This window comes from Pelobates fuscus, chromosome 5, assembly GCF_036172605.1.
Source record: "Pelobates fuscus isolate aPelFus1 chromosome 5, aPelFus1.pri, whole genome shotgun sequence".
In the NCBI taxonomy this organism is placed as follows: domain Eukaryota; kingdom Metazoa; phylum Chordata; class Amphibia; order Anura; family Pelobatidae; genus Pelobates; species Pelobates fuscus.
Genome location: NC_086321.1, coordinates 224066726 through 224347887, shown reverse-complemented (window position 1 = coordinate 224347887; position 281162 = coordinate 224066726). Strand labels below are relative to the sequence as shown.

The 281162-nt window shown below is 41.4% G+C and overlaps 1 protein-coding gene across 2 annotated transcripts; it reads left to right on the top strand.

Moving 5' to 3' along the window:
- The first annotated feature begins 75095 nt into the window (after window positions 1-75095).
- On the top strand, window positions 75096-235162 carry PIP5K1B (phosphatidylinositol-4-phosphate 5-kinase type 1 beta). 2 transcript variants are annotated; one of them, XM_063455066.1, is made up of 14 exons: window positions 75096-75453; window positions 147366-147444; window positions 148615-148686; window positions 185540-185670; window positions 192711-192828; window positions 199740-199892; window positions 201320-201619; window positions 213667-213872; window positions 214284-214367; window positions 214469-214517; window positions 216553-216637; window positions 217968-218123; window positions 219566-219710; window positions 234898-235162. In XM_063455066.1, exons 3-14 carry the CDS (start codon window positions 148615-148617, stop codon window positions 235145-235147), a joined length of 1749 nt encoding a protein of 582 aa, XP_063311136.1. In that variant the 5' UTR covers window positions 75096-75453; window positions 147366-147444; the 3' UTR covers window positions 235148-235162. The 2 variants fall into 2 exon arrangements, with proteins under 2 accessions (XP_063311136.1, XP_063311137.1); XM_063455067.1 differs by having other exon boundaries at window positions 75097-75453; window positions 217968-218114.
- Window positions 235163-281162: the final 46000 nt, after the last annotated feature.

Here is a 281162-nt window from a genome sequence, read left to right as displayed (position 1 = left end):
AAATGGTTTAACCCCAAAGGCTTCCTCCAGCTCCAGATCTCCAGGTTGCTCAGTGGTATTCGGCTTCTGAAACGGAGTGTCAGGAAGTGCAGATTGACATCAGGCATAGGTGCTGCAGATTGGCTAGAGTGGTCAGTTGACACTCTAAGCCAATCGCTAGTTCCCGGTTCATAAAAATGTTTTACTTTTTTATGAATGGGGAGCTACTGATTGGCTTAGAGTGCCAGCTGACCACTCTAGCAAATCAGAGACACCCTACCCAGCGGCACTCAGTAAATAAAAGTGAACACATTAACACTGATATTTTTTTTTTACCTGGGGAGATGAGAAGGTCCAAAGTTTCCCTGCCAGGCCCATGTACCAAAGCCTTATGATGTGGTATCCAGAATAAAATGGAGGGTTCACTTTACTTGTCCTTCCTGCTCCAATCTCCTTTTCTTCTCCTTCATTTGACAAAGTCTTCTTTTTCTTCTGACACTGTCTTCTCTCCTCCTTAGCTCCTTCTGCTCCTTTACCTTTCTGCTACTTTCTGCTTATTTTGCGCCGTTTTGCTCCTTTCTCTTTCTGATCCTTTTCCGCTCCTTAAAGACTCTTTCTGCTCCTTCTCCTACTTTATCGTTGTGCTCATTTCTACCCTTTTCTGCTCCTTCTCCTACTTTAACTTTGTGCTCCTTATGATTCTTTCTGCTCCTTTACCTTTGTGATCCTTCTGTCCTTCTCTTTGCAGACCCTTCCTGCTCATTGCTGCCCCTTGCAGACCCTTCCTGCTCCTTGCGACCCTTCATGCTCTTTGCTGACCCTTCCTGTTAATTACTGCGCCTTCTCCTACTTTACATTTGTGCTCCTTCTGCCCCTTCCAGCTCATTGCTGACCCTTTCTGCTCCTTGATGTCCCTCCTTGCTCATTTCTATTCCTTCTCCTACTTTACCTTTGTGCTCTTTCTGTCCCTTCCTGCTCCTTGCTGCCCGTATCAGCTCCATGCTGACCCTTTCTGTTACTTTCTGCTACTTCTACTTTACCTTTACCTTCCAGCTCCTTGCTGACCCTTCCTGCTCCTAACTGACTCTTCCTTTTCCTTGCTGACCATTCCTTCTCCTTGCTGCTTCTTCCTGCCCCTTTCTGCTCATTTCTGTTCCTTTGTGCTCCTTCTCCTACTTTACCTTTGTGCTCCTTGCTGTCCCTTCCAGCTCCTTGCTGCCCCTTTCTGCTACTTGATGTCCCTTCCTGCTCATTTCTGCTCCTTCTCCTTTCTGCTCCTTCTCTTACTTTACCTTCCTGCTCCTTGCTGACCCTTCCTGTAGGCGGTCTCCCCTATCCATCACTTACCTGATCGATAGGCTCTCTCCCCCCCATCCCTTACTTACCTGATCTGTAGGTGGATCCCCCATCTCTAACTTACCTGATCTGTATGCTGCACCCCCCATCTCTCACTTACCTGATCTATAGGCTGTCTCTCTCCCCCATCCTTCACTTACCTGATCTAGAGGCTGTCTCTCCCCCCATCCCTCACTTACCTGATCTATAGGCTCTCTCCCCCCCATCCCTTACTTACCTGATCTGTAGGTGGATCCCCCATCTCTAACTTACCTGATCTGTATGCTGCACCCCCCATCTCTCACTTACCTGATCTATAGGCTGTCTCTCTCCCTCATCCTTCACTTACCTGATCTAGAGGCTGTCTCTCTCCCCCATCCTTCACTTACCTGATCTAGAGGCTGTCTCTCCCCCCATCCCTCACTTTCCTGATCTATAGGCTATCCCCCCTCCCCCCCCCCCCCCCCCCCATGCCTCACTTACTTGATCTGTAGGCTGTCTCTGCAGTTTGGAAGTTGCTGGCTTCAGTCAGGAGAGAGAAGCAGGGATAAGATATAGCTTCCTATCCCTGTCTCTCTCCATACACGGCGCTGGTATTGCACTGTATTTTCAATCTCACACGAAAAATAGCAGAACAAGCTGAAAAACACAGGGGGCCCCCCTTCTCCCCTGTGGAAGCCCATGTCCTCTAAGATCCCTCCCTGGCTTTTGAAAACAATTTAGGCAAGACAGCTTTGGGAGTCTTTATAAAATATGCCAAGACCCTTAAAGGTGAAAGAACTGCTGTAGAGGAACACTCCAAGCACCATAACCAAGCATTCCGAGCAGCATAACTGTTATTGGTTGACTTCTTACAATTAGAAGCATCAGTTCAAGAACGGAGGTGGTTTGGTGGAGCCATCTTTCAAAGATTTGGTTTAAACCAGTCGCTTATGATTTAACCCCTTAACCCCTTAATGACACAACTTCTGGAATAAAAGGGAATCATGACGGAATATATCCGTCGTCTGTCCTTAAGGGGTTAAAGTAATACATCACTTGGACCTCCTAGCACAATAACAACTTTAATGCGATTAAGTTGTTTTGATGACAGAGGGATCCTGTTATGGAGCCAGGAGTGTGTGGGTGCCTCTTTACTAGTTTACAACAATATGCAGAATGTTGGGGCTCCAGCGTTCAACAGAGATGTCTCCAAGCTTCCCTCCTTTCTGCACTGTATTATGAGTAAGAGTTAGCTGAGCTGATGCTCCCAGCCTATAATTAGCCACACAAGTGAGATAAATAGTAAAAAGTATTTATTTAAATCCAACTGCAGGGTTAAACCATTGAGGTGTAACTTTTTGTAAATTATTTTGAAATTATTTTTTAAAGCTAAGTTATCACATCAGGAAACTATGTTCAGATATAAAATAAGGTGTATAAAATCTGTTTCCTGTTGCACTCCATAATGATTACTTGACTTTCAAATATCCTAGTAAATGGACAAAACTGTCTTAATGTTTGTTTGCATGGAATTCAGAAATATAGTAGGTCTCCCTTTAAATACTCACACTTTCTACATCAAATACAAAATGTAAAAAAATTGGTACAGAAGGATTTAATATGGTGCAAATATATGTAAAAGATTGTGAAGGCAGATAATATATAAATAAGCCTCACAGCAGAGCAAAAACAGAAGACATAGCCAACATCAAAGTGAAAAACTAAAATTATGAGAATATCTGTGGTTTACTTGGAGACCATTGATTTGACAATTGGACTCTAAAATACCTAATAGCTTTACGTACCCATCATCCAGCTCAACTACTAAATTACAACATGTGGGCAGTATTAGAGGGGTGAACACAATTTGTGCTTCCCAGAGGTGGTTCTGTTATCTCCTCTCTTGGATATACTGCAGGTCAGATTTTAGGTTATAGATATAACACAAGTTGTGTTAGTTATGCTAGATACCTTCTCCAAGAGAAGAATGAATATGTCTTGGTAAAGAGAATGTTGACAACACATGTCAAGAAAGTTAAATATATAGGAATAGAATAGCGACTATGCCAAAATGACATCATGGTTAGGCTAGTCATCTCTTCTGTTTGGAGACAAACAATTTAACCTGGGATTTTGTTCTAAGACCTGGATTCTCTGAACTATAACCAATAGTTCACAATTCAACTCACCCCAGAGACTGAAATATTCAGCACTGTTTCAAGAAAAAGTGACCCTACAGTGAGGGAAAAAAGTATTTGATCCCCTGCTGATTTTGATTGTTTGCCCACTGACAAAGAAATGATCAGTCTATCATTTTAATGGTATGTGTATTTTAAAAGTGAGTGGTAGAATAACAAAAAAAATAAAAAAATTCAGGAAAACGCATGTCAAAAAAGTTATACATCGATTTGCATGTCAATGAGTGACCGAATTTCGGAAGTGCGAACCGAATTGCCGAAGTGCTTTGGATTTCTAAAAAGTGGCAAAACAGGAGAGGGAGGGAAAATTAAGGGAATGATGACAGTAATCTAACCCTACCCCAAACCCTAGCCCTAAACCTACCCCTGCTAGGTTTAGGGGTAGGGTTAGGTTTAGGGGTAGGGTTAGAGTTAGGGTTATGGGTAGAGTTAGGGTTAGAGTTAGGGGTAGTGTTATCGGTAGGATTAAGGTTGGTAGAGAAGGATTTAATATGGTGCAAATATATGTAAAAGATTGCGAAGGCAGATAATATATAAATAAGCATCACAGCAGACACCCTCACCTCTCTCCCCCTCCTTCCTTGCCTGCACAGCCCCACTCCCTCCTTCCTTGCACTCGCACAGACCCCCTCCCTCCCTGCACAGACCCCCTCTTTCGCTTCTCTCTCACAGACCCCTTCCTGCATAGACTCCCTCTCTCCCTGCACTCACAGATCCCTTCTCTCCTTGCACTAAGTGCAAATAGAAAATCTTTTCCCAGACATTGCTCACAGATGTTAATTCCCTGCTCAATAGACCCAGCCAACAGTGAACTTTCCAAACTGGAGCCTCTTGTAGAAATCTACAAACTCTCAGATACATAGCCAATTATACATAGCCACTTTATTGGTGAAACTGACAATTTTATCACATGACAGGAGGCTTCATATTTTGCTTTACTCTCTTTACTAAAACTCCATAGCAGTAAAGAAAGTGAATAAACGTTTTAACCAATCAAAATGCAAATAGGGAGTATATTATTTCAGTCAACAGGCTCCTCCCCCTCTTTCTTTACTGCTCCATCGCAGACAGGTCAGAGTTTTTGGCTCTTCCCTATTTTACCTCATGTGAATGTTTTATTTACCTTTTTTCCTCATATATACTATTTTATTATCTAACTTTTTCATTATCTATATAGTTCTGCTATTTTCTGTAGTCTCTAAACCGTTTTTATCCTACTATCTATCCTAATGTTTAGTACCACCGGGGTTACTTCACCCTAGTGGTAGTTTACCTCTCTCCTTTCTGCTCGGGTTTTTCCCTGCATCCTTCTTTTTTCCCCACCTTGCCGCCGCTCGGAGGCTATTTTCCGCCGCGTTTTCCGCGGCCCTATTTCAGCCGCGGCTTCCTTCTCGCGGCGGCCATTTTTAATCCCGCGTCTCGCGAGATTACGGCCGCCATTTTAGGACCGCAGCAAATTGCCGCGAAACCTCAGAACGGCAAGTTCAACGGACACTGCAAGCCTTTCTACAGTCTGCTACAAGAGGTCAGTCACTCAAGCTGTTTAAAGGCACATCAGGTATTAACCTGTGCCTGACTGGGGTGCTGCCCTATATATTGTGCTGCTAAGGAGGTCGCTTTGTGGCCACCTCTGTCATACTGGGTGAGGCCCAGAATACATTTAAAATCCCAACAAGTGGTCTATTTGCCCTGCTGGGGCCTAGTGGTTACATTGGACATTATACACTCTGCTGGGGTGATTATATAAATCGGATTACTATCCTGCTGGAGCTTAATCTCCAACATACCACTACTCATACCCTGCTGGGGTATCATTTTATTACAACCCTGCTGGGGTTATCTGGCTTACATTTGACCAGTTACTATACCGTCTAGACCCTGCTGGGGTACTCGGTTTTATTATTATTATTATTATTTATTCCAATAACCCTGCTGGGGTCCCGATTGTACTACTATACAAAATTTACGTTATTGCACCCTGCTGGGGTATTGCATAGCGATATTACTACAGTCTATATCAACTAAAATACAGCAGACTGACCTCTACCACGCCCTGTGCCAATCATATACCCAGACACCATGGAGACCTCTCAAACCACAGATCTCCAAAATATGGTGAACGAGGCCGTTTCTGCCTCAATGGAGAAAGTCCTCTCCAAGATGATGGCCTCTGGCTCCGACAAGAGGAAACCATCTAAAGCCCACCCATCCCGCCATGACTCCGATTCTGATGCACAAGAATCTCACAAAAGCCCTGAAACTCTCACGGGCAAACGCCAGTGGAAAGGCGAAAAAGACCACTCACATAAAAGTAAAAACCCCGCTAAACGCGCTAAACCCCTTTCTGCCACCATCACGAATCCCCAACACGACTACTCTTCGGATGAAGAACAGTCCCAAACTAAACCCATGGCCATTTTAGATGAATGGCAAGCGGACGACTCAGACTCTAATGAAGGTGGTTGGGGTTCAGACTCCGGATCCCAATCATTTTTTCCGCAACACACATTCATGGGAGAACCCCAAGACCAAGATAATGCGGATAACCCGCAAGAGGATGAAGACACCATCCTTGACCCACTGGGACAAAAACTTTTTGACCCAAGAAAAATTAGACACCCTCGCTCAAGCGATTGGACACCTCCTGACCACCTAGCGAGGTTTATGCACCTCTGGCTACGAAAGTCCATGGACAAAACGGTCCGCAACCGTTTGAGGTCAGAATGCCCAAGGCCTTTTCTACCCGACCACGTGGCGGACACGCCAGAATTTGACCAAGTGATGACAACTTTTATGTCACGAGGTGGCCGTGACCCACGAAAAGGCGTGGAAAAAGGGTTTAGAGGGGTTCAAGATAAACTTCTGGACTCGGTGGGACCACTATCCAGAATTATGTACTTGGCTGATGATGCTCTAGCCAAAGCCGATCAATTTGACCCTACTATGGTGCGCGAATGGGCGCATGACGTGCGGGAATGGGCACAAAGGTGCTTTTGTTTTGTGGGTAATGCCAATGTCGCCTTATCATCTGAGCGACGCAAAGCAGCACTTCTCCGCATTGACGGGAAATTGGTGGAGTTGGGCACCAAGGAGTTAGGTCCTATGGCACAGGGCAAGCTTTTCGGAGAACAATTTCTCAAAGAATTAAGCAGACATGTTAACGTATACACATCCCTGAACAAGGCTCAATCATCAATGAGAAGAGTCTTTAGACAAAACCCCTCTAGGGGTGTTTTTGGACGGGCTGGCCGCCAAAGGGGCCGTGCTGCCAGCCGCTTCTGGCCCTCAGGCCCCAGAGCTACAAGACCACAGCCCTTTTACCCAGAGATGGGATACCGACCATCTTCCTACACACGAGGCGCAGACAGAGGTCGCGGACCACGCACTCGAGGCAGAGCACGTTTCTCCGCAGGTAAGCAACCAATTCACTCATGTTTCCCTTCCAATGCATACAGCAGGTCGCATATCTCTTTTCTTCCAGGAATGGACTTCAATATCCGCGGACGCATGGATCCTACAGACAGTACGAGGCTACGTCATAGACTTCGTAGACCAACCCCGACAGACGGAAATACCACGTCCCATCAACTGCTCAAGAACAGACAAATCTCTCATCAACGAAGAACTACAAACCCTATACTCAAAAGGCGCGATAGAACCCGCGTCCGAACCTCGAGGTTTCTTCAGCAACATCTTCTTAGTCAAGAAGAAAACGGGCGATCTACGACCAGTCATAAACCTACGACAACTCAACCAATACGTCACTTACAACCATTTCAAGATGGAAGGCATACATCTGTTAAGAGACCTCCTACAAGACAAGGATTGGTTCACGAGACTGGATCTCAAGGACGCGTATCTATCAGTACCCGTCCATCAATCCTGCAGACAATACCTTCGTTTCCATTGGCAAGGCCGTCCCTGGCAATTCACGTGCCTCCCCTTCGGCCTCAGTTCGGCCCCTTGGTGTTTCACCAAACTGCTGAAACCCGTGGTCGCACATCTTCGAGCTCAAGGCATTCGTTGCATTATATACCTGGATGACCTCCTTCTATTCTGCTCAGACAGACTCAGACTGATACAACACACACGCTACACCACGGATCTCCTATCATCCCTGGGCTTCACAGTGAACTTTCAAAAATCAGCTATCTCCCCATCACAAACAGTTCAATTTCTGGGATTCGAGATAGATTCCACCTCCAGCACTCTACGGCTACCGACGGCAAAAATCTCAGCCATTCGCAAGGAATTACGCAGGGCCATCCGCTCCCACACCATTCCACTCCGCACCCTCGCACGCATCGTAGGGCTTCTCTCGGCCTCCATTCAAGCTATATTTCCAGGTCCACTTCACTACAGGGCAATGCAACGCCTCAAAGCTTCCTTTCTCAGGGAAAACCCCTCATACGATCAGCCGGTCCCGATGACAGAGGAAGTCAGAGAAGAACTCAGATGGTGGCTGGACAGCATGGAAGCATGGAACGGCCGAGCCATCTTCGGGAAAGCTCCCGACATGATATTAGAATCAGACGCCAGCCTCTGGGGATGGGGAGCGACGAGCGAAAATATATCGACAGGAGGTGCTTGGACATCCCAAGACCTCAACTTACATATAAACTGCCTAGAACTCCTAGCCGGGTCTTTCGCGATCCGAAGCCTAGCAAAGGACAAGTCGGACTGTTGCATCCTACTCCGGATGGACAACATTTCCGCAGTCCGTTACATCAACCGCCTAGGAGGAGCCCGCTCACGTCTCCTATCAGAAATAACAAAAGAAATTTTCGACTTTTGCCTACCCCGCAACATCTCCCTCACGGCGGAATACCTCCCAGGAGAGACAAACCTCACGGCGGATTGGTTCTCACGCCACTGGCGGGACACCAGCGACTGGAAACTAGATCCACAAATCTTCAGCTGCATTGCGGAACGCCTAGGTCCACTCCACTTGGACCTGTTTGCGTCCCGCAACAACAGACAAACGAAATTATACTTCAGCTGGCTCCCGGACCCGGAGAGCGCAGCAGTGGATGCATTCCTACAACCTTGGCCGATCACAGGAGCCTACGCCTTCCCTCCCTTCGCCATGATAGCGAGGACCATACACTATCTGAAGAATCAGCAAACCTCACTAGTACTCATCACTCCACTATGGAGGGGACAACCATGGTTCCCAGATCTCCTAGCTCTATCATGCCACGATCCCCTTCTACTACCTCATCATCAATACATTCTAACAGATCCAAAAGGCAACCCTCATCCACTAATCCTAGACAACCATCTCCATCTGGTGGTTTGGACGCTTTCAGGGGCTCCTGGCAAGTCGGCGAACTATCGCAGGCTGCTAAAGAACTGCTATGGGACTCATGGGCACCCGGAACCAGAAGATGCTATCTATCCGCCTGGAATTCCTGGTCCACTTGGTGTCTGGAACGGAACTTCGATCCATTTACGGCCCCTGTTTCAGCCATTTTGAACTTCCTATCTCACCTTTTCTCATTAGGACGTTCTTACAGATCACTTAATGTAATTCGCTCAGCTTTTTCAGCAGCCCACGTCCCCATACAAGGGATTCCAGTTGGCAAAGAACCACTTGTATGCCGACTCCTGAGAGGCATTCGATTACAACATCCCCCAGGGCCCAAATACTCTCAATTCTGGGACGTCGACGTAATCCTCCGATTCCTGAAAGACTGGCCAACTAACGACAGACTCTCCCTCCGTCAATTATCAGCAAAACTCACAGTCTTGCTCTGCCTGGTCTCCTTCCGCAGAGTGTCAGACATACGAGCACTGGACATAGACGCTTTTTCAATCTCTCCAGAAGGAGTTACATTCCGGATATCTCGCCGCACTAAGACGGACTCCACATCTGTGTTTTATCCTTTCTTCCCTACAGAACCGCAACTCTGCGTTGTCTCCACACTACAACAGTACGTGGAAACCACCCTACCTCTTCGGTCTACACCATCAGGTCAACTCCTAGTATCATACGTCAGACCACATGTCCCCATCACTTCCACCACCCTAGCAAGATGGGTTCGATGGTTACTATCGCTAGCCGGTGTGGACACTACATTCGGAGCCCACTCAGTACGCGGAGCAGCAGCATCCTCAGCCTTCATGGCGGGTGCCTCCTTAACGGATATCCTACGCTCCGCTGATTGGTCCAGGGAATCGACATTCCGCACCTTCTATTTCCGTCCGAATTCCAGTGCTGCCATGTCTCTGATTCTACAGCGTTAAAAATGCAAAATATGAAGCCTCCTGTCATGTGATAAAATTGAAGATTATGCTAGCGCTAGTGTACTTATAATCTTAATTTTAATAATGACAGGAGGCGAGTATTTTCCCACCCTTCCCACCCGGGAGGAGGGGAACTACTCTATTCATACTCTAATCATACTTCTCTACATTTCTTCATTCTTCTGTTTTCTTCATAACTCCTTGAATCTTATGTTCATAAGGTAGTCACTGTTGTCATTAGCCTATTTAACTACTAGTAGTCTATACACTGAATATACAAATTAAATTATTGCAATGTAATCCGATGGATCACTGTCATGACTACAAACAGTTTCAAGACCGGTGCCTAACCTTTCTCATATTCTCTTTTCAGTTTAAGTGTGAAAGAAGTTGGAACATCTACGGCATGACCATAACGATATTTCTCATCATATAAAGACCAAGCATCGGAAGTTCTCCGGTTGGTGCCTGTTTTTTCTTCCTAATCAACCCAAGAAGTTCATCATTCCCGTTGGATTCCATTACGGATGTTCGTTACAGACTTTATGACTATTTTCTTCCCTGTTCCGATGTTCGCTTCCGAAAGAGGGGGAGGAGCCTGTTGACTGAAATAATATACTCCCTATTTGCATTTTGATTGGTTAAAACGTTTATTCACTTTCTTTACTGCTATGGAGTTTTAGTAAAGAGAGTAAAGCAAAATACTCGCCTCCTGTCATTATTAAAATTAAGATTATAAGTACACTAGCGCTAGCATAATCTTCAATTGTATTGCAACTTATTTAATGATTACATTTGTGATGGAAAAGATTTTGTATTTGGGTCGAGATAGGGGCGGCAAACTCAGGGACAGCCCCGGGCGGCAAAAGCTCTAGCTACGCCACTGTGATGAAGCCTTAATATGTCTTCTAATCTTATGAAGGTTTGCACTATAACACACTTGTTTTTAATTATATCTGAGAGTTTGTAGATTTCTACAAGAGGCTCCAGTTTGGAAAGTTCACTGTTGGCTGGGTCTATTGAGCAGGGAATTAACATCTGTGAGCAATGCACCTCTCTTCACTTTTTGCCTCTTTTTACCACAGAACGAAAGCTTCACCCTTACAGCTGTGTGACATAACATTTTATTTGGGGATAGAACTGCTCAAAAAAAAAAAAAGCAACATGGGCATCCTGCAAGGTTTACACTTTCATACCTGCTATAATGCTTAGTTCAGAGTTTCACAGGAAACAGATTTTGGCATAGAACCATGTTACATTTTATACTTGGATACACTTTCCTGTTGTGATAACTTGGTATTAAAGGACCAGGATAATAATTTATTTCCGAGCTCAGATTTTTTTATTTTTTTTTTTAGATTTTATGCTGTGTTGTTTATTTTATACAATTTGCACATTTATTCTTTTTAATTTAAATGTTATTAAAAAATTGTATTTTATCTATCTATCTCTATCTGTCTGTCTGTCTATCTATCTATCTATCTCTGTCTATTTCTCTCTCTGTGTCCATATCTCTCTCTCTCTCTGTCTCTCTTTGTCTCTCTCTCTCTCTATCATGTTATTGGTTTCTACAACCTAGTTAGTGTATTTATCTACTCATAATTCAGGATCATGGGATGTGGAGCATTTGCCCCTGTTAGCAGACAGGGAAACAGGGAGTATGTAGAAATATGTCACATTCTGGTGACATGCTGCCACTATTTTTTTTTTTCTCTCAAGCATGAGGAGATAAGAGGACACTTTCTAATTGATGTTTATGAGGCTTGATTTAGATATTTTTTGCAAATGGCGAGTGTTGATCTATTTTAAATTGACCAAGGACAGCTGCGAAATGTAAGGGGATGTTTTTCTTTATTTTTATCCCAACTTAGATCGCACATAGCACGAGCTTTTCTTATTTCCACTCCAAATGTTTTCTAAGTTGAAATGTTTAGTGTGCATGTGATTTTCCAGTAGTTATGTTGCTGTAGGTAGAAATGAATGCTAGAACGACTAGAAATTACTGCAGGACTTTTTGCAATGTTCGAGCTAGACTCCGAAATTTACATTTTGATATTAGAGAAAAATGTGCATTAATATATTTCACCACTAGAGGGAGCTATGTATAAAGTCCAATGCCGACAGTTTCTTTGAGATGTTATTCTAAGTATATTAAAGTGTACAGACTTACTTTAGTAATAAAAATTGATACATTCATAAGAAGCAACAGGATGCACTGCCTCAGAAATAGTATCTGCTAGTATACTGCTTAACACTGGAGCACCATGACCCTATAAAATCTGTAACTCTGATCCAAACAAAGAAACAGGATACACTCATATTGTATCAGACCCAGCAAAGCACAGAGATGATGCAAGTCTGGAAGAAGTCACAATGTGTGTAAAAACACTCACAAAAAATTACTACCCAAAAGTTTGACAAAGGCTGGTGGTAGAATTCAGTGCATGAAAAGTGTTAAAATACCACTATATAAAATACCCTGGGTTGTCTACTTTTCAAAAATATATGGTTAGATGGAGGTAAAATATATTGTCCGGCTTCATTAAGGGTAAGAACAGCTGCATTTGCACTTTTTGCAGTCTCCACTCGATCACTTTTATCACATTTGTATTTTTATCTGTGTGTGGGTATAGGGGTATTCCCACATTTGAGTGTTTTGAGCTGCTATTCACTTTAAAACTTTAGGCGCTTAATTAAAGTACACTTTAAAGTTAAACTTTATGGCCAGTGACCGATCTACTGAAATACAACCATGAGAAACTTTTAAGGGACATAACCGAAACACTAAAGGGGTGGGAATCTAAATTCGTAACCTGGCTTGGCAGGATAGCTGCAGTGAAAATGTCCATCCTCCCTAAACTCCAATACCTGCTCAGAACGCTTCAAATATCTATCACCAAGACCTATTTAGAAAAATTCCAGGCCATGCTAATCCGATTTGTATGGAAAAACCGAAAGATCCGAGTCTCCTCTAAACTACTATACAAACCCCTAGACCACGGCGGACTTGGACTGCCCAACATTAAAGAGTACTACAGGACCACATTGCTAGCCTCAGTTATAGCTTCCCACGCAGCGACCCTCCCCCCGCAATGGATTGAACTTGAGTTGCATTGGTCTTGCCCAAAGGGCCTGCACCTTCTCTTCTGGATACCCAAACATAAACACCCGAACATGCCAAAAATGTTGCGGACTACTGACCTGCTCCTCCATACATGAGACAGGCTAAAACAAACCATGGGCGAGAAACATATGTGGCTTCCAGATGCCCCTATATCTTGCGTGCATGCTATTAATCCATCCTTTGACTACAGGCCTTGGCAGAAGGGAGGCTGTGCCTCCATCGGCCGATTGTTTGGAGACAATGGAATAATACCATTCCCAGACCTCCAACATAAATAAACATAAATTCAAACTACTGACGAGGGCGCTGTTCTCATACCTCCAACTAAAAGCGCTCCTCACACACAACCCCCCATTTGCACGCTCACCGACCATTGCCTTTTTGCCCCTATCACACCAAAAAAGTTACTAGCCTCTATATACAGTCCCGGCAACATGCAGCTATGAAAAATGTATGCTTGACTGGCACAGCGACTTAAACCAAACATTCGACATTACACACGGGAAAAAAGCAATGTTAGCTCATAAGGGAAAGACAAGCTGCGCGTCACACCTAGAACTGATGAGAAGAATCCAGTATCGCTGGTATATGGTACCAGACAGGCAGTGGCATACATACTGGGGTTGCAGTATGCAGTATCCACCAGGGGATCCGGCTGCCCTGCGACCCGGTATGTACCCACTGTGGCCAGCCTCTTCTCCTTGGTGGCCCAGGAGCCGGCCACCTCAGGGCCCCCCCCCCCCCAGGCTGGCCCTGGTGTCACCCGGCGGGCTGGCCATCATCTTCTGGCTCCGGTATCAGTACCGGAGCGCAAGGGAGCTGAACAGGGAGCACACAGGGGAGAGTGCTCCCTCGCGTGCCATCCAGCCAGCCCGCCTGGTGACACCACTGGACCCCAGGGAATCCCCTCAGCTCTCCCAAAGGTAGGGAGGCTGGGGGGGATTAATTTTTTTTAAAAACGTGTGTGTGTGAGTGTGTGTGTGTGTTAGAGTGTGTGTGTGTTAGAGTGTGTGGTAGTGTGTGAGTGTGTGTGTGCGTGTGTTAGTGTGTGTGTGTGTGTTAGAGTGTGAGTGTGTGTGTGTGTTAGTGTGTGTGTGTTAGAGAGTGTGTGTGTGTTAGTGTTAGAGTGTGTCAGTGAGTGTGTATGTATGTCTGTCACTGAGTGTGTGTCTGTCAGTAAATGTGTTTGTCTGTTAGCTAGTGTGTATGCGTCTGTTCATGAGAGTGTGTGTGTGTGTCTTAAGCACTTACCTTTCTCCAGCGCTGGACTCCCTTGGCGCTGGGGATCTCTCCACCCTGATCCGCCTCTCAGCTCCGAATGCGCATGCGTGGCAAGAGCCGCGCGCGCATTCAAACCTCCCATAGGAAAGCATTACTCAATGCTTTCCTATGGACGTTCAGCGTCTTCTCACTGTGATTTTCACAGTGAGAATCGCAGAAGCTCCTCTAGCGGCTGTCAATGAGACAGCCACTAGAGGCTGGATTAACCCCAGGGCCGGAATGGCCCACCGGGATACCGGGAAGTTTCCCGGTGGGCCGCGGCACCTGGGGGGCTGGAGATGGAGAGGGAGCCCTGCTCCACATATTTTAATAATATTGCGGCCGCTGGCCACATGTCGGTGCTGCCGGGTGGCCGGTCCGGCGGCACACTCTGAGGTGATTACTCACCTTGCGGCCGGCGTCCCCATCTCCTGTGCTGACAGCTATGCTGCTGTCAGTATCAGCGAGTGTGCCGGGCAGCCGCCTAACCGGTCCGGCGGCACACTCACTGATTATGACAGCCGTGCAGCTGTCAGCACAGGAGAACTGAGGGAGGGGGCGGAGCTAACTACCAAGCTCCCTCGCGGTTCCCATAATTCCCAGCATCTACACATCATAGAGTAGGGATTACCCTATGATGTGTAGATGCTGGGAATTATGGGAACCGCGAGGGAGCATGGTAGTTAGCTCCGCCCCCCAGGGCCGGACTGGGGATACAAAGCAGCCCTGGAAAAAAAAATCTATGCCAGCCCCATAAGTCATTGCACCATATATTGTCGCAATATATATATATATATATATATATATATATATATATATATATATTGCTTTTTCTAATATAATATATTGGTCCTTTCAGAGTAAAACATTTAATTATACAGTAAGCATACTCACATGCAGACACAGACAATCTCACTGACACACACAAGCTCATTGATACACAGCCTCATAGACAAACAATTTCACTAATATACATAAGCTCATTGACATAAAAACACAAGCTCACTCACTAGCAGGCACACACACACACACACACACATACACATGCAAGCAAGCTCACTAGCAGGCGCACACACACACAGCTTAATGTAGTGGTTCTGGTGTCTATAGCCTGTCCCTGTAGGCTTTTGAATGTAAACACTGACTTTGCAGAGAAAAGGCAGTGTTTACATTGCTTCCTAGTGACACCTCTAGTGACAGACACTCAGACGGTCACTAGAGGCGCTTCCTGTGTCAGTGCGGATTGGCTATCTATCTATCAGTCATAGAGGCAGAGACCAGCACGACGTTGGAAAAAAAAAAGATGAGTAAAACACTATTTTTAAAAACACACACAGACACCACGACTGACACACACACCACGACTGACACACACACACACCATGACAGACAAAGACACACACACACACCATGACAGACACACACCATGATACAGACACACAGCATGACACATACAGACACACACACACAGCGTAACACAGACAGACACACACAGCGTAACACAGACACACACACAGCGTAACACAGACAGACAGACACATAGCTTGACACAGACAGACACACAGCATGACACAGACAGACACACACACAGCATGACACAGACAGAAACACACACAGCATGACACAGACAGACACACAGCATGACACAGACAGACACACAGCATGACACAGACAGACACACACACACAGCATGACACAGACAGACACACACACACTGCATGACACAGACAGACACACAGCATGACACAGACAGACACACACACACTGCATGACACAGACAGATACACAGCATGACACAGACACACACACACCGCATGACACAGACAGACACACACACACACCGCATGACACAGACACACACACAGCATGACACAGACAGACACACCATGACAGACACACACCATGATACAGACACAGCATGACACAGACAGACACACAGCATGATACAGACACACACACACCGCATGACACAGACACACAAACAGCATGACACAGACAGACACACACACCATGACAGACATACACACACACCATGACAGACACACACCATGATACAGACACAGCATGATACAGACACACACACACAGCATGACACAGACAGATACACAGCATGACACAGGCAGATACACAGCATGACACAGGCATAAACACAGCATGATACAGACACACACAGCATGACACAGACACACACACACAGCATGACGCAGACACACACACACACAGCATGACGCAGACACACACAGCATGACGCAGACACACACAGCATGACACAGACAGACAGACAGACACACACACACAGCATGATACAGACACACACACACACACACAGCATGACACAGACACATACACACACACCATGACAGACAGACACAAACACACACAGCATGACACACACACACACACTTCCACTGACATACATATTTTTTTGTACCTGTGGGCAGGGGCGTACCTAGAGCATTTGGCACCCGGGGCGGACCCTGAGTGTGGCAACCCCCCCCCCCCCCCCCCCTAATAAAAATGTAAGAAAACACCCACATATTTTTTCAATGTTTTCAATAATATTTAGTTTTGTAGAAGGGGGAAGACCAGTGCTTTTGTAGAAAGGGGCTGGTGAGAACCTTCTAGAAAACTCCTGCCCTGCCCCTTTCTAACAAAGCCCCTTGTCTCGCCCTTCATATAAAAACCCTGCACCCCGATCACATAAATTTCAGACACTCCCTACACATAAAAACCCTGCACCCCGATCGCATAAATTTCATTCACTCCCTACACATAAAAATCCTGCACACCCCCTTAATAAAAAACCCTGCACACCCCCTTAATAAAAAACAAAAACGTGCACAACCCCTCTTAATAACAAAAAACCTGCACACCCCCTTATAAAAACCCTGCACACCCCCTTAACAAAAAACAAAAATCTGCAGTGCACATCCTCCCTTAATAAATAGAATACTGCAACCCCCTTAATCAAAAAAAACCCTGTACCCCATTATGTAAACCTCCCTCTTTAATTCTTTAATCCACAGCCCCCTTTAATTAATCCACACACCCCTTAATTAATACACCCCCCTTAATAAATCCTCACCCCCCCTTAATTAATACACCCCCCTTAATTAATCCTCACTCCCCCTTAATTAATACACCCCCTTAATTAATCAACACACCCCTTAATTAATACACCCCCCTTAATTAATCCACACACCCCTTAATTATTACACCCCCTTAATTAATCCTCACTCCCCCTTAATACACCCCCCTTAATTAATCCACACCCCCCTTAATTAATCCACACCCCCTTAATTAATACATCCCCCTTAATTAATCCACTCACCCCTTAATTAATCCACTCACCCCTTAATTAATCCTCACTCCCCCTTAATACACCCCCCTTAATTAATAGACCCCCTTAATTAACCCACACCCCCATTAATACACCCCCCTTAATTAATACATCCCCCTTAATTAATCCACTCACCCCTTAATACACCACACTTAATTAATACTCACTCCCCCCTTAATTAATACACCCCCTTAATTAATCCACACCCCCCTTAATTAATACACCCCCTTAATACAACCCCCTTAATTAATCCACACCCCCTTAATTAATACTCACTCCCGCCTTAATTAATCAATACACCCCCTTAATTAATACACCCCCCTTAATTAATACACCCCCTTAATTAATACACCCCCTTAATTAATACACCCCCCTTAATTAATACTCACTCCCCCCTTAATTAATGCACCTCCTTAATTAATACACCCCCCTTAATACTCACTCCCCCTTAATTAATACACCCACTTAATGAATACACCCCCCTTAATTAACACACCCTTAATTAATACACCCCCCTTAATTAATCCACACGCCCCTTAATTAATACACCCCCCTTAATTAACACACCCCCCTTAATTAATACACCCCCTTAATTAATACTCACTCCCCCCTTAATTAATACACCCCCTTAATTAATACACCCCCCTTAATTAATACTCACTCCCCCTTAATTAATACACCCACTTAATGAATACACCCCCTTAATTAACACACCCTTAATTAATACACCCCCCTAAATTAATACTCACTCCCCCCTAAATTAATACTCACTCCCCCCTTAATTAATCCACACACCCCTTAATTAATACACCCCCCTTAATTAATACTCACTCCCTCCTTAATTAATACACCCCCTTAATTAATACACCCCCTTTAATTAATACTCACTCCCCCTTAATTAATACACCCCCTTAATTAATACACCCCCTTAATTAATACACCCCTTTAATTAATCAATACATCCCCCTTAATTAATACACCCACTTAATTAATACACCCCCCTTAATTAATACACCCCCCTTAATTAATACACCCCCTTAATTAATACTCACTCCCCCCTTAATTAATACACCCTCCTTAATTAATACACCCCCCTTAATTAATACACCCCCTTAATTAATACTCACTCCCCCCTTAATTAATACACCCCCATAATTAATACACCCCCTTAATTAATACTCCCCCTTAATTAATACACCCCCTTAATTAATACACCCCCTTAATTAATCCACTCACCCCTTAATTAATCCTCACTCCCCCTTAATACACCCCCCTTAATTAATAGACCCCCCTTAATTAACCCACACCCCCATTAATACACCCCCCTTAATTAATACATCCCCCTTAATTAATCCACTCACCCCTTAATACACCACACTTAAAAAATACTCACTCCCCCCTTAATTAATACACCCCCCTTAATTAATCCACACCCCCTTAATTAATACACCCCCTTAATACAACCCCCTTAATTAATCCACACCCCCTTAATTAATACTCACTCCCGCCTTAATTAATCAATACACCCCCTTAATTAATACACCCCCTTAATTAATACACCCCCCTTAATTAATACTCACTCCCCCCTTAATTAATACACCCCCTTAATTAATACACCCCCCTTAATACTCACTCCCCCTTAATTAATACACCCACTTAATGAATACACCCCCCTTAATTAACACACCCTTAATTAATCCTCACTCCCCCCTTAATTAATACACCCCCTTAATTAAGACACCCCCCTTAATTAATACCCACTCCCCCTTAATTAATACACCCCCTTAATTAATACACCCCCCTTAATTAATACACCCCCTTAATTAATCAATACACCCCCCTTAATTAATACACCCACTTAATTAATACACCCCCTTAATTAATACACCCCCTTAATTAATACTCACTCCCCCCTTAATTAATACACCCTCCTTAATTAATACACCCCCCTTAATTAATACTCACTCCCCCCTTAATTAATACACCCCCTTAATTAATACTCACTCCCCCCTTAATTAATACACCCCTTAATTAATACACCCCATTAATTAATACACCCCCTTAATTAATACACCCCCCTTAATTAATCCACTCACCCCTTAATTAATCCTCACTCCCCCTTAATACACCCCCCCTTAATTAATAGACCCCCCTTAATTAACCCACACCCCCATTAATACACCCCCCTTAATTAATACATCCCCCTTAATTAATCCACTCACCCCTTAATACACCACACTTAATTAATACTCACTCCCCCCTTAATTAATACACCCCCCTTAATTAATCCACACCCCCCTTAATTAATACACCCCCTTAATACAACCCCCTTAATTAATCCACACCCCCTTAATTAATACTCACTCCCGCCTTAATTAATCAATACACCCCCTTAATTAATACACCACCTTAATTAATACACCCCCCTTAATTAATACTCACTCCCCCCTTAATTAATACACCCCCTTAATTAATACACCCCCCTTAATACTCACTCCCCCTTAATTAATACACCCACTTAATGAATACACCCCCCTTAATTAACACACCCTTAATTAATACACCCCCTTAATTAATACTCACTCCCCCCTTAATTAATCCACACCCCCCTTAATTAATCCACACCCCCCTTAATTAATACTCACTCCCCCCTTAATTAATATACCCCCCTTAATTAATACACCCCCTTAATTAATACACCCCCTTAATTAATACATCCCCTTAATTAATACACCCCCCTTAATTAATACTCACTCCCCCCTTAATTAATACACCCCCTTAATTAATACACCCCCCTTAATTAATACTCACTCCCCCTTAATTAATACACCCACTTAATGAATACACCCCCTTAATTAACACACCCTTAATTAATACACCCCCTTAATTAATACTCACTCCCCCCTTAATTAATCCACACACCCCTTAATTAATACTCACTCCCCCCTTAATTAATACACCCCCCTTAATTAACACACCCCCCTTAATTAATACACCCCCCTTAATTAATACTCACTCCCCCCTTAATTAATACACCCCCTTAATTAATACTCACTCCCCCCCTTAATTAATACACCCCCTTAATTAATACACCCCCCCTAAATTAATACTCACTCCCCCTTAATTAATACACCCCCTTAATTAATACACCCCCCTTAATTAATACACCCACTTAATTAATACACACCCTTAATTAATACACCCCCTTAATTAATCAATACACCCCCCTTAATTAATACACCCACTTAATTAATACAACCCCCTTAATTAATACACCCCCTTAATTAATACTCACTCCCCCCTTAATTAATACTCACTCCCCCTTAATTAATACACCCCCTTAATTAATACACCCCCCTTAATTAATACACCCACTTAATTAATACACCCCCTTAATTAATCAATACACCCCGCTTAATTAATACACCCCCCTTAATTAATACACCCTCCTTAATAATACACCCCCCTTAATTAATACTCACTCCCCCCTTAATTAATACACCCCCTTAATTAATACTCACTCCCCCCTTAATTAATACACCCCCTTAATTAATACTCCCCCTTAATTAATACACCCCCCTTAATTAATACACCCCCTTAATTAATACTCACTCCCCCCTTAATTAATACACCCCCCTTAATTAATACACCCCCCCTTAATTAAACCTCCCTCCCCTTTAATTCTTTAATTAATCCATTATCCACCCCCCCCCCCCCCTTTAATTAATTTAGCCCCATCACATAAAATGACTACTTACATTTTATTGAAGTAGTACGCCACTGCCTGTGGGTGGGCAGACTGGTAGCTGTGCTGGCGGCTGCAGGAAGAACTTGAAAGGCGGCCGCATGGGAAGCTTTTCATGAGGCCGGGAGCAGGCTCTTCTGGGGGAGCAGGCTGTTCTGTCTCTGCTCCCCCTCCCTCGCGCGCTAGAAAGACCGGGGCCGGAATATGACGTCATATTCCGGCTCCGGTCTCATTAAGCTGCGCGCGAGGGAGGGGGAGCAGAGACAGAACAGCCTGCTCCCCCAGAAGAGCCTGCTCCCGGCCTCATGAAAAGCTTCCCCTGCGGCCGCCTTTCAAGTTCTCCCTGCGGCCGCAGGTCACCCCGGCCCCAGTTGCCGACGGCCCACCGGAAAATTTCCCGGTATCCCGGTGGGCCAGTCCGGCCCTGCCTCCCTCAGTCCTCCTGTAAAAAGGTCAGAAGGGACACGAAAGGGGAAGGGGGGGGAGACAAATAGAGGGGAAGGGGGGGGAATAGAGGGGAAGGGGGGGACAAATAGAGGGGAATGGGGGGGACAAATGGAGGGGAGGGGGGCAAATAAAAGGGATGGGGGGGCAAATAGAGGGGAAGGGGGGCAAATAGAGGGGAAAGGTGGAGGGAAATAGAGGGGAAGGGGGGGGACAAATAGAGGGGAAGGGGTGGACAAATAGAGGGGAAGGGGCAAATAGAGGGGAAGGGGGGAAAATAGAGGGGATGGGGGGAGACAAATAGAGTGGGAGGGGGAGAGACAAATAGAGGGGAAGGGGGGAGACAAATAGAGGGGAAGGGGGGCAAATAGAGGGGAAGGGGGAGACAAATAGAGGGGAAGGGGGGAGAGACAAATAGAGGGGAAGTGGGGGCAAATAGAGGGGAAGAGGGGAACAAATAGAAGGGAAGGGGGGCAAATAGAGGGGAAGGGGGAAACAAATAGAGGGGAAGGGGGGAGACAAATAGAGGGGAAGGGGGAGACAAATAGAGGGGAAGGAGGGAGAGAAATAGAGGGGAAGGGGAGAGACAAATAGAGGGGTAATAGAAACACAGGGGAAGGGGGACACAGAGACTGAGGGGTAATAGAAAGACACCAGGTTGGGAAACGAAGACAAAGAGACAGAGGGGTAATAGAGAGACAGGGGATGGGGGGACAAAGAGGGGTAATAGAGACAGAGGGGTAATAGAGATACATAGGGGTTGGGAGGACAAAGAGAGGGGTATTAGAGAGACACAGGAGAAGGAGGGACACAGAGACAAATGGGGTAATAGAGAGACACAGGGGATGGGGGTACAAAGAGACAGATGGGTAAGAGAGAGACACAGGGAGGAGATGGGGAACAGAGACACAGGGAGGAGAGATGGGGAAGAGAGACACACTGAAGGTTTGTTGGGGGGACAAAGAGACATACAGTAGGGAAGGGGAACAAAGTGACACAAGATTTGTGGGAGGCAACGCTGGGCTGGGGAAAAAGAGACAGAGAGTGGCTGGGAGAAGAGAAAGAGGCACACAGAGTCTGGAGTTAGAAAGAGACACACAGATGAAATTTGGAAGGGGAGAAAGAGACAAAGTGGCTGGGGCTAAGAACAACACAAAAGGGGCTGGGGGAAAGAGAAATACAGAGGCTGGAGAAGGGTAAAAAGAAACACACAGGGACTGGGATGAAGTAAAAGATGCACAAGGGTTGTTGTAAGAGGGAAAAAAGGAGACAATTGGAGACAAGATACACTAAACAAGGTAAAGGTAATAGACGTAAATTGATGTGATCCTTACAGTAATACACATATATATATATATATATATATATATATATATATATATGCATGCATATTGATGTGTGTATTAGTAACATATAATTATGCCTATAATATTTACACATATAGTAATATACATTTATATATGCATAATACACACATAAATGTCATATATATATATATATATATATATATATTTGTGTGAAGGGCTCATGATGGTACAGAGTAATACAACATTAATAAGTGTAGCATGGTATAAAAGTAGCAAGTCGGTTGTGGTGTGCCGGAACCGACGATGAGGTAGGCCTGTAAATAAAGAGGGCCCACCAAGAAGAAATGTAAGAAAAAGGAGTTGATAATGAGGAGTGGGTGGGAGGGTGATGCAACGCTGACCTCGAGGGTATGGAGCCAGGTAAGGGGTGTCCCTTAAGTAGGGAAGGGGTGTGTCATACGCCCCTCCCACAAACACAGGCCAAAAGGCCTTACTACTTGTGTGAAGAGCTCATGATGGTACAGAGTAATAAAACATTAATAAGTGTAGGATGGTATAAAAGTAGCAAGTCAGTTGTGGTGTGCCGGAACCGACGATGAGGTAGGCCTGTAAATAAAGAGGGCAAAAATAGAAATTTCAATATTTAATACATACCACCAAGATACATACCTTTAACAAGACATGTTCTGAAAAGCATTTCTTACTTCTTGTACAGGGTTAGGAATGTATCGTGTGTAAGCGGATGATTTCCAGCGCCCCAGTGTCTTGATAACATGAACCGGTATGTTTACACTGGAGGCTGTGGAGGCCGCTCCTATGCGGAAGGAGTGGCCTGAATAGTTAGCTGGCTTGAGTCCCAGCTGTGTTAGTAATGACCTGACGTGGGTCATGAAGGTGGTAGTAGTGAGTACTGAACCTTGTAGAACAAAAAGTGGTTGTGATGGCGGTGCCTTGTTATTCTGTGTATAAGAGTCCAGTATTTGGACGGGGCACCATCTGTTGTGAGTCGGATAGTACTTAACCACTACTGGTGGTGCATGTTGATTGTTTTTGGAATGAGATAGTGTCAGGATATAATAGTCCATATGTTTGATTAAGTGTGAATGAAGCAGGAGGTGAGTGGACTGTGTTGTATTGATGGCGGTAAATTCTCTAGGTCTCAAAAACCCACAAAAAGCCACATAAATTGCTGTTTTGATGACTAGATTTGTGCTGATGGAAAAGGATTTTAGATCTAGTAGGTGTGATAATTCTTTGAAGATATGAAAATCTATAGGTAGCCTCTGTGCTGTATGCAGGGGTTCGGATCTTTGTATACCCCTAAGGATGTTCCTAATTTGGTACGATGACATACAACTTGAGTTGTTGGGTTGTAACGTTAGCATGTGATGTTGGATGCCTGTTAGATATAGTTTGATTGTGTTGTAAGAAAGTTTGAGTTTGATGTGGCAAAAAGAGGCAAAACCTAAAAATTATGTCATGATGAACGGTTGTAATATGTTGTGTTCCGAATCTTTTAAATAAAATGAAAGCTCTGTCATAAGTTTTCCGGGTATTTGTAGATAGTGCTAGTTGGGACAACGTTCTGCTATGTTGCATGATAGCGTCTAGTCCATTACTAGATGATGGAACAGTGGAGTGGCCGTGGCTGTGAGCGCGGCTGACGGGAGAAGTTGATGAAAGGCCTGGAATTTAAAACGAGACAAATTATCAGCTGCCTCGTTACATACACCTGGAATATGAACACAATACAAGAAGAAATTATGACATGCTGCCAACCAAGTGAGTTTCCTCATAAATCTCATGATAGTAAGGGATTTGGAGCGACCTTTGTTAATAATGTGACAGGTTGCTTGGTTGTCTGAGTAACACCTTACTGATGAACCTGTCCATAAATGTCCCCATGCCACGGCAGCCGCCACGATGGGATATATCTCAAAAAGAGCTGAGGTAGAGGAAAAACCCTCCAGGTCCTGAACCTCTGAAGGCCAGCTGCCCCAAAGCCATTCGTTCCTGAATATTGCTGCAAAACCTGTGGTAGACGCCGCGTCTGACCAAATAGTAGGAGAGGTGTCAGACAATTGAGGAAGGAACATGCTTTTACCATTCCAGGTGGTTAAAAAGCCGTAGCTTGGGTATCTAGGGATAATCTGTGTGCATCATGTAGGAAAAGTGGGAACATGCTGAGGAGTCGTGAGATGAAAGCACGGCCTTGAGGTATAATACGCATGGCCAAATTGAGTGACCCCAGTAAAGATTGTAGTTCTTTGCGGTTACAAGTGCGTAGTTGTATGTAGAGATTGATGTTTGTAAGGATGTTTTCTACCTTGGTGCGTGGCAGGCTAGCTTGCATGTTGGCTGAGTCTAGCATGATGCCCAGGAATGTGATGATGGTATCTGGGCCTTCGGTCTTGGTAGGGGAGACTGGGACCCCCAACTGGTTGAATAGGCTGACGGTTTCTTTGAGGCTACTGGGAGGGGAAGAATTCTCCTCGACCAGTAGGAAATCGTCCAGATAATGTATGACTGTAGGGCATCTGGATATATTGAGTAATAACCAGCATAGGGTTGCGGCGAATTTGTCAAATATGGCTGGACTACTTTTAGAACCAAAAGTTAGGCGTGAGAAAAAGTAGTAGTTCCCTGCCCATTTGATGCCATGTAGGTGCCACAGTGTAGGGTGGATCGGTAGTAGTTTGAAGGCATTTGTTATGTCGGTCTTGCTGAGCCATGCACCAACTCCTGCCTGTATGATAGCCGTAATGGCATGATCTATAGTGGAATATTGCAGGGAAAATTCCTCCGATGGTATTAGGGAGTTAAGGCTAGGAGTGGTTGAGGTGTGTGGTGCCGATAAATCAATAATAAGTCTCTGCTTGTTGGAAGATTTCCCTGTGACAGTCCCGATGGGGTTTGTCCGCCATGTGGTGAAAGGAGGGGTTTGAAAAGGTCCCAATAAGAAACCCTCTGTGACTTCTTTAGCTATGAGTGTGTCAACAGCTGTAGGGTTGTGCTGGGCGGATTGTAAATTTGGACATTCCAGGATTCCAGAAGGCATATGTATGATACCCGTGTGGAATCCTTCTGATAGACCAGAGATTATGAAATCTACCAAATGTGTAGATGGATGATGTGACAGAAATGTCGAAAGTAGGGATATGTTTATAGACGTTAGGTATTGTTTAGGATACATTTTATTGGGACACATGATTTTAGCATGTGCCCTGAAACATTTAGAACATATATGCAATAAACGACATCCGCTGTAATTACATGTTCCAACATTCAAATTATTACATATCTGGGATTTGCCCAGAAACTTGATAGGCCTTCCCAGTTTGTCTTTGGATATTTTCTCCATAGGACCAGCAGAGCTAGGTCCTTGCAAGTGGGTATGCTTGTTAGCAGTGGTGGGACAAAAATTTGCCGAATGAGACATGGAGGAGCAGTATGCACAAGCCTTAGACCTGCAAAGTGTCTGCAGAAAATCACCGTGTCTATCTTGCTCCAGTTGGACCTTGTCCCGTACTGGGAGAAGGCGCCTGACACTTTCGCAGAAAAAGATCTATGGTAATCGTAGAATGCCGATCCACCATATTTATTGCCCAGGTCCACCAGCTTGTGCATATACATATCAAATTCCTCACGCCTGTGTGGGTATACGGCACAAAGGCCAACACAAATTCCGGGATGGTGAGTTTCCTATTTAGGCGTGCATCCCTAGACTTGACCACCACAGAAATATCATCATACGCATACGTTTTATGCTCCACCACATCCTGGGAGGCAATTAGTAGTGAAGCTAAGTTGACATCTTTACCTTCCAGGATGTCTTTCTTAAGGTGCTCAGGTATCATATGGGCAGGGTTAACCTCCTGCTAATCAGAGGTGGTGGCTGGAGAAACTAGTGGCAACTCGACCAATGGCGGAGGGGTCGCGGTGGCCGACCCAGCCATGGTAAGGGCTGTGGTGACCGATTCCAGTCTCTCCAGCCTGGAGTTGACGTTGCCCATGGATGACATGAGGGATGTTAGCATGCCGTGTATATCTGCCAGGTTAGACTGGCTAGTCCCTTCCCCTGCGTCAGTGTTATCAGTTGAGGTGTGCAGTAACTTGTACAGTTTCGCTTTCCTGGCAGTAGCGGGGAAAGGAATTTGTCACCTCCTGAGTTCGCTGGTTATGCGAGGGATTGTCCATGACCTGAAAGATGCAGGACTAGCCATGTCTTCTTCCTGTGATGGAGTATTTGCTCTAGCCGGAGTGCTCGGGATGGAGAAATCCTCTACCCCTTCTTGAGACATACTAGATGAGAAAATATATCGTTAGTGTGTGGAACCCCAGGGGATGTACTGGCAGGCTAACTATGCCGGTTAAGGCGAAAAATTAATCTTGTTCTTTGGTGACAGGTGAGGCCCTGCTAGTAGCCAAGTGGCTATGAGAGGCTCTATCTATGCGTTGGCGCGAGGGGATATTAAGGCCACCCAACGTAGTGGCAGGAATTCGTAGGCCTCTCGGTGACAATAAAAGAAAACAGGGGAAGGGAGTGACAGGTGACGCCCTCTCTATAATTTGCGAGGCGGCTAACTCACGTCTGGCTCGAAGGGTTTTTGCCTCCGAAACGTTGAGGCGGGGTGTTGGCCTCGCGGACCGCTAAACTATAGGCAGTATGCCAAGAGGGGAGATACCTATTTGGGCCTATACCCCTGATTTTGCCAGTACTCTATGTCCTATGTAGAGATGGGACGTATGTAATACATGACGTGAGCAGGCTTACGTACCTGGTAGTATGTATAAGTATTTTGAGATGCGTCAGGTATAGAAAAACCTGGGTAAATCTAAATGGGTAGAAATAAGATATGATAGTATGAGAATTGGATCCTGTGATACCAATGTAGTCTAGATATGCTGTAGTTAAGTATCTAACTGTATGTGTTGGAGGGGAAAATGTTTAGGGTGTGTATAATGTGTCCACATGGTGACCAGAATTATATATAATATGGCCATGCTACTGTTTGTAGTATTTCATAGTGCAGGGAGTTTACCGTATATACTCGAGTATAAGCCGAGTTTTTCAGTACATTTTTTGTGCTAAAAAACCCCAACTCGGCTTATACTCGAGTCAATAGTCTGTATTATGGCAATTTGCATTGCCATAATACAGACTGGGGGAGAGGGGGGCTGGCAGAGCTGTAACTTACCTGTCCTGCAGCTCCTGTCAGCTCTCTCCTCCTCCGCGCCGTCCGTTCAGCACCTCGGTCAGCTCCCAGTGTAAGTCTCGCGAGAGCACTTACACTGGGAGCTGACAGAGGGATCTGCACGGACGGCGCGGAGGAGGAGAGAGCTGACAGGAGCTGCAGGAAAGGTAAGTTACAGCTCTGCCAGCTCCCCTCTCCCCCCCACTGAACTGCCAATGCCACTGGACCACCAGGGAAGGAGAGCCCCCCTCCCTGGCCAGCTAGCAAGCAGGGAGGGGGGACGAAAAAAAAATAATTAGTAATAATAATAAAAAATAATAATAATTAAATAATAAATAATAATACAAAAATAATAATAATTAAATTAAATAAAAAAATAATAATAAAACAAATTAAAATAATAAAAAATAATTTTAAAAAATGGCCCACCCCCCACCAAGGCTCTGCAACACACACACACACACACACACCACACACACACCACTCATACACACACACTGCATTCATACACACACTGCACTCATACACACACTGCACTCATACACACACACTGCACTCATACACACACACACTGCATTCACACACACACTGCATTCATACACACACACACTGCATTCATACACACACACACACTGCACTCATACACACACTGCCCTCCTACACACACGCTGCACTCATACACACACGCGCTGCACTCATACACACACACTGCATTCATTATACACACACTGTAAATAAATATTCAATTAATACATTTTTTTTAGGATCTAATTTTATTTAGAAATTTACCAGTAGCTGCTGCATTTCTCACCCTAGTCTTATACTCGAGTCAATAAGTTTTCCCAGGTTTTTTGGGTAAAATTAGGGGCCTCGGCTTATATTCGGGTCGGCTTATACTCGAGTATATACGGTATATGATTTATCCGGTAGGGAAATATCTGTGCCGTGATGTAAAATGAAAGATGTGGATGAGGTAGAAATTATGAGAAAATAACCATATGCAGAAATGTTGACGTATGAGTGGTTGAACCAAAACGTGTGATTCAACCCGAAAGTATTTGTGAAATTGGGACCGTGTTCTTGTATACTCGTTATGTCGTTTGAGTAGATAAAGAAAGGTCAGAAAATGAAACGTTCCATGTAATCGTGTGTACATGGTTGTGATAAAACGTAATATTCGGAAATAACTTTAGAGGTAAGCTATGACATGTATTATACATGAAATCCAAAAACATAAATTAATATGTGAGTCAATGAAACTTAAAACATGATGAGATAGAAAACCTAATACGTGGGTTTAAATAATATATATATAGACTGCACATGAAACAGGTAAATATACCGAACTTATTTTATAGAATATGCAGAAGGAAGGCTTGCACTCACGGTCTGTATGTTGATAAAATTTCTTCTTTATTCCAAAATTCTTAAAACATGATACATCACATCAACGTTTCAGCCATCCATTGTGGCTTTCATCAGGATCAGTTTAGCACAAAATACATATCATAGACATTGCGTTTATATAGCCAAACAGACTGGTAATTTAATCATTGAAAACACTCACCACCTGGAGCATTCCTCACCCGGCGTCTCACTAACAGCAATGCGCATGTGTGGGTATGCTGAAAACCGGAAGTAGCGACCTCGCGTCACCATCCGTTGCCAGGGTTACCCGAAATGATTACAAGCTCCCCGGCAACGAGATGCCTCTCCTGGGCGCCGGGGTGAAGGCCAGATGATCAAACACATTAAAACATAATAAAAAAAACTCATAATATGTGTCCTCAGTCCACAGAAGTAATAGCATGTCTACACAATACAATCATGCAAACAAAATTATCTGCTATACAGCTATATAACTCTACTCATAATACTATATATCCAACAAGTTAGAAAAACGGAGTTCAATCATACACATATAAATCCTGTAGGGGGCAACATTGATAAAAGCGCTTCTTAAAGTTACAGTACAATATATTACCATAATAGGTATATAGTTTGTAGTATTAAAGTGCGATGCAGTGTAATAAGTGTAATAAGTCAATTCCCTACTGTGAAGTGAGTTAGTGCTATTTATATATAGGCACTATATGCAAAAATATTAAAATATATAGAATAAAAATAATTCTTATCTATATTATATAAATGTGAATGTAGCCATAAAATGAAACTAATTGCTGTTATGTACAATAAAGAACTTATTAATAAAGTACAATAAAGAACTTATTTTATATATACATATACAAGCTGTATTTGCTGTATGAAAAGATATGAAACGAATTGCGATGTGAATGACATGAGCAAAACTGCCAAAAGCATATATCGCATGAATAACCAGATACTGTATGAAACAGACATAAGCGAAAGATATGTGTATAAGACATGACGAAACCGAACGCCAGTCAGTTTGAATGAGTACGAATGATTGTATGAGTAAACGAATTTAAACCAAGTGGGTACTTGGTGAATGAGTACCATTCATATAGAACCTAACGAAAGGATTTAACCGAATAAGTATGTGAGCTGGCCGTAAAGCGTTGGGCCGTTAAGCAAGGCCCGTTTAAAAGCGCGACGCCGTGGGAATGATCCAGGCGTCGAACTTACGATTTGGAAGTCACTAGGACGTAGTCAGCGTGGAGCTGGACAGGCGGAAAACCTGCAAGGAATCCTGGACACAGCTATACCAGACGAAATCGCGGGTTTTTTGAAAATCAAGATGGCGTCGTACGTGAACCGGAAGTGGATTCTCATGCAACGCTGACCTCGAGGGTATGGAGCCAGGTAAGGGGTGTCCCTTAAGTAGGGAAGGGGTGTGTCATACGCCCCTACCACAAACACAGGCCAAAAGGCCTTACTACATATATATATATATAATGAGCACTGGCCCAGTCTTGTTGCTAGTTGCATACTCATGCACAATAACATATTCAAAGTGAAGAGCGCACCCATAGAACTTCAAAATTAACCAGATCACTTCATTTTTTTTAGTTGTGCAACTGCAGACATTCAGTATTTCAGTACCATTACTAAAATGTCCTTAATAGGCCAAAGTAGTTGTACTGAAACATAGATTACATGCAAATGTACGTCTACTTAAAATAAAGGCTCTCTTTTGTTTATTTTGAAGCCCTATATGCGTTCCTTCGTTGGAGTAAGAGTTTTCAATTTTAAGTTATTTTTTCGCCCTCTATATCAGCACACTATGCTGGCGCGACGCATTATTGGGCTGGTATAGAATTTATTTCCAGGGCTGATTTTAGTTCCCAGTCCGGCCCTGATTAACCGTCAGTGAAACATAGCAGTTTCTCTGAAACTGCTATGTTTTCAGCTGCAGGGTTAAAACTAGAGGGACCTGGAACCCAGAACACTTCATTGAGCTGATGTGATCTGGGTGTCTGTAGTGGTCCTTTAAGTGTATGTGTATCTGCATACACTGGTGTACATACTGCGGTATGCCATGTGTTGCGGCCCCAGCCCGCGCAGAGTAAGAGCGCGTGGGGGGGGGGAGCCCACGGATCAGTTTTCGCACCGGGGCCCCATGGGTTGTGTGTACGCCACTGCGGACAGGCTAGCGCGAATCTGCCCAAACACTACCAGCTTCTGCTGGAGGTGTTTACAGGAAACAGGGACAATGTACCACATCTGGTGGACTTGTCCCAAGATCAAGGGATATTGGCAAATGGTGGGAGAAGTATTACCAGACGCACTGGGGACAGGCATCACACTTACACCTGGTTTATGCATCCTATTTATGCCATTGGAAAACATCCCGAAACCGGCCTCTACCCTACTCTTCCATGTCCTCATGGCAGCAAATTTGCTGATAGCCAGAGCATGGAAATCTACGGAAATTCCGGGTCGCACTGCCCTTACAGCACAGATCACCCTGAACCGGGATTACGAGTTAATGGCCCACAGATATATTAGCCAAAAACAAACAGATACAGGGAGCGGGAACCATATGGGACACCTACACTAACGCTCGAAAACACACAAAACATACCCACACCTCATGCGCGCTTGATTAAGAGGGAGAGACGAGGGAAGATGCAACAGCACACGGAAGTTACCTGTAGGGATCTTATTACGTTACTAATTAAACATGACACAAATCCTCTGGTACAGAGGTTTACCACTGGGGACAATGAAGAGAGCGAGACAAGGAGATAGATAAGTGGAGGGGATGGAAAGTTGGGATGGACTCGGAGCTCTCGGCCTAAGGTTCAGAATAGGCAACACAGCACACTCGGCAATGGCAATGAACAAAGGTACTGCGCGGCATCCGATTGAGGAGGCCTCACCCTTAAATGATGGGATCACCCTGACAAGAGTAGGAAGAAACTAGCCTACATTGTAAATAGTTACTCCACCCCCTCCCCCCGATACCTTTTCTTTCCTCCCCCCAACCCCCTCCTTGCTCAAAAAAGGAAAATGAGCCAAGCAGGCAGGCAGACTGAAGAGAGAAACAGGGGTACAGTAGAAACATCTGAATGCCACCTTTACCAGAGGGGCACAAGGGCATTTCCAATACTATACAAGCACACGCCCCCCCCCCCCCCCCCCCCCAAAAAAGGGAAAACCTACCACAGAGCACTGCCGGACTGCACAGCAGCCGGGACAAGGGAACGGATAAACGCTGCCTTAGATAGGCTACTATAGCCAGAGGCTCACTAGGCCTGCTAACAGATAGACCCCGCGCAGAAAACTGAAGTGGGCAGAGTGACTAGACAAGGCACAACGTAGACACCTTAAGTGGCATTAGGCCTGAGCCCAACCCACACATGGCACCACTCAAACAGACTAGCCATCCCATGTCCGGCCACCAGGCCCAGGACGATACGCACCCCATCAACTCTGTGTGCAGCATAGGATTGAACATATGTATACATTACTGAACAAATACTTGTCATGTATGTACCTATTGGTAATGTATTGTACCCAATGTATTGTGTCCACCGGGTTCTGGTATTCACCCTCTCTTCTTTTTGTACCCAACTGCCTCTTCACTGACTCAATAAAATTGTCAAATTAAAAAAAAATACTTCTACATTAGCCTGAGCAGTGATTGGCAGCAGTGATAGACTAAGAGCACCAGCTGGGAATGCTGCACTTCGTTGGTATTGATTGGAATGTCTAATGTGGAGTTACACTCCACCTTAGCCATATCTCCATTTAGAACCATGGCCACAAGCACTTAGAGATCCTTACTCAGTGGGTTAACACTGAACCTTTGGATGGTGCCAGGATATTATAACAGTTTGAATTGGATACAGTGGTTAGGATGCATAGAGTATCACTTTACGCTGCAGAGTTAAAAACATAATTCGATTCCTTACACGCACAGGTTTAACCTAGGGCAGCCATCTCAAACTTGCGGCCCACAACGAATATTTATGAGGCGAGGGAGCGCTGAGTGTAAGCTCTCTCTGCTCAGCTCCCCACAGTGATGCCGGGAGCCGGAATATGACGTCACTCCGGCACTCACTGCAGCACGCGAGGGAGCTGAGCAGGGAGAGCTTACATTTAGCGCTCCCTCACTGCCTGTCAGCTCCCCTGCCTGCCCAGCAGCCCCACTAGACCCCAGGTAAGAAACCAACCCAGTCTGGGTGTATGGCTGTGTGTGTGTGTGTGTGTGACTGTCTGTCTGTGTATTGCTGTGTATGTGTATGGCTGTGTGTGTTTATGACTGTCTGTGTTTATAGGTTTATGGCTGTGCATGTGTATGGCCTTTGTTTATAGGTGTATGGCTGTCTGTGTGTATAGGTGTATGGCTGTGTGTGTGTGTGTGTGTGTGTGTGTGAGTATGGCTTTCTTTGTGTATGGCGGACTGTATGTATGGCTCTGTGTGTGTATGGCTGTCTGTGTGTATAGGTGTATGGCTGTCTGTATGTATGGCTGTATATGTGTATGGCTGTGTATGTGTCTGGCTGTGTGTATAAGTGTATGACTGTCTGTATGACTGTCTATGTGTATGGCTATGTATGGCTGTGTGTGTGTGTGGCTGTGTGTATAAGTGTATGACTGTCTGTATGACTGTCTATGTGTATGGCTGTGTATGGCTATGTATGGCTGTGTCTGTGTGTCTGTGTGTATAGGTGTATGGCTGTCTGTGTTTATGGCTGTCTGCGTGCCTGGCTGGCTGTGTGTATGGCTGGCTGTGTGCGTGGCTATGTGTGTGTATGTGTGTGTTTGGCTGTCTGTAAGTGTGTGTGTCTGTCAGTGAGTATGTCTCAGTGAGTGTGTGTGAGGGTTTCAAGGAGTAATGGGAAGATCCACTTTTTTAAGGTGCGGATGGGGCCATTGGGGGTATGCCAGAGGCCGGACTCCGGACACTGTGTAACGGATCACCTGGCACCCCTGACTGGGTACCTCCATTGAAGGATGCTCCTAGCGCTTCCTGAGGACTCCAAGCACTGCAGCAGACACCACAACCACCGAACCGGAGAAACATATAAATTCTCTCAAGCATATGAATGCTGTATACAGCCGAATAGGACAAACCATGCAAATAGGTTTACACTCCTAGCAGTCAAACTGGAACAGCATACAATAAATCCTCCCCCAAAAATGAGACAACACTTCACTTTGAGGGTTAAGCAGGAACTACACTGTAATGGTCACACACTGGCTTTTATGCAAGTCCCCATGCAAGGGGACATCCCACAGGGTGGGACACAGTACAACCAATCATATTACAGGAGAACCGTAAAACACACCCAGCACAAACATACATCCCTCCCCTCTGCCTGTGATATAATTACTGAACACAATGGGTTAATGTAATTTATCACAGGCAGGAAAAATAAACTTTTTATACATACACTGTAACTTTATAAATATGCATCATATTGACATAAAACATACATATTCAGAATCAGCATACTTTAACTATAAACATAACCACAATTCATCCAATTCCATCCAGGGGTTAAAAAGTTAAGGGAAAGTCCTATTTGACCAAATGAAGCATGGCTTTTCTTCTATCCTGGAGATAATTGGGAAGTAATCCAATTATCTCAAAGGACAGAGGCAAAACTCCATTAGCCACATGGCAGACAAAGGACAATAAAATACATAAAAATACATACTGTTACATTTATCACATAGAACATACACATTCTACCTATGCCCAGATAGCTTAGATCTGAGCGCACATTATTACCGGATGGTGCTCAGATCACATACATACAGTTCAATCGCCATGGAGCCAAAGTCTTTCATACAGTCTTTCAGTATACGGCTGGGCTCCATGGCATAGCTATCTGGGGTAGCATGGCTTTAACAGTCCGCAGAAAGGCACGAATAAACCTTTCTGCAGGTAAAATAAAAATTTAAAATGCAGGTCCATAGTCTAAAGGGAGCAGGTGAGCAACCAGGCCTCTCCAGTGGACAGTGGCGAGGTTGGTTCCGCCACACACTGCTTGTTGGCTGTTTTTTTATTTATTTATTTATTAATTAATTTAAACAGGGACAGGGGTTTAGTAGATGAGGGGGGGGGGCTAGGATTTAGTAGATGAGGGGGGCGACTGGGATTTAGTAGACGAGGGGGGCAGGGGTTTAGTAGACGGGGTGAAAATTTATGTTTGTTTTCTTGCGGCCCACATAAACTTAAACCTTGTTTATTTGGCCCTTGCCAGCCCTTGAGTTTGACATGTTTGACCTAGGGTATTTGTCACCTCGAGCAGATTTGAGCTCAGGCACAACTCCCATAGAAACTCCAACCACCATAACCACAAAAAATTATTTAAGTGTTTATGGTTTAAGGAATTCTAATCCTTCTGCCCCCCCCCCCCCCCTTCATCTCTCGCTACTTTGTACCCATTTCACCTGTTCAAAATGAATGTAGCATACTAACTGAGAGGGGATGGTCCACGCTGAATGTTAGACAAAAAGGGGTACATGTGTAGAAAAAAGAAAAATTATAATATGATACTTTTGCATATGTATGTCTGTATATTTTTCTGGTAAAATAGGCCTGCCTATTCACATGTTCTTCTGTGTCATATGGAAAGAAATGTTACACAGTCAGGCTTTTGTTATGAAAACAGATTTGTTCTTCTTGCTTCGCAAACAGAGTCAGTTCTTACAGCGTCATTGATGTTAAAATGATCAAAAGCTGATGGTACATGCCTGACATTCAGCGTGTTAGGTGGAGACACCCAGCACTTGGTGTTCTCTGCGTCAGTATCTCATTGTCTGTGTCTTACATGTATAATACATTCTATATATGCACTAACAAAGTTTGCATGCAAGCATCATAAAGTCAATGCTATTGATACAATGTTCTTGTTGGCAATGTTAATGACCTTATAAGGTCATTCCAAGTTTCATGGACACTCAAAAATAGAAAAGACCTTGTCACACATATATTATCATCTGTTCGTGCCACTCTTGATCAACCATATAATGCACATTTGCAATAAATAGTATACTATACAACAGACAGCACCCTTCTCCTGGTTCAGCACTGCCTGGCACTGTAGTGCAGCCAAGTGGGTGTTTATGCTGCTCTGCCTGGTATGTCAGTACAGCTTGGTAGGTGAAGCAATCGAGGGCAGTATATGACGTTAAAGGGACACTGTAGGCAGTATAACCATTTCATTTCCTTGAATTGGCTATAGAGCCTGGAGTTCCCTGGCACAGTCCTTCCAATCAGCTTTAAACTGAGTTCAATAGTTTAAAGTTAAACTAAAGTCCCTGGCATCCCATCCCATGATTGAGCATTAGTCAGTGCAGCAGTGAGCAAACTGATTTGCCCAGAATATCATTTGACCTCCCTCAGCCTAACACAGCTACCCATTGTTGGTATGACTTGGTGTGGCTAGGGAAGTAATCTCCCCCTTAGCTATACTGGTTAAAATGTTAAAATGTAAATGTTACAATGCCTACAGTGTCCCTTTAAGTCTAATAGTTTTTTTCATTTAAAAACAAAAAGCACTTCAGATTCAAGTTTTTAGAAAATAAAACATAGTTAATCACCTTAACGATATTAACTAAAACCTAAAAATGTGCTGTTCACATGCATGCCATGTTCATACTTTCCTTTGAATGTCTCTACTATGATTGGTATAGCTATTGTGGCGTCCCAACCTTGTATGTTATCACATGCACAATAAAAATAAAGAATTTAAAAAAAAAACATAGTTAAATCTTTGACGACAGTTCCTTAACTTAACTTTCACTCAGGTATAATGTTGGTAGAACTTTAAACAAAGCTGACTTTTTCCCTTCTTGCAACTATATCTCACAGTTTCTTTTAGCTCTTATTAATTACATAGTTACATAGTTACATAGTTACATAGTTACATAGCTGAAAAGAGACTTGTGTCCATCAAGTTCAGCCTTCCTCACATATGTTTTTTGCTGTTGATCCAAAAGAAGGCAAAAAAAATAACCCAGTTTGAAGCACTTCCAATTTTGCAACAAGCTAGGAAAAAAATTCCTTCTTGACCCCAGAATGGCAATCAGATTTATCCTTGGATCAAGCCGTTATTACCCTACATTGAAAGATTATATCCTTGAATATTCTGTTTTTGCAAGTATGCATCTAGTAGCTGTTTGAACTGTATGGACTCTGATAAAACCACTTCTTCAGGCAGAGAATTCCACATCCTGATTGTTCTTACAGTGAAAAAACCTTTCCTTTGCCTTAGACGAAATCTTCTTTCTTCTAGTCTAAACGCATGACCTCGTGTCCTATGTAAAGTCCGGTTTGTGAATAGATTTCCACACAATGGTTTGTATTGGCCTCGAATATATTTGTATAATGTTATCATATCCCCTCTCAGGCGACGTTTTTCTAAACTAAATAGGTTTAAATTTGTTAACCTTATTAATGTTATTTTTATATTTTCCTTGTAGGGATTGTGTGCAATGTCTTCTAGCTTTTCTGAGTCATAACGAACACGTTTGGAAACGGGAATTTGATGACCTGTTCAGCCCAAATTTAGACAAATTGCAGTTTGGCAAAAAAAAAAAAAGAATTCCAAAGTCTAAATAACATTACCTTTCTATATGACATATATAAATTTATAATATACCTTCAAAAAGTCTTGGATCCATCAAAAAAGTTTCTAGTTTGCATTCCTGTTGTCACGATTCCGGGAACCAAACACGCTAACACACACACAGAAAAGGTGCAGTACCGGACCTTAGAGTGGCCGGGCTAAGCACACAGAGAATAGTCAGGAGACAAGCCGAGTAAGGGGAACCAGAAGACAGAATAACGAGAAACAAGCTGAGGTCAAAGGGTAGGAGAAAGTCACAAAGTTAGATAAACAAGCTCTATGTATTTCCAGCCCTGCATGGTAAGCCATACTAAAGATGACTTAGTATTAGTAAATTATGCCCCTACTCGCTATACAGAGAGTAGGGGCATGTCTAGTAAGCAGTGAGCAGCCTGTGGTTGCTCACTGTTAAAAAACAAAACAAAAGAAAACCTAATGTCCTCCCCCTGACCCTCACCCCTGAGCGGTGGGTGGGGGCCCTAAATACAAATTGGGGGGGACCTAATGTCCTCCCCCTGACCCCCCCCCCCCCGAGCGGTGGGTGGGGGCCCTAAATACAAATTGGGGGGGCCTAATGTTCTCCCCCCTGGCCTCCACCCCTGAGCGGTGGGTGGGGGCCCGAAACTAGATTGAGGAGGGGGGACCTAATGCCCTCCCCCTGACCCCCACCCCTGAGCGGTGGGTGGGGGCCCTAAATACAAATTGGGGGGGACCTAATGTCCTCCCCCCTGGCCCCAACCCCTGAGCGGGACCCCCAGGTGACTAGGGGTTCCCAAACCCCTAGTCAGCCCCTCCCCTCCCCAAAAACATACACCCCTACCTACCCCCCTCACCCTAAAAATAATGAGGGGGGACCTTTAACTAAGTACCTGTAAAAATAAACTTACCATTCGATGTTTTCTTTCTTCTAAAATCTCCCAAAAAGGCCAAATAAAAAACCGACACAATAAAAAAAAAAAAAGAAAACCTGAGCGCAAAAAATAATAATCCATCTTCACCCGGCGAGGGCTCTGCGCAGACTGAGCTCTGCAGGGCAGGGGAAGGTTTATAAAGCCTTGCCCTCGCCCTGCAATTAGGCTCAGAGCACTCTGATTGGTGGGTTTAAGCAGGGCCAGTGCAAGGATTTTTGCCGCCCTAGGCAAAAAAAATTTTGCCGCCCCCCCATATGTCCAGCCCACCATGTGACATCACAATGCCCCGCCCATATGCTCTGCCATATGGGCCAACGCCAGTCTTCACAAAGTGTCTTATCTGAAAAGACAGTGTGTTTACATTAAAAAGCCTACAGGCACAGGCTATAGACACCAGAACCACTACATTATGCTGTAGTGCTTCTGGTGACTATAGTATCCATTTAATGTGAGGTAAATTAGAGATTAGTGCCACGCATAATATATTGGATTGCCTACTTACCACCAGATGAGGACAAGAGGCTGATGATGGGCTCAGTCTGGCTCCACAGGTCTGGTGTAGAAGAGGCTCTCTGGAGACTGTTTTTAACAGTGCTCACAACAATTAACGAACAGGAAGCAGCTCCATTTTTAGGGCCCCTTACACAGCTCAAGGTCTGGGCCCCCAGGGGGCATACGCCTACAATGCCCACCCATAAATCCACCTACATGGCCCATCCATGAGTTGGGGATGTTTTATGTGTGCAATTTGTGTAAGGGATGTAGTGTGTTTATAGGGGATGTAGTGTGTGTTTGCGTGTAAGGAATGCATTGTATGTTTCTGTGTGTGTGTGTAAGGGGTGCAAGGTTTGTTTCTGTGTATGTAATTGAATGCAGTGTGTGTCTGTAAGGGGTGCATTAATTATGTAAGAGAACGTAAGGGATGAATTGTGTGTTTCGGGTGTGTCTGTGTGTGAGTAGGAATGCATTGTATGTTTCTGTGTGTGTGGGGGGGATGCATTGTGTATGTGTGTAGTGTAAAAGAGAGGGTTTGTGGGGTAGGATAGGGACTGAGATGGGAACAGCTTTCTTTTTTAAAAAAAATTCATAGTGCTCTCCCCTCAATTATTGATTTCCCCTTCCCTTGTGTTCTCCCCTTCTGTCACTTAGTGCTCTCCCTTGGCCCCCTGTCCCTCTGCAGTCCCCCTTGGTGGTCTTCTCACTCCCCCTCCCCCTTAGTGGTCCTCCCTCTCCCAAACCCCTTAGTAGACCTTCCCCTACTCCCCCCACCCCCTTAGTGGTAATCACCCTCCTCCCCTAGTGGTCCTTATCCCCCCCCCTAGTGGTCCTTATCCCCCCCAACCTCCCATAGTGGTCCTTATCCCCCCTCCCTCACCTAGTGGTCCTTATCCCCCCTCCCCTAGTGGTCCTTATCCCCCCTCCCCTAGTGGTCCTTATCCCCCCCCCCATCCCTCCCATAGTGGTCCTTATCCCCCCCCCTAGTGGTCCTTATCCCCCCCTCCCCTAGTGGTCCTTAACCCCCCTCCCCCCCTTTAGTGGTCCTTAACCCCCCTCCCCCCCCCTTAGTGGTCCTTACCCTCCCCTCCTGCCCATGTAGCGTGGCCGGGCGGCGCGGAACGCGGGACAGGAACCTTTGTTTCCTGTACCAGGCCGCCGGCGGAATGACAGGAAATGCTCACGATACATGAAGAGACCGGCAGGAGGGAGCGCTCTGCGCTTCCCTCCTGCCGGTCATAAACCCGGCCGCCCTCCATGCAGCAGTGTTGCGCCGCCTGGGGCTTGCTAAAGCGCTCAGGCGGCGCAGCATGAGGAGGCGTAGCGGGGACAGGGATCCGGCGCCCCCTGGTAAGTTGCGCCCTAGGCGGCTGCCTAGGTCGCCTTACAGGTGGCGCCGGCCCTGGGTTTAAGCCATCCAATCAGAGTGCTCTGACAGGTAAATGAAGAGACTGACAGGTAAGTCTCTACATTTACCTGTCATAGCATTCTGATTGGTTGGTTTGAAATCCACCAATCAGAGTGCTCTGTGTCATTTTACACACCGTGGGAAGGTTCTTTGGAATTTTGCCACGCTGTGTAATTTGACTCATAACTCTCTGATTGGTTACTTAATACACCAATCAGAGAGTTATGAGTCAAATTACACAGCGCGGGTAAATTCCAAAGAACTTTCCCACGCTGTGTAAAATGGCACAGAGCACTCTGATTGGTGGATTTCAAACCAACCAATCAGAGTGCTGTGACAGGTAAATGTAGAGACTTACCTGTCAGTATATGAAAGCCTACGCTAATGAGTAATGACTTCAGCAAAAGCTAATTAGAGTTGGAAACTGACAAATCTGGCTTGAGATCTAGAATTATCTCACTTTGAGATTTGGCCTTTTCCACCAGGAGGAAATCCAGCCAGGAGCCTTTCCTCCTGTTGCAAGCCAACTAGCGATGCTGAGATTCTCCAAAAGAAAGAACTGCAGCGGAGAAGTTAAAGCCACCTCAGATTCTTCCATAATTATCAGCCAAACAGTGAATAAAGTGGAGAATAGAACTGGCTAAACACAGCATTTTCATACACATTTTTGTTTAAACTGGAAACACATAGTGACCAAACACTGCCCATTGCACTTCCTCATTGTTCCATCTTTGCATCTTAAGATAGCTCATATTGCGCTCTTTGATACTTTTTGAGAGCTTTGCATCCTTGCCATTATTTTCAATGGTTGCCCTGATTATTTTAAAGGACCACTATAGTGCCAGGAAAACATACTCGTTTTCCTGGCACTGTAGTGCCCTGAGGGTGCCCCCACCCTCAGGGGCCCCCTCACATCGGGCTCTAGGGGGTTGAAGGGGTTAAATTGACCTCTTTCTCCAGCGCCGGGCGGGGAACTCTCCTCCTCCATATCGCCGTCACCGCGCGCGCATTCAGCCAGTCCATAGGAAAGCATTCTCAATGCTTTCCTATGGATGGCAGCATCTTCTCACTGTGAAAATCACAGTGAGAAGCGCGGAAACGCAATGAGACAGCCACTAGAGGCTGGATTAACCCTATTATAAACATAGCAGTTTCTCTGAAACTGCTATGTTTATAGAAGAAAGGATTAATCCTAGCTGGACCTGGCACCCAGACCACTTCATTAAGCTGAAGTGGTCTGGGTGTCTATAGTGGTCCTTTAAAGCACTCCCTAGGTTGCTCCCTCAAGTCCAGGGTTTCATGCAATAGGTCTCATTTATTCACCCCCTCAATGCAAGTTTGAAGCATTTTAATAACTGGGTTCAAGAGTGTCCCATCTTTTAGTTTCTACAAGCTTGCTACAATATCACTAGCCACAAAAAGTAGGGTGGTCCCGGAATCCCGGCTATATTTTAAAAACATCAGGGTGATCGGAGAATTAACCCCAAAATCTGTACAGATAAAGATTGTTGTGGAGGTTACCCTGAGGCCAGTGACATTGATACTTTGAAAAGAGTTTAGAGAAGGGCTACTAAACGGGTTCATGGATTGCAGGATAAAACTTACCATGAAAGGTTAAAGGATCTTAAAATGTGTAGTTTAGAGGAAAGATGAGACAAATTAGATATATGAGAGAAATATTTAAATTCTTAAAGGGAATCAACACAGTAAAGGAGGAGACTATATTTAAAAGAAGAAAAACTACCACAACAGGAGGACATAGTATTTAATTAGAGGGGCAAATGTTTAAAAATAATTTCAGAGAGGGTAGTGGATGCATGGAATAGCCTTTCATCTGAAGTGGTAGAGGTACATACAGTGAGGGAGTTTAAGCATGCGTGGGATAGACATAAGGCTATCCTAGACTTAAGAAACGGAAAGTGACTAATTAAAGTATTTAGAAAATTGGGCAGACTAGATGGGCCTAATAGTTCTTATCTGCCGTCACATTCTATGTTACTATGTTTCTTTGACACCTTTACCAAACGTGAAACTCGGGGTTAACATAAAAGCAGTATGAATGTCACACAGTAAACTAGGGCTGAATGTCCTATGAGCAGCATAACAGTTACAGTCTGTAATAAATTGCATTCAACTTATAGAGGGTTATTTGTGATCCTTCAATTCATAGAGTAAGAAAATAAAGACTGGATTTTTGGAGTTGGTAGTATTGCGTTAGAATAGAATTTACCTGAAATGCAAACTCATCTCTGTGGATGGAAGTATAGATGGATGCTTGGAGATTATTTTTAACAAACAATTCTTCTTAATGTAACTGTTTTATCTTTTCAATTGCAAAAGCAATGAAAGTGCAAAATTGTATGGCAAAGATTCAGTAACCTATGTCATGTTAGATGGATGTATTAAGCATATACTAATTTGTTTTACTCGCCATTGTTTATATATGCTGTAGGGTTTTGTTTGTTTTTTTTAAAAGCAGGACATGAAAAATATCAGGTTCACAACCTTAATCATCAATAAAACCCCTCCTACACACATCTGTCTTCATTGCTGATATTTCAAGGAAAAATCTGCCATTTACACTGAATTATGCTATCTCCATAGCTGTGTCATAGGGATCAGGGCTAGTGTATCTGTGAATTTAGGCGTTTTAATTTCCTGTCTTGAAACCTTGACTTCTGTCATGCCTTAACTATGGTATCCTCTTACTTCCTGGTTCCACGGAGCCTAGCCACACCCCTTTATGACACGGTCTGCCTATTTAATCTGACTGCACCAGCTGATCAGGGCTGGATTATTGAACTACGTTCCGTACTCACGAACCGGCTACAACTTCGTTGTGAAAACCTCTGTTACCAGACCGGACTGAAAGACTCTGCAAGTTCCCTTCACCTCTCCTCATCCACAACTAAAAGCTTAACACTCTCCATCCAGGATAAACGCCTCTGAGGAGATCTCGGGAACCAGTGTTCTATGTGCCGGAAGCTAAGTAAAACCTCTGTGATAAGCATTGCATCTCAAGCTGTTATTTCCTGTCTCCAAAATCCTTCGATAATACAAAACCGTTACAGCTAACTTCAACTCATACTTTATCTCAGTTAGCTGCATCTGTCTTGCTTCAGTTAAAGTCTATGGAACAGCTATTGTGACTGCTTATCACCTAAACCGTTGATTCTGTTATGGTACTTTTTAGCAGTAAACCAAAATGTTTAAATGTCTATCTGTTCCTGTCCGAATCAATAAAATAAATTGCGTATATACGCTTGAGTAATTAAGTCTGACACACAAGGTTCAGGTTAAAATAACTTCGAGAAAATTTATTGGCAAGTGATTAAAAAGCGGACGCGCAGGTCCTTTTAAGAGACATTTTACGTCATCATTGATTATTAGAATATCAGCAAATAAACATCATTAATTGGATTAATTGTTAAGTGTCGGGATTAGTGTCCTCCTATCAATATTATTAATTGGTTCAAAAACTAAGTGGTTAGTCCCGTGTCCACCCACCAAGAGGTGGGATTGTTCTGGACACGGGTGGGGGACAAGGGGTCTTGAGCGTCATTTTACACGGTCGGTGATCTCAGGCCTCGTGGCCAGGTGCAAGGTCTCTTATGAATAGAACATTTCATTACTACTGTGTTCTCATGGCCTTCAAACTATACTATGTTGCAAATCTTAAGGAAAAGTCAGCAATTCCTGTGTTAATCATGTCTTTATAGAAAATACAGTCTTTGTTCTATTGTATTAGATGTGCTGGGAAATTCTGTCATGTAAGGTAGTTTTAAAATGAACAAGTTAGGTTATGAGGACAAAATGGAGGATTGAAGAAGTCAGGTTAGGAGGACAAAATGGAGGATTGTCACAGTATAAAGTTAAAATGGAGTTAGTGCAATTATTGAATACAAGTACAATAAGGTTTTTTAAATAATCCCACATCAGTCCCCCCTATGAAATGTTAGATTCTAAGAGATAAAACTTTATTAAGTTAGTACCAGGAAGACGTGTTAACCCAAAGGCACAGAAACCCCGTGGCCGCTAGCTAGGTGTTAATGCAAAGTGCAAGACTGTCCCTAGATCTGACCCTAATAGGCTAACTCATCCGTCAGTATGGCTCTCGAACACTTCACACCCACGGGTATCCCATGGCAGCTAACCCACCACTTCTCCACACGGGGCCTTTACCATTCACTGACAGATGCTGTCCCTGAGCTAGTCCCTTCCTAGAATTCCTGCACTTTATCAACAAAAGGGATTGTTTGCAACGGCAGACAGGGTGAGTTGATGTCTTGGAAATCTTGGTCATCAACTTCGAGATGGGTGAAAGTGGGTGCCGCTTGGTCAACAGTCTTCATGAGGGATTTTCTCAAACATGGGAGGATACAACAAAAGAGAAGAGCAAAGATAAAAAGAAAAATTAGTATAGCCATACCAATATGCATTAAAGCCTTTTGCCATCCTGTCATCCAACCAAACCATCTTTCCCAGGGATCTTGTATCCCAGAATTCCTTTTCAACTCTATAGACAGGTCATTTAATTTCTCTATGGCTAATGTAACTTTACCATTAGGGCCTGTGTTTTCTGGGATATAGGTACAACATGTCAAGGTGTCGGGCAAAATTTTACAAACCCCTCCTTTTTCGGCTAAGATCATATCTAGGGCCATTCTATTCTGAAAAGCCATTTGGGATGTGGCCTGCAATTGTTCGGCCAATCCCTGGAGGGCGTCTCTGGTATAATTAACAAAACGCTGTTGATTATAATAAATGTAATTTATCCAATTTAAATTCTTGTTTGTGGTAACTATGGCAAAAAGTGATTCAAATCCTGCAGCAACTTCATCTCTTGCTTTAAATTCATTGGGCACCCCCCTAGGCACCCCAATAGCATCAATATAAACATGAGGATCAAAACTTCCTTTCACTGGGGCGTCACGCTTAACCTTAGTGTGCCTGGACTCATGGGTGACGAGGTGTGTGTCAGAGATGATATGTATAGGCATAATAGCTTTAGCCAAAGTACACTCCCCCCACCATTCCTTGTCCATTCTGGATCTCAGCTGTAAATCCCCACACAACCAGTAGATATCTCCTAATGACCTGGTGTGAAACTGCAACAAGTTCATAGAGACACTCCTGTAGGTAGCACAATACCCCTTAGAGAAGTTACCCAAGAATTTACCAATTCCATCATAATTAGCATAACAAGAGTAATTACCTTTATACACGGTAATACCATCTGGGGGTTTGACATCCTTGGTTAGGAGAGGATACTCCTTTGTCCATGCAATACATATGGACCTGTTAAAATCATAGTGATAGGCAAAAAGGCTTAAAACACATTCCTCTACATCTACTGGCAGGATTAGAGGTACAGTACCCAGGTGGGGCCGGGCACCACCACACACATAGCATGCAGTCTTATTATGCTTATTAGCATTATATTTCATCCATTCTAACCATAAATTTACATCATTAAAACCTGTTTCAGCGGCCATGGTATCTTCAAAGGTGGGGTTAGCAATGGCCATCATGTCTTGAAAGGTCTGGATATGAGGTTTTAATGGGTTAGGGACCATATGGGTGGCCCCTTGCCACTCAGAAGAGTTGCACATATCTTTTAAGAAGAAATGCCCTAATTTACGGTAGGAACCCTTTTTCCAATACATTCCCATCACATACTGGTCTGCATCCGTTGGGCTTGGATGCTCAATGTTAAGGATTAATTTCATTGGTGTACCTCCCCCAGGCTTTCTCAAAGTCATTCTCTGGAGAAGGGATCTACCTTGATCATCTACTTTAGATAAGGCACTTTTTGGTTTGTAACCCCAGGCAGGCCCGGCATTCCATCCCGCCGCCCCCCAATGGTTACAATTGTGCCCCCATTGCTTGTCAACTACACAAACATATGGATCTTTTGAATGAGGGATATCTCTGTAAATACTTTGGATTTGTGATGTGGGGCATTCTACAATATCACAATAGTCAAAGGTGTAAGTAGCCACATGGGTGCATGATGAATTGTACCAGAAGGTATACCCACTAATATCTTTGGTGATGGCTACTTGTTGGGCCTTTATGAGGCTAATTAAGGAGAAGGTGTACCAGAGGTACATGCTTGTGCGGTATCTGCTTCCTCGGGGGCTGGAGATTTCTTGCAGTGGGAAGCGTGGATCCAATTTGGCCTACCGGCCAGTTTGACGGAGGTTGCGGTAATCAGGAGAACTTGGAATGGACCGTCAAATCTTGGTTCCAGGGTATTTTTCCGCACAAACTTCTTGACCAGAACCCAATCTCCGGGAAGCAGGTTATGGGTACCTGTATCCAATTCGGGATCTGGAATTGAAGAGAAAACTTGGGCATGGATTTTGTTTAAGGCACTTGCAAGTTCAGTTACATAATCTACTAAAACATCTGATTGGAGCTGTAACTGCTGCGGATAATAACAACCTAGTCTGGGTGCTGTCCCAAATAGAATTTCATATGGGGACAGTGAATGCTTCCCTCTAGGTGTGTGCCTAACACTAAATAAAGCTATTGACAGGCTTTCTGGCCAGGGCATCTTTGTTTCTTGTGACATTTTTAACATTCTGGCTTTTAGAGTGCCATTCATGCGCTCTACTTTACCACTACTTTGTGGGTGGTAAGGGGTGTGGAAGGCTAGGGTCACCCCTAGAGCAGTCCAAATTTCTTTAGTCACTGTTGCTGTGAAGGCTGGGCCTTGATCACTTTCAATGACTTCTGGGAGTCCGAACCTACATACTATCTCTGTAAGTAGGCGTCTTGCGGTTGTTTTTGCAGTGATATTGGCCACTGGGTAGGCCTCTGGCCATCCTGAGAACATGTCCACTATGACTAGTGCATATTCATGGGGCCCACTCTTGGGCATTTGGATGTGGTCAATTTGAATTCGCTGGAAGGGGTACATGGGCTTTGCCAGGTGTTTTGCAGGCACCTTGATTGGTCTTCCTGGATTGCATTTTGCACAAATGACACAGGCCTTACAGAAGCTGCTGATCAATGTTGTGATTCCGGGTGCTTCATAATACTTCTGTATGAGGGCGGCCATCAATTCCTTTGACAGGTGTGCAGGCCCATGTGCCCACTGGACAACTGCCGGATATAAATTTTTTGGAAGACAAAATTTGAAGTTGTTGTAATATACTCCGTCCTTTTGGACGGCTCCTTTCTTTTTCCATTTCTGGATTTCTTCAGGAGTGACTGCAGCTTGCTGTTCTCGCAAAATTCGCAAATCAGTAGGAAGAGTTTGCAGAGCAAAAATAGGGACTTCTTCTTCTTCTTGTCCGGACACTTCTTCATCCACTTCCTGCAGATCCCTGGCTGCTAGCTTAGCAGCCTGATCAGCCAAATGGTTGCCCTTTGCTTCATCTGTATCCAATTTCCCATGGGCCTTTACCTTCAGAACGGCCACTTCTTCAGGGAGTAGGAGGGCATCCATTAGCTCCTTGATTGCAGTACTATGTTTGACTGGTGTACCGGCGGTGGTAAGAAATCCTCTTGTCTTCCAAATTAGGCCGAAGTCATGTGCCACACCCAGAGCATATCTTGAATCTGTATAGATGTTGGCACGTTTTCCTTCGGAAATTTTGCATGCTGAAGTCAGAGCCTGTAATTCAGCTTCTTGCGCAGACATTGCTGGCGGTAAGGATGATGATTTGATAACTTCGTCTGTTGTGGTTACGGCATATCCTGTATGATATCTTCCTTCTTCATCAGCATATCTTGAGCCGTCCACAAACAGGGTAAAATCTGGATCTTGTAATGGATTCTCATGCACAGTTGGTAGGTGCACTGTCTCCATTTTCATCTGTTCAAAACAGTCATGAGGTGTTTCGGGGTCATAATCATTCACTATGACCAGATCTTGAAATTCTTTTTCTAGGAAGTGGCGTGGCCACGCTTCCAGAAGGTCAGTTGTTGGGTATTTGACAATACCATTTTCCTGTAGCTGTTCTTCATCCATGGTGGCCCATAGCTTTGCCATGGGCCCAAGATCATTCCATGACCTTGTCTTCAATTTGGTAACAGGAATATGTGGGATAGCAGTATCCCAATGGCGGTAGAGGTAGTTAAGTTGTTGAGGTAGTTGGACCAAGACCATGCTATTGCCTTCAGAGTCACAATAGAAATCTTGAGCAGTGAGCTTCACATCAGTCCAGTGGTAAAGCTCATCTTCATAGCAAGGTTCGGGAGTAATGTCTGGTTTGTACCACATGGTACAGAAGGCGTAATCTGGGCCTTCACAGAGAGGCTTCTCATCTTCATAAAATGTCAAATGTGGATGCATGACTTTCTTGATACATCCACAAAGCAGGTAAATGTAGGTTTCATCTGTGATAAATCCATAATAGATACCCCCCTCAGGGAGTGGAAGAAGAGTGGATGGGTTAAGAACTTGACATCTTTGGATGGAAATGTTGTCGGGCAGGAGAAGATGGCACTGGAGGCGTAGGTGTCTGGCTGGAGACACGTGCTTGAGCTGGACTTGGTTGATGATGGCAGAAATGTCATGAGGGGCCAAAACAATCAGAGGGTGGCCAAGGACCAGGTCTGAGGTTCTTTCTATGAGCTCTCTTGCAGCAAAAACAGCCCTGAGACAGGAAGGAGTCCCTCTGGCCACAATGTCCAGTTGACATGAGAAATATCCAATAGGCCTCTGGCGGCCTCTTAAGTCATTAGTTTGGGTGAGAACTCCTGTTGCGTGGCCTTGTCTTTCAGAGACAAATAATTTAAAAGGTTTTGAGTAGTCAGGTAGGCCCAAGGCAGGAGCAGAAGCAATGGCACGTTTGAGAGCATTGAAATTGTCCAGAGCTTCATTAGGCAAACAGAAAGGGTCAGACTTAAGTGTGTCATAGAGAGGTTGCATGAGCAGGGAGGCTTCTGGGATCCATGCTCTGCAGTATGAAATGAGGCCTAGGAAGGCATGGAGAGATTTTGAAGTCCTTGGAGTTGGAATATCCAGTACAGCTCTCACCCGGTCCCGGGTAAGATGTCTGGTACCTTGAGATAGGCAATGTCCAAGGAAAATTACTGAGGGTTGGCAGAACTGTAGCTTGATGAGCGAAGCTTTGCATCCTTGTTCTGCCAAATAACAAAGCAGACTAATTGAGCACTTTTCAGTAGTGGGTATATCATCTCCACAGAGCAGCAAATCATCCACATACTGGAGCAGAACAACTTCTGGGTGCTCAGCTTGCCATGGGTCAAGGATGGTGGCCATGGCCTTTGCAAATTGACTTGGTGAATTTTGTGCCCCTTGGGGCATGACAGTCCAGGTATACTGTTGCATCTCATGGGTGAAAGCAAACAGGTATTGGCAGGATGGGTCCAGTGGGACACTGAAAAAAGCATTTGCTAGGTCGATGACTGTGAAAAATTTTGCAGATGGTGGGACTCCAGAGAGCAGAGTATGGGGATTTGGTACAAGAGGGGTGTCCAGGACGGTAGCTTCATTGACAGCACGAAGATCCTGAACCATCCGGTACTTCTCTGGCTCACCTTTAGGAGTTTTCTTTTTCACAGGGAATAATGGGGTGTTGCACTCAGATTTACATTTTACCAGGGCACCCTTCTCCAAGAGTGCCTTGATGTGGGTAGAAATGGCAGCAGCCTGTGCTGGTTTTAATGGATATTGTGGTTTTCTTGGTAATTTAGCTCCTGGAATCAGCTTTACCACCACAGGGGGAACATTTAGGTGACCTATGTCCTCTGGGCCTGAGGACCATAACTTGGCGGGCACCTGTGTTTTTAATGCCTCTGGGAAATTGGACCTTAATTCTGCTGCTTTCTCCCGGGGCTTTTCTAAATGCAGCATTAGAGGCAAGGAGCACAAGGCTGAGGTGTCTGATTCAGATAGAGGTGTGGACATTTCTACCTGTCCATCCGGGGTGAAGGTGATGGATGCTTGCAGGCGTGAGAGAACATCAGCACCTAACAGGTTAATTGGGCATGTGGAGGATACCACAAAACGAGCAAGCAGGCTAGAGCCAACTCGTAATGGAGTTGTTAAAGGGCTATTTCTTGGCTGGCCATCTACTCCAACACAAGAAACATCAATATTTGACAGAAATGATGGGTCTGGCAGGTCTTGTTCTCGCAGAACACTACGGGCTGCACCTGTGTCAACTAGAAAGGTGGTAGGGTGGCCTTCAATGGGCAAAGTCACTGTGGCAAGTGGCCCCCCCTTATCCCCTGTAGACACTGCCATTACAGGGGTTACAGACACAGGCTTGCCAATTTCCTAATCATCCGGTTCCTCAATTATCGGAACCTGTTTGGTGGCTTTGGGAGCCGGGGCAGGTTTGGAGGGCTTTCTGGGCTCCCTTGGCTCCTTTTTAGGTTCTGGACAGTCACTTCTAAAGTGCCCCTTGGCTCCACAATTAAAACAATGTCCCCCCTCCTCCGGTCTAGTACCTTTTGGGACTGGGGTGGAGCGGGATACCATGAGAGGAGCTGAAGTGGGTCTTCTTGGGGTCTGAGCGGATTCCAAACCTCTAGCAACTAAAAGTAGGGTGTCCAGGGGAACAACCTTATATTCAGGGCGTGCAGCAATGATTCCCTTGCGTATAGAGTCTTTAACACCTTGGACAAACGCACCTGACAGCATTTGTGAATGAATCTTGTCAGTAAGATCAAAACCCAAATCTGTAAACATTTGATACAGTCTTGCATGAAACCTTTCCACTGATTCTCCTTTATCTTGAATAACATCAGTAAGGCCAGCAGCCTGATCTGCAAGTTTGTCCTTAGCCCATTCTCTTAATTGGGTGCAAAAAGTTACTCCAGAGGGGTAGTCAACATCACTGTTGAGCAGATCTGTACTGAGGTGTCGGGCCATGCTTGGCCAATATGCATCCCCTGCTTTAATAGCACAAATGCTCAGTAGATCACGCCATGCGGCTGAATAAGTCTTTTGAATTTGAACTATCCCTCGGTAGAAGGGCATAGGCTGTTTTTCTGGGTCAGGGAGTGATTTCATCAGAGCACTAGCTTGAGTGGGGTTAAAAGCAACATACTTAGGAGGGGCCCGTTCTCCCCGACCCTTGTGGCCGAAGGGATCATCGATAGAACGATGAGTTGGGGCTCCCGCAGCAAGCTCCGATGAGACATGGGACACCCTGTCCTCCTCGTCATCATCGAATTCTATAATATTGGCTCTTCTACGCGGTGCAGGGCCCGCGTGAGGTGAAAGGATCGGTGGTTGGGAATGAGCCCCAGATGCAGGGGTGGCTAGCGAGTCATAACCTGGGGATAGGTAGTCACCGGGGATTACCGGCATCAGGGCTGAACTGGGGGCCGCCATATTGGAGGCGGGGAAAGGAGTTGCTTCAGGATTAAGGGAAGAAGCGGCGGCCATATTTGATATGGGCACTTCCGGGGCAGACTGGGCCGGATTGGGCATGACCGGAACCTGGGGAGTGGCTTGGGGAAAGGGAGGGTAACCGGGGTAGGGCAGGGCCATGGGATATGGGAAGGGGTAGGGCCAGGCAGGGGAGGGCAGGAGAGTAGGGTGGGTGGATACATTTAAGGAGGTAGGATATTGGACTGGGGCGGAACTGGTTATGGGAGGAGACTGGACGGGATTTGTAGGGATGGATGCAGAAAGAGGAGGGGTAGTTAGTTGGGCGGGTGCTGTCGGGAGGGGATTAGCCATGGAGAGGGATTGCAGGGAGGGAATGGCAGATGAGATGTTAGGATTAGGCATGGAAGGGAGCGTGGGGATGGCTGAGGATGATGGGACTGTTAGAGAAGGGGAAGGGGTAAAGAAAGATCCGTCAGAATTCAGGACCGGGCAGACAGGGGAGGTGGTGGGATAGGATTCGGGAGGGTCGGGAGTGGGGAACATAGTCAGCTGGCTATCACCTATTGCTGACTGAACCTTGGGGATAGACATCCCCTGGGCGCCATTTTGGGGCGCTGGCTGAGGGAAAACCCCAGCAACACAATTTTTATGATACACAAACAATTTCACACCTTTGTGATTTATCTCTTCTTCAACCCAACCTTCTAACTGAATAGCCTTCGCTACTCTGTACCATGCTTCGGCAGTCTTTAATAAACCATTATCTGTAAGCTTGCCTTTCATTTCTGCTAGTAACTTGCGCCAACTTTCTGGTTGCAATCTTCCACATGTCGGTACAGCAATTTTACATACTTTTGCAATCTTTTCAACACCTTTAACCATTTCTTCACCCTCTCTGTTCTCTACTAAATCACATGCTAACCAGCCCTTGCTGGGCTTATCTAAATCCTGTCCCATAGTCCCTTTACCCCTATACCAGCGTCCTAGATATAGAGAGAGAGAGAGAAGGAAAGTGGAACAGGAACGTCTACAATGCTCGACTGCCACCCGAGAATCGTGGGACTTTCTCAGGTGCGTCTTCCCAAAACGTAGACTAGTCACTGAATCCGCCTACCCGGGGTGGTAGACACGGATTGGAGCGAGGTGAGAAGTGTGTGACCAATCACTTCTCTTTTAAGAGGAATGGGAGTGGATAGTATAATTATATAGGAAGTGTAGAAAAGATGAAAGGCAAGGAAAAATCCTTAGAGACAGACACAGGAGTTCATGAGACTCCTCATTAAACAAACAAGACAACAATACAGTTGAAATACAGTGCATGCATCACAGTTCAGATAAAATCAACAGTAATTCCTTTCCTTTACTCGTGTGCTTACTCCAAAGTCACCTCCCTCAACCCCGTAGTGTCTCCGCTCGGAGAATGACTTTCATAAGTCTCACTACCAGCGGCCACGGAAAACAACTGACACCGGTCCGAGTTCCGTCAGCCTCCCTCTGCACAGCAGTCCACAAGAATGTGGCCACCTCTATCCTCACTCCCGTAGTGCCCCTATAAAACCCACTTATAAGTCTCACTACCACGTGATGCGGAAAACAAGCAATGCCTACTTGAATCCCCCCCGGAAACAGAGTCCCCTGCCACAAGACTAAGTCCCCTACCACAAATAAACAGAAAACTGGAATTCCACCAGCCCCAGCGCTCAGGGCTGTGGTTACCAAAAGAAAACTGGAATCCCCCCAGCCGAAGCTGAGGTTTACCAAAACTGGAATCCCCCCAGCCTCGGCACTCGGGACAGTGGTTACCAAACTTGGAATTCCACTAGCCCCAGTACTCGAAACTGTGGGTTACCACGTGCACAATGAGGCTAGCTGGGCTCTCAAAGTGTCACCAGAAGGATCACAGGAGATTATGAGTCTACACAAAATCCACAGTTCCAACAATCCCCTTTTTCCTTACAGCCACAGCCACGAGGCTCCTAAAAGAGGTAAACAGGCAAAGAAGACCCCCAGGAACGCATCCACAGGTCCACCCCCCCCCTTTATCCCAAAAGGGGTAAAATACAAACAGATAAACAGACAAACCGAAGACCCAGGCAAGTCCCCTCAGGTCCACCCCCCTTTATCCCAAAAAGGGGAAAACAAGCAAGACAGAACCCCAGGCAAATCCCCTGCAGGTCCACCCCCCCTTTATCTCAAAATGGGGAAACAGGCAAACAATTCAAACACACCCAGGCAACAGATAGACTAAAAATGCAGGTAAACAAGTGAGTAACGAGGCACCGGGCAAGATATTACCTGTCTTTGATGTCCTCCCGGGAAGCAGTCACAGACACGTGGACGGGTCAATCAAAGGGGCCGGAACATACCGGTGGCTCTGCAGAAGTCTCTACCGTGTACCTGGAGGTGATCAGTCTCCTTTCCTTCCCCCTGGATTCCTCCGTCCACCCTTGTCTTCCTTAGGACGGCTCACCGGCCGGACATAGCCCGATGCCCCACGTTGGGCGCCAAGTTGTTATGGTACTTTTTAGCAGTAAACCAAAATGTTTAAATGTCTATCTGTTCCTGTCCGAATCAATAAAATAAATTGCGTATATACGCTGAAGTAATTAAGTCTGACACACAAGGTTCAGGTTAAAATAACTTCGAGAAAATTTATTGGCAAGTGATTAAAAAGCGGACGCGCAGGTCCTTTTAAGAGACATTTTACGTCATCATTGATTATTAGAATATCAGCAAATAAACATCATTAATTGGATTAATTGTTAAGTGTCGGGATTAGTGTCCTCCTATCAATATTATTAATTGGTTCAAAAACTAAGTGGTTAGTCCCGTGTCCACCCACCAAGAGGTGGGATTGTTCTGGACACGGGTGGGGGACAAGGGGTCTTGAGCGTCATTTTACACGGTCGGTGATCTCAGGCCTCGTGGCCAGGTGCAAGGTCTCTTATGAATAGAACATTTCATTACTACTGTGTTCTCATGGCCTTCAAACTATACTATGTTGCAAATCTTAAGGAAAAGTCAGCAATTCCTGTGTTAATCATGTCTTTATAGAAAATACAGTCTTTGTTCTATTGTATTAGATGTGCTGGGAAATTCTGTCATGTAAGGTAGTTTTAAAATGAACAAGTTAGGTTATGAGGACAAAATGGAGGATTGAAGAAGTCAGGTTAGGAGGACAAAATTGAGGATTGTCACAGTATAAAGTTAAAATGGAGTTAGTGCAATTATTGAATACAAGTACAATAAGGTTTTTTAAATAATCCCACATCAATTCTACTAAGAGACTCTTTATTGATTCAGTGTCTGCAATTTACTATCGTTTACTCCTTAAAGCTACAGTGCCTGTAATTGTGGACTTCAGTTATCATTTACTACTTAAAGCTACAGTGCTTATAATTGTGGACTTCAGTTATCGTTTATTACTTAAAACTACAGTACCTGTAAATTGGAATTAAAGTCAATACCTTTTACTTTTTATAATAAATATTCAAACTATACGAAATCTGCAGTTGTGTTCCTTCATAACAAATGTTTAGACGTGACAGAATAATCCAGCCATTGTAATGGATCCAGCAGATTTCGATTCTACTATAGCTACGCTGAATCAAAGAGTTAATGCACTAGCCCAAAGTGTGCAAGACCTGCAAGTTACTAATGAAAGACTTCTCACTTATATCAGAGATTTACAAACTCATACTCCTCATACTACTCTGCACTCGGCTAGTGATCCTGCTGTGTGTAACCCTGAAAAGTTCTATGGAGATCGTTCCAGATACAGGGAGTTCCTCAACTCTTGCAAACTTTTAATTGCTTTGAAACCTAGATCCTATCCTACAGAAAGAACTAAAGTTTGTTCGGTTATTTCCTTTCTAAGAGGTGAACCTATGTCATGGGCTCATTCCTTTCTGGAAAACGATGACCCCATTTTAGATTCACTGGATGAATTTTTTGAAGCCATGTCTCTTCTCTATGAAGATCCTAACAAACAAGCTACAGCTGATTTAACAATCAGAACACTACAGCAAAGAAATAGACCCGTTGAAGATTACATTGCTGAATTCAAAAGATGGGCTATAGAAACGCAATGGAATGACATCACATTGCGCAACCAATTTCGAATTGGTTTATCGGAAGCTGTAAAAGATGAATTATCTAGAACAGAACTCCCTACTAATTTGAACGCTCTAATTCGCCTATCAATCAGCATTGACAGAAGATTAAGAGAAAGAAATGCCGAAAAAGCCCTTTCACATTCAAAAGACCGCAAACCTTTCACTCCCTCAAAAGCTCCAGATAAGACTTCCATACCAAGTGAACCTATGGAAATAGGGGCTCCAAAGCCTCCTGACAACCCATCTGAACCAATCGAACCTATGGAAATAGGGATAATAAGAAGTCCCCTCACTCCTGAAGAGAAAAATCGAAGACGTCAATTAAACCTATGCATGTATTGTGCCTCTCAAGTTCATTTAGTCTCTGATTGTCCTTCATTGAAACGGATAAAAGGCAGAAGGCAGTCTCATGCCTCTTCCATCCTAAGTGTACTTCCCTCTACAGCAAATACTCAAATGTCCCCTATCGTTCTTGTATTACAGTGGGACAATAAAAGAATTATAACCAAGGCTGTTATCGATTCCGGTGCAAATGGAGTATTCATCGACTCAGCCTTTGTAATAAAGAATAAAATTCCTTGTGTTCGTAAAAGAACTTCTGTACCTGTTAAAGTGATTGACGGGTCCCTCATCTCATCGGGACCAATACTTAATGAATCCATCCCTCTAAAAGTAACCATCAATCATACTCATACGGAAAGTCTTATATTTGATGTCATCTCATCACCATTATTTCCTATTATATTAGGGATCAACTGGTTAAGGAACCACAACCCTCAAATCTCATGGTTTCCCTTCTCTCTTGCATTTGATTCTGATTATTGCAAGAAAACATGCTTGCAACGTATTCCAATTCTCCAGTCTACGAAAGAACCAGCTAAAACCTCATGTTGTTCTGACACCGAACTGGAGTCTCCTCCTCCTACAGTCATTGGAATCCTATCTTCTCTTATCGACGACGTTAAAGGTCTCAGTGAAGACGCTCTTGAACTTCCTAAATCAAGTAAATTATCCAAGAAAAACGGTCTCTACTATTTTAAAGACCGGATTTATGTACCTCCCTCTTTCAGAATTAAAGTACTTGAAATTATTCATGATTCTCCTCTGGCAGGTCATCCAGGTATAAAAAAGACTCTTGAATTGTCTAAAAGATACTATTGGTGGCCTCGTCAAGACCAAACTATTGAATCTTATGTCAATTCCTGTTCTGTATGCCAAAGATCCAAACATGTGTCCTTGCTAAAGCCTTATCATCCTGACCCTTTCCAAAGAAATGTCACTACTTCTCCTGATCCCATATTGGTCCAGGGTGAAGAAGAATACGAAATTCAAAGTATACTGGATTCAAGGATCCATCGTGGCTCCTTACAATACCTCATCAGATGGAAAGGATATGGAATTGATGAAGATACATGGGAAAACTCCTCTGTCGTTCATGCTGACAAATTGATTTCCAAATTTCACAAGCGTTACCCTTCTAAACCAAGTCAATAGCACCCAGAGGTTGCTCATTAAAGAGGGGGTACTGTCATGCCTTAACTATGGTATCCTCTTACTTCCTGGTTCCACGGAGCCTAGCCACACCCCTTTATGACACGGTCTGCCTATTTAATCTGACTGCACCAGCTGATCAGGGCTGGATTATTGAACTACGTTCCGTACTCACGAACCGGCTACAACTTCGTTGTGAAAACCTCTGTTACCAGACCGGACTGAAAGACTCTGCAAGTTCCCTTCACCTCTCCTCATCCACAACTAAAAGCTTAACACTCTCCATCCAGGATAAACGCCTCTGAGGAGATCTCGGGAACCAGTGTTCTATGTGCCGGAAGCTAAGTAAAACCTCTGTGATAAGCATTGCATCTCAAGCTGTTATTTCCTGTCTCCAAAATCCTTCGATAATACAAAACCGTTACAGCTAACTTCAACTCATACTTTATCTCAGTTAGCTGCATCTGTCTTGCTTCAGTTAAAGTCTATGGAACAGCTATTGTGACTGCTTATCACCTAAACCGTTGATTCTACTAAGAGACTCTTTATTGATTCAGTGTCTGCAATTTACTATCGTTTACTCCTTAAAGCTACAGTGCCTGTAATTGTGGACTTCAGTTATCATTTACTACTTAAAGCTACAGTGCTTATAATTGTGGACTTCAGTTATCGTTTATTACTTAAAACTACAGTACCTGTAAATTGGAATTAAAGTCAATACCTTTTACTTTTTATAATAAATATTCAAACTATACGAAATCTGCAGTTGTGTTCCTTCATAACAAATGTTTAGACGTGACAACTTCAAATGTAAATACCATAAAAATGTATGCAGTTGTGTGGTCTTTTTTTTGACTAGTGCCTTCTTAAATCATATCTTTTGATCTCTTTGCTCTGTCAGATGCTGTTTCTGAGGACTTGCAAGGTTAATTAGTTATTAAAAGAGCACTCCCACCCCCATAAATACATTAGCTCATATACAGGGGCAGGACATAGTATGTGAACCCTTTAGAAGTGACTTTATTTATGTATACATTTATCTTAAGGGGGCACTATAAGCACACAGACCACTTCAGATTACTGAATTGGTCTGTGTGCAGTGACCCCTTCCCTTAACTGTGCAATATAATTATTGCAGTTTCTGAGAAACTGCAGTATTTACCTTGCAGGATTAAGACTGCCTTTAGTGGCTGTCAGTCAGACAGCCACTAGAGGCACTTCCTTGGGGTTAGGCGACTTTTGATAGCCTAAATGACGCTGGACATCCTCATGCTCTCATGATTCCTAGCACCAGGGCCTCCATCAGGGGTTGACAACCATGACGGTTGTCACGGGCCCGGCGGTCCTGGGGGGCCCGGACTGCTTTGGCAGTCCCAGGCCCCACATTCACTCTCTGCACACATTTATAGCGAATATCACCCAGAAAGAGCCCTGTGGGCCCAGACCTTGAGCTTTGTTAGAGGCCCCAAAATGTCTGATGGCAGCCCTGCCTAGCACTATAGTATCCCTTTAAAATCTTTGGTTTGATGTTCTTCTAAGTTACAGTAATCAACATATACAATCTGTTTTAACTAATAACACACAAATTATAGTATTGTTCTTGTACATATTTAATATATCATTCAAATATTCACAGTGCAGGTTGTAAAAAAAAAGTATATGAAAGCCTAAGCTAATTACTTCAGCAAAAGCTAATTAGAGTTGGAAATTGGCAAACGTCCAACTCTACCACCACCTCTGGTGTCCAAGTTAATGAAACAAGATTGGAGGTGTGGGTTTGAGCTACTTTGACTTATACGTTGCATAAAGCTGGAAAGGGTTGAAAGAGGTTCTCAAAGAGCATAGATACAGTTGCAAGAAAAAGTATGTGAACCCTTTGGAATGATATGGATTTCTACACAAATTGGTCATAAAATGTGATCTGATCATCATCTAAGTCACAACAATAGACAATCACAGTCTGCTTAACACCTTAAGGACACATGACATGTGTGACATGTCATGATTCCCTTTTATTCCATAAGTTTGGTCCTTAAGGGGTTAAACTTATAACACACAAAGAATTAAATGTTGCCATGTTTTTATTGAACACACCATGTAAACATTCACAGTGCAGGTGGAAAAAGTATGTGAACCCTTGGATTTAATAACTGGTTGAACCTCATTTGGCAGCAATAACTTCAACCAAACATTTCCTGTAGTTGCAGATCAGACGTGCACAACGGTCAGGAGTAATTCTTGACCATTCCTCTTTACAGAACTGTTTCAGTTCAACAATATTCTTGGGATGTCTGGTGTGAATCGCTTTCTTGAGGTCATGCCACAGCATCTCAATCGGGTTGAGGTCAGGACTCTGACTGGGCCACTTCAGAAGGCGTATTTCTTCTGTTTAAGCCATTCTGTTGTTGATTTACTTCTATGCTTTGTGTCATTGCCCTGTTGCAACACCCATCTTCTGTTGAGCTTCAGCTGGTAGACAGATGGCCTTAAGTTCTCCTGCAAAATGTCTTGATAAACTTGGGAATTCATATATCCTTCGATGATAGCAATCCGTCCAGGCCCTGACGCAGCAAAGCAGCCCCAAACCATGATGCCCCCACCACCATACTTCACAGTTGGGATGAGGTTTTGATGTTGGTGTGCTTTGCCTCTTTTTCGCCACACATAGTGTTGTATGTTTCTTCCAAACAACTCAACTTTGGTTTCATCTGTCCACAGAATATTTTGCCAGTACTGCTGTGGAACATCCAGGTGCTCTTGTGCAAACTGTAAACGTGCAGCAATGTTTTGTTTGGACAGCAGTGGCTTCCTCTGTGGTATCCTCCCATGAAATCCATTCTTGTTTAGTGTTTTACGTATTGTAGATTCGCTAACAGGGATGTTAGCATTTGCCAGTGACTTTTGTAAGTCTTTAGCTGACACTCTAGGATTCTTCTTCACTTCATTGAGCAGTCTGCGCTATGCTCTTGCAGTCATCTTTACAGGACGGCAACTCCTAGGGAGAGTAGCAGCAGTGCTGAACTTTCTCCATTTATAGACAATTTGTCTTACCGTGGACTGATGAACAGCAAGGCTTTTGGAGATACTTTTATAACCTTTTCCAGCTTTATGCAAGTCAACAATTCTTAATCGTAGGTCTTCTGAGAGGTCTTTTGTGCGAGGCATCATTCACATCAGGCAATGCTTCTTGTGAAAAGCAAACCCAGAACTGGTGTGTGTTTTTTCTATAGGGCAGGGCAGCTGTAACCAACACCTCCAATCTCATCTCATTGATTGGACTCCAGTTGGCTGACATCTCACTCCAATTAGCTCTTGGAGATGTCATTAGTCTAGGGGTTCACATACTTTTTCCACCTGCACTGTAAATGTTTACATGGTGTGTTCAATAAAAACATGGCAACATTTAATTCTTTGTGTGTTATTAGTTTAAGCAGACTGTAATTGTCTATTGTTGTGACTTAGATGATGATCAGATCACATTTTATGATCAATTTGTGCAGAAATCCATATCATTCCAAAGGGTTCACATACTTTTTCTTGCAACTGTATTCATCTGTCCACTGTTAGACAAATTGTCTATAAATGGCTAGAGATGACTTAATACTGTGCCTACTCTCCTTACTGGATGTCCAGCCAAGGTGACTCAAAGGGCACACTGCACAATTTTCAATGAGGTAAAAAAGAACCCTAGAGTGACAGCTAAAGACTTGAGGAAATCATTGGAACTGGTTAACATCTTTTTCATGGGTTTACTATAAGGAAAAAATAAACAAGCATGGTGTCCATGGCAAGACACCACAAATAAAGTTGCTTCTTTCCAAAAAAACATTGATGTGCATCTGATGTTTTCCAAAGTACACCTTGACACTCCACAGGCTACTGGGAAAATGTTTTGTGGACTGATAAAACTAAGGTTGAGTTGTTTGGGAAGGACATTGAGCACTATTGTTTGGATACAAATGGCACCACAGATCAACATGAAAACATCACCCAATGGTTAGATATACACAAAGCTGTACTCCTAACAATATAATGTTCCTATGCCCACCCTCTCACGCTCCCCCCACGTGGCAATTAAATGGTTAAAAACCTTCCTTCGATGTCAGCAGCGAATGGGAGCCTAATGCACATATTCGACAATCACCTGTACATTATGCTTTTTCCATAGGGAACTTAACTCAATGCTTTCCTGTGAAGGTTTTGATGATGATGGATGTATTCATGCACAGCCTGAAGATGTCGTGTCACGGAGTTAAACTCTGTGAAACATCAGGCAGCGCCTCTAGTGACTGTCTGGTAGACAGGCACTAGAGGCAGGCTTAACCCTGCAATATAAACATCAATGTTTTACATTGCAGAGTTAAGTAGACATGACAGCTCACCCAGACCACTTCAATTAGATAAACTGGTCTGGGTGCCTATGGGTTCCCTTTAAGTATTGTGAAGGGAGCATAATGATTTGGGACTGCTTTGCTGCTTCTGGACCTGGAACACTTGCCATCATTGAGGGATAAACTAATTACCAAGTTTATGAAGATATTCTACAGGATAATATCAGGGTAAATGTGCATCAGCTGAAGGAGTTGGGTAGTACAGCAGGACAATGATCCTACACACTGAAGCAAATCCACTACAGAATGTCTTGAGAAAAAGAAAATCCACTTTTTGGAGTGACCTAGTCAGAGGCTAAATCTTAACTCCGTAGAGATACGTTACATTGATCGCAAGAGAGCTGTTCACACCAGACATCCTATGAACATAGATGAGCTGAAGCAGCTCTAAGGAAGAGTGGTCTAAAATTCCTCCTGAATGTTGTGCAGGTCTAATCCCCATCTACTGGAAATGCTAGTTTGAGGTTATTACTGCTAAAGGAGGATCAACTAGCTAGTAAATCCAAGTATTCACTTACTTTTCCACAGCAGTTTGAGTGTTTAATGGGATGAGTTCAATAAAGACATGAAAGATTATAATTGTGTGTTGTTAGCTTAAGCACATTGTGTTTGTCTACACTTGTGACTTCACTAATGATGCTGACCAACTGATGCAGTTACCAACTAATTCCAAAGGGTTCACATACTTTTTATTACCAGTGTACGTTCTTATGGGGGTAAGAGTTTCTGAGAGGCCATCTTACTTTTAGAGGTTAAACCGTTTTGCAACAATTTAAGAGTCCCTGCTCTCTGCTCCCTGACTTCCTTCTTTTCTATGCTGAAAGCAATAGCTGACTCTTTCAGTCTATCAGTGGCCTCCCATTGACAGAAATATTACATACATTATGTATGCTCAGCTTATGCTCTCAGTCTATTACCGGAGTCCCCCTAAAAAGCTGCTATGTTGAAGCCTAGGGTCAGTGGCGTACACACAATCCATGGGGCACCTGTGCGAAACTGATCCGTGGACCCCCCCTAAACCCGCACTCCTCCCCGACAGACACACACACACACATACATACATAGAGACACACACACACACACACATAGACACAGACAGACAGATACATACAGACAGACACACACACATATACATAAAAACAGACACACACACACACACATAGACACATACATACAGACCGACACACACATAGACACAGACAGACATACAGACAGATATACACACACATACAGGCACACAGACAGACACATACACACATACAGACACAGACAGACACACACACACACAAGACACACATACATACAAAGACACATACATACATACATACAAACAGACAGGCACACACACATACACACAGGCAGACAAACAGACACATACATACATACAGACACACACACAAGACACATGCATACATATATACAAACAGACAAGCGCACACGCATACATACAGACACATACATACAGACAGACACACACACACAAACAACACACACATAAATACAAATACATACATACATACAAGCAAACAGACACACATAATTACAGGCACACACAGACAGACACACACATACAGACAGACATACAAACACACACACAAAATGTTTAATTCACCCTCCTGTTTCCTACATTTTAGGAGCAGGAGGGTGACTTTCCCTGGGGTGCAGTGGTGGCTCAGGTGGATGGGAGTCCCCACTCTGACTCCCTGGTCTTCCTCCCGCATGGGCTCTCAGTGATTGCTGCGAGGAGTGACGTGCAGTCACTTCCTCCCAGCGTCTGACGTCATCACAGGGGGCCAGGTCCCGCTGTTAAAGCGGCCAGCGCTGACCGGGCCCCCTGACAATCCATATCCATCGGGTGGCCCTGACAGCATGGACCCCTTGGACGGCGGCCCTGGCGGTTTGCCGCGCAGGCAGGGGCCGTAAAAGACGATGGCGGGTACTTGGTCCGCAGGGAGGCTGGGCCCCTTGGAGTGACGGGCCCGGTCGCAGCTGCGACCCCTGCGACTGTGGTATGTATGCCAGTGCCTAGGGTGTAGGAAGAGATGGATACTCCTGCCACCAAAGTCATTACAGCACAATGTAAATGAGCAAAGCTTATTTGACTTATGCTCAATATTTCCTATCAAAGTATATTTTGTTGAACAGACATGTCAAAATTGCTTGTTGCCTTCAGTTAGTTATCTGCCTTTATGTGTTGCCGAAAATCTTGGCACTTGTATAGTTAATTCATTGTCTAGATTCTGCTAAATTAGCACCAGGCCCATTATATGGGTGCCTATGTGGGTAGTGGGGTGTTTCCAACATGTTATAATCTCTGCTAGTTAGTGTAGTGCTGTTATCACTGCCTCGGGACTGGGAAACCCAGGTTTGAATCCTGGCCAAACCATCTTATCAGTATGTGTCCTTATTTATTTATTTATTTATTATTGCCATTTATATAGCGCCAACAGATTCCGTAGCGCTTTACAATATTATGAGAGGGGGATTTAACTATAAATAGGACAGTTACAAATAAACTTACAGGAACAATAGGTTGAAGAGGACCCTGCTCAAACGAGCTTACATTCTATAGGAGGTGGGGTGTAAAACACATTAGGACAGGAATTTACAATCAAATAAGGTGGGCTGCCCTTTCGGAGAGGGCAAGAGACAGGTATGTGAGGTAAGGGTTAGTCTTGGAGGCCATAAGCTTTCCTAAAGAGATGGGTTTTAAGGCACTTCTTAAAAGATGCAAGACTAGGGGAGAGTCTGATGGCGGTAGGCAGGCTATTCCATAGGAAGGGAGCCGCCCGCGAGAAGTCCTGCAAGCGCGAGTTGGCCGTACGAGTGCGGACAACGGACAGGAGGTGGTCACGGGCAGAACGGAGAGACCGAGAAGGGACATACCTATGGATCTGTGAGGAGATATAAGAGGGGCTAGAGTTGTTCAGTGCTTTATAGGTGTGAGTTAGTACCTTGAATTGACTCCTATAGCATACAGGAAGCCAATGTAAGGACTGGCAGAGGGGTGAGGTGTGAGAGAAACGACTAGAGAGGAAAATCAATCTAGCAGCAGCATTCATTACGGACTGTAAGGGTGCAGTACGGCTATTGGGGAGACCAATCAGGAGAGGGTTACAATAATCCATGCGGGAAATTACTAGAGCATGGACAAGCTCCTTGGTAGTATCTGGTGCAAGAAAGGGGCGGATGCGGGCTATGTTTTTAAGATGGAATCTACAGGATTTGGCAACATGCTGGATGTGAGGCTCAAATCTTCCAGAGATGATACCTCTGCTCTGAAGATTCAGCAGGACTTGGTTGCTTGGGAGTGCTGGGTGTTAATGCTGTTTTAAGGGGCCCAGTCTCTGCTCTGAAGATTCAGCAGGACTTGGTTGCTTGGGAGTGCTGGGTGTTAATGCTGTTTTAAGGGGCCCAGTCTCTGCTCTGAAGATTCAGCAGGACTTGGTTGCTTGGGAGTGCTGGGTGTTAATGCTGTTTTAAGGGGCCCAGTCTCTGCTCTGAAGATTCAGCAGGACTTGGTTGCTTGGGAGTGCTGGGTGTTAATGCTGTTTTAAGGGGCCCAGTCTCTGCTCTGAAGATTCAGCAGGACTTGGTTGCTTGGGAGTGCTGGGTGTTAATGCTGTTTTAAGGGGCCCAGTCTCTGCTCTGAAGATTCAGCAGGACTTGGTTGCTTGGGAGTGCTGGGTGTTAATGCTGTTTTAAGGGGCCCAGTCTCTGCTCTGAAGATTCAGCAGGACTTGGTTGCTTGGGAGTGCTGGGTGTTAATGCTGTTTTAAGGGGCCCAGTCTCTGCTCTGAAGATTCAGCAGGACTTGGTTGCTTGGGAGTGCTGGGTGTTAATGCTGTTTTAAGGGGCCCAGTCTCTGCTCTGAAGATTCAGCAGGACTTGGTTGCTTGGGAGTGCTGGGTGTTAATGCTGTTTTAAGGGGCCCAGTCTCTGCTCTGAAGATTCAGCAGGACTTGGTTGCTTGGGAGTGCTGGGTGTTAATGCTGTTTTAAGGGGCCCAGTCTCTGCTCTGAAGATTCAGCAGGACTTGGTTGCTTGGGAGTGCTGGGTGTTAATGCTGTTTTAAGGGGCCCAGTCTCTGCTCTGAAGATTCAGCAGGACTTGGTTGCTTGGGAGTGCTGGGTGTTAATGCTGTTTTAAGGGGCCCAGTCTCTGCTCTGAAGATTCAGCAGGACTTGGTTGCTTGGGAGTGCTGGGTGTTAATGCTGTTTTAAGGGGCCCAGTCTCTGCTCTGAAGATTCAGCAGGACTTGGTTGCTTGGGAGTGCTGGGTGTTAATGCTGTTTTAAGGGGCCCAGTCTCTGCTCTGAAGATTCAGCAGGACTTGGTTGCTTGGGAGTGCTGGGTGTTAATGCTGTTTTAAGGGGCCCAGTCTCTGCTCTGAAGATTCAGCAGGACTTGGTTGCTTGGGAGTGCTGGGTGTTAATGCTGTTTTAAGGGGCCCAGTCTCTGCTCTGAAGATTCAGCAGGACTTGGTTGCTTGGGAGTGCTGGGTGTTAATGCTGTTTTAAGGGGCCCAGTCTCTGCTCTGAAGATTCAGCAGGACTTGGTTGCTTGGGAGTGCTGGGTGTTAATGCTGTTTTAAGGGGCCCAGTCTCTGCTCTGAAGATTCAGCAGGACTTGGTTGCTTGGGAGTGCTGGGTGTTAATGCTGTTTTAAGGGGCCCAGTCTCTGCTCTGAAGATTCAGCAGGACTTGGTTGCTTGGGAGTGCTGGGTGTTAATGCTGTTTTAAGGGGCCCAGTCTCTGCTCTGAAGATTCAGCAGGACTTGGTTGCTTGGGAGTGCTGGGTGTTAATGCTGTTTTAAGGGGCCCAGTCTCTGCTCTGAAGATTCAGCAGGACTTGGTTGCTTGGGAGTGCTGGGTGTTAATGCTGTTTTAAGGGGCCCAGTCTCTGCTCTGAAGATTCAGCAGGACTTGGTTGCTTGGGAGTGCTGGGTGTTAATGCTGTTTTAAGGGGCCCAGTCTCTGCTCTGAAGATTCAGCAGGACTTGGTTGCTTGGGAGTGCTGGGTGTTAATGCTGTTTTAAGGGGCCCAGTCTCTGCTCTGAAGATTCAGCAGGACTTGGTTGCTTGGGAGTGCTGGGTGTTAATGCTGTTTTAAGGGGCCCAGTCTCTGCTCTGAAGATTCAGCAGGACTTGGTTGCTTGGGAGTGCTGGGTGTTAATGCTGTTTTAAGGGGCCCAGTCTCTGCTCTGAAGATTCAGCAGGACTTGGTTGCTTGGGAGTGCTGGGTGTTAATGCTGTTTTAAGGGGCCCAGTCTCTGCTCTGAAGATTCAGCAGGACTTGGTTGCTTGGGAGTGCTGGGTGTTAATGCTGTTTTAAGGGGCCCAGTCTCTGCTCTGAAGATTCAGCAGGACTTGGTTGCTTGGGAGTGCTGGGTGTTAATGCTGTTTTAAGGGGCCCAGTCTCTGCTCTGAAGATTCAGCAGGACTTGGTTGCTTGGGAGTGCTGGGTGTTAATGCTGTTTTAAGGGGCCCAGTCTCTGCTCTGAAGATTCAGCAGGACTTGGTTGCTTGGGAGTGCTGGGTGTTAATGCTGTTTTAAGGGGCCCAGTCTCTGCTCTGAAGATTCAGCAGGACTTGGTTGCTTGGGAGTGCTGGGTGTTAATGCTGTTTTAAGGGGCCCAGTCTCTGCTCTGAAGATTCAGCAGGACTTGGTTGCTTGGGAGTGCTGGGTGTTAATGCTGTTTTAAGGGGCCCAGTCTCTGCTCTGAAGATTCAGCAGGACTTGGTTGCTTGGGAGTGCTGGGTGTTAATGCTGTTTTAAGGGGCCCAGTCTCTGCTCTGAAGATTCAGCAGGACTTGGTTGCTTGGGAGTGCTGGGTGTTAATGCTGTTTTAAGGGGCCCAGTCTCTGCTCTGAAGATTCAGCAGGACTTGGTTGCTTGGGAGTGCTGGGTGTTAATGCTGTTTTAAGGGGCCCAGTCTCTGCTCTGAAGATTCAGCAGGACTTGGTTGCTTGGGAGTGCTGGGTGTTAATGCTGTTTTAAGGGGCCCAGTCTCTGCTCTGAAGATTCAGCAGGACTTGGTTGCTTGGGAGTGCTGGGTGTTAATGCTGTTTTAAGGGGCCCAGTCTCTGCTCTGAAGATTCAGCAGGACTTGGTTGCTTGGGAGTGCTGGGTGTTAATGCTGTTTTAAGGGGCCCAGTCTCTGCTCTGAAGATTCAGCAGGACTTGGTTGCTTGGGAGTGCTGGGTGTTAATGCTGTTTTAAGGGGCCCAGTCTCTGCTCTGAAGATTCAGCAGGACTTGGTTGCTTGGGAGTGCTGGGTGTTAATGCTGTTTTAAGGGGCCCAGTCTCTGCTCTGAAGATTCAGCAGGACTTGGTTGCTTGGGAGTGCTGGGTGTTAATGCTGTTTTAAGGGGCCCAGTCTCTGCTCTGAAGATTCAGCAGGACTTGGTTGCTTGGGAGTGCTGGGTGTTAATGCTGTTTTAAGGGGCCCAGTCTCTGCTCTGAAGATTCAGCAGGACTTGGTTGCTTGGGAGTGCTGGGTGTTAATGCTGTTTTAAGGGGCCCAGTCTCTGCTCTGAAGATTCAGCAGGACTTGGTTGCTTGGGAGTGCTGGGTGTTAATGCTGTTTTAAGGGGCCCAGTCTCTGCTCTGAAGATTCAGCAGGACTTGGTTGCTTGGGAGTGCTGGGTGTTAATGCTGTTTTAAGGGGCCCAGTCTCTGCTCTGAAGATTCAGCAGGACTTGGTTGCTTGGGAGTGCTGGGTGTTAATGCTGTTTTAAGGGGCCCAGTCTCTGCTCTGAAGATTCAGCAGGACTTGGTTGCTTGGGAGTGCTGGGTGTTAATGCTGTTTTAAGGGGCCCAGTCTCTGCTCTGAAGATTCAGCAGGACTTGGTTGCTTGGGAGTGCTGGGTGTTAATGCTGTTTTAAGGGGCCCAGTCTCTGCTCTGAAGATTCAGCAGGACTTGGTTGCTTGGGAGTGCTGGGTGTTAATGCTGTTTTAAGGGGCCCAGTCTCTGCTCTGAAGATTCAGCAGGACTTGGTTGCTTGGGAGTGCTGGGTGTTAATGCTGTTTTAAGGGGCCCAGTCTCTGCTCTGAAGATTCAGCAGGACTTGGTTGCTTGGGAGTGCTGGGTGTTAATGCTGTTTTAAGGGGCCCAGTCTCTGCTCTGAAGATTCAGCAGGACTTGGTTGCTTGGGAGTGCTGGGTGTTAATGCTGTTTTAAGGGGCCCAGTCTCTGCTCTGAAGATTCAGCAGGACTTGGTTGCTTGGGAGTGCTGGGTGTTAATGCTGTTTTAAGGGGCCCAGTCTCTGCTCTGAAGATTCAGCAGGACTTGGTTGCTTGGGAGTGCTGGGTGTTAATGCTGTTTTAAGGGGCCCAGTCTCTGCTCTGAAGATTCAGCAGGACTTGGTTGCTTGGGAGTGCTGGGTGTTAATGCTGTTTTAAGGGGCCCAGTCTCTGCTCTGAAGATTCAGCAGGACTTGGTTGCTTGGGAGTGCTGGGTGTTAATGCTGTTTTAAGGGGCCCAGTCTCTGCTCTGAAGATTCAGCAGGACTTGGTTGCTTGGGAGTGCTGGGTGTTAATGCTGTTTTAAGGGGCCCAGTCTCTGCTCTGAAGATTCAGCAGGACTTGGTTGCTTGGGAGTGCTGGGTGTTAATGCTGTTTTAAGGGGCCCAGTCTCTGCTCTGAAGATTCAGCAGGACTTGGTTGCTTGGGAGTGCTGGGTGTTAATGCTGTTTTAAGGGGCCCAGTCTCTGCTCTGAAGATTCAGCAGGACTTGGTTGCTTGGGAGTGCTGGGTGTTAATGCTGTTTTAAGGGGCCCAGTCTCTGCTCTGAAGATTCAGCAGGACTTGGTTGCTTGGGAGTGCTGGGTGTTAATGCTGTTTTAAGGGGCCCAGTCTCTGCTCTGAAGATTCAGCAGGACTTGGTTGCTTGGGAGTGCTGGGTGTTAATGCTGTTTTAAGGGGCCCAGTCTCTGCTCTGAAGATTCAGCAGGACTTGGTTGCTTGGGAGTGCTGGGTGTTAATGCTGTTTTAAGGGGCCCAGTCTCTGCTCTGAAGATTCAGCAGGACTTGGTTGCTTGGGAGTGCTGGGTGTTAATGCTGTTTTAAGGGGCCCAGTCTCTGCTCTGAAGATTCAGCAGGACTTGGTTGCTTGGGAGTGCTGGGTGTTAATGCTGTTTTAAGGGGCCCAGTCTCTGCTCTGAAGATTCAGCAGGACTTGGTTGCTTGGGAGTGCTGGGTGTTAATGCTGTTTTAAGGGGCCCAGTCTCTGCTCTGAAGATTCAGCAGGACTTGGTTGCTTGGGAGTGCTGGGTGTTAATGCTGTTTTAAGGGGCCCAGTCTCTGCTCTGAAGATTCAGCAGGACTTGGTTGCTTGGGAGTGCTGGGTGTTAATGCTGTTTTAAGGGGCCCAGTCTCTGCTCTGAAGATTCAGCAGGACTTGGTTGCTTGGGAGTGCTGGGTGTTAATGCTGTTTTAAGGGGCCCAGTCTCTGCTCTGAAGATTCAGCAGGACTTGGTTGCTTGGGAGTGCTGGGTGTTAATGCTGTTTTAAGGGGCCCAGTCTCTGCTCTGAAGATTCAGCAGGACTTGGTTGCTTGGGAGTGCTGGGTGTTAATGCTGTTTTAAGGGGCCCAGTCTCTGCTCTGAAGATTCAGCAGGACTTGGTTGCTTGGGAGTGCTGGGTGTTAATGCTGTTTTAAGGGGCCCAGTCTCTGCTCTGAAGATTCAGCAGGACTTGGTTGCTTGGGAGTGCTGGGTGTTAATGCTGTTTTAAGGGGCCCAGTCTCTGCTCTGAAGATTCAGCAGGACTTGGTTGCTTGGGAGTGCTGGGTGTTAATGCTGTTTTAAGGGGCCCAGTCTCTGCTCTGAAGATTCAGCAGGACTTGGTTGCTTGGGAGTGCTGGGTGTTAATGCTGTTTTAAGGGGCCCAGTCTCTGCTCTGAAGATTCAGCAGGACTTGGTTGCTTGGGAGTGCTGGGTGTTAATGCTGTTTTAAGGGGCCCAGTCTCTGCTCTGAAGATTCAGCAGGACTTGGTTGCTTGGGAGTGCTGGGTGTTAATGCTGTTTTAAGGGGCCCAGTCTCTGCTCTGAAGATTCAGCAGGACTTGGTTGCTTGGGAGTGCTGGGTGTTAATGCTGTTTTAAGGGGCCCAGTCTCTGCTCTGAAGATTCAGCAGGACTTGGTTGCTTGGGAGTGCTGGGTGTTAATGCTGTTTTAAGGGGCCCAGTCTCTGCTCTGAAGATTCAGCAGGACTTGGTTGCTTGGGAGTGCTGGGTGTTAATGCTGTTTTAAGGGGCCCAGTCTCTGCTCTGAAGATTCAGCAGGACTTGGTTGCTTGGGAGTGCTGGGTGTTAATGCTGTTTTAAGGGGCCCAGTCTCTGCTCTGAAGATTCAGCAGGACTTGGTTGCTTGGGAGTGCTGGGTGTTAATGCTGTTTTAAGGGGCCCAGTCTCTGCTCTGAAGATTCAGCAGGACTTGGTTGCTTGGGAGTGCTGGGTGTTAATGCTGTTTTAAGGGGCCCAGTCTCTGCTCTGAAGATTCAGCAGGACTTGGTTGCTTGGGAGTGCTGGGTGTTAATGCTGTTTTAAGGGGCCCAGTCTCTGCTCTGAAGATTCAGCAGGACTTGGTTGCTTGGGAGTGCTGGGTGTTAATGCTGTTTTAAGGGGCCCAGTCTCTGCTCTGAAGATTCAGCAGGACTTGGTTGCTTGGGAGTGCTGGGTGTTAATGCTGTTTTAAGGGGCCCAGTCTCTGCTCTGAAGATTCAGCAGGACTTGGTTGCTTGGGAGTGCTGGGTGTTAATGCTGTTTTAAGGGGCCCAGTCTCTGCTCTGAAGATTCAGCAGGACTTGGTTGCTTGGGAGTGCTGGGTGTTAATGCTGTTTTAAGGGGCCCAGTCTCTGCTCTGAAGATTCAGCAGGACTTGGTTGCTTGGGAGTGCTGGGTGTTAATGCTGTTTTAAGGGGCCCAGTCTCTGCTCTGAAGATTCAGCAGGACTTGGTTGCTTGGGAGTGCTGGGTGTTAATGCTGTTTTAAGGGGCCCAGTCTCTGCTCTGAAGATTCAGCAGGACTTGGTTGCTTGGGAGTGCTGGGTGTTAATGCTGTTTTAAGGGGCCCAGTCTCTGCTCTGAAGATTCAGCAGGACTTGGTTGCTTGGGAGTGCTGGGTGTTAATGCTGTTTTAAGGGGCCCAGTCTCTGCTCTGAAGATTCAGCAGGACTTGGTTGCTTGGGAGTGCTGGGTGTTAATGCTGTTTTAAGGGGCCCAGTCTCTGCTCTGAAGATTCAGCAGGACTTGGTTGCTTGGGAGTGCTGGGTGTTAATGCTGTTTTAAGGGGCCCAGTCTCTGCTCTGAAGATTCAGCAGGACTTGGTTGCTTGGGAGTGCTGGGTGTTAATGCTGTTTTAAGGGGCCCAGTCTCTGCTCTGAAGATTCAGCAGGACTTGGTTGCTTGGGAGTGCTGGGTGTTAATGCTGTTTTAAGGGGCCCAGTCTCTGCTCTGAAGATTCAGCAGGACTTGGTTGCTTGGGAGTGCTGGGTGTCCTTCAGTAAGACAGCTAATGATGTACATCCACCTACCTTGATCCAGAATATGTTGGTGCTATATAAATGATAATAATATTTTGGGGCTGAGAGCTATTCATCCTACAAAAAGAGGGCTTTAACGACGCAGGGCAGCATAGCATACCCTAACAATTCGGTCCTCCCTAGGCCCAGATATTCAATAGGAGCCATTTGGAGGCTTCATTACATGTGAGTACAATTCCATTTATTTATTGATCTAGCCTATTTCATCCTGATATACAACACTGTAGGTATCTACTCTGTTTTATATCCTATACACCTTGCATCACCCATTTTGGATCAAGAGATACACCTCACATGCTTAAGCGGGGATTGTACCGATCAAGCACACAGAAGTAGAGCTAATTGATAGCTCAACAAATTGTAAGTACAGTACATCTCTTCTTCTACATACTGCTGTGTAAATATACTACACTATATGCTTTCCCATTGTCCCTCCCTCTCGTTCCATATGACTAACATCTGAGGATACTTCAAGGCGTTACTCTCACCTCTTCCAAGAACACATCTTTGACTAGAAAAGAGAGACTCCAGTTCGGGTTGTTGTGTCGCGTATCTCTATCCCACCAGTATTCTTCTAGCGCTAAACGTTTTGTCGTTGTTTTTTTTAAACTAATGTATACACCCTGTGTTTCCTTGCTGATGATACAACAGAATTTTGTATTTGAGCATTACAACATGACATCTCTCAGCCTGAGCAGTAACATAATGAATAGAGTGCAGGGTCACACTTCGTATCCCTAGTGACACTGGCAAGACATGGCAGTCATGATATAGCCAGATGTTCTTAGCATTAGTAGGAACATAGCTGCCCACATACAAAAACATTCAAGATTACTGTATTACACTTTAAAATGAAAACGTACACACAAAGAAAAATAGCTCAAAAGTTGGAAGGTGCAACACACAATTTTGACCTGTAGGTGGATGCAGACTGCAGCATAGTATTAAAAGAGCTTTCACGAGAACAAGATGTATTGCTTACATGCTGTGCCCTCCTGACTGTCTTTGTATGACTCTTTTCATAACAGCTGTACTACAGATACAGGTACAGTCTGCACAGTTTGTATTGTGAATGAGACCGCTGCCACTTTTTCCTGGATATGTACTAATATTTTTTTACTGAAGCACACTTTCTGTTAGGGTAAAACAAGTGAAATAACAAATATGGACACCCACATAAATGTCTACAATGGGGGGGCAAATTTGTGATAACAGCCATCCCTTGCCTACCAGAGGATTATGTGTCAACTGACTCAGAACTCTATAGCAGGGCTGCCCATTCTGTAGATCCCCAGATGTCGTATGAATTCAACTCCTTTGATGGTTCGCATGCCTTTAGAATGACAAAGCATCATGGGAGTTTTAGTTATACAACATCTGGGAATCTACCTATTGGGCAGCCCTGCTCTATAGTGTGCTGTCCTGTGCAAATTAATAATAATAATAATAATAAAAAAAAAAAAAAAAAAAAGTACCAGGATATTATGTCACAGTTTTGCTTTATTATGGTGCCCAAACGCAGAGACAGAGCACATTATAAAGCATTCGGGGTCACAATAAGGCTTCCCTTAAGCCAGCACATGTGCATTTTGCTCACAGCAGCATGGCAGAGACAGGGTTTAAAGTGAGCATACATACATGGCCTTATACAGGTTACTCTAGTTAGAGCAGATTCTAATCAAACTGGATCACAGGCACCCCAGGCACTCCATACTACACACCTAGCTCTCTAAACTTGAGACTCGCGTCCTGGTAGCCACAAGTCTCTTGGTAGGACTCTTTCCTGGCTTTGAATGCTATTTGGTGGATTAATGTATGTTTTATGTTTTTCTTGTACACGGCTGAGATTGTTGTTTTCTCAACCCCTTCGTGTCTGGCTGTGCTAGATATTTTATGGTTTGACTATTATTATTAATATTATGTAGTCTATGACTGGACTTTTCTCCCCATTTTATCTTTAGTAGTAAGTCAGCTAGTTACTGACTAATGTCCCCTCACTGACCCTGAAATCAGTGGTTTATGTGATACTTGTATTTATACTCTCTTGTACTTGCTGCACTGCTTCATCAATACAGTAACGATAATAAGAAATAATATACATTTAAAAAAAACAACAACAACAAGTATATGTAAAATGACAACTTCTTCAGCCCGGTAGATACGTTCCACCTGCCTGCATCAATAAAGAGGAAATACCATATAACACAGTGCACACAGCACAGGGCAGCCCCTTTCCTGTATGATGTGTGCTGTCCAGTAATAAATAGAGCGATGCTGTGCTGGCTGTATGGGAATGTGAGTGTGAGTGGGCACACCGACTTAAGGAGAGCGGGGAGGGGAGCTCGGCCCAGCCAGGCGGGGCCTGTTCTACTATCAGAGCGCTGTGTGCAGGCTGCCAGCTCGGAGTGCTAGGCTGCAGCCAGGCGGGGGCGGCCCGGGTGAACGATCAGCCTCACTGCGCCGGCCGGCCGGGGAGAAGGCTCTGCTGTCCCTATAAGGGAGCTGTCTGCTGGGGAGCTTGCCGCATGGTTACAGCTGTCTGCGGGAAGAACGATGTTCACACTGGCATGTTGACAGGATTCCATTGCCCAGCGGATTAGAACGGTCAGGAGGTGAGTGCCAACTTAGTGTGGCAGCATCTGGGCACCAGGGGGTCTCCACTGATAAGGAGATACTTGTACCAGTGGGTACATTTAGACATACATCTAATTACACATTGCCTTTACCTATGATGATGTGGTGATGAGATATTATCCTGATGCATTTTCTGGAGTGAATATAATGTTTGTACCTGCTTGCCCACTCTCAGTATGCTGCTGCACGTTATCCCCCATGCCAGTCTGTGTAAAGGGATACCTGGCTGATTATGTTTTGGATGCAGTGTGATATAACGTAACATCATGAATATTATTTATATAATCCCTTCCTGTGCACAGACACTGCCAGCGTTGCAGGATCTGGGTATGATTGCAAGCTATCTGCTATCCATCTCCAGAACACTGCAATGTTTCATTTTTCACATTTTATTTTTTTTTTGCTTCCCCTTTCCTGTTTACCTTCTCACTTCAAAAAGTGAGGGCTTTTACCAGTATGCATGCTGCTGCACCTACATCAACCAATGTCTTCTTCAATCTGGAATCTGCCTCCCTTTGCCCACTCTCATCGTGATAATTATTTGCTCAATGTCAGGGTTGGTTCATGGGCATTTTTCTTGTGATCTTGATATGTATCATGTAGGGTGCCAGGCAGATTATACCAATTGCTAATGTGTGACTGTGCTGGGGGTTGCCATGTTCTGAAAAAGCTACAGGCTCTGAAATTCACACTGAAAATGATTGGTTGCAAATAGGCACCTTGTGCATATTATTTGACTCTCACTAGGCTAGGATAAACTAATGGTTTACATAAATTTTAATTTGAATGGTGCATAGAGAGATCACTTCATGTTCCTATACCAATATACACATAAATCCAAATTAAAAGTAATTGGGCCAGGGGTAAAATAAGGTATGTATTTGTATAGCTACTGTGCTATTATGCATTCTTTATTGATATAAAAATATAGATCTAAAGGAGTATATAGCCAGTTTTAAAAAAATATAACCTTTAAAAACATGATGACATATCTTGAAAATGACAAACACAAGAACATTATAATATAATTGCAAATTGCATCTACCCTTATAATAACTGCAGTGATTATTGGTGTGTTGTAAATAATGGGCAATACATTATAATAAAGGCAGTTGTTTCATATGTGGTGTAGTAGCTGACAGGAAAAACAAAGTGTTTCATATAAATGATTCTCTCTCATAGGGAATATTTCAGTATGGAGGAGAAAGCACTAATCAAAAAATATATAAACAAACTCTGGGCCACATTTGCCAAGCTGTGTACATTCGTGTTTGCCTGTTAAAGAATGGTGCATGTTTATTACACTTTATATCAAATAGCATACAAGCCTGGGATATATTGTGTATTATAATAAATTGTTTATGTTGTGGTATAATGAACCATGGGTATGAGGTAGAATATTACCCATAGCTTATTTTTGTAACTGTGTAGTAAATATACTGTCTGTAGTTTCTTTTAGTTGATACATGCACATCTGTTACATGAATGTGTTTAAACCATGTTGAACTATTCAACTATAGCAGAACATGTTTGTAATACATGTAATGCACAATAGTATTGCTGTTTGAGCTAGACTGGGATTAGTTTGTTACTGGACCTTTTCCCCAGGTGATATAAAACATATCTAATAGTCACCTATCTCAGCTCTGAGTCATGATTGGTCATATGAACACTGAAAAAACATGGTGTCATTTATTTTTAAGATTTTAACAATTTATGTGAGATAGGTTGGATTCATGCTAGCTGCTAGTGCAATGCATTGTCATAGATATGTGATCTTCAATGTTAAACATTGCATAGCTACTGTGTGTGAGAGATTAATTATAATGTAGATACCTTGCCAGCCGTTAAAGTCATCAAAATCTATTTCACTGAAATTCCAACACAGTCAAAACACATCACAATACACATTAGGGACTGTTTTATGATAAAGCCTGAAGTTGACAAGACTTGACAAAAGGCAGAGCTACCACCATCAAGTTCTGACTACTCCCCCTTCTGTTGCTAGTGTTGTACTCTTGCACTTGTGTGGGCTCCTGGCAGAAGCTCCAGAAACTGAAGATTTAAGATGGTGGTGCCCATTGGGGACAGCATCAGGTAAGTATAACTCACCCATGCAGCTGCTCCAAGCCTCCAGCTCTGAGAAATTATGTCATCATATGGGTTCTGTGCAATATATGCAATGACCCTGGAAGGTGACAGAGAGGGTTTAAAGGCACACTCTAAGCACCGCAACCACTTTATCTTAAAGAGACACTATAGTCAGCAAAACAACTTTAGCTTAATGAAGCAGTCTTTGTGTTTAAATTATGCATGTGTAGTGTCACTGCTCAATTCTCTGCAATTTAGGAGTTAATCACTTTTGTTTCTGTGTATGTAGCCCTAGCCACACCTCCCCTGGCTGTGACTGACACAGCCTGCATGAAAACAGAATGATTTCATTTTCAATCATATATAACTTACTTTAAATGTTTTTATCTCCTGCTCTGTGTAGTGAACTTTAATTACATACATAAGGCTCTTGCAAAGTCTAGGAAGCTATCAGCAGAGCAGGAGATACGAAATTCTAAATTAAACATAATTTGCAATAAAGGACGTCTAAACATTAGATGATTCTTTACAGGAAGTGTTTAAGATGACTGTGTAAGTCAAATGCAAGGAAGTATGACTAGGGCTGCATAAACAAAGTGATTCAACTCCTAAATGGCAGAGAATTTAGAAGTATGACTACCAGAACATGCTCTATACAACAGATCTGCTTAATTAAACTAAAGTTGTCCGGGTTACTATGGTGTCCCTTTAATGATAAAAGACCCTGCTATTTAGTAATGTTGTGTTTGCATTTTGCCAAGACAATGCCTCAGATCAGAGATCAGAGGAAGAGCTGTTGCAGAAGGAAGACTGCACTGGATTACCGATGAGTTTAACTGTGGGGATTTATAATCTAAAAATCCTGAACACACTGAAAAATCTTAAGGAACAGTGACATCATATTCTTTCACTGAAACAGACTAATGCTTAAAGGGTCTATGATGACCTGCATTAACTGTTCATTTTGGCCCATAGTCACAGGTATGACGGTATTTTATGTCATTTGTAGTAGCCTGTGATTAAGTAACTCTACAGTGTCTTGCTATATTATTATTACACATGTTTTATATTTATACATATAATTGAGTTGATCAATATGCGTATACTCATTTTTCTTAACAATATATCAAGTACATATGGAAAATGATATGCACTTGCTACCAATGGAATTTCTCAAAAGAGCATTAAAGGACCACTATAGTGCCAGAAAAACAAACTTGTTTTCCTGACTCTATTGGGTCTTTGGGTCCCCCCCACCCTCAGGGTCCCACTCCCGCCGGGCTGAAGGGGGAGGATGGGGTTAAATCACGAGCGCATTCAATCAGTCCATAGGAAAGCATTTCTCAATGCTTTCCTATGGACGGCAGCGTCTTATCACTGTGAAAATCACTGTGAGAAGCGCGGAAGTGCCTCTAGCGTCTGTCAATGAGACAGCCACTAAAGGCTGGATTAACCCTCAGTGTAAAGAAACTGCTATGTTTTCAGCTGCAGGGTTAACCCTAGCTGGGCCTGGCACCCAGACCACTTCAATGAGCTGAAGTGGTCTGGGTGCCTCTAGTTGTCCTTTAAACCTATTTTTTACTGACTAATTCATTGCAATGAGAAAAAAATGAGAACACTCACTCCCAGTTTTGCTAAAGATGTAAAACAGAAAGTTCCCTGCTAGGTGTCTCACAGTATCCTGTATATGTAAAGAAAAACAAAATGTTGGAGCTGTGGTGCAAATGTGTTTTGCATTTGGCATCATACAAAAAATTTACATAAATATTTGCATGGTGAGATGCATAGTTACCTGAAGAGTTTCTAAAAAGTGCCTGACCATTTAATCACTGTCTAGTCATACCTATTATAATAGTGAAAATAGTGCCATATTGTATGCATGGAATTTCCTACTCTTATTTAGGATTTTTTTCGTAGAAGGCGTGAATCAATATTATTGTAAAAATGCATTTTGAAGGACTAGTAGCACTAGTAGCATTTAAAATACAGAAAGTTTTATTTACTGAAGTGAGACCTCAAAGTGAATTTAAAATCTATGGCCAAAATAGCTGAGCTTGAAAAATTCTCCAAGTCAGCTATGCATTCACTTCTGCTGCTCTGGCCTTAAATTTTAACGGGACACTTTAGGCACCCAGATCACTTAACTTAATTGAAGGGGGAGGAGCGTGGGTGGAGCCTAACCCAGCGCAGAGGGACATTGGCGCTGGATTCAGGTAAGTGGCTAGAGGGGTTTTAAATCCTTCAGCGCTGCGGGTGGAGGGTGCGAGGGAGTGGGGACCTATTAACCCTTTAGTGCCAGGAAAATGGCTTTGTTTTCCTGGCACTATGGGATCCCTTTAAATGCACTTTGAATTCTCACTTTAGAAAATTAACTGAGAGAATCTAGCATTTACAGGGTTATTTACTAAAGTAAGAATTCAAAGTGAATTGAAAGTTTATTTTGTTACATACTTGATTTTTGCAGTGCATTATGAAAGTTTATTTTAAATTTAAAGCCAAAGTAGCCAAATCCGATAACTATATTGACCTTAAATTTGAAATTTACTTTGGATTCTGACTTTTGTGAATAATCCTGATAGTATTTAAGAATGATTTAGCTGTTACAAGTAAATGTGTCCCCTGTCTCTCTGGCATTAGGCCTTAGTCATTAGTAGACTGAATAGGGCACATGTATGTAGTTTGTCTGTAGAAATAAATGGGAGCCACTAGCATATGTGCAGTACAGCTTTTAATGCAGCACTGTCACGTAATCTCAAAAAGACCCTCAAGAGTGACAGCGCTGCCGGGGGTCCGGTGGCCAGGGGCAATGTTGAATTTTACTTACGGCACCACCATATTCGTCCGGCGGGTCCTCTTCAGCTCCTGGCGCTTCAGTGAATTGAGATCATTGGCTAGCATCAAACAATTACACCAAGATGTAAGACTCCTACGGCACCTGAAAATGGATTCAGGAAGGTGCAAGACACAAAGTAGAAAAACGGTCTGGGTCAAAACTGACACCTGAGCGTCAGTTCGAGTGCCATCCTGGCATTCAGACAGAGGAGGATTTATGGAAATGAGAAAGAATGAGATAATTTGTTTTTATATTTTTGTTTCTGTTTCCTTCTTTTTTATTTTTACATGTTTATTTTTGTTTTGATACCTTTTATTCAATACATTTTTTAATACGTAAGTTCAATGTTTATCTCTTTAGCCTGTGTTATGATTCTCTTTTTTAGCACCCCAGAATCATTTTTAAAGGACCTAAAAGGTCACTATATCAACCTATGCTTTGTGCATAGGTCACCATTCCTGTTTCTCTGCAATTTTGTTTCTTTTAACACAAACACAACTGATTGACACAAAACTTGCCCCCAGGCAGTTCAAGAGCTGTATGATGTGTGCCAGCAGGGCATGTTCATGTCTTATGACAGGGATGTGGAACTCCTTTTGCCTGATGACATAAAGTTTCGAGCACCATGCAGACAGTTTTTTTGTCATTTAGTCCTTTAGATTGCTTGCTCAGTGAAGGCATGGGAAGTCCTGACAGAGAGCATGTAGCACGTGAAGTCCACAGTAATTTCTCCCTTGCAGCCCTGGGTATGCACTAATGAGTCAGAGCATAGCTGCCGATATTCCTAGCCTGCACTCTGACTCACTGAGTGCTTGAACCAGAAGGAGAGAGACTGCACCCGCCAGATGTGCAGACCACATGCTCTCTAACTGGACCAGCAGGGAGTTTAACACCTCCTTGGCCATCATGGATCTGGGATCTCCACTGAGCCACTAGGGATCATAGTTTCCTCCCTGCCGAAAGCTGGGCAGAAGGGAGACAAAACACCACACATAGCAGCACACACAAACACATTACACACAGCAAGCACACACCACACACACACATTGCCCACAGGACAAGTAGACTGGGTTAGACATGTAGATTTGCCCGCATGGCTGTCCAGACTTATTAAATTCTCTTGGCTGTATTGCTGGATACATTTTGTTACTGTAACATGCTACTTCAAAAGTTTCCTTTTTGATCAACCTGTTATGTCAAATGTGGGAAAAAGAATGTGTTCATTGGGGGAGGCGTGCTCCACTCAATGGTATTACACATTTTGTTATTGAATGAGAAGCTTGGACTCAGAGACCTTTCAGCATTATGACCCAAACGATTTTCTACTAAGCAAACCCTCTTGCAGTCTTGACATCTGTCATTGTATGATAGTATTTGACTTAGGCGTTGGTGACACACCTTCTCTATCTTGCCTTGTGTGTTCTCAGATGTCTATGTTCCCTCGCAGTTATTGCCTTGCTTTTCTGTTGCCTGTGTAATATCTGGATTTGTATGAGTCTTTATTTTCCTCTTTCTTAAACAGCTAAATTTAGCAAATCATAAGCATTTGTCCTCGATACGTTGCTTTGTTACTTGGCGTGCTCTGCTCAATAGTTGAAAAAAATCTGGTTGGCTGGTTGTGTGTTTGTCTTTGTGGCGTGTACAGAAATCGTTCACCCATTAAATATCATTTTCTTTAAAAGCATGCTTGCTGTTTTACAGTGCACATCATTGTACTGCAAGAATACTCTGGATTTTTTTGCATGCACTTTGTAGAGCACAATTCAGTGTCCTAGTTTATGGAAAATAGCTCCTAAAATTTGACAATGAAGGCAACCACAACAGCACTGTCAAGTTGTATTTTGCTTAAGGCATCAGCAAATCTTTCTATACTTTTCTGTCAGTGCATACATGGCTGGGGATATCAGTTTGTACAGTGCTTTTGCTTATTTGTTAAAAGCATAAGTCACAAACATTTGGCAGATTTAATGTAGCATTTTGTCTTCTTACAGCACCTATTTTGTTTTTAAAGGAAAACCAGAAAGGCTAGACACATAATCAGCAATAATACATGTGATAAAACAGTATGCTGATTTTCTTGCATTTATGTAATACGGTGTTATACTGTGTTGTGAGGCAGCAACCCATAATCATCTCTGTACTAGTGCCCCCTCTCACCTTTGCCAACCCATCTGTGGTTTGAGATGCATGTTTTTTTTTGTGTGCAAATAAATTAACATAGCTCCACCCCTTTCAACTCACTTTTAGGAGGAAGTGATGAGACATGTAAAGAAAAGCATACAGCTGTATGTCTTCCATAAACTCGGGCAGATTTGCTTAATTTAGATACGGAGAAGCTCCAACTTGCAAGCGTGGCTTCTCACTGATTTTAAAAATGTATGTATTTGAGAACCATTTTTGAAAGTATATAGAACCTGATTGGAGCCTTTCTTTACTTGAATAAGTAGGTATAATTTATTTTATATATAAATACACAGTTAGGTCCGGAAACAGTTGGACACTGACATAAGTTTAGTTTTTTTACCAAAATAAATGAAAGTTACAGTTGAATATGGGCTTAAAGTGCAGTCTTAAAGTGCAAAAGCTGTTTCGTGGATAGGCGTGGGCTATTCCTTCGTTATTTCTTTATCAATTAAGCAGGTAGATGGTCTGGAGTTGATTCCAGTTGTGTCATTCACATTTGGACGCTGTTGCTGTGAGCCCACAATATGTGGTCAAAGGAGCTCTCAATGCAAGTGCCAATATAAGGGTTACAAAAATCAATCAGAGAGATCAGGAGTGGCCAATTCAAAAGTTTGGTACATTCTAAGTGAGCTCTGCAAGACAAAAACAAGGCCTGGACCTCCACAGAAAAAAACCCAATAGTTTTGGGTGATCGTGGGATCCTATTTATTGTAAAGAAAAACTCTTCACAACATCCAGCCATATGAAGAATACTCTCCATGAGGTAGTTATATCATTATCCAAGTCTACCAGAAAGAGAAGACTTCACAAAAGCAAATACAGATGATTCACCACAAGGTGCAAACCATTCATAAGCCTCAAAAATAGAGAGGCCAGATTAGACTTAAAAATAAAACATCTAGAAAACCCAGTCAAATTCTGGAACAGCATTCTTTGGACAGATGAAACTAAGATCAACCTGTACCAGAATAATGGAAAGAAAAAAGTATGGAGAAGGATTGGAATGGTTTATGATCCGAAGCATACCACATCATCTGTAAAACAGAGGCAGTGTGATGGCATGGGCATGCATGGCTTCCAATGGCACTGGGTCACTATTGTTTATTAATGATGTGAAAGAAGGCAGAAGCAGCCAGATAAATTCTGAAGTATATAGGGATATATCGTCTGCTTAGATTCAGCCAAATTCAGGGAAGTTGATTGTACAGTGCTTCACTTTACAGGTGGACAATAATAATAATAATAATAATAACAGAGTGTTTAACAAGGAAGGGTACATTCAGCTTACTCTGGTTTTCAAGTATGTCCTGGGACAATAACACAAAACATACTGCGAAAGCAAACCAGGAGTTTTTAAAATTAAAGTAGTAGAATATAGTGCAACGGCTTAGTCGATAAAATGATCTCTACCCGATCGAGCATGCATTTCTCTGGCTGAAGACAAAACTTAAAGCAGTAAGACCCACGAGCAAACAACAACTGAAGACAGCTGCAGTAAAGTCCTGGCAAAACATGACCAAGGAAGAAATCCAGCGTTGGGTGATGCCCATGCATTCCAGACTTTAAACAGGCAATGCCTGCAAGGGATTCTCGACAAAGTATTCCAAATTCACATTTTATTCATGATTGTTTTATTTTGTCCAATTACATTTGAGACCCTGAAATAAGGGCACTGTGTATAAAAATGGTTACAACTCCTAAACGTGTCATGATATTTTTGTTCAACCCCTCGCATTAAAGCTGTAAGTCTGCATTTCAATTTCATCTCCGTTGTTTCATTTCAAAACCATTGTGGTGACGTCACGTACAGAGCCAAAATTACGATATAAAAAATAGATTTCCAACTTTGCTTTTTTGAGACACTAAATCGAAAAAGTGTTTTTTTAAGCTGCAGGGTTACATGTATTCTAGCGATGGCATGGGCCAGTCTACAAAATTACCTTTCTTATATGATTTCTTATATGATACTTGTAAACTGTAAGAGCCAGAAAATGTATACTATGGTCCTGCAATTTATTTATTATTATTTCCATTTATATAGCGCCAACAGATTTCGTAGCGCTTTGCAATATTATGAGAGAGGGTATTTCACTGGTAAGCAATTACAAGAAAACTTACAGGAACGATAGGTTGAAGAGGACCCTGCTCAAATGAGCTTATAGTCTATAGGAGGTGGGGTATAAAACAGATTAGGACAGGAAATAGCAATCAAATAAGGTGGGAGTGAAGCAGAGCTGGAAGAGAGAGTAAAGTGCTGCCCTTTAGGAGAGAGCAAGAGGCAGGTATGTGAGGTAGAGGTTACTCTGGGAGGCCATAAGCTTACTCTGGGAGGCCATAAGCTTTCCTAAAGAGATGGGTTTTAAGGCACTTCTTAAACAATTGAAAACTAGGGGAGAGTCCCATGGTGGTAGGCAGGCTATTCCATAGGAAGGTAACTGCCCACGAGAAGGACTGACAGAGGGGTGAGGTGTGAGAGTACCGACTATAGAGGAAAATAAGTCTGGCGGCAGCATTAATTACAGACTGTAGCGGGGCAATACGACTTTTGGGAAGACCAATTAGGAGAGGGTTACAATAATCCATGCAAGAGATTACTAGAGCATGGACAAGCTCCTTAGAAGCATCTTGTGTAAGAAAGGGGCGGATGCGGGCTATGTTTTTAAGATGGAATATACAGGATTTGGTAACATACTGGATGTGAGGCTCAAAGGTGAGACCAGAGTCAAGTATGACGCCAAGACAGCGCACTTGCAGGGATGGAAAAGGATGCCTCTTGAGCGCTTTCAAGCATTGTAGAAGGGAAAAAAAAGGATTTGTTTGTAGAATTGTTTTAGTCCTAGTAAATACATGGTGTTAAACTGTATTTTTCTAATATTGTACAACAATCCAGTAAACAGGACATTTTAAAATACAAATATGGACAAGATGAAATTATTTAAAGCATACCTGTCACTTTTGTGTTTTCTTTGCCTGTGTACAATTGATATCTTAAAGGACCTTTTTAATAACTTTTGATTATATTTGTCTGTAAGTGTGATATGGCTGCAGCTCAGCTATATGCACACGTGTACTAGGAAGTTTGTGTACTATTATGAAGTTTTGTAGAATAATACAGGTTAATATGAAGCTGTGCTGTTCCTACATTCCACTTCTGTGTTTCCATGTCTCACCACAAATGTTTATAATAGCCATGTGATACAGTGGTGACAGTATTTATCCATCAAATGACTATTTGTAATGTTTATTATTTACGTACTAATTCATAGACAGATGTATTTTAGAGACAGAGACAAAAACACATTTATCTATTCTAGTCTGCATTTTTCCACCTGTATATGCAGGACTCTTCATGACTTTGTGTCCCCTTCAGATCAGTGAGATTTCAAATACAGCTCTTATATCAATTTACAAGGTTATCCACTTGTGTGAATGTAAAATTTTAGGCCACCGTAGCCAAAATGTGTATATATAACTAACTTGGAGAATTTTACAAATTTGACAATTTTGATCTAAAATGTTAAATTCACTTTAAATTTGTAACAATTCCCATGTTATTTAGTAACCGTTTTGTGTCTGCCTCCTCTGTTGTAGAAAATATTCCCTTGTAATTTCATCCTTTTAACTTCAGGTTATACAATTTTGCTGTAAATACTCATAATAACTAATACTGCTATATCCTTTAAATTCTTACACGACTTGGGCAAACTTTAGAAAAACTGGATAAACAGATTTTGGTCATGGTTTCTCTAATATTCACTTGGCATTCACACATACTTCAAGGGGAAGGATGTGTGTGATTTCTTTTCTTATTCTATATTTATCAATTTAAAGGAACAATATAAGTCCCCCAAGAGGAAATGAAGAATAGCAAACCAAGGTCATCATAGTTGGTAAATAATAACTTGAAGAAATATACATATAAACTCACCAAATTACATATATATCCACTGTTCTTGATTTTTTTGGAATACATTTGCAGTGTCATGTATTGCGGAAGTAATTTCATTGTCATGGATTCATTGGTCATAACTGCTTTTCACTGGCTTCCAAAGGTTCTACTATTGACAATCCAGCCTCCAGATCATTCTCATTTCTGGTCAGTTTATTTGGGCTTGGAAAGCAGTAGACTAGTAGCTGGATCTATAGAGGATAGTTTCTGACATTTTTGAGAGATGAGTAGAGATGGCATGAAAGGCATGAATTTGATACAATCCCAACAGTAGTGGTAAAATGTTCCTCTTACCTCTAAGTTTCCAACATAAACAATCAAGTTTCCTATGCATTTGTTATCATTGAACTGGTGTAAGATACAACCTAAATAAGGTTTTATATGCCTGTTCTTTGTGAGTGACACAAATTGTCTGGGTAGCTGTTGTAATTCTGATCCACAGTGGACCCACAATCAGATTCCCAGGCTGAGCAGTAAGATTGGGAGTGCTATGTTGGGTGGTTAATGAGGGCAGTACATAACAGAGATTTACCCTTTCTAAACATGGCTGTATTAGAAAGTAATTTAAAACCTCAATGTTGGAGACACTCCTGTGTGGGGAATTGTGGTAGATATGGCCAGGCTAAACAGTTGAATGTATCAAAAAAATTATCATAAAAGAGGACAACATGTGACAGCCAGGAATATCAGCATAAGGTATAAATATGCCCCAATGAATCAGGTGGAGAAATGGTTTAAATTTCCTAGTTTCTATGTTAGAGAACAACTGAGGAGTTAAGCCAGAAGAAATTGGGCAAAGGAAGGTTCTCCAAAAAGGCAGACATTTGTTGGGTGAAGGTAGTGGAATCAGCTCCCACAGAAGCAGAGTGGTCATGCAGAGAAATATAATATTGCAATAATAAAGATAGGAGCCGTACTCAATCCCAGCAGCAACTCCGGAGCAGCTTGACAAAAAACCTCTTAGCAGGTTGAATCGTTGCTGCTCTTTTCTGTTCGATTAAAACTGCCTGCGGCTTGAACACCTTAAGTGCCTGGAGAATTTCTTTTTTGGGAAATATAATATTGGCAAAAAATATGCCCAATTTCTTTCTGTGCGTGCTGACTCCATCACCTTCCCTCAACTAATCTATGCCTTGTTAGGAAAACCTGGGGGTGGAAAAGGGGTTGAGAAACCAGGTAGGAATGAGCAAGCTTCTTCAGGGACTCATAAACTGGGGAGAGTCAAAGAAAAGGCAAAAGGAAGTTGTGCATGGAGGCAGTTGGTAAGGTTTACTGGATACATTATATATTTGTTCAAGACCACAAGTATTAAATACATGACATACACAACCTACAAGGAATATCCAAAGAAAAACATTCAAAACAAGATAGCATATATATATATTCACTTATCCACTAAACAGCAACTTCAATGTTGACAGATTTTATTAGTTTTTTTTTTTTTTTTTAAACACCTGGGGGTTTAGTTATGTTATATGATCATACATTGCATAAGCCTGCCACGTCAACGTACCCCATCTTTGACAGGTCCTACTCTAACAGCCTAATGTCTGCTCTTATGAGATTAACCCATTTACTTGGGGGAAAAATTCCATCTGGGATTCTCTGCAGTTCAAGGCTAAATAGGGCCCTGGCATGAGGCACCTGTGACAGGTAGGGGAGCAAAACCAAGGAGTTGGCTACACTCCCTAAAATATATATATATATGTAACCATGGGGCTGCACTCACCTGAACATGCATAAATGGGGTGCTGCTGGGGGCCAATTTATACAATACACAAGATCCAGGGCACTCACTTATATATATTTCTTTTCCACTAAAAAAAGGTATCATTGCATACAGCAATACTCTGGTATTTTATAACTATATGTGTATATATACACAAATTAGTGACTTGTCAAACCCAGAGAACAGCGGCATACAGTGTAGTTTGAATATCTAGGCTAGCAGCTATACCTCCCAGACCACAAGAGTGAGTGTGTAATTCTGATTACAAATTGAATAGCTATTTCACCACGTAGTATTGTTGTATTTATGTTCTGTCGTCAAGCGATACAATAACTAGTTGTTTTTAAGACACAGTATGTTGATATCATTTGATATAAATCACTAGTCCTCATAATAAGTCTCAATATTGCATCATAAACTGTATTTAATTTACAAGGTGCATGGAAATTCCCACGTAGGCAGTTGGTTTTGTGTAAACAACCGACATACCTGTATCGAGTAAAACCTCTTGTAAAGTAGCTCTTTGATGAGTTGGCCAGCAGATTGATATTTCACCTATTTTGCTTGGTAATGGATATTTGTACGGTTCATTTGGCAGTGCTTGATTTCCGTTAACTCACTCATCTCCAAAAGATTAACCCACGCTAGGGTGGGAGTGCATCCGTAGCCACTGTGCGCCATATCCTTTAAAACAAGAACTAAACTTCCACTTGCCACTCGCCCCTCTGAGTGTATTATGGAATCTCTAGGCTTGCAGTAGCGATTAACGTTTAAGACCTGGTTATTAAGTAAGAACTTAAACCCTTTGGCCCTCCATTAAGCCAAAATAGTCATGGTGCATGGCATATTTTTTAAGGTTGTGGATGGCCGGTCTATTTTTTGTTTTAATGCTGTTAACATCTTCATTAGTGAGGTCTAATGTTTTCAGGTGTTGTCCTTTGGGTGGTTAAGATTATCATCATGAAAGACAGGAGCCATCTAAATCAATCAGCAATACAATATAATTTACCCAAGTCTTAGACAGGCTGCCGGTCATTGGAAGCCTCTTGTACAGCAAATCATGTGTACTAGCTGCATCTATAGCACCCTTATTTACATAATAAACAGTTTTAACCCTGCGTTGTCCAGCTCAGCTACATTAACCCTACAGGACTGATTTACTGGTACAATGAAACCCTTACAGTGCGTAAAATGAAAACATAATAAATTGTTCATCACAAGGACAAATATTAGGAATAACACTCATAAACCTGTAAGGTAGCCAGTCATTTCTTGTAAACTGTGCAGGTAAAGGTTTACTTCTATAATCACCCATTTTTATTTTCCAACTCACGACAGTTATAAAAAGCTGCGTGCTGTGTGACAGGAACATGGGAATCCTTTCTCCATTGCCTTCTCAAGATGCTGGTGTATAGTTAATAAAAAACATTTAGCTGTGGCGGTCCTAATGATATTTTTACGGCACTGCCATTAATTGTATTCAGACACTTCAGTATATTGTACTCATATTCGGCCCAGAGTATTTTTTTTTTTATAATCTCTAAAGAACTAACATACGCTGTTAGAATTTTTTGAAGTTACTTTGAGAAATATATATGGCAGGCATGATTAGCTCACAACAAAGATTTCGATTGTTTCTCTCAGTAATACCTTACTTAAACTGCTTTTTTGCAACATTTGAAATTCCAGTGCTGTAGCAATAATGCATTGAAGGAGGCTTCACAAATTGTATGTTGTTGAGGAATCAGCCAAATAAAAGTGCAAAGTCACATTTTATATGCATCTGTCATTTAATCACACATCATCCACATTGCATACAACACACATACAAAATGTATCAGTTAGGCCATTTAATTATTATTATGTATAAATCACCAACAAATTCCGCAGCACTGTACAATAGGTGGACTAAACAGGCAACTATTTGCAAAAATACAAGTTGGACGCACAGGAACACACTAAGTAGAGGGCCCTGCTACATTTTAGAGGGAGTGGGGTAAACTGGCACAAGAGGTAAGGGGATGTATTTCATGTATGGGAAAAAGTAGGTTACTAGAATAGTTTACTATTAAAGGGACACCCCAGGCACCAAAACAACACCATCTAAATGAAGTTGTGATGGTGCCAGGAAGCCTCAAGGGGTTAATCCGTTTTTGAACGGTTTAACCCCAATGTTGCCTCCAGCGGCATTCTCCACTCCCGCCCAGGCAGCATCTGGCTTCTGAAATTTCACTTACAGATAGCGCGGAGTGCCACCGGGCAGGGGCGCCATTGACGCTCTCAGCCAATCAGTAACTCCCCATTCACAAATCTGGCTTAGAAAAGGTACATTCTCTGCACTTCATGTAAGTGACATTTTTGGAGGGGAGATTGGGGACAGGGCAGAAAGGGTTACTCTGACCAAGAACATTTTCTTAAAACAATGTTTTTTTGTTAGGAGTAACCCTTGTACATATCAAAGTGCTGGAAGCTAACCTGCATGCTACTTTCGCGATCTCACTCATCCACTGGACACAAAAAGGTAGCAGACTAAGGGTATGTCGCTTTAGTCTTGCTTAATTGCCAATGGTTAGGGCTCGACTCGAGCTAGCTGATTTGGCCTCTGGGAACGAGACATCATCTTATAACGACTGTATGATCTGTCTATAGGAACATAATGGTTATTGCTGAAGGACTCAAGGATCCCTGTTTACATTTTTCTTCTTCTTGATGATTATATTTTAGTTCTGCTGTTTGCACTGTTAAAGGAGCATGATAGGGTCAGGAACACAAACATATATTTCTGACCCTATAGTTTTAAAGCCACCATCTAGCCCTCCTGGCCCTCTCTTGCCTTCCTAAATAGAGTAACATTTTACTTGTATTGAAGCCTGAAGCTGCTGGCTCTGCAACTGTCTGCCTCAGATCTGCAAGCTGTCTGCTGACATCATCAGAAGTGTTGTTCTGAGCCAATCACAGTGCTTCCCCATAGGATTGGCTGAAACTGTCAAGGAGGCAGATCAAGGGCAGAGACAGCACAATTCAAACACAGCCCTTGCCAATCAGCATCTCCTCATAGAGATGAATTGAATCAATGAATCTCTGTGAGGAAAGTTCAGTGTCTGCATGCAGATGGTGGAGATACTGCATGTTGTGATGCACACTAGGCAAGACATAGAAAGCAGCTCTAGCAGCCATCTAGGGAGTGGCCAGTGAAGTTATTACTAGGCTGTAATGTAAACACTGCATTTTCTCTGAAAAGACAGTGTTTACTGCAAAATGCCTGAAGGGAATGATTCTTCTCACCAGAACAAATTCAATAAGCTGTAGTTGTTCTGGTGAATATAGTGTCCTTTTAAAGTAAATGATTGTTACTATAGATACATGTTTTCCTTGATGACCGCAACTGATTTCTCTTTGGTGACAAATAAAACTTTTATTCACAAAAAAAAACAAAAAACTGAAACGTCAGTTTTGAGGTACCTTAACCCCTTAAGGAACAAACTTCTGGAATAAAAGGGAATCATGACATGTCATACATGTCATGTGTCCTTAAGGGGTTAAAGAAACACACACACAGGTCAAATGTAAGATACTACAAGTAAGGTGGAGAACTTTTATAGCATTGTGGAATTTTTTTGTACTAACCTTTATTCTCAATAACACACACCCTTTTCAATAATCATTATGTTAAGCAATAGATTTTCAGAAATGTAAATTCTTGTTAATGTTTTGCTAGTGATTGACAAATTGACATCGGGGGGGGAAATAGCCGAGTGACCCTTCTAATCTTTAAATTTCTTGTCTAATAGTACAATAAAGACTTTTTTTGCTGACTTTGTTCCTGCTTTTATACGTTTTATTCTTTGTATATCTTTCACCCCTAAATTCAGATTGAGGTGATATTCTCCCCTTGTTGGACCACCCTCTTTTACAGAGAATGTTACATTTTTGTCTGTGGTTGTTTGATTCCTCGAGATATTTGTTTGCTTCAGTCAGGCCACCATGACCCCTAGTTAATCTATCCATATTTAGAGCTATCCGTCTCTGTAATTGTAATTTATAATGCAAACGTTGCACTGTTTTGAATGTAGTGTTTTACCTTACACTGTAAAATGTGATCTCAAATAACTAGATAGTATATCCTGTTCAACATAAAACGCTGTGCACAGTTTGTCAAAACATTTCCTGTTCAAAGTGTTGTAGAAGCAAGAGGGGAGAGTTGGATCACATGATGATTTACTGACTGGATAAATTATATGTTTAAACATTTTAAAAAAAATTGTCCTATATTTCCTGCCTTGTGTGCTTAGAAAATACCCATCATGCACCTGGCCGCCTCCTGTTGGCTGCCAGAATATCTATCTTTTAAAAAAAAAAAAAATTAAAAACCTAAAAACTAGAGCTGACTATGGTTTTATTTTGGTTCTTTTAATGACTTAGAAAGAGGGATAAAAAAAAAAAAGGTTAAATGTGTACTGAATATCCCCTTAACATTATCCTTCAACTACCTCCTAGAAAGGTATTTTCAATACTTAACATTATTGTCATCTGACTGATATTGTGTTCTGTTCATTTTTGATGTCTATGATAGTGGAAATCAAAACATGATTTGTCCTTTTTATTCTGCAATGAACAGTTAACCAGTAAAACATGATTGGTTATAATGTGATTGTCACAGATATTGATACATTAGACTAAATGAACCCTTGTGGACTTTGTGCTCAGATAGTGAGCTATGATTTCGTATCTCCAGAGCAAGAATATCTGCAAAACCTCTACATGAGAACAAAAATTGTATGAGAAGGGTGCAAAAAGCATTCCATCTTAATTTGTTCTCCTGGATCATGATGTTGTTCATGCCGGTGAGACATTGTGGTCTCACACTCATGGTGAGGTAGCTCATACTGAAACAATGGTGGTATAGCAATATTTCAGCAATTTGCTGGAATGGTTGTACCTAAAGAGATGGAGTGGTGTGGGTGCCATGTCCCTCTCTTTTTAACCCTGCAATCTAAAACACTGTCATTCTGCAGGAATAGCAATGTTTAAATACCTGTAGTATCTGCCATACTGATAGTCACTAGTGGAGTTTCCTCCCGAACAGACTAGAAAAACGTGTGTATTTCTGTCAGTCTCATAGAGACCACCTGATAGGTGCAGCATGGCATTTTGCCATGCATGCGCACTATGGGAGAGCATTGGATTAGCAGGCATCATCAGTCTTGATGATCTCAGTCATGGAGGTAGGATGTCTGCTAGGAGTGCTGTGAAGGAGAAAATGTCATTAAAAGTACTTTTTCCCTTGGGGATCTTCATGCACCGTCTTACCTTAAAGCATTTGCAATGATTTAAATTGATTTTAAATTGTTATGAGGATGCAAATGTTTCTTTAACATATCTTTAAAGGAAGTTAATGTCAATGGATGTGCTAAATGGTTCTAAAAACTTGCAGTGTGCCAACTACTAGAAGAACATTATCCCAGAAAAGATCTTATACAAACTCAGTTTATTGATGTTTTCTGTCAACCACACCAATGATAACATCCACATTTTAACAAAGCCCTACTCATATAGTTTGTTGGCATTACATATTTGACCAAGCTGAGTACTTTGTCTTTAGTTCTTTTTAATCTGCAAGGAAATGGGTAGATACAAGTGCCTTCCAAGTGGTTAATGTGACTAATTATTAAAACAACTGCATTAGAATAATTATTAATTGTTTTTTAAAAAAAAAATCATTAAATTGTGTATAGCTTTACAGTACAAAAAACGAGTAGGGCTCACTTTCTGATCTTATTCTTTTTAAAGCAGTGATAGCCATACAATATCAGATCTCTGGCTCTTGTAGATTTATAACTCCCAAGATATCATCCTTAGCAAGCCTTAAAGCAGCACTGTCATTTTATGTTTGGTTTTATATTTCCTGTTTAGTAGATATACCCCCAATGAAAATGTGCATGCATTAAGTAATGCATTTTTCATTGGGTATATCTGTAAGCAGCTTGCAAAAGCTGTAGTTCTCTTTTCCGAAGACTTTGCAAGCCCTCCCCTTCTAACCCCGCCCAGACTTTTGTGTCTGTCAAATCACAGACTTTTCAATGCAGCTCAAGGCTGGTGCTCTGAGCAATTGCTGCCTCTTGAGTTTAGCTCCACTGAGCCAACCAAATCAGAAAGACCTGTTGTCTGACTAGCAGCCTAGGTGTAACAAGGTTCATTTATAAAAGTGCTCATTTCTGTTGATGTTTGCACTTCATTGTAAAATAAAAAAGAGCACATACTCTTCATGCATAAAGCACTTCAGCAACCTGAAGTATTTTAGTGGTCTGGAGGATCCTTTTAAAGTGATACTGCCCCCGCTCCTCCCACCCCCACCCTGAAAAATTATTATTTCATAAAGATAAAATCTTTTTGAAATACTCATATTTTCTGTGTTAAAATTTCTGTAAAATTCCAATCCAGTCAAAAGATTTACTATTTACTAAGTATGGACTACTTTGTCTCAGTATATTTCCTATTCCTGACACTTCCAGACACTGGGCGGAGTTACCACTATCTAGGAGTGTCAGTCTACCAGAAATGACCAGTGATGGGTGCAGAGATATTAGCTGTGTCTATGGAGGATCCTGCTGTCTTTTGGAATCCTCTATAGACCTCAGTGCCGTACCCTTGCACATGCTAAAGAGGACCAGCTGGAAGATGATGGTGATGCCTGCGAGGGACAGGTTCAGGTAAGTAAGTCTCACCTTTCCCTGTGCCCCCCAACTACTGTACCCCCAGTGGCAATGTTACCATTGTGAGTCTTCGCAAATTCTGCAAAGTCCACAGTGACAATGCCGCTTTAATGATTATTATTATTTATTTTAATTATTTATTTATTCAATATTTTACCAGGAATGATACATTGAGATTTCTCTCATTTTTAAGTATGTCCTGGGCCCACAGAACATTGCATTGATAGGGTAAAATAAAATATCCCAATATATACAACATTTAACAAAGAACAGGTAGGAAATATATAATCAACCATGACAGGTGCATTCTGTTTTGAGATATGTAGAGATGGATCTCTTAAAGGATTTTAGGCCTGGGGAAGATTTGAAAGTGTGCAGGAGGCCGTTCCATAAATGCGGTGCTCTGTAGGAAAAGGAGGATCGGGCTGCTTTCTTTTTGTATTGAGGTAGACTAAATAAAGTGCTCAATATCTTAACATCTCCATTTTGTTTTTTTCTGTCCATGATATTGGAGTTTGCCGCTCTCTGGGATTCTATAGACTGATGTATTATGATTAATTCCCCATAGCAAGTAAAAATGAGTCAATGATTGTTAAAGACCATGGTAGTCCCTACATATTCTTATATATAAAAAGAAAACTAAGGCGAATTTCTAAAACAATAAATAAAACAAGGGGGAATAGAAGGACAAAAAAAAGGATCAATGGAAAAAAAAAACATTTGGGAAGTGACACAGTACTGCTTTAAGGCTGGCAAAGCCCAGTGGGAGTTGTAGACTTAACCCCTTAAGGACCAAACTTCTGGAATAAAAGGGAATCAGGACATGTCACACATGTCATGTGTCCTTAAGGGGTTAAACAACTGGGGATCCACTTTTTGGCCTTGCTGATTTTAAAGGTTATTACAATTAACTAAGAAATGAATTGGCATTATTTTATTTGTATTGCTTGTTTCTTGTATATTGCAGAATGATACGTTTAAAAGTACAGATTTCATTGGAAAATAAAACAATAATTGCATTAAAACAGTAATGATACTTATATATAATGTTAGTGGATAACCTGACACTGGTTAGCAGCTTTTAGTGGAATATTCGCTGATGGGATGAGTAAAGTCGCTGGTATTTTCTGGTTACATCTAGACAGTTGATGCCCAGTTGACCAAAGTTTGTCTGCTTTATTTATTTTCTTTTACACACAGGACGGTGTGAGATAGTATTAACTTTACTGCAGTTTTTGGTTACTGTGGCATAATCCTTTATTTACTATTGTTTGTCTTATATTCGCACAGCTGGGATCTCTGGCCTTCAAAACATTCTACAAATGCTTGCACACTCATGCATTCCTATGTCTGTATCTTATGGAATAACTGTTTATATCTGAATGAGATTTTAACGGATGTGATTCGTTATCTGCCCAGTTTTAAAGCTATGTCCCTTTAAACTGTAAAAATAACTTTTTAAATTGAAGTGCTGGTTATTTTTACATTGCCATTTTAACAGTGAAAGACATGCTGTACCATTGAAGAACTATGCAGTATATAACACTTATATCACCTGATGACTAATCGTGGTACTCTAAGTGTGTCTGAACTGCGTTATCCCTGATGTACAGCCTGCTAGTCACTGACAGCTCATCAGCTGGATCATGTCCTTACATCATAATTGGGCAACTCTAGCCACTTACAAGGCTCTGGCAGGAGTGAGGGCTGTAGGTTTGTAGAATCTTTCTTGTTTTGTTTGTTTTGTTGTCAGTGAAAGATACTCATTTTCAGATGCAATTGGTAGAATGAAGTTAGGATTCTCAACTCAGGAACAAAAAAAGTATTGTGCACCACCAGGCACATACTACCTTAGTCACATACTTGATTCTTCTGCATCCTTTTCATTGAAGGACACAAAACAGGTTGTACATCAGTATTTTTACTATATTGTTTTTGTATATGTGCTTGTTTTGTGCACTTTTGTGATTTTCATGTGTTACTCCACTCTTTACACTTTGGTGTTTTTTTTTTCATGCCCTTTCTGTAACCCAGCTGTCTGCCACTTTCTATTTATTTTTTGCTTATTTATGTATTTATGTACTTATTTATTTTTACCACCGACTTGCTCATTATTGGTTCATATAAAAAACGTGTGAATTTAGCCCTGGTGAGTCGAAATGTATGCCTAGTGGTTGTGCATGGACCCTTTTGGCGTGGAGTAGTGGGTAACTGTTACGCCTGACTGGCAGTGTAGAACTTATTATAAAATATTACTGCAAGTATATTTGAAAACTCTGAACTTTCATAAATTGAAAATAGGTTACTTGACGTGTGATGTTTTTAATACTTTACTGCATATCCATGTGAAAATATACCAAAGTGTATGATTTAAATAGATAATTGAGCAGTTTTCAACTAGCACCTTGACCTCTCCTGGACTATCATAGCGGGTCAGGTTACTGCTCTATTAAATCTGAGTGACTTAATGTATCTGGGAAAGATATACACTGATTTTATATAGCATAATGTTTTCTCTTTCTGTGTCTTATATTTTTGTCATTTTTATTATTATTATTATTATTATTTTATTATTTATATAGCGCCAACAAATTCCGTAGCGCTGTACAATGGGTGGACTAACAGACACATAATTGAGATCAGACCACTGGACGTACAGGAACAGAGGGGGTTGAGGGCCCTGCTCAATGAGCTTACATGCTAGAGGGAGTGGGGTATAGTGACACAAACGGGTTAAAGTAGGGGAATTAAATAGTTTGTTAGAGAAGGGTTTATTGAGTGCTTGGTAGGTCATTTTTGACAGTTGCAGGAAAGGAGTCATGGGGTGGGGGATGAGAAGCCTGCTGACAGTTTAATTGATACGCTTTAACGAAGAAGTGAGTTTTCAAAGATTTTTTGAAGGAGTGGAGGCTGGGTGAAAGTCTGATTGAGGAGGGAAGGGAGTTCCACAGAATAGGTGCAGCCCTAGAGAAGTCTTGAAGGCGAGCGTCAGAGGTGGGGATCCGGGCAGAGGATAGGCGTAGGTCTTGGGATGAGCGCAGGGGTCTCGACGGGACATACTTGTGTATGAGGGAGGATAGGTATGTTGGAGCAGCATTATGTAGGGATTTGTAAGTAAATTATCCCATTTTATATATGAATAGTAGATATAGTGAATTTTATTTATGTTCTTATTGAGTTTACATTCCGCTGTTCTAATAAATAAATAAAAACAGAATTTTAACAGTCATGTATGTGAATTAGAGGAACACTCTCAACACCATAACATCTGTAACATGCTGGCCCGCTTAGAATACTGTCTACATTTGGTACATGTCAGGAAGTTAATGTGAAAGTCTAAACTTCCACTTTACATGGATCTGCAGATAGTAAGGACTCCAAGCTTCCAACAAAGGCAAGTAAATGACATGGTTTGAAAGCATAACATTGTACGGTGTTTGGGGATTCCTGGAATCAAAACCTGTAGAGTGCTTTGTTGTGTTTATATTGCTTGGAGTGTTTCTTTACGGTTGGTGACACACTGTTTTGAGAGGCTAGTTGATGGTTATAAGTGACTTTCTCGTTTTATACATTTGCTATTAATTTAGTAAGGTTAATTTATATGTCAAAGTGTGAACTACTTATATTTGCTTTGAACGGTGTTATGGGCTCTGGAGCAAATGGTTTCCATGTTGCGCTATAGTTTATTTAAAGGGGACACTCCAGATCCCTAAAGCACTTAAGCTTGCTGAAAAACATTAATTGTGATGAGTGTCCTCTTTTTTTCACTTTGCAAAAAATGCAGATTTTAGTAGAAAAGGACACTTTTATAAATTAATCTGGCTACACCCACATGGCTTTTCAAGCAGACAGCAGGTCCTGTTACTTCCTGGTTTGGTTGGCTCAGTGGAGCTAAACTCAAGAGGCAGCAATTGATCAGAGCACCTGCCTTGCAAAGAATTCTCATCGAGCTGCATGGGTAAGTCTGTTATTGAACAGCTGCAGAAAGTCTGGACAGGGTCAGAAGGGTTAGAAGTTGCAAAGGCAGCATACAAGAGAACTGCAGGTTTTGCAAACTGTTTTAGATGTAGCCCAATGAAAAACAATGCATGCAAGTTTTCATTTGGGGTTTATTTACTAAATAGTGATCTGTTTTTACTTTGCATTTGGGCAGTGGAGTGTCCCTTTAAGCCCTGAGTCACTGCTTACATACATATAGTTTGCCATCAGAATGAATTACATGAATGATAAATATGATTTATGGATTATGGACAATGTGGACGGGATCAAAATTTCTCGTTAGAGAGTATACTTAACGCAAGATCACCTTTATATTTTTAAAACCTATGCTATCAGTAGTACATTTTCATTACAAAACATTGGTCCTGGTATTTAGATTTGGAAAGAAATTAACAAACCTCTGTAGCCGATAAGGATATTTAAGGCATCTCAAATAATTCTTAGAGGCTTTGTGTGGGTTGATTCCCAATAATTCATTGTATAGTAATGAAAATATTTTTTTGATATGGATACAATATTAGAAAGAACAAAATTTCACACCAAGAACTCAATGTAGCTTTGAACTGAAAAAGAGGAACAATCACAATCCATATTTTAATATATAAGGAGGAGGCTGCTAATAAAGCATATTTAGATATGTTTTAGATATTAATGTTTACTTGCTCTGTGTTCATGTAACTCCTTTCTTTTCTAATGATTTGCACGGATTGTCAGAATATACAGTCATATGCCAAACTCCTTCCCATTAAGGGGTAAAATATATTTTATATTATAGATATCTGTTATTACACGCAAAGTGGTCCAAGCTAATTAAAATATTTGGCAACATCGTACAGAGCAAGCAGCACTTTGGCAATGTCCATGTAGGTTGCTGATACAGATTACATAAACAAGGAGAGAAGGTTATTCTTTGATACTCAGTGTTAAGCTGGAAACATTTGAAGTTAGAACGTACATTATGTACTGACTAGCTTAACAGCCTTCAGGGCAATTGCAATAAAAGCATAGGACTGAGAGAAAAAAAAAGTTGATGGGTGAGTTTTTATAAAAAGCAAAAGAAAAAGGTTTTTTTCCCAATGATCTTAACAAGCCAACATCAACATAGAAAACCACATAAGAGACAGTAAGTCAATGAAACTAGCTACTAAACACTTAATAAAATGTAATACATTTCTAATGTTTTTTTGTTTTCTGTGTTAAATTCTGGTAGATTAAAATTTTTGGGTAAACCTAGACAACACAAAGACAAAAGAAAACATAAACAACTCAAAAAGTGTGCAGATCCATGTTTGTGTATTTTATTGTGGATGTGTTTTGTACATCTGTTGATTATAGTTAGTGGCATACCTACCACGGTCGCAGATGCGACCATGCCCATCACTCCAGGCCGCCAGCATACCTTCAGGGACCTGCGGTTTCTGAGTTAACTGCATGAGGGGAGCGCGGTGCTGATCAAATAAAAGGGCTGGGGAGGGAGGGAATGGAACACATGTAGGGGCGAGCGGAAGAGGTAATGAGACACATAGAGGGGCTGGGTGGGAGGAAATGGGACACATGGAGGAGCTGTGGGAAGAGGGTATGTAGACACATAGAGGGAATGGGGGGACGGAATGAGACACATGGAGAGCCTGGGAGGAAGGGAATGAGACACATGGAGGGGCTGGAGGGTGATGAGACACATAGAGGGCTGGCAGGAATGAGTTACATGGAGGGGTTGGAGGGGAGTTTGTGAGGGAGGTGAGACAAATGGAAAGACTGGGAAGCGATAAAATGCATTGTGGTGTTAGGGGGCAAAAATGAGACGCATGGAGGGGCTGTGGGGAGGGAATGAGATGCATGGAGGCGCTGTGGGGAGGGAATGAGATGCATGGAGGCGCTGTGGGAAGGGAATGAGATGCATGGAGGCGCTATGCGGAGGGAATGAGATGCATGGAGGCGCTGTGGGGAGGGAATGAGATGCATGGAGGCGCTGTGGGAAGGGAATGAGATGCATGGAGGAGCTGTGGGAAGGGAATGAGATGCATGGAGGCGCTATGGGGAGGGAATGAGATGCATGGAGGCGCTGTGGGGAGGGAATGAGATGCATGGAAGCGCTGTGGGAAGGGAATGAGATGCATGGAGGAGCTGTGGGAAGAATGAAACGCATGGGGAGGGCCCCAGGGCAATCTTTGTGTTTTCTAGTTACGCCTATGATTTTAATGCTATATTGATCTGTAAAAGTTCAATATTTTCTTTTACTTCACATTTTGCCAAGTGTTAGGAAAAAGATTTCTCAAGATGCTGTATTGTGTAATCTATTTACGCACGTATAGACAGGGTAATTAAACTATCCCGTGTCAGTTAACAATCCCTGTTATTGCATGAACGCTTGTGTCTTTGTGAAATTGACCAAACTTCAGCTGATAATGGCATTCAAGGAATGCAGAGTTTGTATGTACTTTACACATAAATGACCTTTTTTGTTGTATGGTGTGAGTGTTTAACCCCTTAGTGATCACATTTATTGCAGGTTACATGCATTTGGCACTTTTGATATGTGTTTCCCACTGTAATGCTCTTTGTTTAAGTACATACATACATGTTTATTGTATATTGTTTTTCAAGGGCATAAAGCACTTTATTCTGACATACACAATCATGTTCACAACACACATATATGTAATGTTCTTATAACCATTTGGTCCAATAGATGCAGTCATGTAACTGTACAATAGGAATACTATATGAGTAAAGTAAAAATAAAACAGAGGTGAAGACGAAAGAAGAGAGAGAGAGAGAGAGAGAGAATGCATGAAGAGAGCAGAAGAGAAGGAGATCAGTAGTGACTATAGGTTAAATAGAAGAAGGTAGCCTATGGCTAATTTGTTTTAGCTTTTCATGAACATTGAGTCTTTCACTGAAATTTCTAAATCAGAAGACATATGAGTCAAATTTTGGATTACTTTCACTCAGGTACACACCACATTTTAGAAAATGTGTCAAATATAGAACACTTAACGATTTTCCATAAGACACGTTGCCATGTTTTGGCAGCGTCCGCACACTTTATAAACATTTTTACTTCCATACGTTTCTGTTTCAGAGCTTTCTAATAGGTTGCACACATGCCCTTCTGCATTTATTGATCCATTCATTAAACCGTGAATGTAACTGTAAGGTAACTAATAGATGCTGCCATTAACTGTCCATTTTGTTACTGAGCAATTACTTTGTTAAAAGATAAAAATATTTTAATTACACTAACAGTGGTATTCAAAAATGTTACCAAATATGTTTCCAGGAAGGACTGCTCACATCCTATGAGGGAATTAATCCAAATAATATACTGGTGTTCCAGGAGCATGGGATGGCAAACTCTTCAGAATGCTTCCAAATGCAGAGAGAGCGCCAAGGAACAAGTATTCCATTATACCTCAGGCTTCACATTGCACAACATGACAACGTTTCAGCCGATCTCAAGTGAGCACTCAAATAATGACTTGAGAATGGCGTTAATATCGGCCGAAACGTTGTCATGTTGTGCCTATTCACTAAAGTGTCAATTGTTTGGAAGTCAGCCATGTTTTCAGTTCAGCTACTAAATCATACATTTTGAAATTCACTTTAAATTCTACAACCCTGTAAGTAATGCTTAAATAAATAACTGTAGTTTTATTATATTATTTTGAGTGGTATGAATCAGCGATAACTCTTATATAAACAAAACATCCAGCTTTCCTAAAAAAAGAGGATGTCAAGGACAGAGAAGAGGGCCATGGGATTTGAGTCATAAGAATGTCTGTCTCTCGACATAGTACAAGTAGTACTTTAAAAGCATATAGAGAAAGCATCTCACATTGTATGTTTTACTTTTATACATTGTGTGTGGGTAAAGCGGATAAATTATTTTTTTATTCCAACACCTACATCTCTGTTCCAATACAAAGCCTGCAGCTCCCTGTTGGCATTTTAATTATAGTGTTGACATTGAGAAATTCAAAGAAAAGCTTTTAAAAACACTTGTGCTTCGATGATGGGAAACCTGTTTTGTGCACTATGGCCTTGATCATTGGCGTATCTTGTTTTTTTATACCGAGGTAGCTAAGAAAGAAATATTATACTTCAAAAATGATTGTGTAAAGAGACAAAATCATGTAATAAATGATAAAGTATATGCATTAGGGTCTGCTTGTTACACAACACATTGTGATGACTTGGTGACATTTAAAGTTAGTGTAAATGTATTTATTTGAGTGTCTTTATATTAATTGTATCCAGAGCACTTTACAAAACGTTGCAAAAAATGATAGTCCTTATTAGAGCTAGGGAGATGTAGAAGAAGAGAGCTCTGTTTATGGACTTTTATTTAGTACTCTAAACACCAGTATTTTTATAGCCGAGCTGGACAACTCTCCAGTTCTGCCAAATTGTTGATTTTGTTTCCAACTTTGGTCATTTTGGCCTACATTTTTATGTTTCTTCTAACATCATCACACTCGGGGTTTACTCACTAAGCAGCAAAGTGTAGTGAGTTATAAACCAAATTGCAAGTTTCAGACTGAAATAACCAACCTATGACTAGTGAGCTTTTAAGATTTGTTTTAAGCTGAAATTTGTATAAATTTGAATAAATCCTTCACTCTTCAAAAAAATAGACAACTGCATCAAGAAATCTATACATTTATTATACATCAGTATAATAAAATATTCCAGAACTCCCAGGAACTGGGTGGGTTGTGCCAGAAGGGGGCACGTTAGTGATAGTCAACCATTGTTCTTTGCGTCAATGATGGGAAGGGAATATTCTTGAGGACTCTGCAACATTATCTGTAAGGCAAGCGTAGATGGCAGCCTAGGGCTCAAGGGTTAGACATGAGCCCAGGAACCATGAGTGTGCTTGGCCTTATTCACAATCACTGTGAAGAATGAACAAAAGTGCCCGAACATTTAACCTGCCTAGGGGCCTTGTCTTGTCTGCACAATGCTCATTTAAGGGTATGTAAACTACTTATTCTAGATAAGGTGGAAGAATTGGAAAGATGCTGAAATATCTAGATTGCTTTATTTACTTGTGTAAAATAGTATCATTTAAACAAACATGTAATATACATGGCAATACTGGTTACTGTTTATTTTCTTTCATTTGTTTGAAAGAAATTAGCAGTCACTCTTATTAATTACATAGTACTATAGTAAAGATTAAACTCACTTTCATAATTTGACTGACTATACTAATGTTATCACTTCAATGATCAGTTTTATTTGCCCCACAGATGGCCTCTGTCACACCCTTTGGCTTTTAGCCTAAACTGTAAATGACACCATAACCATAGAGCCTGCTGAACGTTGGCCAGTTACATCACTCGGAATGATTACACAGAGCTGCTGCTTCATACTGATCCTATCTGACACAAATAATGTGACATTACGACTTGTAACATGTATTTACAGTTTTGAGTTATGGTCTGCTTCCAGTTGTGGTCCATCTGTTTCATTTCATTTTAATGTGTAGTGGCACAATTTATAGTATTTTTTCATATCAAAGTACCATTTTAAGTTATTACAAATGTTTATAATGAATTGTATTATCTTCTGTGGCTTTTCATTCTTTTGAAAGGCTCTTTAAACATATAACTTGATATTGGCACCAGACATCTTTGTCTGTAAAAGCGCAAAATGGCACTGCATCTATAGTCACCATAACAACTTTAGCTTAATGTAGCAGTTTTTGTGTATAGATCATGCCCCTGAAGTCTCACTGCTCAATTCACCATTCACTCGCCATTTAGTCAAATCACTTTTGTTTCTGTTTATGCAGCCCTAGGCCCCTGACTGTGACTGATACAGCCTCCATTAGAAAAGGTTGTTTCATTTTCAATCAGATGTAACGTTACTAAACTTATTTATCTCCTGCTCTGTAAATTCAGCTTTAAAGGACCACTATAGTGCCAGGAAAACATACTCGTTTTCCTGACACTATAGTGCCCTGAGGGTGCCCCCACCCTCAGGGACCCCCTCCCGCCGGGCTCTGGAGAGAGGAAGGGGTTAAAATCTTACCTTTCTCCAGCGACGGGCGGGGAGCTTTCCTCCTCCTCGCCTCCTCTCCTCCTTCCTCGCGACGTCATCGGCTGAATGCTCATGCGTGGCAGGAGCCGCGCGTGCATTCAGCCGGTCTCATAGGAAAGCATTTACAATGTTTTTCTATGGACGCTGGCGTCTTCTCACTGTGATTTTCACAGTGAGAAGCACGCAAGCGCCTCTAGTGGCTGTCAATGAGACAGCCACTAGAGGCTCTGGAGGCTGGATTAACCCTCAGTATAAACATAGCAGTTTCTCTGAAACTGCTATGTTTATTAAAAAAAAAAAGAGTTAACCCTAGCTGGACCAGGCACGAAGACCACTTCATTAAGCTGAAGTGGTCTGGGTGCCTATAGTGGTCCTTTAATTATATTCCGGACGGTCCTGCAAGGTCTAGCAAGCTATTAACAGAGCAGGAGATACGAAATTCTAAATTAAACAGAATTTGCAATAAAGGAAGTGTAAACATTAGATCTCACTTTACAGGAAGTGTAGGGAGGTGTGACCAGGACTGCATAAACAAAGTTATTTAACTCCTAAATGGCAGAGGATTGAGCAGTGAGACTGCAGGATGTGTACATTAAAACTGCTTCAGTAAGCTTAAGTTATTTTGGTGACTCAAGTGTCTCTTTAAAAATGGAGCAATCAGCAGTAGAAACATTATATTGGTTTCCATTGCTTTACTTTTACAACTGTATTCTTTAAAGGGGAACTAACTGTTTCTTTTCTGGCATTACATGAGTCAATAGAACACTGAAAATCACCTATAACATTTGTTAAAGGAACACTATAGGGCCAGGAACGCATGTATTAATGACCCTTTAGTGCTAAACCACCATCTACCCCAATAACCCCCAAGTCTGCTGCTGTCTCTGTCCCTTACCTGCCCTCTTGGTTGACATGATCAGAAGTGTTGATCTGAGCCAATCGCAATGCTTTCAAATTGGAAAGCATTGGATTGGCTGAGCTTGTCAAGGAGGAAGATCAGGGGCAGAGCCAACACATTCCAAACACAGCCCTAGCCAATCAGTATCTCCTTATTGAATGAATGCATCTCTATGAGGAAAGTTCAGTGTCCCCATGCAGAGGGTGGATACACTGAATGTCAGTCATACTGTGAAGCACTGCCCCAGGAAGCACCTCTAGCAGCCATCCGATGAGTGGCCACTGGAGGTATCCTAAGGATGTAATGTAAACACTGCATTTTCTCTAAAAAGACAGTGTTTACTGCAAAAAGCTTGAAGGGACTGATTTTACTCAACAGAACAAATACAATAAGCTGTAGTTGTTTTGGTGACTGTAGTGTTCCTTTAAACTTATTTCACAAGATTCTTTATTTTAAATAAAATTTATATTGAAGATTTGTCAAATGACGTCATGAACCAGTTCAGACAACGCAAACATTGCAAATATGGAGGAGAAATATTACATTGTTTCACCTCTTCTCTGTATGCTTTCTTTATACTGACTGTCGGGTGCAAAAGACCAAGCTTATAACAATGATTGACAGGGTACTTGGATAAAGGCGATTAGTTATGGAATAAAAAATGTGTGGATTTCTATTTAATTATTTACAGATCACAAGTACATGTTTGTTAAATATAGGTATAAGTAAACATAATATTAAACTACTGAGAAGCGACAGTTTCGTGTAACAAGTAGTTTTTGCAGTTAATGTACATATTTAGTGAAGGCATTGCATGATAGATTAAGTAGTTTCTCTATGCTGTTCCTAACATTGTTCACGTAAGTAGTTTCTATCCCAGCAAATTGATTATCAAGTTGGCCTTAAACAGAATGACAAATGAAGAGTAAGAGGTATCTGTTAACTCTTTCTTTATATACTTTTCTTCTTTATTATGGCAACACAGAAAATGAATCACAGGATTAAGGAGAAACAATATGAGGTTATCATGGGATAGAATAGATAACAATCTTAAAATAGCAGCACAAGGGTATGGCAAGAAATGTGTTTATTAGCTCTTACTATGTAAATATATTGAATAGAGTATGTAATGATGTAGATTAGTTAAATATTTAGTGGCATATCAATGAGCAAAGTCTGTTGACAACAGACGCTCTCAGGTGTGATGAAGAGAAGTGTTTATTACATCTAGTACATCTAGTATATTGGCAAGGTATTATATCCTTTTGTGCAGTGAACATAATGACGTCTTTCTGATAATAGCACTATTTAAAGGCATACTATAGTGCTTGGAATGCAAAGCTAGCACTGTAGTTCCCTCTGCCCCCTTCCCTCCCATGAGGGCTTGAGGACCTTCAGCGTCAGTTAGGACCCCTAAAGTCCGGTAAACTCCGGGAAGCGCCTCTAGTGGCTGTCTTAGTACTGCAATGTAAACATTGAAATGTCTCAATTAACTATATTATGGCTATTACATAGCTTCAGTGGTGTCTGTTATTGTGTACTTTTACCATCACTGTCATGTTGCTCAGCCATCTGATACTGATAAACGTTAGGCATCATAACAACCTATGATCGTTGTCGGGAATATGGTGCAAGGAGGGTGTCCATTACCTTGCCTCAGTGCAAAGTTGCTTATAACTGCCCCTTCGGTGACTGTTAACATAATTTTAATCCCTCCTTTTGTGTACAGGATTCATATACTGGGTCGAAGTGTACCATTTACATTCCAGCCTTCTCTTGTCGGCTTGCTACAGCCCAGGAAAATGCTATGCACAGCCTCCTTACAAAACTGTCGGCGCGGTCGTGAGTAAACTGGTAGCAGTTTTGGTATGGCTGCTATTAGCTTGTCACCATACCTTATAAGTAGAACCGTTGCTGTTGGCTAAACTATGTATGAAATACACTTCTGTGGGACAAAGGGTTTATGGGATAAAATCAGATCTCCCAGAGCAGAATGAGAATCACATGATTTGTGGAAACTCTTATATGTGATAGGACTCTCATATGTAATCTGTATAACTCTGACGGTCAATATAGAGACCTCAGTGTATTGGTTTTTTAATCCATAGCTCTGCTCTGCATGATACCATTAAGGTGAAACATTAACTAAAATCGCTTTTACTTGTCGAGCGTCTTTCTTTTGCTATGCCTCAAGTATGTACATGCATTGAGATTTACATTAAACGTCCCTTGAGCCACATGGAACACTAACTTTGAACATTTTAAGAATTTGAACACAATATAAACTTCACTTTAGGAAAGTGAAGGAAGTACTGTAAAGTCTTTAACTAAAAAACAGCATAGCTCCCAGAGCCTCTGACAAGTATATAGTGGAGAGATCACAAGTACATTCCTCTCCCAATACAGATCTTGTGGGACCCTTCTGGTTTCAGTTTCCTGTCCACCTTCTCAGATTTGTTCCCTTGTGATGCACATCTGTGGACATCAGAGACACAGCAATCAGCACAGTGCAAGAATATCAATAGACACGTTCACCCTGTGCAGGGTGCGCTAAGAGCACTCATGTTATTATTATTATTTTATTATTTATATAGCGCCATCAGATTCCATAGCGCTGTACAAAGGGTGGACTAACAGACATTTAATTGTAACCAGACAACTAGACGTACAGGAATAGAGAGATGGAGGGCCCTGCTTAATGAGCTTACATTCTAGAGGGAGTGGGGTACAGTGACACGAAGGGTAAAAGTAGGGGTACGAAGTCGGTTGTTAGAAAAGTATTCGCTGAGGGCTTAATAGGTAATTTTTGACAGTTGCAGGAGAGGAGTCATGGAGGGTGGGGGATGAAAACCTGTTAACAGTTTAATTGATATGCTTTCTTTAATTGTAATTTAATTGTAATGCTCAGAACACTTCAGGGGCACTGCGCTGAGGCTGGCCCAAGCATTTCTGTGTCAGCCTGGCTGGCATGTATCAACTTAAAGCCATTTTGCTACCAACACAGTGCTTTAAAAATTTTCTATGTTAAAAGAGGTGTTCGGAATGCACCTTGCTGTTCTGACATCCTGAGGAAAGTGACATTCTGCTCTTTTTTCCAATTAACCGAGCTACCAGTTGCTTAATGAAAGCTGGCTTGTCCAGATAGGCTGTTTCCAAAGTGCACCTGCGCTTTTTTTCTTGTCACTTCTAGTTTATTACTTCCAGAAATAATTTTATTTATTGCCTTCTCTGATTGATTAGGTTTTTAGTTCCTCTGTGCATACATTTTAGAAAGAAGCCTTTTTTTTTTTTTGTTCCTTCTTAAAATTGGAATATGTTTATACAAATGCTACTGTGTGTGGCTATATTTACAGTACAAAGAAGACGTCTCTTAATGATTTATGACAACGTAGTTCATATTCCCATGCCCTATCAGGCTTGGCCTTGTCAAGCTTTATCCTGATTTGATCAAACATTCTAATTTTTAAAGGACAAGGTGGTCTGTGCGGAATATAAATAGGGTGGATTAGATTAGCTCAGAAAAGGTAGGTTTTTAGGGTTCATTTAAAACAAAAATAAATAAAAAAAATGCTTTCCCCCATTTTAAATGCCTTCTTCAAGTGCATTAAAAATGCATTTTTTTAAAACTAGATTGTCACTATTAATTTTGAAACCGACGTTTTTCTGTTGTGTTGAGGTTTTTTTTTGTTTTGTTTTTATAATGCTAGCATTACATGATTCATAGTTGGAGCCGTGTATTAATTTGGCGGAGGAAGCAGGCAGTGTATTAAATTGGGGGAGCAAGTGGGGCAGTGTATTAGAGTGGTGGGAAGGGGGGCAGTGTATTCATTTGGAGGAGGGAGGGCAGTGTATTAGAGTGGTGGGAGGAGGGGTAGTGTGTTAAATTAGGGGGAGGGCAGTGTATTAATTTTTGGGAGGAAGGGGGCAGTGTGTTAAATTGGGGGGACGGTAGTGTATTAAATTAGAGTGGAGGGTGGAGGGGCAGAGTATTAGATTAAGGGGCAGTGTATTAGATTTGGTGGAAGGGGCAGTATATTAGAGAAGGTGGAGGGGGACAGTTTATTGGATTTGGGGGTAATGTATTGGATTTGTGGGCAATGTATTAAAATAGGGGGAAGGGGGCAGTGTATTAGATTGGGTCTGCATGGAGGCACTAAACTCTCCCCATGGAGATGCTGATTGGCCGTGCAGCTTTTTGCCACACATGTACAACAGCCTCCCAATATGTTCCTGTGGGAAAGCATTGGATTGGCTGAGATCACCAAGTTTGATGATCTCAGCCCAAGTGAAGAACACACTCATAGGACTTCAAAATCAATCCGAAAATGTATTTTGTTTTTTTACAGCTGTGCAACAGCATACATTCACTATTCCAGTCCCATGTCAGCAAATGCACGTCTCCTTAAAATAAATTTGCTCTTTTGTTTACTTTGAAGCCCTACGAGCGTGAGGACAGCCAGTGTCAGTTAGGCAACTTTTTTAATACTGAAATAAACCTAAGTTTCTATGAAAACTGAAGTTTAGGGGGTTTTTTTGCGGGCCACATAAACTTAACCCTTGTTTATTTGGCCCGTGTTAGCCTTTGAGTTTGACATGCTTGCCTTAGGGTATTACTGTAGCAAGACATGGGATGAATGAAAATTGTGATCATGTGTAGAGTGGGAAAAGTTCCAGAAATCTTAAAGCTATGTTTTTTTTGTTTGTTTTCAGGAAGGGAGCCCCTAGCACACCTAGAATTGGATAAGCTTATTTGCAAGCAGCAGAATTAGGGCCTGGCCACAGACATGGAACAGCCATGTTTTTTTCACACAATAACACAAAGTGGACATATGGCATCCTCCCACTCTTTGCGCCATAACCACTATAGAAGATCTTTGCAAAAGAACTCGATTCTAGGCAAATGGCATTATCATCTTATTTAGTTAAAGAGTTGTTCTGCTATTGTGCAATTTCAATTATTAACAATGGGTTTCCAGAATCCTAAAATTCTTAGTAAACACTTTACTCTAATTATCAAGTGCCATCTTGTCTACATGTGACGTTAAGGGGTATCTATTTAATGCAATGTTTGTTTACTTGAAGATGCTGCCACTGAAAATACTTTGTGATAATGTAGAAGAAGCAGAAGGAGGAGGACTTGTGGAACTAGAACACTGAGAGATGTTGTAAGGTAGAAAAGAGATATGATTTAGCAGTTAGAGACCACTATAGGCATCCAGACCACTTCATCTCAATGAGGAAATAGTTAGTACTGCGAATGTCCTTCTCGTTTTAATTCTCCAATTTATTCTATCTTTTCATGTGACAACACTGAAGAAATGACACTCTGCTATAATGTAAAGTCGTAAGTGTACAGTCTGTATAACAGTGTAAATTTGCCATTAGTGTCTAAAACGTTGGCAACAAAAGTGAATACATCCCTAAGTTTACATTGATTTTACATTGATTATCAACTAGAATCCACAAACTGCTGTAAGGGACCAGGACTAAGAGAGTCAGATCTGTGAGCTAAATTTCTCTTTTTGTTGCCGCCCTGTGTGCATACAATATAGGCTGGGCTTGTTTGTTATACAAATACGCAGTACTAACTATTTCCTCTTGCAGTATGTAGGTTCACACAGGTTGACAAAGTATATCTAAGAGATAGAAATTATTTATTTCAAGTAAACACCATTTGTAACGCTTTCACATTTAGGTCATTGATATACAAACCTTTATAAAGTTTAGGATCGTTGTAAATCCACAGCTTTTAAATTTATATCAGGACCAGGAGTACTTTTAGCATCATCTAAGAACAAAACAAGAAAATCACAATCATTATTTATAAGGCTCTATTAGATGTGATGTATAGGTCAAAATAGCCAAGTGGAAAAAAACCTGTTCAGTTACAAAATCGCTGCAACTCAGCTGCTCTGGCTCAATTTTATCTTGAGTTGTCAAATCATCACAATTCACTGTTTAATAGATTTTATAACAACCGAAGTCAGGTATTTTTTGTCTACCCAGTAGTGGATAAGTTGCATCTTAAAAGTGGATAAAAATAATCAAATTCAGAGTGTTATACAACACCCACAAATTAACAGTTTGGTAAAAAGTGTGGCGTCTGACAGCAATTCATTTAGAACCAACAAAAACGTAAACACAGCGTGCATGTCAAAGATACCTTACATAACCATCTTGATTAATAATATTAAAGTGACATTTGTATACTTGCCATAAATCAATCTGTTACTTTTCTTTTCCTAACTCTTCATCTGTTCTTTTTCTGCAGTCTTTCCCCCCCCCCCCCCCCCAAAAAAAGGCAGAACATTTACTTTGCCTTATGTATTTGTCTTCCACTTGACAAAACTTCTAAAAGGCAGGATAAACCTTTCTCAAGTATTGTCACTTCCTCCAGCCATCACTAGCAATGGCTGCAGGAATAAGGCATTGTCTCGTTCATCATGAGACAAAACATATAGAGACTCTCATGGGATCATCCACGAACCTTAGTGTCGTTCTCTCACTCATGCGCAAGAGTACAGCACTGACGTGGGCTACTGGAAGATGAAGCACCAGAAGCTAAATAAGATCCAACGGATCTTTCTGTACACTTCGTGGTCACCAGACACAGAGCAGCAAGGTCACCATCATGGTCTTAGTAAATTGCTCAAAGACCTCAAAAGGTGACAGACGGTTTAAGTAATTGCAGAGTGTGTAATAGTTTTAAAAAATGTAGAACATACCAACAAATATATAATCCTAAATGTACACTCTCTAATAAACTAAAGAAATGTAAAAAAATAAAATTATCAATTATTTATGGATTTTTTTATTTGTTTTTACAGTTATATTGCACGCAAATTTCTGGTAGCATTATCTTTTGGGGATTACCCTACCAGGGGGTTATTGAAGGTTGTTTGCTGTGAGCACAGCTTCTGTCTCTCTGCCACATAATAAAACATACAAAGTAACAGAAAATTATGTAACGCCTACATGTGGAATGTCCTGTATGCCTTCTGGGCATAATAATTGTTTATTGATCTTTGCCAATGGCACTTAGCTTGTCTAAAAGACTGCTGGGCAGCACAATACCCTATCACGTGAAGGGAACCTCAAACAATTACACCACCCACTGTTTGTTTAATACACACAATTCTGGACAATTATATTCCCACAACATGTAAAAAGATTATATTTACAGTATAATGTTTGCTGAAATACCACGGTCAGATCACGGGGTTTAATTTCTTTGTAACGTGTTATGCTGGATGCAGTGTTGTTATGATTTTCCAAAAATACACTCGTAAGATAAATGACTAATTGTTCCTATTTACAAACTGTGCTTAAACAGCTTCCAGCTCCCGAATTAATTAACTGAATTAATTATTTTGCTTCAAAACAACATGACATCACAAACGCAACAAGCAAAGAATTGAACACTCTCAACACATATGCTGTGTATCAACGTGGGAGACAAAAGCCTTAGTAATATGGTGATATGATAATCTGTGGGAAGTAGCAAAACTGTGAGATTGTGGTCCTGGTTTATAGCATGTAGTCTAGTATGCTGATGGATTATGATGGTGTGATGATTTTATACACTAACCTAGGTGATAAATGACTTGTGTGTGGATAATGTTACTTTATTTTTTGGTCCTAGACTAAAAAGGATAGCAGTGGAGGGATTCAGAAATTATGTGGCTGTGACAAATAGTGTATGCAAGCTTTAATACTGCCTTGTATTTGCAGGTGTTGATCTGAAATATGAGCAGCTGAAATTTATATTGCAGTCAGCTACAATAGAAATACACATTATAACATGTAGATGCAGCTTGCAAGTGAGTGAGAATGACAGCCATGTCACTAATTCAGACACTGCTTTATACTAGGGCCTCGCTGGTTTTAATTTTTAGGGTTCTGATTCTGCAGTTATTTGACATACACTTCTGATGGAGTTTGAGTAACATATAGACCTTAACAAAAAACCCAGGATCCCTTATCATTGTTTATTGCAGGTGCCTACATATCTTGGGGTATATAGTATTAGCAAATTGCATGCCCCGTTTGTGGCTTTCGTAAACATTAGTTAGACTTCTAATCATTTGACGTGCACCTAACCCGTATTTCTAAACACCAATGTGTCCAGAGATTCAGCAAGCTTTTTGTAAGAGACAGACAGATGTACAAACATCTGGAACTTTAGAAGCCTGCTGAAAAGTCTCTGTATAAAAATGCAATTGTGCTGAGCGGTCTGTCCGAGTGGTATTTTATAACATGCCTTTTGTTTTGCATTGTGGAATAATAACTTAGCATATTTACATTGTCTCCTGGTAATTAAATGTGTTCTTGTAATGTGGACTGTTATTTGACACGTATACATTGATCAGCCACAACATTAAAACCATTGACAGGTGAAGTGAATAACATTGATTATATCATTACATGGGCACCTACCAAAGGGGTGGTAAATATGAGGCAGCAAGTGAACAGTCAGTTTTTGGATTTTATGTATTGGAAGCAGGAAAAATTGCAAGCGAAAAAGATTTTAGTGACTGTGACAAGGGCCAAATAGTGATGGCTAGACAATTGGGTTAGATCATCTCCATAACAGCAAGTCTTGTGGGGTGTTCCCGGAATGCAGTGGTCAGTACCTACCAAAACTGAAAGGACAACTGCTGAAATGTTGCCAGGGTCATAAGCACACAAGTCTCAGTGAGGTACATGGGGAGCGAAGGCTAGCCTTTCTTGTTCAATCACATAGAAGAGCCACTGTGAAAAAAATGTAATGCTGGAGAAAGGTGTCAGAACAAAACAGTTTGTTGCGTTTAGGGCTGCATGCTAGTCATAGTGCCCATGATGACCAGTGTCCACCACTGAAAGCACCTTCGATGAGGACGTGAGCGTTACAACTGAACTATGGAGCAATGGAAGATAATTACCTGGTTTGATGATCATGTTCAGGTGGATGACTGAGTGTGTGTGCATCTTTACATGGAGAAGAGATGGCAGCAAGATGCACAATGGGAAGATGGCTGGCGGAGGCAGTATTATGTTCTGGGCAATGTTCTGCTGGGGAACCTCGGGTCCTGGCATTTTTGTGGAAGTTACTTTGACACGTGCCACGTACCTAGAGATTGTTGCAGACCACGGACCCACCTTTATGGCAATAGTGTTTCTTGATGGAAGTGGCCTATTTTAGCAGGATAATGCACCCTGCCACATTGCAAATATTGCTCAGGAATGGTTTGAGGAACATGACAAAGTTGCTGCCTTGGCCTCCAATTTCCCCAGATCCCAATCCGATTGAGCATCTGTGGGATGTGCTGCTCATGTCTAGGTGTCAGATACTACAGGGCAGGTTCAGAGGTCTTGTTGAGTCCATACCTCAATGCATCATAATTGTTTTGGCAGCACAAGAGGGACCTACGTGATAGTAGGCAGGTGATGTTAATGTTGTGGCCGATCCATGGGTGTAGGAACCCAAAAAAATCTGGGGGGGATAGCATTTTTACTCGCCGGGTATATTCTTATTCCGTAAACTAGGAGTTGTTTATCCCATTGTACAGCGCTACGGAATTTGCAGTCGCTATATAAATGATTAAATAATAACAACATTAAAGGGTCACCACAGGGAAGGGGTTTTACTTACCCGGATACAGCGCCGGGATCCTCCTGATTAGAACCACCCCTACCCTTCCCATGAATATTAGAACCACCCCTACCCCTTCCATGCACAAAAGAACTCCACCTACCCCTTCCACGCACATTAACCCCCTACCCCTTCCATGCATATTAGTACCCCCCTAACCCCTTCCATGCATATTAGAACCCACCCTACCTCTTCCATTCATATTAGTACTCCCCTAACCCCTTCCAATAATTTTTCTACCTACCCCCTCCTCCCATCCATATTAGTAGCCCCCCTAAACCCTTCCAATTATTTTTCTACCTACCCCTCTCCCCTATCCTTATTAGTAGCCCCCCTAACCCTTTCCAATTATTTTTCTGCCATGTTAACTAACGCCAGTGCTGGAGTGCCTACATTAAAAGGCCTGCAGGGACAGGCTATAGACACCAGAACCACTACACTAAGCTGCAGTGCTTCTGGGGACTATAGTGTTTCTTTAATGTGAGGTAAATTAGAGATTAGTGCAACAAATAATATGCTAGATTGCCTACTTACAACCAGATGAGGATGATGATGGGCTCTAGCTGCAGTCTGGCTCAACTGGTCTGGTGTAGAACAGGCTCTCTGGAGGCTGTTTGTAACTGTGGTCACAAAAATCAATGTTCTGTGAGAACGGGAAGCAGCTCCATTTTTTGGGGGCCCTTTACACAGCTCAAGGTCTGGATCCCAGGGTCCACCTTCATGTTCCACCAATGAGTTTGTTCACAGGGGGTGGAGTGTGTAGGGGATGTCCTGATATGTGTGTAAGGAATGCATTGTGTGAATCTGTGTTTGTATGTGTAAGGGCTGCAAGGTGTGATTCTGTGTATGTACGGGATGCAGTGTGTGCGTCTGTAAGGGGTGCATTGAGTGTATGTACGGGGTGCATTGAGTGTGTAAGGTTGCATGATTGTGTGAGTGTGTGTGTGTGTGCACGGGGTGCATTGAGTGTGTGTAAGGATGAATTGTGTGTTTCTGTGTGTGTAAGGGTGGTATGATTGTGTGATTGTGTGTGTGTGTGTGTGTGGTGGATGTCAATCTCTCTCCCTCCCTTGTCACTCTTTCTCCCCCCCCCCTCCCTGCTTCTTTCTCCCCCCCCCTCCCTCCCTGCTTCTTTCTCCCCCCCTCCCTGCTTCTTTCTCCCCCCCTCCCTGCTTCTTTCTCCCCCCCCTCCCTCCCTGCTTCCTTCTCCCCCCCTCCCTGCTTCTTTCTCCCCCCCTCCCTGCTTCTTTCTCCCCCCCCTCCCTGCTTCTTTCTCCCCCCCCTCCCTCCCTGCTTCTTTCTCCCCCCCCTCCCTCCCTGCTTCTTTCTCCCCCCCTCCCTCCCTGCTTCTTTCTCCCCCCCTCCCTCCCTGCTTCTTTCTCCCCCCCTCCCTCCCTGCTTCTTTCTCCCCCACCTCCCTCCCTGCTTCTTTCTCCCCCCCTCCCTCCCTGCTTCTTTCTCCCCCCCCTCCCTCCCTGCTTCTTTCTCCCCCCCCCTCCCTCCCTGCTTCTTTCTCCCCCCCTCCCTCCCTGCTTCTTTCTCCCCCCCCTCCCTCCCTGCTTCTTTCTCCCCCCTCCCTGTTTCTTTATTCCCCCCCTTCCCCCCCCCCCGTTTCTTTATTTCCCCTTCCTCCCTCCCTCCCTGTTTCTTTATTTCCCCTCCCTCCCTCCCTGTTTCTTTATTCCCCCCCTCCCCCCTCCCTCCCTCCCTCCCTGTTTCTTTATTCCCCCCCCCTCCCCTCCCTGTTTCTTTATTTCCCCCCCCTCCCCTCCCTGTTTCTTTATTTCCCCTTCCTCCCTCCCTCCCTGTTTCTTTATTTCCCCTCCCTCCCTGTTTCTTTATTTCCCCCCCCCCTCCCTCTTCCCCCCTTCCTGTTTCTTTCTCTCCCTCCCTCCCCTACCTATGATGTAGCGTGGCCGAGCGCTGTATAGTCCGCCGGTACAGGGAGCTTTTGTTTCCTGTACCCGGCGGACTAACAGGAAGTGCACACTCAGTGTGCACTTCCTGTTAGTCCGGCCGGGTACAGGAGACAGATGCTCCCTGTACCGGCGGACTATACAGCGCTCGGCTACGCTACAGTGAGGGAGTGACAGGAGGGAGCGCTGAGCGCTTCCCTCCTGTCAGCTCCTCTCTTCATGCTGCGCCCGGGCGGTGCGCTCTCATGGACGCACCAGCCCGGGCAAAGCTGCAGCCGCCTGAGGCTCTCTGCAGAGCGCTCGGGCGGCTGCAGCATCAGGGGGGGCCGGCGGAGCTGGGGGGGATTTCCCCATACCTGTCCCCCCCGCATGATTTGCTGGGGGGGATGCGTCCCCCCCATCCCCCCCGGTTCCTACGCCCATGGGCCGATCAGTGTAAGTAGTAATTGTGGGGCAAATTCTAAAAGTGAAAAAACATCCATAATAAACAGTGAGTGGACTGACTCACTTATGAACATTCCCTTGAATTCACCATTGTTGTTTTAGCTTCATCCTCAGGCTTAACTCACACCTGACTGCGGAAAGTACATGATTTTCAGTTCCACACCCTAAATTAAAGTGATTTGGCAATCTCTTTCTTCATTTTCTCAATTCACGTCTATCAAATATACCTTTTTAACGAAAACACGAATATCAGGATTTTTAGTAAAACCTGATTTCCTGAAGGCAAGGTGTGTCTATGTTTTTGAATAACACAAGAACCCTTTCTATTAATATAGTTATATAAATAGAGTAAAGATCACTAGTCTACCAATAATTTTTCAAACAGCTCTTCTACCCTCGAATAGGCCAAAGAGCATCCACTTCCTTGTAGGTGCAGACAAGAAGTAGGTGGAATTATTGCACTGTATGTAATTGTATTGTATATTAATCATATCTAAAAAATGTTCAGTATTGTCTCCAGGAGTGATTACATATTCACATCAATCAAATGTGCTATATACACGTAGCCATAATATAATATTTTCATATTTCATACAAAAACTATTAGATTAGTGATAATTTGTATTACATGAATTCCTCTTTGGTTTGAATCAGTGTCACAATCTACATGCTGTGTGAGTTTGAATACTAATTGATTGTTAAAATAATTAGGCTCTATTATTTGTATGTGTAGGTTATTCTCAAGAAAGCCTTCAGGCTACCATTACAATGACTTAGTATAAGGATAATGATTGCATTTTACTAGTATTTCCATTAAGAAAAAAGCTAATGTTTCAGTCCCTCTGTATTTGTTTAAATAGTATTACTGTAATCTGAACATGTAGATGTAGAACATGGGGTAAACATGTCCTGTTTTACCAAAAGGTACCCTCTTCTAAGTGATATTGTGATCCTAGAAAATGTATCTGATATTGCTAACTGTTGCATAGGGAAGTGATTCAACCATGCTAAATTTCCAGTGACATTTACACAAACTACCAATTTTCTATAATTTTTTTGTGTGGGTTCTGGAGTGACAAGTTCACTTGCCAATTCAGTTTTTGTTTACATGCACTGTATTACATCATCTTCTGTGCTTGAGCAATGATGATAGTTTTGGGCACTGAGCATTATTCCGGAATAACCATTAATCACTATGCATGAGGTCACAAAGTCAGGGCAGCGTACATCCCAAGTGTCCCTATTTAGGAGGGACAGTCTATGTTTTGGGCCCAAATCCATATGTCCCTTTTTCTATCCTAATGTCACTCTTTTCTAGGAGTTCCCTAACGTTGCTGTGTCTGAGTGTATAATGGACTTTTTTTTTTTCAAATTTGTGCTTTATTTTTTTTACAAAATATTGGCGGGGGTGAGGGGGGGTGGTACAGAAAAACATTGGTGGGGGGGCAGGGGTATATTTTTACAGGTGAAATACAACTTTCGTCATACTGTGGTTGGTGCTGCGTCAGTGTTAGAGCGCCTCCACTGTGGCTCTCCGCCCTTAACAAGAACATGTTGCAATATGTGGTGGTTCACGGTTTACCGAGACATGCGCGGCTATAGACACTCTTTTGCATAAGGTAACTGTTATGTCTATTTGCATTTGAGTAGCATTTAAGGTTAACATTTATGGTTAACAGTGTTGGGTGCCAGAGTCCCACAGGCTCCATGCATCCTGGAGAATATTACAGGGGGTATGATGCTTCTAAAGCTCTTTTCATATGCCCTTTGTTGGTCTATCTCTCTAGTTAGTTCTGCTATTGTTGGTGGGGAAGCGGACTTCCACGCTCTCATTATGAGTCGCTGTGCCGTCAAAAGTATATGTAATATACGTTTTTTTTTGTATGTGGGGGTAGGTTCTGGTGCAGTCTGGTGGCATCTCCAGCATAGAGGGGAAGACTGTGGGAATAGCTTATTAACTTTTTTTGGGGACCATATATCAGCGATATAGCAGTTTGTGGGTTTGTTCAAACAACATGGCTGATTTAATCAGGCGTTTTGTTGTGTTAACCATTTTATCCCATTGCAAGTGGGTGATCTCGCAGTCTAGATCCTCAACCCAGCGAAGTGCAGGGTTCGATTGTGCTGGGGGGGGTCGTTCAAAGAGTAGTCCGTAGCACATGAAGATTGGCTTACATCTTGGAGGCAGAGCTCCACATATACATATCTGTTCCCAAATGTTTACATTTTTGATACATGTACCCGGGGCCTGTGTTGTTGTGGTTGTACCTCGGAGATAGGAGAAAGTAGATTCTTGGGGCAAAATGTGTGTAGACGACAGTGTCATGAAATCTATCAGGCCAGTCTGGGAGAAGAGGTGGTACAGGTGCATAACACCCGCCTCATGCCATGGTTTGGATGGAAAGTAGGTATGTAGTAAACCAGTGCCTGGACCGGAGTTGCTAACGATAATCGGCCTGATCTGCTTAGTTTGTGTCTGTTCAGATCCCATACGCGAAGGGCTAGTTTGGTTTGCGTGGGTGCGGATGGGGTAGGAGGTCCCTTATCTTTAGGTAACTACAGTAAGCTAGGTAGGTCGTATGGTTTTAGGAGGGCTCGCTCGATACCTATACATTGGGGGGAATTGTATGAGAAAGTGTTGTAGCGTAGATGCTAATATTGCTGCACAGTAATATGCTTGGATATGCGAGAATGCAATGCCACCCGATTTGGTCAAAGCCTGCATCAGTCCCCTAGCTACCCTAGGTCTTCCCCCTTCCCATACAAACTGCATTAGGTCCTTATTGACAGATCTAAAAAATGCATTAGGTAGTTGTATTGGTAGTGCCTAAAAAAGGATACTGGAGTCTGGGCAGTATCAACATTTTGACTGCGACAATGCGCTCTGTCCATGTCAGGAACATTTGTTTCCATTTTCTTAGTAGTGTTTCACATTCGCTCCAAACCTTAACATAGTTTGCAGCATAGAGGTAGGTGCGTTGAAGGTAGGAAAGGGTGGGAGCTGGGATGGCAATGCTTAGGGCCTGCGTTTTGCTGCTGTTAAGTGAATAATATGATACCCCCCCCCCCCCCCCCCCCGTATTCCCTTAGGAGCTCTAGGATGCAAGGTAGCGTTTCCTTAGGGTTTGTGAGATAGAGCAAGATATCATCTGTGAATGCGCCTTTTTTTTTTTTTTCAATTTGACAATTTTTATTGCGTTTCGAAAGGATACAGAAAAAAGAATATGGGGTGTTAGGGGGAAAAATACATATAGCAAATGTACAATATTGTCCCTGACATTGCCTGGTAGCCCCCTCCCCTTGCTCCCTTGTCTCATTTGTTGGCTCCCAAGGCCCCCATGTTTAGGTATGGTGGCGGAGCCTTGCAGAGCTTGCCTGAAGGTGTTGGATTTCCTACTCTGTGGCTGTTGGTGTCAGACCCCTCTGGTGCCTCTGGTGTAAAACTGGGATGGTGGAGAGGAAATTTCATGTTATCCCCCGCGTGCAGTCTACCTCCCATGCCTCCTTTCTTGTTCTCGGTCTGGTGGCAGATCACCGGGTTTCCACGTATATGTGGATTTCCCCACTCGTTTGTTGTTTGTTTTTGTGGCCCATGTCCTGTCTCTTTCTAAACCTTAGCTTTATTGCTGCTCCTGGCTCTCTGGCCTATGGTAGACCTTTACCAGTTGGTGTGGCCTGTGTTTCTTGGGTTCTTGGTGAGCGAATGAGGACGGTCCTTGAGATGTCTATTGGGGGAGTCAAGGCTGTGTCTACGTTGTGGTGGTCTCGAGAATGGTCAAAGATTAACAGTTAACAAAAGAACTATATACATGTGGGTAGGTGTGTGAAAGTGGCATGCTACCTTTGTCAGTTGCCAACGCCATAATGGCCAGTGTGTAGGGGATCTCTCCAAGAGCCGTCTTTGGTCTTCGTTCGTGGTGTTTTTTTATTTTATTTTTTGTTGTCCTTCCCCTCTCCCCCTCTCTGTTTACCCATCCCCAGTGTGGCTAGACTCCCACTGTTTTGGGGCTTCCATGGCGTATTTATTCGTGGATAGCTGTTTGTTAACCTGTGTTTCATATTCCAGGTTCAGAGATACTTGTCGTATTAGAGCTAACCTGTCAGGTGGGTCAGTCTTTTTCCATGCCCTTGCTATAAGTGTGTGGCTGCGATCAGTATATGGTACAAGAGTCTGGAATCGGTTTTATTATATTCTTCGAGTGTCATGAAGAGGAGGCCACATTCTGGTGTGAGTGTTATTTCCCTACTTATGGCTTTGGACGCCTCTTCCTTCACTTCCCTCCAGTACCAGTTATTTTCTAGCACGTCCACCAGACATGGTACATTGTGTCCTTCTCAGATAGACATCTCCAGCATTTGGAAGTGTTGGGATAAATGCTCGCCAGCCTGTCTGGCACCATGTACCATCTATACTGGAGTTTGCGCATTATCTCAGGTGAGAGGCGCATTGTGTTCTCTTTTTGTGTGCCTTTTCCCATTGTGTGTCCCTGAACTGTTTGCCTATCTGCCTGCCATGCCTGCATGAAGCGTTCTGGAGTGTGCATAGTGGGGTTGTTTAGCATATTATAGAGAAGTGAGAGTTGTTTTTTGGGCTGTTGTGCCAAAGTGCACGCTTGTTCCATGGTCTTAATAGTAGGTGACGTTGCCTGGTCTTTCGAGTCCAACAACAGAGACTTCAGTTGGATGTATTGGAATAGTGTGTTGGTTGGAAGGCTCTACCTAGTTTGTAGTACTGGGAATTCTAGCAACCTGTTCTGCTAGTATAGGTGGCCCACATCAGTGCATCCTTGTTTTAACCTGGGGCGGGAATCAAAGGTGGGGTTGGCTATGTGTATACTGTACAGAGGAGTGGCCCGTGCCCAGTTTTGTGTGTATCCCATAATTGTTCTGGCCTTGTCCCATATTTTTAGAAGCAGTGCCGTGGTGTGTGGCATGTCTGGGTATCTTGGTCTTTGTGCATGGGGTACCCAGAAGAGGTATTTTAGACCTCTAGGACATGTCCAGGAGGATTCCATCTCTACCCATTGTGGCATGGCGGTCAATACATGGGTCTGGACCACAGTGGCAAGGATGGCTGCTCTATAGTTTTGTCGGACATCGGGCAAACCCAAGCCCCCCTTCGCTGGATGTTTGCATAGAACCCCGGTCGCCACTCTGACTTTACGATGGGCCCATATAAACCCCATAAAGAGCTTCTGCTTTTGTCTAGATAAGTTTTCGGTAGGTGGATTTGCAGTGTCCTAATGAAATATTGGAACTTCAGTATTAAGATCATCTTAACCACTGCCAGTCTACCCAACCAGGACATAAACTGCCTTCCCATCCTCTCATAGTATCTGTCAGGTCCCTCAATAGTGGGTCGTAGTTACCTGCGAGTAAGTCTATAGGGTTCTTGGTAAGTTTGACCCCCAGGAAGGAGATATAGTCCTTCCTCCAATCAAGGGTGAAGGAATTCTTCAGGAGCTCCAGTGTGTGGGAATGTGCCTATTTTGATTTCTCTACCACCTATCTCCATGCCTCGTATGTTGGGCTGGTCTCGTATTGATATCAATAAGGACTCCAAGGCCAGCACATATAAGAGTGGCGACAGGGGGCAGTCCTGCCGCATACTATTTGTAATCGTGAAGGGAGAGGACAATAAGCCTGTCTGCAGCACTTGTGCAGAGGGGCGAGAATAGAGTGTGAATATTTGTTTGGTAACCTGGGGGAGGGGGGGAACCATAGGAATCCAGTTTCTTTTCTAGGAAGCTCCAGCCGAGGCGGTCAAACGCTTTTTCTGCATCTAATGCTAATAGCAGGCCGCTCCGGCAGGATCACAGAAACTGCTCCAACACCCGTGCAAGATTGTGAGTATTGTCCTGTCCCTGTCTTCCTGAAATGAAACCTGTATAGGCGGGGGGGGGGGGGGGGGGGAGGGGGTTGAGAACAGGGGAACATAAAACCAAGAACAAAAACATTGTAACTTGTCTCCCTACAGCGGAGACTAAACATGCCAGGTCTAGGTCGGTGACGTGTGGTGGGGGTCGTGGAAAAGGGAGCTCTCCGATACTCTCCAATAGCGCTTGGCAAAGAGCTGTTGGTTAATTCACGTTGCGTATTGGGTCGTAGAGTATGGGGTTCGTGATACTTTAGGAGCATACAAACTTGTATTTTTTATTTAATTTTTTTTTGCTTTTTTTTTGGTTAGTGTGTGTATTGGGGCTACAGCATTCGCCAATATATGGCCCACCGCCTAAGTGCCTTAACGGCACCTAAGAAAGGACAGGATGTTATCAGAACAGGATGTTATTGCTAATCAGGGAGTGTCGGATTCTAACCTGTACTGGCCCATCGCAGTCTAAAGATCAACTGTATTTGTGGTACAATGTACACAGAGAACAGAGTAGTGCTCTTAAGTTCCTCTATCGTAGTGGTAACAAAACAGACATTAAGATACTTTATACATATGACCTGTGGATATGTGGAAGAGTTAACATCTCTTGTATCGCCATTCAGGGGGCATCCGCGGTACTTTAGCTGGCGGGGTTGTCGTCAAGTCGGGCACAGGGAAGCCCCAGTCCTTCAATTTCTGTATACCTGCATTCAGGGATGTCACTGCATGCATGGCGCCTTGGTAGTGACTCAGTAATTTTGCAGGGTATCCCCATCTGTAGTTGATGTCCTGCTGCCGGAGGCTGGTCATAACGGGAGACATATTTTTCCGACATTGCAGAGTTGATGTTTTGATAGGGCTCCAGTATGTCCGAAGTTCTGCAGGCTTTTGCTATACTTTCTTTTACATGAAAGAAGTGGACCATCGTAATAACATCCCTAGCTGCGGTTGCAGGTAGATGTTTGGACCTTTGAAGCCTGTGTGCATGGTCAACTAGGAGTTGGTCAGGGTGTATAGCAGGCATTAGTGTCTGGAACATATCCATGAGATAATTCTGCAAGTCTGCACTCGTGACCGTTTCTGGAATACCGCGGATTGTTCTGTCAGGATCTGTCCTCTAAATCTGCTAATTTCACCTTTTGTGCTGTGATGATGTTGTCTAGCGGAAGGCGGGAGGTGAAGGTGAGCTCTCTCTCGAGCACTGCATGCCGCCATCTTGGGAGGATTCAGGGCCTCCGAGGGCTTTCAGAGCCATCGCTTTAGCGAGGAAAAAGACTTGGCTTTCTGCCTCTGAGACATGCTGCAGGTCTGTTCACTATTGATGCGGGAAATCGAGCTGTAGGCCGGTTATTGCCAGCTCTACGTCGCCCGAGTTCTAGGAGCCTCACGAACTTGCGTCCATGCGGCTCAAGTGCCAAGCCATGCCCCCTAAGTGTCCAGGAATGTGTTTTTAAGCTACAATAAATGTGTTTAGAAATCAGCCTGTGTATAAAAAAAATATTTAATCCTCTGCTGATTTTGAATGTTTGCACACTGACAAAGAAATGATCAGTCTATAATTTTAATGGTAGGTGTATTTTAACAGAGAGACAGAATAACAAAAAATACTCCAAAAAAATGCATTTCAAAAAAGTTATAAATTGATTTGCATGTCAATGAGTGAAATAAGTATTTGACCCCTTCAACTACAAGAAACATCTGACATTTGTGATTGCCAACAAGGGTTTTGCCACCGAGTACTAAGTTGAAGGGGTCAAATACTTATTCCACCTATTAACATGCAAATCAATTTATAACTTTTTTGACATGCATTTTTTTTGAGTATTTTTTGTTATTTGGTCTCTCACTGTTAAAATACACCTACCATTAAAATTATAGACTGATCATTTCTTTGTCAGTGTGCAAACATTCAAAATCAGCAGGGGATCAAATACTTTTCCCCCTCACTGTACATAAGATACATTGTTCTTATTCTAAATGACATTTTCGTTGCATAAATTATTATTAGTAAGTCACCTAAATGGTTTTAGCTGCATAGCAGAAGAAAGAAGCAGAGAATAGGAGATTAAGTATAAGGGTGCTATCTGGATTGGGTGTGATTAAGGCAGGGAGATGATTAGATATCAGGAGAGTGATATTTCAGTTAGTTTTGTTATGAAGTATTTGAATGAAGCAATGAGGGTCCTAACTTTCTCCATTTGTTTAGTGGCCACTCTGCCATATATAGATGTACAGTATCTTCATTCGTTATTGCAGGACAATGAGAATGATTTTATGTCCTTAGAACCAGTACAAATACCAACATAAATACTCAAACATGCATGGTTGTGTTTCACTGTACCTAATTATTATTCCTAAAATGGATTTAAATAAATGGCTGATAATTGTTTTGTACAGACGGGAGAGCTTTATAGCTAGTGTATATAACAAATTAGTCTGCAGTTTACTATTACAATGGCAATTGTATCATACTAAACATGCATACACATATGTCACACACCAATACTTTAGTCTCCAGGTAACAGTGCTCACTATTGGAGAATGAGTTGAGTGATTAAATGTTATCGTAGAGACAGGCAGTTGTTTGCAGTGCCAGGTTCAGAATGTTCCCAGCAACACATTGGTACAAACAAACCTTACCAGGTCCGTCAAACATACAGAAAAAGTTTTTCTCTGACAAAGCACATGCAGATAATGTTCTTCATCTTCGATACTTTGAAGACATAACTCTATTATTTGTACGTTTTTTTAAGCTGGCAGACATGAAACAAGCCTGTTTATTGAAGATAATAGATAAAATTGTTGCAGCGGGAAGATGACTCATTTTTATGAGGTATAATATACAAGCTAATAGACACATGTAAAATAATAGATGAGTCTATTTGTATTGTGCTATGTGTGAAATTATGATTTTTAATGAAGGCGGCTCTGTCACCAAAATTAAACTTTATCTAATCTTCTATACATACATATCTCCTTATATATAAGTTATGAACTAAGCTCTTTCTATTTTCCGTAAGGAAAAATTGGAACTACGTTTCCTTATGTGTAGCAATCAAGTTGACTAAACTTGACAATAGTGTTGGCATGGTTTATGTTTTTAAGTTGCCAGTCATGTTTACCCTCAATCCTCAGTGCAATCAATCTCACAGAAGAGCAACGAGCAGCCGTAATGGGCAGAGGAGAAAAAAAAATGGCTGCTCCCAGATATTGAGACCTGGCGAAAGGAAGAAAGATAATAAATATAAATAAAGGCAAATGACAAGGGGAATAGTCTCTGTATATAAATAAACCCATAAAGGTCTAATAGACACTTTGGCCCAAAAGTCACAAAAGGTGCTTTGTAGTATAAAATGAAAAATAATAATAAATAAGAACACAATTTTTCTGGGTATAAGCAAAAGGATAATTTCAAAAGGAAAAACCCTTTAAAAAGCATGAATGGCTCTACAATTATAAGGGAAAGGGGAGGTTTAAATGGGCATAGAGGGACAAGCTGGACGGAGCAGATTCTAATAGAGGAGATACGAGGTATTATATCAATAAACAAGTTTAAATCTTTCAAACGAAGCAGGGAGGAGACCTAATTGAGGATCTAACCCTATGTTGCCAGGGCTGCCATCAGAAATTTTGGGGCCCCTGACAAAGCACAAGGTCTGGGCCCCCCCGACCCCTCCCTCCCGGGCCCGCCCATGCCCTACCTAGTCCGCTGACAATGATGCGGGACTGAATGTGGTGTGTATAGTGGAAGTGAATTAGAATGTGTGTAATGGATGTAGTGTTTGTGTGTATTAGATACTGTTTGTGCAGTGAATGCAGCGTGTGTTAGTGTAGCAGATGCAGTGTGTATAGTGAACGCAGAGTGTGTTTGAGTAGTGGATGTAGTGTGTGTTTGTGTAGTGGATGTAGTATTTGTATGCACTAGATGAAATGTGTTTAGTGGATGCAGTGTCTGTAGTTGATGTAGTGTGTGTATTAGACGCAGTGTCTGTGTATAGTGAATGCAGAGTGTTTCAATTTGTGGTGGATGTAGTGTGTGTACTGTGAATACAGGATGTTTGTGTAGTGGATGCTGTGTTTACAGTTAATGCAGAGTGTGTGTCAGTATAGTGAATCCAGAGTGTGTGCATAGTTTAGTGAATGCAGAGTGTGTGTTAGTGTGTGTGTTAGTGCAGTGAATGCAGAGTGTTTGTAAATGTGTAGTGAATGCAGAGTGTGTTAATGTGTAGTGAATGCAGAGTGTGTGTTAATGTGTAGTGAATGCAGAGGGTGTGTTAATGTGTAGTGAATGCAGAGGGTGTGTTAGTGTGTAGCGGATGCAGAGTGTGTGTTAGTGTAGTGAATGCAGAGTGTTAATGTGTAGTGAATGCAGAGAGTGTTTGAGTAGTGGATGTAGTGTGTGTACAGTGATGTAGTGTGTGTTTGTGTAGTGGATGTAGTGTTTGTATGTACTAGATGAAATGTGTTTAGTGGATGCAGTGTCTGTAGTGGATGTAGTGTGTGTATTAGACACAGTGTCTGTGTATAGTGAATGCAGAATGTTTCAATTTGTGGTGGATGTAGTGTGTGTACTGTGAATACAGGATGTTTGTGTAGTGGATGCTGTGTGTACAGTTGATGCAGAGTGTATGTTAGTGTAGTGAATGCAGAGTGTGTGTCAGTATAGTGAATCCAGAGTGTGTGCATAGTTTAGTGAATGCAGAGTGTGTGTTAGTGTGTAATAAATGCAGAGTGTGTGTTAGGGTGTAGTGAATGCAGAGTGTGTCAGTGTAATGAATGTAGTGTGTGTGTAAATTTGTAGTGAATGCAGAGTGTGTGTTAATGTGTAGTGAATGCAGAGTGTGTGTTAATGTGTAGTGAATGCAGAGAGTGTCTTAGTGTAGTGAATGCAGAGAGTGTCTTAGTGTAGTGAATGCAGAGAGTGTCTTAGTGTAGTGAATGCAGAGAGTGTGTTAATGTGTAGTGAATGCAGAGAGTGTGTTAATGTGTAGTGAATGCAGAGAGTGTGTTAATGTGTAGTGAATGCAGAGAGTGTGTTAATGTGTAGTGAATGCAGAGAGTGTGTTAGTGTGTAGCGGATGCAGAGTCTGTGTTAGTGTAGTGAATGCAGAGTGTTAATGTGTAGTGAATGCAGAGAGTGTGTTAATGTGTAGTGAATGCAGAGAGTGTGTTAGTGTGTAGCGGATGCAGAGTGTGTGTTAGTGTAGTGAATGCAGAGTGTGTTAGTGTGTAGCGGATGCAGAGTGTGTGTTAGTGTAGTGAATGCAGAGTGTGGTAATGTGTAGCGAATCCAGAGTGTGTGTCAGTATAGTGGATGCAGTGAGTGTGTTAGTGTGTAGTGTATGCAGAGTGCATGTTGTATTAGTGAATGCAGTGTGTGTATTGTATTAGTGTATGCACTGTGTGTGTTAGTGTATGCAGTGTGTGTTGTATTAGTGTATGCAGTGTGTGTGTTTGTGTATGCAGTGTGTGTTGTGTCAGTGTATGCAGAGTGTGCTGTGTTAGTGTATCCAGAGTGTGCTGTGTTAGTGTATGCAGTGTGTGCTGTGTTAGTGTATGCAGTGTGTGTTGTGTTAGTGTATGCAGTGTGTTGTGTTAGTGTATGTAGTGTGTGTGCGTGTGTGTGTTGTGTCAGTGTATGCAGTGTGTGTGTTTTGTCAGTGTATGTAGTGTGTGTGTGTGTGTTGTGTTAGTGTATATAGTGTGTGTGTTGTGTCAGTGTATGTAGTGTGTGTGTGTGTTGTGTCAGTGTATGTAGTGTGTGTGTGTAAATGTCCAATGAGGAGGGGGAGGGGGGGCATTTTAACATTATTAAAAAAAAAATTAATTTAATTAACTCAATTGTGTCTCCCCCCTCCCTGCTTACCTGTGTCTAGGGAGGGGGGAGATTCCATCCCCGGTGGTCCGGTGGCATGGTGGGGCCCCCCGGCTTCCTGTTACCGCAGAGGGGGCCCAGGCAGCACACAGCTTCTCCTCTTCTCTCCTCCAATAACTCTCGCGAGACCAGCGGAGCGTTGCCATGGCAACCGGGTCTCGCGAGAGTTATTAGCCGGGAGGAGAAGAGGAGAACAGGAAGTGTGCTGCCTGGGCCCCCTCTGCGGTAACAGGAAGCTGGGGGGCCCGCGGCTGCACACATAGATCGCGATATTCGCTATCTATGTGTGCAGGGAGGGAAAGTGGGGCCCAGGACTGCCAGAGCAGTCCGGGCCCCCCAGGGCCGCCGGGCCCGTGACAACTGTCACGGTTGTCACCCCCTGATGGCGGCCCTGTATGTTGCCTAAATGTAGCTGAACAGGCAGCAAAGTAAATAAATGTAGAGGCAAGCTGCTACTATCTATCTATACACAGTGTCTATCGATTAGATTATAGGAATCACAAGGGAATCATTTAGTTTTTTTATTGTAGGATAGCAATGTAAACATTTGTCATCTCGATTCATTCGGCTACAGTTTAAATGCAACATTTGCATACAGTACGATATATAACAGGTGAATATAAGAGCTTAGGTAGAGCATATATTCTGTAATATCATACAAATAATTACTAGCGTAAGGTTGCATAATAGTAGTAGGAAAAATTAGCATTTGCTTGTTGGGAACAGCTTTCTTTTTGGGGGTGTAAGCAAGTTGTGAGATAAATTTCCAATGACATATGTTAGTAACATATTGACTGATGGGCCAGCTTTAACCCCTTAAGGACTGAGCCAAATGTACATGTTGTGAACAAAACAAAACGTAAACAAAACCTGGCATTTGCGCTATATGTCTGTCCAACCGAAATTCACCTCTTTCATATTAAATGCACCCCCCCCTTATTATATATCATTTTATTCAGGGGAAACAGGGCTTTTTTTTATTTAATATCAAATATTTAGCTATGAAACATAATTTAATATGAAAAAATGGGAGAAAATAAGAATTTATTTTATTTTTTTATTTCTACATGTCATTTTAACTGTCAATGTCATAATACTGTTTGGTTTTACTGCAATAAAATACACATATTTGTATTCAGCAAAGTCTCACGTGTAAAACAGTACCCCCTATGTACAGGTTTTAAGGTGTTTTGGGAAGTTACAGGGTCAAATATAGCGTGTTACATTTGAAATTGAAATTCGCCAGATTGGTTACATTGCCTTTGAGACTGTATAGTAGCCCAGGAATTAAATTTACACCCATAATGGCATACCATTTGCAATAGTAGACAACCCAAGGTATTGCAAATGGGGTATGTCCAGTCTTTTTTAGTAGCCATTTGGTCACAAACACTGGCCAAAGTTAGCGTTAGTATTTGTTTGTGTGTGAAAAATGCAAAAAACGCCAATTTTGGCCAGTGTTTGTGAATAAGTGGCTACTAAAAAAGACTGGACATACCCCATTTGCAATACCTTGGGTTGTCTACTATTGCAAATGGTATGCCATCATAGGGGTAATTTTCATTCTTGGGCTACCATAGGGTCACAAAGGCAACGTAAGCAATCTGGCGAATTTTAATGTGAAAAAATGAAACACAAGCCTTATATTTGACACTGTAACTTTTGAAAACACCATAAAACATGTACATGAGGTGTACTGTTGTACTCAGGAGACTTCGCTGAACACAAATATTTGTGTTTCAAAACAGTAAAAAGTATTGCAGCAATAATATCGTCCGTGTAAGTGCTGTTTGTGCGTGAAAAATGCAAAAAAAAGTCACTTTTACGGCGATATCATCGTTGTAATACATTTTACTGTTTTGAAACACTAATATTTGTGTTCAGCGAAGTCTCCAGAGTAAAACAGTACCCGCCATGTACAGGTTTTATGGTGTCTTGGAAAGTTATAGGGTTAAATATAGTGCTAGCAAATTAAATTCCCTATACTTTCGGCATGGGTTGTCAGGCAGGTCCCGCTAATTGTAATTAATTAGGATACCTAATAATGTAAAAATATTACATAAATATATGTGTAGAATTAATATATGTATATATATATACATATGTGTATATATACGTATATATATATATATATATATAATTTTTTTGAAATATTTTTATTTATATATAGGTATATATATATAATATATATTTATGTATATAGATATATATATTATTTCGTTCTACGTGTATTTTGATATAAATATATATATATTAATATCACAATACAGTTAGAACGAAATAACACACATCTATATATTTTTTAATTATTTATTTTTAATTATTTTTTTAATTTTATTTTTTTACGTATATACATTTTTTTTATATTATATATAAATATATATATAACAATAATTATATATATACTTAATCAGTATCAGTCTACGTGTAATTTGATATTAATATATATATAATTATATATATATATTAATAGTAAAATACACCTAGACAGTGTATGTGTGTGTATGTATATGTGTATATGCCTGTATGTGGGCTGTCATGGCACCCAAATCTTCCCTGATTAAGGCAACGTAAGCTGCTGATTGGGCTTTAGGCTCCTTGAGCAGGTTAATGATATCTGCTTTGCTCGCCGGGATCTCTTCAGGAGGTGGAGTACTCTCCGTCCTGAGGCTCCCTCCATTTGCTGGTGCCTCGGCGGGCTCACCCTTACTGTCATCCGAGGAGTAGTCATAGGCTTACCGCGTGGGGGCCATCTTGGCAGGTTACCCTGAACAAATCGCGATATTTTTAGAAGTCGCGTCATCTCACTTCGTAGTTGTTTTGATTTGTGTCCCATTATGTTCGGACAGGTGTAGGAGGTAAGTGGAGCTTCCTAATTTGCCTGTTTTGAGCTTTTTTAGCTTGAGTTGCCCCACAGAGAATCTTTAACACGCAGTTATCATCTTCACAGATAAATAAGAGGACATGTTAATAAAGGCAGATTAACTCCACAAGTTTACAGTCAGCATGTCAGATGATCACTTGATTCAATCCTGATTCCAGATAAGAAACAGATAACATTGAAATGAGGGTGTGTATCAGATATTCCTGAAAATTGACAGGTTTCATTTAAAAGACCTCTCGAAGGAGTGGTTGGAGGTCAAATACCAGTTTTCCTTTGAATTGTTTTGTGGAGAAAAAAGCTTTTAGGTAAAGGAAATTGATCAAGAAAGTGTTGACTTTCTCTACAATCAGTCGTTTATATTATTATTTGACACCATTGCCATCAATCCCAAAAACATCAAACTAGAAGGGTTCTCTAAACCTTTAGTTATTAAAGTTCTGAAAATGGGTATCAACGTTTTAACTAATAATGTTTTGATGAAGTCATAAATATCATGCAAACAATAGTATGATGGAGAAAATTTGTCTCGTATAACTCTGGAAGAAAACTAATAGATACATGATGAACAAAAAATGTAATTGGCAACATGAGTAGCCGAAATTTTGGGCCCCTTACACAGCTCAAGGTCCGTGCCCCAGGCTCTTGTGTCTGCGAGTCCACCCATAGGGCCCACCCAGAATCCGGCCACACTGATGCAGTGTGTGTGTGTGTGTGTGTGTGTGTGTATATATAGAGTGGATGCAGTGTGTGTAGAGTGGACATAGAGAGTGGGTGCAGTGTGGTGCTAATAGTTAATGTGTGTAGTGCTTGCAGAGTGTGTGTGTGTAGTGGATACACCGTGTATGTATAGTGAATGCAATCTCTGTGTGTGTATGTTTAGTGGATGCAGTGTGTGTGTGTAGTGAGTACAGTGTGTGTAGTACATGCAGTGTGTGTGTAGTGGATGTAGTGTGTCTTTGTATAGTGGATTCAGTGTGTATCTTTGTAAATATGTAACCTGTGATCAGGGACATTACACCCTGGTGGCAGGGACCCTGTACAGCCATACCGCCTGTAGCCCCTTGCTGGTGCCCTGAAGAGGTGTATGGTTTACCCAAAATCTTTTGAGCAGGTCAAGTAGCATGCTTGAAGCATGGTCAAACAAAGTAGCCTTCCTTTCAAGTACGTTTTATTTTGTGCTTTGTTACTTGAGCACAAAGGCAAGCAAAATAACGGAACCTAGATGGGACCCAGTTTTGGGCCCTCACATATTGTTATGGGAGAGAAATGATTGTCAATTTTTAAAGCTCTGGCACAGCCTTTTAAATATGATGGAATGCAGGTCGTATTCTGATGAACAGCATATACATATGGAAATCATGCTCCACATCAAAATTTGTGCTAAATATTGATAGCATGTTTTACAGCCTATAATATAGCATGGTATTATGTTCAGAGACCTTGCCTGTTTTATTGTGTTGTGATTTAGGAACTGCTTGATCTAGGGTGGGGAGGGGAGGGTTGTGTGTTTGGCCTATTTCTTTGGTAAACAGGACATATGTTGTACATTAATTCGGTTAAAGATTTGCTTAAAGGGTTAGTCCAAGCACCATGACTACTACAGTGATTTGAAGTAGTCTCAGTACCTGAAGTCTGTAAGGGCAACATTTCAGCCAATGAATGAGCAGCAGGATGTTATAAGCTGTCTACATAGGAGACACAGCACCCGTTTAGTGTACCTGGGGAAAAACAAAATAAATTAATATCAGTTTATTTTTTCTGCAGCAGTTATAAATTATGATGCAGATATTTAAAAAACAAAAAGCAAATAAGAAGTCAACCAGGAAACATGTGCAAGTTGGGTAATATATTTTATAAGACAAGTAATTATCTTATAAATACTGGTGCACTACATTACAAAAGGTTAATGTACACTCAAGCATATTCAAGAATACAGTGATGCAATCCCTGTCAAACGAGGACGCCAGTAGTTGGTGAAAATGATGACGTAAAGCTTTATGACACTTGCATGCTCAGTAGAATTCACTTGGATGAAATTGTAAAATACGTATAAGTTCATCTTTTACAGGTAGCTGGAGTATAACCCTGCTAAATTTATTCTTGAATAATTCCATAAACTCTTTCCTGAGCAACATATATAAGGTTGTCTATAATAAGCTGTTAGTAGTTTTTCATATTTGTAATTTAAATTATTATTTGGCATTAAATGAAAAAAATGGAGATAGATCATATGACCATGAATAACAAATTGATAAATACCATAGTAGATGCCCTTAACCAACAACTTTGTTTTTCCCAGGACACTCTAAGCACAATAACCACTACAAATATACTAAGGGTCGAAATAGATTGGAACCTACCTCAAAATTGTGAAAGGCGCTTGTGTGAGCTCTTAAGAAAGGCACTGTGTAAGCGCCGAAATGCACGTCGAGCGCATGCTATAAACTTTTATTTTAACTTGGGTAGCTTTTAAAAAAAAAAATATGGGGTACTTTATCTTTTATCCGGTAGACGTTAAGATAGGAAGATTTTTTACACTCTGAGCTACTATCCAATACTTCTTTCTGAGATCAGAATAGGGGCTGCCTCGAAGCAGCACTGAGGGCAAGCATAGATTAGCTCCTAAATGGTTTGAGAGGTGTATTTATCGGGATTTGAGCAATATGGGTTCTATGAGTCCGGCTTTGTATTTTCAACTCTATAAATCTCTATACCACTGAGGGCGGGCACAGACTAGTGTTCCTAAGTGGTCGGAGAGGTGGATTTATTGGGAATTGAGTGATATAAGTGTTTTGCCTCCTGCTTTTTACCACTAACTCTATATATCTTTATACCATATCACTATTATACATATACCTTAATTGGGGTGTATATCTGTGAGTGCTGTTAGTTTCCCAGCCCTACGTTAATAGGCTTGAGATACACTACAGCACACAGTCCCCATGTTTATAACCCTGACAATAATCATTTTTTATATAGATATAAAATTATATAATTGCTTTGAATATATATCTTTTAACGGTTGTTGTACATCCAAATATTTTCTGGGTAATCTTTGTTTGGTAGCTAGCTCTCAATTTAAAGGTAGGTTCCCATCTATTTGAATGAACTGCCGGGAGCTGGAAAAAGAAAATGCCATGGGACAGCATCAGGTAGACTGTGTCCACTGCTCTGCAGAATATGCGGAAAGACCCCAGAGTCGCTTTAACATGGACATTAAATAAAACAGTAGGAAATCAAGGATAATACAAAAAACCATTACAACAATATTATAGTATGTACAATATGGTGAATAATTGCATGTTCTCTTAGTTCTCCAGCAATGCCTTTATAATTTGCAGTTTTCCTTTATTTCCAACCTTCGCCAAGCAGTATTGAATTATGAAATAGTTATTTTCAGTTTGTCTGACACCTAATTTGATTGACGATTGAATCAAATCAGCTCTTGCATTAGCAATGTGAAATCACATTACTATGTGGTAGCAAAGCAGCAATTTTATTTAGGGTAACTTATCCGAAACTACAACTTCTGCAGATATTCTGTCAGATATTCTATACTAGTGGTTCTTAAAGGGATACTCTAAGCACTTTAAAACTTACATACGTTTGCAAACTTTGCTCAGTGTTCTTACAGAAAAACAGTCCGGTTCCTGAAGGGACCACATCACTGGTCTGTGCAGAACTAGTACTGAATGTAAATACACAAATAATGTTCTCAGAAGTGAATATGGCAATCTCTTAAAGTGATATAATAACTAACACTCCTATTTGACAATCATCGGCCTTCTTAATGAAACAAATCTATACAGGCAAATATGGTGAAATTTGTGTATTAACACTCTCAACAAATGTACATAAAAATACAAACATTACAAATACTAACACTAATTAACTTACTTACTATTCTTTTTGGCCACTAATCATGTCTGTCTTATCAAGCCGTAGTCTTACATACTGTTCATCTGCACTCTGTAGTATACTCTTTATTTTCACAGAATTATTGTTACTATTGCTGGTACGCAGCAATAACCTTTGTCACTAATGCTTACTTTGTCATTACTCAGTTATAATGAACCAGTTGTTCTTTATTTTTGCCACGTGAACAAAAATCATAGAATTATACTATGGAACGTTTCTAAAACATTTTCCTTAGTGTGGTGTATGTGTGCTCTCTGGTTTCAATGCAAAACTACATGTATCATCTGTATGGAGAGAATTTATATTGAACTAAGGCACTAGCATGAGAACTAAGACACAGTTTCCATGGTGATTGCACCATTTTAATTCATAACACCCATTGTCACATAATCTTTTCAGTTTTACTTTGTGCAAGACATTGTCACACTAACAGTGCTCCTAAAGGCCACTTATGTTATGTTTTATATGTAATTGTTTATTACTGTCGTCTCTGTTTTAATATCACAAATGTGTATTCTGTTATATGTGTATTTTTAAACTCACTTTAACCCGGTAATATTTACTATGCTATGAGAAAAGCTGTCAGATTTTTATGCCACTGCCTTCCATATTGTCAGTCACAAATTCTGCTGCACTTTTGGCACATATTTGACTGAACTTAAAAGGGTACTATAGTCTCCAAAACAACTGTAGCTTAATAAAGCAGTTTTGGTAACAGTCTCTAAAGTCTCAATTCACTATGAATTAAATCACTTTTGTTTCTGTTTATGCCCCCCTAGCCACAGCTCTCCTGGTTGTGACTAACACAGTCTGCATGGACAAAAATGGTTTCATTTTCAATCACTCCTTAACTTGCTTTAGACATCTTTATCTCCTGCTCTGTAAATTATACTTTAATCATACACAGGAGGTTTCTGCAAGGTCTAAAGAGCAGGAGATAAGAAACTCAAAATGTGCAACAAAGGAAGTGTACACATTAGATCTCACTTTAAAGGAAGTGGTTAGGAAGGCTGTGGAAGTCGCATACAGAAAGGCGTGACTAGGGCCGTGTGAACAAAGTGATGTACCTCCTAAATTGCAGGGTTGAGAATTGATAGGGACATGATCTTTACACCAAAACTGCTTCATTAGTTGTTGGTGACTGTAGTGTCTCTTTAATAATGTGTTGATATCTGTCATTATCACTTTGTTGTTGCCGCTAGTTTACTAACTCTGACATTTTAGTCAATGTCGCATTCATACAGATTGGCTATTTATAAAGAACCCATTTGATATAAAGTTCTAAAAGTGCAGCAATCTCCATGGAAACTAAAAGACTGTTTCCGCCAGTCGCTCCACTTTTATAATTGCTCATTATTCATAACCCACTTTAAATGCACTGTACTGGAACTTGTAAACGTATACTGTCACCTTTTTAACTTTTTAGTATACCACAAATATATCAAGGAAAAGCGCTCCAATTTAAAATGTTGTGTAGTGATTAAGGGAATGCTCACTGGTGTTTCTATCTGTTTTTTAGGGTTTTTATCACAAATCAAATTCAGCACTTTTTTTGTCAACCATAATACTGTAGCTAATTGTGACATACACTTCTGCTTTTGAGGGCCACAATATTGCAGACACAATGAACAGGACAGAGCTTAAAAATAGGAATAATTAGGGGGGCGGAGCTAGCAGCCATACCGAGCGGACGCACATGTCTCGAGCTCCGAGAGACAATCACAAACTAAGCATAAAAACAGAAGAAAAAAAGCGATTTTCGCGGCTAACTGGGCAGCTGCCTGCTCTAGGATAGGCATGGGGCGGCGAAACAAAAATCGAGGCCAGACAGACCTCCATCTACCGCGGACATCGGAGAACTCCTGCGGAGGCCTCAAATCCACCAGAGGCCCGATATGGCACCGCAGCTGGAAGGCCTATACCACTCATTCAGTGAGGCCGCAGAGTCGGAGGAGGACGCCTACGGTGCTGGGGCAGTGAGCGGACCGACTAACCTGCCCGGAAAATCTAGCATTACAGAGGAAAAGCTCAAGGACATGCTGGGTGAACTACGCCACAATATAGCGGCCGACATAGGCGTGTTCCGAGACGAGATCACCGGAGTGGTAGTCCGCCTGCAAAACGCGGAGCTTAATACCGCCGCACAGGAATCCCGACTGAACTCAATGGAGCAACAAATTTCTGCCCTACAACAGACACAAAGGCAGCAACAAGACAATATGGCGGCGCTAGAGGACAGGAGGCGCTGGAAGAACCTTAAAATCCGAGGCCTACCTGAAGCGGTGGAGACCGCGGAACTGCCGCATTTATTTCACAGATTGCTCACCACACTCTTTACGGCCAAGCAGGCCAAGGGAATGCCACTGGACAGTTGCTTCCGTATCTCCAGACCGCAAACTGGGGCACCAGAAAAGGGAAACAATGTAATTATAAGATTTCAGCAAGGCCGAGATCGCCAGACCTTCATGGCGGCCGTGCGCAACAAGACGCCTTACCACTTTGAGGGCCACTCACTGACCTTTTACCCGGATCTGTCTAAGGCCACTATGGACTGGAGACGGTCTTTGCGGCCCCTGACCACAGAACTCTTGGCACATAATATACCCTACCGCTGGGGAGCACCCAAAGCCCTGATTATCCCCAGAGACACTGGTCATCTGAAACTACGGGACGCAACTGAAATACCTGACATCCTGCAGCAGCTCGCATTGGGACGGCAGACACCAGGCCCAGCAGAACCTAACAAGCCGACGACAACTACAGCCTGGAACCCTGCCACAGCGCGACCCTTTGTACCAGCGGCCCAGAGAGGAGAAAAAGCATCTGCATCGGTGTCTTTGTCACTAACAACGTTTAGGACTACGTTATTGGACCCTGTTTTCAAGCCTTTATGAGTAACATTGTACTTGTGTTTTTTCTTTTTATTTGAGTTTAGAATGTTGCCCACTACTTTAGACATGTGTGCATATCCTCTCCATTGATGTATGTGCAAAATGCACAATTTTTACTCCCCCCTCAATCCCCTTTATATTCCTTAAAGAAATCAGTCATTATAACCGACCCAGGTGTCAAGTGAAAGGGGACTCAAGCCTCTCCAACACGGTCCTAGCTCCACCTAGCGACCAGAGAGGCAACTGTTACACCCTGACCCATAGGTGCTGAGAGCACACTCACCCTCGCAACACTTCAGCAAGTGCTGCACGTTAGATATCCAACTGTTCCCAACATGTAATTGTAACCTTAATAATCTATTATATAGGCAATAATTGTAACCCCTGCATATGTTTAAAAAAAAAATGTGCGACCATGCTAGCCACTGTCATACTAATTTTATATGTTGATGTATGTTGATATACGCTGTTGTGGCGTTTGTGAGAACCGTGTACCCACCCGCACAACAAAAATAAAGAATAAATTTTTTTTTTAAAAAATAGGAATAATTAGAAAACTATATGGATTGAAATTGGGAACATCAAGGGCCCTCCCCGCTTATTAGGGAGACCCCTGAGTATACTCCTCATTTTTTCCCACCAGAGGCAGCAGAGTGATGGTTATTGCAGGACACATTTTATTTTAACTTTCACATTGATGTCCTCGGGTTACATTTAAAGTGAGGGGAAGGGCATCATGCCCATATTTACATGTCAGTTGCCTGTATGCACAGAATCCTAAGATGACCCCTGCCCCCACACCAAAAATAAATAAATGAAGGACAGCTAAAGTAAGTTTAATGAAAATATTTATGAACATTTATTTAAAAAAAAGACCCAGAGGTCCTTCAGATACTATGCCAAAAGTATGTTGTAACTTTTGTTCCACTTCAAACTTAAACATTTCACTTTTAAAATCCTGTGAATGGGGGGGAGGAGGGGAGAATACCCATCCTTTTGCAAGACCTCCCGGGTGCAAACTTGGTTACTGAGCAGTGATCACCCCTACAGTGGGATGTCTAAGCAGGGAACATCTTGCCGAACTTGGAGATACATTGGGGGTTATTCTGGTCCCCACTGGAGCAATAAGCGCTATGCTTCTGAACACGCAAGATCACTCCCACACGCTGAGAAGCAGTGACAGCACTACCTAAAATGGTGGAGGGAAACACTCCTGGGCCAAAAAGCCTGTCGCTCCACTGCTCTGACAAGCAGGCCTTTGTTGATCTAATTCTAGCAAGGCTAGATGCCATATTCGAATGCTTTTGGGGTCAGCTAGCAGAACGGGAGGTATCATCACACTCTCTGGGAGAGCTCAGAGAAGTTGGAGACAAAGCGACTCATCCTCCCAAGCTGGAGCTCCGGTACTCACCTGCCCCCCTAAGCGGAAGACCAAACGGGTCCTGCGCCCACCACACTGTCCACCAAAGCGGAGCACCACCAGCCAGAACAGCCCCAGACCATCCAGATTCTTTGTCTCTACCCTTGTGGGATGGACTCAGGCTCAATAGGCTGTTGGGTCCATGGCACAGGGAAGTTGGCTTCACGAGTACCCCAGAGCTGGAGGGAAGACACCCTCCACCCCATGCTGCACAGCTGATCAACCCAACCTGGACTTACCCTGTGGCACATCAACTCTGCCACTCATGGGGATCGGCTAAAATGGGCAGAGGGCGTACATATAGGGGTTGGACCCCTGCGACAGGGTACCAGCCGCCAAGTTTTGCGCGATTTCCTGCGCGGGCCGGGACCTAATGTTCAAGGGGCCCATCAGGTGGCCCATGCTGTTAGGGCCAACCAATGGGTATGGATTTCCATAGGGCTCGGTCAGTGCGACCAGGCCCCATGTGATGAGATCACTGCTGGGAGGAAGTGACTGCCCCGGTCACTCCTCCCAGCTATCAGAGAGCCGCGTGGGAGGAAGGAGAGGGAGTCAGAGTGGGAACCTGAGCCACCACTGAACCCCAGAGAAAGTCACCCTCCTGCACATAAAAGGTAGGAAACAGGAGGGTGACTTTAACATTTTGTATATGTGTGTGTGTTTGTATATATATATATGTATGTGTGTGTGTGTGTCTGTCTCTGTCTGTATGTGTGTGTGTGTGTGTTTGTGTCTGTCTGTATGTATGTGTGCCTGTATGTATGTATGTGTGTCTGGAGAGCGAGGGGAGGGGGCCCCATGGATCAGTTTCGCGCCAGGGCCCCATGGATTTTGTGTGTTACCAGACAAATGCAGCTGCTATATGCACTAGGCCAGGGGTAGGCAACCTACGGCACTAGTGCCATGCACGGCACTCGAGGTGTCTTTGCACGGCACTCAAGGCTGCTAGAGCCAAACGCACTCTGGCCTATCAGGAGTCCCAGTAAAACTTCAGATATCTGCTAATACGAAGAGGTGGTGAAGGACAATCCTCAATTTATGCATTGCAGCACATAGAGGAAGTGATCTCAGATCACTTCCTACCAGCACTTGTGAATTGGAATCCACACTGTAGTAGAGCAGCCATCGACAGCTATCCCAGCTCCTGTCCTTAACCTGTACCTGGCCAGCCTGGTCCCCACTGGAACCCAGGGAACCCACCCACACTGCTAGATATACACAGAAATGCAGAATAACCCTCCCCTCATACAAATAATATGAACAGCCCACGCACACACACACAACGCCCATAAACGCAACACCACTAACAATCCACATGCATGCACACAACCCCACATGCAGCCTCTCACATGCAATACCCCAAACAGCCCCCACAGACTACCAAACACACAATGTGACATATCCATCCACACACAATTCCACAAGCAGCCCTCATACACAGCCCACATTCATATGTATCATACACGATACCATAAACTACTAACGAACATATACAATATAATAGCTCATATACACACAAATACAACGATACAAAGCAATTACAGTCAAAATAACACAAGCAGAATATGGCAGCATACACACCTCAATTTAAAAAAAATAGGATCGGCACTCTACGGGACATCACAATCCTATATCGGCACAGTGCTGCTAAAAGGTTGCCTACCCCTGCACTAGGCAATGTGATTTCTCTGACTGCTTTATTTTTTCTCTTTATATTATATTATTTCTAGTGCAGTGAGCTAGATTATTTATAAATCCAGTGGTCCATCCTCCTACTAGTAATACCAGACAACCTGTTACATCCTTGTTTATATGAATCCTAGTAGGTAGTACTCAGCATGTTTAAGCCTGTTTATCTTTAGTCTTTCTGGACTGGCATGCCCTCCCATGACACAATTCAATGGCAAAGCATCTTTAACTTACACTGAGGGTATACCCCTCTCCAGTCACGTCCACCTATGTTTTGTCTAGTAGCCAGTTAGGCCTGACGTAGCCTATGTTATTGTTTATTACGTTACAAAATTGTGCCAGAATTTTGACTGCCACAAACTGTACGTGTATGTAATTGTGTATGCTTGTTTACCTTAATATTGCTGTTGTGGCATTACAAGGCTGCACGTTATTTGGTGCACAGCAAAAATATAGAATGAAAAAAAAAATATCCTGTGAGTGTACTTGGATTATTTTTCTCGTTGATATATACATAGATACACCCAGGCAAATTACTATACAGAAAATTTAGGTTGAATGGAGAGACTGCTATTTTGCATGCAGGGTTAAAGATAATGTTGGAAGTGGTTAGGGTAATGGGGTGTTTAATGTTTGAAAGGGGATAACATCAGAGGTAGTTTACATAGTGTGTTTAGTGTTTAAATTACTTAAAGCTTGAGAGGGGTTATAATTGTGGTTAAAATTGGGATTTTTTGTTTTTAAGAGGAGTTAAACCTAGGATTAACCCAGGATTAACTCCTTAATACCACACGACAGCCTATGTCATCATGCAGTGTATGGCTTTAATGCCCAATGACGGCATGACAATCATGCATTTAAGGTACCATAGGGTCCTCTCTATCAGCTCACAGGATCTCTGGTGAACAATTGTGATCAGCTGGCGTTAATATCTCTGAATCCTGTATGATTCAAACCAGTAGATCTGACAGAGGTTGGTGATGAAATGGTTGAATGGAATTCAATTATTGTAGCAGTTTTGGATTCTGTGACTACTATTGAAGTTGTAATCTCAGCATGCCATATATTTCAAAGATTAAGCTTTAAAAGAATACTGTAAGCACTGTACCTACTTCATCTTATTAAAGTGGCTGCAATATCTGGAACTCATTGGCGCTGTCCTTCGATTCAGTGTTAAACCATTTTAAATTTTTTAATGCTAAATTAAAGTCCATAGCAGTGCATCTATTCTGTGCTACTCGGGGTACTGAGGAAGCATAAGCCTGAACAGCAATGGGTAACTTTTGCTTGGCTGATACGAAAGTGTGTAATATCTGCCGTAGCTACACCTCAACGAGGGGTAGGGATTTGGGTGTCCAGGAACCCTTATTTCATATTAAATTGCTGAAGAACAGTTTAACACTGAATACTGAGACCGCACTAGAGGACTCCAGGCACCATAACTAATTCAATTAGATTAACATGTTAACATACTGCCCTTTACAAACATAATTTACTCCTTGCTATTTTTTTTTTTATAACCTACCAAAAAATTAGTTGAAGTCCTAGTCATATTAGGCATTTTAATAATCAGGACTAATGATTGGATCTGTTTTCAGCTATTTTTTAGCTGCACTTTTTTTTACACTCTTTTTTCCTTATTAAAAAAAGGTTTCTGAAGAAAGATTACATTAACAAAACATTTGTACATATTTCACAATCTTACAATCTTTTCAGTTTTGTAATAATTTATGACACGTTATATAAAATTTCACACCACCTCCATTTCTATTTTAAGAAGCAGCAATGTGTACAAGGCAGGGAGACTTAAGGGATTATCTGCAATTGAGTGTTGAATTGTTTCTCAAATTCCTCGGAACATCATTCTTTTTTCCAATGACGTGTGTTTGATGAAAAAAAATGAAAATTCCCACTGAATTGTTGTTAAGTCGTTTCTGCCATTGTTTTCTTTTTGTTGAGATTTATTGCAGATCTTCTGATCACTTTTACCAAGAAGCATGTGTGTTTTGCTATTTTATCATTAAAGTATGTTTTCAGTTTAGACTGTTAATGGCCTAAGACTCACTATGAGTTTTCTATAACCAATATAGATAAATCACATTGTATAATGTGAGTCCTTGTACAATACTTTGTATTATTATTAAGTGTTCTTGCATAGCAAGACCACTTAATGTTATCTCACATATATATTATTCTTATTATTATAGCCAAATTTACCACCCTAACTCCTCTCACAGTTTTTACACTACATAGACAGTAATATACTGAAAAATGTAGGTCTGGGTCTTGTGATTCTCACAATATAAAGCTCTTCGCTGTAGGATGTATAGTTTTTAAAATACGACCGTTTGAAGATGGCAACCGCCAAAATACTCTGACCTGTGCCAGGCTGCAGCAGCAAGTGATGTCATAGACAAAGCCTTTTGCACCTGCTAATGTTTTTATAAATGTATGTTTTAATGTAACTGTGAAGCACTTTGGGCAACAACGTTGCAATTAAATGTGCTATATAAATAAATAATAACAGTTACTCCGCCCACTCCAGTTGTAGACTACTGGTGGAGGCAAGAACACCACACAATTTCCCCAGAAATTGTAGCTTTTCTAGTTATTAAGTGTTCTTGCATAGCAAGACCACTTACTGTTATCTCACATATATATTATTATTCTTATTATAGCCAAATTTACCACCCTAACTCCTCCCACAGTTTTTACACTACATAGACAGTAATATACCGAAATGTGGGGATTGTTCCCGATTGGTGTGCTATTACTTTGTGAAACGTTTTGCCGAATGGTTCTTGAAATATCGTCGTTCTTGTGGCGAAATTGGTCCCATAGGAATGAATGGCAAAATGTTCAAAACTACAGTGGGAGCGGGCAAAAGCTGCAAAATCAGGACGTGATTTCTAAACTGCCACCACTCCATCATTTTTAAGCCCACCTACACAAATATTACATCAACATTTTCAGCTATCCCTGCTGCCACTAAAAATGTCCACAGCTAAGCCATAGACCTGATAGTTTTCACAATATGACCATTTGTTTGCAACGCACGCCGTCCATTGACATTCATTGAAACTCCACTCTAGCCAGCTTAAATTTGAAGGGCAATTTCTAAACTGCGACTGTGCCTTCATTTTTAATACTTCAGAGACATACTATACATCAAAATGTAGGTCTGGGTCTTGTGATTCTCACAATATAAAGCTCTTCGCTATAGGATGTACAGGTTTTAAAATACGACCGTATGAAAATAGCAACCGCCAAAATACTCTTAACTGTGCCAGGCTGGAGCAGCAAGTGATGTCATAGACAGAGCCTTTTGTACACCTGCTAATGTTTTTATAAATGAATGTTTTAATGTAACTGTGAAGCACTTTGGGCAACAACATTGCTATTAAATGTACTATATAAACTGGTGGAGGCAAGAACACTTCACACAATTTCCCCAGAAATTGTAGCTGGTCTAGTTGTTACTATTATTTTTATTAATATTTCTACAGAACTACATATACACTACACAGTATACATTTGGATAGGTGAAGGTAATGGCCACATTCTTTTTTATAGATAGAACTAAAATGATACGTATGTTTTGAGAGCAAAGTTCACAGTTGTAATCTTGTTTGATGCAGGTGTTTGAATAACTATTGCTGCTTTAGTTACTGTGATAAGGCAATATGTATTACACGTGCACAATGACTGTTGCAAAATGAAAACAGTTGCTTGCAATAGAATGTACTTTCTTATGATTTTATATACTCTATATACCCAATACTTTAATGAGATTGTGAAATGAAAAAACAATACTATTTAACTATTTTAATGATCTTTACCAGAACTTTGCTGGAGTTACTGGGACCCTATGACATTGTGTACCCCATAACAAAAAGCATAAAGGTGCACTCAAACCACCATAGCCACTGTAGTTAAAGACTATAGGAGCCTGAGCTATTGCTAGGGAGCAACCAATATCGGAACTACAGGGGTCGCTAAGGTTGTGAGTGTGACCTGGCCCCCTGTGTTCCGCCTGTGAGGGGGGCCCATGAGCTGGCCGGCTGTTCGCTAAGGCAGTGTAGGTAAGCAGGTGCCTACTCTACTGAAATACAGTGTGTCCGGCGGAGGGCTGAGCATGAGTAAACTACAGGGAAAGGACCCACTTTACCCCAGGGAGAGAACCCACACCAGCTATCCCAAAAATAGGGAGGCTAGTTGGGCCTCAAAAAAAAAAACTATAAATAAAATGAATTTGTGAGTGTGTGAGAGAATGTGTACGTGTGAGTGTCAAATCAGGGAGTGTGTGTGCTAGTGAGTTTGTCATTGTGTGTGTGTGTCGCTATCCTGGGCCTCCTTTTCTCCCATATAAAGGCATCTAAGGTGAAGAGCCTGAAAGAAGAAAAGGGGGCGAGGAATGATATTTGTTTTCACAGAGTGCACTCGACCAATCCAGGAATTCAGTTTAGAAGCCCACCTTTCTAGATCGTTCTTAAGAGTGCAAAAAAAGTGGGTTGTAATTAGTGAGTTGTAGTGTCTAGTATGTCCTGTTAGAAGCATACCCAAATAATATACCCCTCTTTTGTCAAACCATTTTAGAGTTGTCTGATAAACAAAACCTTGGCTCTCTGTGACAAGTATAACGCCTCCCCTTTTCAGGCACAGTGAATCTTTGATTGGCTGCAAGCAGCATGACTAACCTACCCAGAGCTCACAGCGTATCAATTCCATCCAATGAAAAAGCTTCATTTGAGCCTTGGAGAATGGCAATCTTCACCTTTTATGTCATCCTGTCAATTACGTGCTCTTATATATCCTCACCGTATCACTGTAACGCAAAGTGTTGGTAGTATGTAAATGCTAATAACAATTTAAAAAAGAAAATTATATTGAAATATCTTTCTTTCCTTAGGGTCTTGGAAATAATCGATTGCATAAATGACCTCTGTGCACATTCCCCTTCACCCCAGATGACTTACAACTGAAGAAAGGTATGGTTGTTGTTTTTTTTGTTTTTTTTTGACAATCTGTTTTTATTATCATTTTTTCACGTCAATACTTGGGTAGAGTACAGTTGCATAATATACACGCAAATGCTGAGTATTACATTACATGACCTGGGTAAAGTAGCAGTTACTCAGATTTGGTAAACAGACACTACCTGTTTTATATAGGAAGGTTTTACAGCGAGGGATGAGCAGCCTGTAGAGTGGGTAGAGCGAGTAGGTTCGAAACCCAGAATTTCGGATAATTATATCCTATCAAGAATACCAGTCCGTATAGTATCAGATCTCACACCCCTGACCAAAGGGGGAGGGGGAAAGGAGGGGAGAGACCGTGAGTGAGGAGCAAGACACCCACATGTTCTTTTTGTTTTGTTTTTAAAATACTTTTTATTGAAGATTTAAAAAAAAAAACTATTTTTACACACAAGGTTCATGAAACAGAACCATATACAGACAATTCAATCAATGGTGAACATCAATTATTAGCTCAGTATAGGCTATTAAATCATCTTTGATGTCTACCCTTCATACATGAGACAACATATGTTCTTGTTTTTTAACATATGAGAACTATACTGGCATTGCACACCACACTGACAGCGTGGCCGCTATAATCAGCTTTTAGTAGTATAACAGCTGTTTGCCGTTTTCTCAATCTGGATAAATGGAGCACATTATATCCCTTTTTTTTTGAGCAGTTGAGTAGATAGAGATTTATTTTTTTTAATGTATGTCATTAAGATGGTGTTGCTCCATGATCTGCAGCCACAAGGAGCATTAGTATAGCATTACAGCCATCACTGGTTTTATTGTAAGTAACATTAGAAATTGAATAAATCCCATTGGATTCAACCCCTTTTAAATTCAGCCAAAAACCTAGCAACTTTGGAGATTTTGATTTACATTCTAAGCAGCTTCATTGTTACAAAACCTCTGTGAATGCTTCAGAATACAGTTATATAGAGTACACAGAAACGCCTGTTGGTGACAGGTTTCCCACTTCCCCCGTTTAATATTCTGGCAATGATGGGATGGTACATAATAAAGAAGGTACTAATGCCCCCTGATGAAGCTCCTCTGAGGCCAACTATCTGCAAATCTATTCCTGTCATTGTCCAAGCAGGTAAACTTATCCTCAAATTGTTTTGTCTTTAGATGTCTACTGTAACTGAAAATGGAAACGCTACTACAGGCGATATACCAAATGTGGAGAAAACATACAAAAAGGTAAGCACAAATCCTAGTCCTTCTCCGTTTTATTTAGACTCTGGGTATGTTGCCAGCAAACTTGCAAAATTCAGGCCAAAATAGTCAAGTTTAAAAATACATTTATTTCTACAAAGCATCACTGCAAATTGTTTGGAGGAGAAACCCCTTATCCTACACTGTAAACAATATACAGGTATATGTCTGTTTTGTTTATACACCATAGACTTTAGATTATTTCTTTTTGAACTGACAATGCAGAGCTTTTGTTATTGTGGCATTAATGTTTACTCAATTATAACAAAATGGTGCTTAATTTAACACAGGCATAGGCAACCTTCGGCACTCCAGATGTTTTGGACTACACCTCCCCTGATGATTTGCCAGCATTATGGGTGTAAGAGCATTATGGGAGATGTAGTCCACAACCTTCAGCACTTCAGATGTTGTGGACTACATCCCCCATAATGCTCTTACACCCATAATGCTGGCAAAGCATCATGAGAGGTGTAATACAAAACATCTGGAGTGCCGAAGGTTGCCTAAGCCTGGATGGTTGCTTTAATCCGTGCTAAGTGTGATGCTTGCATTTTTTATTCAAAGGCATGCATCAAGTTAGTAAAGGCTTACTATAAAAAAAATGACAAACAATGCAAAAAAAAAGTTATTGCATTTATTGAAGTTTTAGCTTGTTCACTCAATGTCTAATATAGTAACCTTTGATAACAAAGTATACCTGGCATGAGAGGCGTGGCTAGGGTAGCAGGCTTATAGTGCAGCATTCTGCAAAACATTTGTTTTGTGCAAAAACTATAAAGTTGTGAGAATACAAAAAATACAGCACTGTGATAACAAAAACAATTTGGGTTTTAACCCCTTAAGGACCAAACTTCTGGAATAAAAGGGAATCATGACGTGTCAGACACGTCATGTGTCCTTAAGGGGTTAAAATGGCACCCTTCTGGTGCCTGTGATAAAACTTTACCCATCTGGCTAAAACCACAGTTGTGGCCTCACCTAAGTGATAAAAATAGCCTATTATCGTCACAGGCTTATTGTAAAATGCACGGATTGTTTTAGAAGATGTTCACTAATACACAAGCCGTAGGGCTGTGATGTTTCAAAGGTGAATCACACAGAATACCTAGCTATATTGTTATGTCTTATCTAGATTAAAAGGAGAACTTAAGAATCCTGTATTTAGGTAGACGCCGTACAAGTAAAACAAGTCTTTCCACTTTTAGCTATTTTTGTCTCTTTAATCTTTTTAAAACGATTTGAAAAATGTGTGCTTCTTGTGAAGCAGCCTCACATATCTGGTGCATCTGTTTCACAATTTGATTACAATCTGTGTATAGTTGCAAGTCTGCATTTGACCCTTTTTAATGCAACTTCTGTAGACAGTGGAACTACAATGTCCGTAAAAACAATATATTTTTGTGATCTCGCAGTGTAACACAACTACAACTGCATTGTTGGAGCAAATTGGGAAATAGTAGTGTGTGGGTGCCTAGACCAGGGGTAGGCAACCTTCGGCACTCCAGATGTTGTGGATGCTTATACACCCATAATGCAGGCAAAGCATCATGGGAGGTGTAGTCCAAAACATCTGGAGTGCCAAAGGTTGCCTATGCCTGGCCTAGACTGTCTCTTTAATTCACACATTAAATGTGCCACGCTTGCAGAACACTAGTGACTTTTCTAATAATCCTTATTGAATCTACTATATAGCAATTTGCTACTGCTCTTTGCTAGAGAGAATCAATTATATTGATGGAATTTGATCAGTCACCAGCACAACTTGTGTGTGATAGGTGTTGTCCTCATATCCATACTGTATTTTTCTGCACATTCAGATTTAATGAGTTTTGATTAAAAAAAAAAAAAGGTCCGTAGCTTTCACCAGCATAAACTCACCCTCTAAGACACACCCCCTCTATTTACAAAGCCACTTCCTTATTAGACATACTCTGTGTTGTTGTCCTCTTGTTATCAGCTCCATTTTCCCTCTGCAGCAAGGACACTGAATATAACAGTTTATCTATGCTGCATGGAATAATGTGCAAGAGAGAAATAATCACAGCTTGTTGCGATGCAAGCGTCAGTTTTAAGCCTTCAGTCAGTGGCAGACCAAAAAGAATCACACCAGACACACAAATGGAAATTGATAGTATTTCTACATTCTGGCCACATCAACATTTTACACAATTCATGGAGTAATATTTTTTTTTAGAGAAAGACAAATATCAGTTCATCATCAGCATCAGAAATATTTATTGTCACTTTACTTATAAGTATTGAGATCTCTTCAACCGGTATTCCAATGATAAAAGTATTAACATTAAATCTTAGGGGTTTGAATTCACCACAGAAGCGTAATATCCTCTTAAAATTTCTGAAAGATGAGTCCATTTCCATCTGTGGGCTGCAGGAAACACATTGGGAACAGAGAGGAAGGTCAGGTTTAAACTCTAAAGATTATCCGTTTATTTTCTCCTCCTCCCTATATGACAAAAAAAAGAGGAGTTGCTACCCTTATTTCTTCTAGAGTAGCGTTCAAACTTATTCACCAAATACAGGACCCAGAAGGCAGGTACCACATATTAATCTGTGAAATAAATAATAAGGTGTATACGATTGTGAACCTCTATGCCCCAAATCAAGCCCCAATAAGGTTCATCCGGAAAGTGTTGGATAAAGTTGACAGAATTAGTCAGGGCATGGTAATCTATCTGGGGGATTTTAACTGCATTCTTAATCCAGAATTAGATAGGAAAAGTTTGATCAGGGACCATCACAATAAACAACTAAAAAATTCAGCAAAATCCTTCAGTAACTTGTTAAAGAACAGGGGCCTTTTGGATCTCTGGCGTACCCTTCACCCTATGGAACACGACTTTACGTGTTTCTCACAGGCACACCAAGTATACTCTAGGATTGATTTGATAGTTTCAAACCCAAGCATCTCAAAAATGCTGAAGAAAGTCTTTATTAACCCCTTAAGACCGCAGGACGTTCTATGCCGTCCTTATTTAGATGGCTCTAAAATCCGCAGGGCGGCATAGAACGTCCTGCGATCTTATGTACTTACCCGGTCGCCGGCGATCCCACGCCGGCGATCGCGGTATGGGGGACTTACCTGGGAGCCCAGGGAGTCCCCCTCCGTCCTCTTCGGCCCCCCAGGGCCATGTGATCGCGAGGTCCTTGCGAGGACCCCGCGATCACATGAACAGCATAGCCGTCCAAGGCAGTGCCAGCAGGGGGAGTGCCTGTAATGACAGGTACTCCCCCTGCTGTCTGAAATTCAAATAAAATCAGTTAAAACAGTGTAAAATAAGATAATATATACTTAGATCATATATATATATATTTATTATATATATGATCTAAGTATATATATACACATATACACATATACACATAAATATACATACACTGTCTACATGTATTTTAATATTAATATATACATAATTATATATATATATATTAATATCAAAATACACGTACAATGATATTGATTAAATATATATATAATTTTTATTATATATATTTATATATAATAAAAAATAAATAAATATATAAATACGTTAAAAAATAAAATAAAAAAATAATACAAAATAAATAGATAAAAAATATATAAACATGCGTAATTTCGTTCTAACTGTATTTTAAAATTAATATATATATATTGATATCAAAATACATGTAGAACTAAATAATATATATATCTATATACATAAGTATATACGTATATATCACTAAATATATACCTATATATAAATAAAAATAATAAAAAAAATTATATACATATATATGCACACATATATATATACACACCTATATATATATAATAATTCTACGCATATATTTATGTAATAATTTTACATAATTAGGTCATTTTATTAATTACAATTAGCGGGACCTGCCTGACAACCCATGCTGAAACTATAGGGAATTTAATTTGCTAGCACTATATTTAACCCTGTAACTTTCCAAGACACCATAAAACCTGTACATGGGGGGTACTGTTTTACTCGGAAGACTTCGCTGAACACAAATATTAGTGTTTCAAAACAGTAAAATATATTACAACGACGATATCGTCAGTGACAGTGACATTTTTCACACACAAATGGCACTTACACTGACGATATAATTGTTGTGATACGTTTTACTGTTTTGAAACACTAATATTTGTGTTCAGCGAAGTCTCCTGAGTATAACAGTACCCCTCATGTACAGGTTTTATGGTGTTTTCAAAAGTTAGAGAGTCAAATATAAGGTTTGAGTTTCAGTTTTTTCACATTTAAATTCGCCAGGTTGCTTTTGAGACCGTATGGTAGCCCAGGAATGAAAATTATCCCCATGATGGCATACCATTTGCAAGAGTAGACAACCCAGGGTATTGCAAATAGGGTATGTTTTGTTTTTTTTAGTAGCCACTTAGTCACAAACACTGGCCAAAATTTGCGTTCAAATTAGTTTTTTGCATTTTCAAATATTAACACTAACTTTGGCCAGTGTTTGTGACCAAGTGGCTACTAAAAAAGACTGGACATACTCCATTTGCAATACCTTGGGTTGTCTACTTTTGCAAATGGTATGCCATCATGGGGGTAATTCTTATTTCTGGGCTACCACATGGTCTCAAAGGCAACGTAACCAATCTGGTGAATTTCAATGTGAAAAAACTGAAATATGTAACATGCTATATTTGACCCTGTAACTTCCCAAAACACCATAAAACCTGTACATAGGGGGTACTGTTTTACACGTGAGACATCGCTGAATACAAATATGTGTATTGTATTGCAGTAAAAGCAAACAGTATTATGACATTCACAGTTAGAATGTCACGTAGAACTAAAAAAAATTAAAAAAATCTTATTTTCTCCCATTTTTGTAATATTTTTTTCATATTAAATTATGTTCCATACCTAAATATTTGATGTTAAACGAAAGCCCTGTTTCCCCTGAATAAAATGATATATAATAAGTGTGGGTGCATTTAATATGAAAGAGGTGAATTACGGTTGGACAGACATGTAGCGCAAATGCCAGGTTTTGTTTACCTTTTTTTTGGATCACAACTTGTACATTTGGCTGCGGTCTTAAGGGGTTAAAAATATCGCATGGTCAGATCATAATGCGTTAATAATGATTTTAGACGATGGTTTGAAGGAAAACAGATCTAATTGGAGACTGAACGACCGTCTTCTAAATATCCCGGATTACCTAAGTCAAATTAAGTTAACTACTGATTTATTTTTTGAAGATAATACTAAAGATGATCTATCTTTTTCCACTATCTGGTGTGCTTATAAATGTACAATTCGAGGTCACCTTATTAAGCTGGGGTCTCTGGAAAAAAAAAAGAACTCCCATAATCTCGCGCACCTCTACATAGAATTAGATAAACTAGAGTATATAAATAAGAACAATCCTTCTATAGACATTTTTAAAAAACTGATGATTATCAAGGATAACATCAATGACTTACTGATTCAGAAAGCAAATTACTCATTAGAAAAACTAAGAAGATCATGGTATTACAAGGGTAATAGAGCGGATAAACTACTCTCGAATAGGTTGAAGAAGGACTCAATCAAGATGAGGGTAACTAAGATCATCCAAGAGGATAAGGTTCTCCTAGATCCATCAAAAATAGGCCAAGCTTTCCAATCATTTTACACCAAACTATATAATCTCCCGGATAGACAAGTCTCAGTAAATTTAACAGAATACTTAGAGAATTTAAAGCTGCCCAAAATATTGAATTCCCAACTTCAAAAATTGAATGAACCTATTAATTCAGAAGAAGTCATCCAAGCTATAGATAAATTAAAAACATCTAAGACCCCAGGCCCGGATGGCTTCAGTAATAAATTCTATAAGTCCTTGAAGGAACACTTAGTAAATAGCTTAACGGATACTTTTAATGAGTTTATGATAAAGGGTAATATTCCCCCGGAGATGCTAAAGGCTAATATAATCCCCATTCTTAAACATCAAAAATCATCAGAGTTAATAACCAATTACAGACCTATTTCGTTACTGAATGAAGATTTAAAACTTTACTCATCAATAATGGCAAGTAGATTAAATACGATCATGACGGATATAATCCATAGGGATCAAGTGGGTTTTATTTCTAAAAGATCTTCGGTATATAACGTTAGACGTCTGATAGATGTAGTGGACTGGGCCCAGTCGAGGAAATGTCCCCTCCTGATCCTGTCTTTAGACGCAGAGAAAGCGTTTGACAGGGTCAGGTGGGATTTCCTCGACGCGGTCCTACAAGCCTTTGGTCTACTAGGGAACATAAGGAAGGCAATAATGGCTTTATATTCAACTCCTTCGGCAAAAGTCATGGGGGCTGGATTCAGCTCAGATTTTTTTCCGTTGAATAACGGGACAAGACAGGGCTGTCCGCTCTCACCTCTTCTCTATTTAATGACAATAGAAGCTTTAGCAATATCAATAAGGAAAAATGAAACAATAAAAGGCCTTAACCTTAAAGACGACTGTATCAAATTAACAATGTACGCTGACGATGTCGTATTAACACTAACAGAACCTTTTAACTCCGCAATGGCTCTTTTTAATTGCTTAGACGAATACTCATTATACTCCGGTTATAAACTCAATGTTAACAAAACTACTGCTTTAGCAGTGAAATTTCCTCAGGAATTGAGGGCCAGTCTTAGTCAAAGATTTGAGTTTGATTGGTCAGATTTGTCCTTTAGTTATTTAGGAATTGAAATCGCAAGAGACGTTAATAGGATCATGGAATTAAACTTTTTACCTCTCCTTAAGTTTACTGCAAAGAAATTGAAAAAATGGAAAAACTTAGAGATCTCATGGTGGGGCCGCATTAATGTAATCAAGTCATACATCATCCCAAAATGGGATTACCTTTTTAGAATGGTGGCTTTACCGTGCCCTGACAGCTGGTTAACGTTAGCTCAATCCCTTATAAATAAATTTATCTGGCTACATAAGCCCCCAAGAATAGCCCTAAGCCGTTTATCTTTAAAAGTGAAAGAGGGGGGTCTGGGGATCCCCATCCTAAAGGAATACCAAAAAGCCGCGACCTTTACACACGCGGCCATCACCCAACTAAATGATAGTAAGAACGAGATCTGGTATAAATTAGAACAAGACCTTACCCCCACTGAGGGATTTTTGGAGGATCTGTCTCCGCTTTTCTGGCCCTTAAAATTAAGGCCTGATCACAAGCCAGAACCCATATCACTTAGTATTGTTTTGAAAAACATTCTAAGAGAGTGGGGGAAAATTAAAAAATCCCTAGGTCTTTATAACAAGCTAATTCCCCTCCTTCCTCTAGGAAATATATCACATTATATGCTCAACTTCAACTCAAAAAGTTGGATCGAGAAGGGGATACATAAATTTCAAGATCTAATGGATAGTAACGGGCGGATGGACTTTCAGACTTTAAAACAATTATATAAAATAGATAATAAGGAGATCTTTAATTACCTTAGGTTAAACGGTTTTTGCAATCAATATGTTAATTTAGAAAACTCTAATCGATTGAAAGATTTAAGTAACATCCTCAAGAGAGATTCTCCAAAAAAATTATTATCCATGGGATTAAGCCTAATGCAAAAAGACCTAGATTAACCTTTGGAACCCATAATAAACTCATGGCAAAAATATCTGGATATTCAGATTACTTGTAAACAATGGAGAGAAGCTCTAAACTTGGTTTATAAATATATTCATTGTCTTAACCTGGTAGAATGTCAATTCAAAGTTGTAAATAGATGGTATATGGTACCTAGTAAAATTAAGAAGTTTAATACTTCAGGTGACTCCATATGCTGGAGATGTAATCTGGTAGGTGGCAACTATTTACATATATGGTGGAATTGTGGCTATATACAGAAGTTCTGGAAAATGATCCTGGCTAAGATAAAACATATCACAACGATTCAATTAGCCCCCGTACCACAACTGTGTCTTTTACAACTAGATATCCGCCAGGTTAGTCACAATTCACTTCCGCTTATTTTACATATTCTTTTATTCTATCGCAAGGTATTGGAAAATGGCGTTAGTGCCATCCTGGTCGATAGTTAAAGAAGAAATTAAATACCAATTAAAAATGGAAGCTGGGTTAAATAGAAAATATCAAGAGCGATATAACTCCTGGCTTGGGATGCTAGATGCCTGCGGGTGATTTATAGAATCTCTCCTGATATACCTTCGGTTCATGATGATCGATATTTTCTTTAAAATAGGACCTTATATGACCAATTTATGTTTTGTTTTTGTATGTTTTTTGTCTGTGGGGGTGTTTACAGTGGAAATTTCAGATAAATTTGGATGTGTTTAGAACAACATTGTTATTTCGTCTACTATATGTAACAGGTACTCGATTGTTAGTTTGGCCCACTGTTTACTAAGTGTTTTTTTATTATTCCTGTGAACAATGTTTATCTTGTAAAAAAAAAGGAAAAAAAAGAGAAAGGAAAAAAAAAAAGTATTGAGATCTCACAAAATGTAGTTTATAACTCATGGGATTTATTGTTAATAAAAATTTGAGTTTCCAAGAATGGAGTTGGCAGGGACCGCTACATAATCGAAGCAGCCCCTTTGAGTGCAAAGCCATCTATGACGCAACCAGTGGCGAAAAAACAGGGGTCGCTGAGGTTGCGAGTGTGACTGGGCCCCATGTGCTCCACCTGTCAAGTATGCCCATGAGCTTGCCTCCTTAGAGCCCCCCCAGGAGACAACCATCTGTTTGCTACTTATCTGAACGGCAGGTGCCTACTCTGCTGAGATACAGTGTGTCCAGGAGAGGGATGAGCATGGGCGGGAAGGAGTGCTGATGCCCCTTCTCTTCCTCACAGCTCCCTCGTGCATCTGTTGTGATGCTGGGAGAAAGACTATGATGTCACTTTGGCCACGGAGCACTAAACAGTGTGCAAGAGAGCAGAGAGGAAAAACAAGAAGATTCAAGCTTCCAAACTAGTCCCCAGGGAGAGAAGATTCCACACTAGACCCCAGGGAGAGGACCCACACCAGCTCTCCCAAATGTAGAGAGAATTGGTGGGCCTCAAAAAATGTTACAAAAATACTATAAATAAAGTTAATTTGTGAGTGTATGTGAGAGAATCTATATGTGTGAGTGTGCCAAATGAGTGTGTTTGTCATTGAGAGTTTGTGTCTGTCAGTGAGAGTGTGTGTCTATCAAGTGAGTGTCAAATGAGTGAGTATCTCTTTCTGTTAGTGTCTTGTCAGTAAGTGTGTGTGTGTGTGTTAGGCAGTGTGTCAAATCAGTGAGAGTGTGTGACTGTTAGTGACTGTGTGTGTCTGTCAGGAGTATGTACGTATGTCTACTAGCCCCAGACGAAGGCGCAACACAGTAGCGCCGAAACGCACGTCAGGCGTTTTTCAAACACTTATTTTCTTTATAATTTGCTATTTTGGGTTTATTATTTCTTGGTGATGGGTATTTAGTGTAAATATTTTATTCGAGAGGGGTGGCGGTTTTTAGGGTTCACAAGATTACAAGCTTGCCTTCCATGTCCGGACCCTGGTCGGACTTCTTTAGATTGAGGTAGCCCGAGGTGTACCCAGTATTTATTAACCTTCTAAAGCTGAATGATTACTCCCCACTAGGGTGATCTGTCGAGGGTGCCCGGGCAAGAGATTTATATCACACACAGCAGCTTACTCACTTCCTGACTACCGGCATTTAGCATTAACTCGAGCTGTATTAACAGCCAAAACTCAGTGTCAGTCACATATTTGTATTAGTACTATAGCATATAACTCTTAGTAATACGGATATCTGCTTGTATAGGTTAGAACCATTCTCAAATGTTCTCTCTGTATAAGCCGTATTGAGATAGCTTTGAGGATATACTGAATCTGATGGCTATTACTTAGTAACAATTTGATCTCAAGTGAGAGTCTGACTATACAGACGCTAGTCTGATACTTTATTGCTACATGTTTCAGAATCAGTTTTAGTCGTAATGACAGTTGATCCACATATGCTATTATTTATTATCTCTATGATATCTAATCAGTATACAGGTTATACTTACCACCCCTGTGAGATAACACATACCTGTTTGGCTTCGCTTGCTTTCTTGTGATTATATGTTAACTTATAAGGTGTAAGGCCATTTAGGTACTTGCAAGTACAGATATAGTAACCCTCTAGTGGAGAGCTTTGAGAGGCATTCTAGGAAGAGGTTAATATTTTTTGCCTCTATAAGTATCTCTGAGGACCTTACTAATCCCTCCTTCATAGCTCTCTTCTCCACTATTTGTTACCCCGCCCCCCTCCTTTCATTTTCGCATTTAGTAGACATACCACACATGTGTTTCCAAGCAATATATTAAAGGTAATCCACAATAATTTAGCATTGGTATGTGTAGGTATAGTCTAATATAGTAATTATTTGCATTTCAATTTGTATATCCTCTCCTATTGGGACACTATTTCACTTAAACGTGTTCAGCTCTATTCATAGCGTCACTCCAAATACTTTGGTTCCGAGAAGGAACATTCGTGTTACTATGTCAGTGTATGTGTATATGAGAGTATGTGTCTACCTGTCAGTGAAAGTTTGTTAGTTAAACATTGTGTGTGTGCCAATTACTATGTGTCTGACATACACTCACTGACACATACTTACTGTCTGTAATTGATAGTGTGTGTGCCAATGACTGCATGACTGTCAGTGAGTGTTTGTCAGTGTATGTGTACCAGTGAGAGCATAAAGGGGGTCCTTGTTTGAATCTTATACTGGGGCCGTGTGAATCCTAGTTACCCCACTGGCTGCAGCCTCTCCGAAAGGCCTGCTTCCCCATAAACCACACCTCACTGCTTCGAGGATGCACTGTTGTGCACACGCAGAGTTAAGATTGGCTGAAGTTCGCAGGAGTTGGCATTAAGCTGACTTGAGTGAGGTGAGTGTGGCAGGGAATTTTATTGCTGCCAACAGCGCATCTTGCAGGCAGCATTAGGATCCCCTGCCAGCTGTCTATCACATTCACCTCACTCAGTCTGTTTAATGCCATCTTCCGCAAATAACAGCCAATCCATGAACTGGATTTAGACCACCAGTCAATGAAACGCAAACCTTGCATCATCACTTTTATCATTTCAGTCCTCACACTGGAGCTAAAGGCAGCCTTCAGCAGGGAAATGAGAAAGTGCCCTGTGTCTGATCATGTTATTAGATCATGCCTTGTTGTAAATAATTAAATGGGTGCTGCCACTTGGAAATGATTATGAGTTTTTAACTTGTAATGGTGTCGGTGTATCCCAAAGTGAGAATGCCATGGAATAAGTTGTTGTTTTTTGTGTTTTTTAATGACACTTTTTTATTATTCCTACACAGTGCAAGGGTCATAAAACAGTGCCATATAAAAAACAAAAAACACTGTAACAAGTCACTCCCGCCGCCCCCCTCCCCCCCACACCTTTTTCCTGAACACTCTCTTTTTTCTTCTGTGGCAGATTTGGAAGGAGGTGATCTTATATAATGACGTTTAGTAGGTTCAAGTGTTTTGCTTTTTTGTACAATTCTGTTTCAAGAGTTTTAAGAGTTCCTCTCAGCTATATTTTCATCTTGGAATAAATGACATATATATGGTTTTCAGTTTACCAAATTCACCGCCATTTCATCAAAATGATATAAATATATATATATAGAAGGCTTGGCCTGTAATTGTGGGAGGCACTTAAGTTCCCTATATAAACCGAGTGAGCCCCTGCTTACCTGTCTTCGACGTTCTCGGAAGTGCTTCAGTGTACTTCCGGTTCACGGATCCGTGACGTCAGTTTCCCGCCCGCCGGCAGCCCGGTTCAAACGCTCTGCGGCTGTATTTGTGAGTATTACTGCTTAGCTTTACACGGACGGCAAGAAAACGTAAGTTTAGCCCTGACTCTCGCGGGCTCGGGTTTTTCTCCGCTCCGTGCATCGGTCTGTATAAACACGTTCAGTTACACGTTCACCTTGTAGTCCCGTTTCGCATGTTTCAGCCGGCCTGGGTTGTCGTACGTTTTCTACAAAGGTTGCCAGTTCGTTTATACTGTTACATTTTCCTGTGTGATGGTCACATTTTCGCAGTAGAATAAATAGATAATTTTGTTAGCTGTGTGTTAAGTTGGTTTCTCTCTTTTGTCTGGTCTAGTATTTCTAAACTTTTGTTCTTAAAGTTATTTAAATGATCCCCTTAAAGGTATATAAAAAAAAATATATACATATAATTAAATGGCTGTTTATGTCCTCTTTTCTGTTATAGTCCTTACTAGTTCTGACACTACTTGCGAGTGGCCCTTCGCGGTTATACGTGTTCGCAGCATTATTAAAGAGGTAGGCCTCCAATTCACCTAGTTTGTTTGTGTGTTTGTTTCAGGTAAACAAGTACTTTACATAAATAGGTCACGTTTCTTTCCCTCTAGTTCCGTTGGTTCCCTTCAAGACAAGTAGTCAAATATTAGGTCAAGTAAAGTTTATTCCTTCCTCTTCAGTATACCTAGTACGACACCGTCAGCAGGTACGTTTACTTGTGTGCCCTGGGGGGGTTTTAGGACTAGTTGTAATTCTCCCGCCAATTTAGGTATGTTCCCATAGGCCTCTTTGCCTATAAGTTTAGTGGTCCCGCAAGGCATAAAGTCAGCCCTTCCGTTCGGAGGTTCAGGCCAATCGTCCCAACGCTTAGTTAAAGCCTTGCTTCAATTTATAGTTAGGGCCTCACCGGTCACGGCCAAACGTTTGTACATTCTTTTACGTGTCACCGAGAGGCCAACACCCCGCCACCCACCTCAGTGGCACAAAGGCCCCATGAGCCAAACCATAGGTAGTGCCTCTCATAGCCACTTGGCAAGTAGTTAGGGCCTCATCTGCCACCAACTTAAGCTAGTTAATACAATTTCGCCTGTAGGCACTAATCTAGTAAGCGGGATCCCTCCGGTAATTTATAGTACTGTACTAATTCAACCTCTCTGCCTCACGCCCTTAGCATGTCCAACGCTTCTGTACTAGAAGACAATCTATCGGTTACCAGCACCCCTCTCAGGTCAGGCACGCAGAGAAGGCTACCCATCCCTCCGAGTCCAGCTTCCAGCTATCGGTCCTGGACTATCCCTAAAATCACCGCAGAACTCAAAAAGAGGAATATCCCTTATCCGGCTACAGCCAGGAAAAATGAACTTTTTCGTTTGTTGAACTCTACTGAGGATAACGAAAGGCCTGGCCCTAGTTCAGAGGTGAACGTACTAAATAGCCTGGCTGAATTGCACACCGTGATGGCCTCCCTGGTATCCTCAGTAGCTACTATAAATAATAGGTTGGATAATCTGGAGGCTAATAATGTTCCAACAGTCCCCGAGGTTCCCGGGCCTGTTGCTCAGCCCGCGCCTAACCCTAGAGGTAACGATAACCCTCTACCGGCTAAAAAAGCTACTAATGTAATCAATCCTATTCACCTCATTCCGCAGACTCTGAGACGTGACATCATAGAGGGCAAAGACGTTAACTTGGCCTCACTACTGATAGCGGCTCAAGACGTGGTAGAGAACAGGGCGTACACGTTTGAGGATCTGTCAGTAGTGATGAAGGCTAGAGATCCTAGACTAAATAGGAAACTTAACATTCCCGAATTTGTCTTGGCATTTGGTCTGTACAGAGACGTAATCTGTACAGCTTTTCCCCTCCGCAGAGAGGAGCTAGACTTATATCTACACAAAGTGATAGAGCTAGCTTATAAGTATGGGGGCTTTGCCTTTTACGACTATCACAAGTCATTCTCCTCCAGGTCAGCCGCATCACTATCTCAATATAATACAGTCACAGACTGGGGACAGTTAGACACAGAATTATTTCTCATGCATTTTGCAGGTCTCAAAACCCCTTCCTGTGCCATATGCTCGTCAGCAGCTCATTCGGTTAATTTCTGTCCCGAAAATGTAGCTATCCCTTCTACCAGTAGCGCCAACTCCGATTATCAGTCCACCTCTACCCAGAGGGAAGTAAGAGACAAATTAGGCAGGCCAATTGTGTTTTTGGGTAAAGCTCAGGTCTGCAATAATTTCAATGCTGGGGGTTGTAGTTATAGTGCCTGTAGGCTGCTACACGTGTGCTCGCTTTGTTTCAGGGCACATGCCAAGACGATGTGCCCAAACAGATTGTACCCTAAAAAGGCTTCCACTCCAATAAACGTACCTAATTTGCAACGTTACCTGTCTAATCATCCTTCTTTACATCTGGTGGAATTTCTCACGACAGGGTTCACTCACGGGTTTCACACAGGCTTTGGTTCACTCCCCACAGGTATCTTGGAATGCCCCAACCTTCAGTCAGCTCTCACAGACCCAGACACCTTACAAGAACTCTTACAGAAAGAAGTCACTAATGGGTTCATGATAGGCCCTTTTACTACACCACCTTTCTCCTCCTGGAGAACTAACCCACTAGGTATCGCCACAGGGAAGTTTAACAATAAAAAGAGACTAATTATCGACTTTTCTGCACCTCACTCATCTCCCACACCTAGCCTGAATGCACTAATCCCATCAGAAGACTTTTCTCTACAGTACGCCAGAATCGACGATGCCATTCAAGCTATCATTAACTCCGGGAAGGCGGCCTGGTTAAGTAAATCAGATATTACTAACGCCTTCAAGTTACTTCCCATTCATCAGTCACTCTGGCATCTGCATGGAGTTAAGTGGCAAGACAGCTACTATTTTGCTACCAGGCTTACCTTCGGCTACAAAAGTAGCCCCAAGTTATTTGACCTTTTCGCCGAAACGTTAACGTGGCTTCTCCTGAACTTCTGCAGATGTCCAGTTGTCATACACTACTTAGACGACTTCCTCACCATTGAACCACACCAGTGCACTCCACACAGCCTTAATCACATGCTCACTCTCTTCAAAGATTTAGGAGTCCCTGTAGCCCAGGACAAAACTGAAGGTCCCAACACGGAGATTACTTTCCTGGGGATTACGCTCAATTCTGTCTCCATGCAAGCCAGCCTGCCCCAGGAGAAAATAGACAGAAATCTTTCTTACATTAACATCTGCACGTCACAAGGCACTTGCACCAGGAAACAGCTACAGTCACTACTCGGTTCACTAAATTTCGCTATGAGAATAATTCCACAGGGCAGGTCTTTTATTTCCAGAATCCTCTCACTTTTGCACGGTCTCCCTGACGACGACTCCACGACACCCATAGACGAATCAGCTACAGCTGATCTAAAAATGTGGCAGCTGTTCCTATCCTCTTGGAATGGCAGGTCGCTATTTGTTCCCCCCATTTCCGACGATTCCCCAGTACTCTGGACTGACGCTTCAGGTGCCATAGGTTATGCGGCCATTTTTGGCGATGAATGGCTATACGACTCTTGGCCGATCGAGACCTCGTCGCTCGAAAATTTCAGTACCACCTCGGCACTTTTCGAGATTTACCCTATCGTAGCAGCAGCACACACGTGGGGTAAAGAGTGGAGGGGGCAGTCAGTCAGATGTTTTTGTGATAACTTAGCTACGTGTAACATCATTAACAAAGGCCGCTCTCAGTCTCTCACGGTTATGAACTTGGTCAGGAGACTCACTTGGCTAGCAGCTAATCTCCAGTTCTGCATAACCTGTGTTCACGTCCCAGGTATACAAAATACTGCTGCTGATGCTCTGTCACGCTTTAATTTTCAGGAATTCTTCAGACTGCATCCAACAGCAACCCAGCAACCCAGGGTACCTCCAAAATTCAAAGACCTAATAATGCGTTAAGCTCTCTCTTACAACATAGTGGGACGCTCGCTCAGGCGGGTTTATCCCTTAATACAAGGAAAGCTTATTACAGAGCATATGAACTGTTTAAAAGTTTTGTTCGTGATTACTGTATAATAAATGTTTTTTCCATTGAAACCATGGTTGCATTTACAACTTTTTGCCACTTTTCTCTTAATCTAGCTTACAACACAATCAAACTCTACTTAACGGGAATTCAACACTACATGTTAACCTGCTTTCCCAACAAATCTCCATTCCTAGCTTCCTACCCAGTTAAAAGTGTCCTCAAAGGCGTTCAGAAATTATCAGTACACATACCCACTAAGCGTCTTCCCATAGATAGTAAGCTCTTTAAGAATATCTCCGATGTACTCGACACGTCCCCTTTCGAACAAGTCACAAACCTAGTTATCAAATCCGCGGCTTACTTAGCCTTTTATGGTTTCTTGAGACCCAGAGAATTTACTGTAGAGAAAGCTTCCGACTCCACCTCATGCCTCCAAAAGAAACACTTAGTTAAAAAACAGGACCACTACATATTGTCTGTTGCTCATACCAAAACAAGCCAAACAGGTCCACCAGTGGAAATTAAGTTCTATCCCACATCGACCAGATGGTGTCCTGTCCGAGTATTGGATAAACTAGTAGGATCCCAATTTAATTCCAACCCTGATTGCCCACTTCTAGCTATTTTAGGGAAGCCCCTAACCACTAAAAACTTCATGCTGTACATACGCACCTTATTACTCCGGTTGGGACAAAATCCACATTCATTTTCAGGCCATTCATTTCGCATTGGAGCAGCCACAGCTGCCTCAGGTAATCACGTACCAACACACATAATTAAAAATATGGGGAGGTGGAAATCGTCTGCATACAACAGATACATCCCCAATCCGGAAAAAGAGATAAGAATGGCTTTCTGTGAAATGTCTAAATGATGTATTGCTTAATAAACGCATTTGACTTAATCGCTTCTTATTTTTGCCCTCTTTTACAGGCCTAACCTCACGTCAGTTTCGGCACACCTCAACTGACTTGCTCTTAAGGAACTACTTATTTTAACTTTGCTTTCCTTACGTCCTCGGAATGTGCCGTACACAAATAGAAGGCTTGGCCTGTAATTGTGGGAGGCACTTAAGTTCCCTATATAAACCGAGTGAGCCCCTGCTTACCTGTCTTCGACGTTCTCGGAAGTGCCCCTCCCACCGCACCCTCAATTTTATCATTTTACCTAGGTGGGCCCTCTTTTACAGGCCTAACCTCACGTCAGTTTCGGCACACCTCAACTGACTTGCTCTTAAGGAACTACTTATTTTAACTTTGCTTTCCTTACGTCCTCGGAATGTGCCGTACACAAATATATTTTATTTATTCTTTAAGTTAAAAAGCTACTAAACAACCAAAAATACTTTTTTTTTCTTGGATACGACACAAAATTTAGCAATTTACATTATTTCCAGAGTATTACTTACTAAAGTAGATCTTATTGTTAATACATAAAAACTGTTGTCCCATGGATTGTTTAAAAATAAAAATACAAAATATGCTGTTAGATGCTTATCTTGCAAACTTCACGGACTATAACTACAGACAAGAAACAAGGCAATCCCTGCTTAGACCACTGGTGGATCCCCTGAGGCTCTCCCCTGCCAGCCAATGCAGGGCTAGCACTATCCAACTCCCAGCCCTGAAATGTACCTTCACTTCTTTAAAGCTTCATTTCTTTAAATGACAGGCCATATCTAATAGAATGAGCAGTGCTTTGTAGAAGATGGATTGTTCCTACAGCAGTTTAGGGCAGGTGTAATTTTGATGTTTGGAACAATTCCATTTGTCATGCACATTAACTGCATTTTAGCTCACAAGCCTAATTAAATGTGACTTTCTTAACTCACATGAGAGAAGTGTTTTCCACTGAACTCAGTTTGTTTATTATGGAATGTTAAATTCCTGCTGTGTAATCCATACTATACTCTGTAAATGAAGACATGGAGACCATTACAACCTTCATATCCCATATGAATGATATAGGGCCAGCTATTTTGTATGATGATAACACAACTTTAAAGGGCTACCCCAAGCATCATACCCACTTAAGCCAGCTGTAATGGTTATGACGCCAGAAGTACTCGAGCCTCATTTTCATTTGCTCCCTTACTTGGTGCAAAAGGTCATCTCCACCTGGCCGTGATGACATCCAGCTTCTGCAGAGCTGCAGAAAACGAATTCCAATGTTGTCACCATTCATTGGCAAGATCATCAGCTGACCTCTTAGCCATTAAGTGAGCTTTTGTGCATAGAACTATGCACTGAATTGACAATAGCCAGCCTGGAACCTTTTGTTCTGGACTGACTAATAAAGGCCCAATGGCACTGCTGGAGGTAGAGTTACACCCGTGGCAGCAGAAGGGTTAAACTCTGTTTGTGCAGTGTTTTATAGTGAGACACCATGACCACTTCATATCAGTTAAGTGGATATAGTGCTTGGAGTAACCCTTTAACCCCTTAAGGACAGATGACGGTTCAGGACCGTCATCGGAAACATCCCCTTGAAGACCGGTGACGGTCCAGCACTGTCATGACGGAGATATTTACTTAACAAGGTAGTGAAAAAATGTAATAAACAAGGCGCCTAATTGCTGCAGCTAGTACACACTAGTGTAATCAATCACATAAATTCCACTCAAAATACAATACAAAAAACACAGGAAAGTGTGCCGCGTATGGAATAATCATGGAATAATAAGAGTCACCTATATGTGATATCATGTGTTACATTCAGTGAACATATGTGAAATAGGTGAAATAATAAAAATAATACATATACCGCAAAGATGAGATATCAGCACAGATATTCCTAAAGGAGTAAGACAAAACAGGAAAACTGTCATAGGCCAACACAGTAGTTATTTTCTTATGGAGTCTTATAATCTCTATATGGTCCAACTCACATTTTTTTGAGCCTGTTATATCAAACTGACTCAAGTCAAACAGCTTTAAGATAAGGTATGTTGCAGACCAAAACGCTGGTAGCTTGATCCTCCGAGATAGAATGTGTGAAAAAAGCAACACCAGTTAGCATAAAATCATAAGCATTTATTCCAAGACAATTTAAAATCCTACATCAAAGTAACTGGAGTGCCACACCATGTGAAGTGTTTTGGAAATCATCGTGTGGCACTCCAGTTACTTGAATGAGAATTACCCCCATGATGGCATAACATTTGCAAAAGAAGACAACCCAAGGTATTGCAAATGGGGTATGTCCAGTCTTTCTTAGTAGCCACTTAGTCACAAACACTGGCCAAAGTTAGCATTCATAATAGTTTTTTTTTGGCATTTTTAACACACAAACAAATATGAACGCTAACTTTGGCCATTGTTTGTGACTAAGTGGCTACTAAAAAAGACAGGACATACCCCATATTGAATACCCTGGGTTGTCTTCTTTAACCCCTTAAGGACACATGACATGTCTGACACGTCATAATTCCCTTTTATTCCAGAAGTTTGGTCCTTAAGGGGTTAAAAAAATATGTACATGTGAGGTGTGATTTAAAGACTTATGACAGATAACAGTGTTACAATGTCACTATTGATACATTTTAAAAATATATATTTTGAAACAGCAATTTCCTACTTGTACTTATAGCCATATAACTTGCAAAAAGAAAGCAAAAAGGCATGTAAACACTGGGTGTTTTTAAACTCAGGAAAAAATGTGAATCTATTTAGCAGATTTTCATTAGCTTTTGTAGATAAGTAAAAGATTTTTCAAATAAGAGTCCAAAAACATGTTGTTGTTTTTTTCATTTTATCACCATATTATTTTTATTTTTTTAAAGTAAAATATATAACTTGATACAAATAATGGAATGTAAAGAAAGACCCTCTTGTCCTGAAAAACAATATATAATTTGTATGGGAACAGTAAATGAGAAAGATGAAAATTACAGCTAAACACACACACCACAAAAGGGGTTATGGAATCATAAATATATATTTTTTTGCATCCCATGTGGCATTTCACCCTCAGAGAAACATGAAAGTCAGGTTGCTCTTTGACTATAAATATTGCATAATAAAGACTTTGACAATATAGCAGTGGAGAAAATTCACAAAAAATGATCAATGTTTGAAGGAAAGATTAATAAAAAATCACCAATATTCAAATTATTATCTAATAGCTGTGTGTGACAAAAAAATTAATGAATTAAAGGGACACTATAAGCACCCAGACCACTTCATCGCAATTAAGTGGTTTGGGTGCCGTTTCGTCCTCCTCACCCTCCTGTTTTAACCCTGCAGCTGAAAACATTGTTTAAGTGCCTCTAGGGGCCATCATACAGAAAATAGCAGAATACGACTCTGCTGTTTCTATCAGGAAGAACAACAGCTTGGCGCAGTGCTGCGTTCTGGTTGTACCATTTGCCTATTCCCGCTTGTAGTGTGTCTTGCACTTGCTATATGATTCAAGGAACAGATGTTGCTCCTTATAATGCCCTGGTGCTGGCAATATATCAGCTGGATAGGGAAGTGGTAACAATACTGCCTTAAAACTGAGAAACCAATAGGTCAAATCCCAGACAGACTGCCTCTACGGTAAGTGTAACCCCTCAGTCTTACATCCAGCATAGTTTATCTCTGCCTCTGCTCTCTGATTCTTGAAACAGACATCCCAGACATGCACACAGCTGATTGGCTGAGAATTGTCAGCTGACACCAGTAGCTTCCCATTTATAAATACGGCTTAAGGATAAGATGTGCATTTCTCAAGCTTTTTCGTGAATCGGAAACTGCTGATTGACTTAAAGTGTCAGCTAACACCCTTAGCCAATCAGAAGTGCCCAATCTGAGATTCACGGTTTTAAGAGTCTGAGAGCAGCATAATGGCTGGGACTGAGCTAAACAGGGCTAAATTCAAGTCTTTGGGGTTAAAATGTTTGTTAACAGTTAAACCCCTAGAAGCCAGTGCCAAGGACCTACTGGCACCATAACAACTTCATTTTGATGGAGGTCCCTTTTAAGTTGGCTTGGCTACACAAATCAGCTAGTTTGTGTTACACTCATATTAGATGTTCAGTCAGAAAAGCGATGTAATTTTACACAAACCAACCAGTTCAAAGGAATATTTCACCCTACTTCGTGCAAGTCAGTGCATCTTTTTTTATAAAGTTCATTATTTCAGCGGATTGCATATTTTTCCATACAGTATAGCTTAGCCTTAAACAACATGCTTTGCCAAATAAGAAACTTGCACTTTCTCTCTAAAATAATATTATGTCTCTTAGCACAATATATCACTGTGTATTCCAAATAGTATCCGTGTCTGTAGCACCCAGTGTGATAAAAGGCTAGTCCAGAGAAATAGACTTCTTTAAGGACAGGGTGGGGTGAAATCCCAAATGGGGCTGTCGGGAAATGTGAGTAACCAGCTAGCAGGAATCGCTGAGAGAAAAGGCTTCTTGTACTCAAGCTCCATCAGCTGTTTATTATTCCCTCTGAATAGCTGCTCTCTTTGCCCTTTACTGTACTGTGGGCATGAGCTGCTGATGTCAAACGCAGAGCTGTCATTGTATTCATTACTTATTTGCGTTGGGTGCTTCCCTCTGGTTTTGGAAAAATACATATCAACGTGTTTGTTTAATTCACTCCTTGGAAAACACAGCCGTAATTTGTGTTTATCTAGGTGCATTTCCTTTTTTGTTATGGAAGTATTCTTAAAGGGAACTTATAATCTGCAAAATAATTATTATATTTTTTTGGGGGGACTATAGGTTCCCTTACCTTTTAAAAATGTATAAATTAAATACAAATTACTTAACTCCTTTCCAGGCATGCTTGCTGACCTCTTCCACGATCTCCTCCAATCTTATTTTCTTCTCTGTCTCAAATAAAAGCAGTGGATTGGAGATACATATGTATAAACATGTATTACAGTGCAGGGTTAAAATGGCAGGTCCACTGTTCATGAAGTAGTCTGTTTGACTTTATCGGTCTTTAACTATTTAAATGGTTACTCCAACAAACATGACCACTTCAATGATTGGAAGTGGTCATGGTGGTAGAAGTATGCATGTGCAATATTTCTCCTTGAAACACTGCACATACAGAGATATTTTTAATTGTGTGCTGGGACTAATTGCACCCACAGCACACAAGATTTTGGCAGCCCAGACCAGTGTTCTGGGCTGCCTAATGTGATATCTGGACATATTTAATGTCTGCTGTCAGCACATACTGCACACTACCAACAGGCATTAAACCGTCACTGTCACTGTCTGGGGAGTTTGCAAAAATCTACAGAGACCATCGACTGTGACCAGGTCTGCCACCAGATATTTTGGGGCCCCTGACAAAGCACAAGGTAGTGAATGCAGAGTTTGTGTTAGTGTAGTGAATGCAGAGTGTGTGTCAGTGTAGTGTGTGTTTACTAGTGTATCCATGTTGTGTAAATGGAGCCTTTTCCCATACCCCCACAATAAATGTAATAAAAGCTATTTCCCCCTCCCTGGTTCAGGGAGGGGGGAGATTCCATCCCCAGTGGTCCGGTGGCATTGTGGGGGCCCCGGCTCCCTATACTTGCAGAGGGGGCCCAGCAGACTGCAGCTGTACATTACAGCTCTTCCCTCTCTCTAACTACCGCGAGCGTGACGTCTGTTGCGCGCGGAGCGTTGCCATGGTAACCCATGGCAATGCTCTGACGGCCACACGTCTCGCGGGAGTTAGAGAGAGGGAAGAGCTGTAATGTACAGCTGCAGTCTGCTGGGCCCCCTCTGCAAGTATAGGGTGCTGGGGGCCCGGAGCTGCACATGTATATAGCGATCATCGCTATATATATGTGCAGAGAGTAATTGTGGGGCCCGGATGGCGGCCCTGACTGTGACAATGACGTTGGGGGCCTGGTGGCCCAGCGCTGGGTTCTCAGCTATTCCAATCAGTTGGTAAAATAGAGACCATACGGTAATTGGTGCATCATGGTATTTTGCCACACATGCGCATTAACCTCCCAAAGCTTTCCTATGGGAGAACATTGGATTGGCTGAGATAATAAACGGGGGCAGGGATCAGTATTTGTTAGGAATGTATGCTTATATTCCTAACGCTGTAGTGCTCCTTTAAAGTGTCCCTTTAATCATTGACAGGACACTGCTAAAGGCACACTATAGGCAAAGAGACCACTTCATCTCAGACCGCGATGCCTGTTCCCCTTACATTACAGTTTTAGAGAAACTGCAATCTTTGCATTGCAGTACTAAGACTGCACCAGACAGCCACCAGAGGTGCTTCCTGGAGTTTCACACAGTTTGTCTCCGTGAAAAGACGCTGAATGTCCTCACGTTACTGTTTGGAATACATCTTACTCAATAAATAAAGTACTCACATGCAAAGAGTTTACCTACCACTAAAACTAGCTAGGGAAAAATGTACTAATGTTGTCTAATTAATTGTCTTTGGGCTCTATTAGCTGTTCATTTTAAAATACATGTGTATAAAAATAGTGTAGCACTGTTGTGTGTAAGGTTGCTCCAAAGCCAGTGTAGACAAGCAACAATCCAAAACTGCTTCCCTTACTTTTTTAAACCTTCAGTTACATATTTTTCTAGTTATGCTGCACCTCTCTCTATTTTAATTTTTCTTTCTCAGCATTCTAAGTTGCTGCCAAGTTGGGGAATCAGTCGCTGGAACTCGGCAGTTTAAACTTGGTTAATTCAGTATTTTCTTGTTTGAAGGGGAATGCACATCCAAGACTTGCAAAGTTGAAAAGTCATTGCTTTAAAATGGAGCTGGACCCAAACTCATAACAAGTTAAAGGAACACTATTGCTGAAGTAAAACAAACCTGTGAAATGTCGTCTATTGGACTAAAACTACTCTAGGCCCGTATGTGCCTCTACTGTATGCCTGGAAGACAGCCACTAGAGATGGAGTTAACCCTGAAATGTAATTAGTGCAGTTTATCTGAAACCTCAGTGTCTTACATTGCAAGGTTTAACAGACAGGGCCACTGCTCCCAGACCACTTTAATTAGATGAAGTGGTCTGGGTGCCTATAGTGTTCCTTTAAGGTACAAACAGAAGCACTATAGAGAAATGGTAGACAGTAGAGCAATGCTGAGCACAGTTTCATATCAAATTCCAAAAGTTTTCTTTAGCATACAGCATTTACACTGCAGCTAGGAAATCTGGGCCCGGATGTATAAATGAGCCTGTTTTCTTCCAAACAACATTGTGAAACTGGTTTGATATGTAGCTTGGGATTCACCGGATCATGAAAAAATAATACTTGATGGTTACAGTCAGCTTTTGCATCCACTTTATACATTGCTTCTTTCAAAACTCTGATGGATGTGCACACATGAAGGGCTCTAGCCACATATCTCCCAACATTTCAATTGCACAAAAAGGAACACTTTAATTTTAGGGATGTGAGTGGAGCTATGGCCAGGGGGGCTCTTCTGAGACAATTTAGGTGACTTACTATTAGAAATGTATGCAACTATAATGTAATTTAAAACAAGATCAATGCATCTTATTTACACAGACTGATTTCTAAACACATTTATTGTAGTTTAAAGACACATTACTGTACCCCGTTTCCCCCAAAATCTTTCAGGGGGAAAATTAATATAAGACCCGGTCTTATTTTCTGGGAAATATGGTAATTATTATTTCCTGTGGAACTCTGTTGAACATTCAAAAACATAAATAATATGGAACTCCTAGAAAAGTGGGACACAAATTAGGGAATAGGGGATTTGAGCCCAAACTAGGGGATGTCTCATCTAAAAAGGGACCAGTGGGAGCTATGCAGGTTCTCCCTCACTGCGACCAACTTGATAGGGGCACGTCACAGAAATGCAGTTCATAGCTAGAAATCTGCGCTGTGAATATGTGGTATTAAGTCTAATTATCCTTATGGAGAAAATAATAGAAAAAACAGAAATACATGAAGAATTGCAGGTTAGGTCAGTGACTCTAGATTCCTAGAGCTGAGATGCTCCAGTAACCAGTCCTTGGTCAGTGAGCCCTCTAGTGCAGCATTTCCCAATTGGTGATCCGCGGAACCCTGGGGTTCCTCAAGAACACAAATGGGGTTCTGCCAAAATTTCTGAAAACAAAATGGCCACGGGCAGCGAGGGAGCAGTGGGCAGTGATCTCCCTGCTCCGCTCCCTCACGCACAGCAGTGATGCCAGAGACGGAATATGACGTCTCTCCGGCCCCAGCATCACTATGGGGCACACGAGGGAGCTCAGCAGGGAGATCACTGCTCCCTCGCACCGCCCGCACGCCAGCCGCTCAGAAGCCCCACTGGACCCCAGGGACTGAACGCCAGCCGCTAAGCAACCCCACTGGACCCCAGGGACCGCATGCTCAGCCCAGCAGCCCCACCAAAGGTAGGGAGGCTGGTGGAGTAAAAATTTTAAAAAATAATAAACTGTATGTGTGTCTGTTAGGGAGTTTGTATGTGTTTGTGTGTCTGTCAAAGAGTGTATGTGTGTTTGTCAGTGAGAATGTATGTGTGCTTGTCAGTGAGAGTGTATATGTGTTTGTATGTGTGTCTGTAAAGGAGTATGTGTGTCTGTCAGTGAGAGTGTATGTGTGTCTGTCAAACAGTATGTGTGTTTGTCAGTGAGAGTGTATATGTGTCTGTCAAAGAGTATGTGTGTCTTGAGTGTCTCAGTGTGTGTATATGTGTGTCAAGGTTTGTGTATGTGTCACTGTGTGTATATGTGTGTGTCTATATGTCAGTATGTGTGTGTGTGTGTATGTGCCAGTGTATATCAGTGTGTTTGTATGTGCCTACTGTGTGTGTATCTGTGTGTCAGTGTGTGTATCTGTGTGCCACTATGTGCCAGTGTGTGTGTGTGCGTGTATCTGTGTGTCAGATACACACAGATACACATTGACACATAGATACACACACTGGCACATACAAACACAGATACACACACCTTGACACACAGACACACACTGGCACAAATAAAATAAAAAACAACACAATAAAAAAAAAAAAAATATGTTTTTACCGGGGTGTTGATACACTATGTCAAAGGGTTCCATTGGAAAAATTAATTGGGAACCCCTGATCTAGTGACCTGCTCTTCACTAATCATGTTCCACTGATTTTCCATTGGCAACTAAAGCCCCAGTTATTAGTTGTAGGCCAGTGATGTTGTATATGGCGTATACTGCGCCCAAAAGTAATACGTACATACACCTCAGGGAGGGAGAGTTGGTAAATACCTCAAAGTAATAAAACAGAAAAAACAATAATAGTGCAATACAGTATTATAAAGTGCAAAATCTTCGCTAAATAACTGTAGGAAAACCACTCACATAGGGTAGAGCTATATAAGATCTCTGCTTTATTCCGCGTGGACGGTACAATCCCCGTCTAAGGATACAGGATGGTAAAGATAGTATTGATCCTCCAGATGCAAATGCAAATATAAAAGTGAAAGAGAAAAACACTCTGATAGTGTAGTAAGTACTATAAACCAGGATGATTAAAGAAAGTATTGTACTTACAATTGTAGAGCAAAACCTGCTCTAGTAATCACAGCATGGGTGGTACTATCCCCACCTAAGGATATGGTGGCACCAGGTAGCCAACAGGATGTGGAGTGTAGGGTAAAATAATAAAAGATATATGTATAAGTAGAATAAAATTGACTATTTATTATAAATATAGCATATAAATATATGTAGGTACAAATGTCCAAAAAAATGTCCCACTTAACGCGTTTCGCCTCTCCAGAGGATTTATCAAAAGTGTCCTGTATAAATATGAGAAAGTTGATTGCAGAACGCTACCTGGTGGATGGTTCTTCCGGTTCCGTAGCGCATACCGGAAGTGATGCGGCAGAGATAACGTTCGGCAAGTTCCGGCCGCAATGTGCGTTCCACCGTGGGCCGCACGCGTCATAACCGGAAGTGACGCGGCATGGCCCTAATCTCAGTGGTCATGTGTCTTCTGCTTGGAACGCACGCATCGTCAAAAATGGCGTGCTTTGCGTTCCAAGCATCAGTAACCTATATACATCATAAGAGGAGGCAGAAAAAATAGCGAAAAAGAGAGGGCAAAGTATAAATAAGCATAATTATACATACATAATAAATATTCGTTATAAAAACATAATATAAAAAACATAATGTAAAAAACATCTAAAGAAAAATACAATTGTCATAAAAACATGGCCGGGACACCAATATTGGAGATATCAAAGTAATAAAGATTATGTGTGCAGTTCCTATGCAAATTTCAAAGTAAGCATTATTGTTGCCTAATTATACATTGGGGAAAGTACATACGTCAGAGGAATAATTGGCTGTACCAGCAACTTACATTAAACTAATGGATTTTTAAAATGGCTGTGGAGCATTTTGTTCTGTGCTTTAGCTATGGTAAATAGTTATTCAACGATAAACTAGACAGGTAACCGGAACTTATGACACATTATATAATTCTTGCAAGAAAATAAATAAATAAAAGAAGAAGAGGAAGAGAAAAACAAGTGGCTTCTATGATTGGAAAATCCATGCACTAATACTTGTCAGTAAGTAATACATAAGTCTTCTTTTGATTTACTATGGCTCTTAAAGGCAAACAAACCCATTGTCCTGGCACTATAGGCTCGGGGCCCCCTCGGCGCTGAAGGGGTTAAAACCCCTTCAGCCACTTACCTTAATACAGTGCCAGGCTCCCTCAGCGCTGATGACCTCTCCTCCCCCGCCGACGTCAGCTCCTGATTGGAGCCGAATGCGCATGCGTGGCCGGCATTCAAACCCGCCCATAGGAAAGCATTACTCAATGCTTTCCTATGGGGATCTTATTAGACCCTGGACTCCGTGAGGACGTCCAGCGTCAGCTAAGTGCGATTTACTCTGTGTAAATAGCGGAAGCGGCCTCTAGTGGCTGTCAGGGAGATAATTTGTAGTCTTTTTTTATGTTTTATTTTAAAAATACTTTATGGGAGAGCTGTTCCATTGTTGATTCAACTCATGCACTCAGAGGGTGCTGCATTTAACTGCCATTCAGAACAGCTACTCACTAGTCATCGTGAAGCTGATGGTACCGTATCATGTAATAGCTGCCTGCAATGCCCTTTGAAATACCGATGCCTGGTTTTTACCCAGGTAACCGTATATATTGAATATGGAAATTATTTGCAAGCTGCTTACATTCTAAATGCAGTTTTGTTGCTGATTTCTTAAAAATACACATCAATAAGGTATATTACCATTTTTTGTTTTCGTTTCACACGTTCTTATTATAAAATGCTATTTGTCGTTCTGTGCTACTTTTTTTCTAAACCTATTTGAAGTATTGGAAGCTATAATATAGATATGATTCAAACCGTCATACTTTACTATTACATTGTTACATTGGTTACAATAAATTAAATAAATATTTTAAAAAGCTGCACGAAATTAGTTTTTGTAAGTATCCCTCAGCAATCTGTACATAAAATTGTTTTTTGGTAGTTCTGTATGCCATTTTTTAAATAAATGTTAAGCTTATTTTTATTTTTTGTAAAACAAAGTTCAGCAGAAGAGAAGGGTACAAACATTTAATACGATTGTCTTCTGCCCTTACTCTGATGACCTCTTTTTGTTACCGAGTTACTGAGCTGTCTATGCTTGTCCTTATGACTCCAAAAGGAAATCTAAGCCACTAATAATGTTATCAAGATGTTAATTGTCCTGTGTGTGAGTGCTGATAAAGAATGCTTGGTTGAAAGGATTTTCTATTTAGCAGTGAGAATTTGAGAACTAATTTTAGGTCAGACATTGCATAAGGATTGGAGAAAAACAAGAAGGGATTTAAAATCAACTGGTTTGGTTTTCTATGCTTTTTTATTATTATTATTATTATTATTATTATTATTATTATTATTATTATTATGACTCTAATTGTGCCCCTTACATACATTATTGTCCTTCCTCGTGTTATGTGAAAGGACAAGTGCCATAGGAGCACATATGCACATTTAAAGCTTCATTCGTAAAAAAATGTGATTGAATCTAACAGTACCGTAAATCAGCCATGACTGATGTCAGTTTCAGCAATTAAACTCTTTCCCATGTATGGAACTGCTGAACTAAATATCCTGTAAACTTCTGCTGCTCAGGATCCGCTAAAAAATATTTGATGGATTGTCTGACGGGTGTTAGCTACCTCCTAGTCATAACAGATCTCAGCACAGATTGTTGCAAATCTTATATGATTATTAAAGTCAAGTACTTTCTTTTTAATTTGCAAACATTTTGAATTGATTATTACTCTAAAACATCAAACTGAAAGTTAACTCCATGGTACTTGTTCAGGCTTTAATTCCCGGTGCTATCAGGGCCCCATTTCAAGGTTAATTATGTTGATAACATTTCAGTTGCTGGTAGATATTGATAAACACAGATTTTGGCATAGCTACTTGTTATTGCAATGAACCAATGTGGTTTTGAAAGACTTTGCATATATTCCAGAGCTGCATTTATGTCTGAGACCTATTGACATTCTTTTACACCTACACACACTCACAGCTCCGACAGACGTCCCACATACATTCACATTGATCCCCAAGAAACACATTCAGACACATACACACTGTCTTTCAAATGGACACCTACACACTCATAATCACACGGTGGCATCTACAATCATATACATACATACATTTTGACATTCACATCTGACACCAACACACACTAACACAGGAAATGGCTGCCGACTCTCTTTAGGCACTCAAGCATAGAAGGATATTGCCAATATTGTGACCTTTAGACTTTAGTAATTGAACCACTGGCCAGGGGCGGATCCAGAGCCTGATCTCGGGAGGGGCACTTGTAGGTTATTTAAATAAATAATCCAGGCACAATAACCACTACAGCTCTGTGTGCGTGTTTGTGAGCAGTGTGTGTGTGTGTGTGAAGGTTTCAGTGTGTGTGTGCGTGTGTGTGTGTGACAGTGCATGTCAGGGGTGCAGTGTGTGTGGGGGGGTGTTTATGTTTATGTGTGTGAGAGGGACAATGTGTGAGTGGTGCAGTGTGTGTGAAGGTTGCAGTGTGTCTGAGGGTGGCAGTGTATCTCAGGGTACAGTGTGTGTGTGGGGGGGGGGGCAGTGTGTGTTTGTGGGGGGGGCAGTGTGTGTGTGTGTGGGGGGGCAGTGTATGTGGGGCAATGTGTGTGTGAGACAATGTGTGTGTATGGGAACAGTGTATGTGTGTGTGGACAAATGTGTGTATGGGGGATCAGTGTATGTATGTGGGGGCAGTGTATGTGTGGGGGGCAGTGTGTGTATGGGGGCAGTGTGCTTGTGTCAGAGTGTATCTGTATGTGTGTCACTGTGTGTATCTGTATATCTGTATGTGTCCGTGTGTATCTGTATATCTGAGCATCTGTATCTGTGTCAGTGTGTGTGTGTGTATCTGTATGTTTGTAAATCTGTATGTGTGCCAGTGTTTATCTGTATGTGTATCTGTATCTGCATGTTTTGTTGGTGTGTGTAACAGTGTGTCTGTGCAACTGTATGTGCGGCAGTGCTTGTATCTGTGTGTCTTTACATCTGTATGTGTGGCAGTGTTTGATACACAAACTGAACCACATGCAGATGCACAGCCACACATACAGTTGCACAGACACACTGATACACACACTGACACACATGCAGATGTACAGACATACAGATACAAACATTGCCACACATGCAGATACGTAGACGCATAGATGCAATCACTGACACATGCAGATACACAGACACACTGATACACATACTGACACATATGCAGATACAGTGTGCCTGTGTATCTGCATGTGTATCAGTGTTTGTATCTGTGTGTCTGTATCTGTATGAGTAAAACAAGAAAAGAATGTAGCACTTTGATAAGAAATAAATTAATCACCTTTTAGGTTTGTTTGGAGGAAGATTTCCACATGAATACCAAACATGTACAGATATCTATAAAAAAATATTTTTTATTATTTATTATTTTTAATATATATCTGTACATGTTTGGTATACATGTGGAAATCTTCCTCCAAACAAACCTAAAAGGGGATTAATTAATTTTTTTATCTACATTCTTTTCTTGTTTTGCATTTGGTATTGGTGATATTGTAAGGAATCACTTGAATGTATAGCAGCTAATAAGAACTATTTACAAGTTGGTATATTGATATAATAAGAACTATTTAAGTTGGTATATTGATCTTTATGAGTGTCAGTGTTTGTATCTGTGTATCTGCATGTGTGGGGAGCCTGGGGCTGAAGGAAGAGCAGAAAGAGCCTAGGGCAGAGGGGAGAGCGGGGATGGCCTGGGGCAAACGGGGAAAGCAGGGAGAGCCTGGGGCAGAGCAGGGAGAGCCTAGGGCAGAGCAGGGAGAGCCTGCGGCAGAGGGGAGAGCTTGGGGCAGAGCAGGGAGAGCCTGAGGCAGAGGGGGAGAGCTTGGGGTAGAGGGGCAGAGCAGGGAAAGCCTGGAGCAGAGAGGAAGAGCAGGGAGAGCCTGGGGCAGAGGGGGAGAGCTTGGGGCAGAGAGGAAGAGCAGGGAGAGGCTGGGGCAGAGGGGGTAGAGCTTGGGGCAGAGGGGGAGAGCAGGGACTGTCTGTGGCAGAGGGGGGGAGGGGGCAACAGGGAGAGCCTGTGGCAGCGGGGGAGAGCCTGGAGCAGAGGGGGAGAGCCGGGGGTAGAGCTTGGGGCAGAGGGGTAGAGCAGGGAGAGCCTGGTGCAGAGGGGGAGAGCTTGGGGAAGAGAGGAAGAGCAGGGAGAGCCTGGGGCAGAGGGGGAGAGCCTGGGGCAGAGGGGGTAGAGCTTGGGGCAGAGGGGTAGAGCAGGGAGAGCCTGGTGCAGAGGGGGAGAGCTTGGGGAAGAGAGGAAGAGCAGGGAGAGCCTGGGGCAGAGGGGGAGAGCCTGGAGCAGAGGGGGAGAGCTGGGGGTAGAGCTTGGGGCAGAGGGGTAGAGCAGGGAGAGCCTGGGGCAGAGGGGGAGAGCTTGGGGCAGAGAGGAAGAGCAGGGAGAGCCTGGGGCAAAGGGGGAGAGCCTGGGGCAGAGGGGGAGAGCAGGGACTGTCTGGGGCAGAGGGGGGAGGGGGGAACAGGGAGAGCCTGTGGCAGAGGGGGAGAGCCGGGGGGAGAGCAGGGAGAGCTTGGGGCAGAGGGGTAGAGCAGGGAGAGCAATGAGAAGAGGAAGAAGGACTTGAAGGCACAGCTAATGAAGGAAAGGAGTTGATAAAGATTCTTTGAGTGATCATATCTCTAAGGTTCCGACTTTTTACGATTTTATAAATTCTCAGATTTAACTTTATTGTGCTGTAATGACAGTTTATCTAGTGTGGATGTTGCTTCCTTTGTTTATTTTTCATTAGCTACTTTGTTTGTCGAGACTTCGATTGTCCAGAAAGATACAATAGAGTGAACTTCTATTTTATTTGAAAGCTTTGGCAGATTAAAGTCGCAATCCTCTCAAGAGTTGCCATTCGGTATACAGGATATGGCCGGCTTTATCTGGCAATAAATAAGCTCAGTTTGCTCCTGTTTAAAAATGCTTAGAACAAAGAACAATAATGGCCATTTCTAACAGTATTTGATTTAGATTGTTGAGTGAGAAACTTCAAAAGACTTGGTTAAATTACCCTGTAATAGAGCACACACAAAGGAAGGGAGTTATCTTTCAGATATATTTATATGATCTTCCACATATATGTGTATTTAGACACTATGCTGGAAGCAACATGCACCATTTCTCATCCACATGATCATATTTCTTCTTCACTTTACATTTATAATGTTCATTAAGTACTTTGGTACCAGATGTGGACAACAACAACAACATCTACTGCCCTAATCAATCCATAAAAGTTACTGCATTACAGCACTCATTTAATAGGATTCAGCCTCTCCTCTCCCTCTTGAATGCATGAGAGCATAGTTTTGAGATTGGTCATTTCAAGGAAAATATTATTTTACTCCCTCTGCCAATCAGTGGCGGATCCAGAACCTGATCTCGGGAGGGGCACTTGTAGATTATTTAAAGAAATAATCCAGGCACAATAACCACTACAGCTCAGTGTAGTAGTTATGGCGCCAGTAGTGCCAGGATCCCATCCCAGAGTAAGTAGTCAAACCGTTTAAGAACAGTTTGATAACTTACCTGGGGTCTGCTGGGATATCGGGCATAGGAGCAGTGGTATGTGTTAGGGGTGAAGTGTGTGTGAAAGGTGCAGTGTGTGTGTGTGTGAGCGGTGAAGTGTGTGTGCAAGTGCGTGAGGGCGGCAGTGTATGTCAGGGTTGCAGTGTGTGTGTTAGGGGGCAGTGTATGTGTGGGGCAGTGGGTGTGTGAGAGAGAGCGGCAGTGTGTGTGTGTGTGAGGGTGGCAGTGTGTGTGAGAGTTGCAGTGTGTGTGTGTTTGGGGCGGTGTGTGTATGGGGGGCAGTGTTTGTGGGGCAGTGTGTGTAGTGTGTGTATGGGGGCAGTGTTTGTGGGGCAGTGTGTGTAGTGTGTGTATGGGGGGCAGTGTTGTGGGGCAGTGTGTGTAGTGTGTGTATGGGAGCAGTGTGTGCAGTGTGTGTATGGGGGCAGTGTTTGGGGGCGGTGTGTGCAGTGTGTGTATGGGGGCAGTGTTTGTGGGGCAGTTTTTGTGGGGCTGTGTGTGTAGTGTGTGTATGGGGGCAGTGTTTGTGGGACAGTGTGTATGAGGGCAGTGTTTGTGGGGCAGTGTGTGTAGTGTGTGTATGGGGGCAGTGTTTGGGGGGCGGTGTGTGCAGTGTGTGTATGGGGGCAGTGTTTGTGGGGCAGTGTTTGTGGGGCTGTGTGTGTAGTGTGTGCATGGGGGCAGTGTTTGTGGGGAAATGTGTGTAGTGTGTGTATGGGGGCAGTGTCTGTGGGGCAGTGTGTGTAGTGTGTGTATGGGGGCAGTGTTTGTGGGGCAGTGTGTGTAGTGTGTGTATGGGGGCAGTGTGTGGTGTGTGTATGGGGGCAGTGTTTGTGGGGCAGTGTGTGTAGTGTGTGTATGGGGGCCAGTGTTTCTGGGGCAGTGTGTGTAGTGTGTGTATGGGGGCAGTGTGTGTAGTGTGCATGGGGGAGTGTGTGTATGGGGGCAGTGTTTGTAGTGTGTGTATGGGGGGCAGTGTTTGTAGTGTGTGTATAGGGGGCAGTGTGTGTAGTGTGTGTATGGGGGGCAGTGTTTCTGTGGTAGTGTGTGTATGGGGCAGTGTGTAAGGAGGCTTTTGTTTTAATTTAATTAAATTAAACTTAATATATTTATGTCCCCCCTCCCTCCTTACCTTTATTGATGAGGAGGGGGGACATATTTCGTTCCCTGGTGGTCCAGTGGGATTCCCTGGTGGTCCGGTGGTGGTGAGGTGAACTCTAGCCCAGCTACAGGGCTAGAGTTCACTCTCGCGAGATTTGGTTCGTTGCCGTGGTTACCGCGGCAACGCTCCAAATCTCGCGAGAGGAGGACCCGGAGGAGCTGCAGGTAAGAGCTCCCGGGTCCTCTCTCACTCCCTCCCCTGCCGGCTGTCAGCACAGTGCCTGCGGACCGGGGAGGGAGATCAGAGATCTCCCTCCCCGGTCCGCAGGCACATTGCAGGGCTGGCACTTGGGCAATGCCAGCCCTGCATTAGCCGGCAGGGGAGAATCTCGGGGGGGGGCAATTGCCCCGTTGCCCCCCCCCTGGATCCGCCACTGCTGCCAATTCAATATGTTATCTCCTTTTGTGCCTGACCTCTGGTAGTACACATCATGTTGTACTGCCATCTGTTTTTCTAACAGGTTGTGATAATTTGAAACGCTGATCCAAACAAATTAAAGTGAGGCCTGATATTTTTGGAAACACCTTTTAAATGTTTTTTCCAAAATATTAATATATATATATATATATATATATATATATATATATATATATATAAATAAAATGTATATCAATATACTATATACACTGAACAAAATTATAAACACAACACTTTTCATGAGCTGAACGCAAAAGCTCTAAGACTTTTTCTATGTACACAAAAGGCCTATTTCTCTCAAATATTGTTCACAAATCTGTCTAAATCTGTGTTAGTGAGCACTTCTCCTTTGCCGAGATAATCCACCCACCTCACAGGTGTGGCATATCAAGATGCTGATTAGACTGCATGATTATTGCACAGGTGTGCCATAGGCTGGCCAAAATAAAGGCCACTCTAAAATGTGCAGGTTTATCACACAGCACAATGCCACAGATGTCGCAAGTTTTAAGGAAGCGTGCATTTGGCATGCTGACTGCAGGAATGTCCACCAGAGCTGTTGCCCGTGAATTGAATGTTCATTTCTCTATCATAAGCCTTCTCCAAAGGCGTTTCAGAGAATTTGGCAGTACATCTAACCGGCCTCATATCCACAGGCCACGTGTAACCACACCAACCCAGCATCTTCACCTCCTAGATCGTCTGAGACCAACCATCCAGAGAGCTGCTGCAACAATCAGTTTGCCTAACCCAAGAATTTCTGCACAAACTGTCAGAAACCGTCTCAGGTAAGCTCATCTGCATGGTCGTTGTCATCATCGGGATCTTGACCTGACTGCAGTTCGTCGTTGTAACCCACTTGAGTGGGCAAATGCTCTCATTCAATGGCGTCTGGCACTTTGGAGAGGTGTTCTCTTCACGGATGAATCCCGGTTTTCACTGTACAGGGCAGATGGCAGACAGCATGTATGGCGCTGTGTGGGTGAGCGGTTTGCTGATGTCAACGTTGTGGATGGTGTGGCCCATGGTGGTGGTGGGGTTATGGTATGGACAGGTGTATGTTATGGACAACGAACACAGGTGCATTTTATTGATGGCATTTTGAATGCACAGAGATACCATGACGAGATCCTGAGGCCCATTGTTTTGCCATTCATCCACGACTCATGTTGCAGAATGATCATGAATGGCCCCATGTTGCCAGGATCTGTACGCAATTCCTGGAAGGTGAAAACATCCCAGTTTTTGCATGGCTAGCATACTCACCGGACATGTCATCAATTGATCATGTTTGGGATGCTCTGGATCGGCGTATACGACAGCGTGTTCCAGGTCCTGCCAATATCCAGCAATTTCATACAGCCATTGAAGACGAGTGGACCAACATTCCACAGGCCACAATCAACAACCTGATCAACTCTATGCGAAGGAGATGTGTTGCACTGCGTGATGGTTTTCGAACCCCCCGGATACCTCCAATAGAGTAAAACTGCACATTTTAGAGTTGCCTTTTATAATATGCCACACCTGTGAGGTGGATGGATTATCTTGGCAAAGAAGAAGTGCTCACTATCAGAGATTTAGACAGATTTGTGAACAATATTTGAGAGAAATAGGCCTTTTGTGTACATAGAAAAGTCTTAGATCTTTGAGTTCAGCTCATGAAAAATGGGGGCAAAAACAAGTGTTGCGTTTATAATTTTGTTTATCCAAACATTTGAAATCATTTAAAAAGTTTACCCAAAAATATTAAGTTACGGTCAAAGTTGGATCAAGTAAGTAAGAGCAGGAACATTCATGGAAAAGTAAGGTTGATCTCACTGTATAAAGGAGTTGCCATGTTTCAATTATGTATGTTTTGTAGATTTTTTATTCATTGAATGATGTCATTGAGTGAAATGTAGGAGAATATTTTAAAATCCATATATACCTGCCATCTAAACCTGCTGAGGTCGTTAATGTTCATGTTTTAGCTATTGAGGCTTCCAGCCAAACCGTTTTGTATATGATTAGGTACATATCATAATATTGCAGTTCCTACATAGGAAGGAATTGCGTTCTACCTATTTTTATGAATTAAGTCTCACTCATTAAAAAGCATTATTATTTTTTTTAAATTGCTACTTCATAGTAAATAAAATCTTAGCTTCAGGCACAGTACAGTGAGCACCATTCTTACTTTATTTATTAAGAATGAGCCTTTCCTTTCTTCTTGTGCCAAGTAAACCGTAAATGAGCAGCTATTATAGTTTAATATATGAAATATCTGTCTGGTGCTGCCCAAAACGTACAGTGCATAACAATAGGTCACTTGTCGGTGGATAATAGATATATACGTGTGTTCTCTTTTCGCAGGCAGCATCATCCGAAATTAAAGGCACCATTCAGCTGGGAATAGGCTACACGGTGGGTAACCTTACATCCAAGCCAGACAGAGATGTACTTATGCAAGACTTTTATGTAGTGGAAAGTGTGTTTTTACCAAGGTAAGCCTTTGTTTGTTTCATCATATGGACATTCATTGTCAACCAGCAATTGTATGTTAAATGCACATTGTAAAATAAATTAGTATATGTACTTTAATGTTAAGGAGCACTGTACACACCTAAAACACTCAAGGTTGCCGAAGTGCTTTATGTCTGAAGAGTGTGTAATCTGTTTTCAATTTAGTTTCAGTTTCACTGGAAATGTACACTTTTATAAATTAACATAGTTACACCCTCTGACTGTCAGTCAGATATCATGTTATTTTACTTCCTGGTTCTTTAGCTCAGTGGAGCTAAATTCAAGAGGCAGCCAATTGCTCAGACACCTGCCTTGCAAAGACTTCTCTTAGAGCTGCATTGGGAAGTCTGTGATTGGACAGCAACAGAAAGTCTGGGCGGAGTTAGAAGGGGAAGGACTGTAAAGGCAGCAGACAAGATAACTACATATTTTGGAAGCTGATTTTAGTTATACTCTGGTGAAAAAATGCATAATTAAATGCATACATGTTTTCATTGGGGATTTATCTACAAAATAGCACATTTTGTTTGTATTTGGGAAGTGGAGTGTCCCTATAATGTTAATGTGACTCATCTAAGTGTCCCTATAATTATTATATCTGTGGCTCTTAGTAAGGGTGCATTTGCAGGTTTCCAGTGTAAAAATGTTAGATCACGAGATCAGCAGATCTCCGTCTCTGTGATCATATATGCAACAGAGAGGTATAGGAGATATAGTGGAAAAGTAGAGCAGAAGGGAAGATAAGGGTTGGCAAGAGATGAATTGAGGAGGTAGTGAGGGTATGTTTTGGGAAAGTGTAAGGGATGCAGAATGCACGGTTATGCCACACAAGGTTCTCTAATGAAACACCTACCTTGAATCAGCCTATTTATATTGTCAACCAGCTAATTTTTGTTTTTGAAGGGACACTATAGTCACCACAGATTAATGTAGCTGTTCTGGTGAGTAGAATCATTCCCTTCAGGCATTTTCATGCAAACACTGCTTTCTCAGAGAAAAGGCAGTGTTTACATTGTCCCTAGGGATACCTCTTGTGGCCACCCCTAAGATGGCCACTGGAGGTGCTTCCTGGGGCAGTACTGCAATGTAGGCAGCACTGCCATTCAGTGTCTCCACACTCTGCATGGAGACACGTGCATCTCTACTAGGAGGTGCTGATTGGCCAAAACAGTGTTTGGCCCTCCCCCATCCCACCTCCTTGCCAATTTCAGCCAATCCAATGCTTTCCCTATGAGAAAGCATTGGATTGGCTAAAAATTGAAAATTCGGATGATGTCACCAAAAAGATGGATCGGGGATGGGGTCAGCCAACCAATAAGGGTTAAGGGAGGGTAAGCCACCTAAATGGTGGTTTTAACACTATAGGGTCATGATTACATGTTTGTTTTCCTAACCCTATAAGGTCTTATTCTAAGAAGAATTACCAGTGTATAAATAATTTTATGCAGCCCAAGTCACTCCTCCCAGCATGTGACTTTTACAGTTTTCCTAAACACTTCCTGTAAAGTGAGATGGAATGTTTACACTTCCATTATTGCACAGTCTAATTTAGAGTTTCTTATCTCCTGCACTGTTAAAAGCTTGCTAGACTTTGCGGGATCCTCCTGTGTGTGATTAAAGTTCAATTTACACAGCAGGAGATTTAACCTTTTAAAGTAAGTTAACATATGATTGAAATAAAGCCATTTTTTTCACGAAGGTTGTGTGAGTCAGGCCAAGAGATGTGTGACTAGAGCGGCATGGACAAAAACAAAGTGATTTAATTCCTAAATAACAGAAAAATTGAGCAGTGACACTGCAGGGGCATGATCTATACACCAAAACTGCTTCATTAAGCTAAAGTTGTTTGGTGACTGCAGTGTCCTATTAACTGAGAATACATAGAATGTACAAATTGTGAGCAGGTAAGTAGTCTTACATCTATAGTTTTTAACTTCTTTGGAACAGAGTATGTGATGCCATTTATTTATATCAAGTAAATGTGGCTCATCCATGGCATTGTATGTTGTAATGATTATTGGAATTTTCTGTCTGAAGGGATATGCTTGATCCAGGAGCTGCAATACTTGTTTTTTTTAGAGTTATACAAATGTTGTGAATATTCATGTTTGCAGGAATGTATTAACGTTTTTTGTTTGTGTCTGTGTGTTATGTTTTACATATATTCTTTATGTGTACATTTGATTTATATAATGGTTGTGATCCTTATGTTATGTGTGTAACTCATATAAGTGTGCACAGTCAAAAATATTTGTAAAATGGCTGAATAAGACTCGTAACAATACTTACCTACTCAACGCCGTTGAGCCGCTCCCCTTCACAGGTAATGCTCCTCTCTTCCTCGCGGCCTGCCTCCTGACAGACAAGTGGAGGCTAAGAATGAAATACTCACCTGTTTAGCAACAAACCTCTCCTCTCAATTTGTGTGGGCCTAATGCACCACACAAACGCATGTAGCAATTCTGCCTACTCGAATGGTGCGTCCCTATTTCTAATGAATTTGGAACACATCACATCTAGTCTTAAAGTGTCCATGGCACCTAGACGACCCCATTATTGTAAGTTTTGGAGTCACAAAGTTGACATGGACCAATCAGAAGTAAAGTAAGCCTATGTAATGCTTGTTCAGGCCTTTATTCAGTACTCAATTATGGTTTCTACCGTGGTAACCATATAGTAAGTACGTCTCTCTTAAATTCCTGATTTTGACCTTGGCTTGTTTATTCGTATACCCTTATTTCTATTCTTTATTTCTGACTTTGTCTCTATCTATAAATAATATTAAGTCCAGCCACTCTAATGCCCGATAATACGTCTGTTTCTGACCTTCTATTTGTGGGTAATCACACCATGACAAGACTATGATTTGTTTTGAATGTCTGGTTTGTATGATATGTGTTTTTGTTATGACTGTGTAGTTAAAGGATCACTATAGGGTCAGGAACACAAACATGTACTCCTGACCCTTTAGTGTTAAAACCATCATCTAGACCCCCTGGTCCCCTCATGCCTCCATAAATATAGCAAAATCTTACTGTATTCAAGCCAGAAGCGGTAGATCTGCATGCTGTTTGCCTAAAAACAAAACAAAAAAACAAGCATTGTGCTGACATCATCAGAAGTGGTAGCCTGATCCAATCACAATGCTTCCGCATAGGATTGGATGAGACTGACAAAAAAGGCAGATCAGGGGCAGAGCCAGCATGATTTAAACACAGCCCTGGCCAATCAGCATCTCCTCATAGAGATAAATTCAATTAATGAAGGAAAGTTCAGTGTCTGCATGCAGAGGGTGGAGACACTGAATGTTTGGATGCATTTTAGGCAGCCATGACCCAGGAAGGATCTCTAACAGCTATCTGAGGAGTGGCCAGTGACGTTATCACTAGGCTGTAATGTAAACACTGCATTTTCTCTGAAAATATAGTGTTTACAGCAAAAAGCCTGAAGGTAATGATTCTAGAAACCAGAACAAATTCAATAAGCTGTAGTTGTTCTGGTGATTATAGTGTCCCTTTAATTAGTATAAAGTGAGTGTTTCTATGTGAAATCTGTTACTGTAGTGTGTAGTGTATGTTTATATTATGTGGTGCATGTATCCAATGCACCACAGTGACACAGTGCTGGCAAAGCATTAATCACTGACTGCCTGGGAAAGTGTTCAGCTGGACAACCAAACCATGGCTAAGGTCAGGTACACCATGGGTGACATGTTGCTCATCATTGAGTGCAGGATTAAAAAGGCTGGAAAATTCCAAAGTAAATCTGCTTGCTACTCAGAAATAGACAATATGAGTTCAAATCTCTCTGTATGCACATATCTGTGTGTTATGCAATGGAGCAGAAGACTAAACAGTTTCAGTTGACAGCATAAATATTCATAAAATCCTTTAATAACAATACCATATCTGATGGGCATGTCCCAGTATACACTCATTCTTGGCTGAAGTCCACTGCTTAATATAAACTGTCTGCATTATGGAGATCCATAGACTACGTGAAATATTTCACTTCATAATTTTACCCAACATTTCATACTTTCATAACGATGGCATGGGGATCAGTTAAAGCGTTCCCTTACAAGCTCTCCGGTGAATTCATACTTTTTTTTCAATGTACAACTACAAACAGCATATTGTACCCATCCCTCTTCATCTCTGAATCCCAACATTTTTTTCCAGTTGTATTTAAAAACCCATAAAATACCCCAAAAATATTAAGGAGCAAAAAATCCATTCTTGCACTCAATCCATTCCTGCATCCATAAGTAGCATGATGTCATAATGTCATGTGTGAAACGAGTTACCTGCAAAAAGAATACTTCTACTTTATCAAGATATCTTGATTATAGAAGAGTAGCCAAACTGGTTGTATATTAGTATGGCCTGTTTGTGAGCCACTCGCCCATCTACTATGTGATCATATTTATATATAAACATACAAAAAAAAACCAAAATTGACTGGATAGAAGTCCAGATAGTGCATTGAAATGTTGACTGCTGTGGATAGAGGCAGCACTGCAAGTAATTGAAAATAAGTTTAGTGAGTGCACTTGTAATTTTTTTGGCTTTGTGAATATGACTGTTAAGTTGCACTGTGGCCATATATATATACTGAGACACCAAGGGAGAAGACAGTCTTGATTGTAAATATGTACAGTATCTCACAAAAGTGAGATGGCACCTCATGGCAAAGAACTCTCTGAGGAACTGAAAAAAAGAATCTTTGCTCTACATAAAGATGGCTTGGGTTATAAGAGGATTGCCAAGACCCTGAAACTGAGCTGCAGCACGGTGGGCAAGACCATACAGCGGTTTCACAGGACAGGTTCCACTCAGAACAGGCCTCGCCATGGTCGACCAAAGACGTTGAGTGCACGTGCTCAGCATCATATCCAGAGGTTGAAGTATGTCAACATCAAGTCAGTCAGTCTAGACTCTAGGCTATTCTCAGCAATACACATTTGACAAACTGTTTGTGCCTTCTTAACAGAAGCAGGGAGTTGCATAGGAAAATACTATATGCAAGGTTTCTTGCTTGTTTAAATTTTTTTCTTTGTCTTATACACAATAAAAACCTAAAAAGCAAAAAGTGGGAAATAGACGTATGAGTGCTGCCAGCATTGCTGCAGAGGTTGGTGTGGGGGGGTCAGCCTGTCAGTGCTCAGACCATACGCCGCACACTGCATCAAATTGGTCTGCATGGCTGTCGTCCCAGAAGGAAGCCTCTTCTAAAGATGATGCACAAGAAAGCCAGCAAACTGTTTGCTGAAGACAAGCAGACTAATGACATAGATTACTGGAACCATGTCCTGTGGTCTGATGAGACCAAGATAAACTTATTTGGTTTAGATGGTGTCAAGCGTGTGTGGCGGCAACCAGGTGAGGAGTACAAAGACAAGTGTGTCTTGCCTACAGTCAAGCATGGTGGTGGGAGTGTGAAGATCTGGGGGTGCATGAGTGCTGTCGGCACTGGGGAGCTACAGTTCATTGAGGGAACCATGAATGCCAACATGTACTGTGACATACTGAAGCAGAGCATTATCACCTCCCTTCAGAGACCGGGCCGCAGGGCAGTATTCCAACATGACCCCAAATACAAACGACCCCTGCCTTGCTAAAGAAGCTGAAGGTAAAGGTGATGGACTGGCCAAGCATGTCTCCAGACCTAAACACTATTGAGCATCTGTAGGGCATCCGTAAATGGAAGGTGGGGGAGCGCAAGGAATCTAACACCCACCAGCTCCGTGATGTCGTCATGGAAGAGTGGAAGAGGACTCCAGTGGCAACCTGTGAAGCTCTGGTGAACTCCATGCCCATGAGGGTTAAGGCAGTGCTGGAAAATAATGGTGGCCGCAGAATATTGACACTCTGAGGCCAATTTGGACATTTCTACTTAGTGGTGTACTCACTTTTGTTGCCAACAGTTTAGACAATAATGGCTGTGTGTTGAGTTATTTTGAAGGGAAAGCAAATTTACACTGTTATACAGGCTTTACTACTTGACATTGTAGCAGAGTGTAATTTCTTCAGTGTTGTCACATGAAAAGATATAATAAAATATTTACAAAAATGTGAGGGGTGTACGAAACGTTGCAATAAACTGCCTGGAAGTGATCACAGTGAGTGCCTGAGATTTTTTTCATTTATACAGATTGTTTGGGGTTTGCTGACCCATGCTCAGTGCACCCTGTGTTAAACCTTGTGAGTGAGTGCAACCCTCATTTTCTCCTTACTTGTCTTGAAATAGTGACATCTAAGGGAGACTCTGCTGGCAGAAGAGAATCGCCCCTTTTTCCTGTACATAGCCTGTCTAAAAAGAAATACTGAAGAATATACATATTTTAGAACAAAATTACTTTTTGCTTTTTAGGTTTTTATTGTGTATAAGACAATGAAAAAAAATTTGAAACCATTGCTACATTATTTCCTTAATGCTAAACAAGCAAGAAACCTTGCATATAGTATTTTCCTATGCAACTCCCTGCTTCTGTTAAGAAGGCACAAACAGTTTGTCAAAAGTTTATTGCTGAGAATAGCCTAGACTGGCTGACTTGATGTTGACATAAGATCTCGTGAGGGAGTTGGACTGGCAAATGAAGCCTGGCAGCATCACAGTCTGCCAATGGAAACTTATGATGATGCATGCCAGGACCAAGGTGACTCACATAAAAATATTTCTAGCTTGTTATCATGGATTTGACATACGGTAACTACCGCCTATAAATCTAACGTTAATATTTATTGTGTTTATATGATGCTCATGTCACCTACTCATCACGTAAGTAAGCAATGACCCCAATACACAAACAAATACATGATCTGCTAATTTGTCCATCGTGGACTAAATCTCATAGCAGCCAGTGATGGTATTTACAGTCTATGACATCTAGTGTGCTTAAACCACTGGCTTAAACCACTGGCTTTAATTTTTTTTATTTTTTTTAGCATTTTATTGTAAATACTAGGAAATAACCAGCAACTAAAATAACAGCTTATTCATTTTTCTCCCAATTGTTCAGTGAAGGGAGCAATCTGACCCCAGCCCATCATTACTCAGATTTCCGATTTAAGACCTACGCTCCAATGGCGTTCCGATACTTCAGGGAACTTTTTGGTATCAAGCCTGATGATTACCTGGTAAGACATTTCTATGCTTCTCACCAACATTTCAAAGTGGTGTATTTGTTTGAAAAGTGAATTATTGTTGCCAGTGCTTTCAGTACATTCTCTTAACTTAGATTTCATAACCAGTTATAATGAGAAAGCTACTGTATGTCGTCCAGCCAAGATCATTACGACCTAACTACTTAAAAAAACAAACGTAATGTCCAAGTTGTTTTTGACAACCAGGGTTATTGTTATTCTGTGCTTTTATGTAGATAAAATCCCCCTTTATCACGTCCCAAGTAGTTTACCTGCTGTCCTTTGTACTGTCTTGTTATTGAACAGGTTGTCAGAGAGCTGTTTGTATTAGCCCTCAGTATATTTTTATGTTGACATATCCACTCCCAGAATATTTCTTTTCTCATTTAAACTAATGTAGCAGATATTCATTGTTTTTTTCTTTTTACTTATTTTACTTACTTTTACGTTTTGTTAGATGCAGACTTCTTGGTGGCGATAAAATGCATTAGCTGTTGATATTGATAGATACTGTCTTTCAAGCTTTCTGACTAGTTCAGTTAAAGTAGCCCATCAGACAAATTATAATTGTGGGGGAAATTACATTCTCATTTTGACATTTTAATGGCTGCTGATGAACTGTTAACAATGTAAAAGTGATCACAAACTCAGCATTTGGATACTACTTGACAACACTTTTACCTTTATAGAAATGACAAAAAGAGACCTTATACCTCACATGAAACACAATCAAATGTTGACCAACCAAATGTTGCTTCAGGGCCTGGGTTTCAGGGTATATACTCCACCACACAAAACAAATATCACCATAATAAAAAAGAAATCTGACATCCTAAATCAGCTACTTATGTAACTTTTTATTTATTTATTTGTATTTACCAATATGACCTACATTTATTCTAAATAAAATACCAGACAAAGTGACTAAACTAGTTCAAATATTAAGCTAACTTGAATACCAACTGTACTATCAGACACCTGTAGGCCCCCAATGTGGCCCTTTTGAAAAGGCCTTCAGATGGCTTAGGCATGATAACACAAGAATTTTATATTTGGGGCAGCCTTCGGGGCACTATTGTTAGAATTCTTCACGAAAATTAAATTGGCAACATAGACTTCATGTCATTAAAGCTGTTAGTGACAGAGTATATTGTACTTTGGCAATCACTAAGGGGTTAAAGATAGAACAATAAAATGTTATCTCTTGGGGGGCGGGGCCTGACCGCAGAGCTGTGAAGACGCTTATCCCAGCAGCTCCTGCTAAACTTGGCACCTAGAGCTGAATTTCACTGCCACACCGGCACACAATCGTGATTATAAGGCCACCACTCAAGAGTGGTCATCGGAGGGAGGAGAACGATACCTCTCAAGCGACAAACCAAGCTAAACTCACTGTGAGGCCTACAAGCATACAGGCGCAGGGGAGATGGCCGCTCCCCAGCTGCAACACCACGCCGGATATCTGGCAGCGGGCTCTCGCTTCCCCCCCCTCCCCATCCCGGTCCACCAGCTTACGGTGAGCACCCACCTCTGGGACACTTATGAGAGCAACTCCGACCAAGCGACCCCACGAGGCCAAGCCAAGATGGCTGCCGGCAGTGCAGCGAATCCGCCGCCACAGACAGCCGATGAATGGACAGCGGCCTTCCAGGCTAAATTTGATGAGGTCTGCCAGAAATTTTGGGAGAGATTGGGAAAGAGGAGCCCATCACCCACTCTGAAACTAGCAACACTGGCAAAGCGACAAAACACACCCTATCACACGCGGCCGAAGCACCTGATTATGGCAGCAACAGCACGGGAGCGATTAACTAGCAACACGACAAAGCGGAGGGAGAGACAGAGGGGCATTAACCGCACAAGCAGAGCCAAAGCAATGACGTTCACGCCACCTAACAGCACCCCGTGACACTGCCTCCCTGCACATGCCACAAATGGAGGATCACCCGCCGTAAACGGTCACCTCCACGATCCTCTAAATACCCAAAGCGAGGGAAGAACCGAATGACACAACATAGCGCTACTACAACTAAGCCAGTGCAAAAGGGGAACAGCTACCAAGCCAGGGTGCACAGATCAGCCACAACCCTCTGCCTCTCTACTCCATGCGCCGAACAAATGCAGCAGCCCAAAGGATACCTCGGTGAGATGCCGACACTTACCTCTCAGGACACTGTCCCAGTCCCTGCCTCAACGGAATATTGCACACAGCTCCACTGGATTGGCATTGCAGGCATTGGTTGACCCCAGGCAGCAAAGCCGACTTTCCCACACTGTAATACTACAGTATTGGGGACGGCTCCTGTATCACTACTTGTTCACAACATGCATACTCAAATATGTGTTGCAGACAGCTAAACAACCATTCTGAGCAAGTACTGAATTGATCCTTCCTATTACTATTGTTCATTTACACTTTTCTCACCAGTTATGCTCTCCTTAACAAAAGTTAATCTAATCCTATAGCACACAGTGCTCATGATCATTCTATGTACTTTTCTCGCTAAGAACGTGTTCCTCTGATCACTTGTTTTTATATTGGATTTCTCATTGCAATAGCATGTCTGCATCCATAGCACTGTAAACCAGCATCACCCATATTAACCATGGCACGGTTGATAATATCTTTGCTAACCAATGTGAGATCATTCATAGCATCTTAATGAGCCAAGTTATTAGTTTATCTCTCCTGATCATCCAAATGCTTACATGATGTACAATAGCTACAGTATAGATAACACTCTTGATTGCTAGCAAAGTTTTATTTCCATATCCTAGCATGTATATGTTCAGCAAGTAATGTCATAATCGTTGACCTTTGAAGCGTGTACCTTAACCAGCCATTCAGGGACCTCACCTAAGAAATGTTATTTGAATGTTCAGTCTATCCCATACTGCCTTTATGTTTCTACGCCTGTAATCTTCATGTTATATAAAAAAAAAATGTGCTGGCTACACTGCAAAATGGTATAAAAAGCGTGCAGAAGCTGTCGTGGCTCTGCATGCCTGTTGTAAATCTGTGTACATGAAAAATAAAGAATAAAAAAAAAATTTTTTTTTATCTTTTAATGGATTTAGTGTACCTTTATACCTTTAATTCGCTCAACAATGTGTTAATTTTCATTGAACATTTTAATGATTCTGCTTCTATATTCTAATTAATATTTTTGCAAGTAGAAATACTGGTTTTAATAATTGTTTCCACAGAAAGTTCTAATTAGATTTAAATGCCCTTGTGAATGTTGCTGATTAAAATTTAATTGAGAACTCTTGTGTTCTAATTGTAGTGTTTATGCAGTTCATCAGAAGAAATACCTCTTATGTGCACCTTTTAACCTTGACCTGGAAATATTACAAAGGAAATTCAATGAGAATTGATTAGAAAATATATTATTTATCAATATATGTTTTAGATGGTTTGGATATGAGTGGTACAGTGTCTTTTCTTCATAAACACTGCTGAATTACCAGTTCAGCTGGTGGCTTTCAGCTTTAGGAATCTGATCATTCTAATACCATGAGAAACCCTTGCCGTGTACATTAAAGGAACACTATAGGGCCAGAAAACCAAATGTATTCCTGACACTATATTGTTAAAACCACCATTTAGCCTCCCTGGTCCCCATTTGCCCCCCTTAAATATAGTAAAATCTTACTTATTTTCAAGTCTGCAGCTGCTGTCTATGCCACTGATCTGCCTGCTTACAGCTGACATCATAAAAAGGGATTCTATGAGCCAATCAAAATGCTTTCACATAGGATTGGCTGAGACTGTAAAGTACTGAACAGTGTGCATCACTGCCCCAGGACGCACCTCTAGCAATCATCTAGGGAGTGGCCAGTGGAGTTATCACTAGGCTGTAACGTAAACACTACATTTTCTCTGAAAAGACAGTGTTTACTGCGAAAAGCCTGAAGGTTCTACTCACCAGAACAAATGCAATAACATGCAGTTGTTCTGGTGATTATAGTGTCCCTTTAAAGGCTGATTATGAGATACATTCAGCAGTGCTGCACAAAGTTGAAGGGGGTTTGCTAAGCAGCTTAACAGTAGACTTTGCTGCAGTGGTTATATTGGCTTGAGTGTCACGGCACTGTCCCCTGGTTTTATGTTGAACCATTTATAAAAGTGTTTTGACATTGGTGGAAAATCCCTAACACTCAGAGACAACTCCCTTCTTTGTCACATTTGTAATGCAGGTCAATGAACTATGAACTATAAATATACTTTTTTTTATTTTAATGTGGTCCTATTATTGTTTATACTAACCCAACCCCCACAGCACTCTTAGCTAATCAATATTGTGTGGGTTGGGTCCACTTAAAAAATACATACTACATGGCTGGATGTTTGAAATGAAGACTGCAGACTGAAATGGCAGCACTGTCCCCGAAGAATAGGTAATATAAAATAATATTTAAGATGAAAATGGTAGCACTTTCATTGGACTGGATAACAGACTCAGTTTAGCATGAGTTAAATTCTAATAAAAACACAGACTCAGCGGTGACGTAAAGGAAAATACGGTATATTCTGTAGTATGGATTTATTTATACTTGTCCATGCCAGTAATGGAAGACTGATGTGATAAGCCTATTTGAACTAATCCTATTTAGAATGAAAATGTAATATTTGTCGGATTGGGTGTTCAACAACAGATGACATCAGGCTTATTGTATACATTAAAATTGTGAAGCTTCTCTTATAGCTTTACAAGCCTGCTGGGCAGACCAAATATTCTCTAACTAGGGTACAATGCTTAGTGACATTCCCTGCACATGAGTACATAGGCCCAATGGAATAATTAGCTGTATTTTTGAAATGTATATATTGTTTGTTTCTCCCCATATAAAAGCTATGTTTTTGCAGAATTATACCAAATTGGAGGGGAAAATGTTTTTCAGTTAAAGTGTTACTTCGGCCACCATGACCAAGTCAATGATTTAAAGTCTGTATGTGCAGCATTTCACAAGGAATCGATGCACATAAAGAATTTAAACCCTTTGCTGCTAGATTTGCAACTCCACCTCCGGCAGCATCATCGGGCATCATTAGTGAGTCTGGCACAAGAGACCTGGCTGGCTAAAGTCAATTCTGTGCATTTTTCTATGTGCAGATACTTATTCATTGGCACATAGTGCCTGGCTGACACTCTCGGCCAATGAATGAGCATCAGAATCAGCATACAGTGTCTGCAGACGCCAGATATTGTTAGCCTGCTGTAGAGTGGCCCCATTGCAGGCATGGCTTAGGTAATAGGATAAACCGAGGCAAAACATTTTGCCTGATTACCAGGGAACGGCACCAGGGTACTCCTGGCATCAGCGGGCTGTAGTGGATATGCTGCTTGGAGTAATCCTAAGCCAAATACAGCTCATACGTGTTTTTTTAATCCTGACTCACTAATAGTAGATTGTTCATTTTCTTAAAAATGGCTCTGATCACATATATGTATTGATACATTCGAAATCAGACCGTAATTTTTGTGCATCACCATTAAATAAAAGATGTGTAGCTACTCTGGAATTTCTGTGGGCATGCCACTGACTTTTATTTACCACAAGTGGAATGCTCGGAGCTAATGTGCTGAACACTGAAAATCCAAAGTTCTGATTGGTAGCATCACATGTTATCATGAGCCAGTTGTTCCATCAGTAACTGTCTCTAGGAATGTATACACTGTGATTTAATTGCCAGCTGTCAACTTCTAAAATTAGCCACAAAGTAATATTGTTGGATAAGCTTTTCAAATTATTTAATATTTGTGTATATACATTTAATACATATATTTTTTTAAATATTAAATATATTATCATATACCATATAATTTCAAAATAAAATATTTTTATAATATGAAATCATTTTGAAAAGTTCAATACAAAATATTAAATCGAGCCTTCCTCCTTCAGCAATCCAAATGTTTTGTATGTTGCGTGCATGACCCAGTCAAATCACAGATGGGAGCTGTGTCATGGATTTCTGTGGACACATCGCTATTCCCTGACAGTTTGGATCTTTGTACACACATGCACTTGAGCAATTAGCATAATGTAAGCCTGCTAATAAAATCATTAAAACATAGTATGAAAATATTGCAGCAAATGATGCAATGCCTGAGTTTAGTAAGCAGCATCTCTTTAACAATTGTCATTGACTCATTACAGTTCAATGAAAAAATCCACGGAATGGAAATTAAGTGTATCTATGGTTGAATTTAGAGGAACACTAATTGTTTACGTTTATACTCGTTATTGTAGATTGTTTCAGGTAATACATTTTTTAAATAATGTATGACTTTTCTTTTGAAGATTGTCAGTATAATCTATATGTTATCTGAATATTTATATATCTTGGTCTTTATTCATTAATCAGGAAGTTGTGGCTAATTGAGAACTGGTATACAAAAAATAAGCCCTGCCCTCAAACTCCTCCTAATCGACAGCAACAACCATAGTACACATCAACCCCAATACATACAACAAAAAACAAAGAAAAGAGTTACTTGCGCACTTTACCAAATCCCTATGCACATTTAAATAACTGGAGATGTTGGTATCACTCCAGTGGCTACCTGAGTGTAAGCTTACCTTCCACGTCAATTGTGAACTGTTTTGAGAATGTTTGTGCATAGATACAAAAGTAGTTAGATGAATCTTCCAACACTGCTATACTGGTTTTAGTTGTCAGTTAATCACAATTCAATGTTTAGTGAATAAAACTCAGAGACAGTGAGAGCCCATTAATGTATGCTTTATATTTTCTTTTTTCTACACCTAGAACTGCACAGAACTCACCAAGGACACATAATGAAAGCAACCATCATTTCACACTGTCTATATGTGACCTTTGTACATCCGTGTTGGTATCTGCTCAGTTAAAATAATCATTTCCTCTATTATTTTAGTATTCACTCTGCAACGAGCCCTTGATTGAATTGTCCAACCCTGGCGCAAGTGGCTCCATGTTCTTCGTAACCAGCGATGACGAATTTATCATCAAAACTGTTCAGAACAAAGAAGCTGAATTTCTTCAGAAGCTTCTGCCTGGTTACTATATGGTGAGTATGAGGAATGTCAATGTTCATGAATTGTCCACATGTATATTGAAAGACACATTGGATCCATTTTAAAAAAATGAGTCTCTATGACAATTCACTAATGGAGATCATTTATGTGTTTATGTAAAACAAATAAAGTATTCGGTATTTTCAATTTCATAAACTAAAATGAGGTTTATGTTAAATTAATAATCTGTCTAGATAAAGCGCTACTGGGAATATTACAACCTGGTTTGTGGACCTTCGAGGTAATTAAAATACTCAGACATATTACATAAGCTCTTAATTTACCCAACGTTAACTGAAGATAACTCTGTGTCCACTTCATCATGCATGCCTGTACCTGCCTGTACACCTGCTTGTTAAATGAATTATATATATATATATTCATTTATTTATTTGAATCTTTATTATTATTATTATTTATTTATTTTTAACATTGAGGGTTCCTTTTTTATGTTCAGATTACTGGGCCTCCCCCCATTTCAACACTGACAGTTTTATTCCAGCACAGGAGCACCATTGCTGTACATGGGTATAATTGACACAAATAACAAGATAAAAGATACAGTACATCTGAGAAACACACAATTTAATAAACAAATACAGGGGTTGAGGGCCCTATTGTCATGGGAACTTTCTTGATGTTCTTCTAAATGTAATAGTTTTTACTTAAATTACACAATAATCAGAAATTATCTATAGGTGATATATAACACTGTAAAAACTCCCTATAGTTTTTGATGATTGTTTTTAAACTTGTTCTGCAGGTTTTGATTTTATAAAAAGGATATATCTAGGTAATGTTGGGATTCTTGGCTACATACTGTATCACCAAAATAGCCTTTCCTTTTTCCTTTCATGGTAGTACAGCAAAAAACTTGAGCTGGTTAAATCTGGTTAAAAGCTGACATCAAATGGCCTTTAATGCCATTTTTACTCAGGCCATTAATGCCATTTTTATGAGGGTTTGATAATTATGATGCAGTTTTAAGATGAACATCTTTATACTTAACACAAAGATAAAGCACCGCGCTTACAGCAGCAGTAGCTTAGTATCCAACAGCTTAAAATACATAGTAAAAACAAAGAGAACGTTACCTGCGCTCTGGCCTAAATCCCCATGTGCATTTAAACAAAATGGAGGCTCTTTAGTTTTATCCCAATGGCCATTTGAATATATAAGCTCACCAGCCACGTCAAGGCAAGCCTCAATAGGTCTTTACACTTAACATCTGTCAGATCTTTGATAATTACAACTAAACTTACTATAGATTGTTTAGGAATCAATGCAAATCTGCGGGAAATGTTGGTTTAAACTTATATGTAAAGATACTTCTTTTGACATATTCCCTTTAAATTCACATTCTTACTCATTTTGTTTATATCTATGTTGTTTGTCTTTGTTTTTGTTTTTTTTCTTCTAGAATTTGAATCAAAATCCTTGGACACTTTTGCCCAAGTTTTATGGACTTTATTGTCATCAGTCTGGGGGTAAAAACACTAGGCTTGTTGTAATGAACAATGTTTTGCCACGATCGATGAGGATGCATTACAAATATGACCTGAAAGGCTCAACATACAAACGCAGAGCATCACGGAAAGAACGTGAGAAATCATGCCCCACATACAAGGACCTGGATTTTCTACAAGACATGCGTGAAGGATTATACTTTGATCCAGACACGTACAGTGCATTGATGAAAACATTAGAAAGAGACTGCAGAGTAAGTATATTATTTGTCACTTGGGTGTCTTTATCAATGTTTACTTAAAGGGACACTATAATCATTAAAAGAATCTTAGGATAATTAAGCAGTTTTGGTGTGTAGGTCATGTCCCTGTAGTTTCACTGTTCAATTCTCTGCCATTTAGGAGTTAAATTACCTTGATTATACAGCCCTATTCACACCTTCCTGCATGTGACTTGAACATCCTTCCTAAACTTCCTGTAAAGAGTCATCTAATGTTTTTACTTCCGTTATTGCAAATTCTGTTTAATTTAGAATTTATCTCATGCTCTGTTAATAGCTTGCTAGACCCTGCAGGAGCATCCTGTATGTAATTAAAGTTCAATTTACAGAGCAGGAGATAAAAACTTTTAAATTGAAAATGAAACCATTTTTTTCATTCAGGCTTTGTCCGTCACAGCCAGGGGAGGTGTGGCTACAGCTGCATAAACTCCTACCTGGCAGAGAGTTGAACAGTGAAACTTCAGATGCATGATCTAAAACTGCTTCATTAAGCTAAAGTTCCTTTGGTGACTATAGTGTCCCTTTAAATATTTGCAAGGGATAGCCTTTAAAATAAACAACATCGGTCTGTAGTCCTTCACCGCTCCTCACATGCCGTGAAAAATGCATTTAGGATTATTGTGGCACGAAGAAATAAAAGATCAGTTGAGGAAGGGGTATTCCCAAATGGTCATGTTGACCCAAGATTAATCAGGCAGTGGGAATGGATATCAGTATTTCTCCTATTGTAATAAATAGTGTACCCGTCTTGAAATGATCACATGATGGCACAGTGTATACAATCTAATTCCATCAGTGCATCCCGGAATTGGACAAGTACAATAATAAACTACTGACAGAATATACAATCATATCAAGTATCATTTCACATTTAAGGCAAGAGTAGCTGAAGTGAAAGCATTACTGACTTAGAGAATTTTTCCAGTTCAGCTATTTTGACCTTAAATGTAAAATTCACTTTGAATTCTCACTAAAGCAAATAAACATGTCTATTCTGTGAACCAGGTATTTTCTATTTTGTTGCTTGGCTTGTTGACATGAGATATCTGTTAATATTCACCGTGGTGATAAATATGCCGTGTACTCTTTGCTCTCTGTACGACTATGCACATTACATTGGTATCGTCAGGTAAAGATGCGGAAGTAATCAGCAATAAAACACACTGGCAGTCATAACTCATTGACATGTCTCCTGTCATTTAAAGGCACTTTAACAGCTCTGTCTAATTGGAGTTGTTATAGTGCTTGCAGTCCTGCCCCCCTCTTCAAACTCTTTATTTCACAAATTAGATCAACACCTCCAAGCCCTCTTGGTATGAGAGCCAGGGAACTTTAAACCGGAACATCAGGACTTTACAGATATGTATTCCTAAGGTTAGAGTGTTCCTTTAATGCCACACTCCCCAACAGATTCAAGCACATGAATATTGAGCTCTCCTATTTATGTGTATTTACTAATAAAAAGTCAAGGAAACAGTAATTCCAAACCTAATCATTATCAAAGGAATTTGCTTTATGTGTTTATAAACCAATTACTGGTGTGCATATGTAACAGAAATACATTATATAATACTGATTATGCCACTTACATGTACTGTACATAAATCAGCCTCAATCTGGTGATTCCCAATGATCATGGCACAGTGTGTGCATAAACATTTTTTCTAATGTTATGTTGTGTGCCAAGTCATGTTTCAAGGCTATCTTGAGCCGTATGCAAAACAATATCTAAGTATAAATATAAAGGTTAAAGTTCTCATTTGCATTGTATGCTTAGGATGTTTGTGGGAAAACAGGTTTAGCGACTTGTCAGGTTTATGAAACTGCGCTCAACATGTTCTTTCTACTGGCTTTAAAATAACAAAGTAATATCGACAGGGTTGTTATTCACTAATGTGTGAATTCTTTGGATTTAAAATGAATTTGCCAAACTAAAAACATAACTGAATTGGAGATTTGGAGATTTTCGTTAATTTGTCTGTTTTGGCATATAAACGGAGAATCAATCAGAATGTACTTTAAGTTACTCATAACTTACACTTGTGAAAAATCCATGTTTAACAATTTTTAGCCAATGTAAATGCTACAGATGGATTTTTTTTGATGTATGAAATCTATATTGTATTGCTTGTATTTTACTGCAAATTTGTATATTCATGGTGTACTTATATCTCTTGTCTACTCTGCCTTCTACTATAAATGTGTCAGCACTGCCTATTATTGCTTTTGTTAAAGGGACAGTATAGGGTCAGGAACACAAACATGTATTCCTGACCGTATAGAGTTTTAAAACTACCATCCAGCCCCCTGGGCCCCCCTTGCTTCCCTAAATATAGTAGAATTTTAATTTAATGAGAAATGGCCGCGAGGTCAGAGTCTTGGGGTCTCATAAAAAACAGAGTGAAAAGCGGGGGTAACCCACAGAGAATTGAGAGTAAATAGAGAGAGAAAAAGTCTGTTCCCATTACCTATATTAGGTTCACATAAACAGTTTAAAAACTGAACTATACTTTTATTATTGGGTAAGAGACACCAATCTGGAAAAAGATTGCCCCTGATGAGCCTTTGAGTTAGGCGAAACTCGCGTCGGGGCGCGACGATTCAACATTCCTTATCACTATACTCACCACACTCTGCCTGTTGTGTCCTTCGACACCTCTCCCCCTTATACTTACCTGCATTTTGGTTACAGTCTACCCACAGCGGGGAGTTAGGTGATGATTATTTAGGGACACACACCGACCATAGTAGCAGTAGTAATCAGCGAGTGAATCTGTAGGAAAATCTTTTCCACGTATTACGGCGGTAGTCTGCCACTCCTCTAGCATTGTATACCTCTCCATTCACATTTCCTATACCAGGTACCCTCGAAGGTACCCTTTCCTACTATCTCTATCTAGTAGACTTTAGACTTTTTACACTCCGTTCACCAGCTATTTTACGGTATTATGCGGTATGGGAATTCCTAGCAGTTACATCTGTTATCTAGGTATAAATCTAGTATGGTGATCTAGTATGGACTTAGCTATCTGTATGCCTTGGTGTACACACAATCCATTGCATACAACCTATCACTACACGGTCACTCGCTGTGATAGGAATGAATCCTGATTTATTTCTCCTGTAGCAGTATCCCCCTCTAGTTGAATTATGTCAATACTTTGCACTGTATCTTATTTTTTGATACACAGATACGAGTACACTTTATGACACTATCCAAATTTGACTACTTGGGACACGCTACATTGTATATCACTGTTGATACACAGGAATCTAACGAAACTATCTAAAGACATTGTGCAGCTCCACCAATAGGGTTTTCATCGTTAACTTATCTTTGCTAACCGGTGGGAGCCGTCTCAGCACACTTTTTAGTTTTTTCTCTTGCAATTTGCGAGGTTTACCAATTATCTATTCTTTTCCTCTGTATCTTTACACTTCCTTTATTATTATTTTTTTTTTCTCTTCATGCACTCTACCTTAGCTGCCGCTATTGACTTACTGTCTAGTTAGACAGCTACGGCCGAGTTTCTTTTTCCAGATTGGTGTCTCTTACCCAATAATTAAAGTATAGTTCAGTTTTTAAACTGTTTATGTGAACCTAATGTAGGTAATGGGAACAGACTTTTTCTCTCTCTATTTACTCATAGTAGAATTTTACTTCTATTTAAGTCTGCAGCTGCTGGCTCTGCCACTGATCTGCCTGCTTGGCTGACATAATCAGAAGTGATTCTCTGAGCCAGTTACAATGCTTCCCCATAGGATTGTCTGAGACTGTCAATGAGGCAGATCAGGGGCAGAGCCAGCATAAGATAAACACAGCCCTGGCCAATCAGCATTTCCTCATAATGATGAATTGAATCAATGCATCTCTATGATGAAAGTTCAGTGTCTCCATGCAGAGGGTGGAGACACTGAATGGCACAGTGTGCAGCACTGCCCAAAGAAGCATCTCTAGTATCCATCTGATGAGTGGCCAGTGGAGTTATCCCTAGGCTGTAAATTAAACACTATATTTTCTCTGAAAAGACAGTGTTTACTGCAAAAAGCCTGAAAGGAATGACTATGTACACCAGAACAAATACAATACGCTGTAGTTGGTCTAGTGACTATAGTGTCCCTTTTAAAGTGCTGTGATGAAACAAGTATCTCCAATATAAATGCTTACCTGCAACAATAGTTGAAATAATGGCATTCCAAATAACTGAAAGTAAACCTGGCTAAGCAGTGTGAAATATGCAATTAAATTAAGAAAGAACATGTTATAACAGAGGGCCCCAGCTAAAACAGGAGACAGTAAACACAAGCAGTTAAAAATGTTAAATATATATAATCCTTTATTCTAGTATTTGCTCAATCTGTATGAGCAGACTGATAATAAATATGTCACTAAACAATAACAAAATACTAGAGAACCTTGAGTCAAGCAGATTGTATGCCAAGCCTTATTATAAATAATAAAAATGCTTTCTATTGTTTTGAAAATGCCCTTGGCACTAGTAACTGAAGCTGTCTCATGCGACTGTTGTGCTGGTGACCTCATGTCCAGCTGCGTGTATTGTGAAGATAACATCCTAGCTAATGTTCACGCAAATACAGCTATTTCGTTGTAATTTACAGTGGAAGATGAAAAGACCAAAACGACTCAAAATGCCAGTAAGCATCGGCTACATATTCAAAAAGAGTTTTAAATCTGACAAACACAGCAGGCAGTATTTTGTACCACACTAATAAGCTTTGTGACAATATGTAAATAAGTCTACAACAAGGTTGTGAAGAAACGCAGTGTCAATCTCCCATCTCAAATGAAGTGTCCCTATAGCTTAAATGGACAATCCAGGGACCAAAGCAACATCAGCTAAAATAAGTGGTTATGGTGCCAGGATTATTTTTGAAAATATTTTAATGGTAAGGAGCCTTTTGTGTATTTATATATTTTTTTGGAAAGTAATTCTAATATCGTATTTGAGCCCCTAATCAATAACTTGGCACAATTGCAGTATTAATGATTCATGTTTGTAAGTGTGATTCTGACTTATGTCTTTAAAATGTAAAAGTTGGCAGTTCCACTGCGCGTGACAAATCCTGGGCTCCAAGGCGACATAAAATGGCAATTGTCTCCGTGTTGGGGCAGTTTAAAAGCTTTCCCTTGACTGGCTCTCCTTGTGTAAACATTTGCAGATATAATTATTCTTCATCTCCTCCCCTGCTGATTGCATGTTGTGCAGACAGTGCGAAGGGAGATAAGAGATGGGAGGTCTGCAGCTGTTCCTTAGTAAAATAAAGTGCATGATACACTTGCTGAGACAGAAGTCCCCCGTTCCTTTACTCATGCAGGGCTTATTCACTGACTATGCAGGGAGGAGGTGATGTAATAAGTTGTCTCTGCTCCAGCATCACACAAACACTGCCTATTCCCCCTCTAACTGAAGACCCAGATATTACCATATCCTCACCTGTGACAAAGGTGAGCAGAAGTATATAGAGAATAACTACATTGACAGTGTTCATCTTTCTATGTAAGACTGTGTGTTACTGTATGTATATGGTTACTTACATGTGTGTGACAGAGAGTGGGACGATTTTTCCATTGCCTAACTTTTGGCCCTAATCCATAACTTCTATGAACATATGTTATTCACAGCAATTTTGAATAATGTGCACCAGAGTCTATCCCCAAATCATTCCAAATCATCTGCTGGAAGATTGCGCTATGCATAGGAATGCTTAAAAATTCCATCTCGCAGTTTCAGTTTCAATTGACACTGTGTTTAAGTTATTAAAAAATAAGTAAATTCTTGTTACTTTGTTTTATCCTTGGAGATATTCCTAAATTTACTTTTGTTCCACAGATTGATAAATGTATGTATGAGGTTGAAGGGCTGACATAAATTCATCAGTGTTTTGTTATTTTAATAACAGGCAATCAAAGTAAATATATGCACGGTATTATTTAGCCTCTGTATACACTGATCAGTCACAACATTAAAACCACTGACAGGTGAGGCAAATAACATTGATTATCTTGTTACAATGGCACCTGTAAAGGGGTGGGATAAATCAGGCAGCAAGTGAACAGTCGGTTCTTTAATTTCATGCGTTGGATGTAGGGCGTGGGAAAAGATCTGAGTGACTTTGACAAGAGCCAAATAGTGATGGCTAGACGACTAGGTCAGAGCATCTCCAAACCAGCAAGTCTTGTGGTGTGTTCCCAGTCTGCAGTGGTTAGTTAGTATCCACCAAATTTGGTGCAAGGAAGGACAACCGGCAAACTAGCGTCAGGGTCATGGGTACACAAGGCTTATTAATGCACATTGGAATCAAAGGCTAGCCTGTCTGGTCCAATCACACAGAAGAGCTACTGTAGCTTAAATTGATGAAAAAAAAATAATGCCCGTCATGATGGAAAGGTGTCAGAACAGACAGTGCATCATAGTTTGCTGCGTATAGGGCTGCTCATCATGGCCCATGTCCACCATCGGGACGTGAGCATCAGAACTGGACCTTGGAGCAATCACATTTTCTTTTAGATCAGGTGAATGTCCAGGTGCGTGTTAGTTGTTTACCTAGAGAAGATACAGAAGAGATGGAAGCAGGATGCACTATGGAAAGAAGTCAGGTCGACAGAGGCAGTGTTATGTTCTAGGCAATGCTCTGCTTGGAAATCCTGGGTCATGGCATTCATGTGTACCACCTGCCTAGTTATTGTTGCAGACCACGTACACCCGATTATGGGAATGGTGTTCCATAATGGCTTTGGCCTCTTTCAGCAAGGTAATGCACCCTGCCACACTGCAAAAATTGTTCACTTTGCAACTTGCAGGTATTAAAGGATCAGCTGCTAATGTCCTGGTACCAGATACCACAGGACACTTGGAGTCCATGTTTCGACTCATCAAAGCTGTTAAGGGGACCGACATGATATTAGGCATCAATGTTTGTACTAGAGATTGCCCCTGCAATTGACTTCACTTGGAACAGCAGTTGATACATTGTGAGCAGCGGGACTCAGGGCAAGGCATTGTAATTTGTGTGCAGATTTGGGCCTTCCCACTGTAAATGCATATATATTTTCTACTAGATTTCCTTAGTATTTCTATTGAAAGAAGACCATTCATCAAGGCATAATGACAGAATCAACATTATGAACTTGTATTTTTTTCTGCAGCAGTGGCTTTATCCTATTTGACCAAGAGAACAGTAGGCCACTTGTCACTGGTACCTCCTGTATGAAAATAAGAGAGAAATATTCATGTACTGTTTAGATTTGAATATATATTTGAATAGCAAATAAGTTGTTTACAGAATGCCTTGGTAAATGATGTGTTTTCTTTCTAATAACCTCCTTGAAAAGGCAAATTGGAGTATTGTGATTAGAAACGAGTGTAAGCTGAGCTCTTACGAACAACATTGCATTTATTTGTAAGAACACACATACAAAGCGCATTTAGAAAACACATATATATGCATAGTGTAAACAAAATAACAGGCCATACCGAGGAAACTCACAACATAATTTAATAGCGTACATGGTTATAAAATGAAAAATGTATGAAAAAATATAATTAGAAAAAAAATATAGAAAAAAACAAACCTACCCAATTTAGTTTGTGTAGGAGAGTCTATCACTGTCTCTGGTTTTTGGGTGCCATGAGTATAGAGATCTACTAATTATTTCAAATGTTCCCATAATACTTAGATTAGATTTGGTGAAAAAAAATCATCTACTAAATTGTTTTATGCCAAGCTATCATTTGTGAATTTAACCCCTTAAGGACACATGACGTGTGTGACATGTCATAATTCCCTTTTATTCCAGAAGTTTGGTCCTTAAGGGGTTAAATACCAGTTTTGCAACAAAGATCCAAGAAAACATAAACATGTCATGAGGTCATGTTGGTAGGACAGTATGTGCAGCGTTTCAGCTGTATATACAAAAAAATGTGTACACACAAAATAGGGAACTGGCTGAAAAAAAGAACAACAACACATACCGTAGTTTAATATTGCATATGACAATAAATTGCGCTTGTAATAATTGCACTCAGTAGAGAGTAGACGATAGCTCGTTTTGTGGGTGCCTCCCCCAGTGTAATTTGGGGGTCTATTCTCCTTCTTATCTTCTTGTAGGTCGACCAGTGTAGGCAGTGTAGGAGTAGAATCAGGGATCCAGATTGTTGTCGTAAATATACTTTAATTTTAGCCAAATTGTAACAAATATTATAAAATAATATAAACTATATAATGTAAAAGGTGCCTAAGTCCTACGTGTTTTGTTCTATCCATTGAGAATTTCCTCAGGGACCACATCATAAAAACACAGTAAACCAAATGAATGCCACAAATAATCTTAAGATTGTTTATACAAAGTTATTTGCACTTTTGTGCCTGGTGCTAGTTGCATCCCTGGCATATGTGACTTAGACAGCCCGGAACTTTGTTCCTGACTGACTAATATTAGTTCTGTGCAAAACTTACATATCTGCCATCAGCACTCTGGCTACAGACAGGGTCAGCCTCTCCCTTGCAGTCAGTCCTTCCTAGCACACCCAAACTTCCTCCATTTTGCAAACTTTTTTTTACATTTATTTACTAAATGTGCTCAGAGCTTGTGAGAAAGGTCCAATCAAATGCTCCTCTTTAAAAAACATTTGATTGGCCCGCGCAAGGAAGTCTGTGACATTGGGCGAGGCATGGAAAGGAGCACTGGTAGCCACTCCTGGTGCTCAACTGCAGGAAACTGTACATTTGCTGCATTGAGGGGACCTAATTAGTAATGTTTAATAGGGCATTCTAAATTGAAATAGAATTTTTTTTTAAAAGGATCGGAGTAATCCATTAAAGTTTTCTTCTGCTTTAATAATTATTCCTTGAAATTATTTATTTATTTACGGTACGTTCGAAAAACATGATGTAAAATAAACTTGAATTTTCAAGCTAATGCTCTTGATAGAATATATTTGAATTTTTTTTTTAAAATGTGTTAATATATTTATAAAGACGAGTGCGTAAGTTGTTAATAATTCATAGGAAAAAAAACTCATGTTCTTTGGTTAACTGTGCTTTCCAACATCTAAAATGTTATTTAATATGTTAGACTACTTATTTTAGCTGAAATCCTAAATGTTTATACCATTTATTTTTCTGCATGTAGATACCTTGCTTTAACAAGTACTATTGCTAAGTCATAATACATATTATACCAGTATCTAGGATGATCACTAACATTTTACTATTTTAATAATGAAAAACATATATATGTTACAGAACTCTTATCTATTGAGCTAGCCCTTTAATTAATGGAAAATATATTTTTATTTTTATATTTTTTTTTATGGCTGGTTATTATAAACGTCTTTCATGAGGTACTCATATCCTCTCTGTAATAATCTAACTCAGAGGTTTTCAACCAGTGTGTCATGGCACTGTGAAGTGCAGTATAGGAACATGCTAAGCATCAAAATCATTTCATCTTAATTATATGACTTTGGGGCAGAGATGTCCCTTTAGCTTCCAACAAAATTATTCACTCTGTTTGACAGAAATGCTTACAGAGAAGCATTAGATTGATAGCCTGCAAGAGCAGCGTTCCCTCATTACTTTTTTTTAAGAAGCATCTTATTGGACAGAACTCATCAGGATTGGTAGCTTTACAGTAGGAGCAGCTGTCCTGAATCTGGAATAAAGGTAAGTTTAATTGCATTTTGAATGGCTTTTTTTCTTTTTTAAGTGGACACAGTATTTTAAACCACAAAATGAATGCACATAATAATAATAATAATAATAAAAAAAATATATATATATATATATACGGTATATATATATTTTTTTTTATTAGTGTTTGTTTAGGTTTTAAGCCATACCAAAGTGGCTAAAAGTATACAAATAGCTGGGTGTGGCATGAATGGTGGCGCAACTGAGGAACTGTATTCACCAATGAGCTAAATCGCACCCATACTGACTTGAAAGGCTACATTCTACACTTAGATGACAATCTACAAAAACAAAAATTCCCAGTCTAAGGCCTCAATTTAATAGGCTTTACAAATGATTCAATATTGTTATAAAACCTTTCCGTATGTTTTATCTACACAAATTGCTATCTAGTTTAAAGGGTTACTCCAACCCTTTTGAGGGAGGGGAGGAATATTGGGCACTATAAAGTAGGAAGAATCTGCAAAAGTAAAGTTTTACTTCCATGGAATCCATCTGCGGAAGTAAGACATAGCTCCATTCTGGGTAATAGGTGGCCCTAAGCACTTTTATCATTTATTACTCACTCTGGATTTTTTTATTTTGTATTATACTTTATATTATACTTTGCTTGCTGGCAGCCAATGACAACTTATTTATGACTGGAGGTCAGACATCACCAGATCTTCCCATTGGTTGATAACTTTACATTGAACTGTGATATTATTTTAAAATGCAGTTAATCATTTGTGACCAGTCAACAAATCTACATCCAAACTGAAGTTTCCAACTGAAATTTCAGTTCTCATGTGGTTATTTAAATAATTTAGATTCAGATATACCAGCATAGTTTATTAGGTCCAGTGTTTCGAATCATATTTATCAATTAAAATCCAGCCATTGTGATGAAGATTTAAATTTGTATTTGACAAAACTCATTTTTTTTATAAAAAGTACAGTATCAAAATTTGTTGTCTCCGCGCTAGAGAGTGATTTTATTGCCATGTGCATTAATAAACGTGAGAGCTGTTTAATTATCAAAATGTAGAAACTTTTGGGGCCTGTACCCTCCCGACGCCTTCACCTTAGACCCAAGGAGACACCTTCTGGGCTTGATTCACTGCGGTGGGACAACCCGCTACCTGGGCACGAGGGGGGAACTACCTACCACTAGACATAGCTAAGACACTGTGATCCTACTACACACAACTATACTCCCTCCCACGCCAGACCCCAGCACAGGGGAGTGCCCCGTGAGATGCGACCCTGGCAGCATACCTAGAATGCCATATCCACAAACGCCTCACCAGAGAGGCAACACAAGAACACGAGGAGCCCCTCACTATATAGGAACTAGCATGGGCCCTCAAGACAAGTAAATTAGGCAAAAGCCCTGGCCCCGACTGGCTCCCCACATGATACTACAAACAATTTGCAGATCTGCTCCTCCCCCATCTCTTCAAAGCCTATAATTCCATTAGGGATAACCATGGGTTTCCCACAGAAGCCCTTGCCGCCAACATAACTCTGATCCCCAAAGAGGGCATGGACACTGAGCAATGTGCAAATTACAGGCCAATATCCCTACTAGATTGTGATCTCAAACTATTTACCTGAGTCACAATCCACAAAATTATACAGAAATTTTCAGACACCCTACCACCCCTGCAACCAGCAGTACTTCTCTTACACCACACCAAACTCTGTACGTCAATCTATAAGATCTGGGAGGATTGATGGGAGAGCCGGGACCAAAATGACACGGACACATGGCCTGTTACATTTAAGGCACCCATCGGTGCGATGCGATAGGATATACACACTTTCGTTTGTTCCTGAACCTGGTTTCACACCAGCCTGTATTAGCCTGATGGAATCTGCGCATCCCAGCATACTTTGTTATTTTCTGCATGGGTACCTGCGTGTACTGACTCTCTCTTTTTGCTATTACCTTAAACAGTGCCTGGAGCACGGACTCAATGCATCTTCACCGTCTCAGTACCTGCATGTACCTATGTTGAGTCCATAAAGGACACATAAAAGCAACTTATTACAAAAAACCTTAATAAAATGTGATTTCAAAAAAAAAAATTTAGGAAGCTTTGAGACTCTAAATGATAATTATCAGAGCTGCCAGTCTAACGGTTTGCATTGTTGCCTATCAATCCAATTATATTTTGCAACCCTAGCTCTATACAGATCTAGATAATAACAAGTGTATGATTCTCCCCAGTCCTTAAATAAAGCCTTGAGATAAAACTCATCCATACAATTTAGCTAATTGAATCTGTGTATAGAGTAATATTGATTATCTCTGCTTATAATAGGTTCTAGAAAGCTTCAAAATCATGGATTACAGCCTGCTTTTAGGAGTCCACGTGCTCGACCACGCAGCCAAAGACAAAGAAGGTGAAACTTCTCATTACAATATTGACAATAAGCGTCCGTCGGTGCAAAAAGTTCTGTATTCCACTGCTCTCGAATCTATACAAGGCCCAGGGAAAAAAGTAGACACACTCATAAAGGAGAGCACGTAAGTATTATTATAACAAATATAACTTAATCCTTAGTAAGTGGGCTGCTCTCTAAACAAAAGATGCTAGCAGCTCTAACCTATTTGCTAGCAGTGTTCTATTATAAATCTTATAGACAGTCTATTTCTGAGTCAATATGAAATAGAAGAGCTAATCTAAACCATATTTAATCAGTCTTCTTGTTAATTAATTGTCTTACAAATTCCTACTTAATTACATTAACTAAGTCTCTTAATGTGTATGTAACACACTGGGCAGTGAGCAAAAATCAGAAATCATCAGGAACGTTCGATTGGTTTTGCTCACTTTTTAAAAAAGTCCCCAGAACTCCTCTCTATATATTCCCTATTGTGCCCCTAAAACCTAGTGTGAAACACTAAGGTTGATTTTTCCCTCTTTGTTTCCAATAGAATGGGAGGCATTCCTGCAAAAAACCACAAGGGGGAAAGACTATTGCTTTTCATGGGTATTATTGACATACTGCAGTCGTACAGGTGAGATAAAGTTATAAACACACAAACACACAAACACACACACATATATTTATACGTGTGTGTTTAAAGACCTTAGTAACACTTTTATCATTTATTATCAGGTTCATAAAAAAATTGGAACATTCGTGGAAAGCTCTGGTCTATGATGGGGTGAGTAACAAAGATTTTTTTTAAACTATACAGCCTACATACCACATATCCATGGCATATTCCTAAACTCTCTGTCTGTCCATACTGAAGATAATTGTATTATTTAGGAATGTGCTGGAATATTTTGTTTAACTCTCTAACAATACATGGTAAAGGCCAGCCCTAGCCCTGTGCATGTTTGACTTATGGTGACTAGGTGACCATAAAATCAGATTTGAATTTGCTACAATTTGGAGATTTGTGAATAAAGCCCATATACAGTAATTCAGCTGGAATGATTGGCTTACAAAGCTTTCTGTGTAAAGAACACGAGAACACGGACTAATTAAGAGAATCAGCACCAACCCTACCCATTGAGGACCTGTATAAACATAACATGAGACGAGAGTCTGTGCACAGTGTGCAGTGCTGTCTGTACTCGATTTTATATAAGGGGAGAATACAAGTCTTTATTTTCAGTGAGCCCTATGTTTGAAAAACTACTCAAGAAAGAAGTACACATTCCCTCATCCGCTGAATATCTGTTAATGTGTTGTTGTGGAAATAGTCACGTAGGTATGGAAAACTAGGATCAATGTGACTTGCAAGCAATTTGTTTGACAAATTGTGATGTTTCTAAATAACCACTATAATGTATTTGTTGTAAAGTTGCATGTTGCTTCCACTGTTATTCAAGCAATCAAATGAATACTGCAGGCCACATTTTACGACCACACTATAGAGGGTTTATTCAAGCACGGAATTGTGAATTGAAAACCAGCTGCATCCAAAATGGCTGGCATTGATTGGCTGAGAGCACTTAGCTAACCCACTCCCAACACTCTCAGCTAATTATTGTCACCAAGGCTGGATAATGTTGATAATGCAGAAGTGTAAATTCCACATAATCACAGCTGGAAAGGATCTGTGCTGGGGTGAGCTCCTGTAGGAGGTCCGAAACAATTTAAGGAAAAAAAAGACAATTATCGACAGCATAACCACTACACTGAGCTTAGTGAGCATGTTGCTCAGAATGTAGTCAATATCAGTCTTGTACAGAAACCACAGATAATCTGCAGGTCCACCCAGACACAAACTGTCTGCAGTCCCACCCAGATCATGAGAGTTTGAGTTCAGCAGGAGCATAATAAATTAAGGACACCCCACTTGACTTTTCCCGCATTGCATTCATTGTTGGAATATTACTGTCAAAACATTATTAAAGGAACACTATACAAACATGTATTACTGACCCTATATTGTTTAATCCACCATTTAGGTGGCTTGCCACGCCATTAGCCTCCTTAAAAGTTAATCAAACTCACCTTATTTCCAGCGGCGTGACATCATCAGAATTGCCACGTTTTTAGCCAATCCAATGCTTTCCCATGGGGAAAGCATTGGATTGGCTAAAATCGGCAAGGGGCAGGGCCAAACACAGTTTTGGCCAATCAGCACCTCCTCATAGAGGAGGCTGTGTTTGCATGAAAATGCCTGAAGGCAATGATTATACTCACCAGAACAACTACATTAAGCTGTAGATGTTCTGGTGACTATAGTGTCCCTTTAAACATTTGTTCTTACCATACCTGTCATAAAGCAACAGTTGGCTGACCATAATAAGTTTTGTCCTGTTGTAATTATTTAGGTATTTAACCAGTAAAAACATCAGATCTTTCACGCATATCATTATGATCCTGAAGCAGTGTATTTGTGTTTGTGTGTGTCAGTGGTTGTGTTTGTGTATCCAAAATGTAGAAGCAGACTTGTCCTGAACACTGTTGCATTCTTTTTCTCTTAGTTATAACAGGGCACTGACTGTCACAGAGCTAAATATGACATGTGTTTCCTTGTTGTTGTTTTTTTTCTGTAGGTCAGTACAGTAGATTTATTTTATAAGACTCCCCCAGGGGAGCTGAGGGAAAATCTTGTATAACAGGATTTAGTTTCACAAGAATTTCATTGGGGAAAATTGCTCTCATGGGCTTACTGGAGGAATTTGTATTAGTCGGATTTTCTGTTTTATAACATGAATGTTTGTTTATCTTCTTTCCAGGACACAGTGTCAGTACACAGGCCAAGTTTTTATGCTGACCGATTTTTGAAGTTTATGAACGCAAGAGTCTTTAAAAAAGTCCAAGGTACTAATTAAAATGATGTAATTGCTGCATGTTGAGGCTCATCAACTAAATAAAGCATTAACCATTACTTTGATCATTTAAGATGCTGAACTATTTCTCCTATTGTTTTTGGAAATTAAGCCAAATTAAGCGTGCATAAGCGGTGCGTGAGTGTGCACGAGCTGGCTCACATGCACACACGTGCACGTGTGGACCAGGAACTGCAGCTTTTGTAATCTATTTTAGACAATACTCCCAATGAATACATACATAAAAACGTGCATTGGGGGTATAGCTACTAAACTGTGTTTTTTTATGGGGGGGTGGGTTGGAAGAGTGGAATGGTCCTTTGTCTATTCTAAAATAGGAAGAGAAAAAAGAAAATGAATGCAAAAAAGGCAAGTTTAAAGTGACAGAGCCACTTAAAATGGACACTATATGCACCCAGACTACCTCATCTCAATAAAGTGGTTTGTGTACATCCTCGCGATCTTAACACTTTGCTCCCACATTGTAAAACATTGCCGTTTTCAAAGATGCTGCAATGTTTTTCTTTCGGGGCTAAACACACCTCTATTGGATGTTACACTGACAGATTTTAGATGGTGCTTCTGGGGTGAGAATCAAGCCAGGCTGAGTTCTCAACCTTTGACGTTTTCACACATTGCATGAGAACATTGAATGTCCTCTGATGCTTCTTATAGAAAAGTATTAGATCCAATATTTCTCTATGGAAAGCATTTGATTGGAGGAGCACAGAGTTTGACATAATATATCTCTATGAAAAGTATTGGATTGAACAAGAAGTCAGAAGTCATCAGCATTCTTGCTGACACAAAAGGAGGCGGAGCGCACGGCTGTAAGGACTGAGTCTCAGCACAGGGGGAAAAGTAAATATTTAGGTTAAAAAAATGTAATAATAGGGGAGCAGAGGTCAGTTGTGCAGGGCGACCATTTACATAATAGATAAAAAAAAATTTATTATTGTACTGTACAGTTCTCTTTGAGGACAAGCTGTCGGCTAATGTCCATCAAATGACTCTGGTCTTTTATAAGTTCTGGCTTCCTTGGGTAACTTCACTTTACTCCGTCTGGGTTTAGAAATACTGTATATGAATGATGTATATGTAGAAGTCAAGTCTTATAATTGGCTTATTATTATGTTTTCTTTACCCTGTCCTGTGTTGGTTTTGAAATGTAGGTCACAAAACAGTTTTTAGGACATTTTACCTTGTCTTCCTGTGCTTGTTTTTATATAAGCTTTATTGTCTTTGACTTAGTTATAAATAAAGAATTTCAAAAATGATTGAATATGAGAATATATACTCAGCATGTGTGTTTCATTATACAGCTTTAAAGTCTTCGCCTTCCAAAAGACGTTGCAACTCAATCCCTGCTCTCAAGGCTTCTTCCCAAGAGATATTGTCTGCCAACAATCAAGAAGAGAAGAACAAGAGACTTACCGAAGGCCAAAGTTTTACTAGCCTTGACGAGGAAGGTATTCAAAGTGAGCAGTACTTAAAGTAGTCTGTACAGTAATCAGGGCTATTGTAAGTATAGAACCAGTTTGGAGATACTGGTAATGTAGCTTAAAGTGGAAGCTTTATAGACAAGAGTTTCTTGGCCTTTTCTTCCCAAGTACTACTACTAAATGAGTTTTAAATACAAAGACTCCTAATAACCCTGTTTGCATTCTGACTCCAAAAATAACTCTTCCCTACCATTTACTACAGAAATTTGGTTTTGAAGTACCCATGTTCCTCTCTGAATGTAGTACACCTCATAGCACAGAATATGTACCCTTCCATTGTATCTTTAGTTGTTAGCTACATATAGCATTTTTGTCCCGTACCAAAGTTCAGAAGCAAAATACCTATTTTTCTTCTTTTTATCTTCAAACTAGCTGCTCCTCAGCTGCTAGTCCATTATTTCCTTCTGAAATCTTGAAAATCTCTGTTTTCGAAGATGGTTGACATCCAGTCTGTGTAAAGTAATGATTATCTGTGAATTCTTTCATTGATGATGATTTATACCAGAACATATGCATAAATTATATTGGTTTCTCAGGCCTGCTAACTGGCCTGATTTTGGCAGGAAGAAAAGTGACACATCATGGAGTAAAGAAAGATAATTTCTCTAGAGTGAGATACATTATTGAAATTAATTTAACACTGAATCAGTGTGTGAAAAGGCTTATCCATTCCACAGCAGGAGAAATCAGAATGCCATTAATTGTTGCGCCTGACTGAAATCCAACAGGGTATAGATTGCACAAAGCCATTTAGCACAGTTTTGCTCCATTAGCACTATATTAAAAATGTTAAACTTAATTAAGAGAAAAAGCTTGTATGCAAATAAATACAAATCCACCAATGTATTACAGCACCATCGTCAAATAAAACATCCCTGTTGGTCGATAGTCGGCTTTCCCTTTAGTATTTTTGTAAGCTATTTGTAAATAAATCATTTGGACATTTTTCAATCAGTATTGAATCATTCAGAAAGCTTATTAAAATGAGGCCTTAATAGGCAGTTGAGTATACTCCACTCCCACTCACCTTAATTGGTGGTAGAGGAAGGCAAGCTGCTCCAATCTGTTTCAGGTGTCTAAAGATGGAGTTTAATGCTCTGCTTCGCTCCCAGAGTTGTAATGCTAAATACATTCTGTTGAGTCTACACAGGACAATAAGGGTACAGCGTGAGTGCCTTTTAGAAAACAGTAGTTTATTTAATAATAAAATATCAGAGATTAGAAGAATGAACATCATGATTCCTGACATTACATTTACACAGACCACTGTCTATATATTATTTAATGTTTGATTACAAGCCTTTAGAATACATCTATTTTAATAATTCATCTGCCATGAATATTAAAATATATTGAACTGTGCACATTTACAAACTTCCCTATTAATCACATAGGGTGCATATTTTTCTATTCTGCAGCATTAAATTCAAGGCATCGACCTGACCTTGTGCCAAGTACCCCATCTTTATTTGAAGCTGCTTCCTTAGCAACAACAATATCCTCCTCCTCGTTATTTGTTGATGATCAGTATCACCACGAAGACACTATTCGGTATTCCAACAGGTAATAACCAGGTTTGAGATCATTTCAATGTTTTATAAAGTGTCTGGTTCTGCCTTTCTCATACGGATATAGGTAATTGTGAAAATGTAAGATCACAGGGTGCATGGTTTAGCCGTTTAGCTGCATGGACGTTCTCTGAGTGAGCTTCGTCAATTCAGCTAGAGAACAGCACTTTGCTTTGGACTTTGGGCCAGGTCCAATATGTCCCAGAGAGTCGAAATAAAGACAGAGAAAGTGGACTAAGCATCCTTTTTCCTAACCAGAGGAGTGGAGCAACACATGCCATCTACTCTGGGCCTTAGTTGCTTGAAAGACTCGGGTATTCCAGTTGCAGAGCTGTAAGCACCAAAATCCATGAAAATACTAAGAACGCTTCCTGAATGGACTCTAATCACTTAACTTGTAATCGGCCGAGTGGTAGTATTTACCTGCACAACTGGGTTTTAAATTGTATGGTTTAACATATGCTACTATTAATAGTAAGTTCCTAGTCATGTTTTTGTTCCACTGATTATAGCTAACTATGTTAAACTAGGAGGCCCTTGTGCCTAGATAATGACTGTCCAACATTAAATAGTTAATAGTTAACTCATTAGGTGACCGAAGAACAAGAAATAGACAATGTTCTCCCAGTTTGATGCTGCATAGTAGAATCCTAGCAAGTTCTTACACTATAGTATAAAAACATAACTCCTACTCTTCCACTAGCTATGGTAAAGTAGGCCTTATAACCTATAGCGTAGCTGTTCTCCTGCTACACCTCCTGTAAAGTACATCTCATGGTGAGGTATGCACACCACTAACCCCCCTCGCTCCCCAGTACTCTAGGTGGAACCCAAACACATTTGCTCGAGAGCTCTGTCTTTTATCCTACATGGACTCACCTGTTTATTTGTTCTCTCCAATATTCCATCCCTGACCTATTTTTACATTTTGTCCCCCCTACATTCTAGGAATATCTTAATTGAAACACACACTGAATGTTACAATGCCCTTATTGCAGATCTTCTAAGATGATGCCCACTTAAACAGACACTACAGGCACCCAGACCACTTCATCTCGTTGAAGTGGTTTGGGTGCAGTGTCCTTGTTCCATTAACCCTGCAATGTAAAACAAGGTGTTAAGACTGCCTCTGTTGGCTGTCTACCATACAGCCACTAGAGGCGCTTCCTGCAGTTTCAAAGAGTTTTATTCTGTGAAATGACTCTGGATGTTCTCATGCTTTGCAGGGTTTTCAGTACTAAAGGGTGCACAGTGCTCGCCGCACATGCGCATTAGCTTCCCCCGATTGGTTGAAATTGGTAGAGGAGGAGCAAGACCTAGCAGCCAGAGGCATCGGCGCTGGAATCATGAGCTTAAAGGGTTTTTAACCATTTATACTGCCCAGGGGACAGCTGCGAGGATGTGGGGGCAGACATAGGGTTCCTATAGTGTTAGAAATACATCTTTGTATTCCTAACACTATCATGTTCCTTTGACTATGTACCCCGTGGGAACTATGGTATTGTATATACTTGGATTCTTTGTTTCTGATCTAGTTGCTTGTCTTATGTTATACAGAGATGACAGGGAATTTCTTATGCAAGAATATACTACATGTGTTTTGCATTGTAAGGATTATTGTCCAGAGGCAATGCGAACCCTATTTGATACTGAGGGTATGATGCACAAAGGTTATTCACCTTGCAGAAACCCTTTTTCATAAACATGTTTAAAATAGTTACCTTTTATATGAATACCACAGAAAAAAAAGATGTTTATTACTGCTGGATCTCCAACACCAGGGCATAGATATCAGATGCATTTAGGGAACTCGTTTCAAGAAACCGAACCCACAAAAACGTTTCCCTAAACGGTATCCCATTCAGTTTCATGCACTCTCAGATACTACATATAAAGGGGTATACCGTCTTCGTAGATACATCAAGTCTGGTCCAAGTACAAACCTGTACCTATGGTCATTAGTGGCATAAGATGGTCTCCCCGTGGACCTGTGACACTACAGTTGGCAAATACTTTCCAATTTAAAGGAGGAGGTACTTGGCGACTGAATGAATCCTCAGTTCTGCCTTTGATTCTGCCTTTGTTCATTCTTTTCGAGAGAATATTTAAAATTATTTCCAAATGAAGGACACTGGAGATGTTACTAATACTACTCTGTGATCCGCCCACGAGCCAGTTATGATATTGTTTTATTTAACGATTCTTTTGTATAGAAAAATAAATCCCAAACTGAAAATTAGAATGCTACTGCAAACTAGCCCAAACCTCAGCAAGACATAAAGTAGACCTGTCCCCCGAGTTGGCTACAGAGCTGAACTATTTACAAAAGCGTATTATACCTATTAACGCTGAGAAGACAAATTATTACTTACATAAATTGAAAGCCTCTTATGACCAAACCAGCAGTAAAGCTGAAAAACCTTTGGCTCAAAGGCTCAAGGCCCAACAAACACCTACTCACATAACTTGTATAGAAGTCCACAATGGCTCCAAATATGTTGCCCACAGACAATCAGTCGGGAATTTCCTACTTTTTACTCCCAACTGTACAATTTGAGTGACGATTCTCATATTCCATAAACCAAATGCAACAGTTATCTCTAATTACTTATCTAAACTTGTTCTGCCACGTTTATGGCACCAACAACAAGCTGACCTCAAATCTCCCATTACTTTGGAGGAACTCCTCTAAGTCATTATACAATTGCCCAAAGGGAAAGTCCCTGGCCCAGATGTCTTTTCTAATTTGCCAGTATATTTGGACCATATTTACTCAGCGTCTATCATGCAGTAGCTACAACAGGGGTTCTACCCTCGACTTGTTACTGTGCACTATTGTGACTTTGCCTACATTAGATACATTTCCCACTCTATCACCGTATCTTCCTTCTAGGTGCAGACATTAAGATTTATGCCAAAATACTAGCAAACCATTTAAACTGCTTGCTCCCACAGTTAATGGGCAACAATCAAACAGTATTTGTAAATTGCAGATAACACCAGGAAATTGTCTCTGATTCTTCTTAAAGGGTTCCAAAGCTGGAGATTCCTGGAGGCAATAATTCACAAGTTTAGCTTTTTGACTGATTTTATGTGATCCATATTAGCGTTATACACTACAACACAAGCACTAATTCTGCAGGGAGGGTATCTATCTCAGCCTTTTCCTTTAACCAACGGTTAGAAAATTAACTGAAAGTGTAAGGTTTGTAATTTGTCTTTCAATTGTATAGCAGTAGAAGTTGATGCTTTATCAAGGCACTTACCAATATAGCCTGTGTCTCCTGTAGCCCAAGTGGAGTATGAGTAAACAGTTCTACCATCCTGAAAAAAGTTTCAGAAAGGAAAGAAATGTATTGTGAAAATTAACAGTTAAGTCCAATTGTAGCTTAACCACCTTTCAGTCTTTAATAGTAGAATACAATACAGGTGAGGCACACCGGACAGACACAAACATGCCAGGCAACCTACCGCTCACAAGTAGGCCATCCCCTACAGACCAACCCCCTGTAACGCTACACTCTCGACAGAGTCCCCGCTATTCATGCCTCCCATCCGCATCACACAACTAGCAGAAAACACTAAATCAGTACGGTAGTATGCACCCCAATACACAGGCATACCAGACACAATAGGAGTTAAGTTGGGTATTAAGCACACATGTCCCACTAACCTGACCATGAACATATCAATAAAAGGAGCAAGATAAACTGCAACTACCAACAATGTTCAGAACACCTAGGTTTACCTCTGAGAGCAACATGACTACTCTACCAAAAAATAAATGTGCACATCTCTTGTATGCCATGACAATGAATGCGTGTTTTAAAATATATATGTTTGCCCTGCTGTCGTGGCATTGTAGACCAGATTGTAACACTGCAAAAAAAAAAATTTGCAAGAATTTTAATTTTTTTTTTTTTTAAATAGTAGAATACAATGATAGAATACATTTTTAACTTCTAAATCAATAATGCGTAAATCTTATGGAGGAGGAGTATGAAGGAAACATGAATCAATGGGAAAAAAAATTATTGATCAAGTAATATGATTGTACAGCAATTCTCAATGTTAAGCCGGTAATCCAAAATTAGAAACTGTGGGGCATTTAAATGCTATAAGCTGGCATTTATTGTGGGAGTTCTGGAGTGTTATACTTAATATGCTGTATAATGCAAATTTTGGGAACAGCACTTGGTACACACAACATAGCAACATGTTTAACCCATTATTGTGAAGAGCAGCATAAATAAAGCTGCTTATTCAATAGTAAGGCAATGATCACAATCATTTTCATAAAACACCCATAGGGTAAAATCATCAAGCACAGTTGCTTCTCCTATAGTTTCTGTGTTTCATTTGTACTGGAAATCTATTACACTGTCTGGTCTGCCTTTATCTATTAGTGCATTTTCAATGTTTGCCCATTGTACAATAAATCCGCAAAGCAACACAAAGACCATAGCAAAGGAGAAGACATCCAGCTCAAATAAAAAGATGCAAAAGAGCTGTAACAAAGCGGCCCTCCTTTAGCGTTATGTCATGCTAGTCCATCATAAATATACCCATTTATTAAGTGATCCACCTTAGAACAGCAGGAAAATACAGATTAGATGCCAAATAGGAATGTGGCAGGTGGACCAATCAGAAACCTATTATTGGTTTCATAGGATAGATAAATGAGTAAACTTTTCCTGTATTTACATCCATTCACTGCTGGATGAATTTGGACCATAAGAAGGATTTGGTTAAAGAAGATACAAATGCCCTGTAGACACAAGTTTATTGTGTAGCACATTGTGTGTTTGTTGACCCAGTTTGCTTCTTCATCCCATAGAAAACCCCATGTTCATTTCCAGACCTTTTATGGCACACTAAATCATCTTTCATGTGGGACACTTAATAGCTAAAATGGTTATGGATTTAAATACCATGGATTGCAACGATTTTCCACTGTAACTACTTTACACAGTTTACCTCTTTAATGTATTCCGAAGATGGTGTCCTATTAACCAGTCACTTGTTTCTGTACAAACGTATTAGTGCAATAGATGTACCTGAAAAGAACTTCGAGTTGGCCAGTCTTCCTACTCACATGCAAACTAATGTCAGCAGATTGTTATGACTTGTACTGCACAAGCTGTGAGATTAAACAGAATTCTGAGAATCGGGGCTTAGGCACCTGGATGATTTTGTTTTCCAACGTTTACATTTAGAACTCTGCTTCTCCACAGAGTTCAATGCTCCTTTAGCTACGCCAGCCATCAAAGCTGAATATTTGTACATTAAAGGGACACTGCAGACTGGAGTGGAACTTTTGTTTAGTCCATTGTTGGGAGAGACAATGCATAGCAAAAAATAAATCTAAAAAAAAAACAGTCACCTGAAATTCCATCATTTCGTGCAGAAAGTGCCTGAGATCTTATCTGCCAATCCTGGTCTTGTCTTGTTTTAAATGTGACTGCTGGATATGCCACTTGATAATTATCAGTCTGTGTATTTGTTGTGCCTCTGTTACACATAATTTCATAAACTAATAATTTCTAGTAACCTGTCAAATAGTTTTATTCATGTTTTTTTATGAAGTATGTTGTGTTATGTCTTGCTGAGCATGTGTGCAGTTTCTATATACGGGTATCTAAAGTTATGAGAGAGGCACATTTTGTACCAGATCTTGTTCTGACAGTTATAAATCAATTCAGAGATTTAAATATTGATTAGCTGCACACATCAAGGAATAGAGGGGATTCCTTACTCCCATAACCTTTCCAAGGAGCTATGAATCGGTGTTTGGAGTCACTGTTATTTTAAAGACACGGTTTCAGTTGCTACATTTTTCGAAGCTGGAGGTCTTTTGATATTTAACATTTAGGTCTCACTAAGAAATATTAATGTTAGATTGCGGTCTATTGCGAATGGGTAATATTCCAATATAAATATCAAATTAGATATTCCCATTCATAGATAAGAAGGCACCAGAGTTAAATCTACAGCGGGCAATACACATGTGCCAGATTTCCAAATAAAAATTGATTATAAGAAATACTACTGGGCTTGTGACTACCTGTCTGCAGCTCTATTAGAGATGCTGCTTATTAACCAAATTAAATTACCTTTGCTGCCTTAATCCTTTAGGGAAAAAAAAGACTTCTAAAGCAAAATGTTCTCCGGTTTGAAAAACGACTGCTAGTTGGCATGGAAACAATATAATATAATCTGTCATAAAAACCATGTCACAAAATAATTTGGGGAGGGAATAGGAATCAATGTCACACACTCGTGAGACATTGATTGTTGTATAAAAGAAACATTTATCAGGCTGAGTAAGATTTCACAGGGGGTTTAAAAGTGTTCTTTTGGTCATATTTCAACAAAGCGCTTCTTCTTAAAGGGATAACAGTCTGCCTGGAAAATGCACCCCTGGATAAACCAATCCACTTATAAGTAATGTTAACTTTTTTGTCCTATGCTCCATTTTCATTTAAATGTATTATAATTATTAAGTTATAAACATTGCAATCCAGTTCAGTCGACTGTTTTTGTTTCTCTTCCACTCGGCCACTTGACCAGGTAGCTAAGATGGAGGCACCCAGTTCCAGGATAGATTGCTATGATTTCTACATTTACTTTTATTTTTCAGACCTCACAAACACATATTCATTAAATATTGGAGATAAGTAAACATACTATTACAAATCATTGGAGCTGATGGCTCCCCTTTATACAAAACACAAATACTGCCCAGTTGTCCTCCATGTTCTACAGTTCATTACATTTATATTCCATAACAAAAGGCTATTAGCACCCTCCCTACATCTCTAAATAGTGTCTCCTCTACATATGTTGTGCTTTTAGTATTTACATAGTTACATACCTTAATACTTACTTTGCTATATACTCAGCCCAACCCTTATTCTGTAAACATGATGTATAACGTTTGGTTTTCACTTATTTCTGCACTGAAAGTTTGCATATACACAAATGATACTTTTAACGTGGTGCAGTTGAATAAAGTGTGGATTGTCTCCCTGTGTGAGAATTACAGTGGATTCAGAGATAAGAGAATAAGATATCTACAATTGCAGAACTCATGAGAGTTTATTACATTAGCACGTGAAGCTGCTGCTCAACTCATGGAGTTGGATTCTACATGGTACGATGATAATGAGCCTAACAAAATGGAGTCTGTCACAATATTAGTGTTTTCCTCTTTAAAGAAAGATCATGCTAAATCGTTTGAGGAAAACATTCAGCTTAAACTGTCATTTCCTAAACTACCAGTTAGGCCTAAAAGTAAGTCCCCGCTACAAGCCTGGAGGTCCATGGTACACTCACTATGAGTGAATATCTATTTGCCATGGCTAAATTTTCACTCGCCAATGGCTAATGGGTGAGTAGAAATTTTGAGCTCACTTTTTCAGTATGTATTAACCAGATAGTCATCTGCTCTTACTTCTCCACGTGGTAAGTGTGCTGATAACATTAACCGAGTGAATACATGTTCTAAGGCTTTATCACATTGCATTACACCTTAATGGGATGCATCATGAATGGAGTGGGGGCTTGCTAAATTCCTTGATTCGGGGCTTTGTCATATAACAAATGCAAAGCCCTGAGGATTGGACATTGTTCTCGTCCACCTCATTATACCGTATTTCAATGAACTTGGTACTGTGTCCCCTGCTTCTTAGTCTTGAGCTTGGAGTTCTGTTTGGAAAACGCTCATTAATGTTTATTAGCAAATGGATTGTGTTTTTGAGCATTTTGTTGAAAGCATTGTTGGCCGGGAGTTTGTGGAATGGGCTGGTATATAATTGCGATTCCTAGGCTGTGGCCAGTGACCTATTAAACCAAGGAAGTGTTTATGCCCACACATAATCTGACAGTTTAAATGTCATGTTCCTGAGTATATATAGGAAGATTTCTTTTTTTTCTGATCATTTATTGAGAGTACTACTATAAGTGCAACTGCTGGGTTAGAGTTATTCACTAAACAGTGAGTTTGAGTGAGTCAGTTGGCAGCTAAATTGGAATCTCAGGTCAAAAAACAGAAATTTGTTTCTACAATTTCAATCAATGTTTTTTCAATTTGCTGTTCAACTCGTCAAAATTCACTAATGAACAAAAACTAGTATTCAGCGAGTACACTAGAGGCATAGCATAATTATTAGCAAACATAAGGCTCAAATTGTGCAGGTAATCTCACAAACTCAAACAGGCTTAACAATTAAGAACTGGTTTGTCAACCTTAGCATTACTCATTGGCAAGAATTCGATTATTGTTTACAGTTTGGTCAGTCTTGTAGGTCGTAAAATTAAACCACTTTGCCTTCTTTTTATTGTTTTTAAACTATTTTTTGTTTACAGTATCAATTTAACATTTTTTGGGGGGAAATGAACAGATCATATAAAATATGTTTATAGACTATAGAGTAAAGACATTATAATATATCCATATAAATGATGTGATCCTTTTTATAATTTCATGTTTTGATTGTGAAATGATTTATGGAATAACTTGCTATTTTAGACTATTACTGTAGTTATGTAATAACACTTACACTTACATATATATCCTATTATGCTATTAATAACCTTAAATGCTGAGTGTAAATTCTTAGTCCATACTCCTTTTTTTAAGATAGGGAATAACTCCCTTATTGCCTAAGAATAGATTTTATTCCCTAAACATGGCTTATTTGTGCCCTTAAACATTAGAACACTTGACTTTATTGGCGTACAGGGGACTGTCAATCTTTTAGAGAAATGCAGAGGATGATAAGGTGTAAATATGTCATCATCCACAGAGAAAGAGTTAAATGTTTAGGCGACCTGGGGTAAAGGTTTTTTTCATGCGGGACCAAGAGTCAAGGCATCCTGTGACCATCATTTTGAGCGTTATGAGTTTTGGAGCCAGGGGGCTTGGCTCTAGTATATGGATCAGGGGATTGGACATCCCTTAATTCTTTCTTATGTGGACCTAAGGGTTTGGAAACTTTATAGTTTATCACATACCATAGTATAAAGGGAAAGGTTGGTGACTTTAAACTAGACCATGCCCAGTTAATATTACCCACCTCATCACTTCCCACGAGGAAGAGGATATGTGACTCTCCAAGCTTTACTTTTAATTAAGGGGCTAGGGACTCACACTTGCCATTTTTTTTGAAGGAGAACGCTTCAAGCCCTCCAGTGTAACTAATGGGTTTCTAGAATCCATGCTAATTTTCTTTACAAAGAGGCCAAACTTTGCCCCCCTTTGGGTATATTTGGGCGATATAAACCCCAATAAGCTTTTAAGTTGCTTTATTTATTTTTGTAGAAGGGTGGTACATTGATGCGCTCTTTTACAGTCCTGAAATAGCTACTTTATAGCTAGCCTCAAGGTTCAGTCACTAAGCAAGCTTCCTCATCATCCTCATATGGCTAAAACTAAAGTGAGCTAAATGACAGAGAAGTGCTAGATGGACAATTCATTATTTATATCTGTATATTTCTGAATTGCGGTATTGGGGTACTTGGTAGCTTTCCATTACCTGAAGTGACCATTTACCTGTATTTCATGTATTTCCCCAGTTGTATATCTGCTGTGTGACATACAGAGCTCTGCCACTGTTTAACCAGCTGCACACATGCAGCACATGCATAAAGTGCATGTGTACCATCTATCTTTTTCCTGTCATTCTAGAAGTGGTAGCAGATCATATAGCCATCCTTTGAGTATGGAAAAATGATAACAACCCACATAAAGTTAACACAATTATCCACAGAAAACAGCTGGATAGATAGACTGCTTCTAAAGTATTCTGTTAAGTATTGCGTTATGAAAAAGGGGGACTTAGCACTCACCAGCAGAGGAAGGCACAAGCCAAGGACTAATGTAGCCTTTAACCCATTATTGATCAACAACCATGCAATGGGAAAACAGCTTGTTTTAAAGAAAATTTAAAGCTATTTTAAAAAGCTATTACGCTATTCACAGGCTATAAGAACCAGAAAATGTTGCAAAAGTGAGGACCGTCTTGGCTATATAGACTAACATGTTTTACATTCAAACAAGCACTTAATCCTAAATTATTTTCCCATGGCTGTCATTTTTTTTATTTTAGTATTAGGCTGAAGTCTCTCTCATCTAATATTCCATCTTTAATTAAAAAAAAAAAAAAATACTATTATTATTAATATACTATTTATTTGTTTGTTCTTATATAGCACCCATACCTGGAGTTAAAGGCACTGACGACACCTTGTTCAGATTAAAGGTTTTTTTTTTACATTTCCTGATCAGGCAATGATTAATGTTGTTTGCATGTTTTATGACTGCATTACAGTAGCAGGGACATTTGGATGTTCTACCCTTTCCAGATGTAGCCTAATGTATCTATGAGCATTTATTTGTCAGTATTTCCATATGTTTTCTTGGCTATTTTTATTCTTGTGTGACTTGCATTAGCTAAACTCCTACTGAATTATAAAACTAAAAGAAAGATCAGGCTCATAACCAAGTAGTGTATCAAACAATTTGTCAGTGATAGCAGATGGAAGAGTGTATTGATTCTCTCCAGTCAGGGAATTAGTAACCGGCCCCCGTGACATTTGCTGATGCTGAAGCTGCCGTGTGATATTTACTTTGGGATTGTATTCAATAAGTAAGGCTTTTTTTTTTTTTGTATCCTCCCTCCCGGCACTAATTGCAACAGTAAGCAACTAAGATATTTGTTGTTTTTTTATAGTTCATGCTTTTTTTCTGCTGTTACAGACAGCTGTCATGGTTTGCTTCTAGAAGCAGCGTTTCACGCATCAGCAAGGCACAACTCACAATAAACTTAAATGAACTCACAATGGATAAACATAATTATTTATATATATTGTAAAAAAAATATATATAAGATTTTAATTTTTGTTTTACATAATTATTTATTTAAAGCTGGACTTTGCAAACGAATCAAAACATAATGTATAAAAACACTGTCGGTCGTGATAGTATTTTTTTTAAATTAAATAACAACCAGGGATATATGCTTCAAAGATTAATCTAATAACTAGAGCTATATGGCTCATAGACTAAAATAACAGTCAAAACTAAAAAAAAACAATGACATCGAAAAAGGAGTTATGTCTCTAAAAGGTACAAGCAGAACCCAGAGAAAGATACACATAATTACTTTTCAACTAGAGATCCCACACTATATGGATAGGGGAGTAGATATTGTGTTCTTAAGTCCATTATTTTAGTGTATTTAATTTTACTATCCTCCCCCACTTGGATTTGGGAGGCCATCTTGTAACCAGTATACTTTCAGTGTCCTGCAGGCAGCCAGGTTAATTTTATTAAAACACCACCTCAATAAAGTGGTCTGGGTGCAGGGGTCTTGTCATTTTAAACCTGTAATGTAATCCACTAAGTATTGAAAAATGATAACAATTCACATTAAGCCAGCACATTTATCCACTGAAAACAGCTGGATAAATAGATTGCTTCTAAATTATTGCATTAAGTTTACATTTTAGAATCTGCAATGTTTACATTGCAAGGTTAAATCCATGTCTAGTGACTGCCTTCCTGACAGCCACTGGCGCTTCTGCCATGCTGACCGAGTACTACTCAGTCACATGACGCGGAAGCTCAGAGGAAAGCATTGAATGGAATTCTTCACTGGTGGGAAGCTTGAATGCGTGTGAGGCACTCGCCATGCATGCACATCAGCTCCCCAATCAGATTGGGCCATGCCTCTTTATTGACGTTGCAGAAGGCTGAGAGGGGAGCAGTGTTGTGCAATCCTTTTGTATTTGAGGGGGGCTGGGTATTACTAGGGACAGTGGTACTGTAGTGTTAGGAATAAAGGTTTCTATTCTTAAAAAAGTTTCTGCTGCTGGTATGTTAACCCAGTTGTTGAGACAGTAGTATGTCCCAAGTTTCTAAATCTGTAGTCACAGGAATTGAAAAAGTTCCAAACTGTTACTCAGCAGTAACATTTACCAATAAGGATGATTGTGCACTAAGACAAATGATTAAATACTGGCGTAGAGTGCGTAAACTTTTGCAAGTTACAAATCATTTTAAGAGTTAAACCATTTCAAGGACTAACATGCAAGACTTTGCCCTTGAATTCCTTAAAGGACCACTATAGTGCCAGGAAAACAAACTCGTTTTCCTGGCACTATAGTATTAATAGGTCCCCCCCACCCTCATGGCACCCCTCCCTCCGGCCTGAAGGGGGAGGAAGGAGTTAAAATCTTACCTTTCTCCAGTGCCGTGCTCCCTCGATGCTGGGGACTCTCCTCTTCTTTCGGTCGTCATCGGCTGCATGTGCAGCAAGAGCCGCGCGCGCATTCAGTCAGTCCATAGGAAACTTTCCTATGGACACTGGCATCTTCTCACTGTGAAAATCACAGTGAGAAGCGCGGAAGCGCCTCTAGCGGCTGTCAATGAGACAGCCACTAGAGGCTGGATTAATCCATATGTAAACATAGCAGTTTCCCTGAAACTGCTATGTTTACAGCAGACAGGGTTAACCCTAGAGGGGAAGATGGCACCCAGACCACTTCATTGAGCTGAAATGGTCTGGGTGCCTATAGTGGTCCTTTAACTGACTTCACCTAATTGTGTCTGATTGATTAATATTTCTTCAGATGTGGAATGTCAAACTGAATACTGTTATAGCCAGTGATATCCAGATAACATATTTTATTAATGTGACATATTTTTAAAGAATTTACTGATTGTCAGGTTGAGAAAATTTATATTTATTTGTCACATCACATGTAGCTATGTCTGACAGTAGCCAGATACCCAGCATGGTAAGACTATAGGTGTCTCACAACGGTTTTGAACTTGAAGGTGTCTCTACATGGTTTTTGGTCCCAGGTTATATGATTCGGTGAATGTACCTTGTCTTGACTCTTTTCATTCCAGATTTTATCATAGACTTACATCCAAATGTATTGTGCATTTTGGGTGGTGTGTTTACTATTGTCTGTATATAGAAACATGAGGATTTCACAAGTGTTGAAATGTTTATCCAATACACCTGTTGGTAACAGAGATAACTGTATTTAACAAGTATTTTGTTCATGGATCATGGTGGTTAGTTATGGCTCTCCTCCTTGGGTTGTTAGATCTGCTTTGGGTGCCTCTGTTAGTGATTCCTTAAATAACCCTGGATTTGCTCTTTTTTTAATGGTTTGACGCAGTGCTGTTGCTTCCGGCAGCAGAAAAGGAGGTGACCTGCACCAGATGGACTCCAGGTTAAGTGTCAAATGATTTCACTAGAAACCCTGGAAGAATGCCAGGCCACTGCAGTTGGATTTAGTGTTTTTGGTGCTTGTGGTCTGCCTTTAATTATGTTTCCTGTATTTTTGGATCTGTTTGTGTTCCTTGAGAATTTGTTTTCAGGCCAAATTTCAAATATCAGCGGACAATGCCTGGCAGATATGTCTAGTCATGCTAGCATTACCATGGCAATGCATTTAGAGTTGTTCACACACGTCTTACATTAATATAGCGATTCAGACATTAAGTTTGTTACTAGTTGTCCTCTGTGTGACACCATTGAACTTCCACCAGAGCCCGCAGTATTTCCCAACATAAAGCTTCCTGTATGTATATTCTATCCCCCTGTTTAAAAGATTGGTTAGCTACTGCTGCAGGTACATCCCCCACACCATGATGAGATGCTTTAATCGGAAGTGTTCCATTCTGGTCTATGAGAACTGATAACATACTGTAAACCTTCTGTCCATCGGAGGTTAATATGATAAGTATTTGATCCCCACCCAAGGTTTCAGTTATCATATTGGATGATTGGAACTGCATTATTAATATATAGCAGCCATACCATGGCTGCCATCTTTCTATACACTGTATAGGGAACAGGGCTGTGTTTTGCAGCCAGACAAGCTACGGTGCATGTATGTGCAGTCTGCATCTCAGCTCTCACCAGGATCCCTCCTTATTGTTCATACAGGTTGCACATGCCACACGTACAATATGGCCAAAACTGAAACGAAGCGCTGGTCTGTTTGTCAGCCCTAGTGGGATCAGGTTTGGATCATACTTGCAAAAACAGAATATTCAAGGATATAATCTTTCAATGTAGGGTAATAGCCGCTTGATCCAAGGATAAATCTGACTGCCATTCTGGGGTCAAGAAGGATTTTTTTTCCTAGCTTGTTGCAAAATTGGAAGTGCTTCAAACTGGGTTTTTTTTTTTTTGCCTTCTTTTGGATCAACAGCAAAAACATATGTGAGGAAGGCTGAACTTGATGGACGCAAGTCTCTTTTCAGCTATGTAACTATGTAACTATGCTTGCAGTAATGCAAAGGGCCTATGGTACTTAGACTGACTCTTTATTGAGTCTTGGAAAAAATGTCAAAATCATGATGCCAAATAGTAATAATGTCAGTATTGCTATTTTACTTATACAGGGCAGCAGTAACCTTGTCATTCTGTGTATTTTCCATTGATGTCATTATATATGTAGGTGCATAGCTTTAGAGTTTTGAGGCATTAACCTGTGTCAGTGAAAGAACTCCCCCTCCCCCTCCGACGTCAGCTCCCAAGTGGAGCCGAATGCGCATGTGCTACCAGAGCCGCGCATGCATTCAAATCGCCCATAGGAAAGCATTACTCAATGCTTTCCTATGGACGTTCTGTGTGCTCAATGCCATTTTCACATTAAGATTTGCGGAAGCGGCCTCTAGTGGCTGTCTTCATGGTTAATGGCAATGGCACCCAGACCACTTCATTGAGCTGAAGTGGTCTGGGTGACTATAGTGGTCCTTTAATGTGTACATTCTCCTAATTTAGTGAAACTTTTAAAGGGATAATACAACTTACATTTACATGTTCTTAAAACTTCAGAAGTTTTTATAAATCACTGCAGTTATAAGTCTGTCCCCCTGTCATCAAAGGTGGAATCTATACCTTCTTTTTTGTCTGTCAAAAATGTATACACAGTTAGCACACTGTCATTCATCAATAGAATGCATTAAAAAGGGGGTCACTTTCAGCCTCTAGTGGTTTAACTTTTTTTTACTTGCAGCATATCTAAAAGGTTTGATAGGGAAGTAACAGTATTAGAGTAAAGTTGAGTGATATGCTGCAGCTTTGGCTCCTAGCCGATATTTGCTTTATAAGGTTTGCCATTTTATAACCAGTTGTTTATTATCTTGTTTGCAGAAGAGGCCAGCCTTCAAGTTCAACGTTCACTCTAGAAGACAGTGCCTACCAGACATCTGAGCAGAGCACTATAGAAATGGAAAACGACAATGTGTCTGTATTTGATGTCTACTTAGTAAGTATTATTATACTATATAAGTATAGGTATTATCTTAGCCCCTTCATTAGTGAGCACATCCAGACCAACATGCATAGGTTAAAGGGACACTATTGGCACCAAATCCACTTTAGCTCAATTAAGAAGTTTTAGTGTATAGATCATGCCCCTGCAGTCTTATTGCTCAATTCACTGTAATTTAAAGTTAAATCACTTTGTTTATGCAGCCCTAGCCACACCTCCCTGCATGTGACTTACAGGCTTCCTGTAAAGTGTCATCTGATTTTTATACTTCCTTTATTGCAAGTTTCTTTTTAATTTAGAATGCCTTATCCTCTGCTCTGTTAATAGCTTGCTAGATCTTGCAGGAGCCTCCTGTGTGAGATCTAAGTTTAATTTACAGAGCAGGATAAAAAAACGTTCAAAGTAAGTTAACATGTGATTGAAAATGAAACCATTTTTATTTCATTCAGGGCATGCCAGTCATGGCCAGGTGAGGTGTGGCTAGGGCTGCATAAACAGAAACAAAGTGATTTAACTCCTAAATGGCAGAGGATTGAGCAGCGAGACTGCATGGGCATGATCTGTACACAAAAACTGCTTCATTAAGCTAAGGTTGTTTTAATGGCTATAGTGTGCTGTTAAAATGAAGGTGTAATGTCACTTTATAGACATTACACAAATCTAGCATAGGAAATATGGACAATTCATCATTGTGTGGATACATTTATATTTAGAAACAAGAAACTGTTAGAATCAGGACTCACAATGTTTTCCAGAAGGAAAAAAAAATGTGTATTTGTGAAAGTTACAAAATGCTTCATAATATTGTATATATTGTGGATACAATGTAGCCTGTTTTACCAGAACACTCAAAGGTGCTGATATATAGTGATATGTCAGTAAATTCAAATTATCATAGTTATTTACTAAAGTGAAAATTCTATTTCAAATTTAAAGGGACACTATAGTCAACCGGACCAACTATCGCTTATCGAAATTTGTTCTGGTGAGTCGAATCATTACCTTCAGGCTTTTCTGCAGTAAACACTGTGTTTTAAGAGAATGCAGTGTTTACATTACAGCCAAATGATAACTCCACTGGGCACTCCTCAGATGGTTGATGGAGGCGCTTTCTGGGACAGTCCTGCACAGTATGCAGTACTGCCATTCAGTGTCTTCACCCTCTGCATACAGACACCCTCTGCATGCATTGATTCAATTCATCTCTATGAGGAGATACTGATTGGCCAGGGCTTTGTTTGAGCTGGCTCTGCTCCTGATATGCCTCTTTGACAGTCTCCGCCAATCACATGGGGAAGCATTGCGATTGGCTCAGACAACCATTTCTGATTATGTCAGCAAACAGAAGGCAGGACAGGGGAGAGGCAGCAGCTGCAGACTCGAATACAAGTAAGATTTTACTATATTTAGGGGACCAAAAAAAGGCCAGGGGGGGCTAGATGGTGGTTTTAATACTATAGGTTCAGGAATACGTTTGTCTTCCTGACCCTATAGTGTTCCTTTAAGATTGGAGTAGCCGAGAGAAAAATAGTTCTTCTCGTTTGGCTATTTTGACCTTAAATGTGAAATTCACTTTGAATTCTCACTTTTGTAAATAATTCTGTGTAAGTCCTATCATATTGAGTATTCTTTTGATATTGGTTAATAAGTGACTAAATTAAGTATACCTAAAGAAAATTACCTTTTTTTTATCTTCTGAGTTCATTCCCTGATCTCTTCAAACATGTATACACATGAATGTAGAACCAAAAAAGAAACATGATACCAATCATTGTGTTATAATGGCATAGATAAAGTTTACAAATAAGAAAAAAAATTCCACTCACAAAAGTATGCTAACCATTTGCCTTGCATGAATAATCTGTGCTTCTTTGCAATCACGATCCCCTATCTCGTATCTGAGATACTCCCAGGTACTTTTCCATTCTTACATTAGAGTCTTGACTCCAAATATGCAACAACCGGGAAATTGAATAATTGTGTAGGCTGCTGTGTAATTATGAATCACTTACAAGAATCAAAATGTAAAAGCACTCACCAATATCCGCTGTACCAGGTCACTATTAGGGCTTCCCATTTTTGTCGCTGTGGGTACAGTGTACGCACCAAATTTGTTTTGTCAGTATCTGACTTCCTCATGGGCACTTTTAAAACAGTTACAGTGATAAAATACTGTGTAAAAGTCACATCTTCCGAAATCAACATTCAAATATTATCCACATTTTCTTGCTGAATGTCTTATCAGACCTTGCAGTGGCATGATTAAATCATCCAAACAGTACGTCCATCCATTTCATATATGTGTTGATGTCTATTAGTAAATAGATGAACATACGACACATGTGTGTGAGTGGAAAATCTGCCTTTTATTTATGTATTTAGTTTACATATGACAATATCAATGGTTATGTGTGGCAAATGATAAATACCAAAACAAACTGTATTCTTTAGGAGAAATATCTAAGTCGGACATTTTCATACTCTATATGGCCTAAACGTTGAAGTGTTTTGTTTGTATTGACAGGGAATATTGTGGTGTTGTAAGCTACAGCAATACAATGGAAAGACACTTCATCCATCCAGCTGACTATATTCCTAACTTTGCTGTGTATAATAAACAGCACTAGGTCATGTGCACACTCCAGGCGGCTTTGTTCTGTCCTTCTGTTCTGAATGTGCTGTGTTAGGTAGACTGTTGATGTTTGTATTTTAACTCTGAGCTGAGCCTCGTTTATCCTTTTGATTGCATGATTTTCCTGCATGTTCTCTTTGTCAACGTTCAGCTACAGTTGGAGCAGAGAGATAGCACAATGGGATGGGACAGACATTGCTAATCACCGCCCTGCTGTTAATCTGCTAAATGTTTCTGCTACATTTCGTCTACGTGGATTCCAGGATATTATGGGTGTTGGCTGTAGAGTTCCTTCCTTATTTTTTCACTCAGATGAACTTAGGTTTGCATGGCAAATAAATGAGAAGTTTAAAAAGAAAACACTAGTCAAATAATAATGTATGTTTTCATATCACGTCCAAATAGTAGCTTCCCTGGCGAGAATAGATTATGCTGTGGACAGGCACTCTTTCATTTAGCACAGAGAGAATGTCCTTATAAAGAACGATCCTATGTACGCTCCCTGCAGCCACCAAAACTAACACAAACCATGCTCTGTCCTTTTCACCAACAATACATGCTAGTTTCTTCCTGTCAAAGGAAGGCATGTTAAAAATCCTACTGTGTCGTGTCTGTTTCTGTCAGCTAAATTAAGTTTTTAATAGCCTATGCATCCAGCGCTACTGATGATGTTGGCGCTATAAAAGAAAACTATTATGATGAAAACAAAAAATTAAAGATAAAAACCTAGAAGGCCTGCAATGGTTTTCGGTTTCAGTGTTTGTAGTAACTGAGATAGGAAATATTAGCAATCTGTTCTTAACTTTAAAATATCAATTTCCTTTAGCCAAAGTAATGATTATTTCACCTACCCTAGTACTAGAAATATAGGCTTTTAGTTTATGAATATGGCTGCAAATTTATATAGGTATATTACAATGCTCTGTAAAATATTTACATAAACACTGTCAAAGGATATGTAAAACAATAATTTGACTTTGAACGTCTAATGTTGGCCTCTGTAAAGCATTTTCAACAGCCCCTGAGATAATTAAGATCGCCCCAGACCTTTCACAATTCCTCCTTTACACCCTCTGTTATAATTTAATTTCTTAATAGATATGATGGGGTTAAGTGTCAAATGAACACTGTACGTGTTGCTGTCAAAACACTTTTGGACGGTACTGCATGTGTCACACAAGAGGCATACATGGCTTTAATTAAATATTTTAACTTAAAAGATATCTTTGAATATAGAGTCTCTATTTTCTCATCTACACAGTCAACCTGTTAGTCTAGTCGCTGATAAAATAACACTGCCATCTAGTGTTCGATGTTTGCAGTGCTGATTTGTTCCTACAACTGGTAATAACGCAATAAATTATTGTTTTATTTATTCTTTTCCTGCCAGTGAAGAAACAAAAACATTCTCCTTATCAATGAAAGCTTCAATATTCAATACAACAAAATAACAGGGAAATTAAAGTGAATTTCAAATTTAAGGCCCAAATAGCCAAACTGAAAGCATTAGAGAATTTTTCCAGCCTGCCTATTTTGACCTTGAATGCATCGTCTTACAATATTTTTTTAGTAACAACAGTAATTAGAGATTTAGTTGTTTATCATAACTTTTGTAAAATAATAACTCGTTTAATTTAATTTAAAAAATGCACGTATCGAGAAATATGGGTTAGGGTGCAGATAAAGCAAGAAATGAAAAAATGAGACATTTAAAAACAAAGTGAATTTCACTGAAAATCGGACGTTAAAGTGTCAGAGAAAATTTGATAAAACTTCCTCAATTTGTGAGCTGGAAAGCTGAATCTATATTAAATATATTGTGAAAATTCAAAGAAAACACTCACCAGTGATTATAAAGAGGGTGCAATGACTCGGGCTCCTCCAACAAACTAAAGCTAAAGAACAAACCCAGCCAAAACATTGCTTCTGTACATTTGAGGCACTTTAGAAAAGGGGTAATGGACTATTTTTGGATTCGCACTAATCTCTGAGAAGTAGACAGAAATAATAAGGAGAATGCATAAAACAGTTTGACGTAGGAGAGTTCTGACACAATTTGTGTCTGTTTACATTTAAAAGTGATTTAATTCTTATTATATAGGAATCTACTTACAGGAAATATAAAAAAAAACAACTGAAAAATAGAAAATATTTAAGGTTAATTTAGAGCACTAAGAACGTCCGTCTTGTTCCAAATTAAAAATCACAATGTAAGGATTACAATAGAAAATCATTCCACCGAGACTAGAACATTCTTATAAACTTGAACATTTTTCACGTGTATGATGTCATCCATATCATATAATTATTATGATTATTCCCTGAAATATAAATATTATCTTTATATATCAGCAATTTTCTATTTTCAAAGAAAAAACTTTCGAATGGGAGGAGACTAGGTTACACAATAGAAAGTTTGGTAGCAGAGTGGTGTAGTTGTGTAGTATATTGCCATCAACAAGACAAAATGGCTGGGGAAACTATTATGGAGAGATGGAGAAATGGAGTAGGGGACAAAGATAGAGGACAGAGAAAGAAAATAGCCAGGGAAGGCTGCCTAGGATACATAAGAAGAGAACACCAAATTAACGAGGACAGATCAGGGCCTAAGATGCAAGGAAATGAATGGTTGGCAATTGAGACTAAAACTAAGGAGAGTGAAGAAAGATTAAAGGCACAACACAGATAGACTGAATTAAAAAAAAACTAAAGGTGTTGAGGATAGACTTCAGGGTATTCTGTGCCTCTGTTGATTGCTAAATTGCCGACTTTATTTGTAGTTCACAAAATGTAAACATTAATATATTAACAATAATATGCAGCAAAATATAAAAGCTAAAATGAGCAAGAATTTAAAAAAGTACGCTGGGCACAAATGAAGCATGATTAAACTGAGCAGTGACAAGGAGAACTCAAGAAGTAAAATGTTGGCTTTAAAGTGACATGGGTTGCAGTGTAAATTATTACAAATTGGTCTGTGTGCTTGCATGAAAGAATAGTGACAACACTGAAGAAATTACACTCTGCTACAATGTCAAGTAGTAAGTGTACAGCCTGTATAACAGTGTTAACTTGCCGTCCCCTCAAAATAACTCAACACACAGCCATTAATGTCTAAACAGTTGGCAACAAAAGTAAGTACACCCCTAAGTGGAAATGTCCAAATTGGGCCCAAAGTGTCAATGTTTTGTGAGGTCACCATTATTTTCCAGCACTGCCTTAACCCTCATGGGCATGGAGTTCACCAGAGCTTCACAAGTTGCCACTGGAGTCCTCTTCCACTCCTCCATGACGACATCACGGAGATGGTGGATGTTGGAGACCTTGCGCTTGCCCATCTTCTGTTTGAGGATGCCCCATAGATGCTCAATATGGTTTAGGTCTGGAGACGTGCTTGGCCAGTCCATCACCTTTACCTTGAGTTTCTTTAGCAAGACAGTGGTCGTCTTGGAGGTGTGTTTGGGATCGTTATCATGTTGGAATACTGCCCTGCGGCCCAGTCTCCGAAGGGAGGGGATAATGCTCTGCTTCAGTATGTCACAGTACATGTTGTCATTCATGGTTCCCTCAATGAACTGTAGCTCTCCAATGCCGGCAGCACTCATGCAGGCCCAGACCATGACACTCCCACCACCATGCTTGACTGTAGGCAAGACACACTTGTCTTTGTACTCCTCACCTGGTTGCCGCCACACGCTTGACACCATCTGAACCAAATAAGTTTATTTTTGGTCTCATCGGACCACAGGACATGGTTCTAGTAATCCATGTCCTTAGTCTGCTTGTCTTCAGAAAATTGTTTGAGGGATTTCTTGTACATCATCTTTAGAAGAGGCTTCCTTCTGGGACAACAGCCATGCAGACCAATTTGATGCAGTGTGCGGCGTATGGTCTAAGTACGGACAGGCTGACCCCCCACCCCTTCAACATTTGCTGCAATGCTGGCAGCACTCATATGTCTATTTCCCAAAGACATCCTCTGGATATGACGCTGAGCATGTGCACTCAATTTCCTGTTCTGAGTGGAACTTGTCCTGTGAAACCGCTGTATGGTCTTGCCCACCATGCTGCAGCTCAGTTTCAGGGTCTTGGCAATCTTCTTATAGCCAAGCCATCTTTATGTAGAGCAACAATTCTTTTTTTCAGATCCTCAGAGAGTTCTTTGCCATGTTGAACTTCCAGTAACCAGTATGAGAGAGTGTGAGAGCGATAAAACCAAATTTAACACACCTGCTCCCCATTCACACCTGAGACCTTGTAACACTGATGAGTCACTTGACACCAGGGAGGGAAAATGGCTAATTGGGCCCAATTTGGACATTTCCATTTAGGGGTGTACTCACTTTTGTTGCCAATGGTTTAGACATTAAAGGAACACTATAGTCACCTAAATTACTTTAGCTAAATAAAGCAGTTGTAGTGTATAGATCATTCCCCTGCAATTTCACTGCTTAATTCACTGTCATTTAGGAATTAAATCACTTTGTTTCGGTTTATGCAGCCCTAGCCACGCCTCCCCTGGCTATGATTGACAGAGCCTGCATGAAAAAAAAACTGGTTTCACTTTCAAACAGATGTAATTTACCTTAAATAATTGTATCTCAATCTCTAAATTTAACTTTAATCACATACAGGAGGCTCTTGCAGGATCTAACAAGCTATTAGCATAGCAGGGGATAAGAAAATCTTAATTAAACAGAACTTGCAATAAAGAAAGCCTAAATAGGGCCCTCTTTACAGGAAGTGTTTATGGAAGGCTGCGCAAGTCACATGCAGGGAGGTGTGACTAGGGTTCATAAACAAAGGGATTTAACTCCTAAATGGCAGAGGATTGAGCAGTGAGGCTGCAGGGGCATGTTCTATACACCAAAACTGCTTCATTAAGCTAAAGTTGTTCAGGTGACTATAGTGTCCCTTTAATGGCTGTGTGTTTACATTGTAGCAGAGTCTAATTTCTTCAGTGTTCTTCAGTCACATGAAAAGATATAATAAAATATTTACAAAAATGTCAGAGGTGTACTCACTTTTGTGAGATACTGAATATCTATATATATGTGTGTGTGTGCATGTGTGATAAAACTAACCAATACATTTTCTTTCTTTTTTCAGTAAAATGAAATAAAGGATTGGTTATTGAAGACTTGCCTTTGGCGTGCCAAGGTTGGATTACTTGAGAAAGGCCTTCACTGGGATATTTTATTTGCATTGGAAATAAGAACCTGGTTTCCTTAGGCCTCAGCTTTGACATACCTGTTATGTTTGAGGAGGAAAAGACAATTGATTGCACTCCATTTTGTGGAACTGTGAAGAACTTTTGCAATATTAAAGTTCCTGCTTCTGTTGCTATGAGGCACCTTGGATATGGTCGTGCTCATATGTTCTAAATTTGCATGTTCTCTGCTGTTAATGCCACAAGCAGCACTTGTGATCTGTTGGCCTGCTGAAAACAAAGGCTCTAGTAGATATACAGTAGATGCAAATCAATAAGGTAGTTCTTTATGAAATAATAAATCACTAAAGTTTGTCTTGTCAAATTGTAAAATAATTCCATGCAGCCGTTAGTCACGTGTACACATCTGTTATGGAAAATAGCTTCTTTAAAGATATTTTCAATATGTTTACTAGAGAAAATGAAGAAAATGTGCTATTTATAACAAAGCCTTATGTTGTGTACATACATTGTCTCTGGAAAATTGTGATTTAGTTTATTGCTTGTAAAGGAGAAATTATATAATTTATTTAGAATAAAATAACTGTATACTATAGTTTTATTGATGAAATAAATAAAATATTTTGTTCTCAGTATCCTTTACTGCTTTATATATTTTTTAAACTTTAAGAAATTATTGTGATACATTAATAAAAGTACACAGAGTAGGAAAACAGAATAGGATACCCATAACTATGTTATCAATACTATCAACTAAAAACATTTCACGACAAGAGATGATGACATGATATTCAGTGATTGTGTACAGGCATCTTACAGATAAGTAGAATGAGATAGTTAGAGGAAAATGGAAGAAAAAAGACTAAAAGCTAAAAAAAAATGGTAAAAAGAAGAGAGAGAGGAAAGGGGGTAGTGTGAGGGACAGAGGAGGGAGGGAACAGGGAAGAGTGTAGAAACTCTCTTACGTGTCAATCTGTGGACTCCATCACAATAGGCTTCCTCCAGGACCACACATGTACCAAAATTTGTTTTGGAAATTATACTCGTCGTCCTCAGCTTCTGCTTTATCCCTTATTGCAGTTCAAGATTGGTCAGGAATATGAACCTCAAATATTTTGTCATAGGTCTGATATATGGAGGCTCAAGATGGTCCAGGGACTCACGATGTGTAAAAAGGCAGTTTTATTGAAGAATAGAGCAATATTTTGACATCTGCTGTGGTCTTTATTTTGTTTGTGGATGGAGTGAGGGGGGACCTCTTGGTTCTACAGTGTTATACGGAGGCTGTCAATGCCTCCACTCAGTTTGTCTCCTCTACATATCCAATTCACTGCTGGAATCCCTGCAGGTGTCCCTGTCTACACAGAACGTGGATCAAGCTCTTGAATGCTATAAGTAAGCGTTTCACCAATAATATTTCAATTTTTTGCCAGAGGTACACAGGAGAAATGCAGCAGCAGGAATGCCAGTTCAAAGGAAATTGTGGAGCCAGTCATAACTCTCATTCTGCTAGTAAGAATGCCGGACAGGACATAGCCACCAAATATGCAATATCATACCAGTGTCACACTGGCAGTAGTGTTACTCCTAAATGGCATAAAAGTGAGTAGAGAGACGACAGGGGGCATGAGCTGTACACAAAACCACTCCATTAAGCAAAAGGTTCTTTTGGTGCCTTTAGTGTCCTTTTAAATTGTGCATCTATTTTTCATTTTATTTTTGCAAGTGTTAGTTAAACATTGACTTGGTACTGGAAAGGCTGGAAAAACCTACACTCATAAAGTAGTGCTTTGATATGATTTCTGGGTGCTTGTTTATGTACCTTTGTTGCATCAGACTGTTAGACCTGGGTGTTTGCGTAGGCAAGTGTATGTGCGTCTACAAATCCAGTCACCAGGCTAAAAAAAAATGCCATTGCAGTTACCATGTTGCCATGGTAACAATCAGCATGTGAATGGGTCGGTACACTGACTCAGTTGGAAATCTAGATATGAATGAAAGCCAGCATCAAACCTGTATCTCTCTGCAACAGTAATCTTGATTACTATACCATACGTCAAGCTTTGCAATCTATTAGCTATCGATATATTGTTTAGTCTGCAATAAATTCTAATATTCTATATACTCACTTCCCACTTAACACCTCAGGACTCACAATACCAAGGGCTTTGCATAACCCTTGTCTTGAATGGGATAGAGGGCCAGCCAGGGCCAGATTAAAAACCCCATTGGGCCTGGTGCTGACAATTACGATGGGCCTAATTATAGAATCTTGTCGACAGAAAACACTAACACAGTCATACCCCCCATGTATAATGTATCTGGTGGAGTTGGTGCTGGAGGGAATCTCACAGGATACAGCTATAAGAAAACACATACCCTATACTAATCTCTCGCTTTCAAGTAAATCCATACCCCCTAACAGCAGGTCTGGTGAAGCAGAATGTCAGTGGGCGAGGTAAAAGGGTGTGCCACTGACGTGAATCACGTAACCAGAACCGCCCAAAGGGGCAAATATGCCTAATAAGGAGGTATGGCGAGAGGGCGGGGCCTGACTGCCATGCTGGCTGGCCGCATGTTAGGGGAGCTCTGTGTGCTTAACATTAATCCAGACAAATCTACTGACCATCTCACTGAAGAAACTCACAATATCTGAGCTTGAGACAAGCCAGATACATTTAAGCTGAATCCTGCCACTTTTGGACACACGCGCCGACTAAACCCTGTAGGAACTTTGCGACCTTCCTGGAGAAGCAGGCAGTGGAGAGGCGATCTCCCTGCTAGTATTCCCGGAAACACTGCAAACGGCGGAACTGCTCCTGCTTCCCCCCCTGCGGTGAAGGATATCTAACTATATATCACAATAGAATGTTATTCATGTTTAGTATAAACTAGCATATCTCCCTTCGATGTTGAAGCATGCTATTCCTACTACTCAAAAATAAAATTTGTGCAAGTACTTAAATATACCCCATTGTTACAATTGTTTTTGTAAAAGCACAAGGAATGCCTTTGGGGTACCTCGCGCATGTCTGTTAACTTGAAATGCACTGCAAAAATTAAAAAGAGGTATGCCTGCCCTAAGGATTAGAAGGCCAGCTTGGCATAAATGCATGACAGGCTGCCTGCCAATCATGCAGGCTGGCCAACAAAGAGCATATACAGACAGCATTCTGAGCTTGGCATAAATATGTCTAATGATGCACTTGCTCCACACTTTCCAAGGACTGTCCCCTAGCAATCACGTGTCCTTCTTACTAGCAGGCACAATCTTCTGTTATACAGTCTCAGACAGAGGAAAGGTGTATGTAGCGAGTGTAGAAAAAATGGAACATGCCACAGTGTTAGAGTGAAGCAGCAAGAGCATTTGCATAGCACGCAAAGTCAGCTATACCTTAACTAATTTCACTGTCAGTTAGTCCACACAAGTCTTGTTCCCCTACATCCCTCTTAAGTTTCAATAGTTAAGCAAGAGTAGTAAAAAATAAATAAAAAAATGTAACAATCGACATGGGCCTGGAGCTGCAGCACCATCAGCCCCTATGTTAATCTGGCTCTGGGGCCAGCAAATTCCTAGTTTATTTGGTGATGAATGAAACAACTTTTACAATTCTTCCTAAATTACATGCTATAATTCATACAGCCTTATTGCTAATGATTTACCTTCTGAATCTCTCATGGTTTCACAAGGTCTTATAGTTAGTAGAACTAGATTGTGTATTAATACCATGAGAATATTAGACTGGTTCCAGTCACAAAGTCAGTCTAGAACCGATATACCAAGAGAGTCACAAAATGTTTAAATCCTACTCCCACCTTCTCTTGCTTTCTATCCTTCTGCTCCTAGCAGCTGTTGATGTCTCTCCAAATCCAGGTCCCACCTCCGCAAACCCACCATGGGCTAACTCCAGGAATTACAATAATCTCATACCCATCTCATGTCGCTCTTCCTTTAAATCCTCCTTCCATTCTGCCCTCTGGAATAAACGCTCTGTTTGCAGTGTTACTAAATCCACTGCTGTGCACAACCTTTTTATCTCTCGTTCCCTAAACTTACTAGCCTTAACTGAAACATGGCTCTCTCCTTCTGACACTGCTCCCCCTGCCTCTCTATCCTTTGTTGTTCTTCAATTTACCTATAACCCAAGACACGCTGAAAGCGAAGGTGGTGGTGTAGGGTTTCTGCTGTCATCTCACTGCTTCTTCAAGCCTCTACCCACCTACCCTTTCCTCTCTTTCTCCTCATTTGAATTTCATTTAGTTCGCCTTTTCAAGCCCATCTCTGCGAACATTGCTGTTATCTATTGTCCCCCTGGTTCCCCTCTCCTCTTCCTTGACCACTTTGCTCTTTGGCTTCCCTACTTCCTCTCCTCTAATATTCCATCCCTAATTCTTGGGGACTTCAACATTCCCATTAACCTACCCTTCTCCTCAGTAGCCTCAAAACTACTTTCAATGACCTCATCCCTTGGGCTATCGCAGTGAGCTAAGTCCCCCACCCATGTACCTGGCAATACCCTTAAAGGACCACTAAAGTGCCAGGAAAACAAACTTGTTTTCCTGTCATTATCGGGTTATTAGGTCCCCGTCCCCCCTCACCCTCATGGCCCTCCTCCCGCTGGGCTGAAGGGGTTAAAACCCCTTCAGCCACGTGACCTGTCCTCCCCCTACCGATGTCAGAGCCGAATGCGCATGCGTGGCAAGAGCCGCACGCGCATTCAAACCGCCCACAGGAAAGCATTACTCAATGCTTTCCTATGGACGTCTAGCGTCTTTGAGAATCGTGGAAGCGGCCTCTAGTGGCTATCAGGGAGACAGCCACAAGAGGCTGGATTAACCCTTAGTGTAAACATAGCAGTTTCACTGAAACTGCTATGTTTTCAGCTGCAGGGTTAAAACTAGAGGGACCTGGCAGCCAGACCACTTCATTGAGCTGAAGTGGTCTGGGTGCCTATAGTGGTCCTTTAACCTTATTTTCTCTCATGAATGTACAATCTCAAATCTCTGCAACACTCCATTTCCTCTCTCAGATCACCACCTCTTATCATTTGCTCTCAATAGCCCCCTACCACATCATTCTCAACATAACCCCCCTCAACTAAGAAGAAATCAGAATTATATTGACCTCCAGTAGCTATCAGCTAATACTGATTCCCAACTTCTATTCATTCCTACTTTCTCCTGTCCCTCGCTGGCTATCTCCTCATATAACACTACCGTCACCTCTGCCCTGGATGCTGCAGCCCCGATCTAAACATCTTGCTGCAGCCCCGCTCCAAGCTCCTTGAGGAGAACACGCCCCCAACCATGGCACACTAAATTAACACGCTACCTGCTGAACGCTACTGGAGGAAGTCACGCACTCAGTCAGACTTCCTCCACTACATATTTATGTTGCGTACATACAGCCTTGCCCTTGCCCTTGCCAAACAGTCATACTTTTCCTCCCTCATTAGCTCATGCTCCTGCAATCCCAGGTGTCTTTCTTAATAGCTTTAACTCCCTTCTTTGCCCTGCTGTGGCCACCTTCCAAACTAACCTTACAGCCAATAGCTTTGCATGCTACTTTACCAACAAGATTGAACAGCTAAGGACAGAATTCTCACCACCTTGCCTCTCTCTTTCTCAATAACACCTGGATCATGCCTTTATTACCCTTCAGACTTTCTCCCAGGCTACTGAAGAAGAGGTGGCTGCTCTTCTCCTTTCCTCTCGCCCCACCACTTGCCCGCTTGATCCCGTCCTGTCTCACCTTATCAGATCTCTCTCCTCTTGTCTTGTGCCTTCCTTAACACACATCTTCAACTGCTCTATTTCTTCTGGTGTTGTCAATGCTGCCCTTAAACATGCTACTGTAGTACCCATCTTAAAAAAAACATCTCTTGACTCGTCCTCCCCGTCTAACAATCGTCTCATAACCCTGCTCCTTTTTTCCTCAAAGCTTCTGGAAAAGACGTGTCTTTACCCATCTGACTTGTTTCCTCAATTACATCTCTCTCCTTGACCCTCTTCAGTCTGGTTTCCGCCCCCTCCACTCTACTGAGACTGCTCTTACTAAAGTCACTAACGACTTAATCACAGCTGAATCCAAAGAGCACTGCTCCATACTAATTCTTCTTGACATTACTGCTGCCTTTGACACTGTTGACCATGTTCTCCTTCTCCAAACTCTTCAATCACTCGATCTCTGTGACAATGTCCTCTCTTGATTTTCCTCCTACCTCTCCCAATGCTCATTCAGTGTTTCCTTTTCTAATGATACCTCCTCCCTTCGCCCTGTCTCTGTTGGAGTCCCCCAAGGCTCTTTACTTGGTCCCCTTCTATTTTCTCTTTATTCTACCTCTCTTGGCAAACGTATTACCTCATTTGGATTCCAATACCACCTGTACGCTGATGACACTCAGATATACCTCTCCTCCCCGGACCTCTCCTCCCCAGACCTTTCCTCCCCGGACCTCTCCCCCGCTGTCCTGCAACGTGTCACTGCTTGCCTTTCTTCCATCTCTGACTGGATGTCCTCCCAATTTTTAAAACTCAATCTATCTAAAACTGAACTCCTTGTCTTTCTTCCTCCTAAAACTGATCTCCTTCAATCTCCCTTCAAGTTAGTGGTACCCACATCAGTCCATCCTTGCAAGAACGCTGTCTTGGCGTTATACTTGATTCTGGCCTCACATTTGAGCCTCACATCCAGTCTGTTACCAAATCCTGTAGATTCCACTTTAACCAATTAAGGACACATGACATGTGTGACATGTCATGATTCCTTTTTATTCCAGAAGTTTGGTCCTTAAGTGGTTAAAAACATAGCCCGCACCCGCCCCTTTCTTACGCATAATGATACTAAGGAGTTTGTCCATGCTCTAGTAATCTCTCGCATGGATTGTTGTCTCCCCACAGGTTGTATTGCCCCGCTACAGTTCATAATGAATGCTGCAGCTGGACTGATTTTCCTCTCCTGTCACACCTCTCCCCTCTGTCAGTCCTTACATTGGCTTCCTGTATCCTATAGGAGTCAGTTCAAGGTACTAATCCACACCTATACTGACCAATTCTAGCTCCTCCTATATCTCTATATAATAATCCCTTCTTGGTCACTCCACCTTGTTTGATTGCTACCTCCTGTCCTGTTGTTTTTTTAGCCCCATGTCCTATAGACTGTAAGCTTGTTTGAGCAGGGCCCTCTTCAACCTATCGTTCCTGTAAGTTTTTGTATTTGTCTAATTCATTGTTAAATCTCCCACTTTGATAATATTGTAAAGCGCTACGGACTATGCTGGAGCTATATAAATACCAGTAATAATAATAAGTCCCAAATCCCTTGATGTACATATCATGCAGAGCGAATTAGGGTTCTATTTCTGTTTTGTGCTTAAAGCGAAACTATAGAACCAGGAAAACAAAGTTGTTTTACTGGAACTATAGCTTCCCCCTCCCTTCTGTCACCAGTGTTGATGTCCCTTGGCACTGGCTCAGGCTCTGCCTCTGCAATGGCCATGCTTGCATTATGTTATATATTATAATATTTCTCCCATAGGAAAGCATCTATAATGAATTCCTCAGGGGTTTTACATGACGCTGGAGGTCCTCATGCATAGCAGTTAGACAACCTAAAGTCACCTAATGACCCGGAAATTCCTCTAGTGGCTGTTAACCCTCAAAAGGTAAATACTGCAGTTTATTAAAAACTGCAAAAATTACCTTTGCAGGGTTAAGGGGCCTGGGACTATGCACCCAGACCACTTGAATGAGCTGAAGTGGTCTGGGTGCCTATAGTGTCCCTTTAATTGCTACTAGACTTCTACTGCAAGAGGTACATCTAAACAAACCCGAACACACAAAAATTGGACCTCAATGAAATCATATAAATTATCAGAAAGTCTAAAAAAAATTCTGTGACTACAAAATAAAATGGAATTTTGTTTTTTGTTAGTGCAGGAGACATATATCACAGATATACACATGGCTGACTTTTCCACGGCCTTGGGGCGGCAGGCAGGAGTGGGGTGGCAAAGATTTTGCTCACTGGCTAGCCCATTCTCCTGCAGTGAGGCCGATTAAACAAGGGAAATCTCCTTCAGGGCCGGCTCTCATATACAGAGATGTCCCTTGTCCTCCCATTACAGCCACTGTACCAAACAACAGTCCCTGTCCTCACCCTACAGTCCCTATCCCCCACTACAACCCCTATCTCTTTACCACAGCCCCTATCCATCTCAACAGACCCTGTCCTTCAACTGCAGCCGTTATACCTCCACTACACCTCTTGTACTCCCTCTATAACTTATTACAAAAAAAGTTACCTAAAGGAAATAGGTGGCATGCTAGAGACCTAGTGGGGATAACCCATGAGTAACTACAAATGCAATGCTAGTCCAATATACCATAAGGATTATGGGACCAGAAAAAAAGTTCTCTCAAAGGGAAGTAAAAGCAAAAAAAAATAAAAAATTTCAACGATCGGCCAGCCCTACCCATGACGTGGGTTTACTGGCATTGTTATGGCAACATATCCCCACCATGTTTCAGGGGGTATAGATACAGAAGTATCTTTTGCAATATAGTTATTCTATTTTAAACAAAACGTTTCTATTGCTTTTATATTGAAACATATGTTACTGTCCTAGTGCCATGGTCTGAAACCAAAATAATGAAAAAAAATTATTAATGTGATAATGTGCATATCTGTTAATACATATATATATATATATATATATATATATATATATATATAAGAGATATAAATAATAAGCCTTTTATTAAGGTATGTGATATATAGTAACCCAAAAAGAGTTATATGGAAGACACATATCTATATGTCTTATCTTACACTATGTGTATCTAGTGATGCATAATTAGAATCTAATGGTGTTGAAGTACCAAAGAAGTGAAAAATGTGCAAAATACAAATGTGTCAAACGTGCAAAAAATATTTTTACAAAGTATTGATTCTAAATACTGTTTAGTCTTGAAATTCTTTACCAATTCAAGTGTCCATATATAATTTAGTGTAAAGTGGGATAGGCCCGGATGCTGACAGTATATGAAAGAGAAAAAATAAAGAATAATTACTATGTTGTCAACTATCCTAATTGTTACTTATTGCACAGGCTATTGGTGAAAGTGTATATGAGCATAAGATAGACTATGTACAAGAGATTATCAGATACATGAAGTCAATTATATATCAAAAAAAGTAATAAAAAAAACCTTTGGTAGATCGAGGAATTAAGTTATCTAATATATGTTACTTAAAAATTTTATAAAAATGAAATAAACAAGCATTTTTCGTTTAAGCCTTTTGGGGACAATGTGCTTAGTTCTAATATCCAATATGTCTCTCTCTGTAACAAGAACTTGGCTCGATTTCCCCCTCTCGCTGCCACCGTGATATGGTCAATAGCTACACATCGTAAGGTAGAGAGTTGATGTTGTTTCTCTAAAAAATGTCGGGCCACAGGTTTATCAGACTTGCCATCACGATAGGCCAAGCGGATACTTGACCTGTGGCCTCTAATTCTCTTGCAAAGAGCTGTCTCGGTCTTGCCAATATAGCTTAGTCCACAAGGACATGTAAGTTTATATATGACAAACTCTGTGCGACAATGTATTCTGTGGGCAATTTTGTAGATCTTTCCCGCATGGGGATGGGAGAAAGTCTTAGAAGGGATTATTTGTCCACAGGTTACACACCCTAGCGATCTAACACAGCCATTATTTTTCTCCATTGTGGATGGTTTGTAACCAGTGGCTTACACACACTCCATGGGGCCCCGGTGCAAAACTGATCCGTGGGCCCCCCCCTACCGTGAACCTCTCCCCCCTGACTGTGGGCCCCTCCCCCCGACACATACATACAGACACAAACACATACACACACCCCCGACAGACACATACATACACATGCAGACACATACATACAGAGACACACACGCAGGCACATACATACAGAGACACACACAGACACATACAGAGACACAGACACACAGACATACAGATACACACATACAGAAACAGACACACACAGAGACACAGACACACAATCATACACACATACAGAGACACAGACACAGAGACAAAGACACATACATACATACATACATACAGATACACACACACACACACACACACACAGAGACAAAGACACAGACATACATACACACAGAGACACAGACACACACACACACACAGACACATACATACATATGGATACACACACACACACAGACACACAGACACAGACATACATACAGATACACACACACATACACAGACATACACACATACAGAGACACAGACATACATACACACAGTCACAGACATACATACACACATACAGAGACACAGACATACACACATACAGAGACACAGACATACATACACACATACATACATACAGAGACACAAATACACAAAATGTTTCCTACCATGTGTGGGTCCAGTGGTGGCTCAGCCTGATGGGAGTCAGAGTTCCCACTCTGACTCCCTCCTCCTTTCTGTTTCCTCCCGCGCGGGCTCTCAGTATGCTGGGAGGAGTGACGTGCGGTCACTTCCTCCCAGCGTGTGATGATCTCATCACAGGGGGCCCGGTTGAGCACTTAAAGCGCTCAGCGCAGACCGGGCCCCCTTAAAATCCATGTCCATCGGGTGGCCCTGACAGCATGGGCCACCTGATGGACCCCTTGACATGCGGCCCCGGCGGTTTGCCGCACAGACCGGGGCCGCAAAGCGTGGCAGCTGCTACCCGGTCGCGGGGGGGGCCGCATGGCGGCCGGGCCCCCTGGAGTGCCGGGCCCGGTCGCAGCTGCGACCCCTGTGACCGCGGTACGTACGCCACTGTTTGTAACAGTGGATAGGGTCCGTTTTTACTATTCCTATTCCTCTTGTAGCAAAACATCGGTTTATGTATTAATTCTTTGGGGAGCGTCGGGTCCTGCTTAAGTATGTTCCAATTTCGTATTCTGTAATCTTCTTACTTGCAGAGTGTAATTTCATTGGGAATATTGTTCTTGTTTGTAATTCCTTTCGGGGTACTATTCCCTTATTATACTGTTCTTTAGCTTTAAGCAAGGATTTTTCCAGTACCGGTCGTTTATATCCTCTTTTTGTGAATTTCAGGTACATAGTTTTCAGTTGTTTCTCGCGTTGTTCTTCCTGGGAATTGTTGCGATATACCCTCAAGAATTGTGATAATGGTAGTGAATTTTTCAGATGTTGCGGGTGAAAACTTTCAGAGTGTAAGATGGCATTACGGTCGGTAGGTTTGGTGTATAGTCTATACTACAATTTTTGATTACTGTCAGTTCAACATCAAGGAATTGGATATTTTCGGTGTCAATTTTGGAGGTCACTCTAATGGGAGTGGATAACCCATTAACATATTCAATAAGTGCTACTGCTTCTGCATGTGTGTAATATCTGGCTGTGTGTTTATTTAGTTGAATAAGTCTTTTTATATATATAGTCTTGGGCCAAATGCTCGCCACAATAATATATGTCTATATTATTGAAAAGTACTAATACGCAATCTGACGTTCTTTATAAGAAATAAGTATTTATTCTACTTCAATAGCAAACATAGAATATACTTAACAGATGGTATTTCTTAACGAAGTTACAGAGAGTCATCTTTGTATCAGCAACTCAGGATATGAGAGAGGAGGGCAACACGTATCGTAGCAGGAAGAGCAAGAGAACGTGGTCCTTTGTCCTCTGCCCTTTATAGCCCAAATTACGTCATAACGTTTAGTTTAGACTAGCCATATAAGGAAATTCCCCATATAAAGACCACCCCAAATCTCTTATACAGCAAATTCCAGAGACCTCATGGTACAGAATAGCAAACACCGTCTGTTCTGTATAACCCAGTGGACAGCCACACCTTAATATGTATTTGAATAGGAACATATAGAATATGCAATATTCTACAATGTGTTCCTCTCCAGAGAATCAGGATGTCATCTATAAGCCTATAGTATCTTACTATTTGTTCTTGATATCGTGTTAATATGTGTTGTTGTACAAAATAGAACATGAAAGTATATGCATACATGGGGGCCATCGCTGCCCCCATGGAGGTCCCAGAGATCTGTAGCAACCATTTTGTTTCGAAACGAAAATAGTTGTTCCGTAAAGCCAGTGACAATAGTTCCATGGTATATTCAATCGGGGGTCCATGATAACATGCAGGACTAGAAAGTAATTTCCTCATGGCCTCAATCCCCTCATCATGTGGTATTACAGTGTACAGACTGTTCACATCCATTGTTATAAGCAGCCCTTTGAATTCCCCAATTTTCTTAAGGTCATGCAGGAGGCTACTTGTATTCTTTATACACGTCGGTATAGCCGTAACTGGTTGTTATAACAAATAGTCCAGATACTTGGCTATAGGTTCTAAGATACCCTCTATCGCAGAAACAATCGGTCTGCCTGGGGGATCATTAGGATTCTTATGAATTTTAGGTAACGTGTATAAGATTGGTGTCCGAGGGTGTTTCTTCTGTAGATATTCAAATAGGTCTGTATCAATGTAGCCAGCTCTAAAGCTGATTATTAGTACCTCTTCGATTTTCTGGGCAATATTGTTCGTCGGATCCTTCTCCAGGAGTTGATAAGTTTCCCGTACTTCCAATTGCTTGTATATTTCATTGGCATACTCTGCATAGTTTAAAACGACTATGCCCCCGCCTTAATCTGCGCCTTTATATATTTATATAAAGAGAAACTTTAGAAAATACACGTTAAAAAGCAAAAAGGCTGGGGGCGAGACCAACCCGCCATGCTGAACGGTCGCATTTAATGCTGAATCCAGCAGCATACAAGCTGCACCCGAGCCGGCAGCACATACGGAGAACTGTGCAGGTAGCTGCTGGTGTGGTGGCAGGCTCTGAGATCGAGAGTTTTGGAGCCCCCGGGGGCGATACCAAGCTTCGGAGCCTGCGGCCTACTCGAGGGAGGAGCGGGGTGGATGGCCGCTGCCCTGCTCTCTTCTGACACACATTGGCAATCAGATGCTCCAGCTGGCCCGGTTATGCCAAGAGTCTGTTGAACTAACCGGACATTTGGATTCCCACGCTCCATGCTCAAAATTGCTGCTGAGCATGCTTCTCTGAGGCTGTCCATGCAGTTTTGCCTGCAGGCTGATGCGACTGGGAAGTCTTTGGATGGAATCGGGAGTGGATCAGATCAGTGTTCGGCTCCTGGGCTGCTTGGAGCTGTGCCTGTTGTCAGGCTGTCTGTGACGGAAAGAGAGCTGTAGCCTTCAGGAGTTCCGGTGGCAACCTTGTGCTGAGTTCAAGCTGGCGTTTCCAAGCCACAAGCATCCTCTAATATGGACATATCTGTCGAGAGCTAGGCAATCGTCCTACAGATTGGGAAAAGGTTGAGTGCCTAAGGTGTTCCTGATTGATATCGGGTGCAATGTGATGTCCCCGCTGAGGCTTAATTTCCGTAGGTTGGAATCCTATATATTCTACTACTTATTAGCTCATGCAGTTTGTCTCTTCTTTTTGTCTGTCTTCTGAATCAATCGACATATGCCTATTTAATCCGTGCTAGTTGCACTCTTGTATTTCTATTTTTCCTTTTTTCAGATTGAATATCTAGCTACCGTCTGTAACGGAACGCCTGGCACCCCGACTGGGTACCTTCCGTTGACGAATGCTCCTAGTGCTTCCCGAGGGCTCCAAGCACTCTACTAGACACCATAACCACCGCAGACCCCACGAACTGCCGCAACTTGGTTGGGGTCGCTCTGTCTCCCTCCTCCTCTGGACCCAAGACCAGGGTCAGCTTCCAGTAGGTAGACCTCTCCTAAATCCAGGGAGCAGGAACAGGAACAAGTTCTTACAAGAGCTTACTCTGGGGAGTATAGTGATTATAGCAATCCCCAGTGTGTGTGTAGATAGCTCTCCAATCCCCCAAACATAAGCCGAAAATTCATGAAGGGGAGAACAAGTCTCAGGCTTTATTTGGTACAGGTTTGCTTATTTACAATTCCTCAGGCCAGAGGCATACTCCCTGGACCTGATGGAACACAAGGACACAAACCAATCAGAACAATACAACAATGTCCGACACTCCCACATACAGCACACAAGCCCTCCCCTCTGCCTGAGATATAATTAAAGCAGCTAATACAATAACCTAATTATCCACAGGCAGAAAAACACACATTTTCCCCAAAGTCCAGAAAACACCCTAAAACATAACACACCCCCATAAATTATACATGGATAGCCCTGATCTGGGTGAGCAACAAATCCAAAAATCACCCAGATCAGAGCAGGGGTTCAAATGTTGTGGAAGTCTCTTTTGACCGACCGCAAGCATGGCTTTCATGCCCAAAACAGTTCCAGAGAATTTGGCTGTGCGGCCGGTCTATTTCCAATGTTAAATGCAGTTCAAATAGACGAACGTCAAAGACCCAGTATGAGCAGGGAGACCCAGTGTGAGCAGGGAGACCCAGTGTGAGCAGGGAGACCCAGTGGGAGCAGAGAGACCCAGATATCAGTCATACCTGGGCTCAACTGTCAGACAGAGACACAATTAGTGGCTCTGAATTTATTGATGAGCTTTATGCTGCGTTGATAGTCAGCCCTCCATACAGCCCTTTATACCTTCTGAGAACAGTGCAATTGCGCTTAGCCATGGTGATTATCTGTAGCAGCTTGCTTACGTGAGACCCCCAGGATCTGAACTCCCTCCATGCCTCAATGCCATTTTGATTTGCGGTGGGCTTTGCCAGTTGCACAACACCAATCACAGTGTAAATTAAACAATAAGTCCCAAATACAATGGGATATGGGTGAATTAGCGCTAGTTAAAGGAGCACTATAATGTCCTGGCACTATAGGGTTATTAGGTGTCCCCCCCTCAGGGCCCCCCTCCCGCTCGGATGAAGGGGTTAAAACTATTTCAGCCACTTACCTTAATAAACTCACTCTTAACTTACCTAATATACCTCACTCTCACTCATGGCCTTGTTCGAGCACAAAACTGCCCCCCCTTTGAGCTCCGGGGATATGGAGTTCCTACACCCTGTAAACTCCTCATACATGCCTAAAGCCTTGAAAGTCTATGCTAGGTACTAAGTGGCTACCCGCCAATAGTAAATACATACTCGGATAAGTTCACTTCATTTATATTTTGCATATGCTGTTGGCCAGAGTGAACCAGGCACACCGTTAGTACCCACTAGCCTATCTATCCACCTCAGAGGCCCTGGTGATTTAATTCATTATTATTAATTATATCAATATTTTTTATTGGCTATTATCGCTTAGAGAACTGATAGCAACATGTTGTTTATAATCTCTTTCTTTTCGCTCCCTATCGATTCCAGAGTTTGAAAAGATGTTATGCACACTTACATATATAAAAAAAAATGCAGTTACTTACTCCTTAGCTCCCCAACAATAATGTTACAAGTGTTTGTATGTGTATGGAAAATGTGCCTTGTATCCTAATTATGATGATTACTATATACCTCTGTGCTGCGCAGGTTAACTTCTGTCATATTCATGCTATTGTGATATCTCACGGCACGTCAAAATAAAGAATTAAAAAAATAAAATATGCAGCAAAAGTTCAATGTGTCTGTAAATATAAAAAAAAATGTTTTTAAATTGCGACAAAATGGCACCTTAATAAAGCTCAAAAAACACCATGTGAGAGTCCCTATGATGTCCACATGTGCAATGAATTTATGGAGTAATTTCAATATGTGAATTACTTAATGCCCTAAAATGTACCATAGACCCGTTTTGTTATTTTTATTTTTTTTAAGCTGCACTGAGCAGTTTATGAATCCAGCCCCGTATTTTCACAAAAATGTAGTTTCCGAAGGTGGTCATTCTATACTCAGGAGATATAGCAGCACAATTTAGTGATTTTTATTACAGCTGCACATCAAGTGTATAAAATAAACAGCTAAATTGCTATATGCAAAAAAAGTGCAAAAATGAAATAATACCTTAAAGTTTAAAATAAATTGGTGATAAAATGGATGTATGATAAGGCTCAAAACATACCATATTACATACTCCTTGGTGTCTACTTTCACAAATGGTATGCATTCATGGGGTCATTTAAACTGTCAAATTGCTACAATTCCCCAAAATGAGACATAGCTAGGACAATCAAATCAAAAAAGTGTAAGATTGTGGAAAGGGCATTCGTAGGTATGTTTTATTGAAAATAGTCTACTGAGCATAATTTTAAGGGTTTGATCATAGTGGTATACACTAGAATTGCAATATTTTTGAATACATATGTTTTGGGTATGTATGTACAATTTAATTTAATTTGTAGTGATAAGTTATTGATAGGGAAGGGGTTAACACATAACTTGGTCAATTTAACTAACCCTGCGCTAACACTTTGTGGGTAGTCAGAAAGGGGGATTGGGAGCACTAGAAGTTGATTATTATCATAAACGGAATACTGCAGCTGTTGCTGTAGTTTCATTTGTATGTCAGTGTTTAATAGTAGGTTGTCATTACTATGCCAGGTGCCTGGGTCTTTTAAAGGAAACTCAGATGGTGTAATGAGATTAACTGGAGTGTAGGCAGAGCACAAACATTGACATTGCAAGCAACATGTATCCAGTTAAGGGTGTGTGAGTCCAAGATTTAATAGTCTGGCTCGACTGAATATGCAATTTTATTTTTTTGGTTCTTCTCAAAGCATCACTATGGTTAATAAATGCAATAATCTTATTTTGGATAGGTAGGTGACCATTGCTTTAAATAAAATCTTGATGGATCAATATTTTAATGTAACTGAAGATTGAAATCTTCCATGATCGTCCGTGATCATGACTTCCTTCATTTTATCAGTTTTTTTAAACTTTAAAAAAATGTTCCCTTCCCTTTCTTCCTTTACAAAAAAAATAAATAAAAATAAAAAAAGACCTGATGCTTGGCTAATCCTCCTTAAGTGTCTACTAGTTACTCAAAAACCTGTTTTATTTTCTTGTACTATGTTATTATTACGCAGTTAAGTGTAAGCCATTGATCCATCTACTTAATATATAAAAAGAGGCAGACGATTATCTGAGGAGATATATACTGAACTGTTATGACCCCTACTTGTATGTATTCGTATCATCTCCCTCTCTTCATTCTGTATCCTTGCAATGTTATGCCTCAATAAAAGACAGATTGACAAAAAAATAAATAAAAAAAGACAAGAAAAAATATTTTTTATTGTTAATATCATAATCTCGTATAGCTGATGCAACGCTATTAAGGTATTTAGAGTATACCCAGGGCTGCCATCAGAAATCTTCGGGCTTCTGACAGAGCTCAAGGTCTGGTCCCCCCGGGCCCACCCCGAGTCGACCCACAGGGCCCATTCCTGAATCTACCCACATGCCCAACCCCAATCCACCCAAAAGGATGCATTGTGTTTGTGTAGTGGATGCAGTGTGTGTTAAGTGGATGCTGTGTGTGTAGTGCATGTGTAGTGGATGCATTGTGTGTTAAGTGGATGCTGTGTGTGTAGTGCATGTGTAGTGGATGCATTGTGTGTTAAGTGGATGCTGTGTGTGTAGTGCAAGCATATCAAACTCGCGGCCCATGGGCCGCATGCGACCCACAATGAATATCTTTGCGAAGATATTCATTACTAAAAGGGGATTGTGGGCAGGGACAATCCTGGGCCAGGAGGCCGGACCAGTGATTACTGTTAAGGCAGAGTAAGCACCTGCTTTCCCCATATTACAGGTGCCTACTCTGCTAAAATGTACCAGGCCGGGGGCAGAAAGGGAGACCTCCAGAGAGAAGATCCCTATTGGACCCTATGGAGGGGCCTCACACCAGCTCCCATAGGTAGGGAGAAATCAGCACTAAATAAAATTATTTGTGAGTGTGTGCAAGAATTGTGTGGAGCCACGGCTGGACAATAGAGGACCTGGAGGTGCACGGAGACATGCAACTCCACGTCACATTCGATGTGACGTCGATGTGCTCCGTCTTCACAGGGTTTCAAGGAGTAACAGGAGGATCTTCTTTGGTACAGGGTGCGGATGGCGCCATTGGGGGTATACCAGAGGCCGGACTCCGGAGTCGGATACAGGCAGTGGCAATGTGAGTGGAGTCTGCTTCTTGGCTAATATTGTTTCTTATTTGTTTGTTTTTCTTAAAACGGGTCAGAGGTTTAGTAGGAGGGGGGGGGGGGTGCTGTGATTTAGTAGAGGGGAGGACTGGGATTTAGTAGAGGGGGAGGAATGGGATTTAGTAGAGGGGGAGGAATGGGATTTAGTAGAGGAGGGCTGGGGTTTAGTAGAAGGGGGAGATGTTTTTATTTTTAAACTGTACTTTTCAATTTTTATGAAAATTGAAAGTTTTAGTTTTAGCATGATATCCATGCTTGGCCCCCTTTTTTTTTTTTTTAATTCTTTATTTTTGTTGTGCATAAAGTGAACATACAGCTTCAGTATGCCACAACAGCGGATTCAAGGGATATTGGGATACAAAATGCAATAAAACATGTGACGTTTGAAAAACTAGGCACATTTTTGTTATAAGGTAGGCGATAGCTAGGTAGAAGATGGTCAGTTAGGTAATTAAGTATTGTAGTGATGTCTTGTGTATTATGTGGAATAAGTTGAGCTGGTGTTTAGTGTGAAGTAGGTGGATCATGAATATTCGAATATGTGTTATGTAGCTTACATATTTTATAGTAACTGCAAGTTGATATAAAAACTTTGCTAGGTAAGAAGCGTGTGACACGCTAATGGTGCTGATACTGCCCTGCCAAGGCTTAGGTGAGTAAAGCTAGTATAGCTAGGTGGGAGAAGATTCAAACGTATAAACAGAGAGAGAAGACATGAATTGGTTTACACAGTAAGGCGATCATTCAGGTGAGGTGCACATCATAGATTATGCTGTGGTAAGTATTTTATGTTAATGGTCAAGTCCCATATGTGTTGCAGGCACTGTGCTGAGTACGGCCGTGGGTGTAGCAGCCGGGCAGCAGGCATGGGGTGAGGGCTTATCAGCCTATTCCTTGCGTTGGGTAGGCCCCGTCTCTGTCCCCCTTAGCCTCCCCGCCATGGTCCCACTCCCCGGACCAGGTACTCACGCAGGTATGCAGGCGCTTCTGCAAGCGGGGAGACTGTCCCTTAACAGAGTCCCGAGTGTGCCTGTCATAGGTCTTGTGCCAGCGGCGGTTAGGATAATTGGCCTCTTGGGCGGATGGGCTGCGTTGGGGTACAGAGTGTTCGGACGGCCGATTTTGGAGCGGCCTGCTACCCATGAGAGGGTCATTGTGGAGAAGTGGAAGTTTAGACTGCTGCTTATGTTTGTTCCACCGTGGCGTTTTCCCCGGGTCTCTTGGTGGGTGTTTGGGTGGACGGTGATGATGACCGGTTTGATGGTCTTGTGATGCTGCGCCGCGGCCTCTATGAGTGAAGAGAGACCTCTGTGCCCTAAGTGTATTTCTCGAGGTGCTGTAAGGAGTGCGGGTGGAGGTAGGCTGCAGTTGGGCTGGTGGGTGAGACCGGGTCAGGCCCTGGCTGACACTCCACCTGTTGTAGTGTTTCCACTTTCCCTCCAGTTTCCTTGTGGCTTGATTAGGGTCTGCCTGGCCTAGATTCATGTCAGTCCATTTGTTGCTGTGGGTTGGTTCTTCGGTAGCACGCTGTGCCTCGCTCTGCAGGGTTAGTTCTCGGTATTTGGCCCAGAATTCATAAAAGGCCCTAGCGATACCGTCTTCCTGGGTGGCCCACATCTTGGGGGTTTGGGGTGAGATGGGCCTCGGTCCGGCGGCCATCATCTTGGCTCTTTCCATGTGGGAATCCGAATCTGGGCCCCTCAGGGGTGAGCATGCCTGTGCCTTCTGGGGGACCGGGATGACCCCCGCCGCTCTGTAGGGGGGAGGGTGGGAGCAATTATGGGCTCCGTGGTTGGCCGTAGGCCGCGTGGTTGCTTCATCGTGGAGTAGCTGAACGTCGGTGGGTTTACCACATGCAACGTGTCCCCGGGCTGCTTACTAGTGCCCAATAATAGAGTGTTAGGAAGTGCAGATTGACATCAGGCATGGGTGCCGCTGATTGGCTAGAGCGGTCAGCTGATTCTCTAAGCCAATTGCTAGTTCCCGGTTCAGAAAAATGTTTTACTTTTTTATGAATGGGGATCTAGTGATTGGCTTAAAGTGCAGCTCACCAATCTGCAGCACCCCTAGCAGTGGCACTCTGTGCTTCCTGACACTCCGTAAATAAATGTGAACACATTAACACTGATATTTTTTTTTACCTGGGGAGATGAGAAGGTCCAAAGATTTCCTGCCAGGCCCAGAGACCAAAGCCTTGTGATGTGGTGTCCGGAATGAAGCGGAGGGATCACTTCACTTGTCCTTCCTGCTCCAATCTCCTTTTCTTCTCCTTCATTTGGCACAGTCTTCTTTTTATTCTGACACAGTCTTCTCTTCTCCTTGGCTCCTTTACCTTTCAGCTTATTTTGCGCCCTTCTGCTCCTTTCTCTTTCTGATCCCTTTCTGCTACTTACAGACCCTTCCTGCTCATTTCTGTTACTTTCTGCTCCTTCTCCTACTTTACCTTTGTGCTCGTTCTCCCCATTTCAGCTCCTTGCTGACCCTTTCTGCTCTTTGCTGCCCCTTTTTGCTCCTTCTCCTATGTTATCTTTGTGCTCCTTCTGATTATTTCTGCTCTTTTACCTTTGTGCTCCTTCTGTCCCTTCCTGCTCCCCCTTTCTGCTCAATGCTGCTCATTTCTGTTCCCTTCTTCTCCTTCTGCTACTTTACCTCTGTGCTCCTTCTGCCTCTTCCAGTTCATTGCTGACTCTTTCTGCTCCTTGATGTCCCTTCTTGCTAATTTCTGTTCCTTCTCCTTTCTGCTCCTTCTCCTACTTCACATTTGTGCTCCGTATGATTCTTTCTGCTCCTCTACCTTTCTGCTCCTTGCTGCCCATTCCTGCTCATTTCTGTTACTTTCTGCTCCTTCTCCTACTTTAGCTTTGTGCTTCTACTGCCCCTTCCAGCTCCTTGCTGCCCCTTTCTGTTCCTTGCTGCCCTTTCCAGCTCCTTGCTGACACTTTCTGTTCCTTTGTGCTACTTCTCCTACTTTACATTTGTGCTCCTTGTAGACCCTTTCTGCTCCTTAAAGGGACACTTTAGTCACCAGAGCAACTTACAGCTTACAGTAGTTGTTATGGTGAGTATAATCAATGCCTTCAGGCATTTTCATGCAAACACTGCCTTTTCAGAGAAAAGGTAGTGTTTACATTGTCCCCAGGGAAACCTCCAAGTGGCCACTCCTCAGATGGTTCCTGGAGGTGGAGTGTTCCTTTAATGTCCCTTCCTGCTCCTTCTTCTACTTACATTCCTGCTCCTTTCTGACCCTTCCTGTAAGCTGCCTCACTTACCTGATCTGTAGGCTACCCCCATGCCTTACTTACCTGATCTGTAGGCTGTCCCCCATCCCTCACCTGATCTGTAGGCTGCCCCCCACACCATGCCTAACTTACCTGATCTGTAGGCTGCCCCCCCATGCCTCACTAACCTGATCTGTAGTCTGCCTCCCCATCCCTCACTTACCTGATCTGTAGGCTGCCCCCCATCCTTCACTTACTTGTCTGGGAGTTGCTGGCTGCACTCTGTGCCGCTCCCCCGCAGATTCCGTCAGGAAAGAGAAGCAGGAATGTAGCTTCCTATCCCTGTCTTTATCCATACACAGCACCACCTACTGGCCGGCGCGGTATTGCAGTGTATTCTGAATCGCAAAAGAAAAATATCGGCACAAGCTGAAAACTCCAGGGGGGTGCAAGTGCCCCCCCTTGCCTTCCCCTGTGGAGGCCCATGAGTGCAACCACAGTTGAAGTATATTTTATTAAGCAAGGCACAGTTTATTTCCTATGAAATTCATGATTCTATTAGAACTCATAATGGGGCATTATGCCAACAAATGGCAAATTAAAAACACCACCTGCTCCGCCGAATTTCCTGTTAGACAGTGTAAGTACCTGCCTACAGGCTCCTGTCTTGTGTTGGGGGGCAACTATTTACTGCACTTATAAAGTGTTTATTTTTGAGCTTAGGTGCAGTGGTGAGTGGAGGTAATTACCAGAAGACTTAGTCATTGTCCTCTATAATCCAACCAGCTTCCTATGCTTGATAGTTGAGCTGCAAAAACAGTATTAGATTCTGTAAAACGCAGTGCTGTCTCAGCTCCTCCAATATCTGTATGTGAGGCTGGACAGGAAGTGGAAGGAATCACGTCCCAACTGCCCCACTAGCAGCCTCCCACACGGGAAATGCATTGCACAGCATGTGCCCCAAATTGACCGCACTCTAACACTATAATCAAAAACAATTTTAAATTACTTTTAGACCACAACTATAATCATCATCAAGCTTTTAATCCTCTTAAAACTAAACGCCCTATTCATATAACCTTACATTAAACCCCATAACTCATGGTGGGGAAGATTATTTAAACTGCATCAATCGAACACAATTACAAGTAGGAATACATATGCAGTTGTCAAATCTGAATAAGTTTCTTAGATTTTTTTTTATGTTGGAAATGTCCTGTTAATAAATAAAATAAACTCACGTAAGCTGCCTTTTTATGGAGTGGGAGAAGAGGGTGCCTTAAAGGACCACTCTAGTGCCAGGAAAGCATACTCGTTTTCCTGGCACTAGAGTGCCCTGAGGGTGTCCCCACCCTCAGGGACCCCCTCCCGCCCGGCTCTGGAAAGGGGAAAGGGGTTAAATCTTACCTTTTTCCAGCGCTGGGCGGAGAGATCTCCTCCTGCTCTCCTCCTCCTGCTCTCCTCCTCCTATCCTCCTCTTCTCCTCCCCGTCGGCTGAATGCGCACACGCGGCAAGAGCTGCGCGCGCATTCAGCCGGTCACATAGGAAAGCATTCATAATGCTTTCCTATGGACGCTGGCGTGCTCTCACTGTGAAAATCACAGTGAGAAGCACGCAAGCGCCTCTAGCGGCTGTCAATGAGACAGACACTAGAGGACATAGGGGGAAGGCTTAACCCATTCATAAACATAGCAGTTTCTCTGAAACTGCTATGTTTATGAAAAAATGGGTTAACCCTAGAAGGACCTGGCACCCAGACCACCTCATTAAGCTGAAGTGGTCTGGGAGCCTAGAGTGGTCCTTTAAAATAGAATTCTGTGTCTGGCATGCAAATCCAGCCCTGCTGTTTCCTATGTGATGGCCGGAACAGTAAAGCAGAATTAGTATAATGTATATAGCTAAAAGATATTTTGTAAAGCAATATGAGAGATGGAAAAACTATTAGAAAGTTGCTCTGGACTGTGAAAATGCTCAGCAACATGGAATCAGACATGCTGGGCAGAAAAGAGAGATGGAGACACATAATAGAGGACAAGACAAATAGAGGACCAACAGATGCAAAATCAGGAAGGATGGAACGGGGAAATGTAAAAGGGAGATGTAGACAGAATTGATAGAGTAAAGGGAGGTTACATTGATGAGGGGAATAGTAAAATCCCAATTCAATTTTATTAGGAGGAGTTGGACAAAGAGGAATGAGAAGTGAAGTGGAGGGATGGAATAAGAAGGGAAGATTGAAAGGAATTAAACTGAATGGAATCTAAAAAAGAACAAAAAGTGAAATGTATAGCTGAAATATATCAGCCACAATGTTAAAACCAACTGTCTAATATTCTATAAGTCCCCCTCATGCTGCCAAAACAGCTCTGATGCGTCAAGGCATGGAATCCACAAGACCTCTGAACGCATCCTGTGGTATCTGGCACAACGACATTAGCAGCTGATCTTTTAAGTCCTGAAAGTTGCAAAGTGGGGCCTCAATGGATTGGATTTGTTGTTCCAACACATCCCACAGATGCTCGATCGTATTGTGATCTGGGGAATTTGGAATTCAACTCTTTGTCAAACCATTCATGAACAATTTTTGCAGTGTGGCAAAGTGCATTATCCTGCTGTAAAAGGCCATTGCATCAGGGAACACCATTGCCATGATGGGGTGTACATGGTCTGCAATAATCTCTAGGTAGGTGGTACATGTCAAAGTACCCTTCAGATGGAAGCCAGGACCCAAGATTTCCCAGCAGATCATTGCCCAGAGCATAACACTGCCTCCACCAGCCTGCCTTTTTCCCATAGTGCATTTTTCTGCCTTCTCTTCCCCAGGTAAATGACGCACATGCACCCACCCATCCACCTAATCTAAAAGAAAACGCGATTCATCAGACCAGGCAAACTTCTTCAATTATATACACACAAACAAGCACGTCCCAAAAAATGAAAGCTGCTCAACACACCAGTGAGGTATCCCCTTCACCTTCACAAATACAATAATATAATATGACAAAAATAGGTGGAGCAGTGTATAGCAAATATAAATACTTCCCTCTCTTCAATATTACAGCCAAAACAATGAAACTGAAACAGAAACAGAGGGAGATACAATAGTGTAAATCTGATAAAATGGAGATAGGTCACTGTATCTTTAAATAGCACACTCACAAAAGTAGAGCCATAAGATAACCTGGCTCTGGTCTGGATAGCAATAGGATCCTTAAGGGAGATCCAAATCCCACTCCAGCAGATGAGAAGGATAAAACAGGAACAATAAATGCTTCTAAAAAAATTAATTTATTCCAGAAATAAAAGAACAGCATAAAACAGAGTCCATATAGTCACCAAAGTCACCAAGACGCGTTTCGCCTAATAGGCTTCCTCAGTTGGTGAATACTTGATATGTGCAGTCTCTTTCCTCTTTAATGCGTTTGATTTTGGCGCCTTTTTCATCCGTGGAACGCACAAATTCATCAGTGGAACGCATCATTTCCGACTCGGTGTTCGCTTCCTGTATTGTCCGATCACGTGATCGGGCTGCTTGATGCTTCCTGTATTGTCCGGTCACGTGATCAAGCTCTTAGACGCTTGTGGAACGCACATGCGTTCCACTCCTCCCCACATCTGCCTCATACTCCAGAAAACGGGCGGACATGGCGGCCGTGGAACGCACCTGCGTTCCACCCATGAAAATTTAAAGGTGAACTTCCCTTAAAACGAAATGACAAATTATAGAAACTGACTGCAAAAAACCATAATAGAAATATATTAAACTCATATTAGATAAAAATCACACAAAGAGATCAATAAGAACAGTATCACAATATTAATAAGTAACAAGAAAAGTGCATAGTAATAAAACTTTGAGTGAAAAAAGGGTAATATATAAATAAAGTGCCAATGTGCAATATTAATATATTAAGAGACTTTTAGATAGTAGAAAATTAATATGTACCACAAGCAAATATAAAAAAAAAAATGCTATATACAAAGAATGCCACACATATGTTTAACACATTACAAATGATGTCACAAAAAATGGCATAATTCAAAGTCTTGATTCAGACCGTTTGGAATAAGTGTATTAAAATTATATATGCATCGCATTTCTTCTTCACCAATTCTTTTGCTGAAATCTCCTCCCCTCCAATTTTTTGAGACTAATTTGATAGCGCAAAACATTAAACCTTTTGGGTTACTATTATGACATCTTTTATAGTGTTGTGAGACGCTATGTGTCTCTAAACCTTTTTTAATATTACGTATGTGTTCGGCGATTCTAATATGTAGGCACCTAATTGTTCGCCCCACATACATTAGATTGCAAGGACACTTAAGGATATAAATCACATTCTTCGAAAAGCAGGTTAACTGATCTTTTATGATGAATTCTTTTTGATCTTTATATATAAATGAAGTTATATGTCTTTTTATATTATTCGTTTCCCTACAGGCAAGGCAGGAACCACACCCATAAAACCCTTTATTTTTATTTAAAAAGTGTGTTGGGGGTTGTGCTCTAAAACTACTTTTCACTAGGAACTGTTTTAGATTCCTACATCCACGATAAACCATTTTTGGTCGATTGGGTAGAATTTGGCATAATACTGGATCTTCTTTTAAAATAGGCCAATACTTAGTGACAATTTTATTTATTTTGTGATTATTGCCACTATAATTGCATATAAAAGGCATGTTAAGTGCATGTTTATCAACAGTCTTCTTATATGGCTTTTTATAGCGTATAAGGTCTTTTCTATCAATTTTTTTTAACTTCCTCAATGCAGTTCTGTAAAGTTCTGGTCTCATAGCCTTTATCTAGAAATTGTTCATTAATTTTTTCTACTTGAGAAATGTAATCGGTCTCTTGTGTACAGTTTCTACGTACTCGTAGGAACTGACTTTTTGGGACATTCTTAAGCCATGGTGGATAATGGCAGCTATTCATTTCAATATAGCTATTCGCATCAACATCTTTGAAGTGATTCTTGGTGTTGATAGTAGAATTTGAAACAAAAACCTCCAAGTCCAGAAAATTAATATGATTAGTGCTATATGTGGAAGTTAAAACGATCCCCCAATTGTTGACATTCAATTCATTTAAAAATAAATTAAGACTTTCCTCTCCTCCTTTCCAAATTAAAAATATGTCATCGATATATCGATGATGGGACACCAAATTCATAGCAGCAAGATGTGGAAATACTATTTTATCCTCCCAGTATGCCATAAAAAGGTTGGCATAACTGGGAGCGAATTTGGTGCCCATAGCTGTACCGGTAATTTGCATAAAAAAGGAGTCTTTAAACCAAAAAAAAATATTTTCTAAAATCAGTAAAATTCCTTCGAGTATAAAATCTATTTGTTCTGGTTTAAAACTAGATTTCTCTAGAAAATATTGCACTGCTTGTATACCTATATTGTGAGGTATTATGCTGTATAGAGAGCTAACATCGCAGGTGACTAGCAAGTATTCTTCTCTCCATACTATATCTTTAAGAATCTGTAGCATGTGTACGGTATCTTTGAGGTAGGAGATTGTTTTTACCACCACAGGTTGTAATAAAACATCAATGTATTATGATACCCTGGATGAGACAGAATCTACTCCGGCAATAATCGGTCTTCCTGGTGGGTTTGTTCTGTCCTTGTGTACTTTGGGGAGATAATAAAAAAACGGAGTTATGGGATGTTTAATACATAGATATTCTGCTTCTTTTTCTTTAAGGATCTTCATTTCTAACCCCTTTTTTATATATTTGTCAAACTTCGTCTGTATACTCAAACCTGGATTGTTAGGTAATTTTTTATATGTGCTAGTAGAATTCTTTCTGCCTCTTTGACATAGTCCTCTTTATTCAGAATCACTATGCCTCCTCCCTTATCAGCAGGTTTGATAATGTGCTGATCATTATTGAGTGCTTTTATAGCCTTCTGTTCTTTAAAAGAGAGATTTTTTTGGAACTTATTCAATTTTTTAATTTTTTGTACATCTCTCATGATCATTTTTTCAAAGGGTTTCATCTCATCTGAAACCATAAATTTAGGATAAAACTGCGATTTTTGTTTAAGCTCTGTATGTACATATTCATCATCTAATTTCTCTGTGACACTCGAATTATTATTAAAAAAGAATTTTTTAAGAGATAAATTTCTAATAAATCTATTTAAATCTATAAAAAAAATTGAATTCATTAAAATCTGTTGTGGGGGCAAATTTGAGACCTTTATTTAAAATTTTAATATGATCTTATTCTAATATAGATCCTGTCAGATTAAAAATACCCTCTGTGGTTAATTCCTTCCTCTTTTCGGTAGCAAGTTTTCGTCTACTTCTCCTTCTTCGAGGGACCTTCTCCGTTTGCCCGGAGATTCCCATGTTTGGTGGTGTGTTAATCGTTTCAGTTGAGTTGAGTTCTGTTGAAAAAAAGGATCTATCGGGAGGTTTTCTAAACACTGGAATCTATTATTGGTCGTAATCCCTTTTAGAGGAGGGGTTCTACCTTCTTCTCCTCTATTTCTTAGGTTCTGTGTTCTTCTATTAGGGATTCTTTCTTCTTGACTCCTAAAGTTCGAGTTTCGTGTTGTTTCAACAGGCCTTTGGTATTGATTAACGTTTCTTACTACTTCGCTATAACTTCTATTGGTATTAGTTACTTCGTTTGGATATCTGTTAGTATTTCGGAAGGGGGGTCTATTGTCCCCATCTTTCCTCCTTATATATTGTGGTTGTATCTCTTGGATACTATTACCCATTCTTTGGATAGTGTTTCTGTCTCTCCTGTTATCGTTATGTCGATGTGGTTTATTTTGTTCCTTTTTATGATATATCCTTACATTTCCTCTTTTATAATCATTAATGTCTCTAAGATATTTTTTCTTCTTTACTTCTATCACCTCTTTTTCAATTTTTTCTACTTTCTTATTGATCTCTTCTATTATATTATTAAAAATTGCTGGACTAGTTGTTTCACTTAATTTGTCTTGCCATTTCTTAATTTCAATATCTAAATTAGTTAGATGCTCTTCTCGCCTGGATACAATGTATCCCATGGCGCTGAATGAAAATCCATCCAACATCTTGTTCCACCCTTCTATGAAAAACGGGTCATCTTTATCAAAAGCTGGGTCTTTGTAAAATCTCAATCCTCTTGGAGTTATTTTCTCTCTCACATACTTATTAAGGGTAGCTATCTCCCATTTAGCTTTCATTTCTTTTATTAATGACCTTTCTAAATGATTTCTACATATATCTTTATTCTCATATGTGTCTTTTACGGATATGGTTTCATCGCTGCCAAAGACAGAGTCAATGTTAGCGGTTAAATAATTTCTATTCTCTATGAATGCCATCTTCAAATAATATCTTGGAACAGTACTTAGGGGATAATAGTGACTGATAGACAGTAACTATATACAATGATATACACACAAACAAGCACGTCCCAAAAAATGAAAGCTGCTCAACACACCAGTGAGGTATCCCCTTCACCTTCACAAATACAATAATATAATATGACAAAAATAGGTGGAGCAGTGTATAGCAAATATAAATACTTCCCTCTCTTCAATATTACAGCCAAAACAATGAAACTGAAACAGAAACAGAGGGAGATACAATAGTGTAAATCTGATAAAATGGAGATAGGTCACTGTATCTTTAAATAGCACCCTCACAAAAGTAGAGCCATACGATAACCTGGCTCTGGTCTGGATAGCAATAGGATCCTTAAGGGAGATCCAAATCCCACTCCAGCAGATGAGAAGGATAAAACAGGAACAATAAATGCTTCTAAAAAAATTAATTTATTCCAGAAATAAAAGAACAGCGAAAAAGGCGCCAAAATCAAACGTATTAAAGAGGAAAGAGACTGCACATATCAAGTATTCACCAACTGAGGAAGCCTATTAGGCGAAACGCGTCTTGGTGACTTTGGTGACTATATGGACTCTGTTTTATGCTGTTCTTTTATTTCTGGAATAAATTAATTTTTTTAGAAGCATTTATTGTTCCTGTTTTATCCTTCTCATCTGCTGGAGTGGGATTTGGATCTCCCTTAAGGATCCTATTGCTATCCAGACCAGAGCCAGGTTATCTTATGGCTCTACTTTTGTGAGTGTGCTATTTAAAGATACAGTGACCTATCTCCATTTTATCAGATTTACACTATTGTATCTCCCTCTGTTTCTGTTTCAGTTTCATTGTTTTGGCTGTAATATTGAAGAGAGGGAAGTATTTATATTTGCTATACACTGCTCCACCTATTTTTGTCATATTAAACTTCTTCAATTGCTCAATGGTTCATTTCTGATGCTCAAGTCCCCACTTTCGGCAGTTGACATGTGTAATTAAGGGCACTCTGACTGGTCTGCGGCTACGCAGAACAATATGCAGCAAACTGCAATGCACTGTGTATTCTGACACGTTTCTGTAATGGCCAGCATTACATTTTTCTGCAGTTTGAGGTACAGTCACTCTACTGTGTGATCAGACTAGATGGATTTGCCTTCGCTCCCCACACGCATCAGTGAGCCATCGGTGCCCATGCTCCTGACACTGGTTCAGTGGTTGTCATTCCTTGCACCATTGTTGGTAGGTTCTAACCACTGCATACCAGAAACACCCCACAGGACTTACCATTTTGGAGATATTTTAAACCAATCGTCTAGCCATCACTATTTGGCCCTTGTCAAAGTCACTCACATCTATTTGCTTGCACATTTTTCCTACTTCCAACACATGAAATTCAACAACGGACTCTTCATTTGCTGCCTATTATATCCCACCCATGAAAAGTGAGTTTAATGTTGTGGCAAATCAATAAAAAGAGAAGATTCAACTTGAAAAGGAAGGAGATATAAAATGAAAAGAGAAAGGACAAATTGGTTGAGGAGGGGATTGATATAATGAAAAAGCAGAGGAAGTGCAATTAGAAGTGGAGAAAGAGATGGTGTGGGGAGAAGGAGAGATGAGAAAATTAATGCGTAGGAAAAGGGGAGACTTTTGCACAAATGCCTTTCAGCTGGTACAAAAAAATTGAATTCCTATTAATCTACTCCCAAACAAATTGATCCGTCTGGGATTTAGCTGTGGTGGAGTCTAATTCAATAAAAAAAGACTTCACAGATAAATCCCTGATTGATTGATTCAGGCTTAGATTAAAAAGAATTTGACTCGTTTGTACCTCCTGAAACACATTTGTACACAATTCTATAGTCACGAAGGAGATAAATGAGGAGTGAACGCGGGAATGAAGTGATATGTGAATTATTTTAAAATCTAATGAGTTATCATGATTTATTCTATTTTACACCTTTCTGAAATGCAAAAGCCCTTTGAAAATGTTCTTTTGTGGATAGGTTGTGACAACCTCACATCTTGGAACATAGATGATTTGAATTTAGTTGCTTGCGGAACTTTCAAGTGAAATTGTCTTTCAACGCTGCAGGATTCCAGGTACCAAATAACCTGAGTTCATGTCAAATACAATTTAATGATTACTTGCATAAGATTTTCCCGGTGATGATCAAATCTAGGTTACCTTAAAGACAACTCATTGTTTAGGTTATAGAAGCATTTAAAACAAAAAATATCAATTAAACATACATTTTGGGGACAATCACAAAATGTAATCCTTTGCCTGAGTAGGGGAAAATGATGAGGAAGTTTAATGTAAAGTTAATGGAATAGGAAGTATTACTCTAACCAAAAAATAAAGTGTAAGAAAATACTGTCTTTGTTCAGATAGTTTTACCTTTCCCCCCTCAAAATAAAAATACTTTAGCGCACTATCACCACACTGCAGAGAGACGTGCAGGAACTGAGCTGCAAAAACATGATGCTCGAACGGCCCCTGGATGCCCAGGAGGACGCAAGAAGGAGACACAACATAAAGGTCAGGGGAATCCCGGAGGGGCTACCGGAGGCAGAATTACCGCAAACGATCAAGCGCCAGGTCAAACTAAACCCATCAATCCCACAGATCTCTTCCGGATCCCGAAACCTGCCAGGGCCCCAGACGCGGCCACAAGGGACAATATCCTTACCTTCAAAAATGGATCAGACAAAGCATCGATCCTCACCGCCCTCCGGGGGAAAACCCCTATACAATTTGAGAATGCGAAGCTAACATTCTACAATGACCTCTCCAACGGAACTCTAGCGTGGCGTAGATCACTCAGACCCCTTACTGCCACACTCCAGCGGCACAAAATATTATACCACTGGCGGTCAGCTCACACTCCTCGTGCAGCAGGGAGAAACAACTCACCAAATCCACGGCCCACAGGATGCAGCGGATCTTCTACAGGCCTTGGGCCTACCGCGGGACTCTCTCTCCCAAGCGGATCACGGAGCCCCCACCACCCTGGCTCACAGCAGGGACCCAGCGAACTGTGCCCCTTTTGTACCACGAAACACCACACCGGTCACATACGCCTCGGTCACCACCTAAACGGAGCCGAGGTGCCCACACTCCAATCCTAGCAACACCATCAATTAACTATGGCAGGCACACACGCCCGCCGGGCACGGTGACGGTAATGAATATAAGAGAGCCAGGACCACACGCAGTACCCTACATCTGCCCGACCAACCAGCCGACTAACCTCAACAATACCAAGGACTGCTAACATTGACCCCCCAAAATACGGCTCGCTGTAGTTTTACCCTCTTCCTGACCACTGAGGTCTCAAGAGAATCCAACGCAGATAAACAACGTGACGACTATATTACTCCAGGACACCCTCACCTATCCCCGGCCTCTCGAGAGCATGGTACGCTCTATATTGACTACCTGCAACTTACAAGAGACCCGTTCCAAGTGACATTACCACTCAATTCTTTACTCTGATTTTTAAACACTACTAAATTCCCTGACTCCTCCAAACCAGGGCATTGGCTGACTCCAACTATACCAGGGGCACATAGCCCACTTCCCACGAGGACTAACTCTACTTAACAGCCCCTCTTAACCCAGCTTGATGTCACCGCTGACCACATCATCCACACAGCCGCGGAATGTTTAATGTTTAAAGTTATAATATAGAATAGGAAGTGTGATGCAGTGCTAGGGAGCTTGTTACTGAGGTCCTCTATACTCTTGTAATGTTATCCTGCTAACAGCATCTACTAGGTGAGAATTTGATGCTACTGCCGAATTTTTTCCACCGACATGCAAGCTCAAGCATTTAATATAACCAGAGGCGCTCCAGGGTTTAAACCTACTAATAGCCTGCCAGTAGATACCTAGCCTGTTATTTTATATGTTATACAATTTTAGTTAACTCCAGGGAAATTATCTATTCTGAACACAAATGAGCATGCCATGTTCTCAAGTTCATGTTTTTTCATATATAAATGTTACCATTTTACTCTGCCCAGCATGCGCTGGGAGCGCTGGACTGGCTGCACCTACTCATACACAAATGTTAAACATAAAATCTGCCGAACATGTTATTCAAACGCTGATATATACATTCCTGTGAAACCATAGCATAGTACGCAGCAATAATTAGTTTGACTAGCCTATTTTTTCCTGTCCTTATGTTACTGAATGCGCACAACCTAGGAATATCATGCAACGCAGTACAAAAAAAAAAAGAATTATATAACTAATTATATAATTATATTAAAAAAAAGATTATATAACAGGCAGAGTTGGTATACAGGATTTTTCAAAACAGAAAGGATTAGAACTAGCAGGAATAAACTTTGGCGAACTATCCCTATGGTATTGGCCATAGGGTAGTGAGGAAACTAAATTTGCCTCGATGTGCACACAAATATGGGAGGCTGGGATATTAGAGCACTGTATGCCTTTTATTTAAAGCTAGTACAGTAACTGGTCCTTAAATTACAGGCATAAATTAAAGTAAACCTCCATATGTACCCCATGTTTAGATTGCGGATTGATCAATGAATGGACAAAGCTAGTGCTTTGACGTGATCTCAAAATATACCTCTGGGTAAGGTAATGTGATGATAGATATTAATTAAAATAAACATTAGTTCAAGTTGATCATCCTACCACATGTTTGTGGATGAATGAGAGTTAAAGGAGGTGTAAACATTATTTTATTATATCTGAGCTAAGGTTCAAGGGGGTACAGACATGAATAGTCAAGGAGCACAGCCAACTATGCATATGTTCTGGTGTTTTGGCGGCTGCATCAATTCTTCTTTAGTTGTGAGGAAATTATTTTTTATTATGTTTTAAGATGGTGGCACAGGGTTCCATCCACGGAGCCCACTTAACTCCATTGAGTCCACCATTGATCCAATGAGACTTCATGCCGACTTCAACACTAGAAACAAGGGAAACACAGGCATTTTTCAACAAATGCCCCACTACTTTGATCTGTTTATCCAGAGAGCTATCAATCGCAGCAAAGGTTAATATTGTTATTACTGTCAGATTTATTTTATTGCAACAAAAACTCCCCCAAACATCTGTATGAATGAGTCTCCACTGATCATGCTCATTAGTGAGTCTGAAAACATCTCACTCTCAAAGAGAGGTTGATCCATCTCACTCTCAAAGAGAGGCTGATCCTCCTCGTTTTAGAGTCTGCACATATTGTTGAGATACCCCTAACTCAAAGGTGTGCACAGCACATTTCATAAAATTGAGCATCTAGAGATTGTATTTTTATTATCAAATTTCTTTTATTGGAAACTATGCAGAGTGTCAACAGCAGTATAGGTGTCGGGATTATGTTTCGGAATACTCGAGATCAGGGATAGGCAACTTTTGGCACTCCAGATGTTGTGGACTACATCCCCCATAAAGCTCTTACACCCATAACGCTGGCATAGCATCATGGGAGATGTAGTCCAAAACATCTGGAGTGCTGAAGATTGCCTATGTCTGCTCTAGATGACTGATTCCGTATAAATAAATTAAACAAAAAAGAAAGAACAAAACAAAGTGTCATACCTAATGTATATCTGAAAGTGGGGACCCTATTGTGCAGACACCAGAGAATCTGTTGTAAATCAAATACAAATAAACAGTAACCATGTGCCAGTTCAGGGAGGATAGCACAGGTAGGTTGAGCAAGTTCCCTCCTTTGGTAATATATAGGGTTATTGACCCAAAGCTAGGAAAAGAGGATGAGGCAGCATTCCCATTCAGGTGCTCCACCCCTCCATACCGATAGAGTCTGACTGGGGGCTGCCCCCAAAGTATTGTCAATGAGTGCACTTTGGTCAATGTCCATGGTTTCTATGTAGGGTACCCAGTTTTTGAAAAATTGCAAGACCCTATTTCCATTATGTTGTGAGTCTTCGATCCAGTCCATTCTAAACACATGGGACAGCTTGGTGTGGCACAATTGTAGGGTTGGCTTGTCAGCTGAGATCTTTGCGTGCAGAATGATTTTCCTGGCAGCTGCCAGCACCATCTGAATAAACCTGGTATGTCTTGGAGTTTTGTCAAGGAAAATTCCAAAGATGAAGGGGTGGAAGATACCTCCAGTGGCAACCTTTGAAGCTCTTATGAACTCCATGCCCATGAGGGTTAAATGATCACTATAGTTAACATATAAAAGCAAGAAAGACAGGTCCCCTTGCTTTCTTTCTTGCTTTTATATTAGTTTGATATCTAAAAAACAACAATTTTGAGCCCTTTTTTTCATTAAAACTTACCTCCATTCCAGAGCTGAGCTCCTTGTCAGGCCACGCCCCCTTTTTCATCAAAATGACAAAATAGCAGGGCCCAATCAGACGCTTCTCTTTGAGCGCCATCGTTCTCTGGTGCGCATGCGCGGCTTCGCACTGCACCAATCAGGCTCTTCATTGAATGTGAGACAGCTCAGCTCGCAGTCTATGCCCGCCCCCCACCTACGCCAAAAGTTTGTATGCAAACACTATATATAGATATATCTATATATAGTGTTTATTTAAAATGTGTGTGTTTGTATACAAATATTGTTAAACATACACACACTCTATCTTTATCCATCTCTATCTATCTATCTCTTTCTATCTATCTATCTATCTTATTATCTATCTATTTATCCATCTATTTCATTCTATCTATCTTATGATCTATCTATATCTATTTATCTCACTCACTCTCTCACACTCACTCACACTCTCTCACTCATACACTTTCTCAAACTCACTCACTCTCTCACACACAATCTCAATCTCTTACTCTCAATCACTCTCTCACACAATCTCTCACCCATACTCAATCTCTCACTCACCCAATCTCACACACTCACTCTCTCAATCTCACACACTCTCTCACTCTCAATCCCTCACTCACACTCACAATCTGTCACTCATTCTCAATCTCTCACTCACATACTTACTTACTTGCCCACCCACACTCACTCAGTCACCCACAGTCACTCACCCCCCTCATTCACTCACACTCAGTCACCCACACTCAGTCACCCACACTCATTCACTTACACACCCACACTCACTCTCACACCTACACTCACTCACCCCCACACACTCACTCTCTCACCTACACTCACTTACTCACTCACCCTCACAAAATAATAGTTTGGATCTTCCTGCTCGGTCTCCAGCCTGTCAGTTCGAACCGACACTGTGTGCAGATTTTATCATCCACACTGTCGGCTCTGTTTGCTGACAAGCTCCGGGGTTACTACAGGGCATAGGAGGCGCGTTCACAGTGCCCCCTATCTCCTGTCATCACGTTTGATGTATTCACCCAAGCGTAAAGACGTCAAACGTAGTGAAAGCGAATTAGGCATTGATGAACTCGGAAGTCTCTCTGGTGGCAGTCTGAGTGACTGCAACTGGAGGTGTTCCTAGCTTCCAATGTAAATAGAGACCACTCGGCCACGCTACACGCAGGCAGGAGGGGAGCAGCACAGCACAGCTCTCCCCTCCTGCCAGCATCGTGAACAGCACAGCTCTCCGCTCCTGCCAGCAAGCGGACTCGGGCCGGCGCGGCTGTGCATTGGCCCATAAGTTATCCAGGCAGCCCACGGTTGCAGGGGTCGCGGCTGCGGCTGGGCCCCCTGGAGTGTGGGGTCCGGTGAGAGCTGTGACCGTGGTAGGTACGCCAATGATTAAAAGTGAATTTTGAATTTAAGGACAAAATAGATGAAATGGAAAAAAATCATGGTGGTAGAAACATAGAATGTGACGGCAGATAAGAACCATTCAGCTCATCTAGTCTGCCCAATTTTTTTTAAATACTTTCCTTAGTCCCTGGCCTTATCTTATAGTTAGCCTTATGCCTATACCACGCATGCTTAAAATCCCATACTGTGTTAACCTCTACCACTTCAGCTGGAAGGCTATTCCATGCATCCACTACCCTCTCAGTAAAGTAATACTTCCTGATATAATTTTTAAACCTTTGCCCCTCTAATTTAAGACTATTTCCTCTTGTTGTGGTAGTTTTTCTTCTTTTAAATATAGTCTCCTCCTTTACGGTGTTGATTCCCTTTATGTATTTAAATGTTTCTATCATATCCCCCCTGTCTTGCCTTTCCTCCAAGCTATACATGTTAAGTTCCTTTAACCTTTCCTGGTAAGTTTTGTCCTGCAATCCATGAACCAGTTTAGTAGCCCTTCTCTGAACTCTCTCTAAAGTATCAATAACTTTCTGGAGATACGGTCTCCAGTACTGCGTACAATACTCTAAGTGAGGTCTCACCAGTGTTCTGTACAATGGCATGAGCACTTCCCTCTTTCTACTGCTAATACCTCTTCCTATACAACCAAGCATTCTGCTAGCATTTCCTGCTGCTCTATTACATTGTCTGCCTACCTTTAAGTCATCAGAAATAATCACCCCTAAATCGCTTTCCTCGGATGTTGAGGTTAGGACTCTATCAAATATTCTGTACTCTGCCCTTGGCTTTTTTTACACCCAAGATGCATTATCTTGCACTTATCCACATTGCCAGTTGCCACAACTCTGACCATTTTTCTAGTTTAACTAAATCATTTGCCATTTGGCTTATCTCTCCTGGAACATCAACCCTGTTACATATCTTAGTATCATCAGCAAAAAGACATACCTTACCATCAAGAGGAGTCAGCATGTGCAGTATTTCTGCTTGCAACACTGCAGCTATAGAGATATTGTTAAAGGGACACTGTAGGCACCCAGACCACTTCTGCCCATTGGAGTGGTCTGGGTGCCAACTCCCACTACCCTTAACCCTGCAAGTGTAATTATTGCAGTTTTTTCTAAAACTATAAGTCCTCCCCTAGAGGGCACTTCCTGCTCCATAGCACAGGTTTTCTGTGCTAGAGCGTCGCTGGACATCCTCACGCTGTGTGAGGACCTCCAGCGTCGCTCAATTCTCCATAGGAAAGCATTGAAAGCTTTCCTATGGAGAGCTCTAATGCGCGTGCGCAGCAATGCGCATTAGGTCTCCTCAGCCGGCGGGCGGGATCAGTCTTGCCCACCGGCTGACGTAAGGAAGAGGAGGAGCAGCAGCAAGCAGAAACCACTGCTGAGGGATGTCGGCGGGGGTCTCAGGTAAGTGACTGTTTTCACCCCTTCAGCAACCGGGGGGAGGAGACCTGCAGTGCCAGGAAAACTGATTGTTTTCCTGGCACTGGAGTGTCCCTTTAATTGTGTGATGGAGGGTAGGTACACCCCAAGCACATGTAACTTAGTCAGCCTGGAACTCTGTTCCGGCCTGCCTAATATCAATTCTGTGCATAAATTATGTGTTGTCAGAGAGCACTGCACACTGACAAGAGACATAAAAAATGTTACGCTTGCAGGCAGAGCACATGCAAGGGGTTGCTAGCTTTCAGTTTCCAGCCACCCACTTTGCGCTAACTCTTGCCTCTCTCCGTGTGCATTTGTCTATTTTTTTTTTTTTTTTTTTAGAAACCCTCCTCAACTCCACTACTTCCTCACCAGCCCAAAGCACACACATACACTCTGAGCCGGCAAAATAATCCATTCACAGGCTTCTCTGAGACTCTTGTCATTGGGCCAGGCATGACACCAATGACGTCAGGAGCGTGCGCGGAGAAGCAGCGCTGGGAGCTCAGCTTG

Excerpts from the sequence above, each read along its gene's own strand:
- PIP5K1B (XM_063455066.1), top strand. The coding sequence starts at position 148,615 with ATGTCTACTGTAACTGAAAATGGAAACGCTACTACAGGCGATATACCA. Across the intron at positions 185,671-192,710 it reads GAAAGTGTGTTTTTACCAAG|TGAAGGGAGCAATCTGACCC; the intron begins GTAAGCCTTTGT and ends CCAATTGTTCAG. Across the intron at positions 199,893-201,319 it reads TTCTGCCTGGTTACTATATG|AATTTGAATCAAAATCCTTG; the intron begins GTGAGTATGAGG and ends TTTTTCTTCTAG.